The 288,358-nt window shown below is 46.4% G+C and overlaps 1 protein-coding gene across 1 annotated transcript; it reads left to right on the forward strand.

Annotated features, from left to right (window-relative positions):
* Positions 1 to 5,967: 5,967 nt before the first annotated feature.
* LOC143957993 (transient receptor potential cation channel subfamily M member 5-like) lies at positions 5,968 to 241,161 on the forward strand. Its single transcript, XM_077467438.1, has 8 exons — positions 5,968 to 6,108; positions 8,451 to 8,625; positions 79,802 to 79,970; positions 83,448 to 83,629; positions 92,028 to 92,160; positions 166,819 to 166,891; positions 187,157 to 187,253; positions 240,281 to 241,161. The coding sequence occupies exons 1-7, from the start codon at positions 5,977 to 5,979 to the stop codon at positions 187,250 to 187,252; spliced, it is 960 nt and encodes a 319-aa protein (XP_077323564.1). The 5' UTR covers positions 5,968 to 5,976; the 3' UTR covers position 187,253; positions 240,281 to 241,161.
* The last annotated feature ends 47,197 nt before the right edge of the window (positions 241,162 to 288,358 follow it).

The following is a 288,358-nucleotide window of genomic DNA, read 5'->3' on the forward strand; positions in this document are numbered from 1 at the left end:
ACTCCCCCTCCAAAAAAAATAAAAATATGATACGCTTATATGCAAGAACACTTCAAAAGTGGTATTTTCCATCCAATTTTTGTATTGTGTGTATGAAGCTTAACTGTTAGTACATAAAAAAAAAAAAATCCCCGATAAACATAAATACGGTAATTCTCTGAATAATCAGCATTCGTTCAGTTGTGCTTCCATGCAAATGTGAACATCATGTTCTTATCTTTATTGGGGAATGTTATTTTGTATATAGAGTGTTTATGTGGTGAGTTTACACTTTTCATTGAACAGAGTTTGGATAACACAGGGTTAAACGGAAAGGTCATAAATTAACTGCACATTATCTGGACAGAATGCTTGGGGAGATAGTGATTTGTACCTGCTTAGGAGATGTATGTTAGCTTGGGGGGCTGCAAACTCTGCAGGGCTCCATCACACACTCGCTGCTATTCCAACCCTTCACATATTTCCACATAAACTTCCCTCCTGGCATTAAACTTTGCCAGGTATTGTGCTCAGCGTACCACCCCAAACTGATGTTCCTCCCTCAGCTCACCTCTCTCCCTGTATATCCTGTGAGCAGAATAGCTGTGATCCCCCTCTGGGTTCTCTCATCATATGGCACTGAAGATAGAGGAGGGGGGATTCAGCGGGATACACAGAGCAAGTATGCAGGAGACTGGGGGGGTGTGAGGAGACAGAAAATCAGGAGTGGCCGGCGGGGAGGAGCGCATCACGAGAGGTCTGACTACTAACAATCTTTTAGCAGCAGGGACCTGATCTACCCATCAGCTAGCTGTGATTGACAGGTAGATCGAAGAGGAAGCTGTCATGGGACCCCCTACTGGCAATGCCTGAATGGTCAGTCCACCCCTGGTGTGCGGCATTTACTATTGCGAGCTTTGTCGGCGGCTGCTGGTGTAGCACCTCCCACACAGCTCGCATACTTCAAACTCTTGCAGGACGCGGCTGCTAATGGGAACTGAGTTCCTGTTGTGGAAAAAGTACAGGAACTCCGTTCCCATGCTTTCCTGCAGGACTTGAGCCCTGATCCTAAGGATTGGAATTTTTCCCGTTCAAGATCCAAACATGTAGGTACAGCTTGTGTGGAGCTGGGTGTATAAAAATCCACTGTGAGAGCAGCTGTGGGAATGCCGGAATCTTGAATGGAGGACATATGCTGAGGCTCATTGCCCAGGGGAACCATGGCCTCATCGGACAGTAGGGAAGAATTGCCACCACTCTGGCTGGTTCCCTCGTCAATCGGAGCAAAAACTTTGTAATCAAGGGTCTGGGGGGAAACGCATATGCCGTCTTGCAATGCCATGGGCTTGAGAGGGCATCTACTGCTTCCGCTCTGGAATGAGGTAGGCAACCTTAGCAACTTTGCGTTCGTTGGGGAGGCGAACAGGTCTATTTCTGGAGGCTTCTGCAGGTTCATGACCCAACTGAACACCGCTGGGTGTTGAGACCACTCGTTGTCTTGAAAACGGGATAGATGATCCGCCTGCTGATTCAAATGGCACGGAAGGTAGACTGCCTTCAAATCCACCAGATTCTTCTCCGCCCACAACATAACGGGCTCCACTTCTCATAACAATGTTATGCTGTGGGTTCCCCCCTGCTGTTGTATATACGATACTGCTGCTCTGTTGTCCAGACAGACTAGAACCGGTTTCTGTAGCAGATGTTCTTTCAGATTCACCAGGGCTAAATAGACTGCTCATAGCTCCAAGACATTGGAGACTACCCCCTCCGTTGTGACATCCCATCTCCCTTGCACCACTAGGTGGTCGCAGTGTGCTCCCCACCCCTTTGAGCTTGCGTCGGTGGTAAGAATGGTCCAGGAAGGACACTGCAGGAGGCGAGGCTTTGAAATTAGGTCTTCTTTTAACCACCAGAGGAGACCCCCCCCCCCATGGAGGTTGAGATCGTTATCCTTTGATACAATAACTTCCTCTTCCATTGTGTCAAAAAGCCCTATTGAAAAGTCCTCAGATGCCAATGTGCCCAGTGTAACATTGATATACAAGCTGACATGGTCCCTATTAGGCTTAAGCAGTTTGACACTGACAGGTGAGAGAGTGTTCTTACATGGCTCATCTTCTGAGCAATCGCTGTCACCTTCTGGGGGGAGGCGTACTGTACCAGCTTTGGTATCGAAAAGGGCACCGAGGTAAACCATTACTTGGGTCAGGGGTTAGGAAACTCTTCTCTGTATTTACCAACCATCCAAACTCTTCCAGGGTGGACAAAAGAATCTCCTTGTGTACTAACAGTCAGTCTGGACTGGACGCTAACAGCAGGATGTCGTCCAAAAAAATAAAAAACTCGAAGTCCCCTTTCCCTAAGAGTTGCCAGAACTGCGATTAACACCTTTGAGAATATCCTTGGTGATGTGCACAGGCTGAAAGGAAGGCACTGAAACTGGAGGTGAGTTGGGCCTACTGCCACTCTTGAAAATCTTTGGAAAGCCAGTAGAACAGGAACATGGAAATAAGCATCTTGTAAGTCCACCAAGATCATCCAGTCTCCCGGTTGGACCGTCTGGATGATCGTCTGTAAGGATTCCATCTTGAAAGAGTCAGATGAATAAACCGATTTAACCTCTTCAGATCCGCTACTGGTCCCAACTCTTTTTGGGGATAAGAAAGAGAAGGGGAGGGACAGGTATTACTGCTTGCTGCAGTAGTAGAAGGTGAAGGTATCTTTGCAGAGCTTCCGCTTTTTGAGGCGAAGCTGGACTCTGTTAGAATAAACGAGTCTTGTGGGGGCAGATCTTGGAACGTCCAAAAATGTCCGAACTGGACAGTAGATGCCACCCACGGGTCTTTGCACTGGTTTGACCAGATCTCTGCAAACTTCTTCAACCTGGCCCCTACTGGTGGGAGTGGCCTTTTGTCAAAAGGATTTTGTCCCCTCCTGGTCATTGGGGAGACTTCTCTGCTTGTTTGCCTTTAGAAACGTGGCTTGAGTGCTTCTCCATTTCTTCTTGGAATCCCTACTTTGTCAGAAGTTGGTCATGTTCTTGTTTCTGGACCATTGAACCTTAGAAGACACAACTCGAGAGCACCTTACTCTTCTATCCTGGGTAAGTAGCCTTTATTTTCCCCCCAGTCACTCTCGAGATCGCCTTCTACAGTCTCTCTCCAAAGAGAGCTTTTCCTTCAAAGGGGATTCTGCACCAATTTTGTTTAGATTCTGCATCGGCTGCCCCCGGTTTTAGCCACAGTGCTCGCTTGGCCATGATTGTGTGTAGCATGGCTCTGGCTGAGTATCTCATTGAATCTATTGCAGTTTCTCCAATGAAATCCGCTGATAATTTGAGCTCCTCTAAAGCTTTAATGATGTCCTCTTTTGGTACATCCTCCCGAATGGCTACCTCAATATTATCTGTCCACGCCTTGACGGCATTAGAGACTGAAGCTGAAGCTACAGCCAGCCTGCAAGCTCCCCGGCTAACTTGTAGACTTTCTTTAGGTCTGCATCTATAGGTCTATCCAGTGGGTCTTTAAAAGATGTTGAATCCTCCATAGGTAGGGTGATATTTTTTGCTAGACGCACCACTGCAGCTTCGACTACCGGAGGTGTGTCCAGGAGGGCTGTGTCCTAATCCGCCAGAGGGTATAATTTCTGCAGTCTATTTAAGGAGAAGCGTTTATCCGTCTTTTTCCATCCCCCCTTAGGTCTTTTAACTCTTCCAGAAAGGGAAAAAAATGTTGTTTCCTTTTTAGAAACGGAAAGAAAGACTTGGCTTTTTTAGGTGGTTCTTCTGACTCCTCCCAACCAATAGCCTGCTTGACAGCCGCGACAAATTAAAGCCAGAGGGCTCTGATTCATCCATGGAATCCTCTGAGTCACCCCTGTCTCCTGTTAGGGGAGGCGGGCTTGGTGTGGTGCCCGCCGAGTCTGTAGTTGACAGGCCAGGGGTAGCTACCTCCGACGTCTGCAACTGGCCACTCGGAGTGTCTTGCAGAGAGGGGGTTGAGTGCATTAACTCGGTTAAAGAGTCTTTGACTACTCTTTTTATTAACTCAGTGACTTGCTCCACCTCGGCTTTCTCGTGGTCCACATACCCCTGAAAACAGTCTTTACAGATCCGTTTATCTGTCATAGAAGTTGCACCACACGCTCTGCATCCCCTATTTTCCCATCTGGGAGGGCTGACCGAACGATGCCTTTTGGAAGACGACTTTCCCTTAGAATGATGGTGGGAACTGGTCGAACGGCTGTGCCCCGAACTTAGGTGTGAGCGTCCACTGTGATGGCCAGAAGTCTGATTAGACATGCTCTGGTGTATAGGGCTGAAACGAGAGTAACAGCGCAAGGCAATCTTTTAGACCGGTTCTCATTTTCTTTTTTTAAAGATCATAATAATCTACGTGCCCTTACCTAAGAAAGCGAGGGTCTTGGTCTAACGGCGGCTGACTCATGATTGTAAGGGCAGGCAAGGGCAAAAAGGCGACTGGATAGGATACTAAAGAAAAGGACAGAGAAACAAATTAAGGCTTTTTTTTTGACTAAATGTGCCTAAGCAAATAAAAATATTCCCTCCCTTTTCTCTAAATAATTTGCTCTATTCCTCTAATATATTTCTTTATTTTTTTTTTAAAACACAAGAAAATAGAAATTTTTAAGCCCCCATAGCACTATTTTACCCCCAGGTTAAATAAACCATCTTTTAGCCCAAGCAACCACAGATGCACCATTCTCTATTACTGCTCCTTTTTGTTTTTTTTACTCACAGCCAGAAATTGTAGCCAAGGCGCAGGATCACTCTTCAGACAGGACTTGCCTCCGTCAGAGCCTGCCGCCTAATAAGTTTATTTAAATTAAAATAAGAAAGGGGAAGGAGACTCCTCCTGTCCCCTTCTCCCTAGGTCCACCCCCCACTGAAGAAGGGCAAGAATACAGTGTTTGCCCATATCCAAGATGGCGCTGACAGCGTCATTCAACTGTGCATGCACCGAACGGCCGTGCCAGCCCCCCTCCGCCGATACGAGACAACCGCAGCTATAAGCACAGCACTTACACGGTGTTAGCAAAACAGAAACAAACTTATACACTCAGCAGCAGTGAAACAAAAGAGCAGTATAAGCAAGGAAGAAAGTATGAGAGAAAAAATGCTCCACAGTGAGCCCCTACCTGCCCTCACAGAGATCAGCTTTGCCTGCATGCAAGACAGTTGCCCCAATTTAGGAATTTGCTGCTGCCCCAAAAGACCCTCAGAAGGGGTTCCCCTCTTTTCAACGCTGTTAGCAACCCAAGACAGGGGACTGCATCTGGGAGAGGCCAGAACCCAGACAGAAGCTGCTCAAAGCAGAAGTAAGACCATGTCAGATATGAGGAAAAAAAGGAGAATGCTGGGGGAGTTGGTTGTCATTTTTATAAGGTAGTAGCTATCCTGAGGGGAGGACTCCGGGGTGGAGCTTATCACAGGTATGCTGCCATGTTGGCACCAGGAAAGAGCTGTTTTGTTAATGTTATTAACAAGCACAGTTATGTGTACAGTAATTTTTTATATTAGTGTATTTTTATTTTGTCCATAGTTTCATTTTAGGGGTTTTAATGAATTTCATGGTTTTCTGTATTTTTTTTTTTTTTTTGTCGAGTCTGTATTTAGTAAGCGAGAGACTTTGGGTAGGGCAGACTTAGTGAAAAGTGATTGAGTTGCATGAGGAATAGAGCACCATGTTTGTAAAGTAGTGTTTTCAGGGTTGGTAAAGTCCCTCTTTTCAGATTTTAAATCAATGGGTTAATAGGGTTGCCTCATTGCCGGGTGATTAAATTGTCCCAGATCTCCATTTATTAGATTTGTAACCTACTGTAAAGTGGCTGGTGAACTCAGACCTGCTTAATATTTCTCCTTTAACGCACAATATATTCCTGATTCATTTAGCTTTATAGCCTAATTCCTGCATACTTTAGGAGAGATTAGTTTGTATAATTAGCTTCCTAATAATCTTATGTGTCTTTTACAGAATGTTTCCATTTTCATATGAGTCAGGGCGGACCATCCTGTGCTTTGATTTCATGGTCTTCACTCTCCGGCTCATTCATATTTTTGCTGTGAACAAACAACTGGGGCCCAAAATCATCATTGTCCAAAAAATGGTAAGTGTGTTAATTAACATTGTATATGTATTTCAGCTGTAAATGTAGCTGTTGATATTAAGTTTAGCTGTAAGAGCTGGTTCACACAGGGGCAACCCGGGATCTGACTTCAGGTCGCCCCAAGTCGCACTGTTGAGAAAATCAATGGTAGTGAATGGAGCCCTCTTAATGTACACTACAGCAGTCGCTCCGACTTCAAAAAAGGTTCCTGTACGACTTCAATCCGACTTCTGTGCGACTTGTACCCATTGATTTCAATGGAAGTCGCCTCCAAGTCGGATCTCAATCTATATTTAAGCGAAAATGTCACCTCTCTAATATTAAAAACCAGCATGGTTTCCCCCTCCAGGGGTAAACCAGGTCCTTAGGCCTGGTATGGATTTTAAGGGGAACACCCCTATGCCGAAAAAACAGCGTGGGGGTCCCCCCAGAATCCATACCAGACCCTTATCCAAGCACGTAGCCTGGCCGGTCAGGAAAGGGGGTGTGAACGAGCGAGCCCCCCCTCCTGAAATGTACCAGGCCGCGTGCCCTCAACATGAGGGGATGGGTGCTTTGGGGAAGGGGGGCGCCCTGTGCCCTCCGCCCCAAAGCACCTTGTCCCCATGTTGATGAGGACAAGAGCCTCTTCCCAAGAACCCTGGCCATTGGTTGTCAGGGTCTGCGGGTGGGAGGCTTATCAGAATCCGGGAGCCCCTTTAATAAGGGGGCCTCCAGATCCCAGCCCCCCACCCTATGTAAATGAGTATGGGGTACATCGTACCCCTACCCATTCACCTGGGGAAAAAAAGCGTCAATAAAAAAAAACACACTACTGTGCAATTTATTAATCAGCTCTGGGGGTCTTCCAACTTCTCTGCGCTCTTCGGCCTCTTCTCCCAGTGTCCGGCCTCTTCTCCCACTTTCTCCGGCGTCTTCTCCCGCTCTTCGGTTATTCTGCCGGCTCCTCCGCTATCTTCTTCCAGCTCTTTTGCTAGCGGTGCCCCGGGCTTCTGCGTCGTCTTCTTCCCTCTTCTCTTCCTGCGATGTTGACACGATGCTCTCTCCAGCTGTAATGCTGTGTGAGTGGTGTGCAGTCACTCATATAGGCATGGGGCGTGATCACCGGTTGATGTCACACAGGGACCCTGCCCCGTATGACGTCAAGTCTTGGGCATGCTGGGACTGTGACGCGATAAGGGGTGAGGCCGAACAGCACAGAGAAGTTGGAAGAGACCTCCAAAGTCAGAAGAAGACCCCCGGAGCTGATTAGTAAATTACTTTAAAAACCTGTAGTGTGTTTTGTTATTGACGCTTCTTGGGGCATGCTGGGACTGTGACGCCATAAGGGGTGGGGTCACCGTGTGACATCACCCGGTGACCACGCTCCATGCCTGTATAAGTGGCTGCACACCGCTCACACAATATTACAGCAGGAGAGAGTGTTGTGTCAACATCGCAGGAAGAGAAGAGGGAAGAAGATGACGCAGAAGCCCAGGCCACCACTAGCAAAATAGCTGAAGAAGATAGCGGAGGAGCCGGCAGAAGAATTGGAGAGTGGGAGAAGAGGCCGAACAGCACAGAGAAGTTGGAAGAGACCTCCAAAGTCAGAAGAAGACCCCCGGAGCTGATTAGTAAATTACTTTAAAAACCTGTAGTGTTTTGTTATTGACGCTTTTTTTCCCCTAGGTGCATGGGTAGGGGTATGATTTACCCCATACTCATTCATATAGAGTCGGGGGCCAGGATCTGGGGGCCCCCTTATTAAAGGGGCGCCCGGATTCCGATAAGCCCCCTGCCCGCAGACCCTGACAACCAATGGCCAGGGTTGTTGGGAAGAGGCCCTTGTCCTCATCAACATGGGGACCCTCCCCCTTCACCAAAACATCCCCCATGTTGAGGGCATGCGGCCCGGTATGGTTCGGGGGGGGGGGGGGGGGGGCTCGCTGGTCCCCACCCCCTTTCCTGACCAGCCAGGCTGCGTACTCGGATAAGGGTCTGGTATGGATTTTGGGGGGACCCCCATGCCATTTTTTTCGGCGTAGGGGGGGTTTCCTTTAAAATCCATAAGGGCCTGGTATGCCCTTGGAGGGGGAACCCATGCTGGTTTTTTATTTTAAATTTGCCATGGAGTTCCCCCTCGAGAGCTGATTATTCTGTGATTGGCCACGGCCAAATTCCCTTGGCCTGGGGCAACTTAAAGTCGTGTTGTAAGTCGCCCCAAGTCATGTTGAAGTTGCCCCAAGTTGCGCTGTTATTCATACTCAAGTCGTGTTGAAGTTGCCTCCAAAAGTCATGCTGGGAGTCCTGTTGCCCCTGTGTGAACTGGCTCTAATCGTTTTTATGTTTTTGTCTCCCCGCAGATGAAGGATGTATTCTTTTTCCTTTTCTTTTTGGGAGTGTGGCTGATTGCTTACGGAGTTGCCACAGAAGGTCTTCTTCACCCCAATGATATGCGTTTGGCCTGGATTTTCCGTCGTGTCTTCTATCGGCCCTACCTGCAGATCTTTGGTCAAATTGAACTGGACAAGATGGATGGTAAGGTGAAAAACACATGTTACAGCGATTGGTACTCCATAAAATCTTCACATATCTGGCCATTTCATTCTTTAAAACATAAGCACATAATCATGATTTTTCTAACCCTTAGGCCATAATAATAGCATGAGTTAGAGTTGGACTTATGCCGTGTACACACGATCGGACTATCCAGCGAACTTAGTTCGGCGGACAAACCACCGGACTTTGCAGTGGAGGTTCGCCATACTTTCCGAAACGAGCGGACCTGCCCACACACGCCCGGACTTTTCCGGCGGACAATCCGCCGGACTATGGCGGGAGTCCGCCGGACTTTTGAAATGAATGGACTTGCCTACATAAGGAGAAAAGTCAGTTCATTTTGAATGCGGCTCCAGGTAGACTGGACCAGCGAAGGAAGCCAATGTCGCCGCCTCCATCGGCGAGATTGACACCTCACTGGCCCTGTCACCTGGTATGGACTTAAAGGGGAATCCCTGCACCAAAAAAAAGGCATGGGGTCCCCCCCAAAGTCCATATCAGACCCTTATCCGAGTACGTAGCCTGGCCGGTCAGGAAAGGGGGTGGGGATGAGCGAGCGCCTCCCTCCTGAGCCATACCAGGCTGCGGGCCCTCAACATGGAGGGTGATTTGGGGAAGAGGGGACCCTGTGCTCCCCCACCCCAAAGAACCTTGTCCCCATGTTGATGAGGACAAGGGCCTCTTCCCGACAACCCTGGCCGTTGGTTGTCTGGGTCTGCAGGTGGGGGCTTATCGGAATCCGGGAGCCCCCTTTAATAAGGAGGCCCCCAGATACAGGCTCCCCACCCTATGTGAATGAGTATTGGAGTACCATGTACACCTGATGAAAAAAACTGTAAATAAAAAAACACAACACGTTTTAAAATAATTTATTGGACAGCTCCAGTGGTGTTCCGTCTTGGGGGGTCTTCTCGCCGGACTCCTCTGCTATCTTCTGCTCTTTTGCTACCTTTTATACTAGCAGAGAAGACCGGCTTTCTTCTTTGTTACCGCCTTTCGGGGATCTTCTTCCGTCTTCGGGGGTCTTGTCCCCCTATTCGGTTCTTCTTGCTGGGCCTCCGCTATCTTATAGCTATTTTACTAGCGGTGGCCCGGTCTTCTGTCGCCGCTGCCTTCTTTTCTTCTCTCTTGTGATGTTGACACGGCGCTTTCTTTGGCCTCAATGGCAGGGACGCGTTGTGCGGCGACTTATCTAGGGACAAGGGGCGGGGTCACTGGGTGATGTTACATGGTGAGCCCGCCCGCATGATGTCACAGCCCCAGAGGATTTCAAAAGTCCGAAAGGACTAGCACACAGACGGCCGGATTGTTTGCCGGACTGCCGAGTCTGGCGGATCATTTTGAGTCAATACTCTTTTGGAAAGAAAAAGTCCGCCGGAGCCCACACACGGGCGGATAGTCCGAACGTGTGTACGCGACATTATGCCGCGTACACACGACCGGAATTTTCGAGGGACTAGGTCCGACGGTCTTTCCGACGGACTTTCGGCGGAGTTCTGACAGACTTTCCGAATGAACGGACTTGGCCACACACAATCACACCAAAGTCTGACGCATTCGAACGTGATGACGTACGACCGGATTAGAATAAGGAAGTTCATAGCCAGTAGCCAATAGCTGCCCTAGCATCGGTTTATGTCCGTCGGACTAGCATACACACAAACGGATTTCTCGGTCCGGCAGAGTTCCGGTGGAAAAATTTAAAACACGTTCTATTTCTAAAGTCCATCAGACCTTTGCTGTCAAAAAGTCCGGTCGTGTGTACGTGGCATGAGAGTTACCCAATAGCTAAGCAAATGGTCAAATGTTTAACCATTTAACTCCCAAACAAAATTGACGTCCTTTTTTTCCCACAAATAGAGCTTTCTTTTGGTGCTATTTGATCACCCCTGCGTTTTTTATTTTTTGCGCTATAAACAAAAAAGCGACAATTTTGAAAAAAAACGCATTATTTTTTACATTTTGCTATAATAAATATTCTCCAAAATATATAAGAAAAAAAAATGTTCCTCAGTTTAGGCCGATACGTGTTCTTCTACATATTTTTAGTTAAAAAAAAATCACAATAAGCGATTGTTGATTGGTTTGCGCAAAAGTTATAGCATTTACAAAATAGGGGATTATGGCATTTTCATTAATATATATATATTTTTTAAATGTGCGGTGATCAGTGATTTTTATCGTGACTGCGACGTTATGGCAGACACATCGGCCATTTTTGGGACCATTTTCATATATACAGCAATCGGTGCTATACAAATGCACCGATTCCTGTGTAAATTACACTGGCAGTGAAACCACTAGGTGGCAGTGTGGGGGTTAAGTGTGTCTTGGGACGCGTTTATAACTGTGGGGGGGGGGGCGTGGCTGTGTGTGACACGTCACTGATCTCTGCTCCGATCACAGGGAGCAGAGATCAGTGACACTGTCACTAGGCAGAATGGGGAGATGCTTGTTTACATTAGCATCTTCCTGTTCTTCCTCCCTGTGAGGCAATCGCGGGTATCCCCGTGGCATTCGAGTCAGCGGGACCTGCGACCCGACTCACAGAGCTTGCCGTGGTGTGCACATTTGCCGCCTCTTAAAGGGTAACGTACAGGTATGTGATTCTGCCTGTACAAGCCCTTCTGCCAACGTATATCATCGTGACGCGGTCGGCAATCGGTTAAGTACTTTTGAGGATAGTAAACTGACTTACTATTTCATGCATAAGTATGCATAAAGAAAAACTAAGTACCTACCTACAGACTGATGCCTAGGGATGAGCCGAAGACCCCCCCGCAGAACATGCGAATGGACCGAAAGTTTGCGCAAACATTCAAACACCGTTAAAGTCTATGGGACTCGAACGTGAGAAATCAAGTGTGAATTTTAAAGGCTAATATACAAGTTATTGTCCTAAAAAGTGTTTTGGAACCCGGGTCCTGCACTGGGGACATGTATCAATGCAAAAGAAAGTTTTAAAAACTGACCTTTTCTCTTATATTCACCGACTGACACAGCCCCTCTCTTTAGACTATTTGGTTGTTACTTCACCTTTAGGAGAGGACTAGGCATGACATGTTAACATGTAATATAAAACCCGGAACTTTCTAGTTCCGGCCAAGGGGCAGTCCCTTAGGTAACAACCCCTTAGCCTGCCTTGCAGCTTCAGTTTTTTTCTGCCTAGTGAAGAAGGACCTAGGAACCCTGCAGGCCCATTGGTCCATGTTTTTTTCTTTGCTTTTTGCGCAAGATTAAAGATCCTGCAATCTGCTATCAACAGCCGGCTGGGTGACAGGCTGGATACTCTTATCCTTGTCTCCCCAGCCTGGCCAGCGAGTGTGGGCAGACCAGAGCTCAGCGCTTGATCGGCCACGACATGCCTCGGCTCCAGAGGCGGTTGGTGAGCACTAATGCTCCGTGGCACACATATAACTGGGCTACTGATGTCTGCATCACAGTGTGCCTGGTCAGCAGCCACCCCATACTGATCAGAGAGTGAGTCTGTGATGGAATGTCTCCCAGCTCTGCAGGGCCGGTAAGTTTGGCTCTCCCTGCCTCGGTGGGGCTGAGCAGCTGGGCATTCCCTGGGAGGTCGATTTGGGGGTCCCTCACCTCCCTCTCTTCCTGTCCCTTTCTTCCCTCCCCCTTTCCTGTGGGGGATGCTGCATGGGCTGCTGAGTGGTGTGTGTGCCATAGACAGGGGCTCTCTGGGGCGGCTCTCACCTGGGGGGGGGGCTGCGCTGTCTGGCTGTGCCCTGGATGTGTGTAGGTCTCTCCTTGGAGGTGTCTGAAGGCTGTGTCTGTTGATCACTGTAGCGCTGTTCACCGCTATGTATCTGCCTGTTTTGTTTCACTGTCCCTCATGGTATACAGTGTTCGGCGGCCATATTTGGTGGGGCAAGGAGCAGCCATTTCCCCTGTGATTATGTCCTTTATACTGGACACTCGGCGGCCATTTTCTTGAAGCCTGAACATGCTTTTGATCAGTTTCAGTGCAATTTGCAGCAGCTCTGCACAGTGCAGTGTGATCTCTTTTGCACCTGGGAGCTGACATAGGACAAAGGCACTACTAGCTGGACAGAACGGAACCAGTCAAGGTGGTGAGTCCTGCAGGAAAGAGCCAGCAGCAGTTAGGAGGATGGGACCATCACTGTCCTAAGTCCCCATTAGATGGCAGATAGGGTAGGGTCAGCATGGCTTCAGAAACTGGTGTTTATTCCCCCGAAATCCAGGCAATTGCAACCAGTTCGCCTGCAGATTGTGCAGTGCCTCTGGAAGCTTTGTCGGCATTCCTCAATTAGTTTGTTGCCAAGATGGAGATGGGGGAGAGCTCTGACACAGACTCGGGCCCTGCTGAGGCTGGTGACCCAGCTCTGTCATTTCAGATGAAGATGACCAGGACCGATCGGACAGTGAGGATGAGTCCCCGTCCGGGTCCGTGCGTGACAAAGCGCTAGTTGGAGCACTTATCACAGCTGTGCATGATACCCTGAAGCTTCAGGAGCCAGAAGATCCCTCTGCTGATGTAGCGGTCCCTTTTGGGTCCCGTAAGCCAGCCCGTTCAAATAACGTGTTCCCGTATCTGACTTATTTTGATAAGTTCATTTACAAGGAATGGGGTCGACCGCAATGGACCTTTTCAGTCCCCAAATACATGGCAGTGCCTTACCCCTTTGAGGAGAGCCTTCTCAAAAAGTAGTCGGCTCCTCTGGTCGAGGACCCCCCAGTATCCAGGTTAAACAAAGTAACCACGATCCCGGTAGAGGAGACTCCTGCCTTTAAGGACCCCTAGGCAGTGGCTCGTTCCTTGTTTACGGTTGTGGGGTCAACAATGCGACCAGTACTGGCATCCACACTTGTGTCTCAGACACTAACAGAGTGGGCAAAACTTTTGCACCACAAATTGGGAGAGCAACAGGCTTCTCCTGTCTGTGTGGAACTAGCAGACCAACTAGTGCAAGGCCTGAAGTACATTTGTGACGCGGCCCTGGATACCCTTCCTCTGTTATCCAGGGCTTCAGTGTCAGAAGTGGTGCTGAGGTGGCCGATTTGGCTAAAATGCTGGTCTGCTGACCAGGCATCCAAAAAAGCCCTGACGGCTCTTCCCTTCCTTGGCGACCAGCTTTTTGGAGCCTCATTGGATGACATTAGTAAAAATGCCACAGGTGGTAAGAGTACAATACTTCCACAGGCCAGGAAGGCTAAGGAGCAACGCCATAGGCAAGGGCCCCCATTCTCCGCTCACAAACAGCTTTTTCGTCCACCCAGGGCTTTGACCAAGCGTCCCCAGCCCGACAGGACGACCTCTGAAGGACCAAAACGTCCCTGGAACTGCAAGCCTAACAAGCCTGCGAGCAAAAGTGCTACCGCATGAAGGTTTGTCCCCACCCGCAACACGGGTGGGGGAGGGTCGCCTTCGGGAGTTTGCAGCCCTGTGGGCCTCTCGGCTGTCCGACCAATGGGTCTGCAATCTGATTTCCTCAGGCTACAAGATAGAGTTCCTCTCTTGGCTGCAAAACAGATTCTTCCCCTCTAGCATACCCGTACTCCCGGCTCTATTGGGGGTGGTAAGAGACCTGCTGAGTCGTGGGGTGTACCTGTTCCCTGTTTCCAGGGGTTCTACTCAAACCTGTTTGTAGTCCCCAAAAAGGAAGGGGTACGTCCAATCTTGGACCTAAAAGCCCTCAATTACTTTGTGAAAGTACAGAGGTTGAGAATGGAATCAGTTCGCTCAGTAGTCTCTGCACTCCATCAAGGGGTCTCCCTGGCATCCTTGGACATCCAGGATGTGTACCTGCACATACCCATATGCCTTCGGCATCAGAAGTTTCTGCAATTTGCAGTCAGGGAAGCCCACTACCAGTTTGTGGCTCTCCCTTTTGGTTTGGAATCAGCCCCCCGAGTCTTTACCAAGATATTGGCTCCTGTTTTGGTGTTGCTGTGGCAACGTGGGATCGCGATCGTGGGATACCTAGACAATCTCCTCCTTAGAGCATCTTCCTCCTCAGAGTTAGAGGAGGATGTGTCGATGTGTCGATCACCATGCAGACCCTGCAGGAATTTGGGTGGTGAGCGTTTGGAGTACCTAGGCTTATTGCTGGACCCCATGGAAGCGAGAGTGTTTCTCCCTTCTGACAAGCTGCAGACTCTCAGAGCCACGGTAAAACTGCTGATGAACCGCAGGTGGACGTCACTATGTTTCTGCATGCGAGTCCTGGGACTCATGGTGGCCTCCTTTGAGGCTGTACTGTATGCCCAGTTTCACTGCAGAAGGATATTTTGACAAAATGAGACAAATCTCCGTTGTCCCTGGATTGGCATATTCAGGTGAGCTAGAATTTTGCGTGTTCGCGATTCGCCAAACCGGCGGATTTCTGGCGCTGTTCGCGTGGTGGACATATGTGTTTACATTGTGAAAGAACTTTGACCCATGATGACACATCCATCATGGGGTACAGGACAACCAATTCAAACATTTCAGCACATGGACAATTGGACATTCCCCCTACCTTATAAATAGACCTGATCTTGCGGCCATTTTACATTCTGTCTTATGTCAGTGTAGGGAGAGTGTGGAGCAGGGACAGACTGTAGTGACACAAATCACTAGTTATTAGGTCCACAAAAGTCCTTTTAAGGACTGGTATAGGTGTACAGTATATAGGGTTCTGGTGCACTGCTGCTGACTGCTGTGCTGCTGATTGCTGAGTGCACTGCTGACCGATTCTGCAGCTGTCTTTTGTCAGTGTAGGGACATGACGCTGTGTGGAGCAAGGACAGTTAGTTTAATCACTAGCTATTACTATTAGGTCCACAAAGGTCCTTTTAAGGACTGCTATAGGTGTACAGTATATAGGGTTGTACACGTATAATATAATTTCTTTCAAATATAGAAAGACTATTATACTTGACTGCTGACCGATTCTGCAGCTGTCTTTTATCAGTGTAGGGACTAAGGGACAGTCTGCTCTCTATCTCGGTGCTGGTGTCAGTGCTTTCTATCTCGGTGCTGGTGTCAGTGCTTTCTGTCTCAGTGCTGGTGTCAGTGCTTTCTGTCTCGGTGCTGGTGTCAGTGCTTTCTGTCTCGGTGCTGGTGTCAGTGCTTTCTGTCTCGGTGCTGGTGTCAGTGCTTTCTGTCTCGGTGCTGGTGTCAGTGCTTTCTGTCTCTGTGCTGGTGTCAGTGCTTTCTGTCTCGGTGCTGGTGTCAGTGCTCCCTATCATGGTGCTGGTGTCAGTGCTCTCTATCATGGTGCTGGTGTCAGTGCTCTCTATCATGGTGCTGGTGTCAGTGCTCTCTATCATGGTGCTGGTGTCAGTGCTTAGTCTCTATCGCGGTGCTGGTGTCAGTGCTCAGTCTCTATCGCGGTGCTGGTTTCAGACAGTGAGGGAGATAGCAGCGGAAAAGCCAATCAGCAGGCAGTGTCAGCACCATGGCTGAGGATCAGCACTGGACTGGCACCTCTGGACCACCGCAGTGGAGCCCTGCATAGGTGGGGGTAAGGGCCGGGCAGAGGGAGGGGCTCAAGCACAGGTTGACACACTGGGACACTGGCACAGGACTGCACTGCCCTGACTGTGGCACCGATCATCTCCTGCACCCCCTTCATAGCCTGCCCTGACCTTGCCTCTCCTCCATGGCCTTCATGCGCTCCTGAATTGTCAAAATTTCACAGATAAAAAAAGAATGCTTGTCATTGTCGATCCCAGATTCACTTAAGACTTTTGTTATGTCAGTGTCCATGTGGTGGGACTATGTGTGCACAGCTAGTAAGTATTTTGTGACTGAAAATATGACCTGGAGGTTTTTAAGATTCGCCTGCCATTAAAGTCAATGGGGTCCGCCACAAACTTTGCGTTTTGCAAACTTTTGGCCACGTTCGCGGTTCGCGAAATGTCCCGTCGGAAGTTCGTCCATCACTAGTCCGGGAAGTCGTTCCTACCTCTTAAATGGACAGTGATCACAATGGACACCAGCCTATCCGCCTGAGGAGGAGTAATAGGAGTTCAGTCAACCCAGGGCCTCTGGTCGGTGGAGGAATACAAATTGCCGATCAATTTGCTCGAACTAAGAGCGATAAGGCTATGCCTCTCCACATGGTCGATAAGACTTCGAGAGCGTCCGATCAGGATCCAGTCAGACAACGCCATGGCGGTGGCATACGTCATTCACCAAGGAGGAACAAGAAGCTCAGCCGCTGCACGGGAGGTCGCTCACATTCTTCAGTGGGCAGAGTGACATGTACCCGCCCTGTTAGTCATTTACATCCTGAGAGTGGAGAACTGGTAGGCAGACTATCTAAGTCGCCAGATGCTGGACCCAGGAGAATGGGCGTTGCATCCAGAGGTGTTCAGGCTACTGTGCTTGCGAAGAGGCACACCAGACAAGGATATTTTGGCCTCCCGTCTCAATCAGAAGGTCCCAAGATTCATGTCCAGGACAAGAGATCCTGCGTCAGACGCGCTGATGGCTCCGTGGGATCAGTACCAGCTGATCTATGCCTTTCCTCCGCTGAAACTGTTACCACGTCTGCTCTGCAGAGTGGAGCCAGAGAGGATTCCAGTAATACTGATTGCCCCAGCTTCCCTGGTACACAGACGTAGTGCACCTGGTGGCAGACGCCCCTTGGCGACTGCCGTTATGAGAAGACCTTCTGTCTCAAGGTCCGATTCTCCATCCTGCTTTACCATTGCTGGTTTTAACGGCTTGCCTATTGAGAGCCAGGTGTTGAGGAACCGGGGTCTTTCTGGCTCAGTGATCCCAACTATGCTGAGAGCACGGAAATCTTCTTCTCAGAAGATATATCATCGTACTTGGAAGGCCTACATCTCCATGTGGGAGAAGAAAGGATGGCGGGGGCGCTCCTTTTCTATATCCAGAAACCTGCTGTTTCTACAGCAAGGAGTAGACCAGAAAATTGGCTTTAAGCACCATTAAAGGACAAATATCAGCTTTGGCTGTCTTTTTTCAGCGACCCCTGGCGTCTCACTCTCTAGTGAGCACACTTGTTCAAGGGGTCCGACATGTAGTTCTTCCGGTGCGTCCACGGTTACCCCCATGGGATCTGATCCTGGTGTTATCGGAGCTTCAAAAACCGCCATTTGAAAATATCAGAGAGATTCCCCTGTTGACTCTTTCCCAGGAAGTGGTCTTTCTAGTGGCCATTACATCGGCCAGGAGGGTTTCGGAACTGGCGGCCTTGTCTTGCAAGTCGCCCTATCTGGTTATCCACAAGGATAAGGTGGTGTTGCGTCTGCAACCTTCTTTTCTGCCAAAGGTGGTTTCGGCGTTACACATCAATGAAGGCATTGTGTTACCATCTCTGTGTCTGAAGCCGACACATCCTAAGGAGGTGGCCCTTCATTCCCTGGACGTGGTTCAGGCTCTGAGGGTGTATTAGTCTGCCATGGCTCCCTTTCAGAAGTCAGACTCCTTGTTTGTTTTGGTGGCTGGTCCGAAAAAAGGCATGGCGGTCTCGTCGGCCACCATTTCCAGGTGGATCAGACAGATTGTAGTACAGGCCTACGCCTTGAAGGGGCAGGTGCCCCCCTTTCCGGTCACGGCCCACTCCACAAGGGCAATCGGAACGTCTTGGGCCTTTCCGACATCAAGCGTCTGTCGCTCAAGCGTGTAAAGCGCCGACTTGGTCGTCTGTTCACACTTTTACAAAATTCTACAAGGTAGATGTCAGTGCATCGGCTGATGCCTGTTTTGGCCGCAGAGTTTTGCAGGCGGCTGTATAAAAACACAGTACATTTAAGTAAATGCACTGTTGCATTTGTTACCGCAGTTCCGGTGGTTTGAGGGTAGTGTCTCTCTGTTGAGGAGCACCCTGTTTTTTTTGCGGGTAAAAAAAGTTTAGTTATTCCCACACACTGTCGTTTTTGTGGGTAAAGTTTATACTAGTTCCCACATGCCATGGTGGATGAAGTTTTATGCTGTTTCCCCCCCCCCCCCCCCTCGTTTTGGCACTGCTTGGGGACATCCCAAGGGTCTAACGAGAGGAGCGGTGTCAGTGAATATAAGAGAAAATAGTATTTATTGTACTCACCGTAAAATTATTTTCTCTGTAATTCACCAACTGACACAGCACCTGCCCCTCCTATTTTTCTTTACGTTATACTGCTTGTTGACGTACTGAAGCTGCAAGGCAGGCTGAGGGGTTGTTACCTAAGGGACCGCCCCTTGGGCGGAACTGGAAAGTTCTGGGTTTTATATTACATCTTAATATGTCATGCCTAGTCCTCTCCTAAAGGTGGCGTAACAACCCAATGGCCTAAAGAGAGGAGCTGTGTCAGTAGGTGAATTACAGAGAAAAGTATTTTACGGTGAGTACAAAAAAATCCTATTTTTTCGGGAACAGTGATTTTAATGTTGTTTAAAGTGAAAAAATAAAAGTGAAATATTCCTTTAAATATCATACCTGGGGGGTGTCTATAGTATGCCTGTAAAGTGGTGCGTGTTTCCCGTTTTTAGAATAGTCCCTGCACAAAATGAAATTTCTAAAGGAATAAAAGTCATTTAAAACTGCTTGGGGCTGTAATGTAATATCGGATCCCGGCAATATGGATGAAAATTGAGAAAAAACGCATGGGTAACCCCCCAGCCCATTACCAGGCCCTTTGGGTCTTGTATGGATATTAAGGGGAACCCTGCACCAAAAAAAAAAAAAAAAGGCGTGGGGGCCCCCAGGCCCTATATACTCTGAACAGCAGTATACAGGTGTCCCGAACAAGACAGGGACTGTAGGTTTGTTAAGTTGAATCTGTTTGTAATTTGGAACAGGTAAATTTTTTAAGTGTAGCTCCAGCTAAAAAATTAATTTTTAAGCTTTTTGGATGACATAGGGAAGGGTTATCATCACCCCTGTAAAATGTGTTTTGCTGTCTGTGCCCCTATTCAGAAGATTTCACTTCGCTTTCTGTCCCAATGACAATTGGATTTTGAAAATTTGGGGTTTTTAGGGAAATAAGGATTGGTGATAATAAAGCATCAATGGAGACACCTTTTTCCCATAATTAACTCTTACAGGAGAGAATTTCCCTTCTTAGGGGTAGATTTCCTCTCACTTCCTGTTGTCTCCCACCGTTTGTAAGTAGGAGTTGTTTGTAAGTCGTATGTTTGAAAGTAGGGGACCACCTGAATATACTATACGGCAGTGGTGGCCCGTCACATAGGTGACGCACAGACGCCGCACCACCTCCTGACTGTCACAAAAATAAAATAAAAAAAGTAATTTTTTTTAACACTGGCCCTTTAAAAAAATAAAAAAAATAAAAAAAGGTCCATAAGTGCACTGTGTTCGGACGCAGATGCAGCACTTAATTTGCGGGCTTTTAACCAGACTTGGTGTGATCCATCGCTTCGAGTAGCTTCCGCATATTATATGCATTATTATGGCCGGTGCTTTGAGTGACATTCGAGTTATGATGTCACTTCCGCTTTTATCTCCCAGTGCGCCCGAGCAGAGGAAGCATGGGCAGCGGACTCCTCTACTGCTGTGTGACTACCCAGTCACACCAAGATAAGACAACGCTGCCTTGGAGCCATAGAGGGAGTGAGAGAGCCGGAGTATGTCTGCAGAGCGCCCGTGAATGGAGCCATCTAAGCCGTGTATGAGGAGAAGGATGGAGCTGGGCTCACTGCTGTGCACGTGGAGAAGGATGGAACTGGGCTCACTGCTATCTATCTATCTATCTGTCTTTCTATTAATCTATCTCAGTATCTGTCTATCTATCTGTTTTTCTATCTGTCTGTCTGTCTGTCTATCTATCTGTCTCTCCCAGTATCTATCTATCTATCTATCTATCTATCTATCTATCTATCTGTATGTCTGTCTATCTAGCAATTTATCTAAACGTAAGGAGGAAAAAAGTGCATAAATATAAATAAATGAATGAAAAACGAGCTAGCTGCACACCCCTAAGTATTCTAGAGAGAATAAAAAAAGAAGAGTTCCCCTTGGGGTTTTCAGGCAGCAACAAGAAGCAGAGATAAATCCGTAAAAAGTTATATTTATTTTATTGATTCAACGGCTTATTTGCCATCATAGATTAAAAATACAGGCTCTGGTATATAATATTATAGCATATCAGTGAATAAACAGTATATGCAACATTTAATACAAAATAGGTTACAGGAACAATTTACAAGTACAGCACTTTTTCAAAAGTTGCAAAATAGCACCCGGGCTGCCCCAATGCATTTCGACCTTCAGGGAGTCAGGGTCTTCTTTAGGGGTAAAAAGCAACAAAGCCCTGGCGAAAGGAGTAGTTATATTGTATATTCTGCAGGTAATCAAATAAAAAAGACTTTCAATATAATAGGTTTTAACCGAAAAATTTATGTAATATCAAAACTTATTTTGATAATTGAAGTAACTGATAAATACAATCTATTATTATTATTATCAGTTATGTATTACTTTGTCTAGTCCCTATAGCTAGCTAGTCTATACGCCAAGCACATGCTATCGTTAATATCACAATACTACCACCATTGGCTATGAAATCAATACACGGTCTAAGATCAATTAAATCTCATTTATTTCCCAAGGAAATAAGAAAGCGTGCATAAAGTTTCAAAAGAAGTTACAATAATACATAGCATACAATCAGAATACAATATAAGCCTTATACTTATCCGACCCTCGTGACTGGACCTCCTGATGGAATCGGAGACCGAACTCATTGTTGCACCCCTTTTTGATAAACATACCTCAGCCATACCACAACCCATAGCCCATCCTACTTTGCCTGTGGACCAATGAGCGTCTCTGGGGCGTCTCTTCCCCCAGGCTAACCACCTCGGACAGTCCTGCCATACTTGGCCTCTGGGGGGCAGTGTCTGCCCATGAATTGCAACTGCTCCGACTGGGTTCCCATCTTGTGGTTCGATCTCGGACGCCCCTCCCGCTCATTAATCGTCTTCTTTGTCCCTACAGACAGCCCAGCGCCATACTGTCTTTGAAGCTTTGTGCACACCAGGTGGGCTGAAGATAACTCCTTTGCTATGCAGATTCTGCCACATTCCTCTATACATTCTAAACATGTGGGACTGCAAGTATCACTATGGCTGAGTTCGGTTGTATCAACAGATGTGTAGAACTTTAGATATATAACATTACTTCTTGTTCACTTCCAACAATAATATTTACCAGTTCCACCGAACCAATGCTTTTCAACCAGAGACTTCTAATAAAATCTGAAAAACGGAACAGTGCCTTCCCTCAAAGGGTCATCCTGGATCCGCTGCCCCACTATTTTGACCCACCTCAGCCACCCACCAAGATGGACACGGGGGGGGGGCGCAAAAGAAGGGGAGAACAAAGGCAGAACACGACTTCACGGGGGCATCAAATGCTAGCTTACAAGAATTGACAGTGTCTGGAGTTTCCCCAGGGTGATCAGAAGAACAGAGGAGGAGATTCTTGGCACACCCAAGGTGGCCACATCTAAAAATAATGAAATACAATATGATATGATATGGAGCAAATACATCACAAAAAATTTATATTATAACTAGTTATTTGACTGGAGTATTGAGTATATTGTGTTAATCTACAAAAGCATAGATAAGTGGGAATAGTGAAATGAGAGGGAATGCCACTTTGTTTCCCAAGTAATGTTTAAACAAATAATAAACTGGTGTGATATTCCATATTGTGACAATCAGTATTATGCTAAATAATGTGAATGTAAAAAACCCATAAATGTGTGTATTGAATCAATAACCCCATAAACATGTGGTGATGCCTAAAAAAGTGATAGTATGAATAGTGATAAAAAATATATTAAGAGCATCAGTGAATAATAATGTATTACCTGCGTATTGTATCTGCCGCACTTATATTGTAGTCTGCAGATAAGTAAAATAGCCCCTTAAAACGAATAGCGAAAAGCCCCCAGTGCCTCAACGGCCCTAAAGCTAAATCAAAAGTGATAAAGTTACCAAACTTCATATTGTATATAAATAATAAAGATGCAGCGAAAAGAGATATCTCTCTTCAGCATACTCCATACCTGTTTCAATGATCTGTTTGAGTGGTGTTCCAGGACTCAAATGAAAAGGTCCTGGCTAATACACCTCATTTATAGCACTTACTTGTTAGATTAGATACAGGTGGGATTCTCCTCCTATTTATGGGTGTGTCAGCTCTCCACCCATCTGCTGCTCTCAACCATCAGAGCCATATTTATGGCTCCTGTCAATTTCTCGGCGTTCCGGAAGGCACATAATGCCCCAGAATTCCCGTCGCCTCCGATGCAACCCGCGTGACGTCGCCATGATATGCGCGCCTGCGCAGTGCAAAACCCCCCATAGGACTCGGGGAGAGCCCGCGCAGGCGCACTGCTCAGACCGCGACGTCCGGCGGCGATCACGGAATGCCGCCGGCACAGGATTTACCACCCCCAGCCCAACCTAGCCTAGAGAGATCGGGGACGGGAAGCAATAAAAAAAGTGCTCCAACGTCCCCTCACCGTGCCAGGAAGCCAGCAAAACCCCCGACATGGTCCAACCCCAATCAGAACAACAGATCCATAACGCCCAAGGGGAATTACATAAAGTGACAGTACATCAATAATACAATATAGCTATCGCTAGTGATACATAGTATTGTCGGAATAATAAATACCACCATTATTGTTTCACTGCTTGGTATGGATTAATAATAATTTGGTTATGATCCTGGGAGAGAGGGGAACGAAGGGTAGGGAGAGGGCCGGGACAAAGGATGAGAGGAGGCAAGGGAGGGGAGAAATGGAAAGCAGAGAGACAGTGACTGAACCCACACTGTAACAATAGTGGGATTTATTTTATATTTCTTTGCCCTCACTGGCTATCAATTGATTTACTACATTAACTCGTTTTGCCTGAAGTATAACCTTTTAGAAAAGGTGCAAACGAGATTGCCTCATTGAGGCCCGGATATTGTGTGGCCTGAAGTGAATGTATCCACTTTTGTTCAATTTGTAGCAATGTCTTGTTCCAATCACCGCCTCGTTTGGGAATGTGTACCCTATCTAAGGCGGCGAAGAGAATTTTTGGCATAATATAATCGTGATATGTGACCGCATGTCTGCCAAGGGGAAGGTAGATGTTGCCAATTTGCATACTATATGCGTGTTTCGAAATTCTACACCAGAATTTTTGTTTGGTCTTTCGTACATAGTAGGCCCCACACTCACAAGTCATCAAATATACGACTCCACAGGTCTGACAGTTGACAAAATGTTTAGGTCGATAAATTCGACCATTAGGTAACTTAAATATTCTATCTTTTCTTATTAGTGGACAGTGTGCACAACTGCCACACGGAAAGGTGCCCAACGTTGTGCAATGTTTTTTATTAGTCGAATCTGTAAACTCACTCCTTACCAGCCTGTCCTTTAGGGACGTGGCTCGTTTAAACGTGATTAAGGGAAAAAGAGACACAAAATGCCTCACTGTCTCATCATCTCTTAGAATAGACCAATGTCTCTTAATTATGGTATTGATCTCTTTATGCTGTACAGAAAAACGTGTTATAATGCGTGTCTTCTCATCTTTTTGATTTTTACCACTTTTGGAAGATTTTAATAGTAAGGAATCTCTGGTCTGCCCAATAGTTGAATTATACGCCCAACGAAGGCATTTGCGACTATAGCCGTGAGCGAGTAGACGACTTTGAAGATTGTCAGCCTCACTTTTAAACGATACCTCACTGGAACAATTCCTTCTCAAGTGAAGGTATTGTCCATACGGTATAGAGTTTATTAGGGGGCGAGGGTGGAAGCTATCTGCGTGTAATATAGTATTGCCAGCAGTGGTTTTTCTGTACAAAGTAGTAGAAAGATGTCCCGACGAGTCCAATTCAATCTTGACATCCAAGAATGTCACAGATTTGACATCATAGTTTAAAGTAAATTTTAAATTAAATTTATTGATATTGAGTAAATCAAAAAACTCAAAAAGAGTTTCCCTTGAGCCGCTCCAAACGATAAAGATGTCATCGATGTACCTGAGCCAGATAAACACCTGGCCCAGGTACCCGACGAGGCCCTCATCGCTGGAGAGAGATCTTTCCCACTCCCCCAGGTACAGATTGGCGTAGAATGGGGCACAACATGTCCCCATCGCTATGCCCTGCACCTGGAGGAAGTGGGAACCATCAAAGGAAAAATAGTTGTTATTTAAAATGTAGTCTAGGCCCTTCAAAATAAATGTATTGAATGACCCATCCGGATAAGGATTGCGACTCAAAACATCATGAATGGAAGAAAGGCCCATATTGTGCAGGATGGAACAGTAAAACGATTCCACATCAATGGTAACAAGAAGTACCTGAGCCAGTAGTTTGAGTGTTTTAATTATTTGCAGAAAGTGAATAGTGTCCTTAACAAAGGATGGTAAGGCTCTTGCATACGGTTGCAGATATGCATCTATAACTCTGCTCAGATTTTCGGAAATACTTCCGTTGCCAGACACTATAGGGCGTCCCGTAAGATCACCCAAACCCTTGTGTACTTTGGGAATACTATAGAAAACTGGCATTTTGGGATATTTTGTTCGAATATATTCATGTAGCTGTTTATCAATAACAGCTTCTTTGTATGTTGTATCTATTAAGTCATAGAATACGCAATATGATTTTTCTATGTATCTTATTTGTGTAATTTTATACCATTCTTTGTTGTCAAGAATTCGTCGGCACATAGAGCGATATGCGGCGCTGTCTATCAGCACCACATTGCTGCCCTTGTCCGATGGTTTAATTGTAACAGTCTTTTTAGATGATAATGTACGTAATGCCTTATTTTCATTGTCAGATACATTTTTTACTGTACCTCGACTACGCAGGATTTTCACAATGTCTCTTAACACTTGTTTAACAAAAATATGTACACTAGAGTTAGTATTTAAAGGAGGAAACTTAGATGAAGGTTTTTTGAACCTTAATCTAGGATTCAGACTAGATTGCTTTGTCTCAGCTAGTAAGGCTTCTAAATCCACTTGATCAATAAGATCTACTGTATTGTTCTCATTATATAGTAATGTCAAATCGCGAAGAATCTTCTTTTTTTTTTCTCTTTTTTTATTCTCTCTAACAATTTATCTATAGCTGTCTATCTATCTATCTATCTATCTATCTATCTATCTATCTATCTATCTATCTATCTGTTTTTCTATCTGTCTATGTATCTGTCTATGTATCTGTCTGTCTGTCTATCAATCTCCTTTTCTTTCTGTCTTTCTATGTATCTATCTGTATGTCTGTCTGTCTGTCTATCTATCTATCTATCTATCTATCTATCTATCTATCTATCTATCTATCTATCTATCTATCTATCTATCTATCCATCTATGAATCTGTCTGTCTATTTATCTATCTAGTTATCTATTTATCTATACATCGGTCTGTCTGTCTTTCTAGCTATCTGTTCTGTCTTTTTATCTATCTATCTGGGTTTATCTATCTATCTATCTATCTCTCTATCTCTCTATCTCATCCAATATCTATCACATCCAATATCTATCTCATCCAATATTTATCTATCACCCAATATCTGTCTATCTCTCCCACCCAGTGCCTATCAATCTGTAGGCGCTATTGCATGTGAGTGATCAGGGGGCATGAGGTTGGTTGGGGCTTTGTTTGCCCCCCCCCCCCAAAAAATGGAGCACCAACCACCACTAATATACGGCCTGCCCTATATACTCTGCAGTAATTTGGGGCTTAGGTGTTGGTGGTACTAGAACACTGTAAGCCCTCAGTTGACGCTGGACCGGGCCCTACTGTGAAATATTAGATCTAGAATTGTAATTACATGCCCCTTTTGAACAGGGTCAGAAAAATGGGGCCTTTGGTGGTGTGGTGGTGTTTCCACAACACTCTAAGCCCAGTTACTCTTGGTGGGCGCTGGAACGGGCCCTTCTGTGAAATATTATATCAAGAATTGTAATTACGTGCCCCTGTTGAACAGGGTCATAAAAATTGGGCCTTTGATGGTGGTGTGTTGGTGTTGCCACAACATTGTAAGCCCTCACAGTTACTCTTGGTGGGGGCAGGAACAGGCCCTGCTGTGAAATATTAGATCAAAAATTGTAATTACACGCTCCAGGGGCAGAAAAATCTGACCTTAGGCACTGGTGCCACAACACTACAACCCCTCACAGATACTCTGGTTAAGCACAGGAACGAGCCCTGTTGCAAAAGATTACAGCACAAAATGTAATTACATGCCCCTGCTAAACAGTGGCAGAAAAATTGGGCTTTAGGCATTGGTGTTGGTGGCACAACACTGCAACCCCTCACAGATACGCTAGTTGAGCACAGGAACGAGCCCTGCTGCAAAATATTACAGCAAAAATTGTAATTACACACCCTTGTTAAACAGGGGCAGAAAAATTGGGCCTTAGGCACTGGTGGTGGTGCCCAGAACCAAAAATGTTCTTAGAAGCTATCGAAAACATGAGCATTGAGGAGGAATAGGATAGTCACTCAGCATCAGCATAGGCAGCCTTCAAGGGATCTCCCATTCATAAAAAAAATGTATTGGTTACATCAGCATCATATGCTTGGTAGCTGGTGATCCAAGACTGATTCATTTTTATGAAGGTAAGCTGATCAACCAAGTCTGTGGACAGGCCCTCCCTGTGTTTCAAAGCCTCCAGCAGCACTGAATGTGCATTCAGATAGAACGCTGGATGCAGGACAGGTCAGTAGCTCAGTTGCATACTATGCAAGCTCTGGCCAGTGATTCATCCTCAAGACTCAGTAACCCAGTGGATTTTTGGTTGGGAAGGTCTCAGAGTCTGATCTTGCCCCAAGGTATTCCTGCACCATGTAAAGCAGACGCTGACGATCGTTTCTGGAACCGATCAGACCTTGGGGCTGAAGACTAAAAAAAATTCTGAATGCATTGGTCAGACGGCCACCTTCTCCACCGCTCCTTCTGTAACTGACCGAAGCCTCAGCAACACGTTATCCAGGAGGACTAGGAAATTGCAACCTCCCAGGCTCTGTAAACGCATTGCACAAACCTTTCTGCAAGGCCTCCGAAAGATGTTTTATCCTCTGCTCCCTCTGCGAAGGCTGGATAAGTTCCGCAACCTTACCCTTGTAACATGGATCAAGAAAGGTTGCCAGCCAGTACTGATCCCTCTCCTTTATACTATGAATCCAAGGGTCCTTTCGCCAGGCTTTACTGGATCAGGGAGGCCATGCAGTGTAGGTTTGCTGATGCATTTGGTCCGGAGTCCTCTGGATCACCAAGGGCGACATGATCCGCAGCCACCGCCTCCCAGCCACGTACAAGTCCATGGGTTTCTTGGGACTGAAAATGATCCCTTGAAGACTGCTGCCGATGCTTAGTTCCAGGCCCCGCCTCCATGCTCACACAATCTTCCTCCTCCTCTTCTTACTGTGTGATAGGCGGGCCTGCAAGTATACTGTCTGGATAAAGGATCTTGAGAGGCAAGAAGTCCTCCTCTTCCTCCCTCTGTTCTGCCTCAAGTGCCCTGTCCATTATTCCATGCAGCATGTGCTCCAACAGGAAGACAAGAGGGACAGTATCACTGATGCATGCACTGTCACAGCTCACCATTCTCGTGGCCTCCTCAAATGGTGACAGGACAGTGCATGCATCCTTGATCATTAGCCACTGGTGTGGCGAAAAAAAGCCAAGCTCTCCTGACACTGTCCTGGTGTCATAGTCACACAGTCATTGATGGCCCTCTGCTGTGTATGCAGCTGCTGCAGCATTGCCAATGTTGAGTTCCACCTGGTGGGCATGTGTCAGGTACCTGGTGGTAGTCTGGTCTGCAGAGGGAGGTCTCTCTTACACCTTTGACTCAAGGCCCCTGATAGAGCAGACAGGAGGCACAGGAGTGCAGAGTCGCATGAGTGCCCAGCAAGGTTGCTAGTAGACGAGCTGGACCGGAACTGCAGCAGGAACTGGAATGGACTCGGACAGCTGAATGCTGAATGCTGAAGCTCAGGCCAAACAAGTCCAAGCAGGTGAACACTGGAGCAGGGTCAGGTGCAGCCAGGTTCGGCAACAGGCAACCAGCGAGGTAGCAGGAGGAGCAGGCAGGAACGTGGTCTTGGGTACAGGCAGGTTCGGCAGCAAGCTGGCTGCGAGGTAGCAGAAAGAGCAGGCGGGAATGTACTCCAACAGGCTGAGGTCGTCATTTTGTGCAACACTTGTGCGCAGGCATGTGCGTGTGAGCATAGGTGCAGGTGCGCACATAGGTGCGCATGTGCTCGTGCAGCCCTTTTCAGTGGAATATGTAGAACAGGGGGATGTCTAAGGTCCATCTTGATTGCTGGCGTGCCCTTTCTGACATTGCCCCCTCCCAATGGGCAGACTGTGGATGCCCAATCAGGCCAACTTCAAAGGATGGGATCTCTTGAATGCCTGAGCAAGTCTTTCATCGTGGACATTGTCCTCGGGTTCCCATGAGTTTTTCTCCAGGCCATACCCTTTCCATTTGATGAGATACTGGATCTGGTTTCTTCTTTCCCTACAGTCCAGAATTGCCTCGACTTTAAATTCTGGGGCCCGTATTCCGACCAGGAAATGGATCAGGGGTCAAGGGTTTCAACAAAGCCACATGAAAAACAGGGTGTATCTTAAAGGAATCTGGCAGTTCTAGCTCGTAGGCCACGTCGTTGATCTTCCTCCATACCGGGAAGGGTCCCATGAATTTAGGACCTAACTTTTTAGAAGGGCAGGCTAGTTTTAGGTTTGCTGTGGACAGCCAAACCCAATCACCAGGTTCCAGTATTAACTCTCTCCGTCTCTTCTTATCAAAGACCTGTTTGTTACGTTCTTGAGTTTTAGCCATAGTTGTAGCAGTTTGTTATTGGCATGAAAGAAATTTACAGTTTCAAGGACAGCAGGTACAGAACATTCCGGAAAGGTATTGGTCAGAAAGGATGGGTTAAATCCGTAATTATCAAAAAATGGGGACTGTTTTGTGGCAGATTGGGTGGAATTGTTATAAACGAATTGTGCTAAAGGAAGTAATGTGGCCCAGTCATCTTGTGAAAATGAGGAAAAACAACTTAATTATTGCTCAAGAGTCTGGTTAGTCCTCTCTGTTTACCCGTTCGTTTGGGGATGGTATGCAGAAGAAAATGACAGTTCAATTCCCAAGGTTTCGCATTGTGACTTCCAGAACCTTGAGGTAAATTGTACCCCTCGGTCCGACACGATGTTTGCTGGGACTCCGTGGAGTCTAACAATTTCCTTCACAAAAATTTGAGCTGTTTCCAGGGCAGATGGCGTACCTTTCATGGGCAGGAAATTGGCCATTTTGGACAATCGGTCTACCACCACAAAGAAAAACCGTCTGATGGGAGAAGTTCCACAATAAAATCAATTGAGATATCCTTCCAGGGATTTATAGCAGTTTTAGCAAACCCCATGCTTTGGTTTTACTGCTCTTGTTCCGTATGCATACGGTACAGGACTCTATATAGCCCTTGCAGTCCTTTTCAACTTGGGGCCACTAGAATGTGCGCTGCACAAGTTCAGTAGTTTTACTGATCCAGAAATGTCCAGCTAGCCTGTGGTCATGATACAATCCTAAGACAAACATGTAGACTTTCTGGTATTAATGTTTTTTCCTTGCGCCACAGCAGACCATCCCTGGCCTGCAGCGTTATTCCTGGTAGTAGAGGAATATTCACAGAAGACTGCTTAATTTGTGACAGCAGGTCTCCCTGAAGCAGTAGAAAGTTCTCAGAAGACAGAATTGTGTCAGGCGGTGCAGATTCCCCAGATTTGGAGAACATATGGGAGCCTGGTCTGTAAGTCAGGTGGAAAGAGAACCTGGAAAAGAAGAGTGTCCATCTAGCCTGGCGGGGTCTGAGTCTCTTGGCAGTTCTTAGGTATTCCAGGTTCCTGTGATCCGTATAGATTAGAATCGGTTGTGCTGCCCCTTTTAATGGGTATCTCCACTCCTCTAATGCATTCTTAAAGGCCAGGAGTCCTCGATTCCCGACGTCATAATTCAGAGTTTGACATTTTGCAGGAGAAAAAGGCAAAAGGGTGTAACAAGCCCGTGGGTCCCTGTCTTTGGGATAGAACTGCTACGACTGCCGTTTCTGATGCGTCGACTTCCAATACATTGGGTAATGCTGGATCGGGGTGCCTCAGGACTGGTGTACAGCTTTTTAAGGGTTTTGAAAGCCTTTTGAGCTTCAGGGGACCACTGAAAACGGATGCCTTGCTTAGTCAATTGTGTGATATGATGGGTGAAAATCCCCTGATGAATTTACGATAAATCCACTGGGGCTGGCCAGTCGAGAATGGCAGTGACCTTTTGTGGATCCATCTTGACACCTTTGGTAGAGAGAATTAGTCCCAAAAATTGGATGCTTTGTCGTTCGAACTTGCACGTCTCTGGCTTAGCACATAGCCCGTGTTGCCGTAGTCTAGCCAGTATGTTCTTGACATGCCTGTGATGGTCAACAAGGGAAGAAGAGAAAATTAAGATATCGCCCAGGTATACTACAACAAACAAGTCTAGATAATCATGGAAAATGTCATTAATGAAGTGCTGGAATGTGGCTGGGGCATTGCATAGGCCGAACGGCATCACCAGGTATTCAAAATGCCCGAATTGGGAGCGAAACGTCTTCCACTCTGCTCCCTTTCGGATCCATACCAAATTGTAAGCCCCTCGGAGATGCAGTTTTGTAAATATGGTTGCTGCTGCTCCCAATCTCTGGAACAATTTGGGCACCAAGGGCAGAGGATAGCTTTTTTTTTTGGTTTTGTTTTTTATAATCTTTATATATATTTCTTGGTATTACAATCAAAAGGTAAAGGACAAAAAAAAAAGAAAAGCAAAAAAAACATAAGAACTGCAGTACCATGCTGTTTACACATGTTTCTGCACAAACTACAAAATTCTTAGGCCCGATTGGCCATCCAACATAGTGAGAGTGAGGGACAAACATGTCAGCTTTGTAAACATAGGAACATATGAGTCATTTCACTATTAAATTGTCTCTAACCCTGCTAGTGGGCATAAGCGATAAATGTGCACAGACTCTGCCGAGTCGGATAGGTGATTTGTAGCCAATTGGCATGCCTATTCAGAAGGTGCAGCTCTTTAGGATCAAAGTTTTTAGAATAGAGATAACAAAGAAGAAAACAAAGAGAATGTACTCCTAACAAATATGATAATATTCCTATAGCAAATTTCTCAGATGATCAATTCAGATCAGTAGTTAAACTTATAACTGTACTGATAATTGTACTCCTCCTGTCTGGGTGGGATCTCTTGGTGGTCTGTCAGATCCAGCTCCATCAACATGGTTAATCCAAATGGCCCATATCCCATACCATTTGTCATATCTGCCCTTGCACTTCACCATCCACTCCTTTGCCACCTTGATCTCATTCACCAAACGGATCCAGTCTGATCAGCTTGGGATTTGGCTATTTTTCCAGTGAATGGGGATCAGTCTTCTAGCCGCATTTAGAAGATGAGGTAGCACCGACTTTCGGTAAAGGCTGAGAGGGATGGTGGGGACATAAAAGAGAAAGCCCAGGGAGGTCCACATCTAATATGTGGTTTATTTGGTTCCTGATGTCTTGCCAGTAAGGTCTAAGCTTGGGGCAGTCCCATCATATATGTAGAAAGGACCCCCTCTGCCCACACTCCCACCAGCAAGTGTCTGAGGAGGTTTGGTATATTTTGGCCAGCTTGGTGGGCACCCTGTACCACCTGGTTAGCACCTAAAACCCGTTCTCTTGCATTTTCATGTCTACAGAGTTGGAGTGAGTAAGGTGGTATAGATGATCTAAATGTGTGTCAGTAAATTCGTGATTCAGGTCTTTTTTCCCACTCTCGGATATATATGGGTTTCCCCAGGGGTACCCGTCTCAATAACAGCTCATAGAGTACAGATGTGGAGTGCAGAATCGGATTGGCAGAAATGCACAGCTTCTCAAATGGGGTGTAGGAGGTGGGGGAGCGTATAGGATAACGTTTTTTAACCGTAACTTTGAGTTCACGATAGTCTATGCATGGACGTAGGGAGTGGTCTTTCTTGTCCACAAAGAAGATACCCGCTCCTGCCGGAGAAGTAGAGGGGCGGATGAAGCCTCTCTTGAGATTATCGTCGATATAGTCCTTCAGGGAGGCAAGCTCCAATTCAGACAGCGGAAAAATCCTTCCAAAAGGGACCTCAACCCCCAGGAGGAGCTCAATCAGGCAGTCATATGGCTGATGAGGGGGAAGAGTCTCAGCTCCCTTTATTGCTGAACACATCTAAAAAGTCATGATATGCAACAGGTACAGATATGCGGATTTCAGTGTCAGAGTCCAGACATAACAAAGATGGCGGGCCTGGTGGGACCTCCGGCAAGCAGTGTTGCAGGCAATAGGGTGAATAGAACTTGACTTCCCTCTCGGCCCAGTTGATAAGAGGGTTATGTGCCTGGAGCCACGGCATACCAAGGATTACAGGAAACAGAGGAGATGTGATGGTGTCCAGTGGTAGAAGTTCCTTGTGATTACCGGCTATGACAGCAGGTAAAGGTATAGTCTCTTGGGTCACTATTCCGGATTTAATGGCAGACCCGTCTGCCAGATGTACTGAGAGTCCCTGGGTCCTGGGTTTCAAAGGGATTTGGTGTCTTGTAATGAAAGATAAGTCAATAAAACAGCTAAAGGCACCAGAGTTAATTATAACGGGAACAGGAATACATCTTCCCGGGAGCTGTAAAACGATGTTAAGAGCCAGATGAGTTGGCAAGGTAGGTGTGCTGGCAGAGAAGATAGTTTGGCGCTTACGGATCTTGGCTGGACATGTTCTCACATAATGTCCTGGTTTCCCACAATACAGACAGAGGTTTTCGTGTTGTCTGCGTTGACACTCTTTAAAGGAAAGTGGGGGACTGAGCATACTGAGCCGCTTGGGTTCAGAGGTATCAGGTGTGGGCGCAGCAGGGGCAGAGGACATCAGGTTACTGGGGTTGGAGACTTGGGACAACTTCCAGGCTGGATAGGGTGGCTTTGTTGCTTTTTCAGGTCTCTGTTCCTCGTAATCGGTGATCAATTTGGATGGCCAGATCAATTAAAGTGTCCAGAGAATGGGGAATGCCAACTCGGGCCAATTGGTCCTTCAGAGGCTCTGAAAGACCAATGCGGAATTAGTGGCAAAGAGCAGCATCATTCCAGCTGTTATCGGAACTCCAGGGCCTGAAATCAGAGGCATAGTCCTTGGCTGCTCTGCGACCTTGCTGAAGGGTGTGTAATGCTTCTTCCGCTGTTGCAGTCAGCTGGTGATTCTCAAAGCTGAGCCATAGAGTCAAAGAAGTTGATTAGGCAGTTCAGAGAATTGGCTCCTTGTTCCAGCAGGCAGTGAGCCCATGACTGGGGCTCGCCCCTTAGTAGAGAGATGACGAATCTAACATTGGTGACTTCCAGGGAGAAAGTGCGTGGCTGCAAGGTGAAGCAGAGTTTGTAAGCATTGCGAAATTTACTGCGGACACCAGTGAAATTCTCCAGTGCAGGAACCCTGGGTTCTGGAGGTAGCATTGCTACTGCAGTGGCAACTCCATGTGGGGCCGTCGTAGGTGAGGAAAGAGCCTGGACTCATTCTTCCAGTCAGGTATATGCTTCTTGTGCAATTTTAACAGTCTGGGTGAGATCTGCGAGATGTAGGCAGAATTCTTTCATGGGAGAGGCTCCCTGCACAGACTCAGGCATGGCTGTCTGGTACTGTCACGTACCTGGTGGTAGAGTCTGGTATGCAGAGAGTTCTCTATTACACCTCTGACTCGAGGCCCCTAATAGAGAAGACAGGAGGCGCAGGCGTACAGAGTCGCATGAGTGCCTGGCAAGGTTGCTAGTAGACGAGCTGGAGCGGAACTGCAGCAGGAACTGGAATGGACTCAGGGACAACTGTCAGACAGGAAGCTGAAGCTCAGGTAGGGGCAGGCAGCTGGACTGGAACATCGCCAAACAGATCCAAGCAGGTGAACACTGTAGCAGGGTCAGGTACAGGCAGGTTCGGCAACAGGCAGGCAGCGAAGTAGCAGGAGGAATAGGCAGGAACGTGGTCTCGGGTACAGGCAGGTTCGGCAGCGAGGTAGCAGAAGGAGCAGGTGGGAACATAGTCAAACCAGCTGAGGTCAGATACAGGCAGATAGCAGGGGTCGTCAAGCCGGGTAGGGTGAACTAGAGCAGGATACAGGCAGACGACAATCAGGGGTCTCAGGTAAATGCTGTAGACCAGACAGCACTGATGCAAGGGAACAGACTATATAGACTATTAGCGCCAGAAGCATCACCGGACGCACGTGCACCTGTGTGCACGCCAATGTCAGCATTTTGTGCAACACTAGTGCGCAGGTACGCGCATAGATGCAGGTGCGCGCATAGGTCCGCGCGTGCACGCAAACATACCCATGCAGCCCTTTTCAGTGGAACATATAGAACAGGGGGACATCTAAGGTCGCCATCTTGATTGCTGGTGTGCCCTTCCTGACAGCATGTCACAGATGAGGCGGTTCTTGGGCAGGTTGCATTCCTTTAAAAGGTCAGCCAGCTGAGTACTGGCATTATATGACAAATGCGGAAATGCCCACAGACTTTCCTGGCCTGCCTCAGGAGATCCTGTAACCCAGGTACCTGCAAAAGAACTGCTGCACCACCAAATTAAGGACTTGAGCCAAACAGGGAACATGGGTCAAGTGTCCCTTTCGGAGGGCGCAGAGGAGGTTGGTGCCGTTGTCTCAAACCACCATTCCTGGCTGAAGCTGGTGTGGCATCAACCATCTCTGAGCCTGCCCCTGCAGAGCTGCCAGAATCTCTGCCCCAATGTGGCTCCTGTCCCCTAAGCAGACCAACTCAAGCACTGTATGGCATCATTTTAATAATAATAGTAATAGCGTAGCCCCTAGAACGCCTAAGGAGCACCACTGGTTCGGGGACAAATCTGCACAGGAAGAGACCATAGAGGAATTAGAAGAGGAGGAGAGCGGTGTGGCAGAATCCCCATTGCCAGCATTTTGGAGGTGTGGTGGCGGCACAAGCTCCAACATTACTGCACCCTGTCCTCCATCCTTACCAGCTGCCAGCAGGGTTATCCAGTGCGCCGTGAAAGAAAGGTAACGTCCCTGTCCATGCCTGCTGGACCATGAGTCAGCATTAATATGCACCATACCGCTGACCGCCCTGTCCAACAAGGCCAAGACATTGCCTTCCACATGCTGGTAAAGAGCCGGAATGACCATTCGAGAAAAAAAAATGGTGTTTGGGAACCTGCCACTGAGGTACAGCACATTCCACAAATTCTCAAAAGGGGGCAGATTCTACCAGCTGAAAAGGCAGCAGTTCGAATACTAGCAATTTAGACCAAATTAGCATTCAGCCTCTGAGCATGTGAATGGCTGGGACCGAATTTCTTTCAACGGTTTAGCAACTGGGGTAGGGAAATTTGCCTGCTACAATCGGATTTAGGTGTACCGCTAGCAGATTGCCCACAATGAATAAAAACAGCCACTGCAGAGTGGGAACAGCTGTCTGCACTCCCCTTATCCGGGGCCTGGTTGCAGGTATTGGGGGGAGCTGAATTATTCTCTGTCCCGATGCCAGCGCTTCAGCTGGTAGGGAGCTTAGGCTGGTAGTGCTAAGCCATTGGGGAGGAAAGGGTACTTGATTTTCTCCTGGTGTAGTTACCAGCTGCTGGGGAGGCATCTTGCAGGGACTATCTCCTGGACTCTCCATTTTTTTTTCTGATGCTGGGCAGAGACCAACAGCACTTTGCCCCATAGCCAGCGCTTCTGCTGGGGGGACATATACAAAGGTAGAGTTCAGCCGCTGGAGAGGGGGAAGACAAGTCACCCCAGCAGCTGGTCACAGAACCAGGAGGGGAGAATACCGACAGGGGCTGTCTCCCAAACCCTCCAAAAGCATACGGAGGACTGGGCAGGGGCCAGCGGCACTCTTCCCCGTAGCCAGCGATTCTGCTGGGGGGATAAACACTGGGGTAGTGTCCAAGTGCTGGGGAGGGAGAAATGCTTCCTTCACTCCTGGTAGAGATATCTGCTGCTGGGGAAAAAGCTCACTGAGGTCATCCCTCGGATCCCCTGGATCTAACTCTGCGGGTGGGCAGAGGCCAGCAGTGCTCTGCTCCATTGCCAGCGCTTCTGCTGAGAAGGTGAACACTGGGGTAGTGTCCAGTTGCTGGGGAGGTAGAATGGCTTTCTCCACTCCTGGTGGGGATATCCGCTGCTGGGGAAACAGCTCCCAAAGATCATCTCTCTGACTTTCTGGATCCAATTCTGAGGGTGGGCAGAGGCCAGCGGCACTCTGCTCTGTTGCACTGGGGTAGGGTCCAAGTGCTTGGGAGGGAGAATTGCTTTCACCAGTCCCAGTGGGAATATCTGCTGCTGGGGAAACAGCTCACTGAGGTCATCCCTCGGTCTCTCTGGATCTAACTCTGAGGGTGGGCAGAGGCCAGCGGCGCTCTGCCTCGTAGCCAGCGCTTCTGCTGGGGCACCAGATGCGATACTCTGGACTTGCTGCTGATCACCATCTACCAGCATTCCAGCATCTGTCTCAACTCCCCCTTCCGAGACTTTTATGCTATTAGCTTGTCTCGCTGCCTAGGGAACCTCCGATGCGTTGCGGCATTCTAGCACTCGTAGTGCCCTCTGTATCATTGCCGCTTCTTCCATTGCGGTTAGGACGGGAAAACGTAGGGACACCCCTGGCCCCATTTGCTCCGCATCTTCGCGACTGTCCGCTATTTCTCCCGGACAGTCGTAGGTAACAGGGGCCATGCCAGGCTGCTGATCACCCTCAAACAGCCGCTTGTAGGCAATCTCGAGCTCCCATTCCTGCTCAACCAGGAACTCCAATTCCTCCAGTTCACATGCCTCTTCTGGGAGGTCCAGCACCTCATCTCGGAAGTCCAGGATGTCTTCCAGCCGCCAATCCTCAATGCTCCCAAACTCTGAGTCTCCGTACATTTTTTGATGGAGCAGCCCCACACCGCCATAGTCAACGCCTTCTGTCGGGCTGCCATCTGCTGTACCTGGCCACAGTTGAGCCGCGAACCACCGGAGGGCTCTATAGCTGGCATCCAGCCTCATCTCCTGAACCAATCTTCCGAGCTCCGTCTTCCACTCATCTCTCGGTTGTTCCCTCAGGAACAACTCTCGTGCACGGTACTGCGTCCAGTACATCTCTGTGGAGGAGGTAAGGATCTTCCCCTGATGGTGCCGCTCGTGGCTTAGCGTCTCTTGCCAGAGTTGCCGGCGGATCACATCCTCCTAGCCGAGCATGGTGTGCTCTGTCGCTGGTCCCCGATGTTGCTTCCGCATGCCTTGCAGCCTTCTCCCGAACTCTGCTCTCATGTTGGCTTGTCCCCGTATCGCTCCTCTGCGGCTGTCCGGATCTTGAATCCCGGTGGTGATTTGGATGTCCTGGACTGCAGGAGACATCCCACTGCTACCACTGAAGAGACTGGAGCCTAAATCTATTGCTCCTGGGGCCGCTCTCCCAGGAATGCCATCCGCAATGCCCGTTGGTCACTGGCCCCTTGCTCTTGGGTTGGAAAGCACTTGCCCCTTTTTATACCAGCGAGCTGGAGGGCTCCAATCCAGAGCTCCAACCGAATCTGCTGCCTGAGCTCCAGGTATTCATCCTCAGACACAGTCCTGGTGTATGCTGAAAGGATGATCCGCAGCAGCCCCGGGAACTCTGATGCCAGGCCCATATCTCCACTGGGGTGACTTAAGTCTGCTATCCTGATCTTGGATCCCAGTGGAGGTTTGGAGATGAAGGGAGGAGAAGCAGACATTTTCCCTCCCCAACAAGGGTTCATGCACCTTGGAGACAATACCAGTGAAAGGGAGTTCCAACAGCAGACGGCACCCCAGAGTGATGACACTAACCCAGCTGAAGCGCTGCCAACCGGGCAGAGTGCTACCAACCTCTGCCCAGCACTGGTAGCGGCTGCAGAGTTCCAGGGAGCCGGGGCAGTCGGCCTGACTCCCCAAAAGTCAGCTGGGGTGGATGATGTGGGGTCCTCAGCTGAAGTGCTAACAGGACAGAATGCTACTGGCCCCTATACACAACTGCAGCTTGAGCTGATATCAATGGATGGAATTTCAGTCTCCACTTGTATACCCCAGGGATGCTGGGTGGTCGGCCCAGATCCCCAACAACTTGATGGAGTGAGCCCAGTCACCCTGTCTTCTCTCCAGTGGCTGAAAAGACTCGAGGGAGAAGGGTCAGTCCAGGCCTCTCCCCAGCGGCAGATATGTTCTCTGAGAGAGGCAGAGGTTGGCTGGGTGAGGAATACTCTGTTTGGACCAATTTGTTTGGGGTACTGTGTGGATACCGGCATTGGGGGATTGGAATCACTGACTAACTTCGGAGTCAACCTATCTGGGGTCTCCTCCTGTGTTAGTCTCCTGCCAAAAGGGGAGAAATATGACAGACCTACCGGGACAGAGGCTGTTGGAGGGGACAGAATGCGAGCCTCTTGCCTTGCGATTATGGGCTCTGGCATTTGGGGGAACGGTACTCTTTGTGAGCTGTATGCCCGGAGACCCCTGAGGTGGTGTTACTTGGATTCAAATCCATGTCCCCCCCCCCCAAGACACACACTCTGGATATGTATTTGCCATATTAGCAATAGACTGAATCACACTGTTGGGACACAAACTGTTAGATGCTAATGTCATCAACTCCAGCCACCTGTCTGTCGTGTAAATGAGTCTAGTCTGGCTTGTAAGAATATTCCACACATTGTTGTTTGTGCTAATTATACCTGTGTTTATGTTTATGGTAATGTGTATTGAATAGTCAATCAGTGAGCTAGGAGACAGTCTTACCCTGAAAAGTCCTATCTCTCAGACAACTAGTCTGGGTACATGATTAGATAATTAGCTCATGCTAATTAGGTTAGGTTTTAGTCTTCTACTGTATTATAAATACTTTTGGTTCATTTTGGTTCTAATAAATCAGTCCATATTGAGCAGCTAAGCAAGTGTCGTCTTGTTTTGTGTTTGTGAGCGGTTGGAATATCTGATATCTATATTCAGACTTAGGAAGCAGTATACTGACGGAAGCACTCAATCGGAGTGTGGGATCGGTTCCGTCACATGCCTCCTCCTCCTCCTCTCTTCTATCAGGCACCCACATAGAATCAATGACCTCATCATCCCCTCCTCCCTCGCCACTGGAGAAAATCTGGCAGTATGCTGCAGCTGGGGGATCATGACTGCCAGTTTCCTGTCCTTCTTGGGCACCCCCTCTCTCTGGGCTCACGTTACTACCTTCATCCTCAACCTGGGTACCATTATCGGAGCCTTCTAAATGCTGCGCATCCTCCTGCAGCATGTACCCAACACTGTGGTTGAATAGTTTGGGGAACTCCTCAGAACATGATGGTGGGGCTAGGGAAGGAGTGACTGATGCCATTGAGCCAATGGAATAGGCCGCTTTTTCAGCTGCATTGACAGCCAGACTTGTCTTAGCCTGGGTGACGGAGGATGAGGATCCACTCTACCAACTCTTCTGCATGTTGTGGCTCAACATGGCTAGCAGTCAAAAAAAGGACAAGCGTGCCCCACGGCCACGTGCTGAGGATGCACCGTGTCCACGACCAGCACTGTTGGCTGTAGACACAGAGCCTGCTTGCCCCCTTTTAGTGGCCTGAATGCGTCTGCCTTTCTTTGGTGGTCTTCCAGACATGCTGTAAAATTGGATTAGCAAAGTACCGCCTGACAAGAAAAATTACACCAGGAATGGCCTGCAGTTAGTTATAGAATTGGCTAGACTATAATGCAGTGGATATATATATATATATATATATATATATATATATATATATATATATATATATATATATATATATATATATGAGACTGTATATATAGCTTTATGCACTGCAGATCACTGAATCACTTGCCTGCCTGAAAGTGTATTTGAAAACGTACACCAGCAATGGCCTGCAGTCAGATATAGGCTTAGCTAGACTGGAATGCAGTGGAGATATAGATATATATATATATATATATATATCTATCTATCTATCGTATGCACTGCAGATCAGTGAATCAGTGAATTGCCTGCCTGAAAGTGTATTTGAAAATGTACACCAGGAACTACCTGCAGTCAGATATAGGCTTGGCTAGACTAGAATGTAGTGGCTATATATATATCGTAGGAGACTCTATATATATTTTATGCACTGCAGATCACTGCATCACTTGCCTGCCTGCCTGAAAGTGTATTTTAAAATGTACACCAGGAACGACCTGCAGTCAGATATAGGTGTCAGATGCATGTATGGAGCTCAAGATGCTAAGAGGGCTCCCCTTGTGGCTAAGTGCAGCGTGTTCCTGTAGTTGGGAACAGGAAGCGGGGTTCTTGCTTGCAGTTTGATGAGCTCAGCCGCTGAGGGATTGACCAGAGCAGGTGGAGCAGAACTTGCAGTGTTCAGAGAACAAATCTGTAGAAGAGGCCATAGAAGAAGAAGAAGAGGAGGGGGTGGAGGAGAGAGTTGTGGCAGAATCATGGCTAGCATTTTGGAGGAGTGGTGGCAGAACAAGCTCTAACAATACTGAACCCTGTCCTGCATCCTTCCCAGCTGCCAGCAGAGTTACCCAGTGTGACATGAAGGAAAGGTAACATCCCAGCCCATGCCTGCTAGACCATGAATCTGTGGTTATACACACCTTACTTCTGACCACCCTGTCCAACAAGACAAAAATATTGCCTTCCACATGCTGGTAGAGAGCTGGAATGGCCTTCCGTGAAAAGAAATGACATTTTGGAACCTACAACTGAGGTACAGCACATTCCACAAATTCACAAAAGGGGGTTAGAGTCTACCAGCTGAAAAGGCAGTAGTTGTAGTTCTAGCAATCTGGCCAAGCTAGCATTCAGACGCTGAGCATGTGGATGGCTGGGAAAAAAATATTTTTATGGTTTAGCAACTGGGGTAGGGAAATTTACCTGCTAAAATTACATGGTGGTGTACTGCTAGCAGATTGGCTGCAAGTACTTGGGACACTTATTGCCATACCTTCATTCCGCTTAGTGCAGGTTTTTGAGCGGACTGGAGGTATAGTGGGGTTGGAGATCCCAGATGAGGAGCAAGGAGAAGTCCACCTTTTTCTTTGATGTGGGTCTTTCAAGTGCTGTTGCCAACAGACTTGTTGCCTTATGAGTTTATGTGAAATCTGCATCAATAGCTGTAAAATATTGGAATTATGAATATATTTAATTTAGCTTTTATCTATGTAGGGCAGAACATATTATCTTCACAGAAATCTCTGGTAGATCAGACAAGTCAGTGCCTAGGCTTGTGTATACAAACAATGGGATTCAAACCTCATTGTTTTACACATACTTCAAAGGAACCCATGCTGGGATATGCAATGAAGGGAGGCCAACCCATAATCAATACTTAACTTTCTGGGAAAATTCAAGTTAAGCTCCTGCTCATAATAGTCACAAGGATTTCCATTAAAGGGGGCTGACTTATGCAAAGTAAAGGGATTGTAGATGTAGCCAGTCCTTAACCAGGAATAGGTAAGCTCACCAAACAGAGCCACGCTATGCCAACCAATGAGGCATCAGCATGTAATGATATACACAGACTAGATGGGAGGGAAACGCACACTTTTATGGGAGAGCAACCATCAGAATGGAACCTTGGTGCAAAAGGGTAATTATAGGAAAGGTCTGCATTTTACTTGTAACTAAATATGTTTGTATATTAATGTTTTCAGGAATATACTCTCTATTCCTTCATGCAATTCTCTTATTTTTACCTAATATTTTCTTCCTTGGTGTAGACTATAGCTAGATTGTTGTGTATTAGATAGACTACTCACCAATAAATGCTGTTATTGTGTTAAAGTTTTCACTCATGGTCAAAGAACTCTCATTTAACCCAAATCATACCTGAGAGATATTAAATCTCAAATATAGTATATGGGACAAAGACTGCCATGGAGGTCGTCATATGTCTGGTCAAGTATGTGGTGCCCAAGCGGCTGCTGTTGTGGCCATGCTTGATCCGCTTCAGACATAGGTTGCACACAGCAACGGTGCGATCTGCTGCGCACGTGTCCAAAAAGGTCCACAACAACTTTTCAAAATCAGTGGGGAGTCAGCAGCGCCCTGCATCTGCAGAGCTCTGTGGTGTGGTGCAGTAAGGTGGCTGCCCTTAAGCTGGCCCCTAGAGGACATTCTGCCTTGTTGGAGTTTTGCCTCCTCCTCTATTCTATTAGGCACCCAAGTAGAGTTAGTGACCTCATCATCCCCTCCCTCCTCATCACTGGAGCAAACTTGGCACTATGCTGCAGCTGGGGGAATATGACTGCCAGTTTCTTGTCCTTCTTGGGCACCCCCTCTCTCTAGGCTCACGTTACGCCCTTCCTCAACCTGGGAACCAACATTGGAGCCTTCAAATCGCTGCGCATCCTCTAGCAGCATGTACCCGACATTGTGGTTGAATAGCTCGGGGGACTCCTCCGTGCATAATGGTGGGGCTACGGAAGGAGTGACTGTGGACAAGGAGGCGGTGGAATAGTCCGCTTTGACCGCTGCATAGGAAGGAAAACTACTGGGTGACAGAGGATGAGAAGGATGAGGATGATGAGGATGGCTTTGTTATCAACTCCACCAACACTTCTGCATGTTCTGGCTCAATAAGCAGCCAACAGGAGAAAGAAAGGACAAGTGTGCCCCACGGCCACCGGCAGAGGATGCACCATGTCCATGACCAGCACTGTTGACTATAGACACAGAGCCTGCTTGCCCTTTTTTAGTGGCCTGTGATTATCTGCCTCTCCTTGATGTTCTTCTGGACATGATGTATATTTTGTTTTGCAACACTGCACTACACTGTATTGTGTACTGTGTACACCACCAGAAAAGTAGTAGCAACTGCACTACGGCTGCACTGTATTTTGTATAGGGATGAGCCGAACACCCCCCGGTTCGGTTCACACCAGAACCTGCGAACAGATCGAAAATTTGCGCAAACTTTAGAACCCCATTAAAGTCTATGGGACTTGAACATTCAAAAAGTGCTAATTTTAAAGGCTAATATGCAAGTTATTGTCCTAAAAAGGGTTTGGGGGCCCGGCTCCTGCCCCAGGGGATATGTATCAATGCAAAAAAAAGTTTTAAAAACTACAGTTTTTTCGGGAGCACTGATTTTAATAAAAAAAAAGTGAAATATTCCTTTAAATATCGTGCCTGCGGGTGTCTTTAGTATGCCTGTGAAGTGGCACGTGTTTTCCGTGTTTAGAACAGTCCCTGCACAAAATGACATTTCTAACAGAAAAAAAAGTCATTTAAAACTGCTTGCGGTTTTAATGTAATGTCTGGTCCTGGCAATATGTATGAAAATCATTGAGAAAAATGGCATGGCCCTTTGGATCTTGTACGGATATTAAGGGGAACCCTCTACCCAAATAAAAAAAGGAAAGGCATGGTGCCCCCAGGCCCTATATACTCAGAACAGCAGTATACAGGCAGTGCAAACAATACAGGGAATGTGTAGGTTTGTTGTTAAGTAGAATCTGTTTGTAATTTTGAACTGGTACAATTTTAAAGTGTAGCACCAGTCAAAAAATCTATTTTTAAGCTTTTCGGAAAACATAGGGAAGGGTTATCACCCCTGTAACATTTTTTTTGCTGTCTGTGCACCTCTTCAGAAGATTTCACCTCACTGACCTCAATGACAAATGTTTTTTTGAAAATTTGGGGTTTTTAGTAGAACAAGGATTGGTGATAAAGCTTCAGTGGAGAGAAGACACGTTTTTCCCATATCAACTCTCTTACAGGAGAGAATTTCCCTTCCTAGGTGTAGATTTCATCTCACTTCCTGTTGTCTCCTTCCATTTGCAAGTAGGAGACGTTTGTAAGTTGAATGTTTGAAAGTAGGGGCCTGCCCTATATGCAGAAATTTGGGCCTAAGGTGTTGGTGTTGCCACAATACTGTAAGCCCTCAAAGTGACTCTTGGTGGGCGCTGGAACTCCCTGCTGTGAACTATTATATCAAGAATTGTAATTACATGCCATTGTTGAACAGTGGTAGAAAAATTGGGCCTTTGGTGGAGGTGGTGGTGCTGGTGCCATAACACTGTAAGTCCTCACAGTTACTCTTGGTGGGTGCTGGAATGGGCCCTGCTGTGAAATATTGCATCAAAAATTGTAATTACACGCCCCTGTTAAACAGGGGCTGAAAAATTTGGCCTTAGGCACTGGTGCTGGTGCCACGACACCGCAACCCTTCACAGATACTCTAGTTGGAGCGCAGGAATGAGCCGTGCTGCAAATTATTGGATCAAAAATTGTAATTGCATGCCCCTGTTAAACAGGGGCTAAAAAATTGGGCCTTAGCCACTGGTGGCCGTGCCCAGAACTAAAAATGTACCGTGGATCAAGGAGCGTTGCCAGCCAGTAATGATCCGATGAATACGAGGATCCTTCCACAGGCTTTGCAGAATCAGGGAGGCCATGCAGAGAGGTTAGCTTAGGCATTTGGTCCCGAGTCCTCTGGGTCACTAAGGACGACATGTTCCACAGCCACCTCCTCCCAGCCACGTACAAGTCCACTGGTTTCTTTGAACTGTAAATGATCCCTAAAAGACTGCTGCTGATGCTGTTTTCCAGGCTCCACCTCCATGCTGACACAATCCTCCTCCTCCTCTTCCTGTGTGATTGGCGAGCCAGTAGGAACACTGTCTGGATAAAGGGGGCCTTGAGAGGCAAGGAATCCTCCTCTTCCTGCCTCTGTTCTGCCTCAAGTGCCCTGCCCATTATTCCACGGAGCGTGTGCTCCAACAGGTGGACAAGAGGGACAGTGTCACTGATGCATGCACTGTCACTGCTCACCATCCTCATGGCCTCCTCAAATCGTGACAGGACAGTGCATGCATCCCTGATTATGGCCCACTGGTGTGGGGAAAAAAACTAGCTCCCCTGACCCTGTCCTGGTGCCCTAGTCGCACAGGTACTCATTGATGGCCCTCTGCTGCGTGTGCTGCCGCTACATCATGGGCAACGTTGAGTTCCACCTGGTGGGCATGTCGCAGATTAGGCGGCTCTTGAACAGGTTTAATTCCTTTTGGAGGTCAGCCAGCCGGGCACTGGCATTATATGACCGGTGGAAATGCACACAGACTTTCCTGGCCTGCCTTGGGACATCCTGTAAGCCCGGGTACCTGCCCAAGAACCATTGCACCACAAAGTTAAGGATGTGAGCCAGACAGGGCACATAGGTCAGTTGTTCCTGTTGGAGGGAGGAGAGGAGGTTGGTGCCATTGTCTCAAACCACCATTTCTGGCTTAAGTTGGCATGGCTTTAACCACCTCTGAGCCTGCCCCTGCAGAGCTGACAGAATCTTGGCCCCAGTGTGGCTCCTGTCCCCCAAGCACACCAGCACAAGCATGGCATGGCATCTTTTTGCCTGCGTACTTGCGTAGCCCCTTGAACGCAGGCGGAGCACCACTGGTTCTGAGGACAAAGCATAGGAGGAAGATGAAGAGGAGGGGGTGGAGGAGAGAGGTGTGTCACAATCGCCAGTAGCAGCATTTTGAAGGCGTGGTGGCGGAACAACCTCCAACACTACTGCACCTTGTCCTACATCCTTCCTAGCTGCCAGAAGAGTCACCCAATGCGCCGTGAAAGAGAAGTAACAGTAACGTCCCTGTCCATGCCTGCTGGACCATGAGTCGGCGGTAATATGCACCTTACCACTGACCACCCTGTCCAGCGAGGCATGGACATTGCCTTCCACATGCCGGTGGAGAGCCGGAATCGCCTTCCATGAGAAAAAGTGGCGTTTGGGAACCTGCCACTGAGGAACCCCACATTGCACAAACTCACGGAAGGGGGCCAAGTCTACCAACTGAAAAGGCAGCAGTTAAAGTGCTAGCAAATTAGCCAAGCTAGCATTCAACTGCTGGGCATGTAGATGGCTAGAAGTGAACTTCTTTCGACTGTGCATCAGCTGGGGCAGGGAAATTTGCCTGGTACAATTGGACAACAGTGTACCGCTAGCAGATTGCCCACAAGTACTTGGCTGTGACACACCTAATTCTACACCTTCATTCCTCTAAGTGCAAGTTTCAGAGAGGACTTAAGGTGTAGTGGTGTTGGAGATTCCAGCTGATGAGGATCAAGGAGCTTTGTTCTTTGGTGTGGGTCTTTTAGGTACGCTTGCCAACGAACTGCATGGCAGATTGACATATGTCTGGTCAAGCATGTGGTGCCCAAGTGGGTGATGTTTTTGCCATGCAAGATACACAAATAAATAAACAAAGAAATATGTTGCAAATAGCAGCGGTGCGATCTGATGCACTCGCCTCAAAAAAGGCCCACACCAAAGAACTTTTGGAATAACGCGCATAGGCAGCGCCCTGCACAGGCAGAGCTCGGTGGTGTGATGCAGTTGGTGTGCTGCCCTTAAGCTGGCCCCTGGAGGGCATCCTGCCTCACTGGAGATGTGCTTCCTCCTCTCTCCTATCAGGCACCCATGCGGAGTCAGTGCCCTCATCATCCCCTCCCTCCTCATCACTGGAGCAAACCTGGCAGTATGCTGCAGCTAGGGGAACATGACTGCCAGATTGCTGTCCTTCTTGGGCATCTCCTCTCTCTGGCCTTACGTTACTGCCTTCCTCTAGCTGGGTATCATGAGAGCCTTCAAAACACTGGGCATCCTCACTGAGCATGTACCCAACACTGTGCTCAAACAGTTTGGGGGACTCCTCAAGAGGACATGGGGGGGCTAGGAAAGGAGTGACTGATGCCATTGAGACGAGGAAAGAGGCTGTCTTGGCAGCTGCTTTGCCAGTACCCTGAGCCTGGGTGAGAGAGGAGGATGAGGAGGGCTTGGTCATCCACTCTATCAAGTCTTTGGGATGTTGCTGCTCAATGCGTCCAGCTGCCGAAAATAAGGACAAGCATGTCCCATGGCTACATGCTGATGAGGATGCACAGTGTCCACGGCCAGCACTGTTGCCTCTAGACACAGAGCCTGCATGCCCTCTGTGACGGATCTCAGATACTACTGCTGGGCATCTCCACCAGACCTGTTTCTCCTGTCCTCCAAACGCACCCGCAGCCTGCAGACTCGCCATAACCAGCCCTTAACCCTTTAATCACGAGACAAGCCACACAGGTGTTGAGGGTTAACCATCCAGAGCATAAACTGTTTATTAAGTTTCAAACATACACTTTAAACAAAGTTAGGGGCACTCCCCTTAGCCTTGTCATACAGGGGGTAGGGGAGAAGGAAGAACCAATGGAAACTCAACACTTGTATATTCAAACAACTACAGTTGAAACACATAAAGGGATTATGATAAGCAGGCAGCCCCTCCTTACACATCCCCTGCTGGGATGTGTCTCCAGTCCAGACCTTTTGTCTACGTGCCATGACCCAACACAATTAAACACAGCAGGGGGGGGGGGGGGGGGAGATGAGGGATGTAGCATTACATTACATTAACTCAGTACCATTTTGTATATGTCTTTATCAGCTAAAAGTACATTGTGGAATAAAAGTATATATTTAACCGAGACGGGCCAATAGGTTAAGGTAGCCACCAGGAACGACTCCACAAGCCCAGCCACAGATCCCGTGTTCACACGGTTCCGATGAACAAACCGGCACAAATGTCTGGAGGTGGCATCTTCTCCAGGTGGTGGGAGATGGCAAATAGCCCTCCAAATATCATGTTCTCTGCTGGGCCATAGTCTGTGGGTAGCAGGCGAGCCCACAGCCCCCTCCAAAACACACAGTGACAGTGGGTTCTGTCACACCCTCTTTTATTGGCTCGTGACTGTCTGCCTCTCCTTGTTGGCCTTCCAGACATACTTATTACCTGCAGGGAGATGTAGCTGCACAAAGCTGGGATGTATATACTGATTATACTGCAGCTAGCAGAATCAACTGCTTGCCTGTAGTATTATTACTATGAGAACACCAGCAATTGGGGTAGCTTTAAGTGCACACTGTGCAGATGACACAGTACACCAACTATAATTGCTACAGCTGCCTGCCTGTGGTATAGGATCAGCAGAACACCAGCAATTGGGGTAGCTTTAAGTGCACACTGTGCAGATGACACAGTACACCGACTGTAATTACTGCAGCTGCCTGCGGTATAGGATCAGCAGAACACCAGCAATAGGGGTAGCTTTAAGTGCACACTGTGCAGATGACACAGTACACCAACTGTAATTACTGCAGCTGCCTGCCTGTGGTATAAGATCAGAAGAACACCAGAAATTGGGGTAGCTTTAGGCATACACTGTGCAGATGACACAGTACACGACTGTAATTACTGCAGCTGCCTGCCTGTAGTGTAGGATGTGAAGAACACCAGCAGTTGGGGTAGCTTTAGGTGCCCACTGTGCAGATGACACCGTACACGACTGTAATTGCTACAGCTACCTGCAGATAGGATCTGAAGAACACCAGCAATTGGGGTAGCTTTAGGTGCACACTGTGCAGATGCACATAATACACCAACTGTAATTACTGGAGCTGCCTGCGGTATAGGATCAGCAGATCACCAGCAATTGGGGTAGATTTAGGTGCAAACTGTGCAGATGGCACAGTACATCAACTGTAATTGCTGCAGCTGTCTGCCTGTGGTATAGGATCAGAAGAACACCAGCAATTGGGGTAGCTTTAGGCGTGCACTGTGCAGATGACAATACATCAGCTGTAATTACTGCAGCTGCCTGCTGTATAGAATCTGAAAAACACCAGCAATTGGGGTAGCTTGAGGTGAACACTGTGCAGATGACACAATACACCAACTGTAATTACTGTAGCTGCCTGCAGTATAGGATCAGCAGAGCACCAGCAATTGGGGTAGCTTTAGGTGCAAACTGTACAGATGACACAGTACACCAACTGTAATTGCTACAGCTGCCTGTGGTATAGGACCAGAAGAACACCAGCAATTGCGGTAGCTTTAGGTGTACACTGCGCAGGTGGCAGATACGCCGACTGTAATTGCTGCAGCAGCTGCCTGTGGTATAGGATCAGAAGAACACCAGTAATTGGGGTAGCTTTAGGTGTACATTGTGCAGGTGGCACAATACACCTACTGTAATTGCTACAGCTGCCTGTGGTATAGGACTAGAAGAACACCAGCAATTGCGGTAGCTTTAGGTGTACACTGTGCAGGTGGCACAATACACCGACTAGAATTGCAACAGCTTCAATGGAAATTCAAAGACATTGTCTCTCCATCTATCTCTCTCCGCGATGCAACACGCGCAGGTGGCCTTATATAGCGTGGGGCGTGTACTAAACCCCCTGAGCCATAATTAAAATAAAATCATGGCTCTCCATTTTTTCTGCGCTGTGATTGGCCAAAGCATGCGGGTCAGTGGCAATCATCAGCCAGCAATGCACTGCAATGCCGCAGTGAATTATGGGCCGCGACGCGCCACACGAATTTGGCGCAAACGGCCCATAATGTTCGGAATTTGCCGAACAGGCGATGTTCAAGTCGAACATGGGTTTGACTCGAACACGAAGCTCATCCCTAATTCTGTACTGTGTGCACCACCAGAAAAGTAGTAGCAACTGCACTGTATTGTAAGTACAATTTTTGATCTAATATTTCACAGCAGGGCCCATTCCTGTGCCCACCAAGAGTATCTCTGAGGGGTTATAGTGTTGTGGCACCACCACCACCACTCTGTATCGTTATAAAACACCACTCTGTACTCTATATAAAACTATACTTATGAATCCACCCTCTATATTTTCTACCCCCACTGTGCCAAGTAAAAATAAGTGATATAAGTGAAGCTGCTACTTAAATATAAAAATGTGTAAACTGTATATAAACCTATAGATGAAATATCAATAAGTAAAACTAGGAGCGCTAGCGTAATGAATCACAAAAATAAATATAATAAAGAAAGCAAAAGCACCCAGTGATAAGTGACAAAATGCAAAAGATAAATCAAAACAGTCCTAAATTGGTAGTGTGATCCAGACAATTTTCTAAAATTCCTGAATCTTCCATCACAGCGCGTGCTTGTGACACCTCTCCCTCTGAAGAGCACACTCACCGACTTGCAATGCCTCCCACTCTCATGTTTTGGCTTCTACGCTATTACACCCACAACTGGGGTAAAAGGCGACCATCCACTTGATCCACATGTTAACGCAACAAGGTGACAGCTGCACAAGCTATTTCAAATCGTGGCTAATACCCAACCAGGGCCTTTAATCCTTCCCGTGCCTCCAATGGCCAATTAAACTGGCGTTACTGGATACTGTGGATATGTTCAGCAGTCAGCGGCCAGCCACCAGAGACAGCTCGATGCAAGTGTTCATAATGGTCCAGAAAAAAGACAGGAATCGCCATCGGTAAAACCTCTGAAACAGCAGGAGTTTGTCCTCCTGGAAGCTTGCAATAAAGATCTAGAGCAGTGTTTCTTTCTCAGTTGTGGGACCTTTTAAGTAGGGGTGAGCCAAACACCCCCACTTCGGTTCGCACCAGAACTTTCGAACGGACCGAAAATTCATGCAAACTTTAGAACCCCATTGAAGTCTGAGACTTGAATGTTCGAAATCAAAAGTGATAATTTTAATGGCTAATAAGCAAGATATTGTCCTAAGGTGTTGGTATTGCCACAACAATGTAAGTCCTCAAAGTGACTCTTGGTGGGCGCTGGAGCGCTCTGCTGTGAATGATTATATCAAGAATTGTAATTACATGCCATTGTTGAACAGTGCTAGAAAAATTGGGCCTTTTGGTGGTTGTGGTGGTGGTGCTGGTGCCACAACACTATAAGTCCTCACAGTTACTCTCGGTGGGGGCAGGAACGGGCCCTGCTGTGAAATATTATATCAAGAATTGTAATTACCCCTGTTAAACAGGAGCTGAAAATTGGACCTTAGGCACTGGTGCTGGTGCCACGACACTGCAACCTCTCCCATATACGCTAGTTGGAGTGCAGGAATGAGCCCTGCTGCAAAGCATTGCATCCAAAATTGTAATTACATGCCCCTGTTAAACAGGGGCTGAAAAATTGGGCTGGTGGCATCACCCAGAACTAAAAATGTTCTTCCAAGCTATCAACAGGATCATTGAGGAGGAAGAGGATAGTCAGTCAACATAACAGGACAGTCACTCAGCATCAGCATGGGCAGTCTTCTAAAAAATTATTCAGTTACATCAGCTTCAGGTGCTTGGTAGCTGGTAGTGATCCAAGACTGATTCATCTTTATGAAGGTCAGTCGATCAACCGAGTCGGTGGACAGGCGCACCCTGTGATAGGTTAGAAAGCCTCCAGCAGCACTGAAGGTGCGTTCCGAAAGAATGCTGGATGCAGGACAGTCCAGTAGCTCAATTGCATACTGTGCAAGCTCTGGCCAGTGATCCATCCTCAAGACCCAGTAAGCCAAAAGATTTTTGGTGGGAAAGGTGTCCAAGTCTGACCTTGCCCCTAGGTATTCCTGCACCATGTAAATTAGACGCTGGCGATGGTTGCTGGAACCGATCATACTTTGGGGCTGCGGACTAAAAAATTGTCTGAACGCATCGGTCAGAGTGCCACCTTCACCACTCCCTCTTTGACTGACCGAAGCCTCAGCAACGCGTTGTCCAGGACCCAGAGTTTGTTACCTCCCAGTCTCTGGGAACGCGTTGCACAGACCTTTCTGCAAGGCCTCCCGGAGATGTCTCATCCTCTGCTCCCTCTGCGATGGCAAGATAAGGTCTGCAACCTTACCCTTGTACCATGGATCAAGGAGAGTGGCCAGCCAGTAATGGTCCCTCTCCTTGATCAGAAGAATCCGAGGATCCTTCCGCAGGCCTCTGGGTCACGAAGGACAACATGATCCGCAGCCACCTCCTCCCAGCCACGTACAAGTCCACAGGTTTCTTGGGACTGTAAATCATCCCTAAAAGACTGCTGCTGCTGAGTGCCAGGCTCTACCTCCATGCTGACACGAGCCTCCTCCTCCTCTGTGATGGGTGAGACAACACTGTCCGGATAAAGGGGGCCTTGAGAGGCAAGGAAATCCTCCTCTTCCTGCCTCTGTTCTGCCTCAAGTGCCCTGTCCATTATTCCACGCAGCGTGTGCTCCAACAGGTGGACAAGAGTTACAGTGTCACTGATGCATGCACTGTCACTGCTCACCATCCTCGTGGCCTCCTCAAATGGTGAGAGGACAGTGCATGCATCCCTGATCATGCCCCACTGGTGTGGTGAAAAAAACCCGAGCTCCCCTGACCCTGTCCTGGTGCCATAGTCGCACAGGTACTCATTGATGGCCCTCTGCTGCGTGTGCAGCTGCTGCAGCATGGCCAACGTTGAGTTCCACCTGGTGGGCATGTCACATATAAGGCGGTTCTTTGGCAGGTTCAATTCCTTTTGGAGCTCAGCCAGCCGAGCACTGGCATTAAATGATCGGCGGAAATGCACACAGACTTTCCTGGCCTGCTTCAGGACACCCTGAAGAATATTAATATTGTCTAATATTCTGTATCTCAGAGCAGGGCCGCTGATAAGCCAGTACAGCCAGCCCTGTTGTACCGGGCCCGGCCAGCAGGGGGGGCCTGTGCAGCTTCAAAGACAGTTCAGTGGAGAAAACCCAAAAAACGCTTTCTAATTTACAAGTGGCTCCCTGCGCTCATTGTACACTACACACTGGATCTTTCCATTACAAAATCCTGGAAACAGAATCCAGGAATCTGTGCCTCCCAGGACCTCAGCTGAGCTCTGTAATCCAGTCCAGAGCTTCTAGATTGCCTTCTCCACAGACCCAAGACCACACCCCTCCGCTGCTCTCATTGGTTGGAGGAGAGAAGTCTAATTAGCAGCCCGGACGGGAGCTTCTTAGGTAAGAGACATGCTGCTGTGCAGGAGAGTTCTCATGTTGGCACAGGTTAAAACAGGCCCACTGACACTGCATCTGGCCTGCCAGCACAGACACAACACGAACAGTCAGAAATGTTTTGTAATGTAAACGATCCTAACACCTCCTGAGAAGCCCCCTCCCCCACCAACCTGAAATGGGGACTGATGTTGAGAGGTGCTCTGCTGTGATGGAGGGGGCTCTGCTGTGATGGAGGGGACTCTGCTGTGATGGAGGGGACTCTGCTGTGATGGAGGGGACTCTGCTGTGATGGAGGGGGCTCTGCTGTGATGGAGGGGGCTCTGCTGTGATGCAAAGGGCTCTGCTGTGATATAAGGGGCTCTGCTGTGATATAAGGGGACTCTGCTGTGATATAAGGGGACTCTGCTGTGATATAAGGGGACTCTGCTGTGATATAAGGGGACTCTGCTGTGATGGTGGGGGCTCTGCTGTGATGGAGGGGGCTCTGAGGGGACTCTGCTGTGATTGGAGGGGACTCTGCTGTGATGGAGGGGGCTCTGCTGTGATATAAGGGGACTCTGCTGTGATATAAGGGGACTCTGCTGTGATATAAGGGGACTCTGCTGTGATGGTGGGGGCTCTGATGTGATGGAGGGGACTCTGCTGTGATGGAGGGGACTCTGCTGTGATGGAGGGGACTCTGTTGTGATGGAGGGGGCTCTGCTGTGATACAAGGGGCTCTGATGTGATACAAGGGGCTCTGATGTGATATAAGGGGCTCTGATGTGATGGAGGGGACTCTGCTGTGATGGAGGGGGCTCTGATGGAGGGGACTCTGCTGTGATGGAGAGGGCTCTGCTGTGATGGAGAGGGCTCTGCTGTGATGGAGGGGGCTCTGCTGTGATGGAGGGGGCTCTGCTGTGATGGAGGGGGCTCTGCTGGAGGGGGCTCTGCTGTGATGGAGGGGGCTCTTCTGTGATGGAGGGGACTCTGTCCGTTGTTCTACTGACATACCCCCCGCATCTTCTGCCAGTTATACTGACTTTGCTGCATATTTTAATATAATGCACATAAATAAAAAAAGATTGTAAGTTTACAAAGTAAGACATGGGCACCTCTTGGCATCATTAACCCCTTCCCACCTATATCAGCCCTTTCGCTGGATGGATAGGTGGGGTTGAGGTTGGGGCAGAAGGGGGCCCCATCAGGTAGGCTGTACGGGGCCCCATGGTTTCTATCAGCAGCCCTGTCTCAGAGGCGTTTCCGAATCAATAGCATTGATAGTCAAACTGACTTAAAGAAAGTGTGTGTTTATTTGTCACACAGTTGGCATCATAAATACAATGTAAAAAGTATAATAGTTCAGTTCAGTGTAGGTAAAAATATATAAAATTGAATAGTTGTCAAGCTGTAATAAGCTTATGGAAGCATGTGTGCTTTAATGGCTGCTGTCTTGCTGTCTTGGGTGTCCTTCAAGAAGAAGCAGGAAATTACGTTCTTAGACTTCTGGCAGAATTCAGCTGTCCCAAGTCATCAGTCTCTGTGTGAATATGTCAGTATCATGTGTGGGTGTCTGAGTGTGAGTGTCCGTGTGAGTGTTCCCGAGAGCTCTGAAAACATAGGCTTAAATATTACATGCGAACGTCATAACCTCACAAACTTAGTACCTTGTATGGCACACATTCATGTCTGCTAACTTCCACAATGTGCGGTCCAAAAGTAGATACTCAGAGTCATATGGAGCTTGATTGACAAGCTCACATGTAACACTCCATACGTGACATAATGTGCTGTTCATATAATGTCATATAACCATACATTTACATAATATGAACACATATTAACAACTTTACATTAAGTAACTATATACTAATATGTATTAACATAACTGAGACTACTCTAAACTTATTTTAACAAGATATAATCCACAATGTATCATTGCTTTAGCTACGTAGACACATGTCTATTTTTGTCTTCTCATGACATTCTGTACCAAGATACCATATATGTCATGCTCAAACTGGTTACATTCAGAAACGTATTACTAACTCAGCTTCAGATGAGTATATATTTCACTGAACACTTGATCAAGGTCATTCACACATACTATTTATTATGATTAATCATAAAACCAAATATGTTTTGCAAGCTTGCCATAAATATATTATAATACCTATAAGTGCCGAATTATGTATTTGGAATAATATTCTAACACACCCTGTAAGCCCGGGTACCTGCCCAAGAACCGCTGCACCACCAGGTTAAGGGCGCATGGGTCAGTTGTCCCTGTCGGAGGGTGGAGAGGAGGTTGGTGCCATTGTCACAAACCACCATTCCTGGCTTAAGCTGGCGTCAACCACCTCTCGGCCTTCCCCTGCAGAGCTGACAAAATATCTGCCCCAGTGTGGCTCCTGTTCTTCAAACAAACCAGCGCAAGCTCGGTATGGCATCTTTTTGCCTGCGTAATTGCGTAGTCCTTGAATGCCTACGGAGTACCGCTGGTTCTGAGGACAGAGCACTGGAAGAGGCCATGTAGGAAGAAGAAGAGGAGGAGGGGGTGGAGGAGAAGTTTTTCACAACCAGTAGTAGCATTTTGGAGGCGTGGTGGCGGAACAACCTCCAACACTACTGCACCTTGTCCTGCATCCTTTCCAGCTGCCAGAAGAGTGACCCAATGGGGCGTGAAGGATAGGTAACGTCCCTGTCCATGCCTGCTGGACCATGAGTCAGTGGTAATGTGCATCTTACTGCTGATCGCCCTGTCCAGTGAGGCATGGACATTGCCTTCCACATGCTGGTAGAGAGCTGGAATCACCTTCTGTGAGAAAAAGTGGTGTTTGGGGACCTGCCACTGAGGAACCGTACATTGCACAAACTCATGGAAGGGGGCCAAGTCTACCAACTGAAAAGGCAGCAGTTGAAGCGCTAGCAATTTAGCCAAGCTAGCATTCAACCGCTGGGCATGTGGATGGCTGGGAGTGAACTTCTTTCGACGGTCAGCTGGGGCAGGGAAATTTGCCTGCTACAATCGGACGTGGGTATACTGCTAGCAGAGTACTTGGCTGTGACACACCTAATTCTACACCTTCATTCCTCTTAGTGCAGGTTTCAGAGAGGACTAAAGGTCTAGTGGGGTTGGAGATCCCAGCTGATGAGGAACAAGGAGAGGTCCGCTTTGTTCTTTGGTGTGGGTCTTTAAGGTACGCTTGCCAATGAGCTGCATGGCAGGTCAACATATGTCTGGTGAAGCTTGTGGTGCCCAAGCGGCTGATGTTTTGGCCACACGAGATAAGCTTGAGACAAATGTTACAAATAGTGGTGCGATCTCATGCACTTGTCTCAAAAAAGGCCCACACCAAAGAACTTTTGGAATAACGTGCAGAGGTAGCGCCCTGCACAGGCAGAGCTAGTCCATCCAGTTCAACCTGAGTGAGTGTCTACAATTGTCACTATCCCTGTACATTGCACACTCATATTGGTCCCTACCCTCAAGGAGCCCACAATCGAAGTTCCCCTTTCATATATTAGGGCCAATTTTGGACAGAAGCCAATTAACCTACCTGCATGTCTTTAGAGTGTGGGAGGAAAACCAAAGTACCCGGAGGAAACCCACACAGGCACAGGGAGAACATACAAACTCCAGGCAGGTAGTGTCATGGTTGGGACCCTTTTTAATTCTAGGCGAGAGTGCTAACCACTACACCACTGTGCCGCCCCAGTACACCACTGTACTGTCCTTCTTGAGCATCCCCTCTCTCTGCGCTCACGCTACTGGCTTCCTCTAGCTGGGTATCATCACCAGAGCCTTCAAAACGCTGAGCATCCTCCTGGAGCATGTACCCAACACTGTGCTCAAACAGTTCGGGGGGCTCCTCAGGAGGACATGGTGGGTCTAGGGAAGGAGTGACTGATGACATTGAGATGAGGGAAGAGGACGCATTGGCAGCTGCTTTGCTAGTACCCTGAGCCTGGGTGAGAGAGGATGAGGATGAGGAGGGCCTGGTCATCCACTCTACCAAGTCTTCAGCATGATACTGCTCAACAAGTCCAGCTGCTGAAAATAAGGACAAGCATGTCCCATGGCCATGTGCTGATGATGATTGCACCGCGTCCACGACCAGCACTGTTGTCTCTAGACACAGAGCCTGCTTGCCCTCTTTTCTTGGCTCCTGACTGTTTGCCTCTCCTTGTTGGCCTTCCAGACATAGTAATGGCCTGCAGGGAGATGAGAAAATCAGCAATTGGGTAGTGTATACTGTGCAGGAGGCGCACAACACCCACTTTAACCCCTGCAGATGCCTGGATTACAGAACACCAGTAATAAAGGGTAGCTTCAGGTGTATATTGTGCTGGAGGCACACAACACCCACTGTAAATGCTGCAGATGCCTGTATTAGAGAACACCAGCAATAAAGGGTAGATGCAGGTGTATATTGTGCTGGAGGTACACAACACCCACTTTAACTCCTGCAGATGCCTGAGAAAAGAACACACTGTCCCTGCCTATCCATCTCTCCCTGCACGCCGGAACACACTACACAAGGCCACCGCGCTGGCGGCCTTATATAGTGTGGGGCGTGTACTAAACCCCCTGAGCTATAATTGGCCACAGGCATCCTGCCTGTTGCCAATTATGACTCTCCTCACTGCCGGTGCTGTGATTGGCCAAGCATGCGGGGTCACAGTGCATGCTTGGCCAATCATGAGCCAGCAATGCACTGCGATGGCGCAGTGCATTGTGGGCTGTGAGCGCCACACAAATTTGGCGCTAACGGCCCATAACGTTTGGTATTTGCCGAATGGGCGAACAGCCGGTGTTCGAGTCGAACATGCGTTCGACTCGAACACCAAGCTCATCCCTACTTTTAAGTATGCAAAATCTCAAGACAGTCGGCTGTGTGCTGGGCGCTCCTCTGTCTCACCCCGAACTTTCCTACATTTGTTCCTCGGTACTCTGTTAGTACTCAGTACTCTGTCCCTCAGTACTCTGTCACTCAGTAGTCGGCTCTCTTCCACAGACGTCATCCGCCATGACAGCACGGCCAGTCCGCTCACATAAGCTCCTCATGAGGGGGCAGAATAAGGAAATGCTGGACGGGGCGTGCACACTACCCTAGGCTCCAATGACACTACAGCGGGGGGGGGGGGGGGTGGAGTAAGAAGACCTGCTCTCTCTCTCACACACACACACAGTACAGAGCTCACTCCCTCCCCGGCTGGCAGCACACAGCTTAGATTTTTGGGCTGGAGCTACACTTAAAAAAGGTACAGTACCTCTTCCAAATTACAAACAGATTTAACTTAACAACAAACCTACAGTCCCTATCTTGTTTGTAACCCGGGGACCACCTGTACACTACTGTTCAGAGTATATAGAGCCTGGGTTTTTTTTTTTTTTGGTGCGGGGTTCCCCTTAATATCCATACCAAAGGGCCCAGTAATGGGCTGGGGGGGGGGGGGGGGCGACAACATTACGTTACAGCCGCAAGCACTGTTCTAAACATTGGAAAAATGTGCAACTTTTTATGACAATAACTTGCATATTCGACATTAAAATTATCACTTTTGATTTTTCAAGTTCGAGTCCCATAGACTTTAACGGTGTTCGCACAAATTTTTTGTCTGTTTGCATGTTCTGCCGCAAACCGAACCGGGGGGTGTTCGGCTCATCCTTTCTCACAGGTAACAAATGAATAAAAGCAGGTATCCATCTACTCCAGAACATACAAAATGATCTTAAAAACTGGTCCATGGGGATTTTCTCGTGGTTTGGCAGAGCTTCGATTGTCAAAATGAATATCTTGCCCAGACTTCTTTACTTGCTACAAACGATTCCCATAAAGCTTCCAGTGGCCTTTTTTAATTCCTATAAATCTATCTGCACACACTTCTTATGGAACGGAAAAAGACCTAGACTGAGCCACGATAGACTAACTATACCTAAAGCGAAGGGTGGAATTGGCCTCCCAGATATTAGGAAATATTATTGGGCTTGCCACCTGTCCAGAATTGTAGATTGGAAAATACACGCATCTACGAAAGCATGGGTACATCTGGAAAACACACTTTCACTAATTCCTACGAGACATTTACCCTGGTTAGACCAGAAACATATCCCCATGATCTGTAAACAACACCCGTTAGTAGCGCCTACCTTACAAGTGTTTAGATCAGTATGCCAAACACAACAAGTCTCCTCTCACCGCAGCCCCCTGACACCCATCAGACATAACCCAGACTTCCCAACTGGCCAATCCGATGCATTTCTTAAATCCATATGGCCTCACCCAGAGGTACTCACCCGACATTTTTTTGCCAATGGAAATCTTTTAACGCTTTCAAGCGTGCCAAGTAGTGACCCCAGACGGTCTATCCCACAATGGGTGTATTTCCAAATTAGACACTTCTTAACATTTCATCAGCAACAGCAAGACTTTTCTAGAACACTCACCCCTTTTGAATCTCTCTGTGACACGATGGAACCACAAAGACACCTCATATCCAAAATATACACCATCTTCTTCTCGGAATGTAAACCCAAATCTACTAAATCCTCTCGCAGCTGGGAATCAGATCTGGCCTTACCTTTGACGGACAATGAGTGGGAAACCATATTCTCCCATATACACAAGGGGTCTATCAACGTGTCAGTACAAGAAAATGGTTTCAAACTTGCCACAAAATGGTATAAAACCCCGTCTCAGTTACACAAATTTCTCCCTCACATACCCTCTACATGCTGGAGATGTTCTCAGGAAGAGGGAACTCTCCTTCACATTTGGTGGTCCTGTCCCCGTATCCAACCATTCTGGACGGAGGTCCACCGCCTCACATGCAAAATTACCACCCTTCCCATTGAATTTTCCCCAGCACAACTACTTCTCCATCATACCTCGATTCCAAGAACAACATATCAAAGATCCCTAGCCCAACATCTCGTTAATGCAGCGAAAATGTGCATCCCGGTCCTTTGGAAATCCAGTGTCCCCCCCTCCATTACAGACTGGTTCCAACGTATCTCCAAGGTGGCTGAGATGGAAGAACTTATACACCGAACAAAAGATTCTCCACTCAGCTACTGGAAAGTCTGGGCTTGTTGGCATCACTTCCGAAACTCATCGGAATATGCAACGTTACTTTCCTAAATCTTAGCATTCACATCTCACCTTCACCGCTTCCTGGGTGCATGTACTCAGCGCTTACAAATCTGCTAAGTATTATAGCAACCTCTGTCCCTTCCTTGGAAGAATCCACAAGAATGTGAAAGTCTAAACTCCTCGGTACTTTGTTGACCTACAATGTGTTTACATGTCTTTTTGATCATTCAGATCTTTAAAAATTAGTCAAGTTATTTACGAGTATTGTATTGTCATAGGGGATTATATCCCTACTAGATTCATCGTGATTGAACTACTTATTTTGTATCTGATGTACTCTACTCCTGTTAACCGCTTTGTAGATTCCTCTTAATATTTTCAATAAACTTTTGGAAAGAAAAAAAAAAAGCAGGTATCAAGTAATAAATCTGGTCTAAAACCTGGAGTAAAAGAGACATGTGTATACTAGGACTCCTAGACACCAGCTTCTACCCACACTATCACTCTGCCTCAATGCATTTCACCGCTATGGCAACTTCACCAAGAGGAACTTCTTGAAACAAACTTAAAAATTCAAAAGACAAGACACCCAAACAAAAGCAAAGTAACCAGGTATATGCAGTCCAATGTGATGAGGAATGCAAAGACCTGTACAATAGGGAGACACAACAATCTCTCGACAAATGGGTGGCCCAATATAGGAGGGCAAACTTGACAGGTCAGTAGTCTTTCTATACCTTAAAGAGCATGTAAACCCTGACATTAACCTTTGTGCTTGCTTTCAGCCTGTTTAATATACCAATAGAAGCATTTTGTTATCTTTTTTTTTTTTTTGCATTTTTAAAACAAAGTTCAATTACATCAGAAATTCAAAGCAATACTGGACACTTTTAACCCTTTCATGGCCCTATCTGTGCCATATCATCTCTGTGACTAGGGATGAGCTTCGTGTTCGAGTCCAACATATGTTCGACTCGAACATCGGCTGTTCGCCCGTTCGGCGAATTCCGAACGTTATGGGCCATTCGCTCCAGATTCGTGTGGCGCTCAAGGCCCACAATACACTGCGATGGCGCAGTGCATTGCTGGCTCATGATTGGCCAAGCATGCACTGTGACCCCGCATGCTTGGCCAATCACAGCGCCGGCAGCGAGGAGAGCCATGATTGGCCACAGGAAGGATGCCTGTGGCCAATCATAGCTCAGGCTGTGTAGTACACGCCCCACACTATATAAGGCCGTGAGCGCGGCGGCCTTGTGTAGTGTGTTGGCGTCTGTAGCAGTTAGTGGGTGTTCTGTGTACCTTCAACACAGTATACACCAATCGTTATCGGCCTATTTTTCGTTCTTGCTCTTCTGTAGTGGTTGTTGTCTGCGTGCCCTGACCGCAGTGTACACCGCTATATTCACCTATATAGCTAGCGATATATCTATCTTTTATAATAGAGCTTGCAGTCAGCGTTAGGAGATTGTGCGTGCTGTCTGCGTGCTCTGAACCCAGTATACACCGCTATATCCACCTATATAGCTAACTATCTTGCTCGTTTTAAATAGAGCTTTTAGTCAGTGTTAGGAGATTGTGCGTGCTGTCTGCGTGCTCTGAACGCAGTATACACCGCTATATCCACCTATATAGCTAACTATCTTGCTCGTTTTAAATAGAGCTTGCAGTCAGTGTTAGGAGCTTGTGCATGCTGGCTGCGTGCTCTGACCTGTCCTGTGTCTGTGAGAGCTTCCAGAGTGGTGGAGGAGGAGAGGGAGCTGATGGCGTCGGCCAGCCCAGGTCCGGGGCCCTCTTCCCGGCCTGGGCCCTTGGTTCATCCTCCTGGAGTGAAAGACCTCTCCAGGGAGGAGAGATTGGTCCTGAAAACGCAGTTTGAGCTGCTGGATTGGACCCGGGCCCAGCCGGGAGAGGACCCGGGGAGGATGCAGAAGCGCCAGACAAGGGTGAAAGTCCTTATACAGAAAGCCACGTTGGCCTACGTGCTGAAGTCCGAGAGACTGGCGGACCTGTGGAATCGCAGAGACCGCTCAGCCAGTAGCAGAAGAGGGGAATACCAGGAGGCCATTGAGGGCCTGAAACATGAATGCAGGGACCTGTGGCGGTTGCTGGGCGGTCTCTGCGAACGCGGTGTTGGTGAGAGGGGCTTCCTCTCTGAAGTAAAGAAAGAACTCCTGAGGGCGAGCCAGGAAGGATCTCAGGCAGCCAGGAGGAAAGGCTCTTCCCAGAGAGTGTTGCTAGAATCAGAGGAGAAGCTACGTACCCCGATGGAGGAAGTAATCTCAATGGGTGAGGAAGACCAGCACCCCGAGGTGGAGACCAGCCGGGTGAGCGTGGCCCCTGGAGCCGTAAGTGCGGAGGGTCCCCAGATCCCTGTTGTCTCACCTTCTCAGCCAGAGGCTGTGGAGCAGATAGATCCGGGTAGGGTACCCCATGATGCACAGGGAAAATCCGGGGGGAGGCAAGTCGGATGGAACAGCATGGAAGGAAGCTGGTGGCGGTCCTTGCTAGAGGCCACCCGGAGGGACCTGTGAAGACCGGTGGCCGGAGGTTGGTGGACGGTGATGCTGTGCGGGCCCCCCCAGTGGCCCCGGTCGAGCCTGCAGCATCCGGGACAGTGCGAGCGGTGCCGGCCATAATGGCGGGCCCTGCCGCGGCCGCATGTGGTGAGGGGGAGGTTCCGGCAAGCACAGACCATGTTCGGGAAAAACATCTTGGACAAACATCCTCTGCAGACACCAGGGAGGGTGGGGGCGGGGAGATGGATGTGTCACTTCCTGTTTCCGGGGGTGCGGCCGGAAGTGACCTCCGTGAACTGGAAGTACCACTTGCGGTGACCCCGGAGGTTGTGAAAAAATGGTGGGGACACCCCGGCCTCGGTGACCAAGTCTCCTGCTCCTCTGGGTCAGGTAGGGGCTTTGGGGGTCTCGGGGGCTCCTCTGGTTGCTACTGCCATGGGTACCCCGGAATCCTCCAGTGGAGCTTTACCCGGTGGACAGACAAGTTGGGGGGAGTCCCCTATGGGGGAACTAAGGGGGGAGTGCCCAGCCCTGGATTTCATCAGGGAGCTGGAGGGGTCCCAACAGCAGGAGCAGGATATGGCACAGGGGATGGAAGTGGGTTCCACTCAAGCACCCGCTGCTGTGGGGGGTGTGGCTACGTCCCCATCTACGGTGGTGGTTGAGAACAAGTCACCTGTTGGGGGGGATAGAGGGTGGGAGTGGGGGGGTGTGTGCTGCTCCGTCAGAGCCCATGGGTTCGTCTCAGCGGGGGTCTGGCCCTTCCCCCACAGTCCCAAATCCCATCTTGGGCACGCAGGAAGAGGCAAACCTCTTAGGTGCCCTGAAAGCTGGGCGCTCATTTGCCCAGGTGGCAGGTTCCTCTGTTCCTCTGGGCCCCCTGTATGGCCAGTTTGGTGCCCAGAACTTCAGGGCCCCCCCTGAGGAACAGCTCCAGGGGGCACAGGCGTGGTCAAGGGGTACGGGGGGTCCGGAGAGGCGCAGGCGGAATGTGGTGAAGCTCAGGTGGGAGGGGACGGCCGCGTGTCCCAGTAGGGGTCAAGTAATTGACTACCTGCTGGGATTAAGCTTCAAGGTTTCTGACTTGTTCGCGGTCATACATCCTGCGAACAGCAAGGAGTTCGATGTGAGCTTAGTCTCCGTGGTCTCTATGGAACTTTTCATGACCCTGTACGAGATTGTCAGGAAGTCAGATCCGTGGAAAGGTTTCCGTGTAGTACCTCTCTCGAGGCAGGAGGAGATAAAGAACGTGACCGTCTTGGTTAGAAACGAGTCAAAACTGACAGAGGAGGCAGGGTGGGTTGGACATGATTAATCCCACGGTTTTCTTTACCGTGGTGTTTCTTAAGTTCAACCTACAATCCATTTTCAGGATGAACCCTCCCTGTGGGAACGCCCATGTAAGAACTGGTTTCTGGTTTTCCTGAGTGGGTGGGAGGGGGGTGGTCGCCCCGGTGATCTACGGAGATCCCATGGGTACCACCCCACCTATGTTCCAACTGCCCTAAGGGTACTGAGGCGGTGGAGGATAACGGCCCTAGAGGTGGGCTCGTTGGGTCGGCGCAAGTTGTACCAGCGGGTCATGACCTCTGACTTTTTGAGACCACTAGCCTTAAGGGATTGTCCGGACAGGGTTCTCAGGGAGGGATTAGCCCTTCTGAATTCTAAGAGAATTCCGGCCTAGTTCTGGGATCTTGCATGGAGGGCGTTCCATGGACGGCTCTATGTGAGGTCCAATTTAAAGTACCGGAGTCTTGAGGACAGGGGCTGTCCTCTTCCCGAGTGTGGAGGGGCACTGGAGACTATGGACCACTTTTTGGTTGAGTGCTCTTTCAACTTGGAGGTTCTGGGGGAGGTTGGGGATGCCATTGGCTATCCCCGTCTCCGGGCCCTTACCTATTCTGAGAGGGTGTACAGCGACTTCAGGGTATGGAGGGGTCATGAGTTATCGTCACTGTTTTTAGTTAGTACAGTTTGCCTTTATTACACCTGGCACGCGCAGTGCTTAGTGTCCACTAGGGGCAAGTTCCTGCCCGTGCATGAGGTGGTGGGTGATATCTATCGGGAATTGGTGAAGGTGAGGTATCTTGAGGGAGAAAGAACAGGCAGGGAAAGGTGTGCCAGATTGTGGAGAGGCTTTTCTTTCCGGCCACCTTGATGATCCTCCCCCTTCTTTTTCCCTAGGTGGTGGGTCTGTCTGTCCTGTGCCTCACGTTTAGTTTTTTGGGCAATCTAATTTTAAAAGCATGGTAGGCACTGATGGTTTCGTTACGTTCCTGTCTATAAAGGGTGTGTAGTGTATATAGATAGGTTGTTATTGTAGATAAACTGTTCTAATCCGAGTGACTTTTCTTTTAAGCTGGTGAAGAAAGCATGTTTTCTTTTCTATTTTATTAAGTCTGTTTAAGTTGGTTTTCCTTTCTTCTTTTCAAAAATGAGTATTTGTCTTTGTTTTGTAAATACAACTGGCAGCATTTTTTTTAAATAAAAACCTCCACCTATATAGCTAACTATCTTGCTCGTTTTACATAGAGCTTTCAGTTAGTGTTAGGAGATTGTGCGTGCTATCTGCGTGCTCTGAACCCAGTATACACCGCTATATCCACCTATATAGCTAACTATCTTGCTCGTTTTAAATAGAGCTTGCAGTCAGTGGTAGGAGACTGTGCGTGCTGTCTGTGTGCTCTGAACCCAGTATACACCGTTATATCCACCTATATAGCTAACTATCTTGCTCGTTTTAAATAGAGCTTTCAGTCAGTGTTAGGAGATTGTGCGTGCTGTCTGCGTGCTCTGAACCCAGTATACACCGCTATATCCACCTACATAGCTCTTCTCTATTTGAGCCATCTGCCATCTGCAGGAGTTAGTGGAAGTTGTGTGTGCCTCCAGCACAATATACACTACCCAATTGCTGGTTTTCCCAACTCCCTTTAGGCCATTACCATGTCTGGAAGGCCAGCAAGGAGAGGCAGACAGGCGCGAGCTGATAAAAGAGGGCAAGCAGGCTCTGTGTCTAGAAACAACACTGCTGGTCGTGGACGCGGTGCATCGTCATCATCAGCACGTGGCCATGGGACACGCTTGTCCTTCTTTTCGGCAGCTGGACATGTTGAGCCGCAACATGCCAACGACTTGGTAGAGTGGATGACCAAGCCCTCTTCATCCTCCTCATCCTCTCTCACCCAGGCTCAGGGTACTAGCAAAGCAGCTGCCAACGCATCGTCTTCCCTCCTCTCAATGTCATCATCAGTGACTCCTTCCCTAGACCCACCACGTCCTCCTGAGGAGTCTCCTGAACTCTTTGAGCACAGTGTTGGGTACATGCTCCAGGAGGATGCCCAGTGTTTTGTAGGCTCTGATGATGATACTCAGCTAGAGGAAGGCAGTAGCGTGAATGCAGAGAGAGGGGATGCTCAAGAAGGACAGCAATCTGGCAGTCATGTTCCACAAGCTGCAGCATACTGCCAGGTTTGCTCCAGCGATGAAGAGGGAGGGGATGATGAGGGGAACTGACTCCACGTGGGTGCCTGGTAGGAGAGAGGAGGAGGAGGCACATGTCCAACGAGGCAGGATGCCCTCCGGGGGACAGCTTAGGGGCAGCACACCGACTGAATCACACCGCAGAGCTCCGCCTGTGCAGGGCGCAGCCTCTGCGCATTATTCTAAAAGTTCTTTGGTGTGGGCCTTTTTTGAGACGAGTGCATCAGATTGCACCGCTGCTATTTGCAACATATGTCTCAAGCGTATCTCACCTGGCCAAAACATCAGCCGCTTGGGCACCACATGCTTGACCAGACATATGTTGACCTGCCATGCAGCTCGTTGGCAAGCGTACCTCAAAGACCCACACCAAAGAACAAAGCGGACCTCTCCTTGCTCCTCATCAGCTGGCATCTCCAACCCCACTAGACCTTCAGTCCTCTCTGAAACCTGCTCTGAGAGGAATGAAGGTGTAGAATTAGGTGTGTCACAGCCAAGTGCTTCCGGACACTCTGCTAGCAGTACACCCACGTCCGATTATAGCAGGCAAATGTCCCTGCCCCAGCTGCTGGACCGGCGAAAGAAGTTCACTCCCAGCCATCCACATGCCCAGCGGTTGAATGCTAGCTTGGCTAAATTGCTAGCACTTCAACTGCTGCCTTTTCAGTTGGTAGACTCGGCCCCCTTCCGTGAGTTTGTACAATGTGCGGTTCCTCAGTGGCAGGTCCCCAAACGCCACTTTTTCTCACGGAAGGCGATTCCGGCTCTCTACCGGCATGTGGAAGGCAATGTCCTTGCCTCGCTGGACAGGACGGTCAGCGGTAAGGTGCATATTACCGCTGACTCATGGTCCAGCAGGCATGGACAGGGACGTTACCTGTCTTTCACGGCCCATTGGGTCACTCTTCTGGCAGCTGGGAAGGATGCAGGACAAGGTGCAGTAGTGTTGGAGGTTGTTCTGCCACCAGGCCTCCAAAATGCTACTATTGGTTGTGACACACCTCTCTCCTCCACCCCCTCCTCTTCTTCTTCCTCCATGGCCTCTTCCAGTGCTCTGTCCTCAGAACCAGCGGTGCTCCGTAGGCGTTCCAGGGGCTACGCAAGTACGCAGGCAAAACGATGCCATGACGCAGCAGAGGGCCATCAATGAGTACCTGTGCGACTACGGCACCAGGACAGGGTCAGGGGAGCTCGGTTTTTTCTCACCACGCCAGTGGGGCATGATCAGGGATGCATGCACTGTCCTGTCACCGTTTGAGGAGGTCACAAGGATGGTGGGCAGTGACAGTGCATGCATCAGTGACACTGTACCTCTTGTCCACCTCTTGGAGCATATACTGCGTGGAATAATGGACAGGGCACTTGAGGCAGAACAGAGGCAGGAAGAGGAGGACTTCTTTGCCTCTCAAGGCCCCCTTTATCCAGACAGTGTTCCTGCTGTGCCACCCATCACACAGGAAGAGGATGAGGAGGAGGAGGAGGAGGAGGAGGATGATTGTGTCAGCATGGAGGTGGAGGCTGGCACTCAGCATCAGCAGTCTTGTAGGGATGATTTACAGTCCCAAGAAACCCGTGGACTTGTACGTGGCTGGGAGGAGGAAGCTGCGGATCCTTAGTGACCCAGTGGACTCCGGACTGAATGCCTCAGCTAACCTACGCTGCATGGCCTCCCTGATCCTGTAAAGCCTGCGGAAGGATCCTCGTATTCTTCGGATCAAGGAGAGGGACTATTACTGGCTGGCCACTCTCCTTGATCCACGGTACAAGGGTAAGGTTGCCGACCTTATCTTGCCATCGCAGAGGGAGCAGAGGATGAGACATCTCCGGGAGGCCTTGCAGAAAGGTCTGTGCAACGCGTTCCCAGAGACTGGGAGGTAACAAACTCTGGGTCCTGGACAACGCGTTGCTGAGGCTTCGGTCAGTCAAAGAGGGAGTGGTGAAGGTGGCCCTCTGACCGATGCGTTCAGACAATTTTTTAGTCCGCAGCCCCAAAGTATGATCGGTTCCAGCAACCATCGCCAGCGTCTGATTTACATGGTGCAGGAATACCTATGGACAAGGTCAGACTTGGACACCTTTCCCACCGAAAATCCTCTGGATTACTGGGTCTTGAGGATGGATCACTGGCCAGAGCTTGCACAGTATGCAATTGACCTACTGGCCTGTCCTGCATCCAGCGTTCTTTCGGAACGCACCTTCAGTGCTGCTGGTGGCTTTGTTACCGATCACAGGGTGCGCCTGTCCACCGAATCAGTTGATCGACTGACCTTCATCAGGATGAATCAGTCTTGGATCACCCACAGCTACCAAGCACCTGAAGCTGATGTAACCGAATATTTTTTTTTGAAATATCACATCCCTTCAAGACTGCCTGTGCTGATGCTGAGTGACTGTCCTGTTATGTTGATTGTCTGTCCTCTTTCTCCTCCCCTGATATGTTGGAAGAACATTTCTGGTTCTGGGTGATGCCATCAGCCCAATTTTTCTGCCCCTGCTTAACAGGGGCGTTTAATTACAAATTTTTGATGCAATGCTTTGCAGCAGGGCTAATTCCTGCACTAAAACTAGAGTATATGGGAGAGGTTGCAGTGTCGTGGCACCAGCACCAGTGCCTAAGGCCCAATTTTTCTGCCCCTGTTTAACAGGGACATGTAATTACAATTCTTGATATAATATTTCACAGGAGGGCCCGTTCCTGTGCCCACCCAGAGTAACTGTAAGGACTTATAGTGTTGTGGCACCAGCACCACAACCACCAAAGGTCAATTTTTCTACCACTGTTCAACAATGGCATATAATTACAATTCTCGATATAATCGTTCACAGCAGGGCGCTCCAGCGCCCACCAAGAGTCACTTTGAGGGCTTACAATGTTGTGGCAAAACCAACACCTTGTTCCGCCATTTCTGCAGAGCATATAGGGCAGGCCCCTACTTTCAAACATCCAACTTACAAACATCTCCTACTTGCAAACGGAAGGAGACAACAGCAAGTGAGATGAAAAAAGACGGACGGCAAAACAAATTATACAGGGATGATAACCCTTCCCTATGTTTTCCAAAAAGCTTAAAAATAGTTTTTTTGACTGGAGCTACACTTTAAAAACGTACCAGTTGAAAATTACAAACAGATTCAACTTAACACAACAAACCTACACAGTCCCTGTCTTGTTTGCCTGTATACTGCTGTTCTGAGTATATAGGGCCTTGGGGCCACACATATTTCCTTTTTTTTAATATGGGTACGGGGCTCCCCTTAATATGCGTACAAGACCCAAAAGGGGCTGGCAATGGGCAGGGAGGGCTACCCATGCCATTTTTCTCAATGATTTTCAACCATATTGCAGGAACCAGATATAACATTAAAACCCGCAAGCAGTTTTAAATGACGTTATTTCCGTTAAATGTCATTTTGTGCAGGGACTGTTCTAAACAGGGGAAACACGTGGCACTTCACAGGCATACTGCAGACACCCCCCAGGCACGATATTTAAAGGAATATTTCACTTTTTTTTCACTTTAATCGTCATTAAAATCAGTGCTCCCGCCAAAACGGCCATTTTTAAAAACATTTTAGGCATTGACCCATGTCCCCTGGGGCAGGAGCCAGGTCCCCAAACCCTTTTTAGGACAGCATCTTGCATATTAGCTGTTAAAATTAGCACTTTTAATTTCGAATGTTCGAGTCCCATAGACTTCAATGGGGTTCTAAAGTTCGTATGAATTTGGGGTCCGTTCGTAAGTTCTGGTGCGAACCGAACCAGAGGGCGTTCGCCTCATCCCTATCTGTGACCAATCGGAGCTCATCACAAAAGTACACAATGAAAGGCATGAATCAAAGCCTTTCATTGTGTACAACTGTCATGTGATCTGCTGTGATTAGCCGCAGCGATTACATGGTACTGGCAGCAGGCCGGTACAGTGATCTGTCATCTGCAGTGTCAGCTGGACACAACAGGTGACAGATTGTGCTGGAGCGTGGCATGTTGGGTACATGCAGGGCACGATCCAGGGAGGACATCATATGATGTCCTAGGATAACAGGGCTACCTCTTGGCCATCATCTTACAATAGGCCAGGTGGGAGGGGGTTAAAGACCCTTCCTAGTTCTTATCAAAGACTGCAGAATAATTATCCTTTATGTTGTCTGGATTGGAGAGTTTGATGTTGAGAAGTTTTGCAAGAGACATAGGGCATGGTTGACAATTCTCAGTCAACAAAAAAGGCATATGGTGTCGGCCATCAAATATGAACAAAGCATATTCCTCTACAGTGCGTACTTGTCTCAATTAGGAGCACTAAGTGTCACTTTTGTCTACTGCTTCACCGTTCTGCTATAAATGAGTCACTTCTGATAAGTTTTCCTGACACCAAGAAAAAAATGCTGAAAGGGGAGGGACCTCCAGCTAATTTACAGTCTCAGCTCTGTTCCTGTGTGCTGTGTAAACGGGGGGGGGGGAGTGTCCCTTCCCTTCCCTCCAATCAGCTCTGAGCGCTCCTTACTGAGCTCTGCAGAGTATAATTTTGAGCTAACATAAAAAAGGGGTGGAGAGCTAGCCAACTATAATTCAGCACTTTGAAAGGATGTAATGTGGAGAAGTGAAAACTGCAGATAGACAGGTACAACGTAGGAGGATTTGTTTCATCTGTGTATCACCTGAGGCCAGTCACTTCACTGGGTATATGGGCTTACAGCCACTTTAAGACCTGAATGCATTTCTGGCATATCAAAATGTGTGCTCTTTTAAAGGATTAAAACATGGGGCTATGGTCATGTAGATATGTAGCATATGTTTTTTTTGCCTTGACATAAATTGTAATTAAGAAGGAGGTGTGAAATAAGGCATCTACGTTAAACTGGAACAACATCCCTAAACAGCAATGAGGACCTTTACATCACCAGTCACCCACATTTTACAGTCTCTACCATGACATTCTGGCAGTTCACTCCATTCAGCAATGCAATGCTAGTGGTTAACTCATGTCTCAGATTTTATAATCAACACTGAAGAAATGGCTGCACTCCAAGATCCATCAAAATTCTTATTTAATATAGAACATCCCAAGTGTTATAGACAGTTCAAATGGTAAACCATTTGAACTGTCTAACACTTGGGATGTTCTTTATTAAATAAGAATTTTGATGGATCTTGAAGTTCAGCCATTTCTTCAGTGTTGATCATATGCGGAGGCGAGCTGAGACAGATACCTGTGATATCATTAGGCTTTCTGTCTCACCTGGAGCAGCGAGTTCTTTTGTTTGGATATTCAGATTTTATAATGATTGGATTATAAACAGTGTGGTTTATAATCTACAGAGTGGTTTTACAAACATTCACACCTCCCACCATGTTCTTGGTAATCATATACTACATTGACACTTTCTATAATGATTGAATTAGGGTGCCTGAGTTACCCTTGTGGGGTATGTTTCTGATTCTTATTAGGGTCAAGGCTTTCTTCTATGAGGTAGTGAGCTGCCATCTAGGAAGGCTCGTAGATGTGGTGTATTTTGATTTTGCAAAGGCATTTGATGCAGATCCCCATAAACGTTTACTGTACAAACTAAGGTCTGTCGGCATGGACCATGGGGTGAGTACATGGATGGAAAATTGGCTACAGGGACGTGTTCAGAGGGTAGTGATCAATGGGAAGTATGGAAGCAAGGTTCTGCCCTGGGACCAATCCTATTTAATTTATAAAAACTAGAAAAAATGTGCGCTTTGTAAGAAAACAATAAAAAATCAGCAGCTGAACACCATAACCAGGATACTGGGCACAAAGAAAATAAAAGAAAAAAAGTGCAGCGCTTGGCCACTAAATGTGAATGTGACCTAAAAAAATGTGCAAAAAAATGATATCAGAAAAAACTGTGAAACAAATGCTGTGAAAAAATATTATGGATTTTTTATTTTTTTTTAACTCAAGTGTCCAATAAATTAATATAAAAAACGAATTGTGAGTTCAAATGTCCATATGTAAATTAATACAAAAATATAAGTAATGTCCAGTGTATATATAAAGTAACTGTAGAAATAACTGAAACTTGTTTATTCAATGAAATTGTACTTGACCACGTGGACCCGTCACCTCTAAACACCACTAATAGATGGAGGCTTACCAGATTCCCAGTGACCCCCCTGTTAGGGGAGGTCAAACTGCGCAAATTCGATCACAGATCACTGTCATGGTTATGCAGTGATCTTCCTGTGTTTGCTTACCTCCCCTCATGTGTTCAGACTAAGAGGCCAGCCACTTCCACCTGGTGGTTTTTATAACCTCTCCTCTAAGCATGGCTCCACCCCAGGCCTATCAGGGAGCCCTATATTAACCTGTGCACTGCAGGCCATCAGTGCTGATCAACCATTGTGTATTCCTTTGTGTGTTAGCTTCCTGTTTCCTGCCGTGTGCTCTTCTACTGGTTTCCGTTACCGACTTTGGTGTGTTTTGACTATCCCTGTTTGCCTGTGATCCTGACCTTTTGGCGTGTCCCCGAATATTCTTGTCTGCTTGTGGCCTCGACCTTGGCTTTGTCCCTCACCATCCCTATCCACCTGTTGCCTACTGTGGGTGGGAGCTGGGGGACCCTGGGGGTCGCGACCTGGAGCCAGTTGCAGCCAAGTCCATCCTCACCACCAGAGGTGCTGGTGAACACCTGCTGGCTCTTAGACTCCACACCCCAGGGAATCTTACACTCTAACCCCAGTGAGATCTGTCCCCCGTCTGCAGCAGTCAGCCGTAGGGTCCACACCCTTGCGGTGCACTCCTGATCCTACGGTGTGCACCTGTCACCTCGCCTCAAGGTGACCTGACAGTTTGATCAGCCATGGACCCGGCTGACGTGCCTTTCCCTGCAGATGATCCATTGCGGAGCTTAGTTCGCAGACTTGAGACCCAAGAATCGCACCTTTTGCCCCTTACAACGCCATTGGTGGTCTTGTCGATTGATGGCACTGTTCTCCCAGGGGGCCCTATCCGCTTCCAGACTCTTCCTGTTAAGATGTCAGTAGGGACACTCCACCAGGAGTGGATATCCTTCCTTGTCTTACCTAAGGCTTCATCTCCTATCATATTAGGTCTTCCTTGGTTACGGCTCCATTCTCCACACGTTGACTGGTCTGCCGGTCAGATCCTGGCTTGGGGTTCCTCCTGTTCCTCTTCCTGCCTACTCAAGGGTATTCCAAAGGAGAAATTTCCTGTTAACACCATCCCAGTATCTTTTGCTCTTCCCGCTGTATATAGCAATCTCTGGGATGCGTCCTGCAATAGTCAGACTAATGCACTCTCTAGGTCATGTGGTACTCTGGATGAGGGGCCCACCTATGAACCTGAGTCGATCATTCACTCCAGTTCGCATAACCATTTACCTTTGTCTGTCCCTAATCTCGCTTGGACGCACAGCCAGGCTAACTCGTCTGCAAGTTCCACAGTTGCTATGCCCTGTGATTCGATTGAGATGGTCGCTACACCTGACAATACTATTCAGTCGACCTCTGCACCAGTTATGTCAGTCCAGCCCATGCCCAATGAGCTTCCTGCTTCTTGTTCAGGACCTTCTGTGACCTGGCCTCACCCTACTGCTACTATGTCCGTTCAAACCCGTTTAAGAGGCTCAATCCATCCTTTGGATAGAATACTTCATTCAGCCAGGAGGGCTTTTCAATCTTTTTCTTAGGGTTCTCTGCATTCTGTTTGTGTTTCAGCTATCCAACTTGACTCTTGTGATATGTCACTTTCTAACCAACCTGACCTCAGGGATCCACTGACCTCTGCCCAGTCTGGTGGTCCTGTTATGGATTCCCAGCTCATCTTTAAGGGTGTGGGGGACCCTGCTCAGACTCCTGATCTTCTGATGCCCTTACCCATTCCTAAAAAGCCTTTAGTCCTCAAGTCCTCTCGTCCTCTCCCTACCTCTGTTTCGGTCTCTGAGGATAATCTAAAATACGAGGTTAGTCAAGTTTTGGATTTCCGGCTCTGTAAAGGCATTCTTCAGTACCTCGTACTTTGGAAAGGGTTGTGTCCTGAGGAGAGGTCTTGGATCACTGCATCTGAGGTCTTTGCTCCCTGTCTGTTAAGGAGGTTCCATCTGGAGTTTCCCTTTAAGCCTGGACCCAGGCGGGGGAGGGGGAGGCCTCGTAAGAGGGAGGGTACTGTCATGGTTATGCAGTGATCTTCCTGTGTTTGCTTACCTCCCCTCATGTGTTCAGACTACGAGGACAGCCACTTCCACCTGGTGGTTTTTATAACCTCTCCTCTAAGCATGGCTTCACCCCAGGCCTATCAGGGAGCCCTATATTAACCTGTGCACTGCAGGCCATCAGTGCTGATCAACCATTGTGTATTCCTTTGTGTGTTAGCTTCCTGTTTCCTGCCGTGTGCTCTTCTACTGTTTTCCGTTACCGACTTTGGCGTGTTTTGACTATCCCTGTTTGCCTGTGATCCTGACCTTTTGGCGTGTCCCGACTATTCTTGTCTGCTTGTGGCCCCAACCTTGGCTTTGTCCCTCACCATCCCTATCCTCCTGTTGCCTACTGTGGGTGTGAGCTGGGGGACCCTGGGGGTTGAGACCTGGAGCCAGTTGCAGCCAAGTCCATCCTCACCACCAGAGGTGCTGGTGAACACCTGCTGGCTCTTAGACTCCGCGCCCCAGGGAATCTTGCGCTCTAACCCCAGTGGGATCTGTCCCCCGTCTGCAGCAGTCAGCCGTAGGGTCCACAACCTTGCGGTGCACTCCTGATCCTACAGTGTGCACCTGTCACCTCGCCTCAAGGTGACCTGACAATCACATAGAAGTCCCGATAACCAGATGCCGGAGATTATCCCGATCGTTCGGATGTCCCGTGATTTTCGGATCCGCACGGATGCTCTCAGCACGTCTCCAAATGACGTGTCACCATAAAAAAACAGAAATGCGCCAAATTGTGTGATATGATTTCAACAAAAAAAATTTTAAGCCGAATACTCAAGAGCTTAAAACGACTCCACCAAGTCATAAGAAAAAAAGTACAAATGCTGTTTAAAAAACGAACGAAAGTGCTAGCAAAAATAAACAAAATTAAAAAAACTCATCAATGTGAGTATGTATTGCGATCGCAAATGCACAATGGGTGTGAGCGTGGCTACCCCAAGGGACCTGGGGGTTCTAGTGCATGATAGGCTCAGCAGTGGCACGCAATGCCAAGCTGCTGCAAGCAAAGCAAACAGAATATTGGCATGCATTAAAAAGAGGATTAACTCCAGAGATAAAACAATAATTCTCCCACTTTACAATACTCTGGTCAGGCCACACCTTAATTATGCAATCCAGTCTTGGGCACCAGTAGTCCATACCTTGGAGCAGTTGGAGAGAAGCTTTACTGAACGTCCGTTCAGTGTTCCACAGACCCGGCTGTGAAGTGCTGGCGGACCTGTCACTGAAGATTTAAATAGACCTCCCCCTCCAATCAGCCACTGCAAGCGATGTGCAACAGCTGATGGAGAAGGAGGAGAAAAAAGGCATCCCAACTGCGCATGTCAGAGACACGAGCGTTGGAACGGGCCCCACCACTCCACCCACCGACACAACAAGCTTCACCAGCGCACTGCCAGTCTCCATCTTTCTAACCCAGCGCACACGCGCAGTGCGCTGGTGAAGCTTGTTGTGTCGTGGGTGGAGTGGGCGGGGCCCCATTCCGCCGCTCCCCTTTTTCTCAATATACTATATACATTTTTAATCATCAGTATAAATTATTATCCTAACATTTTCTGTACTTTTTTACTTCATCATTATTACTTTCATTATATTTTACTACTCTTTTTTTCTTCTTAAGTTTGGGCGCTAGCATTCCGCCTCAGTGCCTTTCTCGTGCACACCAGGCAAACCTTCTTTTTGGGGCCTTAAAAAATCTGTGGCTGCATAGAATACATTGTTAAAAGCCTAGGGAAATAAATGTTATGGCTAACTAGATTACTTATGGATGATCAACCATTTGTACTATATGTATTATGTTGTCCAATTCTTTCATGATATGATTTTATTTAATACGTTTTGTTTTTTTGTTATACTTATTGGTGTACATGCCTCCAAAAGTCCACCATTTTTCTTAGCTTTTTTCACTATTGGATGTGGCACAACAAAAAAAAATTCTTTTCAATTTTCTCAGTCTAACTTCTCTGTCTAAGTTAGTGAAGCAAAATTAGAAAAATATATATCTAAAACAATTTTTCAGAAATAAAAAACTGATAATTGGCATGTGCACAACATGGTGGTGGCAGCGTCATGCTGTGGGAATGTTTTTCAGCAGTCGGGACTGGGAAACTGGTCAAAGTTGAGGGAAAGATGGGATATTCTTGAGTAAAACCTGTACCACTCTGTGTGATTTGAGGCTAGGATGGAGGTTCACCTTCCAGTAGGACAATGACCCCAAACACACTGCTAAAACAACACTTGAGTGGTTTAAGGGGAAAGGTAAATGTGTTGGAATGGCCTAGTCAAAGCCCACACCTCAATACAATAGAAAATTTGTGGTCAGACTTAAAGATTGCTGTTCACAAGCGCAAACCATCCAACTTGAAAGAGCTGGAACAGTTTTGCAAGGAGAAATGGGCAAAAATCCCAGTGGTAAGATGTGGCAAGCTCGTAGAGACTTATCCAAAGCGACTTGGAGCTGTGATGGCCGCAAAAGGTGGCTCTACAAAGTATTGAGTAGGGATGCACCGAAATTTCGGCCGCCGAAAAATATCGTCCGAAAATGTCCTTTTCGGCAATTTTCCGAAAGAGAAAAACGGCCGACAATGGAGCCAAAAATAGGGCGTGGCCTGGGTGGGGGCGGGGCCCCGCCCCCCGCCCTTGGCGACGCCCATCATGGGGGGTGTATAATGCAGGAGAGCCGCCTCCGCCGCCTGTTTGATCACAGCGCCGGGAACATCAAAGCTTTCATTTCAATAGCTGTGTGTTCCCGGCCGCGCGCCGTCACACACAGCCCCTCCCCCTTGTCCGGGCTGTGTGTGACGGCGCGGGGCCGGGAACACACAGCTATTGAAATGAAAGCTGTGATGTTCCCGGCGCTGCGATCAAACAGGCAGCGGAGGCGGCTCTCTTCCCTGCACAGGCTGGCTGCAAAATGGCACGCAGGCACACTGGCTGCAAAATGGGACACACTGGCTGCAAAATGGGACACACTGGCTGCAAAATGGGACACACTGGGACACACTGGCTGCAATGAGACACACTGGCTGCAATGGGGCACAGGCACACTGGCTGCAATAGGGGACACTGGCCTGCAATGGGGGACGCCTCTTGTACCACGTCCTCTGTCTCTGACCATCTCCTGTACCACGTCCTCTGTCTCTGACCATCTCCTGTACCATGTCCCCAGTCTCTGACCACCTCCTGTACCATGCATGCAGTCTCTGACCACCTCCTGTACCATGTCACCAGTCTCTGACCACCTCCTGAACCATGCCAGCAGTCTCCGACCACCTCCTGAACCATGCCAGCAGTCTCTGACCACCTCCTGAACCATGTATGCAGTCTCTGACCACCTCCTGAACCATGCATGCAGTCTCTGACCACCTCCTGAACCATGCATGCAGTCTCTGACCACCTCCTGAACCATGCATGCAGTCTCTGACCACCTCCTGTACCATGCATGCAGTCTCTGACCACCTCCTGTACCATGCATGCAGTCTCTGACCACCTCCTGTACCACGCCGCCAGTCTCTGGCCACCTCCTGTACCACGCCGCCAGTCTCTGGCCACCTCCTGTACCACGCCGCCAGTCTCTGACCACCTCCTGTACCACGCCGCCAGTCTCTGACCACCTCCTGTACCACGCCGCCAGTCTCTGACCACTTCCTGTACCACGCCGCCAGTCTCTGACCACCTCCTGTACCACGCCGCCAGTCTCTGACCACCTCCTGTACCATGCCGTCAGTCTCTGATCACCTCCTGTACCATGTTCCCAGTCTCTGACCACCTCCTGTACCATGTCCTCAGTCTCTGACCACCTCCTGTACCATGTCGCCAGTCTCTGACCACCTCCCGTACCATGTCGCCAGTCTCTGACCACCTCCTGTACAATGTCGCCAGTCTCTGACCACCTCCTGTACCATGTTGCCAGTCTCTGACCACCTCCTGTACCATGTCGCCAGTCTCTGACCACCTCCTGTACCATGTCCCCAGTCTCTGACCACCTCCTGTACCATGTCCCCAGTCTCTGACCTTCTCCTATATAAAAATATTTTTTAAAAACAGTCATTTTTGGTATCGGTGCTGTTTCGGTATCGGTTTCGGTTTTCAGCCTAGTGTATTTTTCATTTTCGGTATCGGTTTCGGCACCAAAAAAAACATTCGGTGCATCCCTAGTATTGAGTTTAGGGGGGTGAATAGCTATGCACATTGACTTTTTCTGTTATTTTGTCCTATTTGTTTGCTTCACAATAAAAAAATAAAAAAATAAAATCTTCAAAGTTGTGGGAATGTTCTGTACATTAAATTATGCAAATCCTCAAACAATTCATGTTAATTCCAGGTTGTGAGGCAACAAAACATGAAAAATGCCAAGGGGTGAATACTTTTGCAAGGCACTGTAACTATACTATGGTTGAGTGGCAAAATGTCAAACAATTAGAGTGAGTTTTGTTTTGAGACTAAATCGGTACCATCTCAAATTTTCATAAAGCAGAGTTATGATGGGTGACAGGGATTTTAAAATCTCCAAAGAACAACATTATATATATATTATTTTTTTTTTCCTCATATTTTATAAGAACCATAACAAAACTTTATTAAAACAATGATAAAATCCACTAACACCCAAAATTGTCACATCACCCATCGTTTTACAACAAGAAGATAACTGTATATATAAGCACCAATCATGCTGGCATGTCAAAAATAACTTGTATAGAAAGTATTGTGCACATATGCTCAACGGGTTTCAAGACCTGCTCTTCGTCAGGGATAATTCCTAGACCTTCATATTGAAAAATATAAGGGTCTTTACTCCTGTTAATTTTTTGACATATATGTCCCATTGCGGAGATTTCTTTCACTTCCTGTCCCAAAACAGGAAGTGAGAGGAAGCCCCTTCAAAGTGAGGGAATCCCGGATTGTCACCAGAAATAGTGTTTAATGATACATGGTACATGATTATGTTATTAAACTAAACAACTGTGGTATAATGTACAGGTAAATGGTATAATATATATATATATATATATATATTTTTTTTTTTTTATTGCAGCTGGAAAGTTGGCAATTGAAAACTGCACAGATGACCCTGTGGCTATCATGAATGAAGAGTTACCCCCATGTCCCAACACTTTTGCCAACTGGCTTGTGATTTTGCTTCTGGTTGTTTTCTTGCTTGTTGCCAACATCCTCTTGCTGAATCTGCTGATTGCCATGTTCAGGTAACTAATGTATATGGGGGTCATGTTATTTCATTATGTTCTTAAAGGTGACCTCTGCCCAAAGTACTGCTGGATCTTCATTGATGGATTATGTTTTGTGGCTGGTGGTAGTTGTGCTTCAATTTCCTCAGCTGTTCTCGTGTGGTGTTCTTCAGCTAGTAACTGGCTCACAAGGGAGAAAGGGAAGCACCTACTAAGGCTAGGTTTACACAGGTCTGGTGTAAATTTCTAATTAGTTTTCCAAAGCAGCTGTTCAGCTGTGATTTAGATGCGGTTCAGATGCAAATTTTGGAACTATCAGCCACTGTCATCTTTAACATTAGCTGGTTGTTGAGGAGTGGGAAGCCATCTGCCACATCCTTAACAGAGCTTCCCCTGCCTCAAAGCACTGGTATGTTATGGATTTTGGGGGGCCTCGTGCCATTTCTTTTTTTTTTTCATTTTGGTGTGGTGGTTCCCCTTAAAATCCAAGACCTGTTTCTTTTTTTACATTTTGGCATGAGAATCTCCTTAAAATTTGTACCAGATCAGAGAGGCCCTAAAATGGATTGGGGGGAATCAGTTTTTTTTTATTTTTTTGGATCGAATTTGTATTTAAAAACGGAGATGTTGGTTTCAGATGCATTCCCATAGAAGACAATGAGCCTGGAATTTGCATCTGAATTGCACCGCAGTTCTCAGAAAACACACATGACTTTTTTTTAATTTGCAGCAAATTTGCCCTGCTGCTGCACCGCATATATATGAACCAGCTCCATAGAAAGCCAGTTTGATTTGACATGTCCTCCTAAAAATCTAATGTGGTTCAAAATGCATCTAATTTGCATATATTTCTTCAGCTTTGTGTATACAAAGGAGCACGGGGGAGCTCATGTACATAATGGGGGTGGTAGTGACACAGCCCCAAATCCACAATGGCTCAAAAGTGATATGGTCCAGAAATATTTGGACGGAATAAAGGTGGATAAAGCACCTGGACCTGATGGCATCCACCCACGGATCGAGCTCTGTAATTTCAAAGCCATTGTATCTAATTTTTAGGGACTCATTAATAACAGGACTAGTACCACTGGATTGGCGCAGGGCCAATGTTGTGCCTATATTTAAAAAGGGAACAAAGTCTTTACCAAGTAACTATAGACCTGTTAGTTTAACTTCTATAGTTGGGAAGATACTGGAGAGATTAATAAAAGACCACATAGACGAGTTCTTGCAGGAAAAAAATATTTTAAGCAACAGACAGCATGGATTCATGAAAGACAGAAGTTGTCAGACAAACCAGATTTCTTTTTATGAGGAGGTAAGTAAAACCTTGGACAGAGGGGTGGCGGTGGATGTGGTATACTTGGTTTTTGCAAAAATGTTCGATACAGTTCTGCACACACAACTCATGTTTAAAGTAAAGTCTACAGGTTTGGAAATATCAGTTTGTAAATGGATAGAAAACTGGCTAAAAGAAGAATTCAGAGCGTAGTGGTTAATGATTCTTATTCTGAATGGTCTAAGGTTTTCAGTGGTGTACCCCAAGGTTCAGTGCTGGGACTCTTACTTTTTAATGTCTTTATAAATGATATTGGGTCTGGGATCAAAAGTAAAATTTCCATCTCTGCAGATGACACCAAGCTATGCAGTGGAATAAAGTCCTTACAGGATGTCTCCAATTTACAAGCCGATCTCAATGCTCTGTTTAATTTGGCGGCTATGTGGCAGATGAGATTTAATGTTGAGAAATGTAAAGTTATGCACTTGGGGGCTAAGAATATGCATGCATCATACTTACTAGGGGAGTACAACTGGGGGGATCCATAGTGGACAAGGATCTGGGGGTTTTGGTAGATCATAAGCTCAATAATAGCATGCAATGACAAGCTGCGGTTTCCAAAGCGAGCACAGTCCTTTCTTGTATTAAGAGAGGTATGGACTGGAGAGAGATATAATTTTGCCCCTGTTCAAATCATTAGTAAGACCTCATCTGGAATATGCAGTTCAGTTTTGGGCACCAGTTCTCAAAAAGGATATTGGGGAACTGGAGAAAGTGCAGAGAAGGGCAACCAAACTGATAAGAGGCATGGAGGAGCTCAGCTATGAGGAAATATTAGAGGAACTGAATTTATTCACTCTTGATAAGGAGGAGATTAAGGGGGGATATGATCAACATGTACAAATATATAAGGGGTCCATATAGTGAACTTGGTGTTGAGTTATTCACTTTACAGTCAACATAGAGGATAAGGGGGCACTCTTTACGTCTAGAAGAAAAGAGATTACATCTCCAAATATGGAAAGGTTTCTTCACAGTAAGAGCTGTGAAAATGTGGAATAGACTCCCTGCAGAGGTGGTTCTGGCCAGCTCAGTAGATTGCTTTAAGAAAGGCCTGGATTATTTTCTAAATGTACATAATATAACTGGGTACTAACATTTATAGGTAAAGTTCATCGGGGGAAAAGCGATTGCCTCTCAGGGGATCAGGAAGGAATTTTTTCGTGCTTTAGCAAATTGGATCATGCTCTGCTGGGGTTTTTCGCCTTCCTCTGGATCAACTGTGGTATAGAATTGGGTATATGTGATTGTATGATATTATTATTTTTTTTTATTTTTTTGTGGTTGAACTGGATGGACTTGTGTCTTTTTTTTTTCAACCTGACTATGTAATTATGTGAACTGAGCCTTAGTGTAGCATAATGGCTGTTTTATTAAATACGCAAAATTAGTAAGTCAGCAAGCTCATAATGAAGACCACTGTTCTGTGTGTGATGTCTCTGTGCTCTGGCTGACTTTGTACAGTATATACTGAAGGATGGTGGAAAGATGGTGCCTAGAGCTTCCAGGAACCACATTGGAATGCACACTGGTAGAGGTGACGTCACAGCATCGGATATAATTGGCTACGTGTTTTGGAGCGTCCACGCTCCTTTATCAATCCAGTATGTGTGCCAGAGAAAATGACAGAGATAATTTTCTCTGGAGCTTCTCTTTCTCACTTTTTTGATTTATTACAGAGACTGCTTCTGCTTTGGGGACAGCTGCCACGAGTATTATGAACTATTGACAGACTTTTTTGGACTATATAATATATGTTCATAGGGACAGCCAGATTGGATTGTGTGCCTACTATTTCCTTTCATCACATAGTAACTGACCCACACCAGAGGGTTTCTTAGTCTTCCAAACACCATGTTGTAATTGTATAAAGCTGGGTACAAACTGGAAGCTTTTCTTTTTTCGTTCAACCCAGCAGGTTAAGCGAAAGAAAAAACTAACAGATCACCATACCATGTCAAACAGACTGCGGAATCAGCTGATTTTCGAACAGTGTGCACCCAGCTTATAAGTCACAGTTTCACACTTTGATTTTTGTATGGAATAGATGTACTGTTATTATGTGTTTTACACAAGGAAGAACGTAAGATGAAGAATCGATAATCCTGATTTTGGCCATACTGTGCCATTTATCACCTGTGCCTTTCGTCTCACAGCTACACCTTCTCCAAAGTGCAAGGAAACAGTGATATCTACTGGAAGTTCCAGCGATACAACCTAATTGTGGAGTACCACAACCGCCCAGCACTGGCTCCCCCCTTCATCATCATCAGCCACATTCACACCTTTATCAAGCGCAAGATCCGCAAGGTGGAGTCACAGAAAATCAGACATTTCAGTAAGTAATGACTTGCAGATAGAGGCTGGGCAGTTTATTATATTTTTGGGGGCTTTGTACAGACCATGAACACACAGAAAAATGTGACAATTAGTATAATAAAAAAAGGGTTTCTCAGTGAAAGATTCCCCCCACCCCATAAACACATAGGATGGGGGAAAGGAAATTTAAAAATCCTGCCAGGCCACAGCACGCCACAGGTGGCTGCATACTATTGGAGCCTATAGCCGTGGTCTCTGTACTACATAGGTAGCCATTGTGAATAGGGTGTCAAGGAGGAAACAGTATGATTAGAATATGTGTATTTTTTTCTTTTTTAGCAATTTGGCCTTGTTTTTACCACCCCCACTTACCTAAAGTGTAAAATACAGCTGGAAGAGACTGCTTACATTTTGCATGAAGTTTGACACCGCAAATTTATTGTGCTATGCAGAGTTAACAGTTAGCACTTCCTGTAAAAAGCAGCAATTCAAGTCAATGGGGCCGCACTGTGAGCATGAGCCATATACATGGTTTGGGGTTGCAGTTGTAGCACCCTCTAGTGTGTGCTAGATGTAAGATTGGTCTTGTAGTGTAGCTTTGTTAGTGTAGGAACATTTTTGTTTGGTTTAGGGCTAAGCCTGAGCTGTGAATCTGGGTCCGGATTCAGTCAGGGCTGGATGACTCAGGCCGCGTACACACGCGCGGACTGTTCGCCCAACCTTGTTCGGCAAACAGTTTGTCAAACAGTCCGCTCAAAATTTGCATGAGCGGACTTGCCCACACACGAGCGGACTGTTTGACGAACAAGGTTGGGCAAACAGTTCGCTCAACTTTTGAAATGAACGGACTCGCCCACGTAAGGCGGAGGCAAGTCCGCCCATTTCGAGCGCGTGTACAGGTAGGCGGGGCCCGCGAAGGAGACGTCGCGGGCTCCGCCGCCTGGAATGGGCTTAAAGGGGAACCCCAACGCCGAAAAAAATCGGCGTGGGGGTTCCCCCCCAAGTCCACACCAGACCCTTGTCCGAGCACGCTACCCGGCCGGCCAGGAAAGGGGGGCGAGCGAGCGCGCCCCCCCTCCTGAGCCTTACCAGGCCGCGTGCCCTCAACATGGGGGGGTGCCTTGGGGAAGGGGGGGGCCGCGTGGCCCCCCCCACCCCAAAGCACCTTGTCCCCATGTTGATGAGGGGCCTCTTCCCGACAACCCTGGCCGTTGGTTGTCGGGGTCTGCGGGCGGGGGGCTTATCGGAATCCGGGAGCCCCCTTTAAGAAGGGGGCCCCCGGATACTGGCCCCCCACCCTATGTGAATGAGTATGGGGTACAATGTACCCCTACCCATTCACCTGTGAAATAAAGTACAAATAAAAACACAACACAGGGGGAAAAAATATTTTATTGCACAGCCGGGGGTCTTCCGTCTTCGGGGGTCTTCTCGCCGGACTCCTCCGCTATGTGTGTGTAGCTCTTTTGCCAGCGGAGGAGTCCGGCTTTCTTCCTCCCCGCCGCCGGCCTCTTCTCCCGACTTCGGGGGTCTTGTCCCCCTCTTCGGTTCTTCTGCCGGGCCACCGCGCCTGGTCCGGTGGCCCGGTCTTCTGTCGCCGTCTTCCGTTCTTCTGTCGCCGCCTTCGGTTCTTCTGCCGGGCCACCGCGCCTTCTTGTAGCTCTTTTACAGGCGGTGGCCCGGTCTTCTGTCGCCGTCGCCGCCTTCCGTTCGTGTTCTTCTTCTTGTTCTTCTTGTTCTTCTCCAGGCGATGTTGACACGTCGCTCCCTCCGGCCGGAATGCCAGAGCCGCCCTGCGCTGTGACTTATATAGTGACAATGGGGCGGGGTCACATGGTATATGTCACATGGGTTGATGTCACATGGTGACCCCGCCCCCTTACGATGTCATAGTCCCCATGTGACATCAACCCATGTGACCAACCCATGTGACATATACCATGTGACCCCGCCCCATTGTCACTATATAAGTGACCGCACAGCGCGTCCCCGGCATTCCGGCCGGAGAGCTCGTCGAGTCAACATCTCCAGGAGAAGAACAAGAAGAACAAGAAGAAGAACAAGAACGGAAGGCGGCGACGGCGACAGAAGACCGGGCCACCGCCTGTAAAAGAGCTAAAAGAAGGCGCGGTGGCCCGGCAGAAGAACCGAAGGCGGCGACAGAAGAACGGAAGACGGCGACAGAAGACCGGGCCACCGGACCAGGCGCGGTGGCCCGGCAGAAGAACCGAAGAGGGGGACAAGACCCCCGAAGTCGGGAGAAGAGGCCGGCGGCGGGGAGGAAGAAAGCCGGACTCCTCCGCTGGCAAAAGAGCTACACACACATAGCGGTGGAGTCCGGCGAGAAGACCCCCGAAGACGGAAGACCCCCGGCTGTGCAATAAAATATTTTTTCCCCCTGTGTTGTGTTTTTATTTGTACTTTATTTCACAGGTGAATGGGTAGGGGTACATTGTACCCCATACTCATTCACATAGGGTGGGGGGCCGGTATCCGGGGGCCCCCTTCTTAAAGGGGGCTCCCGGATTCCGATAAGCCCCCCGCCCGCAGACCCCGACAACCAACGGCCAGGGTTGTCGGGAAGAGGCCCTTGTCCTCATCAACATGGGGACAAGGTGCTTTGGGGTGGGGGGGGGCCACGCGGCCCCCCCTTCCCCAAGGCACCCCCCATGTTGAGGGCACGCGGCCTGGTACGGCTCAGGAGGGGGGGCGCGCTCGCTCGCCCCCCTTTCCTGGCCGGCCGGGTAGCGTGCTCGGACAAGGGTCTGGTGTGGACTTGGGGGGAACCCCCACGCCGATTTTTTTCGGCGTTGGGGTTCCCCTTTAAGCCCATTCCAGGCGGCGGAGCCCGCGACGTCTCCTTCGCGGGCCCCGCCTGCCTGTACACGCGCTCGAAATGGGCGGACTTTCCGAGCGGGAACAGTCCGCTCATTTCGAAAGTACAGCGGACAGGCCCACACACGGGCGGACTGTTCGCTCAAACACAGTTTCAGCGGACAGTTTTTCGGAATTTCCGAAAGACTTTGTCCGTCCAACTGTCCGCTGAAACTGTCCGCTGAAAGCCCACACACGAGCGGACTGTCCGCCCAAACACTGTTCAGCGGACAAGGTTGGGCGAACAGTCCGCCCGTGTGTACGCGGCCTCATTCTGACAGCTCCTCTGGTGCCTCCCCTTGATCTAGAGAGTGTTGTAAAAACTTGTAGAGCTATGGAGGGGAGGTTAGGAGGAACTGCCTGAAATATTTGAGGGCCTCAGCCAATCCCCCATAAAGGGGGCAGGGTTCACCTCACAAATAGGCATGAGCCATGCCAACAGGGGCAGTCAGTTGGAAGATGGAGATATAGTGCTGTGGAGACTGTCAGCGACCCTCTGGGGCACCCTAGTCTGGGGGGGGGGGGGTGACCTTGGACCAGGGCTCGGATGCTGGAAGGATCCTGCCATAACACAAAGAAAAAGCCCTTCCTGGAAGCATGGGAGCAAGTGGGGGACAGTGCAAATAGAGCAGCACTACTGGGAACTTAAAAGGGGGGAGACTGCCATACATAGACAGTTCTCCATGACAGCACTGTGCCAAGTCTTCATCCCTTCCCTGGGAGATCTTCTGCAGAGTCAGCCAGGTGGGCTGATGTGAGTCAGTCTAGAGGACGGTGGAGGAAAGTTAGCCTGGAGGGCTAGTTAAAGGGGCAGATCCAGCCAGGTGAGATGATGGCAGGGTTGCCATCTTCCCACAGTATTTTTTTACTGACAAAACATGGAAAATTTACTGGCGGAGCACATTTTTTACTGGCAATCTGTGAAATTACAGAACTCCTATTGAAAACTAAAACGGTGAATATTTGAACAGTATAAACATATATGGAAACACTGACAATACCTATACCAAGGTCATTTGCTTGATTTACACTTAAAAAGTCAACACAGCATGAAATTATCAGCCCCTGATATTTACTGGCAGTTATAAAAAAAAAATCACTGCTTTTTACAAACTGTCAGTAAATTTACTGGCAGTTGGCAACCCTGGATGGTGGTGCTAAAATCAGTAGCCACAGGAGGGAGAGTGCAAGCTGATCACTGTGTACTGCTACACAACAAGGGGCTTTGAGTTCCTGCCTGCAAAAGACCATTGCTAAACCTGACTGTGCCTGTCAGATCCATTACAATGATTCATCTGGATTCTGCAAGCAAGTAAAGTGCAGGAGAAAAGTCAAGGAGGCTTTATATAGAATATGTATAGGAAGATGTCCCTGAAGATGTTGCTAAAGTGTTGTTGCTGAAGTCAAATAGGCATCCCATAATTTCCCATCCAAGTTATTAACTCTCAATAAACCTCAAAAACATTTACTAACTGTTCTGTCTCTGGAGTGCCTGTTAAAATTCAGTGTGCCTGGCTGTGTAAGAATGGGGTAATCCAGTTCATCTCCGGCCCTCAAGGGGGTGCACTACACAGTGAACAAAATCAACTTAAGCTGTGAGGAGGGTTGGTGCTTTGGCTCAAGCTCCTGTAAGCTGTATATATTGAGTTTAAAATGAAAGCTGGCACTCTACAAATCACTTTTTCAACCAGACTAACTGTGTAAGGCAGAGTAATACATCCATATAGTACAACATTGCTAATGTGTTTCAGCCGCAACATTGCTAATGTGTTTCAGCCGCAAGCGACCTTAAAGCGGAGTTCCACCCAAAAGTGGAACTTCTGCTTATTTGTCTCCTCCCCCCTTCGGTGCCACATTTGACACCTTTCGGGGGGGGGGGGGGGGGGGGGGGTGGTGATAGGTGGTTTGGAGCGGATACCTGTCTTTAGGCTGTGGTGAATTATGCCAGCAGCTCAGCGGAGCGGAGCCTCACGCATGCGCAGTAGGGTTGCCTGCTAGGTTTGCTTACCTGCAATGGTGGCGGCAGCACCTGACAGCTGATGGAAACAGCTGCGGTGCTAACATCGCTGGTCTCACAGGTAAGTGTCCTATTATTAAAATTCAGCAGCTGCAGTATGTGTAGCTGATGGCTTTTCATTTCTGCAGAAATGGGCAGACCTGCGCTTTAAGCAATGCTATGATTTAGGCCTCTTGCGGCTGAAACACATTAGTAATGTTGCATGATATGGATGTTTTACCCTGTCTTACTTAGTTCATCTGGTTAAATAAAGACACAAGTACATCCAGTTGAACCCACAGTGAAAAACAAAACCCCACACAATCAATAACCTCTATATACACAATCCTAAACTCACAGTTGGTACAGAGGAAGGCAAAAATCCCCAAAAAAGCATGATCCAATTTACTCCCTTGGGGGGGAAAACATTCCTTCCTGATCCCCCCATGAGGCTCGGATATTCCCTGGATCAACATTACCTAAAAATATTAGTATCCAGTTAGATTTTGTGCATTTAGAAAATAATCCAGGCCTTTTTTAAACAATCTACTGAGCTAGCCAGTACTACATCTTTAACCACTTAAGCCCCGGACCATTTGGCTGGCCAAAGACCAGACCACTTTTTGCGATTTGGCAATGCGTCACTTTAACTGACAATTGTGCGGTCGTGCATCATGGCTCCCTAACAATATTGATGTCCTTTTTTTCCCACAAATAGAGCTTTCTTTTGGTGGTATTTGATCACCTCTGCGTTTTTTATTTTTTGGGCTATAAACAAAAAAAAGAGCATCAATTTTGAAAAAAACGCATTATTTTTTACTTTTTGCTATAACATCCCCCAAAAATATATAAAAAAAATGTTTTCCTCAGTTTAGGCCGATATGTATTCTTCTACATAATAAGCGTTTATTGATTGGTTTGGGGGAAAGGTTATAGCGTCTACAAAATAGGGGATAGATTTATGACATCAGCTCGGGGAGCGAGCGGGGGCGTGCCTGTGCCCCCTAGTGGCCGTTTGTTACCAACGTAACAACGGCGATTTGCGCAGCCGAACAATGCTGCCGCAGTACAACTGTGACGGATGGTCGGCATGCGGTTAAGGAGTTTATTCCACATTTTCACAGCTTTTACTGGGAAAACGCCTTTCCATGTTTGAAGGATAAATCTCTTTTCCTCCAGATGTAAAGAGTGCCCTCTTGTCCTCTGTGATGACCTTAAAGGATAAGTTCACCTTTTGTAACAGGTTACACCCATATTCAGGGTATAATATGTTACTGCTGCAGCAGCCCCCGCACCCGATTCCCCATTGTGATAGCGGGCTGGGGATCTTCTCCCCAGACTAGCAGTCACATTGTAAAAAAAAAAACTGAAGTGGAACAGGAATCCTCTGCATATTTGCAGCTAAGGCTAGGGCAAAAACAGTAATTGCTTTTTTAATAAATTTTTTGAAGCTTGCTGACCATACAAGTTTATTGGAGTTGGTTTGGATTAGACAGGCTAGCCCTACTTAGGGTTATCACCTTTTCGCCAAGCCAAACCTGAACACTTTAGCGGCGCACTGCAACTTGTTTTGTAGTACATGCTATAGGATTGTAGGAGACTTGGGACACCTTTCACTTACCCAAGGAGAGTAGTAAGGAGGCGCGCATAGCGCGCTGCAGTGAACAGTGGCTGTGGCCAAATTGTGTTAACAGTGGAGAGGGGGGTGGACTTAAAGGGGTAGTGTCAGTCAGTGGGGCAGAGTGCGGTGTCAGTGGACGGTGGACCCTGGAAATACCAGCATGACAGTTCCACACTGGAGAGCTTGTGGACTGAACTGCAGGAAAGTAAAGACCCTCAGCTCTGCACTACCCCAGCAGTCTGTGTCCCCTTAGCTTGCTCGGCAGGCTCTCTGTGTCTGTTCCTCTCTCTTTCTGGATAGGTCACATGATCAGCTTGCAGAGGGGAAGAGCCGAGGCTGTGTGTCTGCAGGACGGCTGTGAGGGGGGAGAGACGGCAGTGCCTACTCCATGCAATGTGTCACAACTTAAGTTACACAGCGCCGGGCATTGCAGGCAGGGAGACACCTGCACGGGGAACCCCAATACAGAGAATAATAGGAGACTCCTCAGCACTGTGTCCGGGGCTCAGGCGGACTGATCCCCAGACACAGGATTCAAAACCCGTACTGTACCGGTGAATCCCGGAGGGGTGGCAACCCTAGCCCTACTTTGCTTGGGGAATGGTCAGGATGTGGTTTAAAATATAGTGCTTTAAAGTGATAGTAAGCAGCAGCATTGGAAAAAAAGGCACCTTATGAAATACTTAACTTAGAAAAAAGTCCTCCAGCGATGCGCTGTCACTTCTGACAGGGCTTCCATTCTCACCTACTTGTCTTTCTGGGTGTGCGGGCTCCAGCAGCTTGAATGTCCAAGTTGCGGTGATGTTACTCCCGCGCAGCGCTCTGAAGAAGCGGCATGTGGTGACATTGACCGGCTACCAAAAAAACGAATATCTTCTAAACAGTGCATGTTTAGGAGATATTCATTTTACCTACAGGTAAGCTTTATTATAAGCTTACCTGTAGGTAAAAATCACAAAGTGGACTTAACTAACACTTAAAAGGCTAAGTTTACCTTTCATAACATGTTACACCCATATCCAGGATGTAACATGTTACTAAATGAGCAACCCCCCCCAATCTCCTGGGGCTAGGGATCTTCTTCCTGCACCTGCTGTTACAGTTTTACAAAAAGAGGCTGTGCAGGGCTTCCTCCACCTGGCAAGGCCATTTGAGTTGAAAATGGGAGAACTACAGGTACCTACTACCACCGCTGTCGGCTTGTAGCTCACAATTAACTACTAGGGCGTGGTTGATCACTCTAGTATTTCATTGCTTCTATCAGTATGTAACTGCCTGCCGCAGGTGCAATGCTTTGCAGGCATCTAAAAAAAAAAATTGAATGCGCATTTTTTAGCTGCAAAAAGATATGCATTTATTTTTTTATTTTTTTTTACAAAGGTGAACATATCCTATAAAGTGAATAACTCTACACCAAGTTCACTATATGGACCACTTATGTATTTATACATGTTGACCATATCCCCCATAATCTCCTTCTCAAAAGAGAATAAATGCAGTTCAGCTAATCTTTCCTCATAGCTTTAGATTATCTTTAGGGTCTTCAGTAAAGCAATTTTTACAGTCCTGCAGTGGAGTGCTGTTATTTCATCTTACACTAGCGGTTGCAGTGCGTTAGCCACATTATAAAATGCTGCTTGGCAAAAAAAAAAAAAAAGAAGAAAAACAGGCATTCAGGAGGTGATGGGATTGCCTCCTGAACACCTGACAGTGGCTTTTGGCTTGTGTGATCCTAGTCTAACAGTCGCAATACTACATCAACACCACAAGAGTGATCATTTAAAAAATATATTTCTAAACAAGATGCTGATTTCTGTGTTTTTGGTGAATTCAGAAAGAGTGAACAGATTGAGACTGACTGAGGTTTCTTTTTACTTTAAACCCTAGCATTGTACACGTGCCAATAAGTTACATTTTGTTTTGTAGTGTTGGAATTGAAGGAGCCTCTAGATAGCAGGATGCTAACATGGGAGGCTGTTCAGAAGGAGAACTACCTGGTGAATATCGCCAAACACAAGAGAGACAGTGACACAGAGCGCCTCAGACGAACCTCACAAAAGTAAGGAATTAAAATTGCAGCTCAGCAAATTCCATTTTTGCAGCACCAAAATATGTGCTGTTTTGTAATAAATGAGAGGAAATCATTGTTAAGAAATGTAGATGGAGATTTAACCACTTGCTGGGCACTTAAACCCCCCTCCTGCCAGACCAATTTTGAGCTTTCAGCACTCACACTTTAAATTACAATTACTCAGTCAGGAAAATCTGTATCAAAATTATTTTTTTGTCCTTTTTTTCATACAAATAGCTTTCTTTTGGTGGTATTTGATTGCATATAAATAGGTTGCGCTCATATATAACATGAGTGATCACAGAAAATGAAATAAAATGCAAGTGAGGTACAAATATAAGTCTGCATATAAGGACTCTTCATAAAGAGAGGTGAAAAAATAGGATTTTTGTACTCACCGTAAAATCCTTTTCTTTGTAATTCACTGACCGACACAGCTCCTCTCTGTAACAAAATGGTTGTCAGCCCTATCACTGGAGATAACTAGACAAGTTGTAATACAACACTTCAGAACATTTAGTTCCACCCAGGGGGCGGTCCCTAGGCTACAAACCCACAGCCTGCTCTAACAGAACTCAGTACGTCAACAAGCAGTATAACATAAAGAGCAAAAGGAGGGGTGGGTGCTGTGTCGGTCTGGGAATTACAGAGAAAAGGATTTTACGGTGAGTACAAAAATCCTATTTTCTCTTATATTCACCGACCGACACAGCTCCTCTCTGTAACAAAATGGGATGTCCCCAAGCAGTGCCAAACGAGGGGTGGGAAAAACAGCATAAGAACTTCATCCACGATGGTAAGTGGGAACTAGTGAAACTAAACTCACAAAAAACAACAGTGTGTGGAAAAACCCACCACATAACCGGATATCCTCAACAGGAGAGATCCCCAAGACTGCAACCACTTGCGGAAGTAATGCAACAGTGCATTAACATAACAGTGCTGCGTTTTTACCGAAAAACCAGGAAAAAATATCGATTGCATACGAAATTGCAACTACACGGCCACCTGCAAAACTTTGTGGCCAAAACAGGGATCAGCCGATGCACTGACGTCTACCTTGTAGAACTTGGTAAACGTATGGACAGACGACTAAGTCGCCGCCTTACACACCTGAGCGGCCGACGCTTGGTGTCGGAAGGCCCAAGACGTTCTGTTTGCCCTTGTAGAGTGGGCCATGACCAGAAAGGGGGGGGGGCACCTTCAAGGCATAGGCTTGTACTACAATCTGTCTGATCCACCTGGAAATGGTGGCCGACGAGACCGCCATACCCTTCTTTGGGCCAGCCACCGAAACAAACAGTGAGTCTGATTTCTGAAAGGGAGCCGTGGCAGACAAATACACCTTCAGAGCCCTAACCACATTAAGAGCGTGAAGGGCCACCTCTTTGGGGTGCTTCGGCTTAGGACACAATGATGGTAATACAATGTCCTCATTGATATGAAAAGCCGAGACCACCTTCGGTAGGAAAGATGGTTGCGGACGCAACACCACCTTATCTCTGTGGATGACCAGATAAGGCGACTTGCAAGACAAGGCTGGCAACTTCCAAAACCCTCCTGGCCGATGTGATGGCAACTAGAAAGACCACTTTTGGGAAAGAGTCAACAGGGGAATCTCCCTGATACTTTCGAATGGCGGTTTTTGAAGGGCCGACAACACCAGGTTCAAATTCCATGGGGGTAACGGTGGACGCACCGGAGGGACAACATGTCGTACCCCCTGAACGAAGGTACCCACTAAGGAGTGCAATGCCAGGGGTCATTGAAAAAAGACAGCCAAGGCTGAGATTTGCCCCTTGATGGTGATCAATGCCAATCTCTGGTCTACTCCTTGCTAGAGAAACAGCAGGATCCTTGCTATGGAAACAAACGCGGATGCCATCCTTTCTCCTCACACATGGAGATGTAGGCCTTCCAGGTACGATGGTATATCTTCCGAGAAGAAGATTTCCGTGCCCTCAACATAGTTGGAATCACCGAGTCCGACAGACCCCGGTTCCTCAACACCTGACTCTCAATAGCCATGCTGTTAAAGCCAGCGATGGTAAAGCAGGATGAAAGTTTGGACCTTGAGGTAGAAGGTCCTCTCACAACGGCAGTCGCCAGGGAGTGTCTGCCACCAGACGCACCAGGTCCGCATACCAGGGCCGCTGAGGCCAATCTGGGGCAACCAAAATTACTGGAATCCCCTCGGCTTCCACTCTGCGAAGCAGACGTGGCCACAGTTTCAGTGGAGGAAAGCCGGAGATCAGCTGGTACTGATCCCATAGAGCCACCAGCGCGTCTGACGCGTCTGCCCACGGATCTCTTGTCCTGGACACGAATCTTGGCACCTCTGGATTGAGACGGGAGGCCAATAGATCCACATCTGGTGTGCCCCACTTCAGGCACAGCAGCCTGAATATCTCCGGATGCAATGCCCATTCTCCTGTGTACAGTATCTGGCGGCTCAGATAGTCTGCCAGTATCCTGATTGGACTCCCCTTGCAGACACATCGACCATGTGTGGAGGCACAGCCTGATCGCTCTCAACTCGAGCAGATTGATCGGCAACTCTGATTTTTTCGTCGACCAGAGGCCCTTAGCCGACTGAATCTCCATCACTCTACCCCAGCTGGATAGACTGGAGTCCGTAGTGATCACTGTCCATTTCAGAGGAAGGAACGATTTTCCAGACTGAATCACTGGGGACCCCAACCACCAGGTCAGAGAGTCCCTGACTGGCTGGCTCACCTAGATCTGTCGATCCAGGGACAACAGATTTGTCCCATTTCAACAAGATCTCCATCTGCAGTACTCTGGTGTGGAACTGGGCGTAAGGTACTGCCTCGACGGAGGCTACCATGAGTCCCAGTACTCGCATGCAAAACCAGAGCGACGAACACTTGCGGTGCATCAGCAGTTTTACCGCGGACCTGAGAGTCTGCAATTTGTCTGAAGGGAGAAAAACTCTTGCTTCCCTGGAGTCCAACAGTAAACCTAGATACTCCAGATGCTGGGTCGGCACAATTACCAACTTCTTTAGGTTCAACAGCCACCCAAATTCTTGCAGGGTCTGCATGGTGATCGCCACATCCTCCTCTAATTCTGAGGTGGAAGATGCTCTCAGGATGAGATCGTCCAGGTAGCCCAGGATCGTGATCCCGTGTTGTCGCAGCAACGCCAATACTGGAGCCAGTACTTTGGTAAAGACTCGGGGGGGGGGGGGGGGGGGCTGATGCCAGGCCAAAGGGAAGAGCCACAAATTGGTAATGGGCTTCCCCGACTGCCAAACGTAGAAATTTTTGATGCCGAAGGCATATGGGTATGTGCAGGTACACATCCTGGATGTCTAAGGACACCAAGGAGTCCCCTTGATGGAGTGCAGCGACTACTGAGCGAACTGATTCCATTGTGAACCTCTGCACTTTTACAAAGTGATTGAGGGCTTTCAAGTCCAAGATCGGACGTACCCCTTTCTTCTTGGGAACCACAAACAGATTTGAGTAGAATCCCTGGAAGCGTTCCGATTCCGAAACTGGTACAATCACCCCCTGATTCAGCAAGTCCCTTACCGCCCCCAACAGGGCCTCCCGGCGAACCGGGGATACGGGTATGCTGGAGGGGAAGAATCTGTTTGGCGGCCAAGAGAGAAACTCTATCTTGTAGCCTGTGGAAATCAGATCGCAGACCCATTGGTCAGATAACCGGGAGGACCACCGGGCTGCAAACTCCCGAAGGCGACCCTCCACCCGAGACATGGGTGGGGGCAAACCTTCATGCGGTAGCACTTTTGTTCGCAGGCTTATTAGGCTTGCGGTTCCAGTGGGCGTCCTGTCAGGCTGGGGATGTTTTGTCGAAGCACCGGGCGGACGAAAAAGCCCCTTGTGAGCGGAAAAAGAGGGCCCTTGCCTCCGGCGTGGCTCCTTAGCCTTCCTGGCCTGTGGGAGTAGAGTACTCTTACCACACGTGGCATTTTTAATAATGTCATCTAACAAGGTTTCAAAGAGCCAGTCACCAAGGAAGGGAAGATCCGTCAGGGCTTTCTTGGATGCCTGGTCAGCAGACCAGCATTTCAGCCAAATCAGGCGCCTCAGCACCACAGCTGACACTGAAGCCCTGGATAACAGAGGGAGAGTATCCAGGGCCGCATCACAGACATACTTAAGGCCTTGCAGACACTGTTGCAGACACTGTTGCTCTCCCAATTCGCGGTGCAATACTTTTGCCCACTCAGTCAGTGTCTGCGACACCAGTGCGGATGCCAGTACAGGTCACACGGCTGACCCCACAACCGTAAACAAGGAATGAGCCACTGCCTTCCTGTCCATGGGATCCTTGAATGCAGGAGTCCCCTCAACCGGGATCGTGGTTACTTTGTTTAACCTGGATACTGAGGGGTCCACGACCGGAGGAGCCGACCATTTTTTGAGACGGCTTTCCTCAAAAGGGTAACGCACCGCCATGTATTTGGGGACTGAAATGGTCTGTTGCGGGCGACCCCATTCCTTGTAAATTAACTTATCAAAATAAGTCAGATATGGGAACCCCTTAGGTGAACGTGCTGGCTTGCGGGACCCAAAAGGGACCGATACATCAGCAGAGGGATCCGCTGGCTCCTGAATCTTCAGGGTATCATGCACAGCTGTGATAAGTGCTCCAACTAGCACATTATCGTGCACGGACCCGGACGGGGACTCATCCTCACTGTCTGAATGGTCCTGGTCAGCGTCATCTGACAAGACAGAGCAGGGGTCACCAGCCTCAGCAGTACCCAAGTCTGCATCAGAGCTCTCCCCAGAGGACGGGGGGGGGGGGGGGGAGAGGCCGCTTTTTTGCACTTTTCTTCCCACATACCGGCTCTATCTTGGCAACCAACGAATTGAGGACAGCCTTAAGGGTATCCATAGGGACCGCGCAGTCCGCAGGTGACCCGGTTGCAATAGCCTGGATTTCGGGGGAAGAAACACCAGTTTCTGAAGCCATGCTGACCCTACTCTGTCTGCCACCCAAAGGGGAATTAGGACAGTGACAGTCCCACCCTGCTGCTGCTGCTGGCTGAGGGTCTCTAACCCACTGGACTCACCACCCTGGGCCGTTCCGCGCTGTAAGTGCTCCATTCTGACAGCCCTCTGTGATGGTGGTAACATTTCTGCCATTTTGTGTTTGTACCGGGGGTCTAAGTACGTTGCCACCCAGTACTGGTCCTTGAACCTTATGCTTTTTATATGGGGGTCCCTGTTAAAACACTGGAGCATGAAGGCCCCCATTTGCACTAAACTGGAAGCGGTGTGGTGGCCTGGCTCCTGCTCATTATCCAGGATAATGTTGTCCTCCTCGTTCTCCTCTCCCCATCCACGCACAAGAACAGGGATCCCAGAAAGGTTTAAAGCATGCTCTTCATGCTCCTCCTCATCCGCCCCGGCACCATCCTCCTCTGACTCCTCTTCAGACTCCTGTTGTTGACTTGTCTCAGATAGAGTAGCCCCCCCTGCGAATTCATCCAGCATTGCGACTTCCTCATCTTCCCGCTCCTGTTCTTCCACGGCTTAATCAATGACACGACGCAATGCACACTCCATAAAGAAGGCATAAGGTACCATGTCACTGATGGTGCCATGGCTGTGACTGACCAGTTTGGTGATCTCATCAAATGGCCGCAGAAGTCTGCATGCGTCACGCATGAGCAGCCACTGGCGCGGTGAAAAAGAAACCAGCTCCCCAGAACCTGTTCTGCCATAGAGTTCATACAGGAGCAGCCTATCAACCATATAGAAGGTTGAGTTCCATCGCATCGGACAATCGCAAATAAGACGTCTGACTGGCAGATTGTGTCGCCGCTGAATGTCAGCAAGGTGAGCCATGGCTATGTAAGATCTTCTGAAAGATTTTCCTTGCCTGCCGCAAGATGTCCTGGACCCCAGGGTATTTGACAACGAATCGCTGCACGACCAAGTTTAAGACGTGTGCCATGCATGGCACGTGCGCCATTTTGCCCTGTTTCAATGCGCTAAGCAGATTGGCACCATTGTCGCACACCATTTTACCAACTGTCAAATTGAGCGGTATTAGCCACTGATCTGCCTGTGAACGCAAAGCTGAAAGAAGTGCAGGGCCAGTGTGGCTCTTGGCTTCCAGGCACAACAGACGCAGGACAGCATGGCAACGTCTCACTTGGCATGTTGAATAGGTTCTGGGGAGCTTGGGCGGTGCAGCGGAAGAGACGCTAGCAGCGGAAAAGGAGTCAGCCGAGGAGGAGAGGGAGGAGAATGGAGTAGGAGGAGGAGGAGGAGAAGAGGCAGGCCTGCATGCAATCCATGGCGGTAAAACCAAATCTACATGGGTGCCACGGGTTACATGCTTGACGGCCGTCAGAAGGTTCACCCAGTGGGCAGTAAAAATGATATACCTTCCCTGCTCATGTTTGCTAGACCACGTGTCTGTGGTCAGATGTATCTTGGCACCGACACTGTGTGCCAGAGATGCATTTACTTGCCGCTGAACATGGCCATATAGCTCTGGGATGCCCTTCTGTGAGAAATACTTCCTTCCTGGGACCTTCCATTGTGGTGTTCCAATGGCCACAATTTTTCGAAAGGCCTCCGACTCCACCAGTTTATATGGTAGTAGTTGGCGGGCTATCAGTTCTGACAAGCCAGCCGTCAACCGTTGGGCAAGAGGGTTATCCGGCGTCATCATTTTTTTACGCTCGAACATTTGGCCCATGGAAGCCTGCCTTTTTGCAGAAAAATGTGAGGATGGCGTGATGGAAGGTGGAGTGGATGACAATTGTGAGGAGAGAGGAGAAGGAGAAGTAGAAGACGAGGCTGGACGGTGAGAGCCTGGAGTGTGGCTTTGTGTGTTCCGTTGCTCCCACTGGGCTCGGTGATGGCAGCTCATGTGCCTTCTTAAGGCAGTCATCCCTGGGTGACTGTTGGGCTTACCGCGACTTATGCATTGACTGCAAATATTGCAGATGGCAACACTATTGTCAGCAGCAGGCACGTTAAAAAAAACCACACTGCGGAGCCATGTGCCGGCGTCCTGGGAGCGCCAGATGTGACCGTACATGGTTGATGCCTCGCTCCTGATACATTAGTAGTCTGCTTTGTCCCTCCTGTGCAATGTAAGTTCTTCCTGCTTCTCCTCCCTATCTGGTGGTCCATAACTCCCCTCCTCTTCCTCTCTTGTGGGCACCCACGTGACATCACTAGACACGTCATCATCGATGTCACCTTCCCCACCGCTATAATTAGAGATCTCGGAGTAGGCAGCAACAGCGGGGACCAACCTCCTCCTTGGGCTAATCTGGGTAGTAGTCGTAAGACTGCTGAGTGGCGGTTGTTGCTACCTCCTCTTCCTGATCGGAAATGTCTTGATATGGATCGGAAAATAATTCCTGTGACTCAAGCGGAAGGTATACTGTATGGTGGTGGTGGTGTCTTTGGGGGTGCACACAGCAGAGAGTGAAGAAGAGGGTGCAGATCGAGAGGATGAGAAGGGTGCAGAAGAGTAAAGCTGAGTGAGCCACTCAACCAAGTCTGGTGCGTCCTTTAACGTAATCACATGCACCTTCTGCATTTTGCCACTTTGGCTCAAGCCTGTTGCTCCTGCCCTATCCCTACCACCCCTGCGGAAGGGCCTGCCTCTTCCTCTGCCTGTCATATTTTAAATGACCCTGTGACAAAATTCTCTAGAGAAGTGCAGTATGTATGTGGTAGAAGGTATATAACACCCCGCTTCAAGCTGTCATTTTTGGGGGGCACTGGTCTATCACACCAGTTATAATACTTTTTTTTATTGCGTTTGTCACTCTTTGTAGTATTGCTGCAGAACCGCTCAGCAGTCACAATGCTGCACAGTGGAAATGCATTATACTATGCTTTCTAAATGTGCAAGTATTTTATACGTGTATTACACACCTATATACTGCACACCAAATAGTACACCTATACCAGTCCTTCAAAGGACCTTTGTGGACCTAGTAGCTAGTGATTTGCAGACTGTTCCTCAGTCCCTACAGTGATAAAAGACTGCTGCAGAATAGGGCAGCAGTCAGCAGCAGTGCACCACAACCCTATATATTGTACACCTATACCAGTCCTTACAAGGACCTTTGTGGACCTAGTAGCTAGTGATTTGCAGATTGTCCCTCAGTCCCAACACATATAAAAGACAGCTGCAGAATCGGGCAGCAGTCAAGTATAATATTCTTTCTATATTTGGAAGAAAGTATATTATACGTGTACAACCCTATATACTGTTCACCTATACCAGTCCTTAAAAGGACCTTTGTGGACCTAATAGTAATAGCTAGTGATTAAACAGACTGTCCCTGCTCCACACAGCGTCCTGTCCCTACACTGACAAAAGACAGCTGCAGAATCAGTCAGCAGTGCACTCAGCAATCACCAGCACAGCAGTGCACCAGAACCCTATATACTGTACATCTATACCAGTCCTTAAAAGGATCTTTGTGGACCTAATAGTAATAGCTAGTGATTAAACTGACTGTCCCTGCTCCACACAGCGCCCTGTCCCTACACTGACAAAAGACAGCTGCAGAATCAGTCAGCAGTGCACTCAGCAATCACCAGCACAGCAGTGCACCAGAACCCTATATACTGTCCACCTATACGAGTCCTTAAAAGGACCTTTGTGGACCTAATAGTAATAGCTAGCTAGTGATTAAACTGACTGTCCCTGCTGCACACAGCGTCCTGTCCCTCCCTACACTGACAAAAGACAGGCTGCTGCAATCACCAGCACAGCAGTGCACTGAGCCCTATATAGAGTACTACACCTATACCAGTCCTTAAAAGGACTTTTGTGGACCTAATAGCTAGCGATTTGTATCACTACAGTCTCTCCCTGCTCCACACAGTGTCCTGTCCCTATACTGACATAAGACAGAATGTAAAATGGCTGCCAGATCAGGTATATTTATAAGGCAGGGGGAATGTCCAATTGTCCATGTGCTGAAATGTCTCAATTGGCTGTCCTGTACCCAATGATGGATATGTCATCATGGGTCAAAGTTCTTTCACACTGTAAACACATATGTCTGCCCGGGCGAACAGCGGCAATAGTCCGCCGATCGGGCAAATCGTGAACACGCCATATTCGCCGTGAGCCGACCACCGGGCGAACAGTTTGGCCATCCCTAATCACAGGATCATTCATCTTGCGCAAAAAGCCAAGCTTCGCAATAAAAAAACATGGACCTATGGGCCCGCAGGGTTCCTAGGTTTTATCTCCTCACTAGGCAAGAACAAAAACTGAGTTCTGCTAGAGCAGGCTGTGGGGTTGTAGCCTAGGGACTGCCCCCTGGGCGGAATTAAAAGTTCTGAAGTGTTGTATTATAACTTGCCTAGTTATCTCCAGTGATAGGGCTGACAACCATTTTTTAACAGAGAGGAGCTGTGTTGGTCGGTCGGTGAATATAAGAGAAATTAAGTCCACACAAAAAAAGATTCCACAGTGTGAAAGGCAGTGATTCCAATAGGGTGATGTATTTCAGGTCACTTCCACCTTCACCAAGGAGATAGGGGTTTCTTGAATAGAAAGAACCCACTCAGTGTGTGGGGACTCTTCCCGAACAGGTGGAGTCCCTAAACAGCAAGGTCATATGCGCCAGCAGATTTAGCCCATTGCAGGGTCTAAAGGTCCTTCTTGTCCCTGGAGCTCCCAGGTAGTGGTTGGAAGTCCTCCACAGTATTCAACTTAAAGCTAAAAAGTCACATCTGAAGGGTGCACCAAACAGAGGCGTACCTAGGGTCTCCAGCACCCTTGGCGAGAATCTGTATCCCCCCCCCGGCACCTTCCCTTCATTAAAGCGGGAGTTCCGTCGTTTTTTTTTTTTTTTAAATCAGCAGCTACAAATACTGCAGCTGCTGACTTGTAAAATAAGGACACTTACCGCCCGCGATGTCGGCACCCGAAGCCGATCTCTCGATCGGCTCTCGGGTGCTGCCGCCCCCATCTTGGGTATGGGAATCAGGAAGTGGAGCCTTGCGGCTTCACTTCCCAGTTCCCTACTGTGCATGCGCGAGTCGCGCTGCGCAATAAGGATGGTCCCCGCTGTCTCCCAGCAGACAGCGGGGGACCCGCAGGAAGTGGCATAAATATCCACAGATTCTGCAGATATCTATGCCGGAAGTGGGTGCAAATACGTGTACTATACAGGTATCTGCACCCCCCTGAAAGGTGCCAATTGTGGCGCCGGAGGGGGGAAGGGTTCCAATGAGCAGAAGCTCCACGATAGGGTGGAGCTCCGCTTTAAAGAGTTTGAATTTCAGTTGTTTGTTTTTTTACATCAATTTCCTTTCATTTTTAATTGTCTGCATATCCATTAAAGATAATGTTTAGGCTATACAGTCCCTTTTCAATGGTTTTGACTTTTGAAAAAAGATATTGCATATAAACCTAGTTATCAAATGAGATTTAGGATAAACAGGTGGCATCACATTCAGAAGAAATCTAAAACCTTATAAACCTTAATAGGTTTTATATTTTTTCTAATAGAACTAATTTTACATTTTTAAAGGTGCTAAATATAATAAACGATAAGAATCTGTATTCATATAATGCTTATGCTTCATATTGTGCTTAGCTTGGCTATCTAAAATTTCAATGTGACCTCATATCAGAAGAGGTCCCTGGTGTGTGCTGGGAAGGGAACAGAGTCATGTGCTTATTATAATGCATCACACTATTCAACTTTTGACATATCATTCGTGTTTATGCACCGCCGTACACAGTGTTGTAGTGCGCCAAAAACAGTATAGTAATAAAGAACATCCTACTTGTTTTCACTTCGGTGGTGTGAACTGAACACATGGCACACAAAGCAAATTGCCCCGTCTATCTGCTACAAATCACAGCTCAACGCAGGGTGGTGTGAATGGGCTTTGTTGGCACTATTGCTTGCGAGGGTGCCTCTCTGCATGCTCTTGTGCATTAGACAGCCCATTCATTTTAATGCACTCCCCTACATGTGAAAAACACGGAAAAGACGTCCCCGGCTCTTTTCTAACAACATGCTGCATAGAACCGCATTAAGTTTAGGATGTGTGTTTGCAGATGCATGGGGGGTGCCATTGACAATTAGTGGCACCCCCACTCAAGTGCAGTGCATTTCCTTGTGTGTTGGGAAAGCATGCAATTTTGTGGGCTTTCCCAGCACACGTAGATGTCGATCTAGAATGAATGTTCTATTTAAACCAATAGTTTCCTGGGAATGTCCCATGTTATATACAATCAGCAGCACCATAAAACCTGCCACTGTTATTGAACCTGTTCATATTCTCCTGACAGGGTATGAGCAGGGGCTGATTGACCATTTGACCACTCAGGTACTGCTCGAGGGCCCCAGGCCCCTAGGGGCCCCCATCAGGGTTGTCAGCCTCAGTAAAACCAGGGACAGTATGTAAAAATCTGTGTTTTTTGTTTTTTCATCTTTCTCTGAAATGTCCCTTACCGACATCCTTATGGTGTAAAAATCCTGAGATCGTGGCTGCCCCACCTCTTCGGTACCTTCTCAGCCAATAGAAACATGTCTGTTTATACACGTATGTGTATACTGTGTGTACATGTATGTGTATACTGTGTGGCACCATAATCTCTGATTGCCTGGGGGACCCATAATCTCCTATTGCCCGGGGGCCCCATGAGTTGTCAGTCCGCCCCTAGGTATGAGTATTAGTGTCACGGTTGCCAAACAATCCAGAATAGGCTGTCGGTAAAAAAGAAAAAAAAAACAATAACAAAAAAAAAATCTTATTTTCCCAAATTAAATAAAAAGTGGAATGCTTTTAGATTGTAAGCTCTTCTGAGCAGGGCCCTCCTAATCCTCTTGTATGTTATTGTATTATAACTGTATTGACTCCCTTTTATTTTCTAAAGTGCTATTGGTGCTATATAAATTCTGTATAATAATAATAATAATACAAATAAATGTTCTAGTACAGGGATAGGCAACGTTTTGAGCACAGTGTGGCAAAAAATGTTTTCAAAGAAATTGAGAGTGACGATTTTATAACAAAAAATGTCAACTTCATATTCTCAATCGCTAAAATGTTTTTTTTATAAAGTAAATGCTGCTACTTTAGTAGTGAGAAATTAACATCCTGCATTCTCACGCCTCAGACTAGCCCCAATTCATGCACCTTCACACCTCAGATCATTGTCCCCCCCTGCTCATATTCCCCACCACTGTAACCCCCTGCTCATCTGCCCCACCACTGTACCCCCCTGCTCATGTGTTCCACCGATGTACCTCCTTTCTCCTCTGCCCCACCACCCACTGCTGTAACCCCTGCTTTTCTGCCCCACCGCTGTAACCCCTGCTTTTCTGTCCCACCAATAAAGCCCCTTCTCATCCCTTCCACCACTGTACCTCCTGCACATCTGCCCCACCACTGTACACTCTTGCTCTTCTGTCCCACCACTGTAACCCCCCTGCTCATCTGCCCCATCAATGTACCCCTTTTCTAATCTTCCCTACCACTGTACCTCCCTGCACATCTGCTCCACCGCCATATCCCCATGCTCTTCTGTCTTGCTACTGAATCACCTTCTCATCTGCCTCAACACTGAACCCATCTGCCCCACCAATGTAACCCGCTTTCTCATCTGCCCCACAAATACACCTCCTTTCACATCTGCCCCACTGCTTTACATGCTCTGCTTTTCTTCCCCAACACTGTACCTCCTGCACATCAGCCCCACCTCTGTACCCCCTTGGTCTTCTGCCCCACTTCTGTAAAGCATGCTGGGACTTGTAGCCCTATCACATGCTGTAATGCTCCTGCAGAGCATAGTGGGATTTTTAGTTCTATCATTGGCTGCAATGAAAGTGCAGAGCATGCTGACACTTGTAGTTCTATCACAGGCTGCAAGAGAGGTCCCAGCATGCTCTGCACATGTAGTTTTATCATAGGCTGCAAGAGAGGTGCAGAGCATGTTGGGACTTGTAGTTCTATTACAGGCCGCAAGAGAGGTGTAGAGCCTGCTGGGACTTGTGGTTCTATCATAGGCTGTATGAGAGGTGCAGAGGATGCTAGGACTTGTAGTTCTATCATCGGCTGCAAGAGAGATGCAGAGCATGCTGGGACTTGTAGTTATATCATAGGCTGAAAGAGATATGTAGAGCATGCTGGGACTTTTAGTTCTATCATAGGCTGCAAGAGAGGTGCAGAGCATGCTGGGACTTGTAGTTCTAGCCCAGCCACCCAGTAACCTATACTACAGTGAAAGTGCAGAGCATTCATGCTGGCACCTGTAGTTCTATCACAGGCTGCAATAGAGGAGCAAGGCATGCTGAATCTTCTAGTCCTATCACAGGCTGCAATGATCCTGCAGAACATAGTGGGACTTTTAGTTCTATCACAGGCTGCAAGAGAGGTGCACAGCATGCTGGGACTTGTAGTTCTAGCCCAGTCACACAGGAACCTAGGCTACAATGAAAGTGCAGATCATTCATTCTGGGACCTGTAGCTTTATCACAGGCAGGGCCGGCGCTCCCACTAGGCGAACTAGGCAGCCGCCTAGGGCGCACTGCCGCCTAGGGGCGCAACCATAGCCGCTGGGTCCCCTCAGGAATATCGGATTCCCCCTTGGCGGGTGGTAGCTGGTGCGGTGCGAAATGTAACCAGAGGTGGTTCTATCTGGCGGCCGCAGAGTTGCTGGGCGGGGAGAATATGCAGCAGATCCCCCCCATTCCCCTGAGCCAAAGGCGACCATGCTGATGTTACAGCTCTCTGCCCGCCCCGCCTTCCTCCCTTGGTGATGTGCAGCCATTGGAGGAGCAGGGCGGGTGGCATTGTGCACAGAGAGAGACAGCCAGGATGGATCCACCCAGGCCCAGACTGGCCATGGGACACTCACTGGGCCGAGGCCGCCGGGCCACTTGTCCTGGAGCTGGAGGATCCTAAGCAAAGCTGCTCCTGCAGCCCGCCCTGCTTAACCAGCCTCTCCGCGACCGCCGGAGCCTGGGAGTGGAACCGAATGATCAGCTGATCTGAACGGGGAGGAGCTGGAGGAGGTTCCCCATGCAGGATCCTGGGACTGGTGATGACGACCGACGCCCACTGCCTGACATGTGGAGTGAGCTGGAAGGAAGTGCCCCAAGGTAAGAACTTGTCAGGTGGTAGGGGAAGCGCTGGGGATGAGTGCCCCAAGTCAGACCTTATCACTGGTGTGTGTGTGACTCCCTCCACCTTGCTGCACCCACCTCCTGACTCCATCCCTCCACCTGGCTGCACCCCCTCCTGTCCACCTGGCTCATCTGGCTGCACCCCCTCCTGTCCACCTGGCTCATCTCTCCAATTTGCTGCACCCCCTCCTGTCCACCTGGCGCATCCCTCCACCTGGCTGCACCCCCCTCCTGTCCACCTGGCTCATCCCTCCACCTGGCTGCACCCACCTCCTGTCCACCTGGCTCATCCCTCCACCTGGCTGCACCCACTTCCTGTCCACATGGCTCATCCCTCCACCTGGCTGCACCCCCCTCCTGTCCACCTGGCTCATCCCTCCACCTGGCTGCACCCCCCTCCTGTCCACCTGGCTCATCCCTCCACCTGGCTGCACCCCCCTCCTGTCCACCTGGCTCATTCCTCCACCTGGCTGCACCCCCCTCCTGTCCACCTGGCTCATCCTTCCACCTGGCTGCACCCCCTCCTGTCCACCTGGCTCATCCTTCCACCTGGCTGCATCCCCCCCCTCCTGTCCACCTGGCTCATCCCTCCACCTGGCTGCATCCCCCCTCCTGTCCACCTGACTCATCCCTCCACCTGACTGCACCCCCTCCTGTCCACCTGGCTCATCCCTACACCTGGCTGCACCCCCTCCTGTCCCACCTGACTCCATCCCTCCACCTGGCTGCACCCCCTCCTGTCCCACCTGACTCCATCCCTCCACCTGGCTGCACCCCCCTCCTGTCCCACCTGGCTCATCCCTACACCTGGTTGCACCCTCCTCCTGTCCACCTGACTCATCCCTACACCTGGCTGCACCCCCTCCTGTCCACCTAGCTCATCCCTCCGCCAGGAGTTCTAGTGCTAAAACTATTGAATTCATTTTAGATTTTTTTTTTTTTGGGGGGGGGGGGGGCACAAGTAGCTGGTTTCGCCTAGGGCGCAAAATAGTCTAGCATCGGCCCTGATCACAGGTGGCAATAGAGGAGCAAGGCATGCTGAAACTTCTAGTCCTATCACAGGCTGCAATGGAGGTGCACAACATGCTGGGACCTGTAGTCCTATCACAGATTTCCATGGAGGTGCAGAACATGCTGGAACCTGTAGTTCTATCCCAGGCTGCACTGTATGTACAGGCTGTACATCATTTTAGTTTCCTCCTTCCCAATCCCAGCCACTCTCTCCCCTTCCTACCTGTCTATCTATAAAGCATGGAAAGGTTTGTCCAGACCTGAAGTCAGCGCGTGTTCCTGCTACCCCTCTTCTTGTGTGTGTATACAGAGCTGAAAGAGAAGGGGGGGAGGAGACAGCTCTGTTCTGCTGTGTGTGCGAGACAGGCTGCAGGGACAGGAGATGTGCATCTGCAACGTGCGAGGTAATGTGAAGGCAGGCTGTGTGTGTGAGAACAAGTTAGAAGAGCAGTAGAACACTGCCAATATGCACACCCCCTCGGCCTGCGCCCCTGGCGGGCTCCAGTCTCGCCAACCACCTGGTATGCCCCTGGCACCAAATGAAGCCTCAAAGAAAGCGGGTCTAACAAGCCAGGAAAGTACAAATGCCCCCCAAATTACCCCTTTTTGTAAAGTAGACATTCCAATGTATTTAGTAAGAGGCATGGTGAGTTTTTTGAAGCTGTTATTTTTTTCCCACAATTCTTTGCAAAATTATTATTATTTTTTTCCCCACAAAATTGTCATTGTAATAGGTAATTTCTCACATGACATGTGCATACCACAGATGACACCCCAAAATACATGGGACAGCAGGCTGGAATTTTATTCAATAGCTTTTGAAATAAGACAAGCAGACAGGTGTTTGGAGAATAATGGCCGCGGTTGTTTATTATTGGTTTCAAAATGTTGTACATAACTCATCAAAACTCATCCAATAAACTTAAAGCTAGCCCACTCACTACGGCTCAGGCAGCAACACAAAATACCCAAAAGGGCATGTTGTACATATCTCAACAAAACTCATCCAATAAACTTAAAGCTAGCCCAGTCACTACGGCTCAGGCAGCACATACTTGAACACTTTCATTAAAAAGCCATAATAGGGGGCGTGGCCTAGGCATGCAGGAGTGAGGACGCTTTTTCCCGGAGCTCCCGGTCCGTGACCCCTCCGCACACCAATACCTCAGTCTGGTCGCATATTTCAGCGTCGCCGACATCCCAGCGCTTCGGCGGAACACTGCCAGCTGAGCGGGATCCACCGCTGCTACTATGGACAGATACTTAGTCCCGCTGCAGCCTCCGGCCTCCACGCCGGATCCAACCAAGATGGCGCCCGTGGCCTCCAGCGCTCCAGGACATGCGGCGCAGAGAGAAGGTGAGCGGAATGCTATGCAGGGACACGACATGCCTCCGTTCTCCCCGCCGAGTGACTTGTCCCCATGTCTCCCCCGCTCACTGTCCATGGGCTCGCTGGACAGCCCGGACCACAGCAGCCTGCCGCCCTGGTTCCCTCATAACTCCCAGCTGTCCCAGAGACCCTCCCGCAGTGGATGCCTCACCCCAGGACCGCACAACCAGGCTGCTCACGTCTCAGCCACACAGGGGGCCCCTCCGCTGCCTCCAACACAGGCATTATTGGGGGACAAGGCCATTCTGACTTTACTCCAAAACCTTCCCACTAAAGAAGACTTTAGCTGTATGGCAGCCAGGATTGAAACGACCTTGCGACATGAAATCGCAGGGGTCAAACGTGACGTGTCGGCTACGAACGAGCGGGTGACCACCCTGGTATCGGATGTAACCTCCCTGACCACTAATGTTACTGACCTGAAAGTCGCACATGATACCCTTGCTGACAGAGTCGCACAGTTGCAACTCCTAGTAGATGACCTTGAGAATCACAACCGCAGACGCAACATCAGGATCAGAGACTTGCCCGAAGCCACTGGCCAAGCAGACCTCAAAGCCACAGTTACAGCTATATTTAACGCCTGTCTGGACCGCGCTGCTGACACAGTAATAGCCATTGATAGAGTCCACAGGACCCTGGGTCCCAGGAACCCCACAGAGAACCAGCCACGTGACGTTTTATGCTGTCTCCACAATTACTCGGTTAGGGAGGATGTCCTGCAAGCGGCGTGGCGCAAAGGCAGCATTGATTTTGACGGGGCCCAAGTCACCCTTCTGCCGGATATATCCCGCAAGACCCTCCAGATGAGACGCTGTCTGCGACCCCTCCTGGAACACCTAACTGAACGGAGGATACCATACAAGTGGGGTCATCCGTTCCACCTCATAGTGCGCAGAAATGGGAGGCCTTTTGCGCTACGACACCCTTCAGAGGTCCCGTCCTTCCTGGAGGCTTTGGGCCTGCCCTCGGTTCATGTCCCCGACTGGTTGGCTCCAGTTGCCCTTCAGGGAGCAGTGGCCCCGACGAGCAACCCCTCAACCAGGCCACAGAGAGTGAGACGCCACCGTCGATCCCAACGTCAGAGATCGCAGGCCCCTCAAGATCGTGAACCCTGAAAGAATACAGTAATTTTCCGCTGTTCCTGTGTTATACCCTTTTTTTCTTTATTGTTTTCTTTTTCTCTATCAATATAGGTGGCTGGAGTATCCAGCTTTGTGTTATATACCTTGCAACGGGTCATTGCTCCCAGCGACCCCGCAAGGGGAGAGGAAAGACATTGCAAGACCAGTGATAGACACGGCGCTTCCTGGACGAGGCCCTGAGATACTGGCGGTACTGTTTACCATTCTAGATACTGTTTATCTACAAGTACCCTAGTCTCGGTGTTCTTTTTGTTTTTGGACTGCCTGGGGGTGCCCCCCGGGTGTCCCTGGATGGCGTTCCTGCTCCCTCCCCTTCTCCCCCCCCCCTTTTTTTTATTTTTTTTGGGGGGGGGGGGCGGGTGCCTGGGTGGTATAAAGTTATCTATACTCTGTTGAAAAGTTAAATATGTTGGTCTAATTATGCACTGTTCTACTGTTGTTGACTGCCTGATACTAGCTGCAGTGATGTTCTATAATGCGTTTGATGTCGTAGTTAAGATGCCAAAGAAGCTCCGTGCACGCCCGACTGCGGCTGCATGGACCATGGGATGCTGGAGGGGTACTGCACCGATGAGTTCCTCCCTCTGCAGTCCCTTAACTCTTCCCCCACTAGGCCCTTCTGCCCTAACCGGCAGGTTCTCTCCAATAGGAGCATTAGCAATTCCCCGATCTATCCTCCCCCCTTCTACCTTCTCCCTCCCTGCTAACTCCGGACCTTCTCCGCTTCGGTACTGCTTTTCCTCTTTCTCCTTTTCTTCCTCGGTGTTTGAACTCTATTTCTACTACTGACTCTGGTGGGGACCGCCGGCCGGGTACCACTGCCGTCATGGCCCTGAAGCTGGTTTCCTGGAATGTGAAAGGGCTGAATGTACCTGAAAAAAGGTCCAGCTGTCTAACAGAATTGTGGCGGATGAAGCCCCAAATAGCTTTCCTCCAGGAGACCCATTTCAGGACAGACCAAATACCACGGCTTTATAGTAAGCACTTCCCCCTGGCCTATCACAGCACGTCGCCTACTTCCAAATCGAGAGGAGTGTGTGTTCTTCTTGCTAAAAACTTGCCGTGGCGCCTGTTAGCTGTCCAAGCCGATAGTGAGGGGAGATATCTCTTCATTAAGGGAACTCTCCATTCGCAAACCTTTACTCTGGCCAATCTGTACATGCCGAATGTGGACCAGCTGCCGGCCTTGGAAGCATGCTTGGATGCTCTGGCTGCATTCTCAGAGGGTACTTTGATCGTCGGAGGAGACTTTAACCTCACCCTAGACCCCCGCAGAGACTCCTCTTCGGGCACTTCTGCGATATCTGCGAGAACGCGTTCACACATAAGAGATCTGCTACACTCTCACCGACTGATTGATGTGTGGCGTACGCTCCACCCACAGGATAGAGACTTTACGTTCTTTTCCACCGCTCATGGTTCTTACTCACGTATAGCTATGTTCTTAGTCGCACACAATGCTATCCCGGCGGTCACAGACGCTCAGATAGGCCACATAGCCCTGTCTGACCATGCTCCGATCTCTTTGATGCTGAGGCTGCAACAGGAGTCCCGTGGTCAGTCCTGGTGGAGACTGAACGAGTCTCTCCTGAAGGACCCTGAGACCCATGCAGACCTACTTAGGGAATTAGAAAGTTACTTTGAACATAACCGTGATTCTGTTTCCAACCCCCTCATGTTATGGGCAGCTCATAAATGCTACATTAGGGGCATTCTTATTAAACATGGTCATAGACTTAAAGTGGCCAAAACTGAGGCTCTCTCCAAACTTATTGCCAAGCTGCATGCGTGTGAACAACGACACAAATCCCAGCCGACTGCTGCGTTGGAGGTGGAGGTGAGAGATCTTAGAGAACAAATCAGAGATTTCTCTCTCTTTCAGGCTAGAACCAGACTTATGTGGGTCCGCAGGACGTATTATGAATATGGAGACAAGTGTAGTAGGTCCCTAGCGAACTCCCTGCGTACCCAACGCAATGCGTCCTTCGTTCCGACCATAGCTTCCCCTTCGGGTGTTAAGCTCCATGATTCCAGGGAGATAGCAGAGTGCTTCCGATCTTTCTATGAAGCCCTTTATAACTTGCACCCCCGGGACCCAGGAGACACCCTCCAGGCCAGCACAGCGGCCATTGACGAATACCTAGCTTCGGCAAACCTCCCGTCGCTGACACAGGAAGAGATAGAGCTTCTCTCGCAACCAATCTCCCCGGAGGAATTGTCGGCAGCGTTAAGAGACTCACCCAAGGGCAAGGCACCAGGCCCAGATGGGTTTACGGTCCCTTACTATAAGGCCTTCCTCTCCCTGTTATCCACGCCGTTTGTGTCAGCTTTTAACGCCCTATTGGAGGGCCAGACCTTCCCGCCAGAGCTGTTGCAGGCCAGCATCTCGGTCATACTCAAACCGGAGAAGGATCCACTTCTCTGTGCAAACTACAGGCCCATCTCCTTATTAAACTGCGACCTCAAGCTCTTCACTAAGATACTGGCGGAGCGGTTGGCGCCCATTCTCCAACGCTTGATACCTCTGGACCAGGTAGGGTTTGTTCGCAACAGGGAGGCCCGTGACAACACTACCAGGACAATCAATGTTATAGAACGCGCCAGACACCTTAAACTGCTGATTATGCTGCTCTCTGTGGACGCAGAAAAAGCGTTCGACAGGGTGAGCTGGCCTTTTTTGCTAGCCACCCTGTGAAGCCTTAGTGTACCTCCCCCCATGCTTTCATGGGTTACAGCTCTTTACTCGTCACCGATGGCGGTGGTTAGGGTCAATGGATTTGCCTCGTCGCGTTTCACTATTGGCAATGGAACGAGGCAGGGGTGCCCGTTGTCCCCCCTTCTGTTTGTCCTATCGCTTGAACCCTTGCTGCACCACATCAGGCAGAACATAGACATCAAGGGACTGGACACCCCCTCGCATCACTACAAGGTCGCAGCCTTTGCTGATGACCTCTTGTTTTATGTCTCGGAGCCTCACATTACATTGCCGAATCTCTTAGCGGAAATAAGACGATATGGCACCCTGTCAAATTTTAAAATTAACTTACAGAAATCGGAGGCACTCAACGTCTCCCTGTCTACCAACGCCCAGACGAGTTTAAGCTCTAATTTTCCCTTTCGTTGGGCAACTGGGGCTATACAATATCTGGGTACCAAGGTTCCCCCGGACCCGTATCTGATTTTTCAATTGAATTTTCAGCTGCTCCTAAAAATTTTTGCCGTAGATCTAGAGAGGTGGTCAAAGTTGGCGACCTCTTGGTTTGGAAGATGTAACGTGCTCAAAATGAATGTAATGCCCAGACTCTTGTACCTCTTACAAGCCTTACCGATAAAAATCCCCCAATCATTTTTTAAAGCCATGCGCACCATCTTTATTCGCTACGTATGGCAGGGCAAGCCTCCAAGACTCAGCCGAACATTACGGCTCAGACCAAAAGACAAGGGAGGGATTGGCCTCCCAGACCCGGCATGGTACTATACGGCGGTACACATGAACAGAGTAGTCGACTGGTGCAGACACCTGAGGGATAAGCTGTGGGTTCGTCTGGAACGTGAATCCGTACCATTTCCACTTGAGGGTTTGCCCTGGAGTGGACTGGGCTGGTCGGGAGCAGCACGGGCGCACCCACTCATTGAGCCAACGCTACAAGAGTTAGACAGATATTTTACGCTGACGGGCGTGCCCAGTTTCCCTTCGCCCATGACTCCTATTATTGGACACCCACGCTTTGAACCCAGCATGACGGAAAAATCTTTCCGCCTTGATCCTGGCCAGGACTTTGTGCGGGCCTCTTCTTTTCTTGGCCCTGGGACGTGGACAGCGGTCTCCACTATGTACGAGGCGTTAGCAACCACGGCCCTAGGACAGTGGAAACTTGCCCAACTCTCCCACTTCTTGAAATCTTTGCCGAACAGTGGCGAATTCCGCAGACCCCTAACATCGTTTGAGGAGATATGCTCAGGAGAGGGACCTACCTGAGGGTCTCTTTCCCTGTCATATCGCATCCTATTGGACCAACTCTCCCAGGGTAATCTGGTGTTCTTGGAAAAATGGGAGCGGGACCTTCGTATCCGGCTCTCGCCGGACCAGAGGAACCGCGCGCTTCTATTTGCGCACAAGTCATCCCTATGTAGTAAATACCAGGAAATAGCTTATAAAATTTTGACCCGATGGTACAGGACCCCCACTGTCCTGGCGGCTATGTTTCCCGGTCACAGCCCTTTGTGCTGGAGATGCGGTGAACAGGCCGGCATGTTACTACATATCTTCTGGGAATGCCCACAACTGACCCATTTCTGGAGACAGGTTCTCAATATCATTTTTGACCTCACAGCTATCGATCTCCAGAACAACCCGGCAGCGATCTTCCTCAATCTGACCCCACTCTCGAGCAAGAAGTACCATAAGTCTCTCTTGAAACATCTTCTGAGTGCGGCCAGGGCATGTATACCTAGCGTGTGGAAGCAGCAGGCCGCTCCAATGGTGTCTCACTGGTTTGCGAGAGTTTGCGACATCTACCCTATGGAACAGCTCACTTCAGCGTTGGGCGACAGGGAGGAGGAACACACTGCTCGTTGGTTGCCCTGGAGCCTGTTCAGGTTTTCCGACACTTACAGATCCTATCTGTAGGCTCTGGCACGTATACAGGGGGAAGGGCCCGGCCGTGGGAATCCATCGGAGTCCTCTTTCTTTCTATCCCTTCTCGTATTCCACTCTGGTTCACTCTCCCCCCCGTCTGCTTCGTAGCACTGTTAACCCCCTATAACTTTCACTCTTTCTACCCCCATCCCCTTCTCCTGACTGTTTGCTCCCCCCTCTTTCCCTGTCCCCTAATTCCCAAGTATAATTAAAATACACGGTGATTGCAAGGATCTTTCCGTTTTGTTTCCTCGGTTTCCCAGCTAGGGGTTGGCGGCCCTCGGGAGGGTCCCGGCTGAGCTCTCTGCCCAATAGAATGAAGGTGACCGATGTTAGAGGCCCCTCGGCCTGGAGGGGGATCGCCCCGGAGACTGCCCTGATTTCTAAGTGGACACTGGGGTGCCAGATCATTAGAGTGAGATAACGTGGTGGTTTAGCCACGGCTGGGGCTACTGCTGTCACAAGTTGATAGGTTTCCCCCGATCCCCCACAAAGTATTGACTATATATTTTTGTTAAACTGGAAAACTGAGTGATCTATGTCTTTTACAGTTTATCTATGTATTACCTGCAATCCGTAAATAAAGAATAAAAAAAAAAAAAAAAAGCCATAATAACTTGTCCCCCTTTGCTGTTACAATTCTGTATTATTATTATTATATATATATATATTTTTTTTTTTTGCAAAGGTGACTTACCACATAACAACAACCGCGACAAAAATAAATTAACATAACCATACAGAATTAAAATACATTTAAATACAAATTTATTTTATAGGGAGGGGAGAGAACACCACAGCTCTTCTTCTGAGGCAAATGAGCCCCCTCAGCAGAACCCCCTTTTTATAACCACACAAACTCAGCGGGGGAACTTGAAACAGCTGATCCAGCTGCTCTCCCATGAGGAAAAGGGGGGGCAAGAAACTGCCCTCTCCCTTTTCCTGTCATGGGACAGCAGGCTGGAATTTTATTCAATAGCTTTTGAAATAAGACAAGCAGACAGGTGTTTGGATAATAATGGCCGCGGTTGTTTATTATTGGTTTCAAAATGTTGTACATAACTCATCAAAACTCATCCAATAAACTTAAAGCTAGCCCAGTCACTACGGCTCAGGAAGCAACACAAAATACCCAAAAGGTTAGGAGGACCTAAGGCCAACTGCCCACAGAACCCCAACCTGCGGCCATCTCAACACAGTAACTTAAATCTACATTGAAAATATCCAAACCAATATCAGACCGGTGGATGCCATCCTGCCTGAAAAGGCCAGGGATACCCCCTTCCAGCTCCGTGTGCCTAAAGGTTAGCATTCCCAATCTTGATAGCAACTTGGATACTGCCCTATTCACTCTCTTCCTGATTTTTTAAAGGACGTACAGAAGGATAGGAAAGCCAACCAATCCTCTGCACAATTTCCGAAAAAAACACTACTGAATTGGGAAATGATAACTGTATCTTCTGTAGATCATCCCTAATCCAAAAAATAAGGTCTAAAGTTTTATAGTAACCAATATCTTTACCAACCAGATGAATAATTAAGATATCCGGAGAGGGAAAATGAAGAAGAAGCTGTGAAATAAAAGAATTTAGGTCTGACCATAACATTCCCCGCTTTCCACACCAAAAATCTTAAATTTAGAAGCATCCAATCCTAAATTGCTAGTATAAACTCGTTGCTGCGCTCTCAAATTCGCCCAATAGATGGAGTGTCCAATCATCCATACAATGCGAGTGTTACCTGAAATAAATCATAGTATTAAGTGAGGACGAATATAAAGCAAGTACCTATCCGACTTCCATCTACCAATCGGCTTAATAGATCTAACATCAAAACCCAGTCTAGCGGCCTCTGTTGCTGCTCCAATCTGAAAAGAATGCGACGATAAATATTTCTGATCTAAATTTAAGGCCTTTAAACATCTCCTGAAAACGCATAAGAACTGGTATTTAGTAAGGGGTAACCCTGATTCATGAATAAAAAACGTAGAAAACCCCAAAGGCCTAATTGATGAATATTGACGTATTAGAAATATTGACGTATAAAAGCCACCGGGCAAATGCTAGTACTCATACACATATCCAATGTTAACCAATTACCTTTACCTACCTGATCTGATTTGGATCTGCTAATTAAAAATTTTTAATGAAACTTTCAAAAATAACAACTTCAGGCATGTGTATATGAACAAGCTCAGATACCCTAAGCGCCGCAAAAAACATAACTGAAAAAACCGCCCGAAAAAAGAACCGATTCAAAATGAGAAAAAAATAATTTTATCCGTCACGGAGCAAAACTCAACCAGTACTAGAGGAGTGATGGGCTTCCTTGAATCAGGCCTAAAATTATTCCTTTTGCAACCTTTTAAAGCTTGCTTTATAGAAAAATACTGCATGCAAGATGGCATGTTATTTAATTTCAAGAAAAAGAAATTCCCGACAGAGTTTTATGTATGTATGACCAAGAATAATTTTGCTCAAACAGAGAACCAAGAAACTTTAATAACAGTAATAAACTTAAAGCTAGCCCAACCACCACGGCTCAGGCAGCAACAATAATTCAGACAAGGAACCCAATGGTTCACCTATCATATTCAAATTTTTTTTTTTTACAGAAACCAGGCAGACTGATATCCTGCCCCAGTAAAAGGATGCCAAAGAATTGATAAAATAAATAGAAATAGGCCTTAAACCAGGTCCCATAAATTGATTGGACAGGAGTGTCCCACACGATCCGCCTCCGGAAGTAGCTTGAAAAAACACTCCACCTGTGAACGAGACAACTCATCCGCCAAATCATTGTCCTTACCTGGTATGAGTACAGCCTTCAACCATATGTTCAAACTTAAGCATTTAAAAGTCAGGTATCTCATAAGGACAATGACTAGTGGAGACTTAGATGTTAAACAATTAATAGCATGCATTACTCCTTTATTATCTGTACGTATTAAAACTCTTTTATTATGGAAGAAAGCACCCCAAAGTTCAAGTGCAACAATAATATGAAATAGTTCAAAAAAGACTATGTTTTTAATGTAACCCTTCACTACCCAAGAGACATGCCAACGTTCAGCGCACCAATTCTTCTGCCAAAATGCGGCAAAGCCATGCGACCCTGCGGCATCAGTAAAGAGAAGGAAATCAGAATCTAGAATGAAATCCCCCTGCCATTGAAATGAGAAAGAAACTGCAACCAGACTAGCAAATCCTCTCTCATATCACTGGACAATCGCACATGAGAAAAGGGGGGACCCTAAACTAGATATAGCAGTAAAGTCTCCTGGAAAATACCCTGCCCACTGGCATGACCCTTGAAGCAAAAGCCAGAAGGCCCAAAAGAGACTGCATCTCCTTCAAGCAGTTTTTTATTTTTTTATTTATCCTGATTAGCTTTAACAATAAGGAACTAATCTTCTCAATTTTTTCTTCCGGTAACCTGAACTCCATTAACTCCGTATCAATAATGATACCTAGAAATTCAAGACAAGTGGAAGGCCAAATAGTCTTCTCATGAGCCAATGGGATACCAAAAATGGTTGCAAACCTCAAAAATTGTCTGTAATAAGTTAGCACAATTAAAAGAATCCTGAGGGCCTAAAAATAAAAAATCATCGAATGAATTAAAAATTTTGACCTGGAAACGGCAGAAACTACCCACTCTAAAAATGAAGAGAAAAAACTCAAAATAAAAGCAGGACAAGGAACAAACATAGGTAAACATTTATCAAAAATAAAAGTTACCGTTAAAGAAAAACCAAGGGAATTAAAAGATGAAGGATTAATGGGAAGTAAGCGAAAAGCTGACTTGACATTCGACTTTGCTACAATAGCTCCCTTCCCCAACATTCTCAATTTTACTAAAGCATCTTCAAAAGAAGCATATGAAACTGATGGCATACTCTCATCAATTTGGTCATTAAGGGAATTTCCTTTAGGAAAAGATAAGTGATGAATTAATCTAAAATAATTATTTTCCTTTATTGGAACTACACCTAAAGGGAAAATCCTGAAATTTTAAAATGGAGGGAAAGAAAAGGGGCCCGCCACCCTTCCTTCTGAGATTTCAACATTAACCCTATCCAATACTACTTGAGGAAAGTCAGATGCCGATTTCAAATTCTCAACTATGGTACAACCCTGACCTTGAAATAAAGGCAATAAAAAAACATACCTAAAACCTTCAATGAGAAGATGTGCCTTCAACTTGTCTGGATACGCCTGAAACCACGGAAGCATTCTTGCTAAAAATCACTGGTGTGTGTGCTTTTTTGAAAAAAAAATTCTGGATTGCAAATTTGTTGCTGACATTTTTTTTTAAAACATTTTGAAACTGAGTGCGCTCCAGCACAAAAGGCGCATTCATGCCTGTATTTACATGAATTGGGCCATTTACACTGACTATCGTTGAAGTTGAAACAAATTCCTCTTTTGTAACCTGAAGCATTTTGAACTGGTGGTACTGAAAATGGCCTTGCCACCGTTTGCCTCTGGGGCAGAAAAAGATTCAGCCAAAGGCCCACATCCTTAGCTCCCCAGTGCAATCTGGGATGAATGGATAATTTCTGACTAAATGCTTCATCATAATTAAACCACGCCACTCCACCAAAATGTTTTTTTTTTTTTTGTATGCCGCGCATACAAAATGCTTGTAACCAATTATTAAAGTTTTTTGATACAGGTCTAGGGATGCACCGAAATTTCGGCCGCCGAAACATATCGGCCGAAAATGCCCTTTTCGGCAATTTGCCGAAAGAGAAAAACGTCCGATAATGGAGCCGAAAATGGGGCGGGGCCAGGGTAGGGGCAGGGCTCCGCCCCCCGCCCCTGGTGCGCCCATCATGAAAAGCTATATCATGCTATAGTGCAGGAGAGCCGTCTCCACCACCTGTTTGATCACAGCGCGGGAACATCACAGCTTTCAGTTCATTAGCTGTGTGTTCCCGGCCGCACGCCGTCACGTACAGCCCCTCCCCCTTATCTGGGCACTTTGATAGACAGATCACCCGTAGGATTGGACGGATGATCTGTCTATCAAAGTGCCCTGACAAGGGGGAGGGGCTGTACGTGACGGCGCGCGGCCGGGAACACACAGCTATTGAACTGAAAGCTGTGATGTTCCCCTGCTGTGATCAAACAGGCGACGGAGGCGACTCTCCTCTTCTCTTCACAGGTTAGCTGCTATGAGGGGACACACTGGCTGCTATGAGGGGACACACTGGCTGCTATGAGGGGACACACTGGCTGCTATGAGGGGACACACTGGCTGCTATGAGGGGACACACTGGCTGCTATGAGGGGACACACTGGCTGCTATGAGCGGACACACTGGCTGCAACGGGGGACACACTGGCTGCAACGGGGGACACAAGCTGGCTGCATTGTATCAATTGTATCATGTGTGCAATTTCTGACCATCTCCTGTACCATGTCCCCAGTCTCTGACCATCTCCTGTACCATGTCCCCAGTCTCTGACCACCTCCTGTACCACGTCCCCAGTCTCTGACCATCTCCTGTACCATGTCCCCAGTCTCTGACCACCTCCTGTACCATGTCCCCAGTCTCTGACCATCTCCTGTACCATGTCCCCAGTCTCTGACCATCTCCTGTACCATGTCCGCAGTCTCTGACCATCTCCTGTACCATGTCCCCAGTCTCTGACTATCTCCTGTACCATGTCCCCAGTCTCTGACCACCTCCTGTACCATGTCCCCAGTCTCTGACCACCTCCTGTACCATGTCCCCAGTCTCTGACCACCTCCTGTACCATGTCCCCAGTCTCTGACCACCTCCTGTACCATGTCCCCAGTCTCTGACCACCTCCTGTACCATGTCCCCAGTCTCTGACCACCTCCTGTACCATGTCCCCAGTCTCTGACCACCTCCTGTATAAAAATATTTTTTGAAAACAGTCATTTTCGGTATCGGTGCTGTTTCGGTATCGGTTTTCGGCCTAGTGTATTTTTCATTTTCGGTATCGGTTTTGGCACCAAAAAACCCATTCGGTGCATCCCTAGCTAAAACATTATTTATAGCTGGCTGACAAATTAATTTCTGAATGGCTAATTCCTTAAACACTTTTGCTAATAACTCCACAAAACTATTCAATATATCATTAACAGAAGGATCAGTCATACCTGTACTACCTTGTTGTAAAGCAGGCTTACTATCAGGCCCTGCTTCGCTGATATTTAGCATTGACGGTTGCCTAGGAGATGCCTGACGCTGTGGAGAGGGAGACCACTCCCTCAGAGAGGTTGCTCCGCCTTCGACTCCGCCCACCGCTTCATTCGATGGAGCTCTTCCGCTCAGCTGGCTGCTCCGCCTACCCGCTCCAAGCCTTTCCCTGCCCGCCTGCCCTCTGCTATGGTCCTGAGAAGGACCAGCTCTTTTGTGAACAGCAGGGCGTGTCGGGGTAGGAGAATAGCTCCGGCGGGGGTTTTGCTTCCTCTTCGCCGCCCCATTCGACCGACCTGGAGCGATGTTTCCTTGCTGACACGCCGGCTCCTCCTCCACAGCTTCGGCATCCTCTTCATCCCGCAGCGATAGCTCCCGGGCTTCCACCGCTGGCCGCTCTCCTCCTCTCTCCTCCGGACCAGGACAGCTGACAGGCGGTGTAGCTCCCACCGGAGCCTCTTGACACGCCGTGCGGGGTAAATCTAAGCACTGGCGAATCCAGGCTTCTCCGCCATCCTCTCCAGCCCGCTCTGTCAGTCGCCGAAGAAGGCTCATCTTCCGGCCACAGAAGAGGCTGTTTGTTCAGGGAAAAATCCCAGAGAGAACACCACAGCTCTTCTGAGGCGAATGAGCCCCCTCAGCAGAACCCCCTTTTTATAACCACAAAAAACCCCAAGAAAACTGGTTTAAACCAGTTCTTCCCGGGCTTATTCACATGTCATGAAGAGGGGTCACCTGTACCCCTCCTCAAAAACATGTGACTAACAGCTGTTTCCCCGCTGGCCACAGGCTCAGCGGGGGAACTTGAAACAGCTGATCCAGCTGCTCTCCCATGAGGAAAAGGGGGGGCAAGAAACTGCACTCTCCCTTTTCCTGTCATTCTGCTACTCCTGAGTATGACAATGCCACATGTGTGGGACTTTTTCACTGCCTGGCCACATACAGAGGCTCAACATGCAGGGAGCACCATCAGGTGTTCTAGGAACATAAATTAAACATCTAACTTGTTGACTACCTATTATACTTTTGAAGGCCCTGGAGCACCAGGACAATGGAAACACCCATAAAATGACCTCATTTTGGAAAGCTAATACCCCAATGTATAATCTATGAGACATAATGAGTCTGTTGAACAGTTCAAAGTTCCAGTGTCAGTTTCTGCAATTCTTTGGGCCATCTACCATGGGAAACCCCTAGACGCAGATGAGGTCAAGAAGGTAACGGTAAGCCCAATAAAACCAGCAGCTCCTTCAGGGGTCAGTGCTACACTTGTAAACATGGAGGCATTCACTGCCCATTATCCCTCTGTGTGGCTGCTTGTACTGCTGCAGGCTTCTCATTTAACCCTGTGGCTAGGGAGTAGTCCTCAAACTCAACCCTGAAATTGTCCCAGTTACTGCTGACATCTCCACTCACCCTCATTGCCTCAGGCAATGGAATGCTGTTGGCTGCCATGATACTGCTTTCCTTGCTGCAAATACTCAGCATCCAGGACAGCACTGCAATTGTCAGGAAGCACAATCAGTTCAAAGAACACTCACACCAAGGCTGACAGGCTCTCAGCATCAAGTGTATAGAAAGAGCATGGATCCAGATATCTTCTGACATCATGTTTGAAATGATATATGTAAAGAGACAGCACAAGCCATTACTGTACAGAAGCCATGTTTACTGCATGAACCAGCAGAAACAGGAAACAACACACAGGAAGAAGTACAACAGAAATGAACCATAGAGTTGCATTTAAAGAAACATATCATCTGACCATAACAGAAGTAGAAGGAGGAGGCAGTTTTTACCACCCTCCCTCCCTATATGTTTGGTGTGTATTTTGTTTGTGTGTGTGTGTTTTCTTTCTTTCATGAGAGCGAAGAAGGTTGTCATGACCGTTTGCTGGGCCCTTCCGGGCTGTGGCTGTGTTTTTGTTGGTCTTTGACAGTGGCAGTAAACGTAGGTGGTGAAAAGGGTTGGGGGGCTCATCGGTAGTCTGTGCCCCTCCGGTGTATTGCAGCAAAAAGGTTGATGGAATACTGTACAGGGGCGGATCCAGAGTCTAGTCTCGGGAGGGGCACTGCTATATAATATGTTTTTTTGGGGGAAATTTATATGAGAAATGGCTGGTATTGGCCCTTCATTATGGCACCGTGGCTGTTATGGTGTCAGGATGATTGAAGCGCATAATTTCTATTATTACATTGTAATATAAAATTAAATGCTTCAACTCACCATAATGCAGAATCAGTGGGAGCCCTGAGGGTGTAATTTGCCATGTCGCCTGCCACCAAATGCGGATTGTCACTTGCCACGTCACTTGTCACCAAATGCGGATTGTTACTTGCCACGTCACCTGCCACACATTGCGGATTGCCACTTGCCACGTAGCCTGCCACACATTGCGGATTGTCACTTGCCATGTCACCTGTCACACATTGCATATTGTCACATGCCACATCACCTGCCACACATTGCGGATTGTCACTTGCCATGTCACCTGCCACACATTGCGGATTGTCACTTGCCACATCGCTTGTCGCACATTGCGGATTGTCACTTGCCACATCACCTGCCGCACATTGCAGATTGCCACTTGCCAGGCCACCTGCCACACATTGCGGATTGTCACTTGCCACATCACCTGCCACACATTGCGGATTGCCACTTGCCAGGTCACCTGCCACACATTGCGCATTGCCACATCACCTGCCACACATTGCGGATTGCCACTTGCCAGGTCACCTGCCACACATTGCGCATTGCCACTTGCCACATCACCTGCCACACATTGCGGATTGCCACTTGCCAGGTCACCTGCCACACATTGTGGATTGTCACTTGCCACATGACCTGCCACACATTGCGGATTGCCACTTGCCACGTCACCTGCCACACATTGCGGATTGCCACTTGCCAGGTTAGCTGCCACACATTGCGGATTGCCACTTGCCAGGTTAGCTGCCACACATTGCGGATTGCCACTTGCCAGGTCACCTGCCACACATTGTGGATTGTCACTTGCCATGTCACCTGCCACACATTGCTGATTGTCACTTGCCAAGTCACCTGCCACACATTGCTGATTGTCACTTGCCACGTAGCCTGCCACACATTGCAGATTGCCACATCACCTGCCACACATTGCGGATTGCCACTTGCCAGGTCACCTGCCACACATTGCGGATTGCCACTTGCCACGTAGCCTGACACACATTGCGGATTGTCACTTGCCATGTCACCTGCCACACATTGCTGATTGTTACTTGCCACGTAGCCTGCCACACATTGCAGATTGTCACTTACCACGTCACCTGCCACACATTGCTTATTGTCACTTGCCACGTAGCCTGCCTCACATTGCAGATTGCCGCTTACCACGTTGCCTGCCACACATTGCGGATTGCCACTTGTCACGTAGCCTGCCACACATTGCGGATTGCCACTTGCCATGTAGTCTGCCACACATTGCAGATTGCCACTTGCCACGTAACCTGCCACACATTGCAGATTGTCACCTACTGTGTCACTTTTCTGCTAAGGTGGTCTTTTGTTGTGTCCCACTCCCAGAGTGAAGATAAGCACTGGTTATGTACAAAACGTTCTAACAAAAACCTAAGATTTTTTTTTTCTACATTTTCTGTCTCTTTTAGTTTGTGAAAAAAATTTCATATAGTTAGTGTTGCATGACCGCATAATTGTCATTCAAAGTGTGACAGTGCTGAAAATTGGCCTGGGCAGGAAGAGAGTGGAAATTCCGGGTAAGCAAGTGGTTAAAGGATAATTTCCCCTTTGGTAATATGTTGCATGTTCCACCCATTTTTAGGGTGTAACATGTTCCCACTCCAGCACCATCTCCCCGATCCATTGGATCTATTGACAGCAAGCAAAGGATCCTCTCCCTGAATGGACTTGTCACTTTTAAAAAATATATAGTGTAGTTCCTGTACGCCACCACTTAAATTAGAGGAAATGCCTGTATATGAGGTAAGGTTAGACTCCTTTCACATTGAGGTGCTTGAAAACAGCCTAGAATATGGCGAGCGCTTTGCAGTGTTTTTGAGGCGCTTTTCAAATGCTTTTGAAGCGTTAGCAGTGCGCTTTTTTTTAAAGGTCATGTGACTCAAAAGAACCATTTTGAGGTGCTTTTTTAAATGCTTTTTGTGAGCTTTTGAGGCACTTCCCATTCATTTCAATGGATAAGGGCACTTTTGAAGCACTTTAAGGCCTTTTAAGAACATTTTGTACATAAGTAATTTTTCTCCTTCACTGATGCTGCACAGATGGGCTGCACTGTAGGGGCTGTGCTTATGGCCACTGATAGGCACTAATATGCGCCACTGGTGGACTGCACTAATGGGCATTGATATGCAGCACTGATGGGCTGCACCGATGGCCACTGATGAGGCAGCACTGATGGTCACTGATATGCGGCACTGATGAGCACCAATATGCCCTAATGAGGCACACTGTTATGTGGCACTGATGGGGGGCACTGATATGTGGCATTGATGAGCACTGATATGCAGCACCAATGGGCAGCACTGATGGGCACTGACAGGCAGCACTGATTGCTGGCTCTCTCCTCATGCTGTCACAGCTTGTGAGGAGAAGACTGCTAATAACCAGCAAGTCTGTTTACACTGTGATCGGACACATGATTGATCACATGGTAAAGAGCCACTGTGATTGGCCTTTTACCTATATCTGTGATCAGCTTTGTCCTTCAGACACAGCAATCACAAAGTGTGACCAATGCTTGCCCTCCCAAAACCAACCGACTGCGCTGCAGCTGTCATTTGTCTATAGCGCGGTCGGCAAGTGGCTAAATAATTAACAATAGTATTTGTAAAATGCAGCATGAAAGGGATAATGCACTAGCACTGATGGATTAGTGACCAATGGCAGTTAATCTCTTTGTGCTGCATTAGTGTCACCAGTGTCAGCGTTTATAAACCCCTTCATGTAACAGCATAGAGGGGTTAATTAACACTGACACTGGTGCCACTAATGCAGCACAAAGGGGTTAATTAACTGCCATTGGTCTCTAATTCATCAGTGATGGTGCATTAACCACCTTCATGCTGCATTTTACAAATAGTATTGTTAATTACCCATTATCTCTCCCCTCCAAACTAAGAATTAACCTACTTCAGCCTGTTCACACTGAACAGACACACCATAGGATAGGAAATAATCATCTGTCACTACCAGGCAGCCCAGGCCTGGCCCTTTAGTTATCGCTCTACTTCAAATTCGAGCAGTGCGTCACGGCCCATAATGCACTGTGTCATCGCAGTGCATTGGTGGCTGATGATTGGCCAAGCATGCACTATGACCCGCATGCTTTGGCCAATCACAGCGAAGAGAGACATAATTGGCCAAAGGCAGGGTGCCTGTGGCCAAATATGGCTCAGGGGGTTAAGTACACGCCTCACACTATATAAGGCCACCTGCAGGTCGTTTGTGTTGTTTGTTAAAGAGAGAGTGGAGAGACTGCCATTTAATTTAGTTTCAGTAGGCAGGCAATTCCTTCCTGGTGTACTGTTGCTAATATACTTCAGGCAGGCGAGACAGTTAGATAGCTGCAGTGTATTGTGTATTTATATGAACCCCGGGTTTGTGTATATATATAATATATATAATATATATAATAATATATATAATATATATATTATACAGTTTAGCTTCACCTCACTGCAGACTGTTCCTGGTGTACTGTTGCTAATATACTTTAGGCAGGCAGACGAGACAGTTAGATAGCTGCAGTGTATTGTGTGTGTGTGTGTGTGTGTGTGTATCTATATATATATATATATATATATAGTTGCAATAAATAGTATGTGAACCCTTTTGCAATTATATGGATTTCTGCACTAATAGGTCATAAATTGTGTAGACAATCACAGTCTGCTTAAACTAATAACACACAAACAATCAAAGAATTAAATGTTACCATGTTTTTATTGGACACACCATGTAAAAATTCATAGTGCAGGTGGAAAAAGTATGTGAACCCTTCGGTTTCATAACTGGTTGAACCTACAAAATGTTGTCTTGCAAAATGGTTGTGAACACGGTGCATCCTCAGCAGGTGGTCGTGGGGCACGCTTGTCATTTTTTTCAGGAAGCTGGCCATGTTGAGCCACAACATGCAGGAGAGTCCCACCCAGGCTCAGGCTACTTTGTCTGCCAAAGCGGCCTCTTCCCTCGGCTCAATGACATCAGTCAATCCTTCCCTAGCCCCACTGTCCTGAGCAGTCCCCCGAACTGTTTGATCACAGTGTTGGGTACATGCTGCAGGAGGATGTGCAGCGTTTTGAGGGCTCCAATGTTGGTACCCAGCTTGAGGAAGGCGGGTTACGTGAGCCCAGAGAGAGGGAGTGCCCAAGAAGGAAAGCAATCTGGCAGTCATGTTCCCCCAGCTGCAGCATACTGCCAGGTTTGCTCCAGTGATGAGGAGGGAGGGGATGATGAGGTCACTGACTCTACATGGGTGCCTGATAGGAGAGAGGAGACACATCTCCAAGGAGGCAGGATGCCCTCCAGGGGCCAACTTAAGTGCAGCCAACTGACTGCATCACACACAGAGCTCTGCATGTGCAGGGCGCTGCTGTCTCTGCATGTTATTCCAAAAGTCCTTTGATGTGGGCCTTTTTTGAAACATGCAGCAGATCACACCATTGCTATTTGCAACATATGTCTGAAGCGTATCTCGTGTGGCCAAAACAGCAGCCGCTTGGGCACCACATGCTTGACCAGCCATATGTCAACCTGCCATGCAGTCCTTTGGCAAGCATCCATAAAAGACCCACACCAAAGCACAAAGCGGACCTCTCCTTGGTCCTCATCAGCTGGGATCTCCAACCCCACTATCCCTTCAGTCCTCTCCGAAACCAGCACTGAGAGAAATGAAGGTGTAGAATTAGGTGTGTCACTGCCAAGTACTTGTGGGCAATCTGCTATCAGTACACCTACATCCGATTGTACTAGGCAAATTTCCCTACCCCAGCTGCTGCACCATCTAAAGAAGTTCGCTCCCAGCCATCCACATGCCCAGCAGTTAAATTTTAGCTTGACTAAATTGCTAGCACTTCAACTGCTGCCTTTTCAGTTGGTAGACTTCTTCCTCCATGGCCTCTTCCTGTACTGATTTGTCCTTGGAACCAGTGGTGCTCCGTAAGTGTTGAAGGGGCTACGCAAGTACGCCGGCAAAAAGATGCCATGCAGTGCTTGAGCCATCCACATGCCCAGCGGTTGAATGCTAGCTTGGCTAAATTGCTAGTACTTCAACTTCTGGCTGCCTTTTCAGTTAGTAGAATTGGCCCCCTTCCGTGAGTTTGGGCAGTGTGCGGATCCTCAGTGGCAGGTTTCCAAAACGCCACTTTTTCTCACAGAAGGCAATTCCGGCTCTCTACTGGCAAGTGGAAGGCAATGTCTTGGCCTCGCTGGACAGGGCGGTCAGCAGTAAGGTGCATATTATCGCTGACTCATGGTCCAGCAGTGATGGACAGGGACGTTACCCATCTTTCACAGCGCATTGGGTGACTCTTCTGGCAGCTGGGAAGGATGCAGGACAAGGTGCAGTAGTGTTAGGGGTTGTTCTGTCACCATGCCTCCAAAATGCTACTACTGGTTGTGACACACCTCTCTCCTCCACCGCCTCCTCTTCTTCTTCCTCCATGGCCTCTTCCTGTACTTTGTCCTCTGAACCAGCGGTGCTCCGCAGGCATTCAAGGGGCTACGCAAGTACGCCGGCAAAAATATGGCATGCAGTGCTTGCGCTGGTGTGCTTGGGTGACAGGAGCCACACTGGGGCAGAGATTCTGTCAGCTATGCAGGGGCAGGCTCAGGGGTGGTTGACGCCACGCCAGCTTAAGCCAGGAATGGTGGTTTGCGACAATGGCACCAACATCCTCTCCGTCCTCCGACTTCACCCATGTTCCATGTTTGACTTGCGTCCTTTACTTGGTGCTGCAGTGGTTCTTGGGCAGGTACCCGGGCTTACAGGATGTCCTGAGGCAGGCCAGGAAAGTCTGTGTGCATTTCTGCCGGTCATATAATGCCAATGCTTGGCTGGCTGACCTCCAAAAGGAATTTAACCTGCCCAAGAACCGCTTAATCTGTGACATGCCCACCAGGTGGAAATCAATGTCGGCCATGCTGCAGCAGCTGCACACACAGCAGAGGGCCATCAATGAGTACCTGTGCAACTATGGCACCAGGACAGGGTCAGGGGAGCTTGTTTTTTTTCCCCACGCCAGTGGGCTATGATCAGGCATGCATGCACTGTCCTGTCACCATTTGAAGAGGCCACGAGGATGGTGAGCAGTGACAGTGCATGTATCAGTTACACTCTCCCTCTTGTCCATCTGTTGGAGCACATGCTGGGTGGAATAATGGACAGGACACTTGAGGCAGAACAGAGGGAGGAAGAGGAGGACTTCCTTACCTCTTAAAGCCCCCTTTATCCAGACAGTGTTCCTGCTGGCCCACCGATCACACAGGAAAAGGACGAGGAGGAGGAGGACTGTGTCAGCATAGAGGTGGAGCCTAGCACTCAGCATCAGTCTTCAAGGGATCATTTACAGTCCCAAGAAACCCATGGACTTGTACGTGGCTGGGAGGAGGTGGCTGCGGATCATGTCATCCTTAGTGACCCAGAGGACTCCAGACTGAATGCCTCAGCAAACCTACGCTGCATGGCCTCCCTGATCCTGCAAAGCCTGCAGAAGGATCCTTGTATTCTTGGTATCAAGGAGAGGGCTGGCAAACTTCCTTGATCCACGTTACAAGGGTAAGGTTGCGGACCTTCGCAGAGGGAGCAGAGGATGAACCATCTTCGGGGGGCCTTGCAGAAAGGTTTGTGCAACGTGTTTCTAGAGCCTGGAAGGTTACAAATTCCTGGTCCCCCTGGACAACGTGTTGCTGAGGCTTTGGTCAGTCACAGAAGGAGCGGTGGAGAAGGTGGCCTTTCCCAACGAAAATCCTCTGGGTTACTGGGTCTTGAGTATGGATTACTGGCCAGAGCTTGCACAGTATGCAATTGAGCTACTGGCTTGTCCTGCATCCAGCGTTCTTTTGGAAACGCACATTCAGTGCTGCTGGAGGCTTTGTAACCAATCACATGGTGTGCCTGTCCACCGAATCGGTCGATCGGCTGACCTTCATAAAAATGAATCAGTCTTGGATCATCAGGTACCAAGCACCTGATGCTGATGTAACCAAATCCTTTTTTTTTTTTTTTATGTGGGATCCCTTCAAGACTGCCTATGCTGATGCTGAGTGACTAGCCTGTTATGGTGAGTGACTATCCTCTTCCTCCTCAATTTTCATGCTGATAGCTTGTAAGAAATTTTTTTTTTCTGGACACCACCACCAGTGGCTAAGGCCCAATTTTTCTGCCCCTGTTTAACAGGGGCGTGTAATTACAATTTTTGATGCAATACTTTGCAGCAGGGCTCATTCCTGTGCTCCAACTAGAGTATCTTTGAGGGGTTGCAGTGTTGTGGCACCAGTGCCTAAGGCCCAATTTTTCTGCCCCTTCAACAGGGGCATGTAATTACAATTCTTGATCTAATATTTCACAGCAGGGCCCGTTTCTGCGCCCACCAAGAGTAACTGTGAGGGCTTACATTGTTGTGGCAACACCTAAGGCCCAAATTTCAGCAGCGTATATATGGCAGGCCCCTACTTTCAAACATCCAACTTACAAACGACTTTTAAACAGAAGGAGACAGCAGGAAGTGAGAAGAAATCTACCCTTAGGAAGGGAAATTCTCTCCCGTAAGTGCTCCTTGTATCACTAAAAAGCCCAAATTTTCAAAATCCAATTGTCATAGGGACAGAAAGTGAGGTAAAATCTTCTGAACGGGTGCACAGACAGCAAAACAAAGGTTACAGCTGTGATAACCCTTCCCTGTGTTTTCCAAAAAGCTTAAAAATAGATTTTTTGGCTGTAGCTACTCTTTAAAAATGTACCAGTTAAAAATTACAAACAGATTCTACTTAAGAACAAACATACAGTCCCTGTCTTGTTTGGACCACCTGTATACTGCTGTTAAGCTTATATAGGGCCTGGGGGCTCCACACCTTTTGTTTTTTTAATTTGGGTGCAGGGTTCCCCTTAATATCCATACAAGACCCAAATAGGTTGATAATGGGCGCGGGCGCGGGGGGGGGGGGGGGGGGTACCCATGCCCTTTTTTCTCAAAGATTTTCATCCATATTGCTGGGACCAGACATTACATTAAAGCCGCAAGCAGTTTTAAATGACTTTTATTCCTTTAGAAATGTAATTTTGTGTAGGGACAGTTCTAAACATGGGAAACACGCGCCACTTTACAGGCATACTATAGACCCCCCAGGCACAATATTTAAATATTACACTTTTATTTTTATTTTTCACTTTAAGCATCATTAAAATCACTGCTCCTGAAAAAACACCAGTTTTTCAAACTTTTCTTTTGTATTAATACATGTACCCTGGGGCATGACCCAGGTCTTCCAACCCTTTTTAGGACAATAACTTGCATATTAGCGTTTAAAATTCACACTTTTGATTTCTCAAGTTCGAGTCCCATAGACTTTAATGGGGATCGAAAGTTTGCGCGAACTATCAGTCCGTTCGCAAGTTCTGGTGCGAACCAAACCGGGGGTGTTTGGCTCATCCCTAATACCAGCTTATCCCAATAAGAACAGAGAAAACTGCCAAAGGTATGTGGACTTCATTACAAAAACTGCATGAGCATTCAAGCTTCAACAGCAACCTATTTTTACTAAGAAAGTTGTACAAGATGAGACTAGAAATTACATATTCATAGACCATGGGTTGCTGGATTATGTAATAGAAGCCGCCATAGAAGTGATCACCCTCTTGGACCATGCCCCAGTAAAAATAAGAATGAATATTTTAAGGTGCGGGAGATGCTCCTCGCCGTGACGGATTAATGAAGATCTGCTACGGGATGAGGAGGATAAGGCCAGAATTGGCAGTGAAATTGAACAATACTTCGCATCAAATGAAACAACGGAAATCGCAGGTCACATATTATGGGATGCACATAAAGCCTATATTAGGGTAATATTGATATCACTAGGGTCAAAAAGAAAAAAAATGAGAGCCGAAAAGATTAAAGTATTAATGAAAGAGATATATATCTTGGAACAAGAGCATAAAAAAGGACAGAATCAAAAGGAAATAGTGTATAAAAAATTAATAAACACAAGGGACGAACTGAAGGGTCTGTTGGAACAGGAAACTAAGAGGGTGTTTAATGGTCTGGCCCGTGAACGGTACATATGGTGAGATAAGCCGAGTAAGTATTTAGCTAGAATGCTACAAAAAAACAAAAAAACTAAATAAAAACGGTAGCATGGTATTTACAACCAAAGAAATTGCGGAAACCTTCAGGAAATATTATGAGGGGATATACTCAGATAGATACCAGGGACTACAGGACAAGGCCAAAGATAAGAGGATCGGGGCTTTTTTAAACAAAGTTAGATTACCCAAAATAAGCTCTATTGATAGGGAGATGCTTGAGAGGCCAATATCAGAAGAGGAATTAGATAGGTCACTGTTAAAATCAGCCCCGGGAAAATCCACTGGAACAGACGGGTTCACAACACTGTATTACAAAACATTTAGAGAATCCCTTATCCCTAAAATGTGTAGGTACATGAATGGACTGGGAGAGGAATACAAAATGAGTAATGAAGGCCTAATGGCTACAATTAAATTAATTCAGAAGGAGGGGAAAGATCCAACACAATGTACTAGTTATAGGTCAATTTCGTTGTTAGGCAGAGCGGATGAGGGAATTAATGACGACCTTAGTCCATCCAGACCAGGTGGGGTTCGTACCGGGGCGGGAAGGAAGAGATAATGGGATAAAAACACTTCTCTTACTCCAACAGATGCGACGGGGAGGGACCCCCAGTCTGCTCTTGTCGACGGATGTGCAGAAGGCCTTTGACAGGGTGGTCTGGGGATTCATGTTCCAGACAATAGAAAGGATGGGGATAGGTCCGAAAATGCTACAGAAGGTGAGAGTGTTATACAATCAACCAAAGGCACGTATAAAAGTTAATGGACAGGAGTCAGCGTATTTTGTAATGGAGAGGGGTGCCCGTTGGCACCCCTGCTGTTCGTGCTGTCGCTGGAACCTATCCTCGTGGCAATTCGGGAAAACCCAGAAATAGCAGGTGTAAAAGTCGAGAAAGAAGAACACAAACTTTCCGCATTTGCAGATGATATACTATTTTATATAAATAACCCTAAGATGTCTATGCCAAATTTAATAAGGATGTTGGAACAGTTTCGGGATGTATCCAACTTTAAAACAAACCGGCTTAAATGTGAGATATTGAACATTAATATTAATAGAAATGAGGCGCAAATACTGCAGCGGGAATGGAGTTTCCCGTGGCGGAATGAACTTAAATATCTGGGAATAAAGCTGGCGAAAACCGAGAAGAAACTGTACCGGATTAATTACATTCCATTACTAGACGAGATCCAGGCGGAATGCAAAAGATGCAGCAATAGACCATTATCGTGGTTAGGGCGTATAAACACAGTAAAGATGACAATATTCCCAAAAATGTTGTACAGGTTTCAGATGCTACCGATACCACTCCCCAATGCTTATTTGTTGAAATTAAAATAGGTACTAATGAAATTTGTATGGAAGAATAAAAAAGCAAGAGTAGCCTTCGCCAGTTTACGACAAACAAAAAATAGGGGCGGGTTAGCGATTCCAGACGTACAGACTTACTACAATGCGGTTGTTTTGTCTAGGGTGAGTGAATGGACCAAGAGGGATAACACAGAAAAAAGGTGGGTAAATCTTGAGCACTGTATTTGTAGAGCACGATTAGGAAAGCAAATATGGAATCCCCCACACATGAGGAGACTGTTCCTAGCAGGGAATAATATTACACAAAACACTTTTCGAATTTGGGATAAGGTATATAGGCAAGTCAATGGGAAATATAATTCACCTCTTATAGCACTAAAAGAAAATGAGTATTTTTTACCAGGTTGTCAAGAGATAGGAGGTAACTGGGCGAAGGAGGATGTACAGTTAAAAGATGTAATTAGTACGGGAGTTATTGCACCTTTTCACGAGTTGGTACAAAAAAAAGATGATGATGTCGATTGATGGATGGAGATACTCGCAGCTCTCCCTCTTCATAAAAAAATTGCCGCCGCCGATCCGAACGGCTGAAGAGCTGACCCCCCTGGAACAGTTATGTACATCAAAGATCTCAAAGATGATTGTCTCGAGATGGTATAGGTTGTTGTTGGCGGGGGGGGAGCTGGGAGTTCCTCCGTTCATCAAAAAATGTGAAAGGGAATTAGGGACACAAAAAGACAACGTAACGCTAGGTAAAAAATTTTAATTAGTTCATAGCTCTGCCGTAGATTCTAAAACAGCAGAGATGAGCTATAAATGTCTGACGAGATGGTACTATACCCCAGAAAGAACAGTAAATTTCAGCCTGATGGCTCTATCGAATGCTGGCGTGGGTGTAAGGAGATGGGTACGATGGCACATCTGTGGTGGGGTTGCCCGAAGATAATGTATTGGAACCAAATTCTACTTTATATTAAAGAGATCACTAATACTGCGGTGATTGCTGACCCCTGGGTAGTGTTATTTCATGGGATAAAAGGTGGGGTTAAACAGTACAAAGAGTCTCTGATCCCACATTTAGTACTGTAAATGCGGGGAAAAAATGAATCCCAAAAAAATGGAGTTGGTGGCGCCTTCAATGTGGGAATGGGTCGATATGGTAGAAGAGATCTACAAGATGGAATGTCTAAGTGATAGTCTGGAAGAGAGGAGCAATAAACATACTGCTGAGAAATGGAAGCGTTGGCAAGAATTTAAGATGAAATGGTATATTACAGAAGGATTAAGGGCATAAACCTCACATGGGTACAAACAAGGCAGACCGACAGCTCGAGGGTGGTGGTCCACAGAGTTGGTGGAGGGGGGAGGTTGGGGGAGGGGTGAAGATACAGCGTTAGGGCATCTAGGGAGAGGAGGGATTAGGTTTTTGTCCTAGTTTATATAGAGGCGGTAAGCATATGAAATTTTGAATGGAAAATAACCCAAAACAATATCTTCAGAAAAAAAAAAAGGGAAGGTAACTTGCCACAATGATGTGAAGTTATGAGAAGGGATTCTGAGCGTTAAGCTGATTTGGGTCCTATGGCTATTATTGGTTTCACTGAGTCGGCAAAGAAAAAAAAAAAGATGAGACTAGAAGACCAGCAAAGCTATGCTAGAGATTAGGGATGACCCGAACACCCCCAGGTTCGGTTTGCACCAGAACCTGTGACCGGACCGAAAATTTGTGCGAACTTTAGAACCCCATTAAAGTCTATGGGACTCGAACGTTCGAAATCAAAAGTGCTAATTTTAAAGGCTAATATGCAAGTTATTGTCCTAAAAAGGGTTTGGGGACCCGGGTCCTGCCCCAAGGGACATGTATCAATGCAAAAAAAGTTTTAAAAACGGCCGTTTTTTTTGGGAGCACCGATTTTAATGAGGCTTAAAGTGAAAAAGTGAAATATTCCTTTAAATATCGTGTCTATAGTATGCCTGTGAAGTGGCACGTGTTTAGACCAGTCCCTGCACAAAATTACATTTCTAATGGAAAAAAAGTAATTTAAAACTGCTTGCGGTTTTAATGTAATGTCTGGTTCCGGCAATATGGATGAAAATCATTGAGAAAAATGGCACGGGTAGCCCCCCCTGCCCATTACCAGCCCCTTTGGGTCTTGTACAGATATTAAGGGGAACCCCATACCCAAATTAAAAAAAGGAAAGGCGTGGGGCCCCCAGGCCCTATATACTCAGAACAGCAGTATACAGTCGGTGCAAACAAGACAGGGACTGCGTAGGTTTGTTGTGTTAAGTAGAATCTGTTTGTAATTTTGAACTGGTACATTTTTAAAGTGTAGCTCCAGTCAAAAAATCTATTTTTACTTTTTGGAATAAAAGGGTTATCACCCCTGTATCATTTTTTTTGCTGTCCATCTTTTTTATCTCACGTCCTGTTGTCTCCTTCTCTTTGCAAGTAGGAGACATTTGTAAAGTTGGATGTTTGAAAGTAGGGGCCTGCCATATATGCTCTGCAGAAATTTGGGCCTAAGGTGTTGGTGTTGCCACAACACTGTAAGCCCTCAAAGTAACTCTTGGTGGGTGCTGGAACACCCTGCTGTGAACTATTATATAAAGAATTGTAATTACATGCACCTGTTAAACAGGGGCTGAAAAATTGGGCCTTAGGCACTGGTGCCACAACACTGCAACAACTCACAGAAACTGTAGTTGGAGAGCAGGAATGAGCATTGTTGCAAAGTATTGCATCAAAAATTGTAATTACATGCCCCTGTTAAACAGGGGCTTAAAAATGGGGCCTTAGGCACTGGTGCTGGTGCCACAACACTGCAACCACTCACAAATATTGTAGTTTAGCACAGCAATGAACCCTCCTGCAAAATATTGCATCTAAAGTTGTAATTACACACCCCTGTTAAACAGGGGCTGAAAAACTGGGACTTAGGCACTGGTGCTGGTACCACGACACTGCAACCCCTCACAGATACAGTAGTTGGAGTGCAGGAATGAGCCCTGCTGCAATATATTGCATCAAAAATTGTAATTACATGCCCCTTTTAAACAGGGGCTTAAAAATTGGGCCTTAGCCACTGGTGGCGGCGCCCAGAACCAAATATATTCGTCCACGCTATCAGCAGGATCATTCAGGAGGAAGAGGATAGTCAGCATACCAGGATAGTCACTCAGCATCAGCATAGGCAGTCTTGAAGGGATGTGGCATGTCAAAAAAATTATTTGTTACATCAGCGTCAGATGCTTGGTAGCTGGTGGTGATCCATTCATCTTTATGAAGGTCAGTCGATCAACCGAGTCGGTGGACAGGCGCACCCTGTGATCAGTTACAAAGCATCCAGCAGCATTGAATGTGCATTCCGAAAGAACGCTGGATGCAGGACAGGCCAGTAGCTCAATTGCATACTGTGCAAGCTCTGGCCAGTGATCCATCCTCAAGACCCAGTAACCCAGAGGATTTTCGGTGGGAAAGGTGTCCAAGTCTGACCTTGCCCCTAGGTATTCCTGCAATGGTTGCTGGAAGCGATCAAACCTTGGGGCTGCGGACTAAAAAAATTATCTGAACGCATCGGTCAGAAGGCCACCTTCTTCACCGCTCTTTCTGTTGCGGTCCGAAGCCTCAGCAATACGTCCAGGACCAGGAATTTGTAACCTCCCAGTCTCTGGGAACGGGTTGCACAGACCTTTCTGCAAGGCCTCCCGGAGATGTCTCATACGAGGATCCTTCCGCAGGCTTTGCAGGATCAGGGAGGCCATGCAGCGTAGGTTAGCTAAGGCATTCAGTCCAGAGTCCTCTGGGTCACTAAGGATATGATCTGCAGCCACCTCCTCCCAGCCACGTACAAGTCCAAGGGTTTTTTGGGACTGTAAATCATCCCTAAAAGACTGCTGCTGATGCTGAGTGCCAGGCTCCACTTCCATGCTGACACAATCATCCTCCTCTTCCTGTGTGATTGGCAGGACAGCAGAAACACTGTCTGGATAAAGGGGGCCTTGAGAGGCAAGGAAGTCCTCCTCTTCCTGCCCCTGTTCTGCCTCACATGCCCTGTCCATTATTCCAGAGGAGAGAGGTGTGTCACAACCAGTAGTAGCATTTTGGAGGCATGGTAGCAGAACAACCCCTAACACTACTGCACCTTGTCCTGCATCCTTCCCAGCTGCCAGAAGAGTCACCCAATGCGCTGTGAAAGATGGGTAACGTCCCTGTCCATGACTGCTGCACCTTACCGCTGACCACCCTGTCCAGCGAGGCCAAGACATTGTCTTCCACTTGGCATTAGAGAGCCGGAATTGCCTTCCGTGAGAAAAAGTGGCGTTTGGGAACCTGCCACTGAGGATCCGCACACTGCACAAACTCACGGAAGAGGGCCAAGTCTACTAACTGAAAAGGCAGCCAGAAGTTGAAGTACTAGCAATTTAGCCAAGCTAGCATTCAACCGCTTGGCATGTGGATGGCTGGGAGTGAACTTCTTTTGACGGTCCAGCAGCTGGGGCAGGGAAATTTTGCCTGGTACAATAGGATGTCGGTGTACTGCTAGCAGAGTTGCCCCCAAGTACTTGGCTGTGACACACCTAATTCTACACCTCTCAGTGCAGGTTTCAGAGAGGACTGAAGGTATAGTGGGGTTGGAGATCCCAGCTGATGAGGAGCAAGGAGAGGTCCGCTTTGTTCTTTGGTGTGGGTCTTTAAGGTACGCTTGCCAATGAACTGCATGGCAGGTCAACATATGTCTGGTCAAGCATGTGGTGCCCAAGCGACTGATGTTTTGGCCACGCGAGATACGCTTGAGACATATGTAGCAAATAGCAGTGTTGCGATCTGATGCATGTGTCTCAAAAAAGGCCCACACCAAAGAACTTTTGGAATAACGTGCAGAGGCAGTGCCCTGCACAGGCGGAGCTCTGTGGTATGATTCAGTCATTGTGCTGACCTTAACCTGGCCCCTGGAGGGCACCCTGCCTCATTGGAGATGTGCCTCCTCTTCCTCTCCCCTCTCTCTGGGTTCACGCTACTGCCTTCCTCTAGCTGTGTATCATCATCAGAGCCTTCAAAATGCTGGGCATCCTCCTGGAGCATGTACCCAACACTGTGCTCAAACAGTTCGGGGTGGGTCTAGGGAAGGAGTGTCTGATGCCATTGAGACGAGGGAAGAGGCCCCGTTGGCAACTGCTTTGCCAGCTCCCGGAGCCTGGGTAAGAGGATGAGGAGGATGAGGAGGGCTTGGTCATCCACTCTACCATGTCTTCGCCATGTTCCGGCTCAACATGTCCAGCTGCCGAAAATAAGGACAATCATGTCCCATGGCCACGTGCCGATGACGATGCACCGCGTCCACGACCAGCACTGTTGCCCTCTTTTATTGACTTGTGACTGTCTGCCTCTCCTTGTTGGCCTTCCAGACATACTAATGACCTGCAGGGAGTTAACACCAGCAACTGGATTAGCTTTAGGTGCACACTGAGCAGATGACTCAGTACACCGTCTGTAATTACTGCAGCTGCCTGCCTGTGATATAGGACTAGAACACGAGCAATTGGGGTAACTTCAGGTGTACACTGTGCAGGTGGCACAATACACTGACTGTAACTGCTGCAGCTGCCTCTGGTATAGGACCAGAACAACACCAGCAATTGGGGTAGCTTCAGGTGCACACTGTGCAGGTGACATAATATACTGAATGTAACTGCTGCAGCTGCCTCTGGTATAGGACCAGAACACCAGCAATTGGGGTAGCTTCAGGTGTACACTGTGCAGGGGGCACAATACACTGACTGTAATTGCACTAGGTTCAAAAGAAATGAAGAAACTGTCTCTGCCTATCTGTCTCTAGGCGGCCTTATATAGTGTGGGGCGTGTACTAAACCCCCTGAGCCATAATTGCCCACAGGCATCCTGCCTGTGGCCAGTTATGGCTCTCCTCGCTGCCGGCGCTGTGATTGGCCAAGCATGTGGGTCATAGTGCATGCTTGGCCAATCATCAGCCACCAATGTACTGTGATACTGCAGTGCATTGTGGGCCATGAGCGCCACTCGAATATATGGGGAAAACGGCCCATAAAGTTCTGGTTTCCCCGAAATGGTCGAACACCCAGCTCATCCCTACTAGAGATCATAGAGCAGCTACATGCTATCAGAGAGGACATCAAAGATAACCATATAGTTGCCCTGCTCATCTGCAGCGTTCCAGAGACATATGCTGCTCTTATTAATGCTTTAGAAACTAGACCTGAGAAGGGACTGACACTACAATTTAATTGATGAATTTGACAGAAGGAAAGAAAAACACGCACCATTTGTGACAAAGCGCTTAAGATGTACAAAGAAATATAGCACCACAAAGAAAGCAGAGCCTGTTTTTGCTGTAAAAGGACTGGTCACTTTAAAAACAACTGTTCTATCTCGAAAGCCGAGCAGCAAAAGCTAGCGCTAGCCACAAAGGACAGAGTCAAAGCAGCCACACCAAGGAGCAGCACCTTTTAAAGTGACAGAGTGGCAAACCACGTGGCTGGTGCAAGGACTCAGGTGCGACGAGCCACAGGACTAGTGACGAGACCTTCTTCACGAACATTGATTACAGTGCAGAAGACAAAGTTTTCCTAGGAAATGGGAAAATCATTACTTCTGAAGGTAGAGCCCAGTGCTTCCTGAACTGCATTACATCTGTAGCAAGGTATTTTACCTCTTTTGGTCTGACATCCTTCAATATGTGGTGGGTTGTGAGGCATAGCGGGTGCAAAGATGGTGAAAGTCATTGGGCGTCAGACAGTTTGTGGATGTAAAAGAGGTTTTATTTCTTTCGGCGGTCCTTATTATATATTTTTGGGGGAAAGAGGGTTATGGTCAGGACACCTGTAGATAGGAGGACAACCGTACAGGGAAAGGCCCCAGCAAGAAGTCACATCTGCACTTGCAGGAATGTGGTATCCTATGGTAAGTCTTTTAACAGTTCCTAACTCAAACTTAACAGTTTTTTCATCTCCACTACAACTGCTCCTTGTAATTCTTCAATACTGAGCTCTTAGTCCCAGCTCTTTCACTGTAGCACTTAGTATCTTCCTCAAGCGTCACCCCCACTTGACTGCTGGGTCCCTGGCTTGGCGCTCACAGATGCTCCTCAAGCTTCACCCTTGCTGACCCGCTGGGTCCCTGGCTTGGCACTCCACAAGTGTCACCTCTACTGTTCCGCTGGGTCCCTGACTTGTTACTTGCTGATGGTTTCCCACTTCACTGTTCCTGGCTGGCGAGAAGTATGCTCAGCTCACTGTGACCTCCAGTAGCAAGGTGGATGGTCCCTTTGTGGTGACAGCTTCCCCCTCTACCTCTGACCATGACTGGTTCCCCAGCCAGGAGAACCATTACTTCTGCTTGGACTACAAGCCTGCAGTCCCAACCCTGCTTTCCCACTTCTTCACCATCCCCGGCTGGCGAGAAGCCCACTCGGGTACTGGCCTCAGCTCACTCACTGTGGTCTCCAGTAGCAAGGTGGATGGTCCCTTTTTGTGGTAACAGCTTCTACCTCCTACCACGACTGGTTCCCCCGGCCAGGAGAACCAGTACTTTTGGTTGGACTGCATGCTAATCAATTTGCCTCACTATTCTGGAATAAATATGCAGATTAATAACTCACAACCATAGTTTAACCATACAATGCTAATATAGATCAGTGCTTTCTCAGCATGCATATACTGAACAGTGGCAGACAATCTTCAAAGACACAATCCCCAGGAGAATCTGCGCAAAACACATAGTAGGAATTATAAATGTGAAGTAATGTGGCCAGGAGAGAAAGAAGGAAATGGGTTCCACTTTGATCAGTTTTAACCCTAAGATATGAAATGAAAAAGGATATGAAATGAAAATGAGTTTGGAGCACAAACTCACCTACCGGGACCACCCCTCTACACCTAAACACAGACATCGAAGGCTAGCCATATCCATCTCCAGGTGGTGTAACTGTATGCAGGGTTTCCAGATACATAAACATTTCTTATACAGTACTTTTCTTCTAGAAGACCAGACAGATACTATTAACTATTATATTATCTACCCACCAGGTATATTTTGTTTGTTTCGTAAGTCTCCCGCATCCATCCCCCACCTCCCTGGTCAGTTGATTGGTCCATGCACTTACCCCATCTAGGCCGCGGGCTTCCTCCGGGCAGCAAGCCTCTGCGTCTCCTTCCTCGGCTTCATGGCAGCGCAGCTTCCCCTGTGTCTCCTCCATCCTCAACAGCCAATAAGATCACTTCTCCTCTTGGCCAAGAGAGAAAAAAGGTGACAGGGAGGGATCTCCAGCACACAGACTGTGATTGACAGCCTCAACTCTGTTCCTGTGTGCTGTTTGAAGCAGGGGTATCCCTTCCCTCCATTCTGCTCTCAGAGCTTTCCTCACTGAGCTCTGGAGTGTGTAATTTAATCCCCTTTTTTCTGACCGTACAAATTAGCTTTATAGATTCTGCACTTTGAATGGATACAGACTGCAGATAAACAGGTACAACTTATGTAGGACGATTTGTTTCATCTCTGTGTATCAACCACTTTAACCACTTACTGACAAGCCCCCGCACAGTTGTACTGTGGCAGAATGGCACAGCTGGGTGAACCGACATTATGTTACGTTGGTTCGCCCTGTGGCCCGGCGGCATGCTCGCCGTGTGCCCCTGAAGCCAATGCGAGTGCCCGGTGGTCAAAATCCCTGCCGGGCTCCCGCGATCGCTGCTGACACATGGAGAACCAGGATCTGTGTGTGCAAACAGTTTCCGGTTCTCTGAGGGGAGAAGGGACAGATCGTCTGTTCATACAGAGTATGAACAGCGATCTGCCATCTCCCCTTACACAGTCCACTCCCCCCTTCAGTTAGAACACACACTAGGGAACACAACCCCTTGATCGCCCCCTAGTGGTAACCCCTTCCCTGCCAGTGACATTTTTACAATAATCAATGCATTTTTATAGCACTGGTTGCTCTATAAATGCCAATGGTTCCAAAAATGTGTCAAAATTGTCCGATGTGTCCGCCATAATGTCGCAGTACCGATAAAAATTGCAGATCGCTGCCATTACTAGTAAAAAAAAAAAATGTATAACAAAAAAAAATAAAACTATCCTCTACTTTGTAAATGCTATAACTTTTGCGCAAATCAATCAATATACGCTTTTTGCAATTTTTTTTTACCAAAAATATGTAGAAGAATACATATCAGCCTACACTTTTTTTTATATATTTTTGGGGGATATTTATTATAGCAAAAAGTTAAAAATATTGCGTTTTTTTTTTCTAAATTGTCACTCTTTTTTTGTTTCTAGAGCAAAAAATAAAAACTGCAGAGGTGATCAAATACTACCAAAAGAAAGCTCTATTTGTGGGAAAAAAAGGATGTCAATTTTATTTGGGTGCAATCTCGCACAACACGCAATTGTCAGTTAAAGCGACGTAGTGTCGAATCGCAAAAAGTGCTCTGGTCAGGAAGGGGGTAAAGTCTTCCAGGGCTGAAGCATTTAAGTGATGCCAGAAACTCAAGAAGTCATGCTTAGTAGACATGTGCACACTGAAATATTTTGTTTTGGAATTTCATCCGAAAAATTAATTGATTTAGTTACTCCCACAATTTGTTTTTATTTATTTCGTTTTTCGTTAAAAAATGCATTCGTCCGAAAATCCAAATGAATCAAGGTCAAATATGTCATTGAAGGTTTATGGTGTCTGTCAAATGTTCAAAGAAGATGCGATGGAGCAGCTAAACTGTACGACGCCGTATAGTTTAGCTGCTCCATTGAATCTTCTTAGAACTTTCGATAGACACCATAAGCCAAAGATTAGACTTTTGAATGTTTTTCGCTGCTTTGTCGAATCTTTGTCGTTCATGTTGAATGTATATAGTTCAAACAGAAAATGGACTGGTGATAGTGATCACTGACCAGACGGGTAACACGATAGGGTATTGTTCTGCCCTCACAATGTGTTCAAAGTACAAGGCTTGGCAGACAGCTAACAGCTTCCCTATAAAGACTGAGGAGGAAGGAGGAAGGGCTAATAGTTGTAATCTACTGAGAATAAAATACTGATAATGCGTTTTTTTTTTAAACTGCAAAACAAAAATTATAAAAATATGCATTAGCATTTAACATTACATCACAAATGCAAATAATAACAGGCATGCTACAATGCTGTTAAGGCATGAGCTAGCAAAAATGTGGCCTAGCGGAGTGAACTTCCTGGCAGAAATATCCCACCAAACATATAAAATGTAGTTGCATTAGTAGAACAATTACTAACCAATTGAAAACTAATGACTGCTTACTTACAGACTTATGCTTCCAAAGCTAGTATTAAGAAATAGTGGAGGTCTTTAGCATGCTTCCTTCACTGTAGAAAGATTATCTAATATGACTGCTGAGCAGGAAGTGGGCGTAATATACTACAGTTCCTGTTAGTAATGGATGCCATTTTAAAGCAACAGTACGATCAGTAAGTATATACCTTATAGTCAGAACACTCCCCACCTGGCATAATGAACATTATACCACTGTTTACTTTTTAAGAAATAAAACAACTTCAGAGATGGGTCTAAAGTACACCTTACGGGTGCCCTGTCTTATGACTTTAACTTTGACCTTTCTAACTGTAGCAGCCATAACCCTTTTTAGGGCGGCCTTAACTTATTGGGCTTACCGGTTACCTCCGCTTGGCTTGTTCTTCCACGTCTAGGGGTTCCCAGGGTTGATACCCAACAACTTGGATGCTGACACCAATAAAGTCCTTTTGAAAGGTTTTGTTTTGCAGGGGTAACATCCAACAACACAGTCTCATATAGGAACAGAGGGCAAGGGTGAAGAACTCTGGCACCTTGAACTGTAGACATAACAAAGTCTCTATTACCACCCAGAGAGTAGCCACTCGCAGCTGGGCACATCAAGGCTGAACAGATCTCTGGCCAGAGATCATGGCAGTCAGCACATTGATTTAGAACTTGTAAAATCTCTGACCTTGAACAAGTTGTAAAGTAAACAGGAACCTTTTTCCTCAGTACCTGGAACATTCTCTGTCTCCTTGATAGTATTGGAAAAAGCGTGGATTTGTCAATGTCCTTCCCAACTCAGTAACCAGGGACTTCTCAAGATGCCACTTGTCAGCCCTCCTCCGAAGAGTACTCCCCCCGGTCACTTTCATGAGCTGTGGTGCCCCTCCAAGCCGAGAGCACACCTGGACACTTTAAATCCTCCCTCAGTTACTGTGCCTCGAACCAGCCGGTTCTGAGACTCAGGAACAGATGGATCCCTACCCTAGACCAAGCGGGTCTATTGGGGGTAACCAACAGAAACATGTTGTGGGATGTTGAACAACCCGTGACCGGTACCCCTCACAGGGCTACCCCGGTCCAGGAAACAAGAACAGACCGCTCGGGCCTCACGAACTCCTACTGAACACATGATTTCAACATCTTAAGTACCCTTCCCCAGACTCCTCAGCGGGGCCCGGCACACCCACTGATTGGTTCCGAGGAAGCTAATACCCAAAACGTCCAACCAGGCCTGGTTCTGGCCTGTCATGTGCACCTCACCATACACATGACCAAGCAGAATTCTAAGCCCTTGTACACACAGTCGGATATTCCGACGGAAAATGTCCGATCGGACCGTGTTGTCGGATAATCCGACAGTGTGTGGGCTCCATCGGACTGTTTCCGTCAGAATAGCCGAGGGACAAAGTTTGAGAGCTTGGCTATAAAATTTTCCGACAACATGATCTGATGTGGGTCAGTTCTGATCGTGTGTAGCCTAGTCCGACGGACAAGGTGCCACGCATGCTCAGAATAAATTCTGACACGGAAGCACTCGGTCAGGTAAAGCTAACGTAATCGATATAGCACATTCGTCACGCTGCAATATTAAAAATTCTTTAATGCAACATATTCTCTTTTTCTTTACAATGCTACAAGAATGAAGTTGTTTTGCTGCTCATATTCACACACACACTTCTCCCAAACTTATTTCTTTATTCTTTTTCCTCATTTCATGAATACAATATTTTAATTCGTCAGATCTCCCCAATCCTTTTTTTTTTTTTGGTTTTAAATTTGGTGGTTGTTTTTTTTAATCAAGATCTCCTTTTTTGACAGTTTGCTTATCTTCGCAATTTTTTTGGTGTCTTTTGTGTGTCAACTTACCACAACACCATTATTATCTTTTTATTTTATTGTTTTCTTTTTTTAATCTAGAGGAGGTTGTTTGGTGTTGGTGCCCCTTGTTATTAATTTGACTTTGTATTTTTTAAATGTACCTGCCTACTCACAAATTGTCCTTTTTGAAGTAAAACACACATTTAGGTGTCAAACAAATAAACAGGAAGGCAACGCTGGAGAAACTGGTCAATTTGGCGAAGCCTTTTGCCCCCAGTGCAGACATGAAATAATTTGAAAATGCAAAATTGGTGGCCTGAGGAGTACATAACTCAGGGAGAGCAGTCTGGTCCAGAATTCCAAGATATCAGGAAGAGCAGATGCCATCTATGTCCCCAGGCTGGGGTCATACAAGAGGCTGCATCTTCTGTCAGATCAGACTGAACCCAGGCCATAACTCTCTGGTCTTAGGCACTTCCCTTCAGGCTTCCTTCCAGGCTGTGGCTCGGCTCCTGTAGTTGTGGCAGGAGGAGGAGGGCGATGGTCGACCTCCCGGCTGCCACTTGCCACAGTCTCCTCCTGGCTGAGGTCTTCCTGTGTATGAAAATGGGACATCGTTTTCGTTTTTTAGTCATCAATCACATAATTTTGTGCTCATGACTGTTGCAAATTGAATGTTAACAAATAAAACAGACTATCATTCTGAGCCCACCATTTTTTATTCTTGTCCCAATCATTTTTGGTCACTACTGTCTATTGATATGTAATCCACTTTGTTAAATCACAACTTACTGATCAATAATAACATCTAGTTAACATTAAATGTACGACAGTTATATTGTTGTGCCTAGTTTACAAAACGGGGGTATATGGTATCCTCATCCTTATACATTAACTACAGAGAAAATTTTGGGAGAAAAAAAGGAATTCATACATGGAACATCATAACCATGATTTGCCTTGAAATCACCCAGCAAAATGACGGACTGTCTTGATACCAGATTATATAAAAATACAAATGTTTATTATTAAATATAAAAAGTTTTTTAGAAAAGAAAAAAATTTATATAGACATAACATTTCAATGAGTACATAATATAGCTGTAACATAGACAAAAATGTTACGACAATATTTAGTGTCCAGTTCGGTCTTTAGTTTCTACTAGTTTCGCGACTTTTCTGTCGCTTCTTCAGGAGACCTTGTTTGTCTGAAATCAAAGTTTGTCACAGTTTACTTGACAGAAATAACATAATTCAACATATTTGATGTATTGTTACAAAAACTTTAAATGGGAAAGGGAAAAAAGGGGGGTAAAAAACGAAGTGTGCAGCTCACCACCACAAAGATATCGAATCGCAAAGCATTTGGAGTTCGGGTAGTCCCTGCCAATCAGGCTTTGACCACCCTTTAGGGCGGACACGGGAGGTTCAAAAACAGCTATAAAACGATAATCAAATATTCTTAATTGTAGGCATGTTGTGACTATTATATGCATTTAGAACATGACATTTATGTCTCAATATAGGTATAACATCCACATACCAATATAGCCAGATGCTTTTGAACGATGCAGCGTGGAAAAAAATACATCGGTTCAGCAACGCTAGGGTCCAATTGTGGATATTAACATGCCCAGCAAAGTATTGTATTGAGTCTGGTTCACAATAGGCACTGCGCCTATATCAAGTAAATTAGGAGATCCAGGTCTCTGCCCTCAGACCTCCGTGCTGTTGCTGTAAAGGAGCGCCATGATGGCGCACCTTTAACCTCCAACCCGGCGGCGTCAGAGGCCCGACGCTGCGCCGAACTATGACGTCGTGGGTCCGCCGCTCCTAATGCGCATGCGCCAGAACGTAGCGACGCGCATCAGCTTGAGTCACCGTGGGAACCCTTGGTGACTCATTGCTAGAGCGGACCTGGTGCCGCCCACAAGTGGGAGCCTTACAGGGCCGCCGGAGAGGCGCGTGCCTGGTATTAGTCAATAATATATTATCTGTTTTTGACTTAATACCCCAACTTATTTAACCATGTTTTTGTATTATTTTCTTTTAGATAAGTGCTACGTAATGGTGAGAATTACAGATTAAAAATATATGCAAAAAATGCTGCCAATTTAAACAGATTTAAAATTCTATCTTTTGTTTATTCTTTGTATCTATTGATTTTTGCATTGTTAAGCGAAGTGTGAGACACTAAAGCTATCTGATATTGATGATGGTGCACAGACTGGAGTATGGGAGGAGACTCCCAGGGGCGGGCACGCGCCTCTCCGGCGGCCCTGTAAGGCTCCCACTTGTGGGCGGCACCAGGTCCGCTCTAGCAATGAGTCACCAAGGGTTCCCACGGTGACTCAAGCTGATGCGCGTCGCTACGTTCTGGCGCATGCGCATTAGGAGCGGCGGACCCGGCGACGTCATAGCTCGGCGCAGCGTCGGGCCTCTGGCGCCGCCGGGTTGGAGGTTAAAGGTGCGCCATCATGGCGCTCCTTTACAGCAACAGCACGGAGGTCTGAGGGCCTTTTGGCCAGACACTGTCGCCTTTACTAAGCACTCGTAAATACGAGGGATCTCGCCTATTGGTAAGTGCCCCCCTTTTTTTAAATGTCTTCTATGGTGCCCATTAATCTATCGCCACCCCTGTGGAAAATATATCTACCTGGCTTATTTATTTATATCTTCACTAGGTTCAACTCTGCACACACAGACATCTATGGTGCATTGGGCAGAGACCTGGATCTCCTAATTTACTTGATATAGGCGCAGTGCCTATTGTGAACCAGACTCAATACAATACTTTGCTGGGCATGTTAATATCCACAATTGGACCTTAGCGTTGCTGAACCGATGTATTTTTTTCCACGCTGCATCGTTCAAAAGCATCTGGCTATATTGGTATGTGGATGTTATACCTATATTGAGACATAAATGTCATGTTCTAAATGCATATAATAGTCACAACATGCCTACAATTAAGAATCTTTGATTATCGTTTTATAGCTGTTTTTGAACCTCCCGTGTCCGCCCTAAAGGGTGGTCAAAGCATGATTGGCAGGGACTACCCGAACTCCAAATGCTTTGCGATTCGATATCTTTGTGGTGGTGAGCTGCACACTTCGTTTTTTACCCCCCTTTTTTCCCTTTCCCCTTTAAAGTTTTTGTAACAATACATCAAATATGTTGAATTATGTTATTTCTGTCAAGTAAACTGTGACAAACTTTGATTTCAGACAAACAAGGTCTCCTGAAGAAGCGACAGAAAAGTCACGAAACTAGTAGAAACTAAAGACCGAACTGGACACTAAATATTGTCGTAACATTTTTGTCTATGTTACAGCTATATTATGTACTCATTGAAATTTTATGTCTATATACATTTTTTTCTTTTCTAAAAAACTTTTTATATTTAATAATAAACATTTGTATTTTTATATAATCTGGTATCAAGACAGTCCGTCATTTTGCTGGGTGATTTCAAGGCAAATCATGGTTATGATGTTCCATGTATGAATTAAATGTACGACAAGAAATATGTTCAACAATGCTATACCTGTCTCAAGCTGGGCCCCTCCACATGTTGCTGCCTGAAAGGCCCAGGTTGGACATTGGAAGCCTCAGCTGGGAGTGAAGGAAGCCTTGAAAGAAGATGGTAGAGTGGTGGCCTGGGTTCCCCCTGGTCTGCCGGAAAATGCAGCCTTTCGTAGTACACCATCCTGGGGACGTAAATGTCATCTGGATCTCCTGATCTCAAGGAATCCTGGAACTTCTTGCGCTCCCTCAGATATGTACTCCTCAGGGCACCAACTTTGGCCTTCACATAGGTCATGTCTGCCGTGGGGACCATGGTCTTTACAAAACCAAACAGTTTCTCCAGCGCTGCCTTCCTCTTTCTTAGGTCCTTATAAAAGGGGTTTTTCATCTGCCGCAGGCAGGGCAGCTCCCTGAGCAGATCAATGAATAGCCCCATAAAATGAGATTTCTTGAAGGGATTCATCTTGTCTGTAAGACACAACACAAGAGAAACCCTAATAATAATGTCAGGCTAAACTCTCCTAATCTTGTCCCAACATAGGCCTATATAGAAGCAGTATAGGCTAGTGATGTACCAAGTTAAAATTGTACCTTCGTCTGAACGATAGGCGCGTCAGCTCCTCACTCTGCTCACAGATCGTACGTATGACACGCACTTTGCGTTTTATATACAGTCGCATGCGTGAAATTCTGCCCGCCCCTGACATTCTTTCTAGACTATTCCCCGCCCTTTCTCTTTCGGCGCATTGGGGAGAGCACATGGCTGAGACACAGCAGGTGTGCACTAATAATTCCACTAACGAGAAGGAGGACAAGGAAAGCCCGGAGCCTGAAACGTCCCTATCCCAGTGGAGAAGATTTAAGGCCTCAAATAATGTCTTTTGGAGAGATGTTGGACCTACTGAAGAGGAACAACTATGATGGGAAGTATGGACCTTACCCAAACCCAAATATCAGAAAGGCCAAGATCATGACTAAAGTTGTGAAGAGTCTTCAGAAGAATTTTGGGGTACGACGATCCAAGGATCAACTGAGAAAATGCTGGTCAGACCTGAAACTGAGGGAGCACGATCAGTACAGAAGGATCAAGCAAGTTCTTCAAAAAAGTAAGTAGTTGTGTGTTCATATTATTATTATTGCTTGCATACTGCTCCATGTGCTTTGATTTAATGTTGTACCGTTTAAAATGGCCACTTTCATGTTCATGGGTTCAATCGTTCGTAATAGACATTGTTCGTTAGCCCACTCCGCAAACAATGTTTTGCCAACTTGCACTTGACTACATTTGTTCACACAACAGGTAAGTATTCCAGCTTTAGAAAGTGTCAAAAATAATGTTTTCACCTTTGAACTCTGCCAAAAAACACAATTGTACGACACTTCCAAGCAATGTTTCATATTCCTATTTCTGCCCTCTGTATGCTAAGTATTCTTTTTTTACATTCTAATAGGGGAGAGAAGACTCGGGACAACTGTGGACACCAGGGACCCCACACCTCCCAAAGAAGGGGAAATACCAAAAGCACAAGCAGGGGAGGAGGCGGAAGGAAAGATTGGCGGAATTGGCACCACAACAGGTGAATGTCGAAGACCACAGCTTCAGGTAAGCTAATCAATGTATGCCTGCATATTTATAATACATGGTGTGTTTTTTTGTTTCTTTTTAGGTGATGTGGATGTTGTGGAAGAAGAATCGAATTTTACCAGTGAAAGTGCTCAGATCCTCATTGGGGAGATAAAGGGGTGCAATCACGATTTAGAGAATATACAGAAAAACATCAATGATGTTCAACAAAAAATTAAGAACATCATTGATTGTTTTGGGGAGAGTCTGAAACACCCCAAACTAGCTAGCATTAAAAAACACTTTTATATTTTTAGAAAAGCCAAATTTGGAAGATGCACACAGTGTGTCAACATGTGCTATCTCCCATCATGGGGGATCAATGTATGTGTTTTGTGGGTGCAACCCCTTCCTTGCTACTAAAGTGGCTGAGATGAAGGGGTTGCATCCCCCAAAACACGTACATTGATACCCCATGATGGGAGATAGCACATGTTGACATTAGGCATGGGATCAGGAGAAAACTGGCCACTTTATGATTCTCAATTTGTGTGCATCTTCCAAATTTGGCTTTTCCAGGGGTGATACCCCATCCGATGAAGGCAATGTCAGCACAGTTTGTACATACTCATGTCTGATATTGACTTCACTTTTCAAAGTTGAACTTTGTAAGTTCCTATGTTCTGTATGTTATGCTTTGATACATGCCTATTTACACAAAAAACAAGAAAAATAGCCCTTTAAATGAGGTGAGAGAGGTTTAGCCAATGTCCACAACAAACACTGAAACAAAATCAATTTATTTGTTTCAAAATGTGTAACAGAGCGGCAACAACAATGATTGTGAGTTACCCGGCATAATAGCCAATGTGTACAGCACAAGTGAAAGTAAATATACAAAGATTTATTACAAATGTTATACATCCATGAGCAACAATAAAACGTAAAAGTTGCTGGGTCAGTAAATACACATACACAATAAAAAATGTACATACATGTGGACAGAAAATATGTAAACATAATGCAGACATAATTAATACCCAGCATGTACTGGCATAAAACAAGCATCAATAGAGCCCTTCTTTGTTTACACAAAAATGCCAAGTTATAAAAATGTTACCCAAAATGATGTTTTATATACACAAAATATGTTGGTTTGTTGTAAAACCCTTTTCTAAATGCACATGTGAATGTGCTTTGAGTAAAAAGTTAAATTATCAACAATGTGTGGCTTCCTTTTTCAATGTGCAAAAGCAGTATTTGTAGTAAAGTTGTTGTTTTCTGTGACAATGGGTGTTATTTACTAAAGGCAAATCCACTTTGCACTCCAAGTGCAGTTTCAGGTGTACTTTTGCAGTGCACTTGTAGTGCATAGTGGATTTGCCTTTAGTAAATAACACCCACAGTGATGTTAACATTTCCCCAATCATGCCATTTTCATGACCCCACATATTTCTTCCATGGTGCTGAAAATTAGCAATATTTTTGTCAGTAATGCACTACATACATTATCAACAAAAACAAGGTGTGTGTGTGTGTGTGTGTGTGTAGCAGACCCACAACATAATAAGATTTTCTGAAGAAGAGACTGTCACCTCATCTTGCTCTGAACTTGGGTTTGCACTGTTGTAGAAAAAGGCCCAAAGAAACAAAAAAAAAACCTAGGAGACACCTAAAACAAAGCCAAGCAGTAAATTAAAACAAACATTATTGGAGTTTCAAAGAAAATGTTATTAAAAAAAAATACCTCTCAGACATTCAATGGCCCCCCTACCCACAAAGTACTCCATGTATCAGTTTCTGATCTTGGGGGCGCTTTGGGCGGGCAAGCTAGGACAAGCAGCTTCAAGGGCTGTCAGGTTCACATTTTTCATCAAGTCTGCATCAGGGCCAACTGAGGCCACATAGTTTACGGAATGTTTTTTTCAAAAAATTGTGCAGAACGCAGCAGGCAAGCACAATATGATTTAGTTTATATTCCACCATGTGAATTGGCATCAAAAATAGGCGGAACTGGCTGGCCATTATCCTGAAAGTGTTCTACACTACTCTTCTGGCTCTGGCCAGCTGCACATTAAAGATCCTCTGATCCGGGGTGAGGGTCCTCATCGGGAAAGGCCGCATCAGGTGGTTTGCCAGAGCAAATGCCTCATCCGTGACGAAAACGGATGGGAGTCCCTCTACATTCTCCTCTGGAGGTGGCAAGCCCAGACTGCCACTCTGAAGACACCAGTAGAATTCCGTCTGCGCGAATACTCCACCAACCGACATATGGCCATTTTTACCCACGTCCACATACAGGAAGTTATATGTGGCTGACACCACCGCCAGCATCACGATACTATTATACTGTCAGGAACCATGAATCAGACTGAGACAGAAGTACAATCAAATCACACTTGTTTGTTAACAAAAATAAAAAGGTAAAAAAGAAAAAGCGTAGTTAAGCATAGCCAGAGTCCAGTAGCCAGATCGGGTAGTCAGCCAGTCCAAAGTTCATTAACCAGATCGGGTAATCAGCCAAGCCTGAAGTCAGGGATCCAAGGAAAGCAACTGCAAGCAGGAAAAGAAGCCAGGAGGGATGTCAGCAGGCCAGTCTTGAAACAAAGAGCAGGAGATGGTTCCTTGTGATGTGAATAACGTGAAGGCAATTTAGAAATGAGCTGGAAGGCTTTAAATAATCAGGTCAGAAGAGCATCATCGGGAACAGCTGGTAACTGTGGAAAAAGAAGAGAGCTGGCAATTAGCCGACAGCTGAGCGGCCAGCCCAGAGGAGGAAGAGCTAAGCCAGCCCTGACATATACCCCTTGTAATTATAATAGTAGGACCCCGAGTTGGGGTGGGATGATGCAGACGTGTTTCCCATCAATTGCACCTCCACAATTGGGAAAGTCCCAATGGCTGGCAAAGTGGGAGGCCACAGTCTGCCTTTCCTGTGGCGTTGAAGGAAACTGTGGAGTCAAACAAGAAAAAAAAAGTAATTTTGCACATCAACATTGCAAGCAGATTAGACACAAACATTTTTGGCAAAGACCAGTATAACATTTTTGGAAATGAGTATTTAAAGCCTAAAGTATAAGGTCCCCTTATCAGATCCCCCCCCCCCATCTGATGGCCCATTGCAAAAAATTAGGAGGGGGGGAATGTTTTGGACAGGTAACCCTCTCCACTTCATTGAGAGCTGAATGCATAAATAATATGTGATACTTTGGTCAATCCAGCCCCTCCTTACTTACACTATTGGCAGCCCACCGGACAGGTAAGAAGTACAAAAAAAGGAACAAATGGAAGCACATTTTGACATTCTGCTATTACCTATGAAGATAATAGGAGAAAACAAAACTTTAAACTGTAGCATTTAAAAGTATCGAGGCAGGCCCTTGCACTACATGCTTTGGTGAATTCATCCATAAATCTGACCAGAAAAGAGGTAGGTATAGTGTGTATTGGGTTTGGCAAAGTCAGCAGATAGAGGAATGCTATCAGCTGACCTAGCAGTTGGGGGGAGGGGGGTTCCTAATGAGTTTGGCCCAAAAAAAAGAAGAAATCTGGCACTCTGCATGAATTTAAGCACACACATAACATTTGTACACATTTTAGAGGGTGTTTAGGGGAAAGCAATACTATGGAGCTGACAAAATACATTGCTAAGTGACTAGGCTATAGGTTTATGGCCCCAGAAGAGCATGCTGGGGAATTAGTGAAGGTAAATATGCATGAAGGAAAAAAAAGGAACTTGAAAAGCTTCCAGCATGCATGAGGACAAAGGGGCACAGCATATCAATTAGAGAATATTGCAATCATGGTAATTAGGGAGTGAGGAATGAAATCCAATACATTAGCAAGCATTAAATACATAGAATGTGATGTTAAAGGAGAAAATTTACCTTAATATAGTCCTTCTGTAGGACCTGAATTATGGCAGAACAGGTCTCTGGAATAATGATTCCCAGGGCCTGGGGGGAGATGCCTGTCGAACTTGAGGTCCTGAAGACTTCTCCCTGTCACCAAGTAGCGCAAAGTGGCGATGAGCCTCTTCTCCGGAGTGATGGCTTGCTGCATGCAGGTATCCTGCCTGCTCATGTAAGGGGACAGCAAAGCAGACAGTGAAAAACGGGGTCCGTCATCCGGAGATAATTCCTGAAATCATCAGGATTATTCTTCCGGATCTCATGAAACAAAGGCATGTGCGAGAACTGGTCACGCTGGAGCAACCAATTCTTGGTCAACGAACTCCTCCTCACCTTGTTCATGGACCGGGCTTGTGTCAAAGCTAAAAGCCCAACACCAAGCCCCTGCACAGCATGAACTCTATGACCAGTACGTACACGAAACATGGCTTGAAAACGGTCGGCTGGTCAGAACGGACAACAGAAGGCACCGATAAACAGCGAGGCCTGAAAGAACGAACTGAAAACAAGAAACAAGTGGACAATAAGCACTGAAAATCAAAGCGTACTATATACCAAGATATAGTCCACAATGACCAACAAATGCTAACTGACTACACGCACTGATAAGCAGGTACGCACTGACAAGCACAAACTGAAGAGCAGTAACGATCTGAAGCACAAATCTGAAAAGCGCAAATCGTCTCTAACCAAACTTCTACTAACACGCGATAAACACGAGATCAGCAGAAGGAGCCCAAAGAGTGCCGGACGTGGCGCTGAACTTCCCTTTTCTAGTCCCATCATAGGCGGCTTACGTCACCGCTTTCTTGGCAACCGGAAATTCCGACAACTTAGTCGGACCCTGTATATGCAACACCACTTCCAGACCACTTCCGGACTAAATCCGTCTGAATTTATCCGATGGATTTGGTTGTCGGAATGTCCGACCGTCTGTACAAGGGCTAACACAGACCAGTCAAACTGATGTTAACCTACATAATTAACCCTCAGAACCCCACTACTGTTCTGAGGCAAAAACTAAATTTACACATGAATGACACTTTGTCCAAAATGTCATCCGCTACACAACTTTACTATCATTACTAGGTACAGTCTCGACAATGAGTCCAACTGGCCATTCATTTCTGTGGACCTGAGCGTCTTTTAATAGGAAACAACTCTGACTTGTAGGTTAGGCTAGTCAACTTGCCATTTTCTACGTGACTGGAATGTTACCAGGTACTCTTGTTTCCATCTATTTCAGACTGTGAACTTGCTTCCATTGCTTGGTGTAAAGATTGCTGGCATTTCTGGAGCGGTAGACATTGGAACTAAGGGTCGAGCGTTCATGATTGCCATGACTTCAGCCAAAAGATGATTGCTATTACACTTGCCAGTGTTTGTAGCTCTATAGAAGGATTTGGCTAGGTGAATAAGCTTTCTTATAGCTAGAATGAGTGACTTCCAGCTGGAGAATCTTTCAAACCTGTGTGCGCCAAGGTTGCCTCTAGTAGTTATGGTACTAAACTCTGTTACTTGTGCACATACTTTTTGTCGTTATCTAGTTCTACAAGTTTAAATGTCTCAAAATGAGTGGTCTCTTCGATTTCTGATCTAGTCAAAAAAGATGGTCCTGAGAACCAGTTAGTGTGCTTCAGGACAGCCGCTAAAACCGGTCTAGTCCCATGATCGGCTGGATTTTTATCCGTACTGATGTAGTGCCACTGTTCTGGCCGTGTGGACTTTCTGATGCATGTCACTCTGTTTGACACGTACATGTAGAATCTTCTGAAAGCATTGTGAATATATCCTAACACAATCTTGCTATCTGTGTAAAACTTCACTGCATGAATTTCAATGTCCAGTTCAGCAACGATCAAGTCTGCCATCTCCACTGCCATGACAGCAGCACAAAGCTCCAAATGTGGAACAGTGTGAGCAGGACGTGGAGCTAGTTTGAACTTTCCCATGATAAACACAACATAACTTTGTCCTTCAAAGTCGATTACTCTAAGGTAGTCTACAGCTGCTATAGCCATAGTAGATGCATCTGAGAATACACACAATTCTCTTTGCTTTGTGGCAGACAAAGAAACATATGACCTTTGGATGATAAGTTGTTCAAGCTCTATTAATGAGTTCTTCCACAAATTCCACTGCATTTCCTTCTCCTTAGGTAAAGGTGTATCCCATTCACTTTGTTAATGTTCAGTAGCAATTTCTCTCATTAGAGCCTTGCCTTGCATGGTTATGGGGGCTACAAATCCTAGGGGGTCATAAAGGCTGCTGACCATGGACAAGACACCTCTTCTCGTGAATGGCTTCTCTTCTCTGGATACTCTAAATGTAAAGCTGTCGGTTTTCAGATCCCAACTGAGTCCTAAACTTCTTTGACAGGGCAGTGAATCTGTTCCTAGATCCAGGTCCTTGAGGTCTTTTGCACAGTCCTCTGAGGGAAACGCTTCCATGACTTTGCTGCTGTTGGACGCTATCTTGTGCAACCTTACGTTAGATTCTGTTAACATCTCCCTTGTTCTTTTCAGGATGTTGATAGCCTCTTTGCTGCTAGAGAAAGAAGCAAGTCCATCGTCCACATAAAAGTTTCACATGACAAACTGTTTGGCATCTGTGCGTTGTTCTTCCCCTTCCTGTGCTGCTCGTCTCAGGTTGTAGATAGCTACAGCTGGAGAGGGGCTCTTCCTGAACACATGTACAGTACCTTCATCCTGTATTCTGTGACATCTTTGTTAAAGTCATTGTTTTCATATCACAGGAACCTCAGGTAGTCTCTGTGATCTTTGCAGACAAGGAAACAGTAAAACATTTGTTGTACATCTACAACATTTCTTGTACATCAACAGTATATCTGCTGTTACTGCAACAAGTTCTTTTCGGAACCTGATGAGGACTCCAAGGAGTGTATTGTTCAAGTCAGGTCCACTGAGGAGGACATCGTTTAGGGAAAAGTCGAAAAGTGCAAATTGTGCATTCTGTGGCCCATTGTATTGCTCTGACCTTGTGCACTCTCAGCATGTCTCTTCCAAGTAGAAGGATAATTGCAGCACCTCGGTCCAGTACTGTAATCTTGTCTGATATTTGCATCAGATGAGGGTAGTGACGTGCAATTTCAGGTGTAGGAATCTCTGATCTATCATCTGGTATCATATCACATTCTATGAGAGTGGGCAGAGTCAACTGCGTTTTCCCATCTAATGATTCAATAATGTAGTTGTTTGCTCTCCTCCCTGATGTCTCCAACTCCTGAACATGTCTTCAAAATATACGACGTTGGACTTCCTCTGTCACCGAAGAGGTCAAAGAACTCTGTTCTTACCAAAGAGCTGTTACTTTGTTCATCTAAGACCGCATACATTCTGATTGCCCTTTCTCTGAGGCCTGCAGGATACACCTTGACTAAACATATCTTGGAGCATGATCTAGTGCTAAATGTGTTTGTGCAGATCTCAGTGCACTTTGAGGTTATTGCTGGTAATGCACTCTCTTTTTGCTCCCCACCATGATCTTCTTGGGTTACCGGATTCTCTGTTTTCCATGGTGCTGGTCCTGGGTGTAAAGCAGACAGATGGTTGTCATTATTGCATTTTTTGCATCAAATTGTTTTCACACAGTCCTTAGCAAGATGTTCAGTTGAACCACAGCATCTGAAACAAATGCGATTGTCCTTAAGATAAGATTTGCGCTCCTCTATTGTCTTGCTTCTGAAACTGCGGCATTTTCTCAGTGGATGAGGCTTGTTATGTAGTGGACACTGCTTATCTGGGTCCTCAATTTGCATTCCTGAGCTTTTATCCTGGTTGGCCTCAAACTCAGCCGGTACTTCTGTCTTCCGTACAGAAACTGTTGCTCTGCGTTCTTTATTATGCACTTAAGGTTGTTTCTCCATCTTTACAGAACTGGAGCCTCCCTTGTTCAAAAAGGCGAAGCTTGGGTCATTACGTGTTTTAGGTTGATTCTGTCAGAAACCATGAAATAGACAGAGACAGAAGTACAATCAAATAATCACACTTGTTTATTGATAAAAATAAAAAGGCAAATAGAAAAAAGCATAGTCAAGCATAGCCAGAGTCCAGTAGCCAGATCGGGTAGTCAGCGAGTCCAAAGTTCATTAACCAGATTGGGAAATCAGCCAGGCCAGAAGTCAGGGATCCAAGTAGAGCAACTGCAAGCAGGATAAGAAGCCAGAGGGGATTTCAGCAAGCCAGTCTTGAAAACAAACAGCAGGAGATTGTTCCTTGTGATGTGACCAACGTGAAGGCAAAGCAAAAGTGAGATGGAAGGCTTTAAATAGGCAGGTCAGACGAGCATCATCGGGAACAGCTGGTAACACTGGAAAGAGAAGAGAGCTGGCAATTAGCCGACAGCTGAGCAGCTAGCCCAGAGGAGGAAGGGCTAAGCCAGCCCTGACAGTACCCCCCCTCAATGACCCCTCTTCCTCGGAGGGCCACCGGGCTTGAGGGGAAACCATCTATGGAAATCGCGGAGGAGGACAAGGGCATGTACGTCAGAGGATGAAACCCAGGAGCGTTCCTCCAGACCGTACTCCTTCCAATGCACCAGGTACTGTATGCGCCCACGGAACCTACGGGAGTCAACAATGGATTGTACCTCATTCTCCTCATGGTTCTAAACCTGAATAGGGTGAGGACGTGGCACAGAGGTGGAAAATCTGTTACAGACCAATGGTTTCAATAAGGAGACATGAAACACATTTGAGATGCGCATACTAGGACGAAGGTCCAACGCGTAAGCTACTGGGTTAATCCTGCGAAGGATACGGAAAGGCCCAATAAACCGAGGTGCAAACTTCAGTGAGGGAACACGAAGCCGGAGGTTGCGAGATGACAGCCAGACCCTGTCCCCAACCTGGTAGGAAGGCGCAGGCAGGCGTCTGCGGTCAGCATGGGATCTGTACCTATCATTAGCATGACGCAAAGCCTCCTGGACTTGTACCCAAGTAGAAGGAAGACCACGGAGATGCTCCTCTAATGCAGGAATACTCTGCGGAACAAACGAGTCAGGTAACATGGAAGGTTGGAAACCATAATTTGCCATAAATGGAGACAATCGGGAGGCAGAATTCAAGGCACTGTTGTGAGCAAACTCTGCCCAAAGTTATAGGTCAGACCAGTTGTTATGATGGTCAGAAATATAGCAACGTAGGAATTGCTCCAAGGACTGATTGGCTCGTTCTGCGGCCCCATTGGACTGCGGGTGATACGCAGAAGAGAACGCAAGTTGGATTCCCAACTGTGCACAAAAGGCTCACAAACTGACTGCCCCTATCTGAGACAATCACCTTGGGTAGTCCATGTAAGCGAAAAGATCTCCCGAGCAAAAATGGAAGCCAGTTCCTTAGAGGTGGGCAACTTCTTAAGTGGAATACAATGACACATCTTTGAGAACCGGTCAACCACCATAAGGATAACAGTGTTGCCTTGGGAGTTGGGCAACTCCACAATGAAATCCATAGACAGGTGAGTCCAGGGCCTCTCTCCATTGGGTATGGGTTGTAGGAGGCCCACTGGAAGGTGTCGAGGAGTCTTACTCTGAGCACACACGGGACAGGCAGCTACGAAGGCAGTAACATCAGCCCGTAGACTAAGCCACCAGAATTGTTGGGAGATGGCCCAAATGAGTTGATTCTTCCTAGGATGGCCAGCTGCCTTGGGAGAATAAGTTTGGAGCACTGCAGTACGGAGACTCTCTGGGACAAAGCAGCGGTCACAAGATTTACCAGGAGGAGCATGTACCTGAGCAGCAAGAATTTTGTCACCCAAAGGAGAAAACCGGTGCGAACCGTAGCCAAGATACGATCAAGAGGAATCATAGGAACCGGAACCGACTCCGACTTGGAAGTGGAGGAAAATTGTCGTGACAAGGCATCAGCCCTTACATTCTTAGTACCGGGTAAGAATGAGACAATGTAATTAAAGCTCGACAAGAAAAGAGCCCATCGCGCCCTTCTGGGAGAGAGTCGCTTAGCCTCAGACAAGAATGTAAGATTCTTATGGTCAGTAAGAATAAGAACGGGCACAGTGGTACCTTCAAGGAGATGTCTCCATTCTTTCAGGGCTAAAATGATCACCAACAGCTCTCTGTCACCAATCTCATAATTGCACTCAGCAGGTGACAATTTCTTGGAAAAGTAGCCACACGGATGCATAACGCTCTCAGAGTTAGGACGTTGCGACAGAGGGGCACCAACTCCAGTCTCAGAAGCATCAACTTCTAGGATAAAAGGCAACGTAGGATCAGGATGTACCAACACAGGAGCAGAAACAAAGGCAGCCTTGAGAGTCTCAAAGTCCTTAATGGACTCCGGATTTCAACTCTGTGGGTTACCATCCTTTCTGGTCATATCAGTCAGAGGCTTGACCAGAGATGAGAAGTTACCAATAAACTTCCGATGGTAGTTGGCAAAGCCCAGAGAAACGCTGCAGAGGATGTACACCCACGGGTCGAGGCCACTGTAGGACTGCCGACAGTTTCTTTGGGTCCATCGAAAAACCGGCAGTGGAAATGACATAGCCCAGGAATGTAACCTGTTCACGATGGAACTCGCACTTCTCCAGTTTACAATAGAGATTGTTCTCTCTTAGTTTCTGAAGTACACAACAGACATCTGTGTGGTGGCTCTCCAGGGACTTGGAAAATATGAGGATATCATCGAGGTAAACCACCACACACAATTGCAACAAATCTCGGAGGACATCGTTAATAAATTCCTGGAAAACTGCCGGGGCGTTACAAAGGCCAAAGGGCATTACCAGGTATTCATAATGGCCTGTTCTGGTATTAAACGCAGTTTTCCACTCGTCGCCTTCCTTAATGCGCACAAGATTGTATGCCCCTCTTACGTCAAGCTTTGTGAAAACTGTTGCTCCCTTGAGGCGGTCAAATAACTCTGTAATCAATGGAATCGGGTAGGCATTCTTAATTGTGATACGATTGAGACCCCTATAATCTATACAAGGTCTCAGTTCACCGCTCTTCTTTTTCACAAAGAAGAAACCAGCACCAGCAGGAGACGAGGACTTGCGAATGAAACCTCGAGAAAGTGCGTCAGCAACATACTCCTCCATGGCCTTATCCTCCAAGACCGCCAAAGGGTAAACCTGGCCACGAGGAGGTATGGCACCAGGTTGAAGGTCAATTGCGCAATCATAAGGCAGGTGTGGAGGCAAACTACTGGCTTGACCTTTATCAAAGACATCGCCAAAATCATGGTACTCCGTCGGCAAGGAGGGGAGTGAAGCGGTGCACAGGACCTTGGATACCTTCAGAAAGCATGTCTCACTGCATTGTGGTGACCAGGAGAGAACCTCAGCACGGAGCCAATCAAAAGAGGGGTTGTGCCTCTGTAACCAAGGATAACCAATAACCAGTGGAAATCTGGGCGAGGAAATAACTTGGAATTGGATTATCTCATGGTGAAGCGCCCCTACAGCCATGGACAACGGAACCGTCTCATGAGTCACATGGGCAGGCTGTAAAGGTCTCCCGTCAAGTGCCTCAATGGCAAGTGGAGTGTCACGCAGCTGCAGCGGAATCGAGTGCTGCGAAACAAATGCAGCATCAATGAACAGGCCTGCAGCCACAGAGTCGATTAGAGCCTGTATCTCGATGTACGACTCGGCCCAAGAAAGGGTGACCAAAACCAGGGGCTTATCCTTCTGGATAACTGGGGACAAAACAACGCCACCTAAGGTCTGTCCATGACAGGACCTCAAGGTTCAGGCGTTCCCTGGACGGGTAGGACAAGACTTCAAAAAGTGACCTGCCTGGTCACAATAAAGGCACAATCTCTCCCTCCTCCTAAAGGCTCTCTCATCCGCAGAGAGACGCATGAAGCCCAGGTGCATGAGTTCATCTTCATTGGCCAACTTGGTACCAGGAGGCATGGGAGGTGAGGGAGGCATGGGTGGGACTACAAAGCTTGGAGGCAAATGTACAGGAGGCTTCCGCAAGCGCTCCTTAAGAGAGAGTCTCTCTCTGAGTCTGGAGTGAATGAGGATGGCAAATGAGATCAAGCTCTCCAGCTCAGTGGGTATATCTGGGGCTGCTATCACATCCTTGATGGAGTCCGAGAGAACATGAGAAAAAGCAGCCACGAGGGCCTCATTGTTCCAAGCAACCTCTGCTGCCAGAGTACGGAATACAATGGCGTAGTCAGCAACAGTTCTCGTACTCTGATGGACATGAGGCACTTGGCAGCAGAAGCGGAGCATGCAGGAATGTCAAAAACCCTTTTAAAGGAGGCCACAAACCGAGGGTAACTCAAGACAACAGGTTTTTGCATCTCCTATAGAGGGTTAGCCCAGGCCAAGGCTCTCTCAGTAAGCAAAGATATCATGAAACCTACTTTGCTTCTGTCGGTGGGAAATGCCTGGGGCAGCTTTTCGAAGTATATCTCAACCTGATTGAGAAACCCTCTGCATTGAACTGGACCACCCCCAAATCGCTGGGGAAGCGGAGCAGAACCAGACATACCTCTTATAGAGGTAATACTCGAGGCGAGTGCCTGCACAGAGACTGGCGCACAGCAGGGATGGCCTGCGACTCAGGTTGTACCGGAGCAGCCACCGTGGGGGATTCCAGGTGAGCCGTGCGATTCAGGAGCGTTTGTAACACCAAGGCAAACTGATCCATGCGGTGATCATGCTCATCCAATCTGGAATCTGGAAAAAATATAACCAACAAGTGGATTGACTGTATCTTCTGAATTAATGGCCTTCACGTACTGTCAGAAACCATGAAACAGAGACAGAAGTACAATCAAATCACACTTGTTTACTAATAAAAATTAAAAGGTAAATAGAAAAAAGCGTAGTTAAGCATAGCCAGATCAGGTAGTCAGTCAGTCCAAAGTTCATTAACCAGATCCGGTAATCAGCCAGGCCAGAAGTCAGGGATCCAAGGAGAGCAACTGCAAGCAGGATAAGAAGCCAGGGGGGATGTCAGCAAGCCAGTCAGGAGATGGTTCCTTGTGATGTGACCAACGTGAAGGCAAAGCAAAAGTGAGATGGAAGGCTTTAAATAGGCAGGTCAGACGAGCATCATCGGGAACAACTAGTAACTGTGGAAAGAGAAGAGAGCTGGCAGTTAGCCGACAGCTGAGCGGCCATCCCAGAGGAGGAAAGGCTAAGGCAGCCCTGACAGATTCAAATGAATTTGGCGAGTTAGGAGAAAGGTGGAAATGCCACCTGATGATCTTCCTTGTATTTTGATGCTTGCGTGATCCATCTTTCTTGTAAGCTGTAAGGAAGCTTCTCGATTACTGGTTTGACTCCATGTACTCTAGGCAAATATGAGAGGCTTGGCAGTTATCCACCAGCCTTTTCCGCCTCCAGCTCTAAAAGTATGTCAACAAGTTCTCTCAGATTCTGATTCTTTGTTATTTTTGGATCATTTTCAATTTTCTTTAGAAGTGTATCTTTAATTACTTCAGGTGACCCATAGCAGTCTTCCAATCTCTGCCATACCATTGTAAGCCCTGCTGTCGCATCATGAACATGTACTGACCTGATTCTTTTGGTTTGCTCAGTGAACTCTGGTCCGAGCCATTTGGAGAGTAGGTCAAGTTTTTCCCTGTCTTTCAGATTTAAGTCTTGGGTGCTGCTTAGAAAAGATGACTTCCAGGCCCAATAGTTTTCTGGACGATCATCAAACTTCAGGAGACCAGAGTTCACCATTTCACGGCGTATCAAGTATTTTGTCACATCTGTGGCTCCTGCTGCCTCAGGTGGGCATTTTCTGTGAACAAACACAGGGCATGTCTTTAGCTGCTAAGATGGTGGGGGTGCTTGGTTAAATCCACTTTAGTTGTGTGGTTGTTCTAGTTTACTGCAAGTCTTTCTGCTATAGGTCGGATTTATATTTTCCCGAGGAGGGATTATGTCACCATTTCCTGAAGGACCAACAGATTGGTCTCTGAGTATGTAACTACTTGGCTTGTTGTAGTAAAGTTCTGGTTCAGTTTTGTAGCATCGAGTGATATCAAAGTTGTCTGCTGCTAGTGGGACCTTTGACGATTCCAATGCATGAATAGACTGTTGATCTGTGCACATGGTCGCATGCAATTGCACATACTCACTGTTGCTTTGGATTGGAGTGGTGTCATTTGGGTATCTATCACAGAGTGCTCTCTGTACTGTTTTTCGGCAGCTCTCATGAGCACACTAGCTTCAGCTAAGGCTGCTGAAGCAGTTTTTTCTTGCTTGATAATATGTAAAGATGCTTTCATCTCTGCTTTTCTTCTAAGCCCCTGTACACACGGTCGGACATTCTGCCAACCAAATCCGTTGGATTTTGTCCGACGGATTGTGTCCGAAACTGTTGCATCATTCAGAACGTGATGACGTTATTTCATTACGACGGGACTATGTTCACACTAGTAGTCAATAGCTTTGGTGTAGGAATTTGATCTGAGCATGCGTGGCACTTTGTCCGATCAAAATTCTCTACACATGATCGGAGTATGTCCGATCGGACCAGTTTGTAGGAAAATATTTCCAACAAGTTGGAAAATTGGGTCCGACGGATATTCCGACGGAAGCAGTCGGATTATCTGACAACACGGTCCGTTAGGACACATTCCGACGGATTCTCCGACCGTGTGTACAAGGGCTAAGTGTTTCAGCTTTTCTTTTTGCTTTTATCATTATGTTCTTCATCTATGCAGCCCTGTTCTCTTATCATTTCAGCTTCATGTATTGCATAGGAAGCCAGTGCATGCGCGGCTTCTGCTTTTGCATGGGCCCTGGCAGCTGCAGCATTGCTGGACAACAGGATAGAGCATCTTGAATGTCTAGAGCTAGTGCACTTGGACCTGTCAAATTCAAAACTAGCTGATGTCTGATCCGTCTGACTAGAGATTAGAGGTTGTGCAGCGTGACCTGTTGGTTGGCATATTGTGTATGCTTTCCTCTGCTTGTGTATGCTGAGGGATGACTGGTGCAATATCCTTGTCTGTGTGCTGCATGATGAAACAAATTACTTCTCTGTAGTGTCTGTGGCTGTAAAGGTTAGCTGATGATGAGCAGAATGAATCCACTCTTCTTTAAACTAGGCCCGCTGTGTTAAAAGTCTTTTTACTGCTCTACCCTCACAATGTGTTCAAAGTACAAGGCTAACAGCTTCCCAATAAAGACTCAAGAGGAAGGGCTAATAGTTGTAATCTTTACTGAGAATACGTTTTTTTTAAAACTGCAAAACACAAATTATAAAAATATGAATTAGCATTTAAAATTACATTACAAATGCAAATAGTAATAGGCATGCTTCAACACTGTTAAGGCACTAGCTAGCAAAAATGTGGCCTAGCTGAGTGAACTTCCTGGCAGAAATATCCCACCAAACATATAAAATGTAGTTGCATTCGTAGAACATATACTAACTAATTGAAAACTAATGACTGCTTACTTACAGACTTATGCTTCCAAGGCCAGTATTAAAAAATAGTGGAGGTCTTTAGCATGCTTCCTTCACTGTAGAAAGATTATCGAATATGACTGCTGGGCAGGAAGTGGGCGTAATATACTACAGTTCCTGTTAGTAATGGAAGCCAATTTAAAGCAACAGTACGATCAGTAAATATATACCTTATAATCAGAACCGGTATATAGAATCTATTTAGAATCTCAATCTATAATATTGAATCAACACGGGCAGCCTCTGAGGCTATCACAACACTAGCAACACTAGTATCACTATCAAGTTCACAACACTAACACAATAGCAGCAGATTATTATGAAAAAGTTAAGTTGAACTGTAGCTTGCATCGCTATTGTTCTGCTGCTGTGCTTATGCTTAATTGCTAAATAATTCAGGTTCTCTGACAAACGGACAAGCTAAGATTGACTATAAGTGAAAGTAAGTTGGCTGTATGTGTGTACTTAGTTCAAGCTATTTTACTGCTCCTCCTCTTTGGTTACAATCAGCCAATAAAATTCATCATCATCATTATTTTTATTTTACTTCCCCCACCCAATTCCAGCAGTGATCTTTTCTCTCTATGTCAAATCTTTTCTCTATGTAGAATAATCTTGGACTAATAGAGTTAAGGTTAGGCACATTCGACCATAGGTTCGATAGACAGATTTTTATTGTCAGCGTCATGTCGAATCTCCTATCTATAACAAACTGTTGTCGCAAATAAAATGAAAATAAAGCATTTGTTTATGTCAGATCTTTCGTTTTTTCGGATACTGCACTTTCGATAACGAAAATACATGAAATTCGCATGAAAATGCATTTGGACGAAAACGAATGCACATGTCTAATGCTTAGAGAATTTGTATGCCTTGTCTGATTACCTGTGAAAAGTGCACTAATCATTTATTGTAAACCTACTCCAGTCAGTCACCTGTTCTTGTTTCTGCAGGGTTGACACTGCATTGAAACAGCTCAGTGAGATCAAGGAACATGATCGAAGGTTGAAAGCACTGGAGACAGAGGTAAATGCATTAAGTTATACTATGTATTTTGAGGAATTATTAGTATACAGTGTTTGTATTTCTGAAAAATTTGGTTCCTCGAGAGCTGTACTTGCAACACACTTGGAAAAAAAATGTGTGTGTGTGTGTGTGTATGTATGTATGTGTGTATGTATATATATAATATTTAAGCTGCACGATTCTGGCCAAAATGAGAATCACATTTTTTTTTGCTTAGACTAAAGATCACAATTCTCATGGCATAAAATATTTCACATTATACAAAAAAAAGCGCTAACTTTAATTAACCACTTCAATACCGGGCCTACTGTATTCTGACACTCCTCTCCTACATGTATAAATCATAATTTTTTTGCTAGAAAATTACTCAGAACCCCCAAATATTATATATGTTCTTTTAGCAGACACCCTAGGGAATAAAATGGTGGTCATTGCAACTTTTTATCTGGCACAGTATTTGTGCAATAATTTTTCAAACCCCTTTTTTGGGGAAAAAAACTGATAAAAAATAATGTAAATAGATACCCAACATGTCACACTTTAAAATTGCGCACACTCATGGAATGGCACCAAACTTTGGTAATTAAAAATTTCCATAGGCGACGCTTTAAATTTTTTGTTCAAGTTATGAGTTTAGAGTTACAGAGGAGGTCCAGTACGAGAATTGTTGCTCTCGCTCTAACGCACGCGGCAATACCTCACCTGGTGTTTACATATGTGGGCGGGACTTATGATCACTTGATCACTTTTATTCCTATTACAAGGAATGTAAACATCCCTTGAAATAGGTATCTATCGTGACAGGTCCTCTTTATGGAGAGATGCAGGGTCAATAAGACCCCACATCTCTCCTCCAGGCTGTAAAGCATGAGATTGGAAAAAAATTCACCAATCTTATGCCGACAGCCACGATCGTGGCTTTGTTTCCATGCGGGGTACGGGTGTGTCGTCATAACATCGCACCCGGGCCTCCGACTGTCTATGGTCATCTTCCGGCAGTGTCCGATTCTTTCTCAGGGCCCCCAATGTCACGAGAGAGCCCGGAGAAGCACTGAACGGTGGTGGGAGGGGGGGCGTCCCCTCCATTCACCTATAAAAACGATCAAGCGATGGAACTGCCTCATCATGCACAGAATCACCGCCTGCAAATAATGATATCTGAATGATTCCTGTAGCTGCAGGTATCCCAGCACAAAGTCAAGGACGTCATATGACGGCGTGCGGTATTGAACTTGTTAAAGTAATTTTTTTCCCAAAAAATTGCATTTGAAAAAACCGCTGCCCAAATACAGTGTGACATAAAACAACAACTACTATTTTATTCTCTAGGGTCTCTACTAAAAATATATACATACACATATATATATATATATATATATATATATATATATATATATATATATATATATATATGAAAATATGAGCAAGATATTAGAAAAGTAAAATCCCACTCCCTCAGCACTCACGGTAAGTGCTAAACAATAGCTGCTGCTATATTACTCCAAAATTCTCAAATCTGGTGCCAAAGAAAGTCACCAACGATGAACATAACAAAGGCACTAGCAGCGCTTTAAAAAAAACTTAAACAATACTATAAATATAAAAAAATGTAAATGTCACCTAACTAAGTATATGTAAACATCAACCTACACACAGTAAGAAACCTTATAATATAAAAAGTATATATATATATATATATATATATATATATATATATATATATATATATATATGAGAAAAAAGAGTGGGTTGCGCTAAAAAAATAAAAATTATTACTATAAACAAAATTACACCAAAAAGGGATATTTTTCCAAATAACCAATTGACTTGATATATTAATAAAACATAATTATAAGTCATAAAAAGATTATAAAAAGTGTTAAAGTGTCCATAAAGTCCTTAAAAAAGAATATCTAATTCCAAAAACTCCAAGTCAATTGGTTATTTGGAAAAATATCCCTTTTTTCTCTTTGTTCATTGTTCACACTGCATCAGAGTAATCCATTATCATTTATGGTGTTTTCATGAACAATATTGATGTATATTTGCTATCTTCATTGATACAGCACAAATTACTTTCATGTGATTTAATTTTTTTACACAGGATTGACTAATTATTAAGTAATTTTTCGGAGTTTTCCACATTGGTGTAATTTTGTTTATAGTAATAATTTTTTTTTTTTTTAGCGCAACCCACTCTTTTTTCTTTTATGCCAAATGTAGTATAACATTTGGGTTGCTGCTTAATTTTTTCTTAGCGATTTTTTACTTGACAGGCGCGGTTTTTCCTTTCTTTTCTATATATATATATATATATATATATATATATATATATATATATATAATTTCAAAAAGAAAGCATAAATACTGTATGTTATTTAAACTTAATTCGTTCCTCTATGGATAACTCTGCATACATATTCCTCATATTCAATAGGCATATGTCTATTCATATATTTGGTTGCAATAAAAGATATAAAAATACAAATGCAAGAAACCAAAAAGTCCATTACAAATGCTAGAAACAAAAAAGTACATCAATGTTTCAATAATAATTCATAGTCAAAACAAAACGAATGCAAGCAAAAATATATATATATAAAAACTTAGCAAGTGTTGCTAGCAGATCCTTCAGAATCTCATTAGTCCACCACCACACCTCCTGTGCAAATCCCTATGGGTTATGCACTTACCAGTAGCACCTGGTTCAAAAGCACATCTCTTATCAACAGATGGCCGATCGTATCTTCAGCTCTCACATATGAGAAGGCATCGGATATATCCCATTGGTTATATATTAATCACTGTCATTTGTCAGCTATGAGACCCGACCTTTTTCTCATAACAGTCCCTGTTCCAGCTTAAGAAAAACATCCCAGAGGCATGCTTGACTGTGGGTATGGTGTTCTTTTGGTGATGTGCACTACTGTGTTTGTGCCAAATATATCTTTTGGAATTATGGCCAAAAAGTTCAACCTTGGTTTCATCAGACCATAACACATTTTCCCACATGCTTTTGGGAGTTTCAGGCCCGGACTGGCCATAGGGCATTTGCCCGGTGGGCCGGGGGTCTCTGGGCCGCGTGTCTGGCTGTGACATGCAAGTCCAGGTTCTGACATGCAGGGCCGGCCGCTGATGTTCTGCTTTGCATGCAGGGACATGCAAGGCTAGCCACTGGTGGAGGTGGGAGGAGCGGAGGCATTCTCCACCTACTAAACCCATCCATGACAACCCAGGCCGTCGCTTCACACATGCGCCCCACAGCCAAAGGGCACCTGGCAACCAGGACACCAGGAGAGTGCGGCTCTCATCTTATTTGGCTGCTCAGCTTGTTGCCGATTTGTTTCTGTCCCCATTGGCCACAGTAGAGGGTCAATCAGAAGAGGCTACCAGTGCATCCTGGGACACGTAGTACTGGAGGATTGTAAACCCCATTGTTGTCCACGGGCAGCAGACCTCAGCCCCCAGCATGCACTCTGCTGGGGGAAAGAGTGAGAGCCTGGAACCCAGGAAGAAGATGAGTGACTACTAAAGGAAAAAGAGAGGACTGTGCTTGGGGAAGCCAGAGAGAGGGCCATGCTGTACCCACGCCACCAGAGCGAGTGCCACCACCATGCTGTACTGCACCACCAGAGAGAGCCATGCTGTACCGCACCACCAGAGAGAGCCACGCTGTACCGCACCACCAGAGAGGGACACACTGTACCGCACCACCAGAGAAAGAGCCACGCAGTACCCACACCACCAGAGAAAGAGCCACGCTATACCCGCACCACCAGAGAAAGAGCCACGCTATACCCGCACCACCAGAGAAAGAGCCACACTGTACCCGCACCACCAGAGAAAGAGCCACGCTGTACTCGCACCACCAGAGAAAGAGCCACGCTGTACTCGCACCACCAGAGAAAGAGCCACGCTGTGCCCGCACCACCAGAGAAAGAGCCACGCTGTACCCGCACCACCAGAGAAAGAGCCACGCTGTACCCGCACCACCAGAGAAAGAGCCACGCTGTACCCGCACCACCAGAGAAAGAGCCACGCTGTACCCGCACCACCAGAGAAAGAGCCACGCTGTACCCGCACCATCAGAGAAAGAGCCACGCTGTACCCGCACCACCAGAGAAAGAGCCACGCTGTACCCGTACCACCAGAGAAAGAGCCACGCTGTACCCGCACCACCAGAGAAAGAGCCACGCTGTACCCGCACCACCAGAGAAAGAGCCACGCTGTACCCGCACCACCAGACAGAGAGAGCCACGCTGTACCCGCACCACCAGAGAGCCATGCTGTAACTCAAATTCATGTTAAATATGATTGCTTAATCCGGTGATGTGTCGAATACTGTCCCCCATCGGATAGTGCCTGCCCAGTACTGCGCTTGCGCAGTACGGAGGACAAGAAGACACCGAAGGTCTCCAAAGATGAACGGCGCCTGCCCACTGAGTCCAGCCCCACCATACAAGTGGACATAGAGTCAGAATAAAAAATAACCGAGCGGACCGAGGCCATGCCCAAAGCGTGGCGATCGAAGCATGGCATTCGAAGCGTGGTGAGCAAAGTGAGCCTGCGAGGGGCCCTGTTACTATGTGCTACTGTATGTCTACTTGGATGGTGGGGCTTGCACCTGGACTCTGTGCGCAGGCACCGTTCTTCTTTGTAGACTTTCGGAATCTCCTTCTCCTCTGTACTCTGCGCAGCAGGGGGCGGACACTATTCGATGGCCGGACAGTTTTTGGCAGAACACCGGAACACAACTACATCCCCAGTTATAAGAGGGTGTGCACATTTATGCAACCACATTTATTTTATTTTTTTATTTTTACTTCCAGCCCACCCCCTACCCGAAAGATTTCAGTTTGTTTTTCTTCAATTGAGTTGTACAGTTTATAAGTCACATTGAAGGTGAACAAAATTTCCGAAATGATTTATTGCTGTCTCATTTTTCTACATCACATAAACCTAACATTTTAACAGGGGTGTGCAGACTTTTTATATCCACTGTAGATTACCCAGAGAGGAATGTTTTTCCTCAACAAAAGTGGAGTTACTCTTTTTTATGCAAAACTAATCTCCAACAAAGATCATAGCTTTCTCAACCAGCTGCACCTTTTCACAGCGACATCGTTTTGCCAAGGCCCAGCTTTTATTTTGCTCTTTAACCACGTCCTGCCCGGCCTATAGCAGAATGACGGCCGGAAGTGGTTCAGTTATCCTGACTGAGGGGGCGCATGCGCGCAGTTTGACATGATTCATTAGAGCTCCGCATTCCCCGCAGCGGTTCCGGGTTTATACTGAGCCATCGACAGCGAAACGAACACGCACCCCGCCGATACGGTCCGCCGATACCACCGTGCACCCCCCGGGATGGTCCTAACGGGACACCGGGGTAAAGCGAAGCCGAAGCCTATCAAGGAAGCGCTCGCGCGGGCCTCTTCCAAGATGGCGGCGAAAGCACAAGCGCAGGCCGCCTCGCAGCGCCCCAGCTCTCCCACAGATACAGCTGACCAGCACAGCGATGATATGGATGAGGAGTGTGGACCCAGCTCGGAGGACTTCCCAGCACTGCCAACCCCAGGTATGCCACAAGCAGACTTCCTCACCCATATAGAAAAAATGCTTCATAAGGCCCTTAAAGCGACCTCAGAGCAAATAACTACTAAGCTGACGCGTGAAATACGTGAATTAGGACAGCGCACTGCTGACCTTGAAACCAGGGCTGATGATATGGAACTAACCCTTAGAGAACATGCCCAGGAACAACTGGCCCTCCGTGAGGAAAACGCTGCGCTACTTTCTCGGCTTGAAGACGCCGAGAATCGCTCCAGAAGGTCCAATTTGCGCCTTCGCGGCATTCCAGAATCAGTGCTAGATTTACAGTCTTTCACCATGGCCTTATTTCAAGAACTCTCCCCATCGATCCCGATCGAACGCCTGGAGTTTGACAGGATTCATAGAGCCCTGACACGCTGTCAACCTGAGGGCCCCCCGCGAGACATTATTGTGAAACTTCACTTTTTTAGATCTAAAGAACAACTTCTCGCAGCTGCCCGCAACAAAGAGGACACTCTCACCTTTCAGGGCCACACATACCAGTTGTTCACTGACCTGGCTCCCCTCACAATTGCAAAGCGACGAGCCATGAAGCCGCAACTACAGTTACTTATCCATCACCAAATTAAATATATGTGGCGATTCCCTTTTGCTCTCCACTTCACCCACAATGGTCAACAATACACCTGTACCTCTCCGGAAGCTCTGCAACGCCTCCTTGAATCTCTGCATCTGACTACTCCAGATCAGCAAGCTGAGACTGCACTTCCACGCACCCCTGCTCGCCTAACCCCTTATCCTCATGCAGCTACCCCCAAGCGAGACCCCAGGGACCTGCGCTCACCGCGATCCATCCGGAAGGGTACACCAGCAAAGGCCTCTGCCGTAAACCTCTATAGTCCTAGAGTCTTTGTGCCCCGCTGAGCTGTTTCTACCACCTCATCATTGACTTTTCTACCTTGCCCAAGTTTGCGGGTACTCTGAGCCCTGGCCTACCGGCTCGACTAGCCTGTCATGTTTAATGGGCTCCTGTGTGTTTGGAGAAACTTTGCTTTTGTTTTTTGTTTTTGTTTTTTGATTTTTGACTTTTGATTTTTATTGCTTATCCCCTCTTCTTCCCCCTCCTCACCACCGTGGCTCCTCCAGACTGTCATGAAAACCGTACCCAATAGCTTTCCCCTATGCCACCTTTAATGGTGACCTGCCTCTCCCTTCCTTCTCCCCCCCCCCCCCATTTTTTTTTCTCTCACCTCCCCCCCTCTCCCCCCCTCTCCTTCACGCAGGGTTTGACAATAATGTTGTTAGCTTTAATGTTATTTTTTTTTTTTATACTCAACAAAGTTTATTGTAAGTTTACTCTTTTTACATTTACTAGAGTTGTTTTAAACTGCTATGCTATATCTTGTACTTGCACCAAAAATGCTATCTCCTTTCCCGGTATACTGCGGGGGATAGTCACTGCTCCCCCCCCCCCCCAACCTAGTGCGTTCTCTCTATGGCAGGATTCCCAGCCGTGGAGACCACACACATTAAAGTCGGGCGATTCGGATTTTCCCGTTTCGTACCAACTTTCTCATGCTTCGCCTTACGTACTTACTCCCCCCCTTCTTGTCTTTGCTACTGTTTATGGCCGGTTGGCCCGGGGGAATCCCGGGCTTCAACATATCTTCTACCCACATTTTGATTTATGGCCCCCTTGAATATATTATCGTTAAATGTAAAAGGTCTTAACTCTTAACCCTAACAATAAACGGGTCAAAGCATTTCGCACTTTTGTATCCTTACAGGCAGGTATAGTGGCACTTCAAGAGACAGTCTCCTATTATGCTCCCAACTCTAATCCCATTCCCTTCTTTTCACACCTCTTTCAGGTAATCAAAACCCACCTTAAAGGCACCTTGATTATGTGTGGAGACTCAAATTTAGTTATTCACCCATCTATTGATAAATCCCCCTATGCACCGGACCACCAATCATTATCGATTCAATTTCGATTCCTGCTTCAACAATACTCTATACTGGATACTTGGAGAGAATGTAATCCTACAAAGAAAAATTATTCCTTTTATTCCAACCCCCATAATTCGTTCTCTAGAATAGATCACATTTTTATCCCCATAGCATCTTCCCCAATATTGCTTCAATCCTCTATTCATCCAATCACCTGGTCTGACCATTGTGCAGTGATTACCACTATCTCTTCACTTATACCAAAATCTAAAGAAAGGTCTTGGCGCATGAATGATAAGTATTTAATGAACCAATCCTTTCGGCTTGATATAGATGTAGCACTACATGATTATCTCGTGCACAATGCCACCCCAGACACCCCTCCTATTCTTTTATGGGAAGCCCATAAACCAGTTATACGGGGTAAGTGTATTTCCACCGCCTCTTTTCTTAAAAAAGATAGGCTCAAACATCTACAACACCTAGAATCTGAATATCAACACCAATTTTTGCTGTTTCAGACCACTCCTTCGGAAACGAACAAGTCTAATTTAGACAATACTCGACTGGAGTTGGACTTGCTCCTCTCAGAAGCTACTGACAAAACTCTGCGCAGGGCCTATCACACTATCTACACTAAATCCAACAAGCCCGACACTTTTCTGGCTCTCCGCCTTAGACAACCAGAGCGAACCCACAAACCAATTAGGCTTAAAGTGCATAATGGAACCCATACTAGTAATCCGGCTAGAATAGTTAATGAATTCTCCAAACGCCTCGCCAAACTGTACGAATCTCCCGCCTCCTTCCCCCAGGATATGGCTGAGGCCCTATTCCGTGATCTACCGATCCCTTCCCTCTCCACCCCGATTCGCACTGCCATTGACATAGAGATCTTGCCTTCTGAGGTACTCCAGGCTATCAAATTAATTAAACCTAATAAACAACCTGGCCCAGATGGGTTTACAGGGCTATATTATAAAAAATTTGCAGATATCCTGGCCCCTCTCCTGGCTAACTCCTTTAACACCCTGTTAAAAGGGGGCACCTTCGGTAGTGATACACTCACAGCCTCCGTCTCTATGATACCTAAGCCCGATACTGACCACTCCGTATGGTCCAACTACAGACCTATATCACTCTTGAATCTTGACATAAAACTCCTAGCAAAGATTTTGTCTTCACGCTTGAATCCGCACATTGGAGGGTTGATCCATAGAGACCAGGTGGGGTTCATTCCCAAGCGCCAAGCAAGTGATAACGTACGCCGGGTTATTTTACTACAGCATTTAGCTAGATCCCGAGGTATCCCCATGCACCTTTTATCCCTTGATATTCGTAAAGCTTTTGATACCGTCTCTTGGCCCTACCTCAAACAAATTTTGCATAGATGGGGCTTCGGCCCCCATTTCCTTTGCTGGATTGACGCCCTATATGCCCATCCTCAAGCATTTGTCCGCTACTCCGGCTTCAGTTCTAGCAGATTCCCGATCCAAATAGGCAGGGGTGCCCTTTGTCACCCCTGCTTTTTGCTCTCGCCATCGAGCCATTAGCAGCCCTGATCAGATCCAACCCTGATATCCAAGGATTAGAGATAGCCTCCACAACCCATAAATTATGCCTCTTTGCGGACGACGCCCTCCTATTTATCACTTCACCCCATACTACCCTGCCCAACCTTTTTAAACTCCTTGATACATTTGCACAAGTCTCAGGTCTCGAGGTAAATCAGGCTAAGTCTAGAGCTCTTGCAGTATCCCTCCCTACAGAGACTCTCCAATGTTTGCGTGCTAACTATTCGTTTCAGTGGTCCACATCCTACATTCCCTATTTAGGAGTTAAATTGACTAGTAACCCAGCCCACCTATACCAAACGAATTATCTACCCATGTTGCGCAATCTGTCATCACTCCTTAATTGCTGGCAAACCTCTATGTGTCTCCTGGCTTGGACGCATTGCGGCGGTAAAAATGTCCCTGCTGGCAAAATTACTATATTTATATAGAGTACTCCCGGTCACGGTCCCACTATATTTTCACAAGGCTATTCAAAGTCGAACTTTCAAGTATATTTGGGGTAATACGAGACCTATGATTTTTTTCGACATAAGCTTCAAGGGGGCCTAGGGATACCACATTTTAAAAACTATTACTATGCAGCTCAGCTATCGCAAATGGCCCTCTACCACGCTATGTCTGAAATCCCGCTATGGGTCAGTCTGGAAGCAGTGGAGGCTCACCCTATCTCCGTTTCCAATATACTTTGGCTCCCCCCTCAGACATGCAGATCACTTACTAACCCCGTTACGTGTCACTCCCTCAAAATTTAGCGCATGGTACGCACCCCTTTTAAACTACTATCTCCTCATCTCCCCTTGCTCTCGTTCATGGGTCACCCGAATTTCTATCCGGCCTACACGGAACCAGGCGCCTTTTCGGCCTGGTCCCGCGCACGCCTTACTCGAGTATGTGACCTGTCTTCAGGTGTCTCTTTCACAACATTCCCTAACCTACAGACGCAGGCCCAACTGCCCCCTACAGATAGTCCATTTCTTTCAGACGCACATTAAATCCAGCCCCAATCTTAACTCTATGTCCCAATTTGAATCCATATGCTCCTCAGATCCACATGCCCCAGGCATTATCTCATGCCTTTATTCTTGTCTTTCCACCGTATCTGAAGACCTTCCACGTTATGCTACCGCGTGGGCCACAGACTTATCACTTAATCTTGATACAGAGTCATGGACTGATATATGGACCAATACCAAAAATTCCTCACAGAATGTAGTAGCATCTGAAGCGAATTATAAGGTCCTGATGCGGTGGTATCTGGTCCCCTCTAGAATTTCCAAATTTGTGCCTAACTACTCACCCGACTGTTTTAGAGGTTGCAAAGACCGGGGCACCCATCTCCACATTTGGTGGACTTGTCCCATCGTGGCAAATTTCTGGTCCTCGGTCTTCCACCTGCTAACTAAATTGATACAACACCCCGTGGCTCCTAACCCAGCAATGGCCTTGCTGAATTGGCTACCCCAAGATCTTACTAAAGCCCAAAACCGACTCTTTCTCCAAGTAACAACTGCGGCTAAACAAACGATTGTGAGAGCCTGGAGGACACCTTCCCTGAATATAACTGAAACTAAACATAGAGTTACACAGGCAATGATTCATGCTAAGATAGAGGCAGTCGTCCTGGATAGGATCCCGTTGTTTAATAAAATATGGCAACCTTGGGTGGACCATTTCCTACCGAAAGATTTTGATACTCGTCTTATGTCTCCTTAGCCCAGAACGGGCACCAGTTTGCGGTCCGTGGTTCTTGTGGGCCTTCCGACCACACCCTTTCCCTCTTACCTCTTCTATCCTGCCCTCTGGTATCGCCTCCTTTCCTTTTTGTGTCCCTATTTCTTTCTTTCTCCTCACTCCTCTCCCTTTTTCCTACATTCTTTTCCCCTCACTCTCTCTCCTATATATGTAAAACTTACCCAGCGGAACTTTTCTTTCTACCATTACCCCTGGTAATAGTTGTTATTACAACAATGTTTGTTAAATGATTTTCCTTCTTTGGAATCCGTAAGTTTGCTTCTACCCGGCCCCTTCCTCGGATGTTGTATGTTCGCTATACTTTATACATAAAGGGTCCATGGGCCTGCCTTAGATTTTTCTGGTATATCTACTTCTGCAAACTTAGGAAGCAGCCTACCTGATTACTTTCTGTTACTGTTAACACTGTAAACTATTCTGCTTATTCCAGTGGGAACTACTTGACTTTTCAATAAAACTATTTGAAACAGTTATCCTGACTGAGCGTCATATGACATTCAGCATGGTAAGCTGTGATCAGTTGTGCTCGGGGATTGGTGGTGTGGTGTATCACTCTGACATACCACATATCCGATCGTGGTAAAGAGCCTCTGATGGAGGCTCTTTCCCATGTGATCAGCTGTGACCAATCACAGCGTGAACCAGGAAGTGCCGGTATTTGGCTTTCCTTGGTTCGAGCTGCCTGGGAGAGCTGAACGGCGGCTTTCTGGTCAGAGGGGGGATGTGCCCTAATAATCAGCACATTGATTATCAGCGCAGCCCCCATAAGAGATGCCCACCACAATGCCAATCAGTGCCCATCAGCTGCCAGTCTGTGCTTATCGGTAATGCTTGTCAGTGCCCTTAACAGATGCCCATCAGTAATCTCTGTCAGTACCTCCTCATCAGTGCTGCATATCAATGCCGCCTATCAGTGCCTATAAATTCTACATATTAGTGCTTCTCAATTCTACATATTAGTGCCTCCTCATCAGTGCCAACTTATCAGTGCCCATTAGTACAGCCTCATCAGTGCCTGTCAGTGAAGGAGAAAACAAAATGATATAACAAATGAAGAAAAACTTTTTTTTTTTTTTTTTTTTAGTTTGTTTAGCAACAAATTAAAAACCCAGTGATGATCAGATGCCACCAAAAGAAAGCTCTGTTTGTGGGAAGAAAATTATTTAGTTTGGGAACAGTTTTGTATGACTGATCGCAGCTTGGCGATCAGTGGTGTGTCAGATAGAGATGGCCTAGCGGTTCGCCCCGGCGGTCGGTTTGTGGTGAATTTTGCTTGTTCGCCATTCGTCAAACAGGCGGACTTCTGGCGCTGTTCGCGGCGGCCATATTTGTTTACATTGTGAAGAACTTTGACACATCCATCATGGGGTACAGGACAGCCAATTGAGACATTTCAGCACATGGACAATTGGACATACCCCCACCTTATAAATAGACCTGATCTGGCGGCCATTTTACATTCTGTCTTCTGTCAGTGTAGGGAAAGGATGCTGTGTGGAGCAGGGACAGTCATTCTATCACTAGCTATTACTATTAGGTCCACAAAGGTCCTTTTAAGGGCTGATATAGGTGTACAGTATATAGGGTTGTACACGTATAATATACTTTCTTCCAAATATAGAAAGAATATTATACTTGACTGCTGCCCGATTCTGCAGCTGTCTTTTATATGTGTTGGGACTGAGGGACAGTCTGCAAATCACTAGCTACTAGGACCTTTTAAGGACTGGTATAGGTTTACAGTATATAGGGTTGTAATACACCTATAATATACTTTCTTTCAAGTATATTATGGTGCACTGCTGTGCTGCTGAGTGCTTGCTGACCGATTCTGCAGCTGTCTTTTATCAGTGTAGGGAGGGACAGTTTGGTGTTTGGAGCAGGGGCAAATCACTAGCTACTAGGTCCACAAAGGTCCTTTTAAGGACTGGTATAGGTGTACAGTATATAGGGTTGTACATGTATAATATACTTTCTTTCAAATATAGAAAGCATATTATACTTGACTGCTGTGCTACTGAGCTGATTGCTGACCGATTCTTCAGCTATCTTTTATCAGGGTAGGGACCGAGGGACAGTCTGCAAATCGCTAGCTACTAGGTCCACAAAGGTCCTTTTAAGGACTGGTATAGGTGTACCGTATATAGGGTTGTAGACATATAATATACTTTCTTTCAAATATAGAAAGCATATTATACTTGACTGCTGTGCTACTGAGCTGATTGCTGACCGATTCTGCAGCTGTCTTTTATCAGTGTAGGGACTGAGGGACAGTTTGGTGTTTGGAGCAGGGACAGTTTGCAAATAACTAGCTACTAGGTCCACAAAGGTCCTTTTATAGGTGTACAGTATATAGGGTTGTACATGGATAATATACTTTCTTTCAAATATAGAAAGCATATCATAGTGCACTGCATGCAGTGCTGCTGACTGATTCTGCAGCTGTCGTTTCTCAATATAGGGAGGGACAGTTTGGTTTTTGGAGCAGGGACAGTCTGCCTTTCACTAGCTACTAGCTAGCTACTATTAGGTCAGGGCTGGTATAGGTGTACTATTTGGTGTGCATTATATAGGGGTGTAATAAACATATAAAATACTTGCACATATAGAAAGCATAGTATAGTGCATTTCCACTGTGCAGCATTGTGACTGCTGAGCGGTTCTGCAGCGATACTACAAAGAGTGATCAACGCAATTAAAAAAAAAGTATTATAACTGGTGTGATAGACCAGTGGCCCCCAAAATGACAGATTGAAGCAGGGTGTTGTATACCTTCTTCCACATACATACTGCACTTCTCTAGAGACTTTTGTCACAGGGTCATTTAAAAAATGACAGGCAGAGGAAGAGGCAGGCCCTTCCGCAGGGGTGGTAGGGGTGGGGCAGGAGCAACAGACTTGAGCCAAAGTGGCAAATTGCAGAAGGTGTGTGTGATTACGTCAAAGGACACACCAGACTTGGTTGAGTGGCTCACTCAGCCTTACTTTTCTGTACCCTCCTCATCCTCTCGATCTGCACCCTCTTCTTCACTCTCTGCTGTGTGCACCCCCAAAGACACTACCACCAACACCACCACCACCATATACCATCCGCTTGAGTCACAGGAATTATTTTCCGATCCATCACAAGACATTGCCGATGCACAGCCACTCTTGGCATTGGATCAGGAAGAGGAGGTAGCATCAACCGCCACTCAGCAATCTGACGACAGTACCCTTATTAGCCCAAGGAGGAGGATGGTCTCCGGTGTTGCTGCCTACTCCGAGATCTCTAATTATAGCAGTGGGGAAGGTGACGTTGATGATGACGTGTCTAGGGATGTCACGTGGGTGCCCACAAGAGAGGAAGAGGAGGGGAATTCAGAGGGAGATATGGACCAGCAGATAGGGAGGAGAAGCAGACGGAACGTAGATGGCACAGGAAGGACAAAGCAGACTGACAATGTATCAGGAGTGAGGTCACATCTGGCGCTCCCAGGATGCTGGCACATGGCTCCGCAGTGTGGGCTTTTTTTACAGTGTCCGCTGCTGACAATAGTGTTGCCATATGCAGCCTTTGCAGTGAAAGCATAAGTCGCGGTAAGCCCAACACTCACCTAGGGATGACCGCCTTAAGAAGGCACATGAGCTGCCATCACTGAGCCCAGTGGGAGCAACGGAACCCACAAAGCCACACTCCAGGCTCTCACCGTCCAGCCTTGTCTTCTCCTTATCCTCCACTCCACCTGCCATCATGCCGTCCTCACGTTTTTGTGGAAAAAGGCAGGCTTCCGTGGGCCAAATGTTCGGGCGTAAAAAATTGATGACGCCGGATAACCCTCTTGCCCAACGGTTGACGGCTGGCTTGTCAGAACTGATAGCCCGCCAACTACTGCCATATAAACTGGTGGACTCGGAGGCCTTTCAAAAATTTGTGGCCATTGGAACACCTCAATGGAAAGTCCCAGGAAGGAAGTATTTCTCACAGAAGGGCATCCCAGAGCTATATGACCATGTTCAGCGGCAAGTGAATGTACCTCTGGCACACAGTGTTGGTGCCAAGATACATCTGACCACAGACACGTGGTCTAGCAAACACAGACAGGGAAGGTATATAACTTTTACTGCCCACTGGGTGAACCTTCTGATGGCCGTCAAGCATGTAGCCCGTGGCACCCATGTAGATTTGGTTTTACGGATTGAATGCAGGCCTGGCTCTTCTTCTCCTCCTCCTACTCCATCTTCCTCCCTCTCCTCCTCAGCTGACTCCTCCTTTTCCGCTGCTAGCGTCTCTTCCGCTGCGCCTGCCCAAGATCCCCAGAACCTATTCGACATGCCAGGTGAGATATTGCCATGCTGTGCTGCGTCTGTTGGGCCTGGAAGCCAAGAGCCACACTGGCCCTGCACTCCTTTCAGCTTTGTGTTCACAGGCAGATCAGTGGCTAGCACCGCTCAATTTGACAGTTGGTAAAGTGGCATGTGACAACGGTGCCAATCTGCTTAGCGCATTGAAACAGGGCAAAATTACACATGTGCCATGCATGGCATACGTCTTAAACTTAGTCGTGCAGCAATTCGACACAATCTGCCTTTCAGACGTCTTATTTGCGATTGCCCGACGCGATGGAACTCGACCTTCTATATGCTTGATAGGCTGCTTCAACAGAAACGTGCAGTTAACGACTACCTGTACGAACTCTGCGGCAGAACAGGTTCTGGGGAGCTTGTTTTTTTTTACCATGCCAGTGGCTGCTCATGTGCGACGCATGCAGACTTCTGCGGCCATTTGATGAGATCACCAAACTGGTCAGTCGCAGCCATGGCGCCATCAGTGACATCGTACCTTATGCCTTCTTTATGGAGCGTCCTGTCATTGATCAAGCAGTGGAGGAGCAGGAGCAGGAAGATGAGGAAGTCGCAATGCTGGATGAATTCCCAGGGGGGCTACTCTATCAGAGACAAGTCTACAACAGGAGTCTAAAGAGGAGTCAGAGGAGGATGGTGCCGGGGTGGATGAGGAGGAGCAAGAAGATCATGCTTTAAACCTCTCTGTGATCCCTGTTGTTGTGCTTGGATGGGGAGAGGAGAACGAGGAGGACGACATTATCCTGGATGATGAGCAGGAGCCAGGCCACCACACCGCTTCCAGTTTAGTGCAAATGGGGGCCTTCATGCTCAAGTGTTTTAACAGAGACTTTATATAAAAAGTATAAAGGTCAAGGACCAGTACTGGGTGGCAACGTACTTAGTCCCCCGGTACAAACACAAAATGGCGGAAATGTTACCACCATCACAGAGGGCTGTCAGAATGGAGCACTTACAGACCTTGCTTCGAGAAATGCTGCATTCTGCTTTTGCGTGCACTTGCAGAGGAGGAATTCCCACTCCCAGAGAAAGAGTTGCGGGTACCAATCCAACAACGCCTGCAAGAAGAGGGCAGTTTGAAGATGTGTTGGTGACTTCTGATATGAGGTCATTCTTTCAGCCGAACCATCGACAGATGTCATCTGGATCCAGCATCAGGGAACGCCTAGACCGACAGGTGTCTGATTACATCGGGTTAACGGCCGATGTGGACGCTCTGAGAAGTGATGAACCCCTGGACTACTGGGTGGGCAGGCTTGACCTCTGGCCAGAGCTTGCCCAATTTGCAGTGGAACTGTTGGCTTGCCCCTCGTCCAGTGTCCTGTCCGAAAGGACGTTCAGCACAGCAGGGGGGATCGTGACCGATGAGCGCACTCGCCTAGCTCACGACAGTGTTGACTACCTCACATTTATAAAAATGAATGAGGCATGGATCTCGGAGGAATTCAACATATGTGACCAGTAGACCATGTATATGCATAACTCTATAAACAATTTATATAATTTAGCACACAGACCTTTTTTTCTACCTTTTGGCTCACTTGTACAAAAAAAGCACACCGTACTATATGCCCATACCCTCCGGTTTGAAGAGGTTGCGCTGTGTCATATTTTTGGGTCCCGCAGCGAGTTGCTGGTATCAGTGCTGGTGTCAGTGCTCTCTCTCTATCTCGGTGCTGGTGTCAGTGCTCTCTATCACAGTGCTGGTGTCAGTGCTCTCTCTCTATTTCTGGTGCTGGTGTGGTGTCAGTGCTCCCTATCACGGTGCTGGTGTGGTGTCAGTGCTCTCTATCTCGGTGCTGGTGTCGGTGCTGCTGTGGTGTCAGTGCTCTCTATCTTGGTGCTGGTGTCAGTGCTCTCTATCTTGGTGCTGGGGTCAGTGCTCTCTCTCTATCTTGGTGCTGGTGTCAGTGCTCTGTATCTTGGTGCTGGTGTCAGTGCTCTCTCACAGTGCTGGTGTGGTCTCAGTGCTCTCTATCACGGTGCTGGTGTGTTGTCAGTGCTCTATATCTCGGTGCTGGTGTCAGTGCTCTCTCACGGTGCTGGTGTTAGTGCTCTCTATCACGGTGCTGGTGTCAGTGTTCTCTATCACGGTGCTGGTGTCAGTGCTCTCTATCACGGTGCTGGTGTGGTGTCAGCGCTCTCTATCTCGGTGCTGGGGTCAGTGCTCTTTCATGGTGCTGTTGTCAGTGCTCTCTCTCTATCTCGGTGCCGGTGTCAGTGTTCTCTCTCTATCTCGGTGCCGGTGTGGTGTCAGTGCTCTCTATCTCGGTGCTGGTGTGGTCTCAGTGCTCTCTATCACGGTGCTGGTGTCAGTGCTCTCTATCATGGTGCTGGTGTCAGTGCTCTCTATCACGGTGCTGGTGTCAGTGCTCTCTTTCATGGTGCTGGTGTGGTGTCAGTGCTCTCTATCTCGGTGCTGGTGTCAGTGCTCTCTATCTCGACGCTGGTGTCAGTGCTCTCTATCTTGGCACTGGTGTCAGTGCTCTCTATCTCGGTGCTGGTGTCAGTGCTCTCTATCTCTGCGCTGGTGTCAGTGCTCTCTATCTCGGTGCTGGTGTCAGTGCTCAGTCTCTATTACGGTGCTGGTGTCAGTGTTCAGTCTCTATCGCAGTGCTGGTTTCAGACAGTGAGGGAGATTGCAGCGGAGAAGCCAATCAGCAGGCAGTGCCAGCACCATGGCTGAGGATCAGCACTGGACTGGTACCTACGGACCACCGCAGTGGAGCCCTGCATAGGTGGGGGTAAGGGCCAGGCAGAGGGAGGGGCTCAAGCACAGGTTGGCACACTGGGACACTGGCACAGGACTGCGCTGCCCTGACTGTGGCACTGATCATCTCCTGCACCCCTTTTATAGCCTGCCCTGACCTTGCCTCTCCTCCATGGCCTTCATGCACTTCTGAATTGTCAAAATTTCACAGATAAAAAGAATGCTTGTCGTTGTCGATCCCAGATTCACTTAATACATTTGTTATGTCAGTGTCCATGTTGTGGGACTATGTGTGCACAGCTTGTAAGTATTTTGTGGCTGAAAATATGACCTGGAGGTTTTTAAGGATCTCCTGCCATTAAAGTCAATGGGGTCCGCCGCAAACTTTGCAGTTCGTGAACTTTTGGCCACGTTCGCAAAACGTCCCGTCGGAAGTTCGTCTATCACTAGTGTCAGATAGGCACACCGCATCTCCGTTCTAGGTAAAGAGCCTCTGACGGAGGATCTTTAACACATGATCAGCTGTGTCCAATCACAGCTGATCAGTGTAAACAGGAAAAGACATGTATTGGCTCTTCCTCTACTCGCGCTGACAGACTTGAGTAGAGGAGAGCCGATCGGCTCTTCTCCTGACAGGGGAGTCTGCACTGATTATTAGTGCAGCCCCCTAAGCATGCCCACCCATGGCCACCAGGTAAGCCTATTAGGGATGGCACTTTGTGCCCATCAGTGATGCCTGCCAGTGCCTCTGATCAGTGCTGCCCATCAGTGCCACTGATACGTGTCCATCAGTGCCACCACTATGTGCCCATCAATGCTGTATATATCGGTGCCACCTCTCAGTACAGCCTCATCAGTGCCCATCAGTAAAGGAGAAAACATACCTATTTAAAAAATTTTGTAACAAACTCAGAAAAAAAACATTTTTCAAAATGTTTGTTCTTTTTTTTTATTTGTAGTGCAAAAAATAAAAATGGTAGGGGTGATCAAATGTGACAGCGTAGCATTACCGTGCAATTGTCATTCAAAGTGTGAGACCACTGAAAGCTGAAAATTGGATTGGGCAGGAAGGTGTATAAGTGCCCTGTATTGAAGTGGTTAAGATGCAGACCCATTTATGCACTGATGGTGCATTGATGCATCAGGCTTTCTGGTTTCTTACAACAGTAGAGGGTATACAAATTACTATGTTTATGATGATGTTGCTGTGCATCCCACTAATATAGAGCAGTGAACACCGGCTAGATGAAAAGACATGCCTTGCCAAATGACTTCACCAGCTGGAGAAGTTACTCATAGGAGGTACTGTATGGAGAATGCAAGAGCAAACGACTCGCCGGAAAGTTGTCAGCAATGTGGGTAATGTGGATCACTGCATCAACAGAGAACTTGTAACAAATGATGTGGCTTTGGATATGTGAAAGGGATATTTTTACAAATATATTAAGAACTGTGCAGATTAAATATTTTGTATTGGCTATTTATTACTTGTATGGAACTATTATTTTAACTATAAAATGTATTTTGCAGTAGCAGGTACACCACAAAAAATCAGGTCAGAATTTTTTTTCTGTGTGTTTATCATTTGCTGCCCTGCTGATACCCTGTTACATTACATACTGACCTGGCTGGGATTCTAACCTTTCCTTGCACTATATATAAAAAAAATAAAAATAAAATAAAAAGTTTTATTTACTGTTGGAGAGATATCCCTTCACTTCCTGTTAGATGGAGACAGGAAGTGAGGAGATGGCAAAAAAGAAAAAAAAATACTTACTAAGGAGTTGTAAACCCTCATGGTTCTTCACCTTAATGCATTCTATGTATTAAGGTGAAAAACCACCTGTGGTGCTGCAGCCCCCCGAGCCCCCTTTTTTTTTTATCTGACACTGATCCTTATCTGGCCGGGAACAAGCACACCAGCTCTAGCTGGTGTCTCGTGTCCTGATAGGATAGATTGATAGCAGCCATTGGCTCCCGCTGCTGTCAATCAAATCCAATGACGTGGCGCTTGGGGGCGGGGACGATTCCTGCATTCTGTGTGCATGGACACAGATGCAGGACTCGGGAGCACGCCCTCACGGGTGTCCACCAAGGAAAGCACTTCTCCAGCATCTACAATCGATGTAGGGAGGAGCCACCAGCGCCACTGAGGGACCCCTGAAGAGGAGGACCGGGACCACTCTGTGCAAAATGAACTGCACAGTGGAGGTAAGTATGACATGTTTTTTAAAACAAGGGTTTACAACCCCTTTAACCCTTTTTCCACACTCATTAAAATCAATAAAGTGTTTTTTCTGAAGATGAACTTTAGTGTTTTAATTAGAAAACTTTGTGGCTAGTAATGACATAATGAGTGATCGGAACTGTTTCTTTTCTGTAGCTGGAATACTGTGGTAAGGCACTTTCATGGATAGTGGATGCTCTTCAAGACAGTGGCATGGTAAAAGGCACAAAACCACCTCCAGTCTTTCAGTAAGGTAAGCATTAACATAAAGTATTACTTTCACCTATAGATCCACTTACAAAAAAATAGTCAACTCATTTCTGGAAATAACACACAAATATATAGTATAAATAATTCCTAAACAACTCATAATGTGAAATATACTATATTGACAGCACTAAATAAAATAAGGCTAACAGAAAATAGAAAATAAATAAAAATCAAAGTTCATAACTTCCATAAATTCCAACGGTGTGCTGAGTCCTAAATTGTGGATAGAGAATTTCAGCTTAATGCTCATAAGAAAGAAAAGAAGTCCATCTCCAAGCCATTCACCAAACCGTCAGTGTGAACAAACTCCATGCACGGTGACGCTCCCTATGGTAATGCACTTACCAAAATTCTAAATAGATATAGGCACGTCTATTAATCACTGGCTCCTGGAATTTCTCAGCATGAAACCTTCAATTCAGCGTTTCTCCACCCAGCACAATTTCACATATAGAAGAGATCAGAAACACAATCCATAGTGCAAACTGATTTTAATAAACAACCTTCTTGCGCATTCGCAGTCCGGATCTCTGTGATCATAAACGGTCTCGATATCAGCGGTGGGTCCCAGGAAAACAAGCTCTCACGCCCACAGACGAAGACGTAATGACGAAACGCATATGGGCGTGACCATGCAGCTTCACATCACCACAGAGAGAGAGCTTGTTTTCCCAGGACCCGCCGCTGATATTGAGACCATTTATGATCACAGAGATCCGGACTGCGAATGCGCAAGAAGGTTGTTTATTAAAATCAGTTTGCACTATGGATTGTGTTTCTGATCTCTTCTATATGGGAAATTGTGCTGGGTGGAGAAACGCTGAATTGAAGGTTTAATGCTGAGAAATTCCAGGAGCCAGTGATTAATAGACGTGCCTATATCTATTTAGAATTTTGGTAAGTGCATTACCATAGGGAGCGTCACCGTGCATGGAGTTTGTTCACACTGACGGTTTGGTGAATGGCTTAGAGATGGACTTCTTTTCTTTCTTACGAGCATTAAGCTGAAATTCTCTATCCACAATTTAGGACTCCGTTGGAATTTCTGGAAGTTATGAACTATTTTTTTAGCGCTGTCAATATAGTATATTTCACATTGTGAGTTGTTTAGGAATTATTTATACTATATATTTGTGTGTTATGCGATTTTTTTATATGATAGCAGCTTATAATTTAACACCCTCTATTAAGCGCTGGGATCAGTGAAAATATTTACTAAAAATATTTATCAGTGATATCTGTACTTAATTTCTGGAAATGTTTGTTACAAATCTTTGATTGTCTAGTCAGCCATGGTGAAGCCTAGATTTTAAAGTGCTTCCATACCTTAAATTAAAGGGTAAAAGTAAATGTGTTACCAACTAGACATGTGCAATTGGTTTTGTTCTGAATTCGTATTTCGCCAAAATTTGACAAATTGGTTTGGAAATATCCGAATTAACGAAAACCTGTTTAACAAATTTTTCAGAAAATTTGTAAATTCTAAAATCCAAAATAACGCACTAATAATAACTATTATTATTAAATTATAGGTATTGGAATTGCCTTTCAAATTTGGCTGTTAGTGAATGTAACGAATACGAATTTATCCAAATGTACAAATTAGGCGAAATAACAAATGCTGCATCTAAACAGTGGAACGTAATTAATTAATAATACTAAATTATAATGATATAAACTTCTAATTAATTCCTATTAGATCATTATGTTTCATATATTTAGATGCTGCATTTGTTATTTAGGATCATTTGTAACTTTGGATAAATTGGTATTTGTTAGGTTTATAAACAGCCAAATTGGAAAAGACATTCCAATACCTTTAATTTAATAGTTGGTTATTATTGGTTATTTCAGATTTTCAAATTTACGAATTTTTCGAATTTACAAATACCACACCTAAACAAACGAACATAACTAATTATTATTTTTCCGAAGTTGTGAATTTATTCAAAATAAAGAATTTTGATCATAACTAGTGATGGCCGAACGGTTCGCCCGGCGGTCGTTTCGCGGCGAATTTCCGACTTTCGCCGTCCGCGGGTTCGAACGCCTTTTTCCGTCGTTCGCCCCGGCGGACTTACGTGTTTAATGTATACAAGAACTTTAACCTTTCGTGACACGTTTATCATGTGTTACAGGACAACCAATTGAGACATGACAGCTCATGGACACTTGGACATTCCCCCTAACCTATAAATACACCCGATCCGGTGGCCATTTTACATTCTTTCTTCTGTCACTGTAGGGAAAGGATCCTGTGTGGAGTAGGGACAGAGAAAACGCTAGCTATTTGGTACACAAAAGTTCTTTTCAGGACTGGTATAGGTGTTAGGTCAGCAGCCTGAGTTTCTTTTGTCAGTTTAGATAAAGGGACAGAGCGCTGTATGCTGCTATTTTAGGGACAGCTCAGCCAGATTAGTCTTTCTTCATCATCATCATCATCATCATCATTAGCTGTTACTATCAGGTCCACAAAAGAGCTGTTCCAGCTAATCGTTCCAGCCTACTCTTTTTTGCCAATTTGTATAGGGACAGGCAGGAAGCAGTGTGTCAGGCAGTGAGGATAATTTTAAAGACTTGCTGTTACTATTAGTTCCACAAAGGTTCTTTTCAGGACTGGTATCAGTGGTACGGTAATAGGCTTGTACACGTATAATATTCTTTCTTCCAAATATAGAAAGAATATTATACTTGACTGCTGCCCTTCTGCTGCAGTCTGCTAATCATTCACAACTCACTTGTTCCACAAAGCTCTTTATCAGGACTGGTAACTTGGTCTGTCTAGGGTGCTACGGTACATAGGCTTGGGTGCGGTACAGTCTGCTGTTCTGTAAGGACCGCTATCGGTCCACAATACATAGGGTTGCCGTGCACTACTGCTGACCGCTGCCCTATACTGCAGCAGTCCTTCATTGGTATAGGGACTGACGTACAGTCTGCTAATCACTAACACACAACCTGCTTGGTCCACAAAAGTTCTTATAAGGACTGGTAACTTGGTATAGGGTGCTACGGTACATAGGCCTGAGTGCGTTACAGTCTGCTGTTCTGTAAGGACCGCTATCGGTCCACAATACATAGGGTTGCCGTGCACTACTGCTGACCGCTGCCCTATACTGCAGCAGTCCTTCATTGGTATAGGGACTGACGTACAGTCTGCTAATCACTAACACACAACCTGCTTGGTCCACAAAAGTTCTTATAAGGACTGGTAACTTGGTATAGGGTGCTACGGTACATAGGCCTGAGTGCGTTACAGTCTGCTGTTCTGTAAGGACCGCTATCGGTCCACAATACATAGGGTTGCCGTGCACTACTGCTGACCGCTGCCCTATACTGCAGCAGTCCTTCATTGGTATAGGGACTGACGTACAGTCTGCTAATCACTAACACACAACCTGCTTGGTCCACAAAAGTTCTTATAAGGACTGGTAACTTGGTATAGGGTGCTACGGTACATAGGCCTGAGTGCGTTACAGTCTGCTGTTCTGTAAGGACCGCTATCGGTCCACAATACATAGGGTTGCCGTGCACTACTGCTGACCGCTGCCCTATACTGCAGCAGTCCTTCAGCGGTATAGGGACTGACGCACAGTCTGCTAAACACTAACACACAACCTGCTTGGTCCACAAAAGTTTTTATAAGGACTGGTAACTTGGTATAGGGTGCTACGGTACATAGGCCTGAGTGCAGTACAGTCTGCTGTTCTGTAAGGACCGCTATCGGTCCACAATACATAGGGTTGCCGTGCACTACTGCTGACCGCTGCCCTATACTGCAGCAGTCCTTCATTGGTATAGGGACTGACGTACAGTCTGCTAATCACTAACACACAACCTGCTTGGTCCACAAAAGTTCTTATAAGGACTGGTAACTTGGTATAGGGTGCTACGGTACATAGGCCTGAGTGCGTTACAGTCTGCTGTTCTGTAAGGACCGCTATCGGTCCACAATACATAGGGTTGCCGTGCACTACTGCTGACCGCTGCCCTATACTGCAGCAGTCCTTCATTGGTATAGGGACTGACGTACAGTCTGCTAATCACTAACACACAACCTGCTTGGTCCACAAAAGTTCTTATAAGGACTGGTAACTTGGTATAGGGTGCTACGGTACATAGGCCTGAGTGCGTTACAGTCTGCTGTTCTGTAAGGACCGCTATCGGTCCACAATACATAGGGTTGCCGTGCACTACTGCTGACCGCTGCCCTATACTGCAGCAGTCCTTCATTGGTATAGGGACTGACGTACAGTCTGCTAATCACTAACACACAACCTGCTTGGTCCACAAAAGTTCTTATAAGGACTGGTAACTTGGTATAGGGTGCTACGGTACATAGGCCTGAGTGCGTTACAGTCTGCTGTTCTGTAAGGACCGCTATCGGTCCACAATACATAGGGTTGCCGTGCACTACTGCTGACCGCTGCCCTATACTGCAGCAGTCCTTCAGCGGTATAGGGACTGACGCACAGTCTGCTAAACACTAACACACAACCTGCTTGGTCCACAAAAGTTTTTATAAGGACTGGTAACTTGGTATAGGGTGCTACGGTACATAGGCCTGAGTGCAGTACAGTCTGCTGTTCTGTAAGGACCGCTATCGGTCCACAATACATAGGGTTGCCGTGCACTACTGCTGACCGCTGCCCTATACTGCAGCAGTCCTTCATTGGTATAGGGACTGACGTACAGTCTGCTAATCACTAACACACAACCTGCTTGGTCCACAAAAGTTCTTATAAGGACTGGTAACTTGGTATAGGGTGCTACGGTACATAGGCCTGAGTGCGTTACAGTCTGCTGTTCTGTAAGGACCGCTATCGGTCCACAATACATAGGGTTGCCGTGCACTACTGCTGACCGCTGCCCTATACTGCAGCAGTCCTTCATTGGTATAGGGACTGACGTACAGTCTGCTAATCACTAACACACAACCTGCTTGGTCCACAAAAGTTCTTATAAGGACTGGTAACTTGGTATAGGGTGCTACGGTACATAGGCCTGAGTGCGTTACAGTCTGCTGTTCTGTAAGGACCGCTATCGGTCCACAATACATAGGGTTGCCGTGCACTACTGCTGACCGCTGCCCTATACTGCAGCAGTCCTTCATTGGTATAGGGACTGACGTACAGTCTGCTAATCACTAACACACAACCTGCTTGGTCCACAAAAGTTCTTATAAGGACTGGTAACTTGGTATAGGGTGCTACGGTACATAGGCCTGAGTGCGTTACAGTCTGCTGTTCTGTAAGGACCGCTATCGGTCCACAATACATAGGGTTGCCGTGCACTACTGCTGACCGCTGCCCTATACTGCAGCAGTCCTTCAGCGGTATAGGGACTGACGCACAGTCTGCTAAACACTAACACACAACCTGCTTGGTCCACAAAAGTTTTTATAAGGACTGGTAACTTGGTATAGGGTGCTACGGTACATAGGCCTGAGTGCGTTACAGTCTGCTGTTCTGTAAGGACCGCTATCGGTCCACAATACATAGGGTTGCCGTGCACTACTGCTGACCGCTGCCCTATACTGCAGCAGTCCTTCATTGGTATAGGGACTGACGTACAGTCTGCTAATCACTAACACACAACCTGCTTGGTCCACAAAAGTTCTTATAAGGACTGGTAACTTGGTATAGGGTGCTACGGTACATAGGCCTGAGTGCGTTACAGTCTGCTGTTCTGTAAGGACCGCTATCGGTCCACAATACATAGGGTTGCCGTGCACTACTGCTGACCGCTGCCCTATACTGCAGCAGTCCTTCATTGGTATAGGGACTGACGTACAGTCTGCTAATCACTAACACACAACCTGCTTGGTCCACAAAAGTTCTTATAAGGACTGGTAACTTGGTATAGGGTGCTACGGTACATAGGCCTGAGTGCGTTACAGTCTGCTGTTCTGTAAGGACCGCTATCGGTCCACAATACATAGGGTTGCCGTGCACTACTGCTGACCGCTGCCCTATACTGCAGCAGTCCTTCATTGGTATAGGGACTGACGTACAGTCTGCTAATCACTAACACACAACCTGCTTGGTCCACAAAAGTTCTTATAAGGACTGGTAACTTGGTATAGGGTGCTACGGTACATAGGCCTGAGTGCGTTACAGTCTGCTGTTCTGTAAGGACCGCTATCGGTCCACAATACATAGGGTTGCCGTGCACTACTGCTGACCGCTGCCCTATACTGCAGCAGTCCTTCAGCGGTATAGGGACTGACGCACAGTCTGCTAAACACTAACACACAACCTGCTTGGTCCACAAAAGTTTTTATAAGGACTGGTAACTTGGTATAGGGTGCTACGGTACATAGGCCTGAGTGCGTTACAGTCTGCTGTTCTGTAAGGACCGCTATCGGTCCACAATACATAGGGTTGCCGTGCACTACTGCTGACCGCTGCCCTATACTGCAGCAGTCCTTCATTGGTATAGGGACTGACGTACAGTCTGCTAATCACTAACACACAACCTGCTTGGTCCACAAAAGTTCTTATAAGGACTGGTAACTTGGTATAGGGTGCTACGGTACATAGGCCTGAGTGCGTTACAGTCTGCTGTTCTGTAAGGACCGCTATCGGTCCACAATACATAGGGTTGCCGTGCACTACTGCTGACCGCTGCCCTATACTGCAGCAGTCCTTCATTGGTATAGGGACTGACGTACAGTCTGCTAATCACTAACACACAACCTGCTTGGTCCACAAAAGTTCTTATAAGGACTGGTAACTTGGTATAGGGTGCTACGGTACATAGGCCTGAGTGCGTTACAGTCTGCTGTTCTGTAAGGACCGCTATCGGTCCACAATACATAGGGTTGCCGTGCACTACTGCTGACCGCTGCCCTATACTGCAGCAGTCCTTCATTGGTATAGGGACTGACGTACAGTCTGCTAATCACTAACACACAACCTGCTTGGTCCACAAAAGTTCTTATAAGGACTGGTAACTTGGTATAGGGTGCTACGGTACATAGGCCTGAGTGCGTTACAGTCTGCTGTTCTGTAAGGACCGCTATCGGTCCACAATACATAGGGTTGCCGTGCACTACTGCTGACCGCTGCCCTATACTGCAGCAGTCCTTCAGCGGTATAGGGACTGACGCACAGTCTGCTAAACACTAACACACAACCTGCTTGGTCCACAAAAGTTTTTATAAGGACTGGTAACTTGGTATAGGGTGCTACGGTACATAGGCCTGAGTGCAGTACAGTCTGCTGTTCTGTAAGGACCGCTATCGGTCCACAATACATAGGGTTGCCGTGCACTACTGCTGACCGCTGCCCTATACTGCAGCAGTCCTTCATTGGTATAGGGACTGACGTACAGTCTGCTAATCACTAACACACAACCTGCTTGGTCCACAAAAGTTCTTATAAGGACTGGTAACTTGGTATAGGGTGCTACGGTACATAGGCCTGAGTGCGTTACAGTCTGCTGTTCTGTAAGGACCGCTATCGGTCCACAATACATAGGGTTGCCGTGCACTACTGCTGACCGCTGCCCTATACTGCAGCAGTCCTTCATTGGTATAGGGACTGACGTACAGTCTGCTAATCACTAACACACAACCTGCTTGGTCCACAAAAGTTCTTATAAGGACTGGTAACTTGGTATAGGGTGCTACGGTACATAGGCCTGAGTGCGTTACAGTCTGCTGTTCTGTAAGGACCGCTATCGGTCCACAATACATAGGGTTGCCGTGCACTACTGCTGACCGCTGCCCTATACTGCAGCAGTCCTTCATTGGTATAGGGACTGACGTACAGTCTGCTAATCACTAACACACAACCTGCTTGTTCCACAAAAGTTCTTATAAGGACTGGTAACTTGGTATAGGGTGCTACGGTACATAGGCCTGAGTGCGTTACAGTCTGCTGTTCTGTAAGGACCGCTATCGGTCCACAATACATAGGGTTGCCGTGCACTACTGCTGACCGCTGCCCTATACTGCAGCAGTCCTTCATTGGTATAGGGACTGACGTACAGTCTGCTAATCACTAACACACAACCTGCTTGTTCCACAAAAGTTCTTATAAGGACTGGTAACTTGGTATAGGGTGCTACGGTACATAGGCTTGAGTGCGGTACAGTCTGCTGTTCTGTAAGGACCGCTATCGGTCCACAATAGATAGGGTTGACGTGCACCACTGCTGACCGCTGCCCTATACTGCAGCAGTCCTTCAGCGGTATAGGGACTGACGTACAGTCTGCTAAACACTAATACACAACCTGCTTGGTCCACAAAAGTTCTTATAAGGACTGGTAACTTGGTATAGGGTGCTACGGTACATAGGCTTGAGTGCGGTACAGTCTGCTGTTCTGTAAGGACCGCTATAGGTCCACAATAGATAGGGTTGACGTGCACCACTGCTGACCGCTGCCCTATACTGCAGCAGTCCTTCAGCGGTATAGGGACTGACGTACAGTCTGCTAAACACTAATACACAACCTGCTTGGTCCACAAAAGTTCTTATAAGGACTGGTAACTTGGTATAGGGTGCTACGGTACATAGGCTTGAGTGCGGTACAGTCTGCTGTTCTGTAAGGACCGCTATAGGTCCACAATAGATAGGGTTGACGTGCACCACTGCTGACCGCTCACCTATACTGCAGCAGTCCTTCAGCGGTATAGGGACTAAGAGTTTTGTCACAGGGTCATTTAAAAAATGACATGCAGAGGAAGAGGCAGGCCCTTCCGCAGGGGTGGTAGGGGTAGGGCAGGAGCAACAGGCTTGAGCCAAAGTGGGAAGTTGCAGAAGGTGCGTTCAATTACTTTAAAGGATGCACCAGACTTGGTTGAGTGGCTCGCTCAGCCTTACTCTTCTGCACCCTCCTCATCCTCTCGATCTGCACCCTCTTCTTCACTCTCTGCTATGTGCACCCCCAAAGACACTACCACCAACAACACGACCACCACCACCACCACCACATACCTTCCGCTTGAGTCACTGGAATTATTTTCCGATCCATATCAAGAGGACATTTCTGATGCGCAGCCACTCTTGGTATTGGATCAGGAAGAGGAGGTAGCAACAAGCGCTACTCAGCAGTCTGACGCCAGTACCCAGATCAGCCCAAGGAGGAGGTTGGTCCCCGGTGTTGCTGCCTACTCTACTTATAGCGGTGGGGAAGGTGACGTTGATGATGACGTGTCTAGTGATGTCACGTGGGTGCCCACAAGAGAGGAAGAGGAGGGGAGTTCAGAGGGAGATATGGACCAGCAGATAGGGAGGAGAAGCAGCAATGACTTACATTGCACAGCAGGGACAAAGCAGACTGCAAATGTATCAGGAGCGAGTCATCGACCATGTACGGTCACATCTGGCGCTCCCAGGACACCGGCACATGGCTCCGCAGTGTGGGCTTTTTTTAACGTGTCCGCTGCTGACAATAGCGTTGCCATCTGCAATCTTTGCAGTCAACGCGTTAGTCGCGGTAAGCCCAATACTCACCTAGGGACGACCGCCTTAAGAAGGCACATGAGCAGCCATCACCGAGCCCAGTGGGAGCAACGGAACACACAAAGCCACACTGCAGGCTCTCACCGTCCAGCCTCGTCTTCTACTTCTCCTTCTCCTCTCTCCTCACAATTGTCCTCCACTCCACCTTCCATCACGCCAAGCTCACATTTTTCTGCAAAAAGGCAGGCTTCCGTGGGCCTAATGTTTGAGCGTAAAAAAATGATGACGCCGGATAACCCTCTTGCCCAACGGTTGGCGGCTGGCTTGTCAGAACTCATAGCCCGCCAACTACTGCCATATAAACTGGTGGACTCGGAGGCCTTTCGCAAATTTGTGGCCATTGGAACACCACAATGGAAGGTCCCAGGAAGGAAGTATTTCTCAGAGAAGGGCATCCCAGAGCTATATGGCCATGTTCAGCGGCAAGTGAATGTATCTCTGGCACACAGTGTCGGTGCCAAGATACATCTGACCACAGACACGTGGTCTAGCAAACACGGGCAGGGAAGGTATATCAGTTTTACTGCCCACTGGGTGAACCTTCTGACGGCCGTCAAGCATGTAACCCGTGGCACCCGTGTAGATTTGGTTTTACCGCCACGGATTGCATGCAGGCCTGACTCTTCTTCTCCTCCTCCTACTCCATCCTCCTCCCTCTCCTCCTCAGCTGCCTCCTCCTTTTCCGCTGCTAGCGTCTCTTCCACTGCACCGCCCAAGCTCCCCAGAACCTATTCCACATGCCAGGTGAGACGTTGCCATGCCGTGCTGCGTCTGTTGTGCCTGGAAGCAAAGAGCCACACTGGCCCGGCACTCCTTTCAGCTTTGCGTTCACAGGCAGATGAGTGGCTAACACCGCTCAATTTGACAGTTGGTAAAGTGGTGTGTGACAACGGTGCCAATCTGCTTAGCGCATTGAAACAGGGCAAAATCACGCACGTGCCGTGCATGGCACACGTCTTAAACTTGGTCGTGCAGCGATTCCTTGTCAAATACCCTGGGGTCCAGGACATCTTGCGGCAGGCAAGGAAAATCTCGGCCCATTTCAGAAGATCTTACACGGCCATGGCTCGCCTTGCTGACATTCAGCGGCGACACCATCTGCCGGTCAGACGTCTTATTTGCGATTGCCCGACGCGATGGAACTCAACCTTCTATATGCTTGATAGGCTGCTCCAGCAGAAACGTGCAGTTAACGTCTACCTGTATGAACTCTGCGAAAGAAACGGTTCTGGGGAGCTGGGTTTTTTTTCACCGCGCCAGTGGCTGCTCATGCGCGACACATGCAGACTTCTGCGGCCATTTGAGGAGATCACCAAACTGGTCAGTCGCAGCCATGGCGCCATCAGTGACATGGTACCTTATGCCTTCTTTCTGGAGCGTGCATTGCGTCGTGTCATTGATCAGGCTGTGGAGGAGCAGGAGCGGGAAGATGAGGAAGTCGCAATGCTGGATGAATTCCCAGGGGGGGCTACTCTATCTGAGACAAGTCAACAACAGGAGTCTGATGAGGAGTCAGAGGAGGATGGTGCCGGGGCGGATGAGCAGGAGCAAGAAGAGCATGCTTTAAACCTTTCTGGGATCCCTGTTGTGCGAGGATGGGGAGAGGAGAATGAAGAGGACGACATTATCCTGGATGATGAGCAGGAGCCAGGCCACCACACCGCTTCCACTTTAGTGCAAATGGGGGCCTTCATGCTCCAGTGTTTTAATAGGGACCCCCGTATAAAAAGCATGAGGGTCAAGGACCAGTACTGGGTGGCAACGTACTTAGACCCCCGGTACAAACACAAAATGGCGGAAATGTTACCGCCGTCGCAGAGGGCTGTCAGAATGCAGCACTTCCAGGCCTTGCTTCGAGAAATGCTGCATTCTGCTTTTGCGTGCGCTGGCAGAGGAGCAATTCCCACTCCCAGAGAAGGATTTGCGGGTACCAATCCAACAGCGCCTGCAAGAAGAGGCCGGTTTGAAGATGTGTTGGTGACTTCGGATATGAGGTCATTCTTTCAGCCGACCCATCGACAGGTGTCATCCGGATCCAGCATCAGGGAACGCCTAGACCGTCAGGTGTCCGACTACATTGGGTTAACGGCCGATGTGGACGCTCTGAGGAGTGATGAACCCCTAGACTACTGGGTGGGCAGGCTTGACCTCTGGCCAGAGCTTGCCCAATTTGCAATCGAACTGTTGGCTTGCCCCTCATCCAGTGTCCTGTCCGAAAGGACGTTCAGCGCAGCAGGGGGGATTGTGACCGATAAGCGTACTCGCCTAGCTCACCACAGTGTTAACTACCTCACATTTCTAAAAATGAATGAGGCATGGATCTCGGAGGAATTCAACACATGTGATCAGTAGACCATGTATATGTCTATAAACAATTTTTGGAATCAAGCACACAGACCTTCTTAATTCATTTGGCTCACTTCCCTGACCCAAAAAAGCACACCGTACTATATGCCCCTACCCTCCTCTTTGAAGAGGTTGAGCGGTGTCATATTTCTACTGGGGCTGCTTATTATGAGGGGTTCCCACCATCCCTGTGCTGTGCTGACTTCCTCCTGGGTGTTCTTATTATGAGGGGCTCCCACCATCCCTGTGCTGTGCTGACTTCCTCCTGGGGGTTCTTATTATGAGGGGATCACACCATCCCTGTGCTGTGCTGACTTCCTCCTGGGGCTGCTTACGGTGCTGCTGTCAGCGCTGTATGTCACGGAGCTGCTGTCAGCGCTGTATGTCACGGAGCTGCTGTCAGCGCTGTATGTCACGGAGCTGCTGTCAGCGCTGTATGTCACGGAGCTGCTGTCAGCGCTGTATGTCACGGAGCTGCTGTCAGCGCTGTATGTCACGGAGCTGCTGTCAGCGCTGTATGTCACGGAGCTGCTGTCAGCGCTGTATGTCACGGAGCTGCTGTCAGCGCTGTATGTCACGGAGCTGCTGTCAGCGCTGTATGTCACGGAGCTGCTGTCAGCGCTGTATGTCACGGAGCTGCTGTCAGCGCTGTATGTCACGGAGCTGCTGTCAGCGCTGTATGTCACGGTGCTGCTGTCAGCGCTGTATGTCACGGAGCTGCTGTCAGCGCTGTATGTCACGGAGCTGCTGTCAGCGCTGTATGTCACGGAGCTGCTGTCAGCGCTGTATGTCACGGAGCTGCTGTCAGCGCTGTATGTCACGGAGCTGCTGTCAGCGCTGTATGTCACGGTGCTGCTGTCAGCGCTGTATGTCACGGAGCTGCTGTCAGCGCTGTATGTCACGGAGCTGCTGTCAGCGCTGTATGTCACGGAGCTGCTGTCAGCGCTGTATGTCACGGAGCTGCTGTCAGCGCTGTATGTCACGGAGCTGCTGTCAGCGCTGTATGTCACGGTGCTGATGTCAGTGCTCTGTATTACGGTGCTGCTGTCAGTGCTCTGTATCTCCTGCACCCTCTTGTTTGCCTACCCTGGTCCCTGACCTTCCCTCTCCTCCATTGCCTTCATTAGCTCCATAGTCCTGAATTGTCAGAACAATTTCCCAAATAAAAAAAAAATGCTTGTAGTTATCGATCCCAAATTCACCTCATACATGTATTATGCTATTGTCCAGGTGGTGGGACTACGTGCTACCCCCTAATAATTACCCCGTGGCCGCAAATTCGACCTAAAGGTTTGCGAAATTCGCCTCCCATTGAAGTCAATGGAGCCCGCGGCGAACGGTCGTTTTCGCGAACGTTTGTGCCCGTTCGCGTTTCGCGTTCGCGAAACGTCCCGTCGGAAGTTCGTCCATCACTAATCATAACAAATGACCACAAAAAACAAAACTTGAGCAATGTAAACTAAACGTAATTAAAAAGCAGAGAATATCTTCAGTGAAAAACACATTTCAAAAACATAGTAAGTCCAGATAAATAGATGAAGATATACTGTAGTTAAAGTTATTGTGAACCTTTATTTTGTAAATAAGCATGGTATACTTACCTGCTCTGTGTAATGGTTTTGCACAGAGCATCCCCTGATCTTTCTCCTCTGGGGTCTGCCACTGGTGCTAGCAGTGGTCTGCCACTGGTGCAGACTCCAGCCCTGCCCCCTGCTCCCTTGTCACTGGATTGATAGCTAATGATGCCCACTGCAACCAATCTGCCCTGTGAGGAGAGAGAAAGCAGAATAAGTTTCTATTCTTAGGCACAGCGCTTGATTGAGATCTGGCTCAGGTAAGTATATTTGGAGGCTGGGGGATCCTATGGCACAAAAGGTTTTTTAAATGCAGAGAATGCAATAACCTTTTTTATGACTAAGCCTATTTCTGACATTTGTTGCTTGCAAGTTAAAATCTATATTTTTTGCTAGAAAATTACTTAGAACCCCCAAACATTAAATATATATTTTTTTGCATAGACCCTAGAGAATAAAATGGCGATCGTTGCAATATTTTATGTTACATGGTATATGCGCGGCGGTCTTCCAAGCGCAATTTTTTTGGGGAAAAATTCACTTGAATGAATTAACCATTTGCCAACCGGCGCACACTGATGTACATCGGCAGAATGGCATGGACAGGAAAATGGGCGTACCTGTACGTTCCTTTAAATTTGCGTGCCCCTGTCAGTGACCTCTGTGAGTTGGATCACGGGTCCCGCGGACTCGATCGCTGCAGGAAAACCCCACGATTGTCTAACGGGGAGATGCTAATATAAACAAGCATCTCCCCGTTCTGCCTAGTGACAGTGTCACTGATCTCTACTCCGTCATCAGGAGCAGAGATAAGTGATGTGTCACACACAGCCACGCCCCCTCACAGTTAGAAACACACCCCAGGATACACTTAACCCCTACACTGCCACCTAGTGATTAACCCCTTCACTGCCAGTGTCATTTACACAGGAATCAGTGCATTTGTATAGCACTGATTCCTGTATAAATGACAATGGTCCCAAAAATGTGTCCGAAATAATGCTGAAGCCATTACTAGTAAAAAAAAAATGAATGAAAATGCCATAAAACTATCCTCTTTTTTGTAAACGCTATAACTTTTGCGCAAACCAATCAATACACGCTTGTTGCGATTTTCTTTTTACCAAAAATATGTAGAAGAATACGTATCGACCTAAACTGAGAAAAAAAAATGTTTTTTTATATATTTTTGGAGGATATTTATTATAGCAAAATGTAAAAAATATATATATTTTTTGAAATTGACGCTCTTTTCTTGTTTATAGCGCAAAAAATAAAAGCCACAGGGATGATTAAATACCACCAAAGCTTTATTTGTGGTAAAAAAAAGACGTCAATTTTGTTTGGGAACCACGTCCCACGACCGCGTAATTGTCAGTTAAAGCGACGCAGTGGAAAATCACAAGAAGTGGTCTGGTTCTTTGGCCAGCAAAATGGTCCGGGGCTTAAGTGGTTAAAAAACTAAACAGTAAACAGTAAAGTTAGCCCAACTTTTTTGTATATTGTTAAAGATGATATGCTGAGTAAATATGTACCTAGCATGTCATGCTTTGAAATCGCGCACACTCGTGGAATGGCAACAAACGGGGGTACCTAAAAACTGGTTTACGGCTACCAGGTTATAGTTACAGAGTAGGTCTGTTGCCAGAGTTATTGCTCTTGCTTTGACGATCGCGAAGATACCTCACATGTGTGATTTGAACACAGTTTACATATGCAGGCACGACTTGCGTATGCGTTTTCTTTGCTGCACAAGCTTGCGGGGATGCTTTAAAAAAAATACAAATTGTTCTTATTTATTTTATTTTTCTTTTCTTACATCAGGGGACACAGAATCATAGTAATAACTATATGGGTTATATCGGCATATCAGGTGCTGGACACTGGCACGCCCCTTAAGGCGTGTACTTCCCCATATAACCCCTCCCATTACTGGGAGTCCTCAGTTTTTTCGCCAGTGTCTAAGGTTTGGGCACGAGTAAGGATGTGTTGTACTGAGTTCCACGGGCAGTAATCCTTGATGAGAGCCAGCCATCCTGACCAGATCCGTTCCGATGTCTCCGTAATGGACTAAATGAATGGTACCCGGGCCTCGTAATCCAAAGACACAAGGTTTTGCTTGCAAATGAGTTGAGATCTGGGCCCTGGGATCCAGTACTTTTGGTAGTAAGGCCAATAAAAGTTTACTGGCAGGGTGCTGTCGCAGGTCCAGGATTGTGGGTCAACCTGAGTGTTCCCCGGTTCCTGAAGGTTTCCTTTAAGGTCTCGGAGCCTACTGTAAAGGGCAAAGATTGGGTTTTTATCTCTGATAAAACCCTGCTGCGAGGATAAGGTAGGGGAGATTTTCTCAGGAATCTCTCCTTCCATGTATTGTGTTGTCATGTCGGGTCATGTCTATGTGCCACCACTGGAGGCTGTATTGAGCACTCACCATTCTGATGCTGGAAACAGCAGAAGCTCCACTCTCCTCTCCTTCTAAGCCAGCTCAGACCCTCAGGTAAGAGAAAGGGGGGTCTGATTATTTCCTGGGCCCCCAAATTGGTGGTTTTTGTCTGATTTGATGCCAGCCAGCTGCCTTGTTCTTTTTGTGAAAAACTAAAAATGTTTTTGGCAGGCCGCGGCCGCTCGCTGAAGTGGAGGATTTACCCCCTGCCATGATGCAGGATGCTCGCGCCTCAGCTTTCCACTTAGCTTCCTTGTTTTGAAAGCGGAAAAGGGGAGGCCGCATTCCATGTGGGGGGAGTGGCTAACAGCGTCAGATGCCGGCCACGTGTGCAGGAAGCATTGTAAAGCCCTGTGAGAGAAGCTGCTGCCTAGCGGTGGAGGGACAGAGCAGAGAGGTTGGCTGGTCAGGTTTGGTGACAGGCATTTCCCTTTTGACAACATTGTACTGCACAGCTAGGATTAATAGCAGTTTGTACTGTACTATAGCCTAGCAAGTGTTACATTATTTTGCTGGTAGTGCCTCTGCTTTGTACTGTAATCCATGAGTGTCAAAGACATAGCAGATTCCCATATAGTCCTCAGGCCCTTTTGTTGAGGTGCAGGAGGCTGGGGATCAGTTAGATCTTCCCAAATATTGGAAGATGCTTATCTTTCCTCTTCGGAGGATCTTAACAGGGAGGGAGTAGTTGCACAAGTCAGGTGTTTGTCTACTCCCTTAATTAACCCTTTTGTTGCCTGCAGCACATGTTCTTGAGGTATCTAGCTCTATAAGGTTCATTTGAACCTCCCCCACCTGGGGATCTTTTTTGCTATTCATGCATAGCTTATGTATTCTGAATTGGAACATTTCTATGAAGAAATTAGGGGTTTCAGCTATTAATGCTGCAATCACCTCAGTGAGCAGAGTCCCACAAGTCCAGTGGATAATGCACTGGTGTTAAAGGATCCAGCAAGTTAAGGTTGGATTTTCCTTTTAAAGACAGGATGTCTTTTGCAGTTCTTGCTGCAATTGGAATATCTCAGTCCCTTAACCATTTAACGTCTGCTCCACTATTTTGGTGGAGCACATTTTGAGTCACGCTAATGCAGGGGAAAATGTGGACACCAAAGGGTTAAGGAACAGTTGTGAGATACCTGAAATTCTGCCCGATCAGCAGGCCCGGCAAGGGGCTGGTGTATTTGACGCACTGTGTCTCACAGATGCTATGAAGGACTCGATCGTTTAAGCCTTATGGCTTATACTTGGACTAGTGCATTCTTGCGGAGGTCCGTGGCTGAAATATTACTCAGCCGAATTATCATGTGAAGACCCTTAGCCAGATTGTGTCCCTTCCTGGGGTATGGCTATTTAGAGTGAATAAGTACATCCAAAAGGGGTAAAGCTCTCTTTACAAGTAAAAGGAGGTTAAACATGTCTCCTTTAATCGTGCAGCCTCTCCTATGCCTGGGGCATCTGCTTTTAGGCAGTCTCAACGGTCTCATTCGTCGGGTTCGGGAGAAAGTTCCCAAGGGCAGCACCAGGATCTTGGGGGCAGAGAGCACATAAAGCAGAATGCTAAAGGCTTCTCATGAAGGAGCACCCCCACTCATTTGGGTGAGGGGTAAAGGTCCTGCGATTCCCAAGGTCTGGCAGGAACAATGTCAAGAGCAGAAGAGTTTCTGCAATTTTTTCTCTAGGTTACGACTAGAGTTCCGGAAGCCCGGATGGCTCAGCCGGCTTTTGATATGAGGGTCCGGGGTTTGGGTCCCTGTTTGGGTGATGCCTTGGGGCTGCTGATGCAGCAGTCTTTATGCAAGAGTTTCCGTCTCCTCAGAGAATGTTCCTAAGGTTCCACAGAAAAAAAAAGTCTCTCTTTCTGGCCTCTGGATCAGCTGTTATCCCAGTCGGTGATATCAGAGATTCCCTTAGTGCAGTGTTTCTCAAATCCAGTCCTCAGGCCCCCCCAACAGGTCATGTTTTCAGGTTTTCCATTATTTTTCACAGGTGATTTGATCAGTTTCACTGCCTTAGCAATTACCACAGCCGTTTCATCTGAGGGAAATCCTGAAAACATGACCTGTTGGGGGGGCCTGAGGACTGGATTTGAGAAACACTGCCTTAGTGGAACAGGGGGTTTTGGCTCAAACCATTTAGGGTTCCTGAGCCAAACAGAGAGGTAAGACCCATTCTATATCTCAGAGATCTGAATCAGCACAAAAACATCCGATCCTTTCATAATTCAATTGGCTGTGTCCATCCTGCAAGGAGGGGAGTTGCATATCTCCATGTGCCAAAGTTTCCCGCTTACTAGAAATTTCTGCGGTTGGAAATATAAAATTATCATTTTTTTAAGTTGTGCCATTCGGCTTAGCCACAGCACCACGAGTGTTCTGAAAGATTCTGGCACCTCCTTTAGCCAGGTTAAGGGCTCAAGGCATAACGGTCCTAGCCTATCAGAAGATCTACTTTTAATAGATCATTCAGTCCCAGGTCTAAAACCAGAGTCTGATCTCAGCTGTAGATATCTGAAATCTCTAGGTTGGATTCTCAGCCTAGGAAGATTCTCCTTAAAACCATCAAGGAGGTTACATGGGGGCTGGTTATAGATAGCATACAGAAGAAGGTATTCTTACCCCAGACAAAAATTAAATCCATTGTAGGACTAATTCAACTTATCAGGATTAGGGATGAACCGAACACCCCCCGGTTCGGTTCGCACCAGAAATTTCGAACGGACCCCAAATTCATACGAACGTTAGAACCCCATTGAAGTCTATGGGAACGTTCGAAATTAAAAGTGCTAATTTTAACTGCTAATATGCAAGATACTGTCCTAAAAAGGGTTTGGGGACCTGGCTCCTGCCCCAGGGGACATGGGTCAATGCAAAAAAAAGTTTTAAAAACGGCCGTTTTGGCAGGAGCACTGATTTTAATGATGATTAAAGTGAAAAAAAAAGTGAAATATTCCTTTAACTATCGTGCCTGGGGGGTGTCTATAGTATGCCTGTGAAGTGCCACGTGTTTCCCGTGTTTAGAACAGTCCCTGCACAAAATGACATTTAACGGAAATAACGTCATTTAAAACTGCTTGGGGTTTTAATGTTATATCTGGTTCCTGCAATATGGTTGAAAATCATTGAGAAAAATGGCATGGGTAGCCCTCTCTGCCCATTTCCAGCCCCTTTGGGTCTTGTACGGATATTAAGGGGAACCCCGTACCCATATTAAAAAAAAAGGGTGAAATATTATATCAAGAATTGTAATTACATGTCCCTGTTAAACAGGGGCTGAAAAATTGGGCTGCTGGCACTGGTGCTGGTGCCACGACACTGCAACCTCTCCCATATACTCTAGTTTTAGTGCAGGAATTAGCCCTGCTGCAAAGCATTGCATCAAAAATTGTGTTAAACAGGGGCAGAAAAATTGGGCTGATTGCATCACCCAAAACCAAAAATGTCCTTCCAACATATCAGCGGAGGAGGAAGAGGATAGACAATCAACATAACAGGACAGTCACTCAGCATCAGCATAGGCAGTCTTAAAGGGATGTGATATTTCAAAAAAAATTATTCAGTTACATCAGCTTCAGGTGCTTGGTAGCTGTGGGTGATCCAAGACTGATTCATCTTTATGAAGGTCAGTCGATCAACTGATTCGGTGGACAGGCGCACCCTTTGATCGGTAACAAAGCCACCAGCAGCACTGAAGGTGCGTTCCGAAAGAACGCTTGATGCAGGACAGGCCAGTAGCTCAATTGCATACTGTGCAAGCTCTGGCCAGTGATCCATCCTCAAGACCCAGTAAGCCAGAGGATTTTTGGTGGGAAAGGTGTCCAAGTCTGACCTTGCCCCTTGGTATTCCTGCACCATGTAAATCAGACGCTGGCGATGGTTGCTGGAACCGATCATACCTTGGGGCTGCGGACTAAAAAAATGTCTAAAAGCATCAGTCAGACGGCCACCTTCTCCACCGCTCCTTCTGACCGATGCCTCAGCAACACGTTATCCAGGACCAGGAGTTTGTAACCTCCCAGTCTCTGGGAACGCATTGCACAGACCTTTCTGTAAGGCCTCCCGGAGATGTCTCATCCTCTGCTCCCTCTGCGACGGCAAGATAAGGTCGGCAACCTTACCCTTGTACCGTGGAACAAGGAGAGTGGCCAGCCAGTAATGGTCCCTCTCCTTGAGACTGTAAATCATCCCTACAAGACTGCTGCTGCTGCTGATGCTGAGTGCCAGCCTCCACCTCCATGCTGACACAATCATCCTCCTCCTCCTCCTCATCCTCTTCCTGTGTGATGGGTGGCACAGCAGGAACACTGTCTGAATAAAGGGGGTCTTGAGAGGCAAGGAAGTCCTCCTCTTCCTGCCTCTGTTCTGCCTCAAGTGCCCTGTCCATTATTTCATGCAGCGTATGCTCCAAGAGGTGGACAAGAGGTACAGTGTCACTGATGCATGCACTGTCACTGCTCACCATCCTTGTGGCCTACTCAAACGGTGACAGGACAGTGCATGCATCCCTGATCATGCCCCACTGGCGTGGTGAGAAAAAACCGAGCTCCCCTGACCCTGTCCTGGTGCCGTAGTCGCACAGGTACTCATTGATGGCCCTCTGCTGCGTGTGCAGCCGCTGCAGCATGGCCAATGTTGAGTTCCACCTGGTGGGCATGTCACATATAAGGCGGTTCTTGGGCAGGTTCAACTCCTTTTGGAGCTTAGCCAGCCGAGCACAGGCATTAAATGATCGGCAGAAATGCACACAGACTTTCCTGGCCTGCTTCAGGACATCCTGTAAGCCCGGGTACCTGCCCAAGAACCGCTGAACCACCAGGTTAAGGACGTGAGCCACACAGGGCACATGGGCCAGTTGTCCCTGTCAGAGGGCGGAGAGGAGGTTGGTGCCATTGTCGCAAACCACCATTCCTGGCTTAAGCTGGCGTGGCGTTAACCACCTCTCGGCCTGCCCCTGCAGAGCTGACAAAACATCCGCCCCAGTGTGGCTCCTGTCCCCCAAACAAACCAGCGCAAGCACGGCATGGCATAGTTTTGCCTGCGTACTTGCGTAGCCCCTGGAACACCTACGGAGCACCACTGGTTCTGAGGACAAAGCACTGGAAGAGGCCATGGAGGAAGAAGAAGAGGAGGGGGTGGAGGAGAAAGGTGTGTCACAACCAATAGTGGCATTTTGGAGGCGTGGTGGCGGAAAAACCTCCAACACTACTGCACCTTGTCCTGCATCCTTCCCAGCTGCCAGAAGAGTGACCCAATGGGCCGTGAAAGACAGGTAACGTCCCTGTCCATGCCTGCTGGACCATTACTCAGCGGTAATATGCACCTTACCGCTGACTGCTCTGTCCAGAGAGGCGAGGACATTGCCTTCCACATGCCGGTAGAGAGCCGGAATCGCCTTCCGTGAGAAAAAGAGGCATTTGGGGACCTGCCACTGAGGAACCGCACATTGTACAAACTCACAGAAGGGGGCCGAGTCTACCAACTGAAAAGGCAGCAGTTGAAGTGCTAGCAATTTAGCCAAGCTAGCATTCAACCGCTGGGGATGTGGATGGCTGGGAGTGAACTTCTTTCGCCGGTCCAGCAGCTGGGGCAGGGACATTTGCCTGCTATAATCGGACGTGGGTGTACTGCTAGCAGAGTGCCCGGAAGCACTTGGCTGTGACACACCTAATTCTACACCTTCATTCCTTTCAGAGCAGGTTTCAGAGAGGACTGAAGGTCTAGTGGGGTTGGAGATCCCAGCTGATGAGGAGCAAGGAGAGGTCCGCTTTGTTCTTTGGTGTGGGTCTTTGAGGTACGCTTGCCAAAGAGCTGCATGGCAGGTCAACATATGTCTGGTCAAGCATGTGGTGCCCAAGCGGCTGATGTTTTGGCCACGCGAGATATGCTTGAGACATATGTTGCAAATAGCAGCGGTGCGATCTTATGCACTGGTCTCAAAAAAGGCCCACACCAAAGAACTTTTAGAATAACGCGCAGAGGCAGCGCCCTATACAGGCGGAGCTCTGCGGTGTGATTCAGTCGGTGTGCTGCCCCTAAGCTGTCCCCCGGAGGGCATCCTGCCTCGTTGGACATGTGCCTCTTCCTCCTCTTTCCTACCAGGCACCCACGTGGAGTCAGTGCCCTCATCATCCCCTCCTTCTTCATCGTTGGAGCAAACCTAGCAGTATGCTGCAGCTTGTGGAACATGACTGCCAGATTGCTGTCCTTCTTGAGCATCCCCTCTCTCTGCATTCACGCTACTGCCTTCCTCTAGCTGAGTATCATCATCAGAGCCTACAAAACACTGGGCATCCTCCTGGAGCATGTACCCAACACTGTGCTCAAAGAGTTCAGGAGACTCCTCAGGAGGACGTGGTGGGTCTAGGGAAGGAGTCACTGATGATGACATTAAGAGGAGGGAAGACGATGCATTGGCAGCTGCTTTGCTAGTACCCTGAGCCTGGGTGAGAGAGGATGAGGAGGATGAAGAGGGCTTGGTCATCCACTCTACCAAGTCGTTGGCATGTTGCGGCTCAACATGTCCAGCTGCCGAAAAGGACAAGCATGTCCCATGGCTACGTGCTGATGATGACGATGCACCGCGTCCACGACTAGCACTGTTGTCTCTAGACACAGAGCCTTCTTGCCCTCTTTTATCGGCTCGCGCCTGTCTGCCTCTCCTTGCTGGCCTTCCAGACATGGTAATGGCCTGAAGGGAGTTGGGAAAACCAGCAATTGGGTAGTGTATATTGTGCTGGAGGCACGCACAACACCCATTAACTCCTGCAAATGGCAGATGGCTCAATTAGAGAAGAGCTATGTAGGTGGATATAGCAGTGTATACTGGGTTCAGAGCACGCAGACAGCACGCACAATCTTCTACCACTGACTGCAAGCTCTATTTAAAACGAGCAAGATAGCTAGCTATATAGATGAATATAGCGGTGTATACTGCGGTCAGGGCACGCAGACAACAACCACTACAGAAGAGCAAGAACGAAAAATCGACCGATAACGATCGGTGTATACTGTGTTGAAGGTACACAGAACACCCACTAACTCCTACAGATGCCAACACACTACACAAGGCCGCCGCACCGGCGGCCTTATATAGTGTGGGGCGTGTACTACACAGCCTGAGCTATGCCTGTGGCCAATCATGGCTCTCCTCGCTGCCGGCGCTGTGATTGGCCAAGCATGTGGGGTCACAGTGCATGCTTGGCCAATCATGAGCCAGCAATGCACTGCGATGGCGCAGTGCATTGTGGGCCGTGAGCGCCACACGAATTTGGCGCGAACGGCCCATAACGTTCGGAATTCGCCGAACGGGCGAACAGCCGATGTTCGACTCGAACACGAAGCTGATCCCTAATCAGGATAAAGGAAAATCCCTTGATTTTTAGGGGAAATGGTGGCCTCCTTCAGGGCCATCCCTTACGCGCAGTTTTATTCAAAGACTGCTTCAAAACACCATCCTGTTGGTCTGGAATAAAGAAGATTCAGGCCTTGTTTGTTTCCAATATGCTTGGCTCGTGACATACAGTAGGTGCCGCCGATATTGTGATTCCAGCACGATCCTGTCGCGCTGGTTCCCGGCGGCAGGCTTCTCTAACCAATGTAATTTTCCTATAGTAGCGAGCGTGAGAGATCAGTGACAATGTTGCCTCACTAATGAGACCTGCATGCCTTTAGGGGCATACCAGGCCCTTGGGTCAACAACTTTATGTCGCAAGGGGTCCACTAGCAGGCGGAACAGACGCATTAGTCTTCCCAGGGGATCAGTTTTCACTGATCTATGCATTTCCTCCAGTTCTGCTACTTCCGCACCTTCTCCGCAGGATTAAGCGGGAGCAAAAGGAGGCGATTCTGGGGGCCCCAGCCGGGTCCCAGAAGATATTATTTATCAAGATCATAAAGATGGCAGTAGGAGTCCTTTGGACTCTGCCATTATAGCCAGACCTTCTTGCACAAGGTCCGGTATTTCATCCTGCCTTACGGACAAGGAGTTTAGCAGGTTTGACTGTTGAATCCCACTCTATAAAAGATCATGGGTGATCTCCTTCGATAGTGTCTACTTGACTAATGCCAGGAAGTCAGATTCCAGAATCACTTACTTTAGAGTCTGGAAGGCAAAGGTTTCTTGGTGTGGATCCGGGGGTTGGCACCCCAGGAAGTATGTCAATAGGCAGGATTCCTGATTCCTGCATATGGGATCTGAAATGAAGCTGGCTTTGACTTCTATCAAGAGCCGGATCCAGGCCTTGTCGGTGTCTTTTCCTATGGCCTCTTCCTTCTCATATTAAGAGCACACTCATCCAGGGTGATTAGTGCCTCTTGGGTGGTGCATCATCAGGCCTCTATGGCTCGGATCTGTAAGGCCGTGACTTGGTCTTCGGTTCATACGTTTATCCGATTTTATCAAATCGATATTAAAGGTCATGAGGATATTGCCTTTGGGCACAGCATATACTGCAGGCTGCAGTATGAGTCCTCTGGCCTCCTGTTTCTTTGTTCTGTCCCCCCCCCCCCCTTCAGTTTCCATTGCTATGGGACATCCCATATAGTTATTACCATAGCTCTGTGTCCCCTGATGTAAGAAAAGGAAATAGGATTTTTAAAACAGCTTACCTGTAAAATCCTTTTCTTTGATGTACATCAGGGGACACAGAGGCCCGTCCCTTCTTCTTATACACTTGTATTGCTTGGCTACAAAACTGAGGACTCCCAGTAATGGGAGGGGTTATATGGGGGAAGTACACACCTTAAGGGGCGTGCCAGTGTTCAGCACCTGATACGCCGCTATAACCCATATAGTTATTACTATGGCCCTGTGTTCCCTGATGTACATCAAAGAAAATGATTTTATAGGTAAGCTGTTTTAAAAATCCTATTTTTTACTTTGTCTCTGTAAAAAAAAAATGTTGATCACTCTTATTGCTTGTGACAGTAACAGGTGTTGACGGGTACTCTTTATGGAGGGATCGGGGGGTTTAAAAGACCCCAAATCCCTCCTTTGTACAAAAATGATTCTGACTACTGTAGTTTTATTTTTAATTCAGCACCATTGGTAGCCGAATAAACCGGAAGTGACATTGCTTCTGTGTTTACACATAGGAGACTGGAACCAAGCTGTTTCCAGCTTTGATTCAGTCTCTCTAGCTAGCGGAAGTCCTGGATTGTGCATTGGGTCTCCGGTGGGATGGGAGGCCTGGAAACAATGCCCCCTCCCGCTCTCCAGGATAACAACCGAGCGACTTTCTCTTTCGTTCATTAACGGACACCTTAATCTTGACCTTGGGGTTATATCACTACCTTTAGGAGAGGACTAGTCAGAACACAAAACAAGCACAGTACCACCCAGGGGGCAGTTCTACTGGCTATAACCCCTCACTGTGCTCCCAGAAGCTCAGTTTTTTTCTGCCTAGGAGAAGGACCTGGCTCCCTGTGGGGACCAGTGGTCTTTAAAAATCTTTCTTTTTTTTGCTTACTATGATCTACAATCAACAGCTGGGCTGGGTGACAGGCTTGATAATATAGAACCTGGTAGTCTCCCCAGCCTGGTCATTGAGCACGTCCGGACCTTGGCTATGTGCTGGGTCGGCCGAGACAGGCCCTGTTCTGGTCCAGGGGCGGCTGGTGGGCTATATGCTTCGGGGCACACATGACCAGGCTACTGATGTCCAAGTCGGTGTGCCATGGCTGACAGCCACCTCGTACTGTGCGGGTGATGGGTCTGTCTGTGGAGTGCGTCCAGCAGTCCCTGCAGGAGGGGTAAGTATGATTTCACCTGTTTAAGCAGGATGGAGCAGCTGAGCATTCCCTGGGAGGTCAATTAGGCGGTCTCTCTCTCTCTCCCTTTCTTCTCTCCCTGTCTCTTCCCTCCTCCCCATTCTAAGGGGGCATGCTGTGGATGGACATAGGGGGTGTGGAGCACGTACCTGGCCGGGGGTCCTCTGGGTCCTGGCAGGGGGCTGCGCTGGGCGGTGGTGTGGTCTGCTCATATTATCCCTTCATTTGGTGCTTCTTTTGGATTTCTGTGTGTCACCATGTGGGGGAATGGTCGCCGCAGGAACTGCGGCCATTTTCCTGTAGCCGCAGCCATTTTCTTGGAGTCCGGCAGCCATTTTCCCGGCATTTTTGGGCACTTTTGCCTGAGGCAGCAGGCGGCCATTTACTTGTAGCCATGGAGGACAGGCTCTGTTACACTTTAGAGCTGGACGGCTGTTTAAGCCTGGAACAGCACGAAAACGGACACAGGACACCTTGTGGTTGGAAAGCAAGCAGAGGGGAGACAGTGGCATGGCAGCACAGCGCAGCACCTGGGTCAGGGTGGTGAATCCTGCGGGGGGGCCCCTCAGTCTGTAGCAACTAAGAGGGTGGGCATTTTTTGTCTCTTGCCTTACGTTCCAGGTGACAGGCAAGAGGGGGTCAGCATGGCGTCAGAGGCTGGCAGTTCTTCCCCAGACACCCCTGTAATAGCAACCAGTTCCCCTGCACCTGCGGTGCCTATGGACGCTCTGTTGGCGGTCCTGGAATAATTTGTTTCTAGGGTAGAAGCGGCGCGCGGGTGCCAGGTGGGTAAAAAATGCCCCCTGCCCCCGTCTTCTGGGGAAAGCTCTGATTCAGATTTGGGTCCCGCTGTGGCAGGTGGCCCCTGTTTTGATGCTTCAGAGGTTGCGGACTGGGACCTTTCAGACAGTGAGGAGGAAGTCTCCGCGTCCATTTCAGTGCAGGAAAAAGCGCTAGTAGGAGCACTTATCACCGCCTTAAAGATGGAGGCTATCGGGGCATCTGCAGAGGTGACGGTCCCTTTTGGGTCACACAAGCTGGTCCTCACCGCTAAGACGTTTCCCTACCTAACTTATTTTGATAAGTTTATTTACAAGGAGTGGGAAAGCCCGCAGTGGGCCTTTTCAGTCCCGAGATGAATGGCGGTGCGTTACCCCTTTGAGGAGAGTATCCTGAAAAATGGACATCTCCTCTGGCCGTTGTCCCCCCGGTATCTAGGTTAAATAAGGTGACTTCGATTCCGGTGGAAGGCTCCCTCTCTTTGAAGGACCCTGCCGACAGAAGGGCCGAGGCGGTTGCCCGGCCGATGTTTACGGTGGTGGGGTCAGCGCTGCTGCCGGTGTTAGCAGATGCTTACTGAATGGGCTAAGTTGTTGCACCGCGAGTTGGTGACATTATGACATTGTATGACATTATTAAGAATGTTACTGGGGAAAGAGTACTTTGCTCCCACAGTCCAGAAAGGGTAAGGAGTCACGCTATAGGCAAGGGCTCTCTTTTTCCACTCAGAAGCGGCTTTTTCATCCGCCAAGGTTGGCAGGTAAGCATTCCCAGTCCGACAAGGTGCCCACTGAGGGACAAAAGGGTCCCTAGTATCGCAAGCAGAACAAGCCTGCCAACAAGTCAGCTGCCGCATGAAGGTTCGCCCCTGCCTGATTCTCGGTGGAGGGTCGTCTTCGAGCGTTTTCAGTTCGGTGGGACTCTCTTCTTTCTGACCAGTGGGTTTGCGAACTGGTTGGGTCAGGCTACAAGATAGTTTCTTTCTTGTCCGTCAAACAGATTTTTTCCCTCCAACCTTCCTCTTCTTCTGGTTCGTCGGGCGGCCCTGTTTGGGGCAGTACAGGACTTACTTCATCGTGGGGTCATAGTACCTGTAACAACGTCGGAAAGGTTTCAGGGATTCTGCGCCAATCTGTTTGTAATCCCGAAGAAGGAAGGGGTCCATCCAGTACTGGATCTCAAGGCCCTCAATTGCTTTGTGAAGGTGCGGAGGTTCAGGATGAAATCGGTTCATTCCGTGGTCACTGCATTTCATCAAGGGGATTTATTGGTGTCTTTGGACATCGAGGACGCATACTTGCATGCCCCCATATGCATCAGACACCAGAGGTTTCTGCAATTTGCGGTCGGGGATGAGCACTAACAATTTGTAGCTTTTTTAGGTTTAGATTGTAGATTTTTTAGGGGAGGCAGGATTGTGGGACATCTGGAGAATACGGAACCCGGAGGCCCGACAATACTCGTGCTTCTCCAGGACACATTCGACACTCTCCGGGATCGACCTAGTGACAAAATGATGTCTATCATAAAGAATGTGAACTACAGACCAAGGGGTCTGTCGGACCATTCCCCAGTGACAATATCACTAGAGCTGGGCGAGCGTAACCATCCTGGGGAGTGGAGGATAAACCCATTTTGGATCGAACTGATGGAGGATCCGAATGAGATATTGGCATCAATGGGGGAGTTTCTCGATTTGAATAGAGGTACCACCTCAGAAGGAATAGTATGGGACACTCTGAAGGCTTTCCTAAGAGGCATAATGATACAAAAAATCTCAAAAATTATAAAACAGACTAAGGGCTGGGAGAGACTAATAGGGGAGAGGGTAACTACAGCAGTGGAACAGTATATCAATGACCCAACACTGGATAGACTTAGGAAATGGATAGAGGAACAACAAAATTATCGATTAATGACCCTTAGAAAAATAGAGAATAAACATCTCTTCCAGAAACAATTTGCCTTTGGAGAGGGGGAAAGTGCGGGACGTATGCTGGCACAATTGGTCAGGGTGAACTCCCCCCCATCCGTTATACCCACGATAACTATAGAAGATGGAAGGGTATCCTCATATACTCCAGAAATAGTGGACAAGTTTAAATAATATTATGAGGACTTGTATAGATCACAACAGGAGGAAATGGGGGATGAAATGGACAGCTTTCTCAGGGATCTGAATTTCCCCTGTCTTGATGAGACAGATAGAACTGAGTTAGATAGACCTATAACGATAGAGGAAATACAAAGGGTCACTATTGAGATGGCGCAACAGAAATCCCAGAGCCCAGATGGACTCCTGATCAAGATATATCGGCAGTATGGGAAGGTATTGCTTCCCAAGCTTTTGAGGGTATTGAATTGGTCATTAATGAGGGGAAAGCTCCCCTCATCGATGATGTAATCCACCATAATCACCATACACAAGGAGGGTAAAGACCCACTTGATCCTGCCTCATATAGGCCTATCGCTTTATTAAACACTGACATGAAAATACTGGCAAAGGTCTTGGCGGCTAGGGTGAACAAGGTTATACTGAAACTTATCCACCCTGATCCATCAGGTTTTATACCCGGAAGAACTACTAGCACAAATATAAGGAGGGTATACTTGAATCTTCAGGTCCTTACGGATGAGAGAGAGGGCTTTTTTGTCTTTAGATGCCGCCAAGGCCTTTGATAGTCTTGAGTGGCAGTATCTCTGGAGAGTTATGGAGACAGCCCAATTTGGACCGGGTTTCATGAAATGGGTAAAAATGCTTTATAGGGCACCAGAAGCCAGAGTAAAGGGGAATAATTAAAAGTCCGATAAATTTAGACTGGGGAGGGGGACAAGACAAGGGTGTCCCTTGTCACCCCTCCTTTTTGCCATTTCAATTGAACCTTTGGCCATTGCCCTGCGGTCTTCTGCTTAGGTGAAGGGGAGACTTGGAAGAAAAAGTAGCATTATATGCGGATGACCTACTGTTATTCCTTGGCGATACACAGGATTCCCTTCAGAAAGCTATGGACATTATTAACAAATTTGGCCAAATTTCCGGAGTTAAGATAAATTGGGAAAAATCTAGCCTTCTGCCAGTAGATCCTCTGGGAAGCCCCTTGCCTGAGGAGGTGACCCAGATCCAAGTAGTAAGTAAATGTAAATACCTAGGAATAAACGTATCCAGAGACCCTCAACAGTACACAGCAGATAATACAATCCCGTTACTGAATAAATTTAGGAGGAAGACAAAATTGTGGAAACCCCTGCCATTATCTGTGGCAGGTCGCTGTAATTTTATCAAAATGATATGGATGCCACAGCTTCTGTATGTATTGCATAACTCCCCAATTTGGTTATATAAAATGTGGTTTCAAAAGATAGACATGGTGTTCAGGGAACTGATTTGGAAGGGTGGGTCGGCAAGAATTCGATTGAGTACTTTGCAGTTACAAAAACAAGAAGGAGGAGTAGCACTCCCACACCCCTTTAGCTACTTCCTCGCGTCACAACTCCAGTATATGGGGGGTGTAATTTAGAAGGGGGAGAGGCAGGGAGAAAAATGCTCCTACAAAATACACCACATGACTCAATAGTGGAAGCTCTGGAGGCAGGATCCTTTCCATTAGGACTCCCTACTTTGAGTTTAATGATGAGAGTGTGGGACACAGCAAAGGCCATATTAAAATACAGAGGATTTAATGAGTATATCCCCTTTTGGAAGAATAGCAAATTGGGAGAACTGCAGAAGATGGGGACAGTAAGAGAATGGGAGAGATGTGGAATAAAATGTATCGCTCAGCTATACCAAGCTGGTGCCCTGAAAACCTTTCAGGAACCGAGAGACTATTTTGCTCTACCAAATAAATCCTTCTATAAGTACTTGCAGGTCAGGCACGCACTGGAGGAGAAGTTTAGAGGGAGGACCTTAGAATGGAGTGCAATCCCAGTTCTTAAAAAAATAATTAATGAAGAAACAGGAAAAGGTTTAATTTCTAAAATATACCCACATATAAACAAGGGGAGAATGGGAGGGATAGAGATCCCTATGTACAAGAGGAGGTGGGAAAAAGATGTGGGAGATATCTCCGAAATACAATGGAATCGAATTCTTGAACTGGCTCCGTTGGTATCACTCTCTCCCTCTCAGAGGATGTCACATCTGTTCTTATTATATAGAACTTATTATACTCTGAAACTTTTTCAATTTGGCCGACGGCCAGACGCAAGCTGCCCCCGGTGCGGGGACATGGAGGGAGACATGATTCACATGTTTTGGAGATGCCCGAAGTTGATCCGCTACTGGACGGAGGTGACAGGAAACATTGATCGGGTGTTTGGAACCTCCACCAGGATGGAGGCGAAATATTGTCTCCTGGGATTAGTGGAAGGAGTTGGAAACCCGGGAAGCAGCCAGACGGTGGTTCTGAGATGCCTATTTCAGGCAAGGAAACTGATTGCGCTAAGATGGTTGTCGTTGTAGCCTCCGTCTGGTAGAGAATGGATAAATAGCGTGAATGTGGTAATTCCTAAAGAGAAAGCGTTATATATAAAACAAGGGACTTTAAAAAAATATGACAAGATGTGGAAACCTTGGTGGGAAGCCAGAGGGATTGATATGTGAATAATAATAGTGTGAAAAAAAATATTTTAACGATGAAAAGTGACCCAATAGGAATTAAAGTAAGAGGACAAATGAAGAGGGTGGAAGTGTGTGAGAATGGGGATGAGAGGGAAGTGTGATAGAGTGGGAATCTAGATTACATAGAACATCAGCTAGGATAGCCCTCATGATACCAATCCCCTCATAGGCCACTGAAGATATGAACCATCCTTTTTTTTTTTTTGTTATATTTTTATCTGATAAGGTGATGGGAGGGAGTGGGGACTGAGGGGGTGTTTAATTTTGATGTATTTTGTAAATAAAATAAATATCTTAATAAAGAAATAAAGTTTAAAAAAAAAAAAAAATTGTAGCTCTTCCCTTTGGCCTAGCAACAGCTCCAACAGTCTTCACCAAAGTGCTGGCCCCAGTTCTGGCGTTGCTCAGACAAGGAGGGATCGCGATCGTGGGTTACCTGAACAACCTCCTCCTGAGAGCAGCTTCTGCCATGGAATTAAGGGAGTTTGGCTGGGTTTGAATCTCCAGAAGTTGGTGTTGGTGCCAACTCAGCATCTGGAGTATTGGGGTTGATTCTGGACTCCTCAGAGACGAGGGTCTTTCTCCCTTCGGACAAGCTGCAGACTCTTCAATCTGCAGTGTGGTTACTGATGTCCCGCAGGTGGTTGTCACTGCATTTTTGCATACGAGTTCTGGGCCTCATGGTAGCCACCTTCGAGGCAGTACCATATGCTCAATTCCACACTCGAGTCCTGCAGAAAGAGATCCTGCCCAAATGGGACAAATCTCTGACATCCCTGGATTGTCAAATTTGGGTGAGTCAGCTAGTCAGGGCTTCGCTTCTCTGGTGGCTGTTATTTCCTCTTCATTGGATGGTGATCACGACGGATGCCAGCCTGACCAGTTGGAGGGTGAGTATGGGGCCCAGGGTCACTGGACGCAGGAAGATTCCCACCTGCCGATCAATGTGTTGGAGCTTCAGGAGATCAGGCAATGCCTCTCCACATGGTCGCAGAGACTGCAGGGGCGTCTGGTCAGGATCCAATCGCACAATGCCATGGCAGGGTTTTAGGCCATCCACAAGGTACGAATGGTGGCGGATGTTCCTTGGCAGCTGCCGATGCACAAAGACCTTCAGTCACAAGGTCTGATACTTCACCCTGCTTTACAGTCGCTGGTTTTAAACGGCGTGGTTGTTGAAAGCCAGGTGCCGAGGAACCGAGGGCTGTCAGTTTCGGTAATTTCCACTATACTGAGGGTGCGGAAGTCTTCTTCCCAGAAGATTTATCATCGCACGTGGAAGGCCTACATCACCATGTGTGAGGAGATGGGATGGCATCCGTGGACATATTCAGTTTCCAGGATCCTGCTGTTCTTGCAGCGAGGAGTTGATCAGAAATTTGCATTGAGCACCATTAAGGGTCAGATATAGGCTTTGGCTGTCTTTTTTCAGAGACCCTTGGCGACTCACTTATTGGTGCGTACATTTGTTCAGGGGGTTCGGCATGTGGTCCCTCCAGTACGTCCACCGTTGCCCCCGTGGGATTTGAATCTGGTGCTCTCGGTGCTTCAGAAACCGCCGTTTGAAAACATTAGGGACATCCCTTTATTGACACTCTCTCAGAAAGTAGTCTTTCTAGTGGCTATTACACCTGCAAGTCGGGTTTCTGAGTTGGCGGCCTTGTCATGCAAGTCTCCCTACTTGATCCTCCACAATGATAATGCGGTGCTGCATCTGCAACCTTCTTTTCTTCCGAAGGTTGTTTCAGCCTTTCATCTAAATGAGGACTTTGTGCTTCCATCATTATGTCCTTGGCCGTCACATCCCAAGGAAGTCGCTTTACATTCTTTGGCTGTGGTCCGGGCTCTGTGGGGGTATCTGTGTCAGGACCTGGACTTGAACCTGGGACCTCAGCTGTGTCTGGCAATGAATATTCTCACTGGGCTGTCTGAGATGCTGGACAGTACATTGTCAGATCCTTTAGACAACCCTGCCTTGTACCTTGATTTCAGCTGAACCTTGAACTCTTTTCTCCTCCCATGAACTTCCTGATATAAGCCATGTCTCTGCACTTCCTCCTTGCCAGAATATTGTGCTATCTCCAGCCTGTATCTCGCTCCTGTCTTCCCTGCTGCCGTTTATATTTGCTACTGCTGGTTATCGACCCTTGGCTTGTTCTACTACTACACCTCTGCCTGATCCCAACCTGCAACAACTTGTTACCAAACTTTTGGCTTGCTTTCTGACTACGCTTCTGTTTTATCCTTACCTGCTCATCCGCTACTGAATCCCAGCTTGCTCACTTCCTGGTGGGGCGATCCTGAGGACTGCAACCTGGTACTAACATGCAGCTAAATCCATCTCCACCATCAGGAGCTCTGTTGAAAACCGGTTAGTACTTAGACTCTGCACCTCAGATGAGCCTGTGTCATCTGCCAGGGTGAATGCTTGTGTACCTATCCTAGTGGTAGTCCTGCAACTTCTATAGACCCTGATCGTGACAATCTGTCTGCTACGGCTCCTTTCTGGAGGTTGAACACACTGTATCGGTGGCTGGCCCAAAGAAGGGCCTGGCGGTCTCGTTGGTCACCATTTCTCGGTGGATCAGACAGATTGTGGTTCAGGCTTATGCCATAAGAGGGCGGGCGCCTCCCTTTCCTGTCACGGTGCATTCTACCAGGGCAATTGGTGTTTCCTGGGCTTTCCGGCATCAAGCGTCCATTTATCAGGTGTGTAAGGTGGCGACTTGGTTGTCCGTACACACTTTCACCAAATTTTACAAGGTCGATGTGGGCGCATCTTCGCATGCATGCTTCGGCTGCAAGGTTTTGCAGGCGGGCGTTTGAGGTTGCGACTCCCCTGATGGGAAGTTCTTTTTGTTATGGGTGGAGTTTATTTTCTTTATGTTCCCACCCCTCGTTTTTGGCACTGCTTGTGGATGTTCCTAAGGTCAAGATTAAGGTGCTGTGTCCGTCAATGAATAAAAGTGAAAATAGAATTTTTGTACTCACCGTAAAATCCTTTTCTCTGATGTTTATTGGCAGATACAGCACCCACCCCTCCTATTTATGTCTGTACTGCTTTTTGACTAACAGAGCTGCTAGGAGCAGAGTGAGGGGCCTCTCCCTGGGCAGTACTGTGCTTGTTTTTTATGTGTTCTGCCTAGTCCTCTCCTAAAGGTGGCGATATAACCCTAAGGTCAAAATTAAGGTGCTGTGTCCATCAATGAACATCAGAGGAAAGGATTTTATGATGAGTACAAAAATCCTATTTTTAGCCACACTGGTTGTTATCCCCAAACAGCCGACCGCCCGCTCTAAAAAAAACGGTACCGGGGTGATGCATACAGCTGCATGCATCACGCTGGTAAAACCCCTGAAAGCCGAGGCCGCATATGTGCATATGGTCCGAGCTAAAGGGTTTTAAAGTAAAAAAACTTGAGCCTTGTTATGGAAATTTACCTAAGTAACAAAATATACCACGCTGTCTAGACAATAGCAGCCAACACAGAAGTGTATAGATAAACAGAAATAAGTTAGAGCATGTGCAGCGCTAACAAAATATTCAATATAAAAAATAAAATTGATATTTGAAAAATGAATAACCAATGTAAAAGTACATATTGACATATATTCTGTGAAAAAATAATGTCCATAATGTAAATATAGAGCCCCACAAGCAGGTCCTGGTGTATTCCAAGGTGTAAAATCCAAAAATGGATTAATAACAGTCACAAAAATCTTAAGTGAACATCCAAACCTGATAAAAGTGACATAGAAGTTCCACCACCAGAAGCACCAGTCGCTGTCACTGTTACTATCCTATTTGAAGCACTTTTTTTTTACTCTGGAAATGTAAGTGCAATTGTTATGTTTACATAATAAATATTCCCTACGGAATCGATTTGGAACATTTGTCATACAGTGAGCCTGAAACGTCTGGTAATTTTTCAAAGCTTATTTGACTTATCAGATGTATACCTGTACGAGTCCAATCTTTCCAGTAAGCGACTGGTGCTTCTGGTGGTGGAACATCTATGTCACTTTTATCCCGTTTGGATGTTCACTCAAGATTTTTGTGACTGTTATTCACCCATTTTTGGATTTTACAACTTGGAATACACTAGGACCTGTTAGTGGTCCTCTATATTTACATTTTGGACATTATTTATTCACGGAATTTATATCAATATGTCAATATGTACTTTTACATTGGTTAATAATTTTCCACATGTCAATTTTATTTTTGATATTGAATATTTTGTTAGCGCTGCACATTCTCTATACTTATTATTGTTATGGAAATTTGGCTGTATGCTATGCACACAGCCATATCTCCTGTGCTCCTAAGCACACATTCCGTCTAATGATATAAGCTACCTTACCTATCATTCCATTACCCTTGCATCCTCAAGAAAAACAGACATGACCATTCCTTACATTCCCAGCTTCGTCAGCATCTCTTCCTTTGAGCAGTTGACTCGTTCTTTTATTCAAAAACAAAATCTGTGACCTCACAGGAAATTACCAAATAAGGATGTAACAACACACAGGATGTGACTAACCAAATAAGGATTTAGCACAGGATAAATGATTATATACAATGACCAAATGAACGATGACTACAATTCCGCTGATAGTAATCCTTATTATGCATTGTTCCAGAGAACAATGCATACCTAGATTATGCTACCCTTCCTTGTGGACTAGAGACTATCTGCAGGTGTACCCTCGTGGGGCCACAAATATGTTGATCAGGCATACAGGGGCAACACGATCGCACACTGGTTAAACTGATAATGTCTTTGCAGAGTGAACACGCCCCCGCCAGATGATCGTTCTGTGCATTGTACAGGGGCCCTTCACTGGCGGATATGTCCCCACTCCACAAACACTTCTCTACATCAGTTTTGCTTCACTGCCTCAGATCCTCTCTGCTCTTCTTTTAATGTGATAGGCAGCCTTATTGATATTAACGTAGCTCTGTTAATCGCTCCTAGAGACAGGGTGTGAAAGATCTGGGTCATATGATAGCTGTATATTGATTAGGGAAAAAGGTACTTTTTGGTGTTTTTTCTTTTTTGTTTTTTTTTATTAAAATAATTACAGCGCCATCATCCACATACAGAAATAGGATGCACAAAGTAAAATAAACAATGTGTGTTTAGTATAACTTTAAGCTTTGGCAATAAAACTTAGAAGCTGATTGGTTTCTATGCAGAGTTCCACCACATTTTACACTCTTCAGTTTTAGTAAATAACACCCTCGGTTTGATCTGCAGTTGCCATGGTACTTTGCATGTTACATAGTTCACACTGGGGTGTTTTTCAGGCTCTTTAGCACTAGAAATAACCTCTGCAAAGTGCCTCCCATTTATTCCAGTGTGTCTTTTTGCACTGGAGCGGTGCTTGCGGAACGTTATGAAAAGTCCTGCAAGCAGCATCTTTGGGGCGGGTTGGGAGAGCTGTATTTAGCGCTGTAAAAGTGCCGTAAAACAGGAGTTTTTAACCCTTTTCTGGTGTTTACACGAGCAGCGCTTTCAGTGTGAACTACAAGAAAAACAGAAATGGAAGGTGTGTAAATCTAGAGCATTACCAGATATAATTTAATAAGAAACTTTTGTATAAAAGTGAGTACTCACAAAATGCAAACTGACAATAGGTCATGTCAGGGACCAACCTGCAGGAGAACTGGCATCAATGGCCAGCAGAATCGCGGATCTGCAAATACAAATCCTCCAATGCTAATGCGCATGCACACGGGCGAGAATAGCCAGGACAGCATATTCACCAGTGTGCATGTGCGCGCCAATGCGCACGCAATATGTGAGAGTTTCCAGGTGCCAGTGTCTTATTTAAAGCCTGCTGCAGCAGTAACCAACTGCTGCATGATCTTCAGCTTCTTGTGTGTTCCTGAGTTCCTGTTCCTGTTGTCGTGGACTGTTAACGCCCCGGCTTGCCTTGACCCGTCTGATCTGTGTTTATCTCGGCTTGACCCTTGGCTTGTTCCTGTTTACCCACTTGATCTTCTGCCCTGTGGTTGACCCTGGCTTGTTCCATTGATTTTGCTGCTGCTTGCTGTCCTGTGCATGAACTCCGGCCTTGCTCCTGACACTGCTTCTGGTTCTCCCTGCTGCACAATCTCATCTGGTACTTCCGAGGTACCCCTGTCTAGCAGTCTTCCCTGCTCATCAGCTGCCTACCAGTCGACTTCTCTGATCCACCTCAGCTTGCCACAGCCAGCAACCCCTATATCTTTGAGTATAGCTCTCCCTGTGCCATCTTCAGGGGGCGCTCTGCACTTGCAAGGGAAGCCCTCCCAGCATTTCAGCCTCCGACCAGGTATGTGATAGTATCATGCAGCCAGTAACGTCAGAGGCTGACGGAGGTGCTTCCTCGCTTGAGACCCTGTGCCAGCAAATCGCTGCCCTCACCCAAGCAGTGACAAGCCTACAAGGACATTATTCCCAGTTGGGGATCGCCTACAGAACCAGACGACATCTCCCTTGATGATTCCGCCCCCTGAACCAAGGGTACCTACTCCAGAATGCTTCTCCGGTGACCGAAGGAAGTTCCGAGCATTCAAGCATTCCTGTTTACTTTACCTGGCCCTTCAGCCAAGAAACTTCTTCCTAGAAACTGTTAAAGTGGGATTTATTTCCTTGCTGTCCAATAAACCTCTGTCTTGGGCCCATCAGTTACTGGAGCAAAGGAATCCCGCTATTAATTCAGTGGACTTGTTCTTTGAAGCCATGTCCAAATTATATGATCCGCAATGCATGGCTACTGCTGAGGCCTCCCTTTATGCCTTGCGGCAAGGGCAGCGTCCTGTAGAAGACTACATCGTGGACTTTCACAATTGGGCTGCCGATACAGGGTGGAATGAGGCAGCTCTCAGATTCAATTTCCGGCTTGGCTTGTCTAAACCTTTCAAAGATGAACTAGCACGGGTAGAGTCCCCAATCACGTTAGAAGGGCTCATTCAGCTAACCATCAACTTGATAGGCGTCTGCGAGAGCGACGGATTGAATGTGTGCGATCCCTTAAGCCATCGTGGATGACGCCTACGGTTCCGCTCCTGCACTCTCCACCTCGGTCACGTCCAACAGAGGGCCTATGCAAATTGGCATAGTTCGCTCTGCTCTGACCCCTAATGAGAGACTTCATCGATTTCAAGCCAACCTTTGCTTCTATTGCGGAGAAGCCAGACATATCCATCTCAACTGTCCTGTAAGACCCAGTAGATTTCCTTTCCGAAACTCTACCAGCCTCCAAGTCCCAAAATCTTCTCCATCCTACCTTGTCCTCCATGTTGCACTACAGTTGGCAAGAGGAGAAGTTAGACTTCTGGCAATAATAGATTCCGAGGCTTGCAGTTGCTTTTTGGACGTTTCTCTTGCTAAAGACCTTCAGATTCCACTTCGGAATAAGGAACATAAACTTAAAATTCATTTGACTGATGGATCTACACTGCAGTTTGGGCCTGTTACTCAAGAGACTTTGCCTACCCTTACTATGATTGACTCTGGAAATCAAGAATTCCTTTGTTTTGATGTTCTTTGTTCACCAATGTTTCCTGTAATTCTGGGGCTCCCCTGGCTACGAACACACAACCCTCAGACTGGAACACGGGGAATATCTCTTTTAAGTCAACCTATTGCTGTCAGCATTGCATGATACCTGAACCTGTAGCACCCTCCAGCTGCCTTACCGTTCAACCAGTTTCCAATTCCAGTCAAGACGTCCCTTCAGTCTACCATGACTTCATAGCCCCTGTACACACGGTTGGAGATTTCGACAACCAAGTCCGTCGGATTTTGTCCGTCGGATCTTGTCCGAAACTATTGCATACACACGGTCGGACTAAGTTGTCAAAAAATCTGATCATTCAGAACGTGATGATGTAATTTCGTTACGATGGGACTACGTTCAGGCTAGTAGCCAATAGCTTTGATGTAGGAATTTGATCTGAGCATGCGTGGCACTTGGTCCGATCAAAATTCTCTACACATGATCGGAGTATGTCCGATCGAACCAGTTGGTCGGGAAATATTTCCAACAAGTTGAAAAATTGGGTCCGACGGATATTCCGACGGAATCAGTCCGATGCATACCACACACTGTCGGATTATCTGACAACACAGTCCGATATGACACATTCCGACGGATTCTTCTGACCGTATGTACAAGGGCTTGGATGTCTTTGATAAAAGAAAAGCTGACACTTTGCCACCCCATCGTTCTTATGATTGTCCAATCGAGTTGTTGCCTGGCATGGAGATCCCCTTTGGATAAATATTTACACTTTCAGAGACTGAACTTGAGACTTTACATCAATATCTTGACGAGAACTTAGAGAAAGGGTTCATCCGCTCATCATCTCCAGCTGGTGCCGGGATATTTTTTGTGGAGAAGAAAGACCATACCCTCAGGCCCTGTGTGGACTACAGGGAACTTAATAAAATCACAGTCAAAAATCGTTACCCTCTTCCCCTTGTTCCTGAGCTCTTCCAGAGATTCCGTTCTGCCCGTGTCTTTACTAAGCTGGACTTATGAGGTGCTTACAATCTTGTGCGCATAAGGAAGGGGGACGAGTGGAAGACCACTTTCAGAACTCGTTTCAGGCATTTTGAAAACCTGGTTATGCCTTTCAGACTGTGTAATGCCCCAGTGACCTTTCAAAATTTTGTAAACAACATCTTTAGAGAGTTCCTGGATCATTTCCTGATTGTATGCTTGGATGACATCCTAGTCTTCTTTGCCACCTTGGAGCTACATAGAACCCATGTCCGGAAGGTACTATCCACATTAAGAAAACACCGGCTCTATGCAAAAGCAGAAAAGTGTCAATTCGAACAGACGTCTATAAATTCCTGGGGCTAATTATTTCCACAACTGGGATAGCTATGGACCCTCAGAAAGTATCTGCTATTCTGAAATGGTCAGCCCCTACCGACAAGAAAGGTATCCAAAGATTTGTAGGATTTGCTAACTTTTATCAGAGATTTGTTAGAGTTTTCTGGTATTATTGCCCCTATTTCTCAGCTGACTCACCAGCATACCCATTTTCAGTGGTCCCAGGAAGCCCAAAAAGCTTTTGATAAGCTAAAGACTCTATTCACCTTGACCCCATTCTGCAACATCCAGATCCAGCCTTGCCCTATGTTTTTGGAGGTTGATGAATCTGAAGTCGCCATTGGGGCTGTCATGTCTCAACGTCAAGGCCATAAAGCTTTACTACACCCTGTGGCCTTTTTCTCCCGAAAACTAAGCCAGCCAGAAAGAAATTATGATGTGGGAGATGAGGGAATTACTGGCAATAAAAGCTGGCCTCGAAGAATGGCGATACCTACTTGAAGGCGCAGCTCATCCCATCATGATATTCACCGACCATAAAAACCTTGAATATCTCAGATCCGCCAAAGGACTAAGACCACGGCAAGCCAGGTGGGCCTTGTTCTTTTCAAGGTTTAGCTTTCACCTTACTTATCGCCCGGGGTCCAAGAATGTGAAAGCAGATGCCCTCTCACGCATGTTTCCAGAAATTCCAGAGACTGTTGTCCCTAGCACCATCATGTCCCCTCAGAATTTCCTCTTAATTCAACCCGATCTAAGATCAACCCTTGAACAAACCTCTGCTCAATACTCTGAATCCGAACGTTCTGCATTCAGAAGGCAGGAAGGACTCCTGTGGCACAAGGACAAGATCTTCGTTCCCAATGGAGCTAGACTTGAAGTCCTCAAGACCTTTCACGAATACCAGCTTGCCGGCCACTTCGGGATCCATAAGACTACTGAGCTGATTCAGCGATCCTACTGGTGGCCTAACCCGAGGCAAGATTGTAAGGACTTTGTAGGCTCCTGCACAACCTGTGCCAGAAATAAGGGAAGCTGCACACAAGCCTGGGGTCTGTTGAGACCACTACCTATCCCAGACCGTCCTTGGAAGATGCTATCCATGGATTTTATTGTGGAGATACCCCCATCCGAAGGCTTTTCCACTATCCTGGTGGTGGTAGATCATCTAACAAAGATGGCCCACTTTCTGCCTCTACTAGGTACACCCTCTGCCATAGATACAGCACATGTCTTTATTAAAGAGATTGTAAGATTGCACAGCCTGCCAGACAGTATTGTCTCCAATAGAGGAGTACAATTTACATCAAGGTTCTGGAGGGCTCTCTGTAAAGCTTTGAACATTGAAATCTGTTTGTCCTCTGCCTATCATCTGCAGAGTAATGGCCAGACGGAGAGGACGAATCAGACGCTAGAACAGTACCCCCGCTGTTTTTCTACGTTCTCTCAAGATAACTGGGTAACCTTGCTTCCGTGTGCCGAATTTGCCTATAATAATTCGGTACACGCCTCCACCAATCAGTCTCCATTCTGGATGAACTATGGATTCCATCCATCCTTCTTGCCTCATGTCACTTTGGAAGCAGCAGTACCTGCCGTACAGGACAGATTACCCTTCATTCAAGAAAATTTACAGGTTCTTCAAGAAAACATGAGGAAAGCACAGGAAGACTATAAAAACTATTACGATAGGAAGAAGAAAGGTAATCCAGTTCTGAAAGTGGGAGACAAAGTTTGGCTCTCCACCCTGAACCTCAAATTATCTTGCCCCTCGCGGAAGCTGGGCCCAAGGTTCATCGGTCCCTTTGCAATCAAGAAAGAAATTAATCCTGTCGCTTTTGAATTTTCCTTGCCGAACTCTTACAAGATTCACCCAGTCTTCCACGTCTCACTGCTCAAGCCAGTCAGTGCTGGCCCCTTTTCTGGAAGGCAAGATCCTCCTCCACCTCCGAATATAGTGGGTGAAGAAAGGGAGTTTGAGGTGGAAGCCATCCTGGACTGTCGGAAGAGAGGTAGACAAATTCAATATCTAGTGAAGTGTAAAGGTTACTCACCTGAGGAAAGCTCTTGGGAACCAGCAAATAATGTTCATGCCCCTAAGTTGCTGCGTTATTTGTAAATCAAAAAATTTCCAGAGAACCAAGCACGCCTGGGCATCCAGAGGTTGCACCTTGGGGGGGGGGGGGGAATGGCAGGGACCAACCCGCAGGAGAACTGGCATCAATGGCCAGCAGAATCGCGGATCTGCAAATACAAATCCTCCAATGCTAATGCGCATGCGCACGCATAGGCGAGAACGGCCAGGACAACATATTCACCAGTGTGCATGCACGCACCAATGCGCCCACAATACGTGAAAGGCTCCAGGCGCCAGTGTTCTATTTAAAGCCTGCTGCAGCAGTGACCAACTTCTAATTATTTTTTAATTTAATAATTAAATATGCTTGGATCAATAAAAAAACAAAAAACAAATTAGTAGTTTAAAAAGAGCAATGAAATGTTATTTTAAAATGAAGATGTAAACACTAAATACAGACATACACTTTCTCCAATATTACTGACTAGGGATGGCCGAACTGTTTGCCCTGTGGTCGTTTTGCGGCAAATTTTGCGTGTTCGTGATTCACCCGATCGGCGGACAATTGCCGCTGTTCGCCCGGTGGACATATGTGTTTACAGTGTGAAAGAACTTTGACCCATGATGACACATCAATCATGGGGTACAGGACAGCCATTTGAGACATTTTAGCACATGGACAATTGGACATTCCCCCTACCTTAAAAATAGACCTGATCTGGCGGCCATTTTACATTCTGTCTTATTTCAGTGTAGGGACAGGACACTGTGTGGAGCAGGGAGAGACTGTAGTGACACAAATCGCTAGCTATTAGGTCCACAAAAGTCTTTTTAACGACTGGTATGGTATAGGTGTAGTAAAGTATATAGGGTTGAGTGCACTGCTGTGCTGGTGATTGCAGCAGCCTGTTTTCTGTCAGTGCAGGGAGGGACAGGATGCTGTGTGCAGCAGGGACAGTCAGTTTAATCACTAGCTATTACTATTAGGTCCACAAAGGTCCTTCTAAGGACTGGTATAGGTGTACAGTATATAGGGTTCAGTGCACTGCTGTGTTGGCGATTGCAGCAGCCTGTCTTTTGTCAGTGCAGGGAGGGACAGGACACTGTGTGTAGCAGGGACAGTTAGTTTAATCACTAGCTAGCTATTACTATTAGGTCCACAAAGGTCCTTTTAAGGACTGGTATAGGTGTACAGTATATAGGGTTGTACACATATAATATACTTTCTTCCAAATATAGAAAGAATATTATACTTGACTGCTGCCCTATTCTGCAGCAGTCCTTTATCAGTGTAGGGACTGAGGTACAGTCTGCAAATCACTAGCTACTTGGTCCACAAAGGTCCATGTAAGGACTGGTATAGGTGTACAATATATAGGGTTGTGGTGCACTGCTGCAGATTACTGCCCTATTCTGCAGCAGTCCTTTATCAGTGTAGGGACTGAGGTACAGTCTGCAAATCACTAGCTATTTCGTCCACAAAGGTCCTTGTAAGGACTGGTATAGGTGTACAATATATAGGGTTGTGGTGCAATGCTGCAATGCTGCAGATTACTGCCCTATTCTGCAGCAGTCCTTTATCAGTGTAGGGACTGAGGTACAATCTGCAAATCACTAGCTACTTGGTCCACAAAGGTCCATGTAAGGACTGGTATAGGTGTACTATTTGGAGGGTTGTGGTGCACTGCGGCAGATTGCTGCCCTATTCTGCAGCAGTCCTTTATCAGTGTAGGGACTGAGGTACAATCTGCAAATCACTAGCTACTTGGTCCACAAAGGTCCATGTAAGGACTGGTATAGGTGTACTATTTGGAGGGTTGTGGTCCACTGCTGCAGATTGCTGCCCTATTCTGCAGCAGTCCTTTATCAGTGTAGGGACTGAGGTACAGTCTGCAAATCACTAGCTATTTGGTCCACAAAGGTCCTTGTAAGGACTGGTATAGGTGTACTATTTGGTGTGCAGTATATAGGTGTGTAATACATGTATAAAATACTTGCACATATAGAAAGCATAGTATAGTGCATTTCCACTGTGCAGCATTGTGACTGCTGAGCAGTTCTGCAGCGATACTACAGAGAGCGACAAACGCAATAAAAAAAAGTATTATAACTGGTGTGATAGACCAGTGGCCCCCAAAAACAACAGATTGTAGCGGGGTGTTATATACCTTCTTCCACATACATACTGCACTTCTCTAGAGACTTTTGTCACAGGGTCATTTAAAATATGACAGGCAGAGGAAGAGGCAGGCCCTTCTGCAGGGGTGGTAGGGGTAGGGCAGGAGCAACAGACTTGAGCCAAAGTGGCAAATTGCAGAAGGTGCGTGCAATTACGTCAAAGGACGCACCAGACTTGGTTGAGTGGCTCACTCAGCCTTACTCTTCTGCACCCTCCTTATCCTCTCGATCTGCACCCTCTTCTTCACTCTCTGATATGTGCACCCCCAAAGACACTACAACCTACACCACCACCATATACCTTCCGCTTATGTCACAGGAATTATTTTCTGATCCATATCAAGACATTTCCGATGCGCAGCCACTCTTGGCATTGGATCAGGAAGAGGAGGTAGCAACAACCGCCGCTTAGCAGTCTGACGACAGTACCCAGATCAGCCCAAGGAGGAGGTTTGTCCCCGCTGTTGCTGCCTACTCCGAGATCTCTAATTATAGCAGTGGGGAAGGTGACGTCGATGATGACGTGTCTAGTGATGCCACGTGGGTGCCCACAAGAGAGGAAGAGGAGGGGAGTTCAGAGGGAGATATGGACCAGCAGATAGGGAGGATAAGCAGGAAGAACTTAGATTGCACAGGAGGGAAAAAGCAGAATGCGAATGTATCAGGAGCAAGGCATCAACCATGTACGGTCACATCTGACGCTCCCAGGACGCCGGCACATGGCTCCGCAGTGTGGGCTTTTTTTAACATGTCCGCTAATGACAATAGTGTTGCCATCTGCAATCTTTGCAGTCAACGCATAAGTCGCACTAAGCTCAACACTCACCTAGGGACGACCGCCTTAAGAAGGCACATGAGCTGCCATCACCGAGCCCAGTGGGAGCAACGGAACACACAAAGCCACACTCCAGGCTCTCACTGTCCAGCCTTGTCTTCTACTTCTCCTTCTCCTCTCTCCTCACAATTGTCCTCCACTCCACCTTCCATCACAGCAAGCTCACGTTTTCTGCAAAAAGGCAGGCTTCCATGGGCCAAATGTTCGAGCGTAAAAAAATGATAAAACCGGATAACCCTCTTGCCCAACGGTTGACGGCTGGCTTGTTAGAACTCATAGTCCGCCAACTACTGCCATATAAACTGGTGGACTCGGAGGCCTTACGAAAACTTGTGGCCATTGAAACACCACAATGGAAGGTCCCAGGAAGGAAGTATTTCTCACAGAAGGGCATCCCAGAGCTATATGGCCATGTTCAGCGGCAAGTGAATGTATCTCTGGCACACTAGGTCGGTGCCAAGATACATCTGACCACAGACACGTGGTCTAGAAAACACGGGCAGGGAAGGTATATCACTTTTACTGCCCACTGGGTGAACCTTCTGACGGCCATCAAGCATGTAACCCGTGTAGATTTGGTTTTACCGCCACGGATTGCATGCAGGCCTGGCTCTTCTTCTCCTCCTCCTCCTCCTACTCCTTTTCTGCTGCTAGCGTCTCTTCTGCTGCGCTGCCCAAGCTCCCCAGAAGATATTCGACATGCCAGGTGAGATGTAGCCATGCCGTGCTGCGTCTGTTGTGCCTGAAAGCCAAGAGCCAGACTGGCCCGGCACTCCTTTCAGCTTTGCGTTCACAGGCAGATCAGTGGCTAACACCGCTCAATTTGACAGTTGGTAAAGTGGTGTGTGACAACGGTGCCAATCTGCTTAGCGCATTGAAACAGGGCAAAATTACGCACGTGCCATGCATGGCACACGTCTTAAACTTGGTCGTGCAGCGATTCGTTGTCAAATACCCTGGGGTCCAGGACATCTTGCGGCAGGCAAGGAAAATCTTGGCCCATTTCAGAAGATCTTACTGACATTCAGCGGCGACCCAATCTGCCGGTCAGACGTCTTATTTGCGATTGATCGACGCAATGGAACTCAACCTTCTATATGCTTGATAGGCTGCTCCAGCAGAAACGTGCAGTTAACGTCTACCTGTATGAACTCTGCGGCAGAACAGGTTCTGGGGAGCTGGGTTTTTTTCCACTGTGCCAGTGGCTGCTCATGCGCGACGCATGCAGACTTATGCGGCCATTTGATGAGATCACCAAACTGGTCAGTCGCAGCCATGGCGCCATCAGTGACATGGTACCTTATGCCTTCTTTTAGGAGCGTGCATTGCGTCGTGTCATTGATCAAGCCGTGGAGGAGCAGGAGCGGGAAGATGAGGAAGTCGCAATGCTGGATGAATTCCCAGGGGGGGGGGCTACTCTATCTGAGACAAGTCAACAACAGGAGTCTGAAGAGGAGTCAGAGGAGGATGGTGCCGGGGCGGATGAGGAGGAGCAAGAAGGGCATGCTTTAAACCTTTCTGGGATCCCTGTTGTTGTGCGTGGATGGGGATAGGAGAACGAGGAGGACGACATTATCCTGGATGATGAGCAGGAGCCAGGCCACCACACCACTTCCAGTTTAGTGCAAATGGGGGCCTTCATGCTCCAGTGTTTTAACAGGGACCCCCGTATAAAAAGCATAAGGGTCAAGAACCAGTACTGGGTGGCAACGTACTTAGACCCCCGGTACAAACACAATGTGGCGGAAATGTTACCACCGTCACAGAGGGCTGTCAGAATGGAGCACTTCCAGGCCTTGCTTCGAGAAATGCTGCATTCTGCTTTTGCGTGCGTTGGCAGAGGAGCAATTCCCACTCCCAGAGAAAGAGTTGTGGGTACCAATCCAACAGCGCCTGCAAGAAGAGGGCAGTTTGAAGATGTGTTGGTGACTTCTGAGATGAGGTCATTCTTTCAGCCGGCCCATCGACAGGTCTCATCCGGATCCAGCATCGGGGAACGCCTAGACCGACAGGTGTCTGACTACATCGGGTTAACGGCCGATGTGGATGCTCTGAGGAGTGATGAACCCCTGGACTACTGGGTGGGCAGGCTTGACCTCTGGCCAGAGCTTGCCCAATTTGCAATGGAACTGTTGGCTTGCCCCTCCTCCAGTGTCCTGTCCGAAAGGACGTTCAGCGCAGCAGGGGGGATCGTGACCGATAAGCGCACTCGCCTAGCTCACAACAGTGTTGACTTCCTCACATTTATGAAAATGAATGAGGCATGGATCTTGGAGGAATTCAACACATGTGACCAGTAGACCATGTACAGTGGTGTGAAAAAGTGTTTGCCCCCTTCCTCATTTCCTGTTCCTTTGCATGTTTGTCACACTTAAGTGTTTCGGAACATCAAACCAATTTAAACAATAGTCAAGGACAACACAAGTAAACACAAAATGCAATTTGTAAATGAAGGTGTTTATTATTAAAGGTGAAAAAAAATCCAAACCATCATGGCCCTGTGTGAAAAAGTGATTGCCCCCTAAACCTAATAACTGGTTGGGCCACCCTTAGCAGCAACAACTGCAACCAAGCGTTTGCGATAACGTGCAATGAGGCTTTTACAGCGTCCTGGAGGAATTTTGGCCCACTCATCTTTGCAGAATTGTCCTAATTCAGTTACATTAGAGGGTTTTCGAGCATGAACGGCCTTTTTAAGGTCATACCACAACATCTCAATAGGATTCAGGTCAGGACTTTGGCTAGGCCACTCCAAAGTCTTTATTTTGTTTTTCTTCAGCCATTCGGTGGTGGACTTGCTGGTGTGTTTAGGATCATTGTCCTGCTGCAGAACCCAAGTTCGTTTCAGCTTGAGTACACGAACAGATGGTCGGACATTCTCCTTCAGGATCTCTTGGTAGACAGCAGAATTCATAGTTCCTTTTATCACGGCAAGTCTTCCAGGTCCTGAAGCAGCAAAACAGCCCCAGACCATCACACTACCACCACCATATATTACTGTTGGTATAATGTTCTTTTTATGAAATGCAGTGTTCCTTCTACGCCAGATATACTTGGACACACACCTTCCAAAGAGTTCCACTTTTGTCTCATCGGTCCACAGAATGTTGTCCCAAAAGTCTTGGGGATCATCAAGATGTGTTGTGGAGAAATTGAGACGAGCTTTGATGTTCTTTTTGCTCAGCAGTGTTTTTCTCCTTGGAACTCTGCCATGCAGGCCATTTTTGCCCAGTCTTTTCCTGATGGTGGAGGCATGAACGCTGACCTTAACTGAGGCAAGTGAGGCCTGCAGTTCCTTGGACGTTGTTGTGGGGTCTTTTGTGACCTCTTAGATGAGTCGTCGCTGCGCTCTTGGGGTAATTTTGGGCAGCCGGCCACTCCTGGGAAGGTTCACCACTGTTCCATGTCTTCGCCATTTGTGGATAATGGCTCTCACTGTGGTTCGCTGGATTCCCAAAGCTTTGGAAATGGCTTTATAACCCTTTCCAGACTGATAGATCTCAATTACTTTCTTTCTCAATTGTTCCTGAATTTCTTTGGGTCTCGGCATGATGTGTAGCTTTTAAGGATCTTCTGGTGGACCTTACTGTGTCAAGCAGCTCCTATTTAAGTGATGCCTTGATTGTGAACAGGTGTGGCAATAATCAGGCCTGGGTGTGGCTAGAGAAATTGAACTCAGGTGTGGACAACCACAGTTATAGTATGTTTTAACAAGGGGGGCAATCACTTTTTCACACAGGGCCATGATGGTTTGGATTTTTTTCACCTTTAAAAATAAACACCTTTATTTACAAATTGCATTTTGTGTTTACTTGTGTTGTCCTTGACTATTGTTTAAATTGGTTTGATGTTCCGAAACACTTAAGTGTGACAAACATGCAAAGGAACAGGAAATGAGGAAGGGGGCAAACACTTTTTCACACCACTGTATATCTCTATAAACGATTTATTTAATCGAGCACACAGACCCTTTTTCTACATTTGGCTCACTTCCTTGTACAAAAAAAGCACACCGTACTAATGTATATGCTCGTACCCTCCTGTTTGTAGATGTTGAGCGGTGTCATATTTTTGGGGCCCAGCAGTGAATTTCTGGTATCAGTGCTGGTGTCAGTGCTCTATATCTCGGTGCTGGTGTCAGTGCTCTATATCTCGGTGCTGGTGTCAGTGCTCTATATCACGGTGCTGGTGTCAGTGCTCTATATCACGGTGCTGGTGTCAGTGTTCTATATCACGGTGCTGGTGTCAGTGCTCTATATCACGGTGCTGGTGTCAGTGCTCTCTATCTTGGTGCTCGTGTCAGTGCTCTATATCACAGTGCTGGTCTCAGTGCTTTCTATCACGGTGCTGGTGTCAGTGCTCTCTATCACGGTGCTGGCGTGGTGTCAGTGCACTCTATCACAGTGCTGGTGTCAGTACTCTATATCACGGTGCTGGTGTCAGTGCACTATATCACGGTGCTGGTGTCAGTGCTCTATATCACGGTGCTGGTGTCAGTGCTCTATATCACGGTGCTGGTGTCAGTGCACTCTATCTCAGTGCTGGTCTCAGTGCTCTCTATCACGGTGCTGGTGTGGTGTCAGTGCACTCTATCACGGTGCTGGTGTCAGTGCACTCTATCACGGTGCTGGTGTCGGTGCTCTATACCACGGTGCCGGTGTCAGTGCTCTATATCACGGTGCCGGTGTCAGTGCTCTATAACACGTTGCAGGTGTCAGTGCTCTATATCACGTTGCAGGTGTCAGTGCTCTATATCACGGTGCTGGTGTCAGTGCTCTATATATCACGGTGCTGGTGTCAGTGCTCTATATATCACGGTGCTGGTGTCAGTGCTCTATATGTCACGGTGCTGGTGTCAGTGCTCTATATATCACGATGCTGGTGTCGGTGCTCTATATCACGGTGCTGGTGTCAGTGCACTCTATCTTGGTGCTGGTCTCAGTACTCTCTATCACGGTGCTGGTGTCAGTGCTCTCTATCACGGTGGTGGTGTCAGTGCATTCTATCACGGTGCTGGTGTCAGTGCTCTATATCACAGTGCTGGTGTCAGTGCTTTATATCACAGTGCTGGTGTCAGTGCTCTATATCACAGTGCTGGTGTCAGTGCTTTATATCACAGTGCTGGTGTCAGTGCTCTATATCACGGTGCTGGTGTCAGTGCACTCTATCTTAGTGCTGTCTATCACGGTGTTGGTGTGGTGTCAGTGCACTCTATCACGTTGCTGGTGTCAGTGCTCTATATCACGTTGCTGGTGTCAGTGCTCTATATCTTGGTGCTGGTGTCAGTGCACTCTATCACGGTGCTGGTCTCAGTACTCTCTATCATGGTGCTGGTGTCAGTGCTCTCTATCACGGTGCTGGTGTGGTGTCTGTGCACTCTATCACAGTGCTGTTGTCAGTGCTCTATATCACGGTGCTGTTGTCAGTGCTCTATATCACGGTGCTGGTGTCAATGCTCTATATCACGTTGCTGGTGTCAGTGCTCTATATCACTGTGCTTGTGTCAGTGCTCTATATCAGGGTGCTGGTGTCAGTGCTCTATATCACAGTGCTGGTGTCAGTGTTCTATATATCACGGTTCTGGTGTCAGTGCACTCTATCACGGTTCTGGTGTCAGTGCACTCTATCACGGTGCTGGTGTCAGTGCTCTATATCACGGTGCTGGTGTCAGTGCTCTATATGACGGTGCTGGTGTCAGTGCTCTATATCACAGTGCTGGTGTCAGTGCTCTATATCACGGTGCTTGTGTCAGTGCACTCTATCACGGTGATGGTGTCAGTGCACTCTATTTCAGTGCTGGTGTGAGTGCTCTATATCACTGTGCTGGTGATCATCTCCTGCACCCTCGTCATAGCCTACCTTGACCTTTCCTCTCCTCCATTGCCTTCATGCACTCCTGAGTCCTGAATTGTCAAAATTTCACGTATAAAAAAAGAATGCTTGTAGTTGTCGATCCCAGATTCACTTCATACATGTGTTATGTCAGTGGCCATGTGGTGGGACTATGTGTGCACAGCTAGTAATTATTTTGTGGCTGAAAATATGACCTGTAGGTTTTTAAAGTTTGCCTGACATTGAAGTCAATGGGGCCCGCCCTGAACTTTGCGGTTCGCGAACTTTCGGCCGTGCTCGCGGTTCACGTTACGTCCCGTCGGAAGTTCGTCCATCTCTATTGCTGACATATGCATTTGTAATTACCTTTCATGTGACAGTGCTTGGGCCTGGATGTAGGTCACTCTGGTATTGAGCACTGTATTGTGGGAGGTTGTTGGTGGGGGGGGGGGGTGTGTATGTACAAATCTGTTTATACCTGGAAGGTCAGATTTTAAAGAACTTCTTAGGCAGATCAGCCTGGGTAGTGCTTGCAAGGTAGGAGAAAGCATCTTATGTCTTGTGCACACACACAGTGGCTGTTAGTTTGCCTACATTAAACAGATTTACTTTAATGTAAAATTATAATGGCTTTATGTCAATTTTATTTTATGCTTTTAAAATGATATTTTATACACTACCTGTATTTTACCAATTTATACAATAATTGGTTTACAAGTAAATATTTAACAAAAAGACAGCACAGTAATTAACTTGTCATTTAACCATTTAAGCCCCGGACCAATTTGCAGCCAAAGGACCAAGCCCTTTTTGCGATTAGGCACTGCGTCGCTTTAAATGACAATTGCGCGGTGATGCGACGTGGTTCCCAAACAAAATTGGTGTCCTTTTTTTAAAATATTTTTTACTTTTTGCTGTAATAAATATCCCCAAAAAAGATATAAAAATAATTTTTTCCCTCAGTTTAGGCCGATACGTATTCTTCTACATATTTTTGGTAAAAAAAAAACGCAATTAGCGATTATTGATTGGTTTGTGCAAAAGTTATAGCATTTACAAAATAGGGGATAGTTTTATAGCATTTTTATTAATTTTTTTTTTTTTTACTAGTAATGGCGGTAATCAGCGATTTTTATTGTGACTGCAACATTATGGCGGACACATTTTTGGAACTATTGTCATTTATACAGCAATCAGTGCTATTTAAATGCACTGATACCTGTATAAATGACACTGTCAGTGAAGGAGTTAACCACTAGGGGGCAGTGTAGTTATGTATGACGTTATGTGGTTTTTTTTATTGTAGGGGGGTGTGGCCTGGCATGTGACATCACTGATCGTCCTTCCCTATAAAAGGGAACAGACGATCGGTGAAAGCCACACAAGGAAGCACGGGGAGAGGTTTGTTTACACAGACCTCTCCTTGTTCTTCAGCTCTGTGACCTGATTGCGGGACACCAGAGATGATCGGGTCTGCTGGTCCCGTGGCCACGGAGCTCAGGACCGGGTTGGTATTTAAAAAGCAACATACAGGCCCAGCCCAGCCGTGCCATTCTGCCCACTTATATCGTCGTGAGGCGGTCCTTAAGTGGTTAAACCTAAACAGACAATTATGTTAACAGATGAATCACTGCTGTGACTCTTTCCCAAGTGTTTGTAAATTTAAACTTGCGCTATTAAAGTGGAAGTAAACCCATCGATTTAAAAAAAAAAAGGCATGCTGGGAATGCTAACTGCACATTGGCTGTTCTCTCAGCCAAACTATCCAACCATCCAATGGCTGGTGTCATAACGAATCACATGTGCAGCACCATAGCAGTTGAAGATTAAACAGAGGCAAAGATGGCAGCTTCCTTGGCTGAAAACGATAGGGGAGTTTACTTCCACTTTAAGCCCCATAAACAACAGACTTCTACCAGCGGGGATTAGGGTGAAGCTGAAAAATAACTGAAAAAAAAAGCCTAAAGCACCATCCACTTGTGCCAAGGAGTATATCAAATATTTATATGCTCCATTTTATATTTAATTGACAAAAAAAAATGTTTGTTTATTTTTTGTTCAGTTAATATTATATATAGAAAGAAATTTGTACAAAACCATTGCACATCTCATTTAATACTGTGAATGCTTTTTTTTTTTATAGAAGTCAGAATACTTTTTGATGCAGTAGCAGGGAGATGTATTTTTAAGAAGACAAGCAATAAGATTGAGCAAATACATTTCTTTGACCTCAGTGGTGTTTTCTTTTTTCCAGGTCATACTGTGAGACGCTTTGTTTACGGCCAAGAATAGGATAATAATACTTTACGCATTCAATGCTGCACTGGATTGGAAGTTTGCTTGGACCAATGGTGAAAGATTGGACTTTAAAAAAAAAAAAAAAAGAAATTCTAGCAACTGCCCTGTCTATCCTAATCATTCCAGGCTCAGCCACAATGTCTATTTCTGGCTTTTGTTTTGACACAGGAACTGATGTTCTTTAGGGCCGGTTCACACTGCAGGCGCGGCGAGGCGTCTCCGACTTGCCTCGCCGCGACCTGCGGCGACCTCAGCGGCGACTTGCAGAGGACTTCTGTATAGAAGTCAATGCAAGTCGCCCCCGAAGTCGCTCAGAAGTAGTACAGGAACCTTTTTTCTGAGTCGGAGCGACTCGAGTCGCTCCTCTCAGAACGGTTCCATTGTACAGAATGGGGGCGACTTGCGGGAGCGAGGCGAGGCGAGTCGTGTCGCCTCGCATCGCCCGCTGTGTGAACCGGCCCTTACTGTCAGCTGAAACATGTATATAAAAAGGAGCTAATTTGTAAAAGGATAGTTTTTTTTTTTTTTAGTTTAGTCGGATATTTTAATTTACTTCTGCCATTCCTGTTGTGGCACCAGCCATTCTGTTCATTGGAACCATGTTCAGCTTGTATGTTTGCTACCAGTGGGCAACCCCATTGAAACTGATAGGTGGAGTGGTTGAGGGGCATGTAACATGTAAACTGGAGTGAACCTGAGCAATTTTCAATATAATTTTAACTTGTTTTTAATATTTCTACTGCCAATATAAAAACAAATGGCAGCTCTATATACTGTTTATTTATCATGCCTTTATACTCATGATTTTTTGAAACATTAAAAAATGCCAGTTTCACATGTTTTTAGTTCTAGTGCAATAAGTTTTACATTTTGAAGGTTTTAAGTGTTTTTATTTTATTTGCACATTTCACTAATTGCAAAAAACACAGTATGTGACTTGATGTGGAGTTACCGTTTAAGGAATGACTTAGACATTTTGTAGATAGGCAACTCCTATCCTCATATTGATTAGTGGTTCCAAATGAATAACAACTACTGCAGTAGAGAACAGACACACAAGATAAACTCAGCATCTTTCCAAATAACTTCTGTTTTATTATGATGCAATTGAAGGTTTTTATACACATGATTACGTAGGTATCACATTAATATTACAATTGTACGTTTATGGTAACAAGGGACATTACATGGGCAGGCTAATTCTAATCAGGGCTCAAAAGAATGCAAACATGTACTGAAAACATTACAAGCAACACATAAAAAATAGAGTACAATTATATACAGAACTTACAAATTTCCATTACAGTCTCCTCTCTTTTGATCAATATTTTGATCACTAACCATACCTGCTATCACCTTTAACCTAGAACCTCCACACACTTAGGTGGAGGTAGTCCTGGCCAAAGAGACAAAAACTCCATTGTGGAGAAAATAATACCTGAGCAGCTTTTTTTCATTACAAAATGACTTTTCGTTGTGAAAAACAAATGATTGACAAGACATATTTGCAGAGTAGTGACTGTACACTCCTGTGGCCAGAATGACCTTCTAGCTTAATTGTTGGTATGCTAACTTATCAGCACATGTAAACACAGACAATTCTACATAAACTGGAAGAGGTACAAAACACAAATTTGACTTCAATATGGCTTAATTACTTTTCAAATATATATATCCCTTACAATTAAAGTAATTGAATCATAAAAGTACTCTAGACTGTGATCGCAAGAGGAAACAAATCAAACACAGAGATTTCTTTAATTTAGTAATTTTTGCAGTGTCTGGTGTGGATCCAGGTGACTTTTCCTTCAAGTTTTGCAAAACTGTACATGAAATAGATGCTGTATTGAGTCTCCAAACATTCCCCTATATATACAGTAAATGTCTCTTAACAATCCACAAATCACCTGGCTTTAGTTTTAGATCCTTCCAAACTTTTAGGATCTGGAATTGGGGAGAAAACACATAAATGAGTTTGTCAAAAACCTTAAAAGATCAGCATCATTCTCTGTAAGAGCCAAATGGGGGACTTCAGCTGCTAACACACTCCCAAACCTAAATCCCATAGGGAGAGAGTCCAACATCCCCTTAGGGGCTTGAAAAAAATTATGAGATTTTATTGAGAAAACATTCAGGCAAAAGTTTCTTACTCTATTTTGTCCGCTACATTGTAGACAGTAGGGAGTGTAAAAATAAAACTTCTAGTAAGAAGAAAAATTATTTCCCCTGTTACTCTCTGTAGATTCCGTACTCTGTGCTTACAAACTACTTCTGATAACACTTTTTACTGTGGCCTTTGCAGTAGCATTTGCTACTGGACATTCAGAAAACATGTCCATACATACAAAATGCATACTCATAAGATCCTGACTTGGGTATTTGGATATATTTTTTTATAATCTCTGGAAGGGATGTTCAGCTTTTGTTAACACCTTTGGCAACAGATAAAACAAGAAGTGGTATGTTATAAAAACAACTGTGGTGAACCCTGGCTCTAGCACATGCTCATTTACTAAGGCAGCCATAACTCCTTGTGACTGATGACACGGTCCATGTGTCAAGCTGGAGGGAAAAGAGTGTCTGGCAGACATAAATGATCACCTTTTCCAAAGTCTTGTTTCGGAAGAAGTTGCCCCCTGTGAACCACTTGTTCTTCTCGTTCTGGGGTCCTTGAAGTTGAATTATTAATCCCAGCTATACTGGGCCCGAACTAGAGTGGAATCTGTGAGTTTCACAGACCCAGCAAGTGTCTGGGGCTGTAAATGCAGCATCCTTAGTCGCCTGGTCTGCTTTCATGTATGAGTTTTAATGTTAGTATGGCTACATCAGCAAGATCCTGGAAGTCTGAAAACAACCGATCAAATTAACTAAGCATGCTTCATTAGATTACCTGCCAAAGTAAAACAAACTTCTGGCCCTTGGAAACAAAATCTTTCTATATCTTGACTATCTATGTAAATATATACTCTTTTTATATCTCACAAGCTTTGCTAAAACATGGAGCTCTGCTTCTTGAGCTGGGGGAAAAGGATCCAATGACTCTAAATACAGAGTATCCTTCTGGGTGATAAACTGCATAGTCAGTATAAAACCAGGAATAATGCTACAAAAAAATAAATATCTGGGTCTTCAGGGAGTGTGTCCTGCACTGGGCTCATAGCAGCTGATTTCTACGTCATCAATTTAACACGTGGTTTTTCTTTGTCTCCAGTAGGGATGAGCTTGGTGTTCGAGTCTAACACATGGTTGACTCGAACACTGGCTGTTCGCCCGTTCGGCGAAGCCAGAATTCTGTGGGCCGTTCGCGCCAAATTCGCGCGGTGCTCACGGCACACAATGCACTGCGCCATCGCAGTGCATTGCTGGCTCATGATTGGCCAAGCATGCACTGTGACCCCAGCATGCTTGGCCAATCAGAGCGCCGGCAGTGAGGAGAGCCATAATTGGCCACAGGCAGTGGGTGTTGTGTGCCTCCAGCGCAGTATACACCTGTATCTACGTGTATTGTTGTTCTCTAATAGAGCCATCTGCAGGAGTTAGTGGGTGTTGTGTGCTTCCAGCACAGTATACACCTGTATCTACCTTTATTGCTGTTCTCTAATAGAGCCATCTGCAGGATTTAGTGGGTGTTGTGTGCTTCCAGTGCAGTATACACCTGTATCTACCTTTATTGCTGTTCTTTAATAGAGCCATCTGCAGGAATTAGTGGATGTTGTGTGCTTCCAGCGCAGTATACACCTGTATCTACCTTTATTGCTGTTCTCTAATAGAGCCATCTGCAGGGATTAGTGGGTGTTGTGTGCCTCCAGCAGAGCACAGTATACACCTGTATCTACCCTTTAATTGCTGGTGTTCTATAATAAAGGCATCTGTAGGAATGAGTTGGTGTTGTGTGCCTCCAGCGCAGTATAAACCTGTATCTACCCTTTATCGCTGTTCTCTAATAGAGCCATCTGCAGGAATTAGTGGGTGTTGTGTGCCTCCAGCACAGTATACACCTGTATTTACCCTTTAATTGCTGGTGTTCTATAATACAGACATCTGCAGGAATTAGTGGGTGTTGTGTGCCTCCAGCACAGCACAATATACACCTGTAGCTACCCTTTATTGCTGGTGTTCTGTAATACAGCCATCTGCAGGAGTTAGTTGGTGTTGTGTGCCTCCAGCGCAGTATCCACCTGTATCCACCTTTTAATACTCCTCTCTAATAGAGCCATCTGCAGAAGTTAGTGGATGTTGTATGCCTGCAGCACAGCACAGTATACACCTGTATCTACCCTTTTTTGCTGGTGTTCTATAATAAAGGAATCTGCAGGAGTTAGTGGGTGTTGTGTGCCTCCAGCACAGGACAGTATACACCTGTATCTACCCTTTAATTTTTTTTTTTTATTCGTTTATTGAGTTTTAGTGCAAGTTGTACAGAGTAAAAATACATTCTGAAAACACAACAATTTGGCTCGGTCATATACTTCAATTCAATGTACAAGCAGAAAAATATATAGACGCCTATACAATGTACACAAGCACTAATCTGCATGGACATACCGTGCCATCCTTAGCAAGAGAGCTAGCAACCAGGGGGTCTCCAGTATCCTAGTGACACCCCCCAGAGAGTAGCATTATAGATCAGCTGTTTCATAGCTATTCGGTCCATGCAGGACCGTACCAGCACCGCGGGCCCACATGACCATGGCCCGGTGGGCCAAGAAAGAGGAGAAAGATACAGAGAAGCGGAAGAGGAAAGGGGAAGAGAGAGAGAGAGAGACAAAAAAGGGGGGGAGGGGGGAGGGAGAGAGATAGGAGTGGGCATCAGAAGGGACCCCACAGGGGGACTCCAGTTCCATCCATGGAAGATGGCCAAGGGCCCGCGTCCAACTTCTTAGATTAACGCACCAACATAGGCATCAGGCGGGCGCCAGGTCGGCCACAGATGCAACCTCGCGCAGGTATGTCTGAGTGCCAGTGAAGTACCTCCAGGGTCTCCACTTCTTACAGAACTTTTCCTCAGTATTGTAAAGGGTTAGCGGTCAGTTCCTCCATCCGGAGAACATAATTAACTTTAGAATACCATAAGGTCTTCGTAGGGGGTTGGGGTTGCCTCCACATCTCCGGTATGCATACGCGCGTCGTGTTCAGTAGTTGCATCGTCAGAGTCTGTTTATACTTCCGGACGGGCCGGTCTGTCAAATGAAGAAGGCATGCGGCAGGGTTACCACGAAGATCCACCGAGGTAAGCTGCTGAATAGTCTTCACCACATCCCTCCAGAATGTGTCCAGCATAGGACACGTCCAGAAGATGTGGATCATGGACCCCGTCGCAGACTGACAACGCCAACACTTGTCCGAAATTGAGTCGTTCATCTTATGTAGGAGATAAGGAACCCTATACCAACGGGATACTATTTTGTAGCCAGATTCTTGGAAATAGTTCGCAAGTGAGGCCTTGTGTGTCAGTGCTAAGATCTTCCCTACCTGTTGGGGGGTAAAGCGTAGTCCCAGGTCCCTTTCCCACTGACGAATGAACGCTGGGGGGGGCCTAACGTCCATTGAGCACAGTATACACCTGTATCTACCCTTTATTGCTGGTGTTCTCTAATAAAGCCATCTGCAGGAGTTAGTTGGTGTTGTGTGCCTCCAGTGCAGTATACACCTGTATCTACCCTCTATTGCTGTTCTCAAATAGAGCCATCTGCAGGAGTTAGTGGGTGTTGTGTGCCTCCAGCACAGCACAGTATACACCGGTATCTACTCTTTATTGCTGGTGTTCTATCATACAGGCATTTGCAGGAGTTAGTGGGTGTTGTGTGCCTCCAGCACAAATTACACTACCCAATTGCTGGTTTTCCCATCTCGCTGCAGGCCATTACCATGTCTGGAAGGCCAACAAGGAGAGGCAGACAGGCATGAGCCAATAAAAGAGGGCTAACAGGCTCTGTGTCTAGAGACAACAGTGCTGGTCATGGACGCGGCAGCTGGACGTGTTGAGCCGCATCATGCCGAAGACTTGGTAGAGTGGATGATCAAGCCCTCTTCATCCTCCTCATCCTCTCTCACCCAGGCTCAGGGTACTAGCAAAGCAGCTGCCAACGCATCCTCTTCCCTCGTCTCTATGTCATCATCAGTCACTCCTTCCCTAGACCCACCATGTCCTCCTGAGGAGTCCCCCGAACTGTTTGAGGAAAGTGTTGGGTACATGCTCCAGGAGGATGCCCAGTGTTTTGTAGGCTCTGATGATGATACTGAGCTAGAGGAAGGCAGTAGCGTGAGCGCAGAGAGAGGGTATGCTCAAGAAGGACAGCAATCTGGCAGTCATGTTCCACAAGCTGCAGCATACTGCCAGGTTTGCTCCAGTGATGAAGAGGGAGGGGATGATGAGATCACTGACTCCACGTGGGTGCCTGGTAGGAGAGAGGAGGAGGAGGCACATCTCCAACGAGGCAGGATACCCTCCAGGGGCCAGCTTAGGGGCAGCACACCGACTGAATCACACCGCAGAGCTGCCTCTACGCGTTATTCTAAAAGTTCTTTGGTGTGGGCCTTTTTTGAGACCAGTGCATCAGATAGCACCGCTGCTATTTGCAACATATGTCTCAAGCGTATCTTGCATGGCCAAAATATCAGCTGCTTGCACCACATATTTGACCAGACATATGTTGACCTGCCATGCAGCTCATTGGCAAGCGTACCTTAAAGACCCACACCAAAGAACAAAGCGGACCTCTCCTTGCTCCTCATCAGATGGGATCTCCAACCCCACTAGACCTTCAGTCCTCTTTGAAACCTGCACTGAGAGGAATGAAGGTGTAGAATTAGGTGTGTCACAGCCAAGTGTTTGCGGCCACTCTGCTAGCAGTACACCCACGTCCAATTGTAGCGGGCAAATTTCCCTGCCCCAGCTGCTGGACCGTAGAAAGAAGTTCACTCCCAGCCATCCACATGCCCAGTGGTTGAATACTAGCTTGGCTAAATTTCTAGCACTTCAACTGCTGCCTTTTCAGTTGGTAAACTCTCCCCCCTTCCGTGAGTTTGTGCAATGTACGGTTCCTCAGTGGCAGGTCCCCTTTTCTCACGGAAGGCGATTCCGGCTCTCTACCGACATGTGGAAGGCGATGTCCTTGCCTCGCTGGACAGGGTGGTCAGCGGTAAGGTGCATATTACCGCTGACTCATGGTCCAGCAGGCATGGACAGGGACATTACCTGTCTTGCACGGCCCATTGGGTCACTCTTCTGGCAGCTGGGAAGGATACAGGACAAGGTGCAGTTGTGTTGGAGGTTGTTCCGCCACCACGCCTCCAAAATACTACTACTGGTTGTGACACACCTCTCTCCTTCACCCCCTCCTCTTCTTCTTCCTCCACGGCCTCTTCCAGTGCTCTGTCCTCGGAAACCAGCGGTGCTCCATAGGCGTTCAAGGGGCTATAAAAATACACAGGCAAAACGATGCCGTGCTTGCGCTGGTTTGTTTGGGGTACAGGAGCCACACTGGGGCAGATATTTTGTCAGCTCTGCAGGGGAAGGCCGAGAGGTGGTTGACACCATGCCAGCTTAGGCCAGGAATGGTGGTTTGCGACAATGGCACCAACCTCCTCTCCACCCTCCGACAGGGAGAACTGACCCATGTGCCCTGTGTGGCTCACGTCCTTAACCTGGTGGTGCAGCGGTTCTTGGGCAGGTGCCCGGGCTTACAGGATGTCCTGAAGCAGGCCAAGAAAGTATGTTTGCATTTCCGCCTATCATTTAATGGCAGTGCTCGGCTGGCTGAGCTCCAAAAGGAGTTGAACCTGCCCAAGAACCACCTTATATGTGACATGCCCACCAGGTGGAACTCAACATTGGCCATTCTGCAGCAGCTGCACATGCAGCAGAGTGCCATCAATGAGTACCCGTGCGACAACAGCACCAGGACAGGGTCAGGGGAGCTCAGTTTTTTCTCACCACGGCAGTGGGGCATGATCAGGGATGCATGCACTGTCCTGTCACCGTTTGAGGAGGCCACAAGGATGTTAAGCAGTGACAGGGCATTCATCAGTGACACTGTACCTCTTGTCCACCTGCTGGAGCATACGCTGTGTGGAATAATGAACAGGGCACTCGAGGCAGAGCAGAGGCAGGAAGCAGAGCCCCTTTATCCAGTGTTCCTGCTGTCCTATCCATCACACAGGAAGAGGAGGAGGATTATTGTGTCAGCATGGAGGTGGAGCCTGGCACTCAGCATCAGCAGTCTTGTAGGGAGGATTTACAGTCCCAAGAAACCCGTGGACTTGTACGTGGCTGGGAGGAGGTGGCTGTGGATCATGTTGTCCTTAGTGACCCAGAAAACTCCAGACCGTCTCAGAATGTCTCAGCTAACCTACGCTGCATGGCCTCCCTCATCCTGCAAAGCCTGCGGAAGGATCCTCGTATTCTTCGGATCAAGGAGAGGGACCATTACTGGCTGGCCACTCTCCTTGAACCACGGTACAAGGGTAAGGTTGCTGACCTTTTCTTGCTGTCGCAGAGGGAGCAGAGGATGACACATCTCCGGGAGGCCTTGCAGAAAGGTCTGTGCAAAGCGTTTCCAGAGACTGGGAGGTTACAAACTCCTGGTCCTGGACAACATGTTGCTGAGGCTTCGGTCAGTCACAGGAGGAGCGGTGGAGAAGGTGGCCGTCTGACCGATGCGTTCAGACAATTTTTTAGTCCGCAGCCCCAAGGTATGATCGTTTACAGCAACCATCGCCAGCGCCTGATTTACATGGTGCAGGAATACCTAGGGGCAAGGTCAGACTTGGACACCTTTCCCACCGAAAATCCTCTGGCTTACTGGATCTTGAGGAAGGATCACTGGCCAGAGCTTGCACAGTATGCAATTGAGCTACTGGCCTGTTCTGCATCCAGCGTTCTTTCGGAATGCACCTTCAGTGCTACTGGAGGCTTTGTAAATGATCACAGGGTGTGTCTGTCCACCGACTCGGTTGATTGACTGACCTTCATAAAGATGAATCAGTCTTGGATCACCACCAGCTACCAAGCACCTGAAGCTGATGTAACTGAATAATTTTTTTTGAAATATCACATCCCTTCAAGACTGCCTATGCTGATGCTGAGTGACTGTCCTGTTATGTTGACTGTCTATCCTCTTCCTCCTCCGCTGATATCTTGGAAGAACATTTTTGGTTCTGGGTGATGGCACCAGCCCAATTATTGAGCCCCTGTTTTTTTTTTTTTTTATAAATTCTTTATTTTTCCATCTTTTCTTTCTGTAGATTGCACATTACATTTCGTTATATACCTACAGTTTCTTTAACCGCTACATCTTATAACATTTCAATCTATATCTCAATTTCACATCATCCTCCCCCATCCCTCACCCTTCCCTCCCAGAAAAAAAAAAAAAAAAAAAAAAGCCTTCATAATAGTCCACCCCCTCGCCTCCCCCCCCCCCCCCCCCCCCCCCACGATTCGCCAGCTCTACCATATTTCAAATGTTCTACATCGTACTTTCTCTATATTTTAGATATGGAGCCCAAATCTTCTGATATTTCCCATCTTGATCTCTCATTGTCATTGTCAAATTTTCCATTTGTTGGATTTCTGCAATTCTCTGAAACCACTGTGCACTAGCTGGAGGGTTGCTCTTTTTCCACAGCGCCGGAATACATGCCCTTGCTGCTATCAATAGGTGTCTCAGCAAAGAATTTTTAAATCTTCTATTGCCATTGGAATATCCAGCAACAAAAAAGTTGCCGGTTTATCTCCCAGGTCAACTCCTGTTATCATTACAATAGTATCAACTACCATCTCCCAGAACACTTTTATTTTTGGACATTCCCAAAAAATAAGTAATAATGTTCCCTCCGCTCCCAAACATCTCCAACATGTCTCTGATATCTGGGGATAAATTTGATGTAACACTTTTGGTGTTCTATACCACCTAGTAAGGATCTTATATCCCCCTTCTTGATATCTGCTTGCCATCGAGGCCTTTTGATTAAACAGCAACATCTTATCCTTTTGTTCTGGGGAAAACGTAGTCCCTAAGGCCGCGTACACACGCGGGGACTGTTCGCCCAACTTTGTCCGTCAAACAGTTTCGGCAAACAGTCCGCTCAAAATTAGCATGGACGGACATGGCCACACACGACGGACGAACAGTTTGCTGAAACCGTGCGCGATGACGTGAACGGCACGTACGACGGGACGAAAAATACGACGTCCTATACACTGCATTATAACTTTCGGCGTGTAAATCCTTTCTGAGCATGCGCGGAACTTAGTTTGACGAACAAGCCTACACACGAGGGGACTGTTCGCTGAAACAAGGTTTCAGCGGACAGTTTTTCGGAATTTCCGAAAAACCTTGTTCAGCGGACTGTTCGCTGAAACTGTCCGCTGAAAGCCCACACACGAGCGGACTGTTTGCCGAAACACTGTTCAGCGGACAAAGTTGGGCGAACAGTCCCCGCGTGTGTACGCGGCCTAAGTCTCTTTCCCAAGCCTGTAGAAAGGGCAATTCTTGTGGAGTCTCCTGTTCTATTAACATACTATAAAAATAAGACATCAAATGTCTCAATTCGTCTCCTTTCAAACAAATCTCCTCAAACTTAGTCAATGCCCTTATTTCTACATATATTTTTGATTTAGATCTAATAAAGGCTTCTAATTGCCTCATTCTGAAGAGATCTAACTCTAGTGTCATTTCTTTTTCAATATCTTTTTTTGTCATTAACCGATTACCTACCGAGAAATGACAAATTCTGCTCCTGCCTCCGTCTCTTATTGTTTTGAATTTTGGATCCGTTATTCCCGGTAAAAATGCCGGGGTACCCAAAATGGGAAGGAGCGGACTGGGAATTCTTGAAATAGATGTTTTTCTAAATACTCTTTTCGTTATCCGTAATGTCTCCCCTATTGTTGGATGTTTTCTCACTCCTGTTGAAATTTCTGTATCTGGGATCCACACTAATCCTTCCAATGGGATCTCTATCGCTGCTTGTTCTGTCTGTATCCATGGTTTTTCGTTTTTAAGCCTGCACCATTCCACTACTCTAACTAAATGTGAAGCTTCCTGATATTTTATTGGGTCTAGGAGTCCTATCCCTCTTTTTCCTTTGGGGAGTACTAAGATATCTCGACGTACTCTTGCTGGTTTCCCAGCCCAGATGAACTTCATAAATCTTGATCTAAGATCCTTAAAAAAGCTTAGAGGGATCTTAATCGGTATGGTTTGTATTATGTATAAAAGTCTTGGCATCACATTCATCTTAATAATATTGGTTCTCCCAAACCACGTAAAGATCTCTTTGTCCCATTTTTGAAGATCACTTTTAATCTGTTTTACCAATGGAATATAGTTAAGGTCAAACAATTCATTTAGATTTTTTGACATTTTGGTTCCTAAATAACTTATGTATGAATTCGTCCATCTAAAATCAAATTGTGTGGATATCGCTTGTAACTGAGACGAATCTATTTCTACCCCCATAGCTTCTGATTTTCCATAATTTATTCTGAAGTTAGATATTTTCCCATATTCGCGTAACTCCATTAGTAAAGATGGGAGAGATGTAATTGGGGACGTTATAAAAAAGATCAAATCATCTGCATAAGCTGCCAACTTCTGATCTTCATTTTTTATTTTTACCCCCTTGATGTTCACATTGGCACGTATTTTCCTTAAAAAAGGTTCTATTGTCAAAATGAATATCAGGGGTGAGAGGGGACATCCCTGGCGTGTTCCATTTAAGATGGAAAATGGCTCTGATAATCTATCATTCACTTTCACCCTAGCACTTGGTTTTGAATATAGGTTAAGGATCCATCTCAGCATCCCCTCCCCCAGGCCTATATGCTGTAATACCGCTTTTAAAAATATCCAATCTACCCGATCAAACGCTTTTTCTGCATCCGCAGATACTTTCACCGTTGACTTATGCAGTTTTTGTACCAGGAAGATTGTGTTCACCACTCGTTGTGTATTTTCTCTTCCTTCTCTCCCTGGGACAAACCCTACTTGATCTGGGTGTATTAATTCCGGTATCACATTTATCAATCTCATGGCTAATATCTTTGTGAACAGTTTAAGGTCCACATTCAACAACGAAATAGGTCGGTAGCTGGGACACTGAGAGGGATCCTTTCCTTCTTTTGGTATTACTGTTATATGCGCGAGTAACGTTTCTGTTGGAATTTGCTTCCCCCCCCCCCCCCGTATTGAGTTATATGCTTCCATAAATCTCGGAGCCAATTTCTCCGCAAACATTCTGTAATATGACAGAGTGAATCCATCTGGACCTGGTGATTTGCCTAATTTCAATATTTTTAATGCTTTTACAAATTCTTCTAGAGTGATTGGTACGTCCATTTCTCTGGCCATTTCCTCCTTTCAATGTATTCTCTAGCTATTTTCCCCTTTTTTAACTCCTCTGCCAAAGTAGGTTTCTTTTCCAGCTGATATAGCCTCTCATAATATTCTTTAAATACCTGAGCAATTTTCTGCGATGTATTAACCATTTCATCTCTCTGTGTCTTAATTTGTGTAATTGAGTTCCTAGTTGTACTTTCTCTTAGGGCATTTGCCAGCAATCTCCCTGGTTTATTCCTAAATTCATAAAATCTCCACTTCCCTCGAGTTAACTTTGCTTTCACTTTTTCTATTAGTTGGAGATTTAATTTTTCACGCAAGCCATCTAATTTCTGTTCTACCGCTTGTGCTTGTGATTTTTTATGTACTATTTCTAGTTCTCCAATCTCTTTAAGCAAATTCTCGATTGTTTCATTCAATCTGCGTTTTCTATGTGCTCCCAAGGAGATAAATATTCCTCTCATAACACATTTGTGTGTTTCCCATATACAAAAAGGTGTTGTTTCTCCTATTTTATTTGTTGCGAAAAAATCATCCAGTTCTTGTTCTAATTTTTCCTTATATTCATTATCTTTCAATAATGTTTAATTTAACTTCCATTGCCATTCCCTTGGTTCCGCCTCCCCTAACTCTATCACACAGCTCGTCGGGGCATGATCTGATAATGTAAATAGGCCAATTGAGGCTTCCACCAGGGAGGTCATCACATTCTGGGAGATTAAAATGTAATCAATTCTAGAGTAAGATTTATATTTTGCCGAAAAAAATGTGTAATCTCTGCTCTGTGTGTGAACAGCCCTCCAGCTATCAATCAGCTGCAATTCTTGCATCAATCTCTTTACTTTCCTTAATTTGACATAAGATAGATGAGATGAACCTTTTGATGTATCCTTTATTGGGTCCAACGCCATATTTAGGTCGCCTCCTAGCACTAGTATTCCCTCTTTATGTTGTTGTATAATCTGTGAATATATTTCTAGAGAGGTTACTTTTCTTCATTCGGCAAATATAGATTTACCAATGTCACTACCCTTCACTATCAAGAGGCGACCTTCCTCATCAATATGTACCCCTTGTTCCTTCCATGGTATCTGTCTTGTTATTAAAATAGACACCCTGCAGGATTTCGAGTTCTGTGAGGTGCTATGATATACCCAGGGGAAATAGTGATTTTTACTCCATGGAATCCTATCCTTTTTAAAATGAGTTTCCTGCAAGAAAACTATTTGAGACTTTAGTCTCTTCAACTCCATTATTAATCGAGTACGTTTCTCTGGGGTATTTAATCCCTTAACATTGTATGATGTAAAATTTATTTTAGTAATTTTTATTGCCGGTCAACTCCAAAAAATTATAATAAAAAAGGGGGGGAGGGGGGGAAGAAGCGGAGGGAAAAAGGACGAGAAAAAAAAAACACCCAACCCCCGCCCCAACACAACCCCTTATTTCAAGCAAATGAGACACAGATACTATATCCGGATCTGTCCTCAACACACAAAAAAAAAGAAAAAAAAAACCCAAACGCCTCCGACTTTTCCTCCACCTGGAGGAGAGGCGTTTAATATGGGGGTGTTAGTGAGCAAAAAAGGAGTCAGTGAACCGTGCCCACAACAGCGCTCTCTACACATCCAATAATTTTTTTTCTACCACCTTCATCTTATTCTTATTAACATAGACATATTATCATAATCTTTACTTAATTCTTAACATTTTCGCATATTATTTTTTTTCCCCCTTTTCTTTCACATCTTTACTTCCTCCCTTCCCTTCCTCTCTCCCTTCTCTCCCTCCTCCCCCTCATCGTTCCCCATTCCTGCTGCTACCCCCCTTTTTCTTTAAATAGATTACAAAACCTTTCCCTCCCCCCCCTCCCCCCACCATCAACGAGACAGGGGGATAGGAGGGGAAGAAGAGCAAGAAAAAAATAAATAAATAAATAAATAAATAAAAATAAAAAAATTTATAAAAAAAAAAAGAAACCACATATGTATATAGTTTCCTCTCCCCCTCCCCTCACCCATCCCCTCCCTCCCACTCTCCAAAACCATATGTACCATCCCATCATTAAAAAAAAAGAAAAAGAGAAAAAAAAAAAAAGAAAAAAAAAAAGGTTATAGCTATCCCTGCACAGACGGAGAGGTGCATAAGAGGAGGACAGCCGGATCAAAACGAAAGTGAAAGGTCAGTTTTGTATCCACTTTCATATAATTGTCCTGCCTCATCTCAAAAAATGTCAGAGATAGACCGGCAGATATATCAGGCGCCAGTAATAGGTGCAGATTTAAAAGAGATGGGAGAAGGAGAGCAGGGGCTTAGACAGTTGATTCAAGCCTTACCTACAAAGGAGGATATACAAGCATTAATGTGCAACCTGCTGGGTCCATTAAAGGAGGAAGTGAGTGAGGTACGTAAGAAAATAGAGGCAATAGACTATAAATTGCATAAATGTGAATTATCCCAAAATAAAGTAGAAAGGAACTAGAGAAAAAATGTGAAGAGCATTCTTGGAGAATGACTACTCTGCAGTTACATTTTGAGGAATCTGAGAACAGAAGCAGAAGGAATAATCTGCGGATAAAAGGTATTACAGAAACAGTGACAGCTACAGAGCTAAGTGGAGTACTATTGAGTATTTTTAATGAACTGTTGGGTAATCCCCCTGATACACAGATCGAACTTGATCGTGTGCATAGGATTCCGGTGTTTCAGAAAAATGCCCCGAAAGCTCCCAGAGACGTTCTCTGCAGAGTACATTTCTATAAAACTAAAGAGGAGATAATAAGAGCTGCATGGAGAAAGAGCCCAGTGGAGTTTGATAAACAAGAGATACAAATTTATTCAGATCTTTGTCGACAGACGAGAGACAGACGTCGACTGTTAAAGCCATTACTAGATCACCTGTTATTTAAGGGGGCAACATATCGATGAGGATACCCAATTTCGTTGATAATTAAAAAAGAAGGACTTATTTTTTCTCTATACGACCATAAGCAGTTACCCGACCTGTTCCAATTTTTAGGTCAGAAATGATTGAGGTACCTAACTGGAAAGATCCCCTGATAACAGGAGAGGAGAAAGATTTCCCGAATAAAAGGAAGAACAGAATGGTAGAAAGGAGGGAACAATCAGAGGGGCCAAGCTGTGAATCACCAAAGTGAAGCTGAAGCAGAAGAAAAGATAGACCCAACATTAAGAGGTAAAGGACCTCCTCCCCCGATTAATTTTTTTTTTCTGGGATTCCCCCCCTTTTTTTTTTATTTCTGCAGAGCATATAGGGCAGGCCCCTACTTTCAAACATCCAACTTACAAATGTCTCCTACTTGCAAACGGAAGGAGACAACAGGAAGCGAGAGGAAAAAAGACGGCAAAACAAATTATACAGAGGTGATAACCCTTCCCTATGTTTTCCTAAAAGCTTAAAAATAGATTTTTTGACTGGAGCTACACTTTAAAAATGTGCCAGTTCAAAATTACAAACCGATTCTACTTAACACAACAAACCTACACAGTCCCTGTCTTGTTTGCACCGCCTGTATACTCCTGTTCTGAGTATGTAGGGCCTGGGGGCCCCATACCTTTCCTTTTTTTAATATGGGTACGGGGTTCCCCTTAATATCCATACAAGACCCAAAGGGGCAGGTAATGGGTGGGGGGCTACCTATGCCATTTTTCTCAATGATTTTCATCCGTATTGCCAGAACCAGATATTACCAAAAAAAACCCCAAAAAAAGCAGTTTTAAATGACTTTTTTTCCATTAAATGTTATTTTGTGCAGGGACTGTTCTAAACACAGGAAACACGTGGCACGTCACAGGCATACTATAGACACCCCCCAGGCACGATATTTAAAGGAATATTTCACTTTTTTTCACTTTAATCATCATTAAAATCGGTGCTCCAGAAAAAACTGTCGTTTTTAAAAACATTTTAGGCATTGACCCATGTCCCCTGGGGCAGGAGCCAGGTCCCCAAACCTTTTTTAGGACAATATCTTGCATATTAGCCATTAAAATTAGCACTTTTGCCGTTTGCCCTATCAGCTATTCTCCACTCAAACCCAAAAAAGTTACCTATACATCTTAAATCGAATCTACTTATCAGAGACACGATAGTAGCCTGGAGGGAAACCTGGAGACTGCTAGGGTTGCCTTCTAATATCTCCCGCCATTTGCCTATCCAAGCTAATCCCATGTTCTTCCCATCTACAATGCATGGAGTGTTTACCTGTTGGTCGGCGAAAGGTCTCACTAAGGTACAGGACATTTACCTACACAGCTCGGGTAAGCCTAAACCTTTTCAGGTGCTGGCTAGGGAATTTTCTCTATCAGCGACCCATTTCTTCTATTACCACCAATTACTCAGCTACCTGAAGAACTGCTATGGGCCTACTACGGACCCCTTCCAAAAATCTTTTATAGATACGATACTGCACAGTGGGGACTACTCTATTTCGAGCATTTATACCTATCTGATCTCCCACCAATCTGCCAAATACCATCTTCAACCATTTCAAAAGTGGGCGGACATATTTGACAACGTCGACCTTCCCGGGAAGATATTAGAGGACCACAAACGTGTCCGCCAAATCACCGTCTCTGAAACATGGAGGGAAACTCAATTCAAGATCTTGCACAGAGCGTATTATCCCTTCCGCATCAATCGTGCTGATCCCGAACAAGAACGTTGCACATGGTGCTCGACAACATGCCCCACGCTTCTACATCGCCTGTGGGAATGCCCACATGTTGCAAAATTCTGGGACTCAGTACTACAGTTTATCCACGATGTTGCTAACTTTGAGCTACCCAGAGACCGCCTACTATGTTTATTTGGATGCCCTCCACCTGTCCCAGCACCCCTTGGGGGTAACGCTGTCTGTGTTCCTCAATGGGTGCATCTATGCCTACTGGTGGCACGGAGAACTACTTTGACACAATGGATCAAAGATGCACCACCTATGTTGCAGGCTGTGAAAAGGGCCCTGATTACTCTCTTCTACCTTGAAAGGTTGGATACCATCCTGTTGAGCTTCAACTCCACCACACGCTTCTTCTCGAGATGGCACAAATTCATGGAGCATGTCTTCTCTCAGGAAGAAATACATACAAATATGCAACCATTTCGGTACACAGACTGGTATCTTAAAAGAGACCTTACAAACTCTTTGGGTGTCCTGAAAATACCCAACAGGACAACCATAGAGTGGCCCCCCTGAGTTGTGGTAACACCACATTGACTAGATTCTGATATAGCTTTAGCCATATGTGAGGTTAAACGTTGCTTCCACTCCTGAAAGCACTATTTGTTTGTTGGCATGTTAACATAATGCAGAGATATACTTATGCTTGATCTGTTGCTATTTGCTTTCTGTATATGACATGTACATGTTTGTGAACGAAAATCTTAATAAACATAAAAAAAAAAAAAAAATGAGCACTTTTTATTTTGAGCGTTCGAGTCCCATATACTTCAATGGGGTTCTAAATGTCGCATGAATTTTCGGTCCGTTCGAAAGTTCTGGTGCGAACCGAACCGGGGGTGTTCGGCTCATCCCTAGTCTCCAGCCTCCTCCAATAGAGGCAATAAGGTGGCTGGATTCAAATGTACACATATTTCATTGTTAGATTTGTACATAAAAAAAACAAATTCATATTTTGAACCTTTTATTAGACAAACATTTAGTTAGCTGTATATTTGCTGCGCTGAATGTGGGGCCATTAAAAATTTAATATTTGACCAAAATAATGTTTGTAACTTTGTCTAATAGCACCTTTGCATAAAGCTACAGCTCTGATATATCGGGATGAAGCCTTCATTACTGGGCCCAGCTTGCATAAATATATTACAATGGCTTGATTTCTATCATTCTGTTTGTGTAATGCCGCGTAGACACATATCAGACTATCCGGCGGACTTAGTCTGGTGGAGAAACCGCCGGACTGTCCGCCGGACTTTCCGAACGAGCTACCTGCCCACACACGGCACTTTTGCAGTGGACTTAGTCCACTGGAATATCTGCTGTACTTTTGAAATGAACAGGCTCGCCCACACACACGGAGGAAAGTCCGTTCATTTTGTCCAGGTAGCCAGGACCAGCGAAGGAAGCGTCGCTGGCCCCGTCATCTGGTATGGACTTAAAGGGGAATCCCTACGCCGAAAAAAACAGTGTAGGGGTCCCCCCAGGTCCATATCAGACCCTTATCCGAGCACGCTACCCGGCCGGCTAGGAAAGGGGGTGGGGACGAGAGAGCACCCCCCCTCCTGAGCCGTACCAGACCTCGTGCCCTGAACATGGGTGGGTGCCTTGGGGAAGGGGGGCCGTGTGGCCCCCCACCCCAAAGCACCTTGTCCCCATGTTGATGAGGACAAGGGCATCTTCCCGACAACCCTGGCCATTGGTTGTCTGGGTCTGCGGGCGGGGGGCTTATCGGAATCCGTGAGCCCCCTTTACTAAGGGGGCCCGCGGATCCCAGCCCCCCACCCTATGTGAATGAGTATGGGGTACAATGTACCCCTACCCATTCATCTGTGAAAAAAAATGTAAAAAAACACAACACACAAGGACACACAAGACACCTATGGAGCGGTTATATGGATGGTGACTACAGTATGGCTATCTGAAGTTCCCCTCTTGATTCCCTGTGTACCTCTGAAAAGGCTGCAGATACGCTGTATACCTTACAGCGGTGATGTAATTACCTGGTGTGCCTAGTAACATGTGGAATCACTGAAGTGGAGAAAGAGTTTGTTGCACCTTGCAAGCACTGAGTCACTTTATGACTGCATCCAATACTCTCACTGGATTTTTTCACTCAGTTGGACTTCTGTGTGTTTTATTTTGTTCTGTTTTTCTGTTTTCTGTTTTCAGCACTTTAATATATTTTGACCACTATTTATACTTTATCACACATGACACTTTGTTGCTTATGAAGTAATTGTTTTATGTATATATATATACTGAATTTATCAGATTTTTTTTAGATATATACACTGTGAGCACTTTAACTGGGGGCAGCCCCCCGAACCACGTCACGTTTAAGATGTGTTGTTGTGACACGTCACTTATATGTTGATATATATTTGACTTGATTTTCAGATATATATAGGAACAATTTATATATGTTTGAGTTAAGTCCCGAGTGTATTTGACTAGATCACGTACCATAAGGTCACATATGTTTATCTTTTAAGATAAAAGTTGTTTACTTTTCTTTTGCATCATTTCATTTTGGGAGCACAGCACTATTTTCTTTCTTTTTTCATTTAATCCACATGAGAGTGTGTCTCATGGAAGTGTTTGCAGCATCCAGCTAATAAGATAAATTACCACCTCTTATTCCATATACAGCGCAGGAGCCTTAATTAAACACTTACTCATATTAGAAATTAATATGCGTTATTACTTAATTTTCCTTTTATTAAATGTACTGTTTCCATTATCAAAGGATATTCAATTTGTGTAATACATGGTTAAATGCAACCTTCATTATACCATGTTTGGGAAACAGATTAAAAAATAATTGTGATCACATTGTTTATCATTAACTCGGCACAAAAAACTGTCTAAAAAACTGAAATTGACATGGTGTCCTTCCAGTTTATCACTGACCTCTCATCCCAGACACATTCTTTCAGGAGAGTGCAAAGGATTGGGTCACATCTGCGTACATGACACACACAAGAGATAGAACTATAGGTTCCAGCATTCACACACATAGACGAATATCTCTCTAAAATCGCTTACATTTTTCCCATTTGTACACAACACATGCATATCATTCTCTCACTTTCTTTTATCTCTTAATATGTCATTGCTTAACTTCTGCTTTTGTTATTTTGTTCTGATTTCCTTTGCATCCAATGTATTGTAATACCATACTTCACATACTGTACCTTCTATGATCAGACGGGCAGCTATAGTGCTCATCCCATCTTCCCTCTCTAACAACATAACAAAGTATTCTGTTTTAACTCTCATTTCTCTTCTCTCATTTCTTGACTTTACCAATTGTAGTGCCTGACCCCAAATTCATCCCACAACTTAACATCAAAATGTCCCTTTCTGTCTAGTGTTAATTGTCACCCTTGATCCATCCTGCTCACATAGATATCTGTTTCTCTAGCTGTTTACTCTGCATGATTACTCCCTGTGGACTTTGGTAGCCCAGTTACCCATTGTAGATCCCTGTCCACTTTAACCATTAATCTAGGGGCTCAGTATAGGCAGAACCACACCTTTGGTTCATGTATAGCGCTCCTCTTGCATTTTTGAGGGTCTCTTACCCTTCATTCTCTTAATTTAATGCCCATAATGACTGGACAGTCTTCTCTACATGTGCCTATACCCTCTTGCCTCTAAACTACTTTATCTAGCAGATGTACTTACATTTACCTGTGAACAGCACTATTCTTCCCTTTCTTAGCTATAACACTCCGAAGGACAGTAGACTGACAACACAACATATAACCACCAATCAATACAGTTCGATTAAGGGGCATACAATAGGTACCCTTTTTCCCAAAAATGCCTTACTGATCAAGGAAGTCTGATAACTCAAATATAAGCAAAAGGCTTACCTTAGCCAGCTGATTATCAGAAATTCCTGGATCGTCTCAAGCTCTTCGTTTCGGATACTCAGGGTCACCTGTAAAGCCCCTCCTAGGCAAAGCTCACCACCTGACTTAGACATTTTGTAGATAGGCAACTCCTAGCCTCATAATAAATACTGCAGTAGGGAACGGACACAAACAATATGCTCAGCATCTTTCCAAATAACCATTCTGTTTTATTATGACGTAATTGAAGGTTTTTATATACATGAATACGTAGGTATCATATTAATATTACAATTGTACGTTTATGGTAACAACGAGCGTTACATAGTCAGCCTAATTCTAATCAGGACTCAAAAGAATGCAAACATGTTCTGTAAAACATTATTAGTGCCGTGTGCACAGTGAGGGCAGTGTGCAATACATACAAAATAGAATACAATTATATGCAGAACTTACACATTTCCATTACAACGGACTAGTACACATTAGTTTGTTGTTTATAAAATATCTGCAGTCTCTGCACTCTAAAAAGTAAACTTTAAAACCGTAATCTACTTGTATAGACAATAAAAGCCAACAATGTCATTGTGGGCGCGGTGAGTTCTAAACTAAAATACTTATAGATTGTAGTATGCCTGAAAACATTGTTACTAAATGTCAATACCATTTAGTTATTTATTTTTTCATAAAAGTTTTATTGAAAAGTATTAAAATTACAAACTTAAGTACATATGAACAGGTAAATCGCATTCAGGTGTTTACTAACAAGCAAAACACTATTGTTTACACAATTACGTTATAATGATGGTTCATAGCCCTTCAAACAGGCCTTACCAAAGCTGGTAGGTCAGATCAGACAGATTGGGCTTGTGTGGGTTATGATCGCCGAGCATGGATCTGTACTCCGTGAGAGGTGGAGAGTTCAGAATTGAGAGGATAGAAAAGAAAGAAAGTAAGAACATTAAGGCCGCGTACACACGGGCGGACTGTTCGCCCAACCTTGTCCGCTGAACAGTGTTTGGGCGGACAGTCCGCCCGTGTGTGGGCTTTCAGCGGACAGTTTCAGCGGACAGTTGGACGGACAAAGTCTTTCGGAAATTCCGAAAAACTGTCCGCTGAAACTGTGTTTGAGCGAACAGTCCGCCCGTGTGTAGGCTACTTTCGAAATGAGCAAACTGTTCCCGCTCGGAAAGTCCGCCCATTTCGAGCGCGTGTACAGGTAGGCGGGGCCCGCGAAGGAGACGTTGCGGGCTCCGCCGCCTGGAATGGGCTTAAAGGGGAACCCCAACGCCGAAAAAAATCGGCGTGGGGGTTCCCCCAAAGTCCACACCAGACCCTTGTCCGAGCACGCTACCCGGCCGGCCAGGAAAGGGGGGCGAGCGAGCGCGCCCCCCCCTCCTGAGCCGTACCAGGCCGCGTGCCCTCAACATGGGGGGGTGCCTTGGGGAAGGGGGGGCCGCGCGGCCCCCCCACCCCAAAGCACCTTGTCCCCATGTTGATGAGGACAAGGGCCTCTTCCCGACAACCCTGGCCGTTGGTTGTCGGGGTCTGCGGGCGGGGGGCTTATCGGAATCCGGGAGCCCCCTTTAAGAAGGGGGCCCCCGGATACCGGCCCCCCACCCTATGTGAATGAGTATGGGGTACAATGTACCCCTACCCATTCACCTGTGAAATAAAGTACAAAAAAAAACACAACACAGGGAAAAAATATTTTATTGCACAGCTCCGGGGGTCTTCCGTCTTCGGGGGTCTTCTCGCCGGACTCCTCCGCTATCTGTGTGTAGCTCTTTTACTAGCGGAGGAGTCCGGCTTTCTTCCTCCCCGCCGCCGGCCTCTTCTCCCGACTTCGGGGGTCTTGTCCCCCTCTTCGGTTCTTCTGCCGGGCCACCGCGCCTTCTTGTAGCTCTTTTGCAGGCGGTGGCCCGGTCTTCTGTCGCCGCTGCCTTCCGTTCTTCTGTCGCCGCCTTCGGTTCTTCTGCCGGGCCACCGCGCCTTCTTGTAGCTCTTTTACAGGCGGTGGCCCGGTCTTCTGTCGCCGCTGTCGTCGCCGCCGCCGCCGCCTTCCGTTCTTGTTCTTCTTGTTCTTCTTCTTCTTCTCCTGGAGATGTTGACTCGACGAGCTCTCCGGCCGGAATGCCAGAGCCGCGCTGTGCGGTCACTTATATAGTGACAATGGGGCGGTGTCACATGGTATATGTCACATGGGTTGGTCACATGGGTTGATGTCACATGGGGACTATGACATTGTAAGGGGGCGGGGTCACCATGTGACCAACCCATGTGACATATACCATGTGACACCGCCCCATTGTCACTATATAAGTGACCGCACAGCACGGCTCTGGCATTCCGGCCGGAGAGCTCGTCGAGTCAACATCTCCAGGAGAAGAACAAGAAGAACAAGAAGAACAAGAACGGAAGGCGGCGGCGACGACAGCGGCGACAGAAGACCGGGCCACCGCCTGTAAAAGAGCTACAAGAAGGCGCGGTGGCCCGGCAGAAGAACCGAAGAGGGGGACAAGACCCCCGAAGTCGGGAGAAGAGGCCGGCGGCGGGGAGGAAGAAAGCCGGACTCCTCCGCTAGTAAAAGAGCTACACACAGATAGCGGAGGAGTCCGGCGAGAAGACCCCCGAAGACGGAAGACCCCCGGAGCTGTGCAATAAAATATTTTTTCCCTGTGTTGTGTTTTTTTTTGTACTTTATTTCACAGGTGAATGGGTAGGGGTACATTGTACCCCATACTCATTCACATAGGGTGGGGGGCCGGTATCCGGGGGCCCCCTTCTTAAAGGGGGCTCCCGCTTTCCGATAAGCCCCCCGCCCGCAGACCCCGACAACCAACGGCCAGGGTTGTCGGGAAGAGGCCCTTGTCCTCATCAACATGGGGACAAGGTGCTTTGGGGTGGGGGGGCCACGCGGCCCCCCCTTCCCCAAGGCACCCCCCCATGTTGAGGGCACGCGGCCTGGTACGGCTCAGGAGGGGGGGCGCGCTCGCTCGCCCCCCTTTCCTGGCCGGCCGGGTAGCGTGCTCGGACAAGGGTCTGGTGTGGACTTTGGGGGAACCCCCACGCCGATTTTTTTCGGCGTTGGGGTTCCCCTTTAAGCCCATTCCAGGCGGCGGAGCCCGCAACGTCTCCTTCGCGGGCCCCGCCTACCTGTACACGCGCTCGAAATGGGCGGATTTGCCTCCTCCTTACGTGGGCGAGTCCGTTCATTTCAAAGGTTGAGCGAACTGTTTGGCAAACAGTTCGCTGAAACAGTCCGCTCGTGTGTGGGCAAGTCCGCTCATGCAAATTTTGAGCGGACTGTTTGCCGAAACTGTTTGACGAACAAGGTTGGGCAAACAGTCCGCGCGTGTGTACGCGGCCTAAGAGGTAAAGTGAAGGTTCCTATACAATGTTGCGTCATGGGGCAGCATTAAATGAGGAAACTGCCATTGAATTATCGGTAATTATTTTAACAGGTCTCTCTAGATTGGTACTTAGGTAACATTTTCCCAAGGTTAATGGGCTAACAAGTATGTATCATCAACTTTGTTACGCAACCATTGTCTCGTACTCCTGAGAGAACCTATATTCCAACCAGGGAGACCAAGTTTTATGGTAGCGCTCAACTTTTTCCTCTGATTGAGCCTTGGTATCTTCCATTTCACATATGAAAGAGATTTTGTGTATCCATTCTTTCAGGGCGGGGGTGTTTTCCAGTATAATGGGATAAGCGATCTGGCCGCGTTTATCAAATGCCTGGTTAGGGAGTTTTTGTACTTCTTCAGGGTGAAGTTGGAGATGTGAAGTAAGCAGCATGCTGCGTTTAATGTAAGTTTGGTCTCCATGATCCGATATATCATCTCTATCACTCCATTCCAATATGGTCCTATTCTCTCGCATTGCCACCAGATATGTAACAAGGTGCCTTTTTTCACTCTTACAGCGCCAGCATATGTCACTTGATTGAGGGTACCATTTGTGGATCTTTTCGGGTGTTACATACCAGTGAGTGAGTACTTTATATGCGGTTTCCTGCATTCTTGTGCTGATAGAGCATTTATGAGCTAGTATACAGGCCCTTTCCCACTGAGCACTTGTGATGTCCATGTTCAGCTTGTCTGACCATCTCTCTCTAAATCTATCGCTCTTCGCCTCCTTCAGGTGCTGCAACCACTCATAGGCTGCAGAGGTAGTTTTTAACACCTGCTCTCCTTTTAAGCACACTGACTCCATCTCAGTAAGGTCTCCAGTGAAAAGCTTTTTACGGGAGGGTTTATTGGCGTACGTGCGTTTCTAGAAGTATGTCCACAAAGGTAAGGCTGGGTATGTCGTTGTCAGTCATGAGGTCATTCAAGTCTTTCATTGTCCTGTTGTTGAAGCAGTGAAATACTAGGAGTGGGAGTTGTTTGTTGTTGCATTGTAGAAGTTGGATCCCCATTCCTGGTGTAAAGTCAGGGTTATTTTGTAGTGGGGTGAGTGGGCCCTGGGGGGAGGAGAGTTTGTCCTGTTTGGATAGGAGATGAAAGATTCCCAGGGTTGCCCTATTAAAGGATAGTTTCTTAGTTTTGGAGGATATGTGGACTTCGGGACCCATGGGGAGATGAGTAAGGGGATTGGACTTGAGTCATTTTCTAATGACACCCAGTCCTTCAGGTCAGAGGGGCAGTGCCAAATTAAGATTATCACAATGTGTGTGGCATGGTAGTAGTTTCTAAAGTTTGGTATCCCCATCCCTCCCAAGGTTTTGGATCTCGTTAGTAGGGAAAATTTGATACGCAGTGTTCTATGCGCCCATATAAATCGCATCTGGAGGGCCTGCATGGATCTGAAGAAACTTTAGGGTATTTTGATGGGTAGAGTGCGTAGTAAGTACAAGACTTTAGGTAAAATGTTCATTTTACAGATTGCCACCCTGCCAAACCAGGAGAAGATTTTGGTGTGCCAGTGCAGCAAGTCTCTCTCAATGGATTTGGGAAGGGGTGCAAAGTTGCGGGTAAAGATGGAATCGATCTTGGGTGTCAGGCCACACCCCCAGATATTTGATGGCATGTGTGACCCATTTGAAGGAGCTGTTTTCCATGAATGAATGAATGAAATACTTGTATAGCGCACAAAGCGATCTGAATCGCCTGGAACTGAGACTGGAAGCGTGATATTCATCACTTCTGACTTAGAATGATTTATCTTAAGTATAGAAATGTAGCTATATGTTGCGAACTCCTTCAAAAGGGATGGGATAGATATGGGAGGTTCAGTCAAAAAGAACAGTAGATCATCGGCGTAAGCCGCCACCTTGAACTCCTTCCCCGCGCCCCTCAATCCCCATACCGAACTGTTGGCCAGAACTCTCCTGATGAATGGTTCATGTAATATGATAAAAAGTAGGGGGATAATGGGCAGCCTTGTCTGGTACCATTGTTTAGATCTGCCCTACTGGACAGTGTGCCGTTTATTTTAAGTTTGGCCGAAGGATTTTGGTATAGGGACGCTATCCAGTTTAACATGCTTGGTCCTAAGCTTATGTGTCTACAGGTCTCAAACATGTAGTCCCAGGCTACTCTATCAAAGGCCTTCTCCGCGTCAGTCGACAGGAGAAGGCCCTAGATTTTTCGCTCATGGGTGGCCTGTATCAGGTCCAGGGCTTTAGTGACATTATACCTAGCCTCTCTGCCAGAACTAAATCTATTTGGTCCTATCAGCTTATGAAGTAGGGGTTTCAGTCTTGTGGCAATGATTTTTGTCATTATCTTGACATCTAGATTCAACAACGAAATCGGCCTGTAGCTGGTGCATTGTACCGGGTCTTTGTCCGGTTTTTGTATTACTGTGATGTATGCTGATAAAAGTCTGGGTGGATCGTCTTTCTATCTGCTAGAGAGTTCAGTGTGTCTTGAAGGTGCAGAAATAGAATGTCCACAATCGTTTTATAATATATGGCTGTGTAACCGTCTGGTCCTGGGCTTTTGCCTGTTTTTAGTTTTTTGATGACTAGTCTGATTTCTGCTTGGTCTATTGGGATGTCAAGAGTTTTGGAGTCATCTGTTGTGAGTGAGGGGAGGTCCGAGTCCTTCAGGAACTCCTGTATCACCTGGAGTCTACCACCTTTTAGGTCAGGTGGTTTGTGCTGTGGAGGGAGGTTATAGAGTTTGGTGTAAAACTCTTGGAAGTGTTGGGTTATTTTGTCAGTCGTCCTTTCTATATGACCTTCCTTGTTCTGAATGCCCGAGATATTGCTTTTGGTCGTGAGTTCTCTCAGGGCTCTGGCGAGCATGTGTCCAGATTTGTCCCCTTGCTCATAGTAAATCTTTTTCCGAAAGAAAAGGATTCGTTTGATTTTAGATTCTAGTAACTGAGGGCTTTCCTTGACTCAAGGAGCGTTGTTGCTGATTGTGCAGCTAAGGACTGCTTGTGAAGGGTTTCTAGGTGACGTATTGTTTGTGATAATTGTTGGATTTCTTTATCTCGTTCCCTCTTTCTATGGGCTCACAAATTCATCAACACCCCCCTTATGGTACACTTGTGAGCTTCCCATATCGACAGGGGATCCATACTGGGTGTCACGTTGTGCTTGAAAAATTCTTTCAGGGCCGTGCTAATTTTTGGAAGCAAAATTGGGTCTGTTAATAAGGAGGAGTTCAGTCTCCATATTGAAGATTTATTGGTGGTATTGGCTGGTCTAAGGCCAACTGACACTGGTGCATGGTCAGAGATTGTTTGAATCCCTATATGAGCTTCCAACACTGTATGTAAATCCCTTTGTGAGATAATGAGGTAATCGATCCTCGAGTGGCGGTCGTGGGGGATCAAATAGAAAGAAAAGTCTTTGTCATCTGAGTGTAAGTAGCGCCATGTGCCTACTAGGTCTAGGGTGTGGAGAAGTGTTTTTATTTTCTTTAGGGTGTGTAAGGAAATGAATGTCTTCCCTGAGGAGGTGTCCATTAGAGGGTTGAGAGGAATATTAAAATCCCCTCCCAGAATTAGACACCCCGCACTAAATCCCTCTAGTTTCCTCACTAATGTTCTGCAAAATGACAGGTGAGAAGCGTTGGGGAAGTACACATTCGCTAGGGTGGTGGATACACCTGAGCAGATTCCCTTGAGGAAAATGAACCTCCCTCCCGGGTCCACCAACTTATCCGTAGCCTCGAATGAGGCCTCCCTACTCAGTAAAATGTATACCCCCTTTGATTTAGAGGAGTCGTTAGTCGAGTGGTGTGCCTCTGTGAAGTAGAAGTCGGTGAGCTTAGGGACCTGGTTTGTCTTTTTTTTTTTAATCCAATAGTTTTTATTAAAGTTTCAATTTTTATCAAGACAAATTACAGAAATTATGACTAAATAACAGATCAGTTACAGTATTTAGATACATAGATAATAGTATCCAAAAATAATAAAAAATATAATATAAAGAAAACCATATTAATTATCTCAATTATAATCGGGATAATAAAGATAACGATCGGGAGGGTATTAATACATCCATTGTGGAGACAATACACAAAAGTAATATAAATATTATGTTCATATATTTATATACTGCCAATTCAAGTAATTCAAAGATGATGAACCTAAATATATTCCCGAACACCCCTATGGGTGCTAAACTGTATTCGGGACAGTAATAGTAACCTGTCATTTAATAGATACAAAACAAAGATTAAAATATTAGAGCGGGGTAAGTAATTTTTTAATTCAAGTTATCTAGGAACAAAGAACTCGTGCAATGTTTTGGGGACTAGCCCATTTTAACCATGGCTGCCATATTTTATGAGTATGTTCTTTTGTGAGGCCGAAGAGCTAGAATTGATTCATAAATGTAATGAGTTTGAGTCGATTTTTCCAGTTCCTCGTTATACTGATCCTGGCTGACAGCAAAATATGTGTAAACACATTTCTAAACTGGATAGGATATCTATCAAGATCAATGGATAATAGAACCAGTGAGGGATTTGGAGGAATGACTGTTTTGGTAATTTCAGACATAACTTGAAAGATTTGTTCCCAATACTTCCCAAGTTTAGGGCATGTCCAAAATGTATGCAACATATCACCTTTTTTGCCGCACAATCTCCAACATTTGTCGTCAAAATGTGCCGTTGAATTTAGATATTTTCTCAGGAGTAAGATACCAGCGTTGAGTCAATTTAATGGATACTTCCCATAATGTAGAGCAGCATGTGGCTTTATATGTGGTGTTACAAGCTTTTTCCCATTGGTCAACTGTATAGGTGTATCCTAAGTCTTCTTCCCATCTAATTAAAGGGATAGTCTTTGTAAACACACTTTTTTGTTGAAGAAGATTATAGAAAAAAGAGATCATTTTTGTTGATATATGGGGATCTATGGGAAGGACCAAGCCGATTGGGGAACATTATAGGTCCATGATGGGAGGTTGGAAATGCAATTCTTAGTTTGGATGTAGAGGAATAAATCTGAATTTGGCAATTGAAATTTCTTTTGAAGTGTAGGAAATGGTTTGATCACCCCATTATCAAGTAGATCAGATAGATATTTAATTCCCTTCTCTATCCATGGTGTAAATGAGGTTGTCTTCATAAAATTATGTAGAGTATTTAGCGGAATTTGGACTTTGGTAGGAAGAGGGTGTGAGGAAGTTAGATGCAGAAATCGAACCCAGGATTTAAGTGTCGCTAATATTGTTGGGGAAATGCGAGAAGGTATCTTGGCTCCAAGTGCCATGGAAGGAATCAATATTGATAGATTATTTCCTGGGATCTTAGCAGTTTCCATCTTCCCCCAAATTGTAGATGGAGGAGATAGAAACCATTCCTTAGACTGTGTAAGAACCGAGGCTAAATAATAATCTTGGAAATCCACATACCCTGTTCCCCCAGCTTGACGTTTCTTCACTAAGTTTGAATGAGCACATCTAGATTTTTTACCCTGCCAGATGAATCTAGAAAACAGAGTCTGAAGGGATTGGAAATATTTTAACGGAATTGGAATCGGGAGAGTTCTAAAAAAGTATACAATTTGTGGAAGGTGAAGCATTTTAAATGCTGCCAAATGTCCCATCCACGAAAATTCATGGGATGCTAGTTTAGTGAGATTTTCTTGTAATGCATTACGAAGTGGAATATAATTATATTGGAACAGTGTTTTACATGAATTTGATAATAGAATACCCAAATATTTAATTGTACTTTCAGTCCATGTATATGGGAATTTTAATTTAAGATGTTTAGTAGTATTTTCATCTTTCCCCAAATTCAATATACAAGATTTATTTGCGTTAAGCCTGTAATAAGAAACTTTGCTGAACATATTTAGTGTTTCCTGAAAATTCCGGTAAGGATTTCACAGGATCAGTAATCATAAGAACAACATCATCTGCAAAAAGGTTGATTTTATGTTCTTGTTCAGCAATAGTAACTCCTAGAATTTTTTTGTTGGACCTAAAACTCTCAGCTAGGGGTTCAATAACAAGGTTAAAAATTAGGGGGGATAAGGGGCATCCTTGTCTTGTACCATTTGTTATTGGGAATGGAGGTGATAAAGAATCCGTAGTATACACTCGAGCCAAGGGGACAGAGTACAGGGCTAATATTGCTTTGTTGATTTGACCTGTTAAGCCAAATGTAGTCAGAACGGATGACAGGTATCCCCAATGAACTCTATCAAATGCTTTTTCAGCGTCAAGCGACAGAAACAGGGATGTCGATTTGGTGAGTTCTACATGGTGTATTATATTTATCATTCTTCTAGTAGCATCCGATGCTTGTCTTCCTTTGGTGAAACCCCGATTGATCTCTATGGATAAGAGAGGGTAACAAACTATCTAGTCTTTTGGCTATAAGTTTCGCATACATTTTAACATCTAAATTGAGTAAGGAAATTGGTCTAAAATTTTTCAGGTGAAGATGGTTCCTTATCTGGTTTTGGAAGAGTTACAACAAAAGCATTCAGCATTTAATTGGGAAATGATGAAGAATTGGCCGCTAAATTATAAATGTCACATAGTATAGGTGCTAGAGTACTTTGACATTTTTTAAAATATTCCCCTGTAAAGCCATCTGGACCAGGTGATTTCAAGTTAGGAAGAATACGGATAGTTTGTAGAATTTCAAGGATAGTAAAGGGAGAATTGAGAAATTCTAATTGTTGTGGGGAAATAGATGGAAGTTTGACGCTCTCCAAAAAGGTTTCAATCTCCTCCTGAGAAGGTTGATGGTTATCGCCATTGTTCTTAATGTTATATAAATCATTATAATATGAGCTAAATGCTTCAGCTATTGAAGAAGGCTTAAGCAATTTTTCATTAGTGTGAGGATGGTAGAGGAAGGGAATTTTAGTCTTAGATCGATAACCTTTAATGCGTAATGCCATTGTTTTCCCTGCTTTGTTCCCTGTTGCATAAGTGGTAGCTATGAATTTTTTATAGGATTTCTCATGTGTCTCTAGAAGTAGGGTTCTTAATTCATTACGTAACTGGAAAATTTGTGTTTTAATGAAAGGAGAAGGATCAGTTTTATTGTGTTCCTCAGCTTTGGCTATCTCCTTAGTAAGTTCATCTATTCTCTGAGTTCTCTTTCTTTTAGCTTTAGAACCTAATTGCATAAACACCCCTCTCATAACAGCTTTATGAGAATTCCATAATATCATTGGGTCAGATATAGACGTCGAATTGAAAAGAATTCAGTAAGGTGTTGGAGTGTTGTGGAGTAATTTTCATTTTGGAGAATATAGTTATTAGCTCTCCTTATATATGAATTTTGTTGGGATGATGTGGTTGTTATAGACATGCTAATGGGAGCATGATCTGACCACGTGGCCGTATGTATATGGGAGGATGAAATCTTGTCAAGCAGCCATTTATCTGTCAAGAATAAGTAAATTCTGGAGTAGGTATTGTGCCGTGGTGACAAATATGTGTAATCCCTTTCATTAGCATGTCCACATCTCCACACATCAAATAAGTCGTTTGAAGTTATGAACTTATCATGGGGAGAAGCATAGTGTTTGGACTTAGCAGAAGAATCCATATCATTGTTTGGAATCAAATTGAAATCTCCACATATCAGGAAGTGTCCTTTTTGAACTTTCTTCGCCTCCTCTATCGTTTTTTTTTATGAAATGCATTTGCCTCATATTCGGAGCATAAATGGATACAAGGGTGTATTGAATATTGTTAATGGTACAAATCAAAAAAATATAGCGGCCTTCAGGGTCAGTGATACAATTATCTAACTGAAATGTAATAGTATCTCTAATAGCTATTAACACCCCTCTTTGTTTTTTGGAGAATTTTGTTTGAAAAATATGAGAAAAATGTTTATGTTGACATTTGGGATATGCATCTTTAGCAAAATGTGTCTCTTGAACACATAATATGTCACAATTAAAGGATAAGGCAGACCTCCACATAGAGGTTCATTTCGCTGGGTGATTCAGTCCCCTTGCATTTAGGGACAATATTTTGAAAGACATATTAATATATATCAAAATTAGATGTTACTATAATTCTATATATTTCTAAAATAATATTCTGTAGTTTCTATAACGTTATATGATCAGTTCACAGTTACTATTAAATCATGCACACAACAATCTAGATTTTTTTTCTCAAACCTATGAAAAAACGAGTTATTACTCTATTAGTAGTTATTTGGCAATATATATTGCAAGAGGAAAAAAAATAAAAATGTATAAAAAAAAATAAAAAAAAGGAGAGAATAAAAAATAAAAGAGTAAAGAAAAAAATATTTTCCAAGAGTCAGCAGTAATCCACTCAAAGGAATGCTGACCAGGATAGGGGGTGAAGTTCAAGTAGTAAGGTATTGAGCGTCAAACCAGACCGTATATGTCAGTAATGCATTTAACAGGCAGGAGTAGTTCATTTGTATTTAATTCTATTTTGTTCACGTTTTTGTTCAAAGTGGAACAAAGTAGGTTTTTCCTTCAAGGCAGGGGTGTTATGTGGAAGATCAACTATAATACCCCATGTTTGGAGTAATTGCATGCCATCTTCAATGGTAGATATAGCAAAATGTTTCCCGTTGTAAGTGGTCAAGATAGTGGCTGGAGGTCTCCATTTGTATGTGATCTTATGATTAGATAATGCCTTTGTTACAGTTTTGAGCTGTCTTCTCATTTGTAGTGTAAATTGCGAGAGATCGGCGAATAATTGTATATCTGAGTATGGTGGTGGCAGAGTAGTTAGGTCCCTCGCTTTGGAGAGAATTTGCTCTTTAGCTTGATAAAAATGAATTCGCAGAATAACATCTCTGGGAATTGATTCTTCTAGATGTTTTGGTTTGGGAATTCTATGAATACGATCAATTGTAAGTTCAAACAGCGATAATTCTGACAATAATGTAGAAAATAGTGTATTTGCATAGTTACGTAAGTCCATAGGTAGAACTGACTCTGGTATTCCTCTCATTTTAATGTTGTTTCAACATGAGTGGTCCTTGAGATCTGCCAGTTTCATCTTGACCCACATGGAATCATCTTTTTGTTCTGTACATGCATCCACTAGCTCATTCACTGTTTCAGTGCATTCCTCCATTTTGTTTTCAACGTATTGCAGTCTACCATCCATGTGTTTCATATCAAGAGAGAATTTATGAATCATGGAGGATAGATTAGATATAATAGATGATTGTAATGACACAAGCATTTCTTTCATTGTGGTATCTAGTACTGGCTGACCTGATGTTGGGAAAGCAGCTATAGATGTCTGTAATGAGGACATAGCATTATCACTATGCAGAGCTGTGTTCACAGTATCAGCTGCCTGACAAGATAAATCCAGCTTCATCCGCAATTTTGCGGGTCCCTGAGATGTTGGGGATAGTTGAGAGGAGCCATTAGAATATGAGGATGATAATTCCTCATCCATTTCAGGTGGATGGCTAGCAGAAAGGTTTGTGTGAGTTGTATTATTTTTCCTCACAGCTCCGGCGGCGCCATCTTGGATTTTAGTCAGCTCACTGCTCTGTTTAAATGTAAATGATGACAGCTTTTTTGGTCCCCTTTCTTGTCCTCTTTTGCGAGACATTATTGCCCCTACTGTCCCAGGAGTACTGCAGAGTATTTAGGTATGTTTTTAGAGGAAAATACCTGCCTGTTTTTTGCTGTTAAACGGCCTTCTTTGGGGGAACAGGGGAGACTCGCAATCAAAGTGATAACCACTGTCATCCAAATAAGGATAACAATAAAGTACTATCAAAGACATGGAGATGTCAAGCCCTGATCCAATGAGGCATATTAAACGTGCTTAGGGTCTTCTCTGCCGTGAGAAGAAATGTATTAGCTGACTTGTAATTACAAATGAATAATTAAGAACTGTCAACCGAACTAAATAACAAAGCCTAATAACAGAAAAACAGTAAAGCTGAACTTTAGAGGAATCATTTAGCGAGGAGTGAGCAGGGTGGGTAAGGTGTGATCGCCCCCCACCCCGCTCAACCCCCCCGTGGTGCCCTCCAGCTGAGCACATTGAGCTTTGCGCCAACCAGGGGAAATGCATAAGACATAACCGATTCTTTATAACATGGGTTATGATCTTAAGGTGAGGTGACAACAGATTAAAGACTGACGTCTAGTTCCTGTGGCGTCTCAGAGCAGACCTTACCAGCAACTTGATCTTGCAGTGTAAATTGCAGGGACGGTTCAGTTCCCCCTGCAACGTATGCTCTGTTGCTGACAAGCAAGTGAGTCATGTCTCTGGGTGCTGTACTTGCATGTCTAGAACCTAGAAAAGCATGCTGTTGCTACAACATCCAAGCTCAGCATAGTCATGTAACCGGTGTGGCCGTGTTGGCTAAGCCTGGTAGGTGGTCAAACCGTTCCAAATGTGGACTGAATGCAGATTTCACCTCCCCATTAACCGGTTGATAAGAATGGTAATTGCAGTAATAAGCATGTGCTGCTTAACTCCTGTTCAGCAAGGGGAAGTTTTAAGTCAGGGACACTGTACAGTGAGATACAAGTTTCTTGTGTATCCAGAGGATATGTTGTAGTGGCAGTCCATGCATAATGGAATCGGTGTTCTTAAGGGATCATCCATGTGACGGTTAGTCATCCAGTGAGGACCTGGAGTGGTGTGCCCTACTGTGGGGCGTACCCATACCGTGACCCTCCTGCCAAGTCTGTCACTGTTTTTTGGAATGGTGTTTTTCGGGTGTCGCCAAGGGAGAATGAGGTGGAATCCTGTCGCTTGGTGGTAGCATGAACTCCTGGTACCACTCCGGAAGGTCAATAAGGTCTAGGTGTAAGGCATTGCAAAATTCCGGGCGGTCACTCTGTGTGCGGAATGTGTATGTCGCTTGCCATTATGGGACACCAAGAAGGCAAAGGGGAAGCGCCATGTGTAGCGGAGGTTTTTTTCCCTTAGGGCATCCAATAGGGGGTCACAGAGCTCTGCTGTTTTTAAGTTTTATCTGCGAGAGGTCTTGGAAAAGTTTTATGTTCTCCCCATTGAACACTATGTGATCATTTCTGCGCGCTTTGTACATAATCTCTTCTTTTTGCAGGCAGTAGATAATATCATGAGGGGCAGTGTATCTGGACCTCTGGCTCTGAGGGCTCTGTGGGCCCTGACAAATTCAATGACCGAATCCTCAGGCCTCTCTAATAAGCTGTTAAAAACCCTCTGGAGAGCAGGTATTATCTGCTCTGCATTGACTGACTCCGGGACGCCTCGGACTCTAATATTGTTCCTTCTCCCTCTGTTGTCGAGGTCCTCCATGTGTCTGTTTAACTCAATAAAATGCTGTGTGTGGGTAGAAGCAACTCTGTCCAACCTGTGTATGGCTTTGTCTCTAATCTTTCCTGCAGTCTTAGTGGTGGCCATCTTTTCAGTGAGGACTAATAAGTTGTTTTTTAGGTCTGTGATGGCTGCAGAGAACGAAGCTTTAATGTCGGCTGCAAAGCCTGACATATCTGCATAAGTGAGGGGATGGTCAGGTCTCGCATTTCTCCTACCATTATCCTCCGTGGCAGAATGGGAGTCCTCGCTGGGATCCTCCTCCTGGTGCTCCGGCGCCATCTTTCCCCCTGCAGATGCACGCTGTACCACCGCCTGGTTCTTAAATATCTCTGATATGTTCCTGCCCGCTGACATTGCGATGGAAAGGCGGGATCGCATATGTTGTGTGCCGCGGTTCTGTTTGTTCATCCTCGGGTGATGACCAGCAGAGAAGGTTTGCTAGGGCCTCGAATTCAACGGAGCTCCTTGTTTAGGCTGCCATCTCTGACGCGTGCCAAGCCACGCCCCCATAAACCAGGATTTATCTGACCATACCATTTATTTTTATAACTATTGATTTGTTGTGGTTTTTTGTTTTTTATTTTCATTTTGCCCAGTAAAATATGCATATATATGTGATCAGACTATGCTTGGTACTTTGAAGTAGTCCTGGAACAATTTGTAATTTTGTTAGACCACAGGAAGAGATGTCCTTGGGTAATAGTACACTCCAGGTGATGGGGTATGACTCCGAAAAATAAGTTTCCAGGGTCACAATCTACTTTTTGCAAATCACATGTTGAGCTGGAAGCTATGAGACTGGGTCTACTCCCAACACTTCACAGAGCTGGCCTAGACTGATTTCCCTCTTCCCAAATGAAAAAGAAAACCTCTCTTGTTCTAGCAGCTGCACCAAACTAACCAATCCCTTATATATTAAAAAAATTGCAGTTTAACCATTTCCATAACAAGGTTTATAAACAATGAAATCATGACATATCACTTAGCTGTGCATATCTCAAATTATTACTTCCCACTGTTGACTCGACTGTACTGTGTGTAAGTGGAACATGGGGGAAAATGAGTGCATAATTCAGCAGCATTGAAGCATGGGCCCAGTTATCAGTGTATTGGAGTTTTTTCCTGTCCCACGATGCCCCAAGTTATTCAAGCCATGTTGCCTTATGTACGTAGCACTACCCCCTCCCCCCCCAGGGGCTGCTGGTAAATGGCTCCCCTACTCCTGCACAGTCAGGCAACACTCTGTGCTTGCATCCAAAAACAGGAAGTCCCTTGCTTTGATGTTTTATTAGGGGTACCAATTTGGATGGGGTAAAGGGATTCATGGGATGCCCAACTAGAATCAAAGAACAAACAAGGGGACAACTAGCTTCCGTACAAAAGATCCTGGACTGTTTTCCTTCCTGTACACACAGTCTTTTGCAAAATTCCATTACAGACTAGGGAGTGCTAAGAGCTTTAGCAACCCTTGGAAATGGCAAAAATTTAAAGCAAACATCATGCAGGAGTACATCCTTTCCTAATATAGAAGTGTGCCCAGCTACACTGCTTGCAGCTGCTAACAGCCCTCCTGGCTGCTCTGAAGATCTGCCAGGGCAAGGATAAAAGGGTTAAGCACAACACTGTCCCTTTAGAAAGCTTGTGGCAATCTCAGATAATCCCTGGGTGTGCTGACGTACTCACTCTGTCCTCCTTTCTCTCAGACAAGACTCCTAGACAAACTGTGATGCTGTAAGCCCAAGCCCAGCCTGGAGGTAGAGACTCTCCCCCCCCTTATGCCGCGTACACACGATCGGAATTCCGGACGGAAAAAGACCGATGAGAGCTTTTCATCGGAAAATGTGACCGTGTGTATGCTCCAATGTAATTTAGCTGTCCGAATTTCCGCCAGCCTAAAATTTATAGCATGTTCTCAATTTTCCCGACAGAAATACTTTCTATCGGAAATTTCGATTGTTTGTATGCAATTCCGACAAGCCAAAAATCACGCATGCTCAGATTCAACTACGAGACAGAAGCTATTGGCTACTGGCTATTGAACTTCCTTTTTCTAGTCCTGTTGTACGTCATCGCGTTATAAACGATTGGAATTTGGTGTGACCGTGTGTAGGCAAGACAGCTTGAGCAAAATTCAGTCGGGAAAACCATCAGAGCTTTTTCCGATTCCGATCGTGTGTATGCGGCATTAGATCCCTTCTAGGCCACAGACAGCCTCCTCAGCACTCTAAACTTCACCGACTCTCCCATGCTAGCATGACTCATCCATATTTAAGGGCTGACCTATCCACCCTGCCGATACAGTACACCTGCGGATTTTACTGGTTCTCTAAAGGTATACAGATCAACCCTCTGACCACTAACTTTTAGAAGTTTCTCCAACCTTCCAGATCCAGGGGAGGCATCAGAGACCTGCTTCCTGTGAGTCATTCCAGCCTGACCTGTAGTAAACCCTGACCCAAATTCAAACTCACTTTACCATGAGTAAATACATTTTCCTGCACTATTCTAGTAGCACACTAAAGGGTGCTACATGTATAGTATATTAATTGATCAAAAAGTCCAGGGGCCAATTGTCATTATAGAGGGGCCGAACGCAGCAGAACTCCCAAATAGGGGAAAGGTCTAACCCACATGGCAAACCTCATTGAAGTCTGTGGGAGCCAAACAGGAAAAAGTGCCCATTTTGAAGGTTTATATGCATGTAATTGACCATAAAAGGGGTATGGGTACTGCCCTGAGGGATTGTTTTTCCAGGAGAAGTAATTTGAATGATGCTTAACCACTTGCAGACCGGACCATTTTGCTGGTCAAAGACCAGACCACTTTTTGCGATTCGGCACTGCGTCGCTTTAACTGACAATTGCGCGGTCGTGCGACGTGGCTCCCAAACAAAATTGACGTCCTTTTTTCCCCACAAATAGAGCTTTCTTTTGGTGGTATTTGATCACCCCTGCGGTTTTTATTTTTTGCGCTATAAACAAAAATAGAGCGACAATTTTGAAAAAAACGCATTATTTTTTACTTTTTGTTATAATAAATATCCCCCAAAAATATATAAAAAAAAAAAATTTTCCCTCAGTTTAGGCCGATACGTATTCTTCTACATATTTTTGGTAAAAAAAAATCGCAATAAGCGATTATTGATTGGTTTGCGCAAAAGTTATAGCGTTTACAAAATAGGGATAGTTTTATAGCATTTTTATTAATAATTTTTGATTATTATTTTTTTTTACTAGTAATGGCGGCGATCTGCGATTTTTATTGTGACTGCGACATTGTGGGGGACCCATCGGACATTTTTGACACATTTTTGGGACCATTGTCATTTATACAGTAATCACTGCTATATAAATGCAGTGATTCCTGTGTAAATGACACTGGCAGTGAAAGGGTTAACCAGTGGGTGGCAGTGTAGGGGTTAAGTGTTCCTAGGGGTGTGTTACTAACTGTGGGGGGGTTGGGCTTTCATTTAGTGTACACTGATCTCTGCTCCAATCACATGGAGCAGAGATCAGCGTCACTAGTTGCCAGGCAGAATGGAGAAATGTTGTTTATACAGCATTTCCTCCATTCGGCCGCTCCGTGAGACGATCGCGAGGATGCCCGCGGCGATCGAGGCCGCGGGTCCCGCGACCAGACTCACGGGGTCCAGACCAGCGCGGGAGCGCGCCGCCGTCGGCGCTCTCCCGATAGCAGGGCGGCATCAAATATTGGACGTACCTGTACGCCAATATGCCTGCCCGTGCCATTCTGTCGACGTACATCGTCGTTCGCTGGTCGGGAAGTGGTTAAAGTGCAACAATAAAAATGAAAAATTACTTTAAATATACCTGGGGGTTCCCTTAGTCTGCCTGTAAAGTGGCGCATCTATAACATATACAGAACATGCTGCAGCAAAAATGACATTTAAAGGAAAAAAAAAAAGAGTCAAATCACATCTAAAATGACTCATGGTTGCAATTGTCGGCACAAAGCTATTAAAAAAAGAAGTAAAGGAAAAAACTGTGTGGGGTCCCCCCAAAAGTCATACCAGACCCTTATCTGAGCAAGAAGCCCAGAAGGTCAGTAAAGGGAGGAGGTAACAAGCGAGCAAGCCCCCAACCATACCAGGTCACGTGCTCTCAACATGGGGGGGGTGGGTGCTTTGGGTTGGGGGCATCATCCACACAACTGGCTGGTGGTTATGGGGGTTTGCAGGCAGGGTGCTTTAACAAAAGCACCCACCCCCCATGTTGAGGGCATGTGGCCTGGTATGGTTGAGGGAGGGCTCGCTGACCTGCCAGGCTGCATGCCTAGATAAGAGCCTGGTATGGACTGGGGGGACCCATGCCGTTTATTTTTTAACTCAGCTGTCAGTGGGGAAGCCCATTGATGAATCATTGCGTTGTTAAGGATGGCCCCACTGCTCAACAACCAGCTTATGGTGTGCCCTAATTGGGCAAAACTTTGGCCAATCAGGGCACAAAATGCACTGTGAAGTGGGTGAACACCCTTCAAATTTGCCCTGTTCAGGGAACACCTAAACAGCTAATGCTCAGGGCCGAACTGTTCGCCCAACTCTGATTGTCATCTGGGCCAGCATTTTTCTACAGTCAATGACCATTGCTTGATAGAGTAGCCTCCTCTAATGCTGGACATAGTTCTTTTTTCTTATGGTAGTTTGTATAGAAGTAATTTATTACCTATTTAATCTTGGAAACATAGAAAGGTGACTGCAGCAAAAAAAATAAAAAAATGTGACTCATCAAGTCTGCCCATTGTTTAATAGGGATGAGCTTCATGTTCGAGTCGAACCCACGTTCAACTCAAACATCATCTGTTCGTCCGTTCGGCGAATTCTGAACATTATGTCCCAATTCGAGCGGCGCGTAACGGCTCAAAATTCACTGCGGCATCACAGTGCATTGCCGGCTAATAATTGGCCAAGCATGCACTATGACCCGCATGCTTGGCCAATCACAGCGCGTCTGTACAAAGAGCCGTAATTGGCCAAAGCCAGGGTGGCTTTGGCCAATTATGGCTCAGGAGGTTTAGTACATGCCGCACACTATATAAGGCTGCCTGCGTGGCGGCCTTGTGTAGTGTGTTGCAGCGGGCGGAGAGAGATAGACAGAGAGACAGTGTGATTTCATTTCATTGGAGTTAGAGCAGGCAGGAGGATAGTCAGTTAGCTATAGTCAGTGTATTGTGTATGTGTGTGTATATATATATATATATATATATATATATATACACACACATATACACACACACACACACACGCATCCTAGGTGGTGTGTGTGTGTGTGTATATATCACATACATACACACACACAAACATATATATACACTGTATTCAGTTTAGCTAGATTCGTTCCTGTGTCCTTTGCACAGTGTTCACTTAAAGCTACCTCAATTGCTGGTGTTCTGTTGATCCTATCCGCAGGCAGCTGTAGCAATTAAAGTTGGTGTATTGTGCCATCTGCAGTGTGCACCTAAAGCTACCCCAATTGCTGATGTTTTTCTGATCCTATACCACAGGCAGGCAGCTGCAGTAATTACAGTTGGTGTATGGTGTCATCTGCACAGTGTGCACCTAAAGCTATCCCAATTGCTGGTGTTCTCATACTAATAATACTACAGGCAGGTAGTTGATTCTGCCAGCTGCAGTATATCAGTATATATGTCCCAGCTTTGTGCAGTTACATCTCCCTGCAGGCCATTAGTATGTCTGGAAGGCCAACAAGGAGAGGCAGACAGTCACGAGCCAATAAAAGAGGGCAAGCAGGCTCTGTGTCTAGAGGCAACAGTGCTGGTCAAGGACACGGTGCATCCTCATCAGCATCACCAATTGTTCTGCCCCTGTGCATGTAATTACAATTCTTGATCTAATATTTCACATCAGGGCCTATTCCTGCACCCACCAAGAGTAACTGTGAGGGCTTACAGTGTTGTGGCAACACCACCACCACCCCAAAGGCCCAATTTTTCTACTGCTGTTCAACAATGGCATGTAATTACAATTCTTGATATAATAGTTCACAGCACGGAGTTCCAGAGCCCACCAAGAGTAACTGTGAGGGCTTACAGTGTTGTGCCAACACCAACACCTTAGGCCCATATTTCTGCAGAGCATATAGGGTAGGCCCCTACTTTCAAACATCCAACTTACAAACATCTCCTACTTGCAAACGGAAGGTGACAACAGGAAGTGAGATTAAATCTACCCCTAGGAAGGGAAATTTTCTCCTGTAAGCCCTTGTACACACGGTTGGACATTCCGACAACCAAATCCGTTGGATTTTGTCCGACGGATTTTGTCCGAAACTGTTGCATACACACGGTCGGACAAAGTTGTCGGAAAATCCGATTGTACATAACGTGATGACGTTATTTCGTTACGACGGGACTACGTTCAGGCTAGTAGCCAATAGCTTTGGTCTAGGAATTTGATCTGAGCATGCGTGGCACTTTGTCCGTCGGAGTAGGCGACACATGATTGGAGTATGTCCGATCGAAGCATTTTGTCGAAAAATTTTACGGACAAGTTGGAAAACTTGGTCCATCGGATACTCCAACAGAAACAGTCCGATGGAGACCACACACAGTCGGATTATCTGACAAAATGGTCCGATAGGACACATTCCGTCAGAAGCTCCGACCGTGTGTACAAGGGCTAAGAGTTGATATGGGAAAAACGTGTCTCCTCTCCACTGATGCTTTATCACCAATCCTCGTTTTACTAAAAAACCCAAATTTTCAAAAAACATTTTTCATTGGGACAGAAAGTGAGGTGAAAATCATCTGAAGAAGTGCACAGACAGTAAAACAAATGTTACAGGAGTGATAATCCTTCCCTATATTTTCCAAAAAGCTAGAAATAGATTTTTTGGCTGGAGCTACACTTTAAAAATGTACCAGTTCAAAATTACAAAGATTCTACTTAACAACAAACCTCCAGTCCCTGTCTTGTTTGCACCGCCTGTATACTTCTGTTCAGAGTATATTGGGCCTGGGGGCCCCACGCCTTTCCTTTTTTTAATTTGGGTGCAGGGTTCCCCTTAATATCCATACAAGACCCAAAGGGCTTGATAATGGACTGGGGGGGGGGGGGGTATCCATGCCGTTTGTCTCACAGATTTTCTTCCATATTGCCGGGACCACACATTACATTTAAGCCTCAAGCAGTTTTAAGTGACTTTTATTCCTTTAAAAATGTCATTTGTGCAGGGACTGTTCTAAGCACAGGAAACACGCGCCACTTTACAGGCATACTATAGACACCCCCCAGGTACCATATTTAAAGGAATAGTTCACTTTTTTTTCACAACAGCTGTTTTTAAAAAAAAAATTGCATTGATACATGTCCCCTCGGGCAGGACCCGGGTCCCCAAACCCTTTTTAGGACAATAACTTGCATATTAGCCTTTAAAATTAGCACTTTTGATTTAGAACGTTCGAGTCCCATAAACTTTAACAGGGTTCTAAAGTTTGTGCAAATTTTAAGTCCATTCGCAGGTTCTGGTGAGAACTAAACCGGGTGGTGTTTGGCTCATCCCTATTGTTTAATAATATTTCTTGTGTTTTTTAACTTTTTTGTGCGAATATGGATCCAAGTTTATCCCTAGCATAGATCTACAGCAGTGTTTCTCTAACTTGTGTTGATCTCTGTGATTGGTCAGAGTGATCACATGGGTCAATCGCAGCCCATCTGTACCATGTGATTTAGATGTAACCAATCATAGCTACTCACAATAGTAAACACTGGATGAATAAATTTCATTCAATAAAAATGGTTGTTTATAACAGTGATATTTACTGTTATAAGCAATCATTGTGTGATCACCTCCCCAGAGCAGTACAGTGGTCACAGTATGGAAAAAAATAGTAAGAAAAACATATTTGAAAAAAATATATATTTTTTCTATATACTGTGACCAGTCAGTGTCCCTGATCACTACCACACCATTTATATGATGACTCTGCTGTACTGGTGACAGCATTTACTAAAAGAAAAAAAATAACAAAATCGTAAATTTATGTTGAAAGAGAAGGAAAATAATATTCCATTTTGCTCTACAATACATCCAGGCTGCTTTCAATTAGTCTGGAACCTTGCTGGTATCTATGGAAGAGCCCTGGGGCCATCAAAAAAAAAAAAAAAAAATCAGAATTCTGACTTTGAATCTCAGAATTCTGACTTTAAAACTCAGAATTCTGACTTTGAATCTCAGAATTCTGACTTTCAAACTCAGAATTCTGACTTTTAATCTCAGAATTCTGACTTTCAAAGTCAGAATTGAAAAATGTAATTATTTTTTTTTTGCAGAATTCTGAGATTCAAAGTCAGAATTCTGAGTTTGAAAGTCAGAATTCTGAGATTTAAAGTCAGAATTCTGAGATTTAAAGTCAGAATTCTGAGTTTGAAAGTCAGAATTCTGACTTTCAAACTCAGAATTCTGACTTTGAAAGTCAGAATTCTGAGATTAAAAGTCAGAATTCTGAGATTTAAAGTCAGAATTCTGAGAATAAAAGTCAGAATTCTGAGATTTAAAGTCAGAATTCTGAGATTTAAAGTCAGAATTCTGACTTTCAAAGTCAGAATTCTGAGATTAAAAGTCAGAATTCTGAGATTAAAAGTCAGAATTCTGAGATTTAAACTCAGAATTCTGAGATTAAAAGTCAGAATTCTGAGTTTCAAAGTCAGAATTCTGAGATTTAAAGTCAGAATTCTGAGATTAAAAGTCAGAATTCTGAGTTTCAAAGTCAGAATTCTGACTTTGAATCTCAGAATTCTGAGATTCAAAGTCAGAATTCTGAGTTTCAAAGTCAGAATTCTGAGATTTAAAGTCAGAATTCTGAGATTAAAAGTCAGAATTCTGAGTTTCAAAGTCAGAATTCTGACTTTGAATCTCAGAATTCTGACTTTGAATCTCAGAATTCTGAGATTCAAAGTCAGAATTCTGAGTTTATAAATATTATAGTCTGTATTAAGATTTTAGGACCAATGAGCAATAATGTAGTAACACCCACAGACCATCATTCTGCAGACATGCATGTCTCCTGCTCTGTACATGGATATGTAAATATATCTTAGTTACAGCACACAGTATAGGGAAGCAGGCAGTGCTGGGTTCTCTGGTTCCTCTACTGTATTAAAAGTTTCCTCTTTTTGCTGTCTTATCCTTCTTTGTCATCTGCTCCAACATAAAGAGCCATGCTGAAAACGTGTGTATTGTGTGTGAGGGAGGGGGGACACAGCTACCATAGATAACAGAGCACAATGGCCAGCACAGCTCTGCACCCCAACTTGTAGAAAACATTGCACTATTACCCCTACATGAGGGAATTGTGAATGGCTAGAAGGCAGCAGGACAATGTGTGTCTATGGTCATAACAGATTGATCATAGCAATTACTTATCTGGACTAATAGTTGTTTCACCAATAAGTAACCTCATATTAAACATAAAAGCAAGTCTAATTATCTAAAGAGAGTTATCATAGTGGTTAGAGAAGCAGGCTTACATTGGTGGAGTCATGGGTTCAAGTCTGGATGAGAGTATGTGTGTTTATATATATATATATGTATATATTTTTTTAAATATGAGCTAGTGAGGGCATAAATTGTATTTTATCAATATATCTAAATTGATTTCAAGGTATATTAACAAAGACACACTGATATATTGAGCACACAAAAGTGTTGTAGTATATGCTGGCTACTATAAATTAGAGAGCAGAGATTTAAAAGAAAAAACTGTGTATATATTAGGGTAATCAGATGAGATCATTAGGGTGTCATCTTCAGTTTCCCTGGGGTGGCAGTTTACAATTTCAGGAGACTGGTCATAACAGATCGATCATAGCAATTACTCGTCTGGACTAATACTGGTACTGTTTCACAGAGAATTAATGTCATATTAAACATAGAAGGCAGCTCTCTTGAGCCCTTAAGTGATAGCATAGTGGTTAGAGCAATGGCCTTCTAGAGCAGTAGGCTGTTGGTTCTAATACTGTTTATGCCTCCTTTTTTAGTTAGATATATAGTGTCAATATATTTATTTTTTATTAAACATATTTTAAAGTATGGATTAGGGAGGACTTAAATTGTATTTTATTGATATATCCAAATTGATTTCAAGATATATTAACAAAGACATATTGATAAAATTGTATATGCTGACTACTATAAATTAGAGCGTAGGGATTTTTTTTTACATATCTGTGTATATATTAGGATGATTTTGGTGACATGGGTCCAGTTCTCAATTTCAGGAGAGTGAGTCCCCGAAAGCTGCATGATAACCACCATGTCTTACAACTCAGCCCTGGGCTCTGCACTATAAAGTAATCTGTGCGTGTGTACTTCATTGTACATGCACGCGCCAATATCTCCCCTTCACTGATTGGCTGCAATTTATCCCCACTAACACTGATGCAGTGCCATTTTCCTCTTAGCTACACCATTGACACAGGGACATTTTTTTCAGCTAATGACACCATTGATACAGGGTCATTTTTTCCTTCCAGTGACACCACCGATGCAGGGTTATTTTTATTTACTACTGTTAGTCCCTTATATGTGCACTCTTACATACTGCAAATATATATGCATATACAGGTACAGTATTTTGCTCTGCATGTCACTATTTTCCCCAAATCTCCACCTGAGAGGGGAGAGCAGGCACAGTTGGGTACTGGACAGGGGCGGACTGACAACTCATGGGGCCCCCGGGCAATAGGAGATTATGGGGCCCCCAGGCAATCAGAGATTATGGGGCCACACAGTATACACAAACACACACACACAGTATACAATCACACAGGTTATACATACATGTACACACAGTATACACAGATAGACCAAAAGGACGTCGCTAACGGACATTTCAGAGGCAGATGTAAAAAAAAAAACACAGATTTTTACATACTGTCCCTGGTTTTACTGAGGCTGGCAACCCTGATGGGGCCCCCTAGTGGCCCGGGGCCCTCGGGCAGTGCCCGAGTGGCTGAATGGTCAGTCCGCCCCTGGTACTGGATGACCTTGTCCTATCTCTGCTGGGGAGACTGAGGTGACAGTAGGCTCTAGTCATCCTCACAGACACATTTTTGGGACTCAGTGTCATTACACTGATCACTGCTAGAGTCACTGAGAACTATATTGGTCATTGCTAGAGATAGAGCTGTCTTTCAAAATCATAAGGTCCCATGCCGTGTACCTAACAACCCCCTTCCCCGCTCAGTGTTACTGTTGGTGCTAATGTGTGTGCTATGCAGCCACAATATGTAGTCTCCATGCAGAGATTGTGCACGTGGGTAGGCAATTAGTGGCATGCAGTGAGTTTTAGTAGTAAAGATGTGCAGGGCCATGCACAGTAACTAGTGCATATAGTGGCAGTGCAGAGCATACCATGAGCTGTATGTACTGGCAGTGTCAGCAGGCCCGGATTTACTCCCTTTGCCTCCCCAAGGCCGGGTCCTTCAATGCCGCCCCCCCCCCCCCCCGCCCACACACACACACACATACACACACATACACACACCACCATTCTTGTCCTTTATTGATGACTGCTACAATAGACCTCAGACTAGCCTGGTGACGCTGTCACTGACCTGCTCTCAGGTGCACCGTGCAGGGCTCAGTCAGACAGCTCCAGCTTGGTGGCTCTGGTTTTATTCTATAGTCTCCTCTCCACAATCCACACATGTCTGTCTCTTCCTGTAACCCCCATCCCGGTGTATAAAAGACGAGAGATGGTCAGAGGCTGTGGACATACCACAGGAGGTGGACAGAGGCTGCGGACATGCCACAGGAGGTGGACAGAGGCTGCGGACATGCCACAGGAGGTGGACAGAGGCTGCGGACATGCCACAGGAGGTGGACAGAGGCAGCGGACATGCCACAGGAGGTGGACAGAGGCTGCGGGCATGATAGTGTCCTCCTCACCCCCTCACAGTAGCTTCTCTGTCCACCATCATATTACTTCTCCACATCATCAGTGTCTGTGTCTTCCTCCTGTGCCCCTTTCACCTCTCCACAGGTCAGGGCAGCAGTGCTGCCCTGACCTTTGGAGAGGTGAAAGGGGCACAGGAGGACACAGCACACTGATAAATAATGTGAACTAGAGAAGTAATATGATTGATGTTGGACAGAGGACATCAGTCTCTGTCCACTGCATGGCATGGCTTCTGCCTCCTGGGGCTCCCAGTAACCTACTCCTCTCTCTCTCTCTCTCTCTCTCTCCCTGTCCCCTTTTTTACTATGGTTATCCCCCCAGCTTCACTCTCTTCCTCCTCAGTGTCCTCCTCGCCGTCACCGGCTGCTTGGCTCCCCCACGGCTTCGCCTATGACAAGTGCATTTCACAGTCGCTGGCCGCCGTGGTCTAGACTCTCGATCTTTTAAAAAATGCCACTGGGAGGCGCAATCACGTTA

Source organism: Lithobates pipiens, unplaced genomic scaffold, assembly GCF_037356315.1.
Source record: "Lithobates pipiens isolate NorthernLeopardFrog02 unplaced genomic scaffold, aLitPip1_a1.2 Scaffold_100, whole genome shotgun sequence".
Classification (NCBI taxonomy): Eukaryota; Metazoa; Chordata; class Amphibia; order Anura; family Ranidae; genus Lithobates; species Lithobates pipiens.

Coding starts and splice junctions, on each gene's coding strand:
- LOC143957993 (XM_077467438.1), top strand. CDS start 5,977: ATGTTTCCATTTTCATATGAGTCAGGGCGGACCATCCTGTGCTTTGAT. Junction 6,109..8,450: donor TCATCATTGTCCAAAAAATG/GTAAGTGTGTTA, acceptor GTCTCCCCGCAG/ATGAAGGATGTATTCTTTTT. Junction 79,971..83,447: donor CTGCTGATTGCCATGTTCAG/GTAACTAATGTA, acceptor TTCGTCTCACAG/CTACACCTTCTCCAAAGTGC.